Below are 288,358 nucleotides of genomic sequence, written 5' to 3' on the forward strand. Positions count from 1 at the left end.
CAATTCACCTATAAAAAGGCACAGGCTAAGAGATTGGATACGAAAACAGGATCCAACATTCTGCTGTTTGCAAGAAACACATCTCAACCACAAAGACAGACATCTACTCAGAGTAAAGGGTTGGGAAAAGATCGTTCAAGCAAATGGTCCTAAGAAAAAAGCAGGTGTGGCCATATTAATTTCTAACAAAACTGACTTCAAACTAAAATCAATCAGAAGAGATCGAGATGGACACTTTATACTCATAACAGGAACAATTTGCCAGGATGATGTCTCAATCCTGAATATTTATGCCCCTAATATAAAAGCACCCATGTATGTAAAAGAAATATTACTAAAACTCAAGGCAGATATCAAACCACACACACTAGTAGTAGGAGACTTCAATACACCTCTCTCAGCAATGGACAGGTCAATCAGACAGAAACCTAATAGAGAAGTAAGAGAACTACTGGAGGTAATGAAGCAAATGGACTTAACAGACATCTATAGAACATTCCACCCAAATAGGAAAGAAATATACCTTCTTCTCTGCAGCCCATGGAACCTTCTCGAAAATTGACCACATACTCGGAAACAAAGGAAACCTCCACAGATACAAAAAAATATCAGTGTCCACCTGCGTCTTATCAGATCACCACGGATTAAAGTTAGAATTCAACAACAATCCTACCTCCAGAAAGCCGACAAACTCATGGAAACTGAACAGTCAACTACTGAACCACACCTGGGTTAAGGAAGAAATCAAGAAGGAAATTAAAGTCTTCCTGGAATTCAATGAAAATAGAGAAACAACATACTCAAACCTATGGGACACTATGAAAGCAGTGCTAAGAGGAAAGTTCATAGCACTAAGTGCCCACTTAAAGAAAACAGAGAAAGCATACATCGGAGACTTAACAGCACACCTGAAAGCTTTAGAAAAAAAAGAAGCAGACACGCCCAGGAGGAGCAGAAGACTGGAAATAATCAAACTGAGGGCGGAAATCAACAAAATAGAAACGCAGAAAACAGTCCAAAGAATCAATGAAACAAAAAGCTGGTTCTTGGAGAAAATCAACAAGATCGACAAACCCCTATCCAAACTAATTAAACGACAGAGAGAGAACACGCAAATAAATAAGATCAGAAATGAAAAGGGGGACATAACCACAGACACAGAGGAAATTCAGAGACTCATTAGATCTTACTACAAAAGCCTGTATGCCGCAAAACTAGAAAATGGAGAAGAAATGGACATGTTTTTAGATAAGTGCCACATACCAAAGCTAAACCAAAACCAGGTGAACGATCTAAATAGACCTGTTAGTCGCGAAGAACTAGAAACCGTTATCAAAAATCTACCTTCCAAAAAAAGCCCAGGGCCAGATGGTTTCAATGCAGAATTCTACCAGAACTTCCAAGAAGAGCTAATACCTATACTCCTTAATGTATTTCACAATATAGAAACAGAAGAGTCATTGCCAAATTCCTTTTATGAAGCTACAGTTACCCTGATACCAAACCTCACAAAGACCCAACCAAGAAAGAAAATTACAGGCCTATCTCACTCATGAATATCGACGCAAAAATTCTCAATAAAATACTGGCAAACCGAATCCAAGAACACATTAGAAAAATTATCCATTATGATCAAGTAGGCTTCATCCCAGAGATGCAGGGCTGGTTCAACATACGCAAATCTATCAATGTAATCCAGCATATAAATCAACTGAAAGAAAAAAACCATATGATCATTTCATTAGATGCTGAAAAAGCATTTGACAAAATTCAACACCCCTTTATGATAAAAGTCTTGGAGAGATTAGGGATACAAGGGTCATACCTAAATATAATAAAAGCTATTTACAGCAAGCCGTCAGCTAACATTAAATTAAATGGAGAAAAACTCAAAGCCATCCCACTAAAATCAGGAACACGACAAGGATGTCCACTCTCTCCATACCTCTTCAATATAGTGCTTGAAGTTTTAGCAATAGCAATAAGACAACATAAAGGGATCAAGGGGATTCGTATCGGAAAAGAAGTTAAGCTCTCGTTATTTGCAGATGATATGATAGTATACATAAGCGACCCCAAAAACTCTACCAAAGAACTCCTACAGCTGATAAACACCTTTAGTAATGTGACAGGATACAAGATCAACTCCAAAAAATCAGTGGCCTTCCTATACACTAAGGATAAGGAAACAGAGAGGGAAATTAGAGAAGCATCACCTTTCACGATAGCCACAAATAGCATAAAATATCTTGGGGTAACTCTGACCAAGGATGTGAAAGATCTATTTGACAAGAACTTTAAGTCTTTGAAGAAAGAAATTGAAGAGGACACCAGAAAATGGAAAGATCTTCCTTGCTCCTGGATTGGGAGGATCAACATAGTAAAAATGGCAATTCTACCAAAAGCAATCTATAGATTCAATGCAATCCCCATCAAAATCCCATCAAAATTCTTCACAGATCTGGAGAAGACAATAATCAACTTTATATGGAAAAACAAAAAACCCAGGATAGCCAAAACAATCTTATACAACAAAGGAGCGTCTGGAGGCATTACCATCCCTGACTTCAAACTCTACTACAGAGCTACAGTATTGAAAACAGCTTGGTATTGGCATAAAAACAGAGAAGTCGACCAATGGAATCGAATAGAAGACCCTGACATTAACCCACAAACCTATGAACACCTGATTTTCGATAAAGGAGCTAAAAGTATACAATGGAAAAAAGAGAGCATCTTCAACAAATTGTGCTGGCAAAACTGGATGTCAACCTGTAGAAGAATGAAAATAGATCCATATCTATCACCATGCACAAAACTCAAGTCAAAATGGATTAAAGACCTCAATATCAGTCTGAACACACTGAACCTGATAGAAGAGAAAGTGGGAAGTACTCTACAACACATGGGCACAGGAGACCACTTCTTACATACAACCCCAGCAGCACAGACATTAAGGACCTCATTGAATAAATGGGACCTCCTGAGACTGAGAAGCTTCTGTAAAGCAAAGGACACTGTCGCTAAGACACAAAGGCAACTCACTAACTGGGAGAAGATCTTCATCAACCCCGCAACTGACAAAGGTCTGATCTCCAAAATATATAAAGAACTCAAAAAACTAGACTGTAAAAGGCTAACCAACCCAATTATAAAATGGGTCATTGAACTGAACAGAGAATTCTCAACAGAAGAACTTCAAATGGCCAAAAGACACTTAAGGTCATGCTCCACTTCCTTAGCGATCAGGGAAATGCAAATCAAGACAACTTTAAGATACCATCTTACACCTGTCAGAATGGCGAAAATCAAAAACACCAATGATAGCCTTTGTTGGAGAGGTTGTGGAGAAAGGGGTACACTCATCCATTGCTGGTGGGAATGCAAACTTGTGCAACCACTTTGGAAAGCAGTGTGGCGGTTTCTCAGGAAATTCGGGATCAACTTACCCCTGGACCCCGCAATACCACTCTTGGGAATATACCCAAGAGAGGCCTTATCATACAACAAAAGTATATGCTCTACTATGTTCATAGCAGCATTGTTTGTCATAGCCAGAACCTGGAAACAACCTAGATGCCCTTCAATGGAAGAATGGATGACGAAAGTATGGAATATATACATATTAGAGTATTACTCAGCAGTAAGAAACAAGGACTTCTTGAATTTTGCATACAAATGGTTGGAAATAGAAAACACTATCCTGAGTGAGGTAAGCCAGACACAAAAAGAGGAACATGGGATGTACTCACTCATATTTGGTTTCTAGCCATAAACCAAGGACATTGAGCCTATAATTAGTGATCCTAGAGAAGCTAAATAAGGAGAACCCAAAGAAAAACATATAGGCATCCTCCTGAATATTAACCTTCAGCAAGCGATGAAAGGAGACAGAGACAGAGACCCACATTGGAGCACAGGACTGAATTCTCAAGGTCCAAATCAGGAGCAGAAGGAGAGAGAGCACGAGCAAGGAACTCAGGACCATGAGGGGTGCACCCACACACTGAGACAATGGGGATGTTCTACTGGGAACTCACCAAGACCAGCTGGCCTGGGTCTGGAAAAGCCTGGGACAAAACCGGACTCTCTGAACATAACGGACAATGAGGACTACTGAGAACTCAAGAACAATGGCAATGGGTTTCTGATCCTACTGCACGTACTGGCTTTGTGGGAGCCTAGGCAGTTTGGATGCTCAACTTACTAGACCTGGATGGAGGTGGGGGGTTCCCTGGACTTCCCACAGGACAGGGAACCTTGATTGCTTTTCGGGCTGAGGGGGGGGGACTTAATTAGGGAAGGGGGAGGGAAATGGGAGGCGGTGGCTGGGAAGAGACAGAAATCTTTAATAAATAAATAAATTTAAAATAAAAAAAAAAGAAGGTGGAAAAAAAAAAGAAATGGAATAAAGGGAGTAGAACCAGCCCACGAGAGAGAAGTGTGCTGTAATCAACAAAACCGAAAGGAGATGGAGATCAGAAGAGCACTTTGACATCAAACATGTAGAGTTTGCGCAGCTGGTTTTTGCTTTGGTCCAGTATTTCCTCGCTATGCTCCCTTCCCCATGTTTTATTTATTTATTTTATTTATTTTTTAAAAATATTTATTTATTTATTATGTATACAATATTCTGTCTGTGTGTATCCCTGCAGGCCAGAAGAGGGCACCAGATCTCATTACAGATGGTTGTGAGCCACCATGTGGTTGCTGGGAATTGAACTCAGGACCTTTGGAAGAGCAGGCAATGCTCTTAACCTCTGAGCCATCTCTCCAGCCCCTTCCCCATGTTTTAGAATAGTAATGTGCATCCTGTGTCATTACGTGTTGGAAGTATGTGATCTGTTTTTGGGTTTGATTTTACAGGGGATTACAGTTAAGAGATTGCATGAATCTCAAAAGAAATTTTGAACTTTAGACTTTTAAATAAGTCTGTGACTATTATAGACTATGGGGACTTTTGAAGTTGGACTGAATGTATTTTTTTTTTTTTTTTACATTATAATGTGGCTACAAACCTTTGGGAGCCAGGGACTGGAATATGATGTCTTGAAAGAAAATGGCCCCCAAAGGAAGTGGCACTATTGGGAGTTGGGGTTTTGTTGGAGTGGGTGTGGCCTTGTTGGAGGAAGTGTGTCATTGTGGTGGCAGGCTTTGAGGTCTCTCTTGCTCGACTTTCCTCAGTGTGACACTCAGTTTATTTCTGTTGCCTTCTGATGAAGATGTAGCCAGCACAGGTCCGCCTGCATGCTGTTGCTCTCCACCATGATGATAATGGACGCAACCTCTGAATTGTAAGCAAGCCACCTCAATTAAATGCCTTCCTTTATATGCAATGATGCTGTGGTCATAGTGTCTCTTTATAGCAACAGAAACCCTAACTAAGACAGCCAGTAACTGTAGTTAAAATATATTTACAATAACGATAGCAAAGGCTAAAGCCACAAACTTCTAGAAGGAAATACACGAGTGTAAGACTTTTATGAAAAACAAGCGATTTATTTATTTATTTATTTATTTATTTATTTATTTATTTATTATCTGTTTTACAGACAGGGTCCCATGCTGCCCAGGCTATCTTTGAATTGTCTTTATTGATGAGGATGACGGACTTCTGATCTTCCTTCCCTTACCCGTCGAGTGCTGAGATTACAGATGTCACCGTGTCTGGTTTGTGTGGCCCTGGGGATCAGATCTAGGTCTCTGGACACGCTAGGCAAGCTTCGACCAGCTGCACTCCACCCCAGCCCAAGAGCAATTATTAAAAGGCATAAAGCCAGTTCTAGCTAGTGGGAGACAAAATATCCCGGAGAGAAAGACTTAGTATAGGAGGCAGCAGAATAAACAATCCCTAGTCAAGTTTACTAAATTTCGATAAAAGTTCTTAAGATAATTATGGCAGAACTGGGAAAGACATATCCAAAAAGCCAAGGGACAGAATAAAAACAACTGCGGGGATGAGAGAGCTGCCCTGCCAGATCCCAAACCCTGATGCCGATCCGTAGCGGAGTGGAGTGCCTGGTGGATGGCCGGAGACTTTGGGGACGGGGAGAGTCTCTTTTTCTCCAATTTAAAAATGAAGTAGTGAGCCGGGCGGTGGTGGCGCACGCCTTTAATCCCAGCACTCGGGAGGCAGGCGGATCTCTGTGAGTTCGAGACCAGCCTGGTCTACAAGCGCTAGTTCCAGGACAGGCTCCAAAACCACAGAGAAACCCTGTCTCGAAAACCAAAAAAAAAAAAAAAAAAAAAAAATGAAGTAGTGATTGTAACAGGTCGTTTGCAGATTCATTTGATTTTTGTATATGTGTGTGTCTGCAAGTATGTATGTGTATTCAGAAGCCCTCCTAGACCAGACGAGTGCACTGGACCTTTTGGAGCTGAAGTCACAGGTGGTAGGAGACTGCCCTCCATGGGTGCTGGGAATTGAATTTAGGTCGCAGCAAGCCCTCTTAACCGCTGAGCCCTTTCTTCAGCCTCCTTAACAGGCACTTTAATAAACTGTCTTGGGCAATAAAATATGTAAAAATATATGATATCTACTTTACCGCCTGCCCGCCGGCACGCACGCACCTGGATTATAAAGGAGGGCCCCCGAAGAGCTGTGTCTCTCTACACTCATCCCAGGCCAGCTGGGTCCCGATGTGACGCCATCATGGCTGCCTTTCATCACAGGGAAAATTCCCTGAAATGGGCCAGTGGCAGATGTTCAGAAACAACTGGATGTCCTGGACAGAAAACAGTTTCAGCTAAGCGAGACGATGGAGCACTAGAGCTAGGCACACGTGATCCTCTGATTCCGGGCTTGTGAGCATCAGACAACTCCGTCTGCTTTTCTGTTAAGAAAAGAGGAGTATAGTCTCCAGCTCTGAAGGGATCAGATGCTACGTGCATTCTGGGACAGCGTGTCTGGACTGCTTGTCCCAGAGGATGAAGTTTGCGGAGAGTTAAGCGTTCAGTTTAGTGCAAGGTCGCTGTGACTACTCCAGCTTCTCCGGGTGCTGGGAGAGTCCCGGGAGCTCCAAGCAGGTGCTGTGCTTTTTAAGAACCCCTCTTTCCAGGGAGCAAAATCTCCGCCAGGGCTGAGTGGTCACAGAGCGTCCAGCTTTAGATTGGTGACAGTGTGGCTCAACAGGCCTCTCAGGCTCCTTTTTGGCTCACAGAATTGCCCGAGGAACTGGCATTTATCTGTGAACTGGGTGGGATTCCATTTTACAGTTTGAATGACATGTTTCAAGTCTATTCTTTCATGCTTGAGTTTTCTGAAGTCGGAAGCCCTGCCTGTGTTGGACTTGTGCTCTCCTTGCAGGGTCAAATGGAAGATCTGGGATCAGAATTTCATACTAATGTCAGTGAATTCAGTGTCTCTTTCCACCCCAGCCCCCATTGCTATGGATGGAATCCAGGTCAAGCATCAGCAATTTTTTAAAAAGTGTTTTCAGTGTTTAGCCAATTACATGAAAATAAACTATATTTGAATGAGGCATAAATGAGAAGAAAATAGCAATAATTAGTAAGAGGATATTTGGTTTGATTTTTGGTGTTTTGAGACAGGGTCTTGCTGTGTAGTCCAGGTTGGGCTCGAACTCATAGTGCTCCTTCTGCCTCAGTTTTTAAAGTGCTAGAATTATAAGAATGTAATTCTTTTTTTTTAATATTTATTTATTATGTATACAATATTCTGTGTTTATGCCTGCAGGCCAGAAGGGGGCACCAGACCCCATTACAGATGGTTGTGAGCCACCATGTGGTTGCTGGGAATTGAACTCAGGAACTTTGGAAGAGCAGGCAATGCTCTTAACCTCTGAGCCATCTCTCCAGCCCCAAGAATGTAATTCTTATATCTAGCAATTAAAAATACTAAAAACTATATCTAGCAATTAAAAATAATAAAAACTATATCTAGCAATTATAAATAATAATAAAACGAACTAGAGATTTTTCCTTTTGTTTTATTTTTTAAAAACACATTTTAATTGTGTATGTGTGTGTGTGCCTGAGTGTGTATATATTTGTACCATATTAGTGCAGGAACCTGCAGAGGTCAGAAGCATCAGGCCCCTGGAACTGGGGCTACAGAAGGTTGTAAGCCCTGTGGGTGCTGGGAAGTGCCCTAGGTCCTCTTCAAGAGCAGTGAGCATTCTAGATTGTTGAGTCATCACTCCAACCCCTGCTGTTTTATTATTATTATTGGTTTTTTGAGACAGGGTTTCTTTGTAGTTTTGGAGCCTGTCCTGGAACTAGCTCTTATAGACCAGGCTGGTCTTGAACTCACAGAGATCCACCCACCTCTGCCTCCCAAGTGCTGGGATTAAAGGCATGCACCACAACCGCCCAGCAATTTTTAAAATTTTAATATTTTTATTATTTCTCTTCATGTGTATACAATGTGGGTATGTGGGCACGTGTATTATAGCATGCATGTGGCAGCCAGAGGACATGTTTTGGGAATCAGGTCTCTCCTTCTACACTGGGTTCCAGGGATTGAACTCAGGCCATCAGCCTTGCATGATAAGCTTTTACTCGACATGTTTTCTCATCCACCCTGCTTTTTAAAATTTTAATTAGTTTATTTATTTATTTTGTGACCCATTGAATTGAATTAGTTCTGCTTCCCTTCATCCTGGTAAATAGGTGATTTTCTGGAGTGTGGGAAACTTGCCAGTGGCTACACTGTGGAGGAAAATGACTCCCCTCCCTAAGGAGTCAGCTGCATATTTCTTGGCATATAATTTTTTTTTAAGATTTCAGATAAGATGATCATTAGTGGAGGAAGTGAAATAAAGAAAAAAAGAGCTACAATGCCTTTATTTTCCTATACTCTTATTTATTATGTCCTATCTCAGGTATGCCATTTCCCTGTGCGTGTATGTGCACACGCGCATATGTGTGTGAATCCGGTACGTACGTGCCATGGCACACGTGGACGTTGGAGGGCAACCTCAGGTATAATGTTCACCTTCCGCTGTGCCCCACTATATCAGCCTCTTTTGCTCTCCACTGCGTAGCTGGCGTGTGAGCTGCCCCTCCCTGTCCTCTCGCCATAGGGCACACTGGTATTGTTGACACATGCTCTGTGCCCCATTTACCCTGAGTTCTTGGGATCAGAACTCAGGTCCTCAGGCTCACATGGCAAGCACTTTACCCAGGAAGCCACCTTTCCATGTTCCCTTTGCATTTCCTCTCCTTGGTATTGCCTAGAGCTGGAGCCTGTCTCTCCTTACTAGGGTGCCTTCTCTCATAAGGTCTTAATGTGTTTTCTTTGCTTATAAAAACATACTGTGTGGGGAAAAAAATGCCGGCAGTGGTGGCGCACGCCTTTAATCCCAGCACTCCGTAGGCAGAGGCAGGCGGATCTCTGTGAATCTGATCTACAAGAGCTAGTTCCAGGCAGGCTCCAAAGCTACAGAGAAACCTTGTCTCGAACCCCTACCCACTCCCCCAGAAAAGAAAAAGAAAACATACTCTGTGTGGGTATGTGTGTGTGTGTGTGTGTGTGTGTGCACACATAGTTCAGAGGTCAGTATCAAATCTCTTTCTCACTATGTAGCCCTGGTTGACTTGGAATTCACTGTGGATCAGGTTATCTTTGAACTCAAGAGATATGCTGGAATGCTTGAATGCTGGAATTAAAGGTGTGCACTGCCACTCCTGGCCATTCACTTCGTTTTTTGAGAAAGGATTTGAACCTGGAGCTTGTTGGCTACCGGGTCACAGGGATCCTTCTATCTCCAGAGCTGGGGTGACAGGCATGTCCTACTATCTTGGCTTTTTACCTGAGTGCTGGGGACCTGAACTTGGGTCCGTTTACCCATTGAGCCTTCTCCCCAGTCCTGATGCTTCCCAGCTGTTGTCCCATTTCCAGAGCACAGCTCTCACCCCATCGTCCTGGTTCAAAAATGCGAACTCAGCTTTGCTGGGTGTGTAATCTGTGTTGGCATAACTTCCTGCCCCTCTGGGCGCAGCTGGGGGAGGGGGTTCGCTTCCTCACAGCTGGGAGCCCTCAGGCAGGGCAGACAGGGTCAGGTTGAGCCTTTGTACTCCCAGGCTCACTGGGCTGTGGTCCTATTTCTCCTAGGATTCCTCACAAAGCTCTGAAACCTACTTCTTCAGTCCAGCTGGAGAAGGTCTTGTCCGACTAGACAGCATATTTGGGATTCACAAAGGGACGTCCTGCTGTAAATCTGGATGCCATCAGGCATGGGGGAATTGAACACCAACTCTCCCCAGCCCCAGTGTTTCTTGAGGAGCTAATTCTCACCGGTTATGCTGAGCCAGGATTTGTCAGGATTTGGGCTGAAATTGCCCATTTTCCATTCCTCCCTTCCCGGAGACCTGGGGCTGGCACCGGTGAGAGCCGGTCCTCCTGGGAGCCAGAGGAGAAGCCAATTCTCAGGAACGCAAAAAAGAAAGAAAAAGAGAAGAAAAGAAAAAGGAAGTCCAACTTGGAGCCATTTTTCTAGTAAGCGCAGGAAAATGGAATATTTCAAAGGACACCGTTGGGTGTGTTGGCCCATGTTTGCATGTCTACCATCCCGGCCTTGGAAGCACCTGCCTGTGACGGTGAACACACATGGCATGGATCTTGGGTGCTTTCCCTTCATCCTCACCAAAGCCTGGAACTCTGTCCCTGAGCACCCAACAAGGACCTCGGCAACACTTCGTGGGTCAGTCGTTGAGTTGGCCCCCCCGTACCTCCTGCAGACTCCGAACTGTCCTTTCCCGCCCAACCCAAAGCTGGGGTGCTGGTCATCATTCTTCCCATCTTTAGGGCACCTTAGGCTTCCAGCGTGCTTCTGCAAAGGCTGCCAAAACTAAGCTTCCGTTTTTCATTAGATTTTTGTCAAGGAGTTACAGCTTTAAAAGGAAATTATAAAACTGAAAGTTTGTGTGTCTATATATGTATATATATACATACTTGTGTATATATATATGATGGGGGAGTGTCATATATCAATCTGTTGATTTCATTGGTTAAGCAATAAAGAACTGCTTGGCTGGCCCTCATAGGTTAAAACATAGGTAGGCAGAGTAAACAGAACAGAATTCTGGGAGAAAGAAGCTGAGTCAAGGAGTCGCCATGATTCTCCCACTCCAGGCAGACGCAGGTTAAGATCATTCCTGGTAAGCCAGCTCTTGGGCTACAGCAGATTATTAGAAATGGGCTAGTCCAGGTGCGAGAGCTAGCCTAGAAGAGGCTAGATAGAAATGGGCCAAGCGGTGTTTAAAAGAATACAGTTTCCGTGTAATTATTTCGGGTAAAGCTAGCCGTGCGGGCGGCCGGGTGCCGGGGATGCAGCCTGCCGCTCCTATTTCAACATATATAGTCTAATATATGTATTTATAGATAGATATAAAATACATATATTTTAGACTTCATACCACACACACATATATGACTAAAAGGGAATGAACAAGCAGAAAATGTGGTAGGACCACATCTCTCAAACCATCATCTTCCTCCCCAAATTCTTCTTCCTTGGGGAAACCAGTTTTAGAGATTTACTCATTATCTTTTTTTTAAAGCATACGACACAATCCCTTTTATTTACTGTTTTTTTATTATGGCTGTAGCTGGACTTCTATCATTAGCCCGAATAGATGGACTGTCGTCTTGTTCCAGACTTTAGAGGAGCCGCCTTCCATTTTCCGCTGCCACTCAGTGACGTGTTAGTGTCTTAGCTATTCTCCCGTTGCTGTGTTAAAGTGCCCTAACAAAAGCAGTTTAAGGAAGGGGAGCACATTGTGGGTCGCAGTTGGAGGGTACCCACCGCGGTGGTGATTTAAGGTGGCGGGGTATGGCAGAGCCGATGGCTGGAGAGGACAGCTGCTTTCTCCGAGTCCAGGGAACTGCGCTGCCCTCCTTTATAAGAACGGGCCTTCCCGCCTCAGTTACCCTAAGGAAGACAACAACTCAGAGGTGTGCCCAGAGGGTGGCCTCCTTGGTGGCTGACACCAGATCCTGACCGCATGCCTCATCACAGTTACTAGGGGCTTGTTGTGCAGGGCCTTCAGCATGTCCAGGAATCCTAGGAACCTCTGTCAACCTTGTGAAGACATGTGGTGCGTCTATTGAAGTGATTGAGACTTCTGTCTGTAAGTCTGCCTGTGCTCTCTTCCATTTATTAATTTGCAGGTGTTGAACTATCCTTGCATCCCTGGAATGAGATCATGGTGTATGCTCTTCATAAACTATTCTTAAATTTGGTTTGCAAGTCTTTGTTGCAGAGTTCAGCATCTGTGTTCAGAGTCATGGTTTATTTTATATTTTTTTAGACAGGGTCTCAAAATGTAGCCTTGGTTGACCTGGAACTTGTCGAGGACTGGCCTCAACAAAAATACCTCTTGTCAGGGTAGAGGCATCGGAATTTTAGAAGTATAAGTAAAGAATATAAAGACACATGGAAACTAATAAGACAGAAACCATAGAATAATATCAGGAGGGTATTCCAGTGATAACTGAAACCCTGAAATCCCCCGCGTTTATTTTTCCACAGCTTTTATACCCAACGTAAATGGGGTGGGGAGGGGGGAAGAAGGTAACAAAATACTTTATTAACGTGATATAAAAGATAACTCACAGCCATTCACTTTATCACTCTGGGACATCAAACCATTAGCATTGTGTAGTCTATGTAGCGAAGCTGCTCTAGGTCGTGCGTATTGAAGGCCGCCCTTTCCCAGGTGACCTCATATTACAAAAGAAGGGGCAGAAGTATGTTTGTATATCCTGACCACCTTGTCAGGATTGAATGGAGCTCTCTTCACATCAAAAGAACCAAGCAAACAAGATCTCCTGAGTAAATTAGGAGCCCAGGGACCTTGGGAGAGGGAAGGGGAGAGGCAAGGAGGAGAGCAGAGAAAAATGTAGAGCTCAATAAAAATCAATTAAAAAAAGAAAACAACAAACAAACAAAAAAAGAACCAAGCAATCACATCCCAAGTTGGGACGTGCAACTATGCTTGTCAACCATTTTGAGCGACCTCCAAGCTCTCCGACCATCAGACAAGGTGGAAATCAGGCTCACATTTTAGACCTCCAGAGGAACTCACTTTGTAGCCCAGGCTGGCATTGAACTCACAGAGTTCTGCCTGCCTGTGCTGAGATTAAAGGTGTACAACACCACGGTTTATTAATTTTTGTATCCTTTTTCTGGCTTCGGTATCAAGACAATGTCCACTTCACAGAATTATTAGCTATGCTCCTTCCCTTCACTTTGTGGAAGCATGGGTGCTATTAGCTCTTTTCAAAGACTTGATAGAATCCAGTGACTTCTTTGGGATTCTTGTTTGAGGTAGGTGATTACGGCTCCAGTCTCGTTGCTTTTTCTGGGTCTGTTTCAGTGGCTTATATCCTCTTGACTTAGCTTTGTTAACGTTCAGGTTAACTCAATCCATTTTCCTTTAGACATTCTGGGATTTTCTATAATTAACTTTTAGAACCATTGTCCAATAGTCCTCTGCATTTCACGGGCATCTGTTGTAATAGCCTCTTTCTCAGCTCGCCGTCATTAACTTGGGTCTTCTCTCTCTGTTTAGTTTGATCTCTTTGTTCATTGACTCTTATTCTTTTGGTGGCCTTTGAATTATTTCCTGCCCTGATTTTAGCTATTTCTTTCCACTAACAGCTTCGCGGTTGTTATTGCTTTCGTAAGACTTTGGGATGCATCGCTATTTCTTTGAGAGCTCTGATCTTTTAATGCAAACATTTTAGAGCTATAATGTTTTCTTTGACCCACCTTCCAGAGGTTGTGACAAGTTGTTCCTTCTATCACGGTTTTATCAACGACTCACTGGCCATTCAAGAGGTCAATGTCTAATCTCTACACTGGTGAAGCTTCCGTGGGTTCTCTTGCAGTTTACTTTCAAGTTTTATGCCACTATGATCTGATACAAGGATGCATTTTGATTTTTTTTTGCATTTCTTAAGACTTGCTTTATGTTCTGAAACATGATCTGTTTACAGAAAGTTCTACGAAGAATGTGTGTTCTGCGGCTATCGGGTGGCGGAATATTCCACAGTGGTCTGCTCAGCCTGTGTCATGTATGGTACAGTTTACCTCTGATTTCCTTTTTTGAAGATTCATTTTCATCATTTTAAATTACGTGTATCTGTGCGTGTATCTCTGTGTGGTGATGTCCAACCAAGCGCAGTTGCTCTCAGAGGCTAGCAGAGGCTGTACACTCAGGTTTAGACAAGTACAAGCCTCCTGGCGCAGATAGCAAATTGAACTCGGGTTCTCTGCAAGGGCAGTATGTGCTCTTGGGCAGCAGGGCATCTCTTCAGCCCCAAATCTGAGCTTTCTTTGTTGATTTTCAGATTAGATGAGGGGTGCCGAAGGCTCCACTGTTATGGTACCTGGAATTATATCACACACACAAACATAACTTTTGTTCACTGCTGTTTGGTTTATGAAATGGGGAGCCCCAGGATTCAGTACATACATGCCTACAATTGTCTGTCTATCCATCTATCTGTCTGTCTATCTATCTATCTATCTATCTATCTATCTATCATCTATTTATCTCAATAAAGAGAACAATCTATCATATCTATAAATCTATATATACATGTATATAAGTGCATAGCAGCCCCCCACCTTTTTAACCTCTTCTGTTGTTTTGACTTGGTAGCGTTCCAGAGAAGTTCTGAGGTGGAGAGAGTCCTTTGATGACTGGAAGGTGAGTGATGTAAGGCAGGGGGTATCCCAAAGCGGCCTTTGTGCTCTTCGCTGTTCCAGCCCTGAGTCTGCTCAGATGGTGAAAGACATAGAAATCATAATGACCTTGTGTCCAGTTGTCCAGGCCACCACACACATATCTGGTGCCATAGCCACACTGGCACCCTCACTTCAGCGGGGGAAGTCTGGGAGGAGTCTGGCTGGCTTCCAGGCACCTTTTGTGTGTGTCACGCCTTTCCTGAGGATGCTCTGACACCTTGCCCAGTAGGCAATAAATTTTTATGGCTTGAAGCTGGAGAAAAGTGGAAGCTCAGGTCACATAAATACTAAGTGGGGGAAGCAGGCACCATTTTATTAAACTTTTCTTTTGCGGGGGTGGGGACGTAGTTCAGTTGGGGAAGTGTTTGCTTAGCGTGCACAAAGCCTTCAGTTCGAACCCCAGCATAGGAACTGGGTGTGGCGATTCAGGCTTGAAATCCTAGCCCTGGGGAGGCGGAAGCCAAAGAATAAGAAGTTCAAGGTCATTCTGGGCTGCACAGAGACTCAAGGACAGTGGGAAGTACAAAACAATTGAAGCAACTAAAACACAAAGCAAGATTCTTTTGCCTTTAAATATTTTAAAGATTAAAAAATTGTGTATTATTGTAGGATATTTTACTCTTTTGGCTTTTGGACTCTTTTGGGGGCCCCCTATCCAGCTCCCAAATAAATCACACACAGAGGCTTAAGTTATGAATGCCTGGCCACCTTGTCAATCCTTTTTTTCCTTTTTTTTAATCCTTTTTTTTTTTGATTTTTCGAGACAGGGTTTCTCCGCAGCTTGTCTTAATTTAAATCATCCTGACTACCTTTTGCCTCTGGGCTTTTACCTTTCTCTGTTTCTGTTGGTCTTACTTTTCTTCTTACTCCATGACTGCTGGGTGACTGGCTGGGTGACTGACCGGCTGGGTGACTGACCGGCTGGGTGACTGGCTGGGTGACTGGCTGGCTGGGTGACTGACTGGCTGGGTGACTGACCGGCTGGGTGACTGGCCCCTGATGTCCTCCTCTTCTTGTTTTCTTGTTTCTCCTTCTCTCTCCTCCCAGATTTCTCCTGTTTATTCTCTGCCTGCCAGCCCCAGCCTGTCCTTGCTCCTGCCTCGCTATTGGCCGTTCAGCTCTTTATTAGGATCGTCAGGTGTTTCAGACAGGCACAGTAACACAGCTCCACAGAGTTAAACAAATGCAGCATAAACAAAAGTCACACACTTGAAAATAATATTCCCCGACAATGTATATATGTGAGTTTCTATGTGTGAGTTTAAGTGGGAATGCAGTATCCGCAGAGGCCAGAAGAGGGCATCCGATCTCCTCTGGAGCGGGAGTTACAGTGGTTGTGAGCTCCCAGATGTGGATGCTGGGATAGGAACCCTGTTCCTCTAAAAGGGCAGTACACGGTGTTCTTCATCACTGAGCCCTTTCTCCAGTCCCTGTTATGAAATATTTCAAACAAACATTCAATGACTGTAGTAACTGATGCCTCTTTACTTACCAATAGCTCTGTAAGACTCCAACATGAAGCCACTACTGTCTGATTTTCTTAAAGGAGAACGAAATGTTACCATGTATAGTGGAGACTCTGTCTTAGTTAGGGTTTCTATTGCTGTGATGAAACAGTGTAGCCAAGAAAGCTGGGGAGGAAAAGGTTTATTTGGCTTACACTTACACTTCCACAGCACTGTTTGCCGCCAAAGGAAGTCAGGACAGGAACTCAAGCAGGGCAGGAACCAGGAGGCAGGAACTGATGCAGAGGCCATGGAGGGTCTGCTTACCTGCTTGCTTCCCCTGGCTTGCTCAGTCTGATTTCTTATAAAACCCAGGACCACTTGCCCAAGGCTGGCACCACCCATGATGGGCTGGCCCCTCCCCCATCATTCACCTATTAACAAATGGCTAAAACCTGATCTTACAGAGATTTTTTTGGGGGGTGGCCTCTTTGAGTCAGGGTTTCTCTGTATAACAGCCCTAGCTGTTCAGGCTGGCCTCAAACTCATAGAGATTCTCCTGCCTCTGCCTCCTAAGTGCTGGGGTTAAAGGTGTGCGCCACTACTGCCTGGCTGGAGACATTTTCTTTTTTTCTTTTCTTTTTCTTTTTCTCTTTGCTTTTGAAGCCTGTCCTGGAGCTCACTCTGTAGACCAGGTTGGCCTTGAACTCACAGAGATCCACCTGCCTCTGCCTCCCCAGTGCTGGGATTAAAGGTGTGCACCACCACTGCCCGGCTGGAGGCATTTTCTTGATTGACATTCTCTCCTCTGAGACGACTTTGGCTTAAGTCAAGTTGACATAAACCATCTGGTACAGGCTCCAAATCCCTTCCTGAAGTCTCCTCTTGAGGAGTTGCCACTCTGTAATACTGGCGTTTATTTTTTCCATGTATGTGTCAATATTTATTTATGTGTATGTATGTGTACATTTTTTTTTGGTTTTTCGAGACAGGGTTTCTCTGTGGCTTTGGAGCCTGTCCTGGAACTAGCTCTGTAGACCAGGCTGGTCTCGAACTCACAGAGATCCGCCTGCCTCTGCCTCCTGAGTGCTGGGATTAAAGGCGTGCGCCACCATCGCCCGGCTTGTGTACATGTTTGTGTGTGTATGTTTGCCCATATACATAGAGGCCCAGGGCCAGTGTCAGGTGTCTACCTTGATTGTCCAAACCCGGTGGTTCTCAACCTTCCTGGTGCCACAACCCTTTAATACAGTTCCTCATGTTGTGACCCCCAACCATGAAATTATTCTTGCTGCTACTTCATAACTGTAGTTTTGCTACTGTTATGAATAATAATATATGTGTATATGTATATATGTGTGTATACACACACACACACACACACACACACACACGCATATTTGGAGATAGAGATTTGCCAAAGGGGTTGTGACTCACAGGTTGAGAACCATTCTCTAGAAGGTCTCCCAATGAACTTGAGCTTACTGATTCAGGTGGGTTGGCTGGCCAGTGAGTTCCAGGGACCTGTTTATATCCACCCCTGCAGTGCTGGGATGCCAGTCTTTCTTATATCCACCCCTGCAGTGCTGGGATGTCAGACCTGCTTATATCCACCCCTGCTGTTTACATCAGTGCAGGGTATCTGAACGCAGGGTCTCATTCCTGGGTGGTAACCACTTTACTGACAGCCATCTTTCCAGCTCTAAGGGTTTGCATTTCTATAAAATATATGACTACACATGAAACACAGCACATGGGTTATTTTTCATGTTTTCAAATATTGAATAAATAACATCAAACTTTGTATTTATTCCTGGTCTACCCTGGGGATGTAGGTGGCGTCTTCCGCTTGCGCTGAGCCATCAGCCTTTGTCAGCTCTGACATGAGGCGGTCACAGCCGCTGGAAAGCGCCCTGTCTCACGGTTCTCTCTCTCAGCATGAGTCAACGCTCCAACTTTTTAGCTCTGAATGTGGATGTTTAGGTCAATTTCCTCACTTCCGTGGATAATATTACAGGCCTAATTATTGGACGCTGTCTTGGTCAAGAATTATTCCTGCCAAACCATTCTGTGTAATGGATAAACTGTGAGCAATATTTTCCACAATGCAGAGGTGGGGTGGCTGGAGGGGGAACCCGCAGCTCCACTGTAAGTTAGTCCATAGGATTCCACAGCTTGAACGCTCCCAAGGCTCTCTCTACCGTCTTTCTCCTTAACAAAAGCACTCCCATTCGGTACAAAGAACTTCCCTGGTATTGAACCCGACAGGAAGTGGAATGTTTGGGTTTTGTGGAAGGCTGTTTCTCATTTTTTGCCGGATATTTTTCCATGAATCAAGAACGATGAACTAAAACTACAGCCATCTTTATCAGCAAAGATCTCTTTGGCTTCTAGTATAGAATTGAGGTTCAGTCTCTCTCCATACCCCTTCTCTCTCTCTCTCTCTCTCTCTCTCTCTCTCTCTCTCTCTCTCTCTCTCGTGTCTTGTTTTTTGAGACACAGTCTCATTAAATCAGCCTTGGCTGCCCTGGAACGCACTCTGTAAACCAGGCTGGCCTTAGACTCAGAGGTCCACCTGCCTCTGCTTCTCAAATGCTAGAATTAAAGGTGTGTGCCACCCCACGCAGCTAAATTGTTATTTTTGTCCCCCGAGGTCAACAAACGTTTAGTTGGATCAACTAAGAAGCGGAGAAGTCTCAGCAGCAAAAAAGATAACATCAGTTATCACGAGGGAATTATGAATAATTATACACCAACTACCGGATAACCTCAAGGACAAGGGTGACTTTCTGACTTGCAACTTATCAAAATGAAATGTGAGGGGGAAATCTTCACAGGCCAGTGATTGTGGGAAAAGAGATTAAACTCGGCAATCACAATACATCTTTTATGAATGAAAGCCCAAGTTGCTGATGACTCAGCCGGCCGGTTCCGGTTCTACTGAACACTCAGAGGACTGTAGCAGCTGTGTGAATCTGCCATGAGCAGCTCATGCTCAACTCTGGTGTGTTTGATTCTTTCCCTGAGTGCTTCTCCCTCGGTTAGCACCCTTGTTGAATCACTGTTAAAATAATCTTCTCAGTAAACTCCGACGGGGTTCTCCACTGACTCGGAAACCCAGGAACCTGGCTTCACCTGCACTCAGGTCTCGGCCACGTGGAGCCGATGGATTTCTTTGGGATTCGTCTGGATGACTCTGAGCCTTTGAGGACCCTCTGAGGACAACATCATCTACATCTGTAAATTGTCAAAATAGTCAAATGTCCTTTCGAACACGACGTCCAGTGTTTTCTGCAGAATTGTGGAATGTCTGGAATCTTCGCAATGATTGAAATTTCTCTGTCTATACTTTGAGCACAGTCGTTGATGGTCACTTGCTCCATGTGTACTCATGAGACCGGGGACAGGTTTTACATTTTATGTATTTAAATTAGAACAGACACATGTGGCTAGTGAGGTTGTATTGGTTGGTGTGGGTCTGCAGGTATTACACTAGTTCCTGCTGCCAGAATGTCCAGTCTTATATCAGAGGAGTTCCCACGAGACTGTATGGGACAAAGTAGATGCTGCAAACCCTGAACAGCCTGGGTCCCTGCTTGCTCTGGACGCTGTAACTCAAGGAAGCCTGGGTCCCTGCTGGCTCTGGACGCTGTAACTCAAGGACTGTTCTTCCAGAGTCGACTTTTGTTGCTTGCAGCCAGCAAAGCTTTGTGATTTTGTAGGTGTTGAGCACCAGCCATTGTTGGCCCAAGTTCTCTGTACCCCATTGTTGCTTAGGGCCCCCACCTCTGCTCACTCGGTCCACACCTCAAACCCTCAGCTCTTTCCCTTCTGATTCTTCAGCTCAGCTGCCCTGGACGAGCTATAGATGTGGCTGCTCCAGTCTTCCCCATCCTGTTAGCATCCGCATCCTCCTGTGTCTACAGCCACAGCTTCATCCGTACCCATTACTACAGTCCTAAGATCGTGTGTGGATCCTTCAGACAGGTGTGTTCTCCCGCATAACTACACAACACTGGTAAAACCCATTACATTAATAATGAATCCATAGACCTCATTGAAGCTTTGCTGAATATTCCAGTATGCTCCTTGCACTGTCATAGAGTCCTTTTCTCTTTCCCACCATAGCACTTATGACCTTTAATGAGCGTTTGAAATCGTAGGCTACTGTTCTTAGTAAGTCATATTTGCGATGACAGTGTTCACGAGTGTAGTTATACTGGATAGTTTTATATTGACTTGACACAAGCTAAAGTCATCCGAGGGGAGGGAACCTCCCTTAAGGAAATGCCTCCAAAGAACTGGGCTGCAGTCAAACCTGTAGGGCATTTTCCAAGTTAGTGATTGATGGGGGAGAGCCCAACTCAATGTGGGTGGTGCCATCCTTGGGTAAGTGGTCCTGGGTTCTATAAGAAAGCAGGCTGGACAAGCCATGGGAGCAAGCTAGTAAGTAGCACCCTACATGGCCTGTGCCTCAGCTTCTGCCTTCAGGTCTGCCCTGCTTAGTTCCTGTCCTGACTTTCTTTGATGGTGAACACTGCTGTGGAAATGTGAGCCAAATAAGCCCTTTCCTCCTCAGCTTGCTTTGATTACAGTCTTCCATCACAGCAATGGTGACCCTAAGGAGGACAACCCACCAGGTGGGAGTTGATACAGTCACGATAATGAGAGGAATCCTTACAGGTTCCGTCGAAGCGCGGGCTGTCCTGATGTTTACTTTCATTTTCCAGTCGTCTAGCTTCTGCAATATTTCTAGATGTTTTCCTTTCTTCCTGTGCTTCCCTCCCACCCCTACCCAGAGCTCACAGTTTCCGAGTGAAGCCAGGTTTTCTAGGCTGTGGAACAGCAGTATTCTCAAAAGCTTCAGTCAAAGTGTAAATTGGTACAAAAGCTGGAAAAAAAACTCGACATTGATTGATGTTGAAAAGTGTGTGTCTTATGACCAAGCAATTCTACTTATTGGAATATTCCCAATCACTGTGTTGTGTAATGTGGTAGTGGCTGGCCACATGTGGTTCTCTGAGTCTGTGAAATGTGTCAAGCTAGCACTGAAACACTGTAAATATAAAATGCCCCGTGGGCTGTGAGGATTTAATAGAAAATAATTAAACTATCTCTTTTAAGTTTGTTTTAAAATATTGAATATATACTGAAATGATAAGGGTTTGGGCATATTCACTCAAACAAATTTATCATATTTTCAGTTTATAAAATATGGCTGGAATGTAATCAAGTCAGACTGTTGACATAAACAAGCAAGGAACGGTAGCTGTGCAACGTAGGTACAGAGGCCTTGACGATGGAGGGGAATTCCAGAGCGGGAGTCTTTCAGGACGTTCTGAAGTTGAGGCGAGGGGGAGGTCTTTGTGGCACTCTATCAGCTAGCCTGTGGTTTTCCTCTGTCTTCCTGGATGGGAATGTAACTAAGGAAGTCTCTGTGCTGGGGAGGGAGTTGTCTCAGAAGGGACTCAGCTAGGAGCCTTAGCCCTGGTAGTCCCAGCAGCCTGAGAACAAGGCGCTGACCTTGCAGAGGGTTCCTGAGCAGAGAACCCACTCTGCCACAGCTGCCATTGGTGCCACCCCTTCGAATCTGAGCATTTTATTTCTAGGTTCTAATTTGTCTCAATTCTTGGGAACTGATTGTAACACTACACCAGTTCCATTCCATGTTCTACTCACTACGTGCTTCGGGAACGAGACTGAAAATTTAAAAACATAACACAGAGACAGAGACAGACAGACAGACAGAGCCTTGGGAACATCCTTGAGACAAGAATGCCAAGAACGCCCACTTTATTGTGGTCAGGGGCAGCTTATATAGGACTCTGGCCATGTCCCAGCTCTCGGGATCTTTCAGCTGCAGACTCATCAGAACCCACTCCCCTGCCATCACGGTCTCGTGCTCAAAGCAGCTGCAGGCTGCTCAGAGCAGAGGAAAACAAGTTGTTTACAAGAAATTCAGGGTCTGGTGGTCCACGGTCCCCAACAACTGATGTGAGAAAGAGTCAGCGGAATGCACGCAGTTGTTGCTGTAGCTAATGCCGAAGCTGACATGAATCTTGGCCATCCTTATCTACTCTAGATGAACAGCCTGATGGAGAGAGGTCGGATCCTTATCCCTGTAGGATCCGAGCTCCGTTCCTCAAGTCAGGGTGGCTTTGATCGTCCATTTGCTATGCGCCTGGAGCCGGGAGGCACCCCGTGTTGAGTGTTCCGCTTTCTCCTGGCACTCGGTAGCAGTACCCCACAGATGCCCCAGTGCTTTACTCCAGGACTTACCGCAGCCTCTCCAGTGCCTCAGACTTTTTTGTCCTTGAATTAGGCTCTACTTTTGCCTTCCCTGGTTCTGAGACTTTCATTGTGTCATGCTGCAGTGTCCTCAGGCCAACTTGTGGCAGTTTGAATGTAATTGGCCCCCATAAGCTCATAGGAAGTGGCACTATTAGGAGGTGTGGCTTTGTTGGAGTGGGTATGTCCTTGTTGGAGGAAGTGTGTGGTGGGTAGGCTTTGAGGTTTCCTATGCTCAAGAAACTGCCCAGTGTCTCAGTCCATTTCCTGTTGCCTTCATATCAACACGTAGCAGTTCCTTCCCTAGCACCATGTCTTCCTGCATACTACCTTGGTCCCTGCCATGATGATAATGGACTTAACCTCTGAACTGTAAGTCAGCTACCCCAATTAAATGTTTTTCTTTAAAAGAATTGCCATGGTCATGGTGTCTCTTCACAGCAATAGAAACCCTAACTAAGACAGATAGATTTCTCAGTCATCATAGATAGTCACACGAATGAAGTCCTTACATTTTTGTCTGGAGGGAAGAAGACAATCCAGGGTTTGGCATTAGGAAGGATTGTTTGCAGCAAACAGTTTGAAATTTATCCCTGTCCTACCTCTATATAGATGCAGATTTGCATGCATATGGGTTCTGTCCCTTTGGAGATTCTTATATACAGGGGTGAGGGCTGGGGGAGGGGAAGAAGGAGAAACAGGTAAAGCAGGGGAGCTCCTACCTATCACTGTGTGACTCCTGGTGGGTGCGTGTGCAGAGCAGTGCACTCGCGTGTTCCACAGACCTCTAGAAAGCAGGGCAAAAGCTAGCTGTGGACATGGGTGGACAATAAGGCATCAACACCAAGTCAAGGCCAGTAAATGTACTGGGCTCACGGAAGCTGTTGACAGCAGGGACGGTTGGGGTGATCGATGTCAGGTTCTCTCTTAGCTTAATTTTCTGTCTATCAGAAAATACTCAAAACTAAGTCGATTAATTCAAAGGGAAACAAATAGCAAGTGAGCAATCGATGTCTGTAAGTAGTCATGTGACTGAACAGCAGCAGAAGAGAGGGGTCCTTTCTGGCAGTTGAGGATAACCAGACCGTGAGCACACAAACATGCTTGTCAACAAGAGTTTGACTCATGACTGACACAGACACGCAGCTTGCTCCACACAGTTGTGACATAACAGGGATCCGGTCCCATGACAGGATGCTCGGTAAACAAATGAGGCAAAATGAAGCCGATGAGTCCCTGGTGAAGGCCAGGGCTGGCATTCTCTGCTGTCATCCACCCCTAGTCCTGGCATCTGTTTTTAGTTTTCTACCCAAGCCAAAAGTCGAAAGGGACTTGACCCCAGTTGACACAGAATGTAGGTACACGTTGAGGAGTGACCCAGAGAGGACAGGGTTAAAGAGTTGCCAGAGGGACCCATTCAGTACCGCCCAGGGGGAGTCCACACTTCGGAATACTTTGTTATTTGCTTGAAGGGAATGTGGAAGTGGGAACTGAGATCTTATTTATTGGCTCCGTGTTCTCTCTCTCTCTCCCTCTCTCTCTCTCTCTCTCTCTCTCTCTCTCTAATGTGTGTGTGTGTGTGTGTGTGTGTGTGTGTGTGTGTACAGTTGTGTACCTGTGTGTAGAAGCCAGAGGTCAACATAGGTGTCTTCCTTGTCCACTCTCCATCTTATTTTTAAAATTACATGATTAACTTTATAGGCACATGTATGTGCTTGCTAGAGCCTGTGTGTGAAGGCTGGAAGACAACTTCCGGGAGTCATTTCTTTTCCTTCACCCTGTGGGTCCTAGGAATCAAACTCAGACTGTTTGGTTTGGTAGCAAGTACCGTCAGCCACTGAGCAAGCTCACTGGCTCATCCATGTTATTCTTTGAGACACGGTCTCCTACTGAACCTGATATCCACCAAGTCAGCTAGATAGGCTGGCCTGTGAGCCTTCCAACCCTGTTCCTGCGGTACCTGGATTACAGGCACACACCGTGTCTATATCTTATGTGGCTGCTGGGAATCCAAACACAGGTCCATACTTGCAAGACAAGTACTTTCAGGACCGCAAGGGGTGCACCCACATACTGAGACAATGGGGATGTTCTATCGGGAACCCACTAAGGCCAGCTGGCCTGGGTCTGAAAACGCATGGGATAAAACCGGACTTGCTGAACATAGCGGACAATGAGGAATACTGAGAACTCAAGAACAATGGCAATGGGTTTTTGATCCTACTGCACATACTGGCTTTGGGGGAGCCTAGGCAGTTTGGATGCTCACCTTACTAGACCTGGATGGAGGTGGGTGGTCCTTGGACTTCCCACAGGTCAGGGAACCCTGATTGCTCTTCAAGCTGATGAGGGAGGGAGATCTGATAGGGGGAGGGGGAGGGAAATGGGAGGCGGCAGAGGGGAGGAGGCAGAAATCTTTAATAAAAAAAAAAGACAAGTACTTTCTGGTTGTTTTTGTTTTTCTCCTCCTGAGACAGAGTCTCCCTATACTGCCTTGGCTAGCCTGGAACTCACTTTACAGACCAGGCAGGCTGGCCTGTAACTGGCAGAGATCCCCCTGCCTCTGCTGAGCCTCAAGGCATATGTCACTATACCCGGCAGCCCTTGGTTCCTGAGAGGAACTCCTATCCCAGGCAAAGCTTCCATCACCATTGCTAGTTTTCTTGAACTCTTGGAAATGAGATTCCTCTTTTATGTTTGATTTCTCACCTGGCTTGACTGAGCAGTAACCCTGGGCCAGGCACTGTGTGTGGAACTGCTTGTGACTGGACTGCACAGATGTTCTGCATCTGTGGGACAGATAGTGGCCGCAGGACCCAGCCTCCTCGGAATTCCCACTTCAGCCACAAACATGGCATCTCCTCTCCACCCTTTTCTTGCTCCTTCCTGGGAGGGAAGGCCTGCCTGGCTGGCAAGGTGACGAGACTCAGCATCCACAGGGTGGCTTCATCCACAGGGTGGCTTATTGCTGATTAGAAGGAATCTTCTTTTGCAGCAGCTTGAATACATCTGGAATTTTCAATGCGGCAGAGATGGGGGTTCTACCTTACCTCGATCCCCGTGTGATCATAACACTGAGCTGGAGGAGACAGGAGACATGGCTGAGGATTGCCCCTCATACCAGCTCTTGTCTGGAGGGAAGAGGACACGCCAGGATTTGGCGTTAGGAGGATTGAATGTAGCAAACACACATGCCAGTTTGAGGTGAGAAAGGAAACCTCTCTTGCTGGAGAGAGAACTGCACCTGAAGCTCTCCCTGCAAAGTGATTTGTCCGTTGGATGCTTGGGGTCTGCAGTCTTTGCAATCAGCAGGAACCTGGAGAATGGAGCCCAGTGGAGCTCAGTGGAGCTCAGGCAGAAGCCAGTCTCCAAGATAACGGATCACGGAGTGGGTTAGCTCTGTCTTATAGACAGACCAAGCAGGATTTGCCTGAAATCCTTATCTACATGAAAATGTGGCTGGAAACATAAGACCATCATTAATTCCAGTCCATCCTTTTTTCAAAAAAAGGGTTTTATTTCTAATACATCTTTGTGTGTTTGACATGTGCCTGCAGGTGTGATGTGTACATGTGCATGTGTGTGCCCAAGGAGTCCAGAAGTGGGCATCAGATCTCCTGGCAGTTGTGAACTGCCTGACGTGGCTGCTGAGAACCAAACTCTGGCCTTCTACAAGAGCAGGAAGCCGTCATTCTAGTCTGTAAATAACAAGAAGAATAACGCTAAGCAAAAGTTCATAATCTGTGCACCCTGCAGAGTTGGGGTGGCATCCACAGATGCGGTGTCAGTATGCTGTGGTTCTCTCAGGGCGAACAGTTTTAGGCGTGACTGAAGCATGGATAACTGACAGATCCCTCATTTCATGACCTTCTGTAATAGAAGAAAGCATGTTTTCTGCACTTGGGTGGGGCACACACGACTATCAAGTCCCTTGCTTTTCAAATCGTTTGTAAAAATGCAAATGGTTACACGCGGAAAACCACCATTTACGAGCTCCTCCCATTTTAGTGTTTCCGGTAAGCTCCGCACTGGTGGTGTGTTGGCAGTCTGGGGACGTGTTGTTGAAAGTCCTGACTGCAGTTAATTAGGCAGCTTCCAGAGGAACTCTATTTGGTGTTCTCTACTGACTAGCAAAGCTGTGTGGACTGCTGCCACCGCTTTACCAAATGCCATGAAGTGGCACTTTAAAAATGATGAAAATGTTGCAATTTTGACTTCCAAATATTAAAATAACATGTCCTACCAAACAGAGAAGACAGCACCTCTAATTCTGTGGCCATGTGAATGTTGAGGGGACAAGAGAGGAGTCGGGTCACATGGGGTGGAAGCACAAGACTTCTTAGATGTGGTTAGCTTTGGCATGAGCTATGGTGGCTCCAATGATCACAGTGCAATCGTCAAAAATAAAAACCACGTGTTTGGTGTATGCCAACCCTGCCTGGATATCACATGTGGTGGTTTGAGGGAGAAATGGGCTCATGGATTTGAACACTTGTCCCTAGTTGGGGGAGTTTTGGAACCTTTGGGAAGTAGAGTCTTGCTGAAGGAAGTACACCCCTGGGGGCAGGCTTTGAGGTTTTGTAGCTTGACCCCACTTCCGGTTCTCTTTGTTTGCTTCCTGTGTGCAGAGGAAGTGTGGTCTCTCTGCTTCCTCACTTCCAGGCTAGCCTCCCGCGCCTACCCCATGCTCTCCCTACCATGACAGACTGCATGGCCTCTGAAACTACAAACCAAAATCAACCCTTTCTCTCCCACATTGCTTTTATTGTCTGTGTATTCTATCACAGCAACAGAAAGTTTAGTATATATTTTATATTATCTATATTATATTATATTATATTATTCTCATTGTTTTATACCTGAGTACAAATACTTCAAACGACAGTGTGCTGTCTATTTTTTTTTGTCAACTTGATAGAAACTAAAGGCAATCTCAACTGAGAGCACGTGTCTACAGATTTGTTAGACAAATCTATTGTGTATTTTCTTGATGAATGATTGATGTGGGAGGCCCAGGATATAGGGTGCAGTGCCACCTCTGGGCGGGTATAGGAAAGCACTCTGATCAAGTCAACATCAACAAGCCAGTAAGCAGCATTCCTCATGGCTTCTTCTTCAGTTTCTGCTTCTAGGTTCCTGCCCTGACTTCCTTTGATGCTGGATTCTGATGAGGAAGTGTACTGTGAAATAAACCCTTTCCTCCCCAAGATGCTTTTGGCCATGGTGTTTCATCACAGCAAATGAAACCTTAACTGAGGCAGGTTGAGATGAGATCTAGTACCCATGGGACTCCAGTTCTTGCTCATGGTGGGCAGCTGGTTCATAATCTCATTCCCGTCTTGATGGTGCATTGTGACACTACTCGGAGAACTAGAAGTGATTTCAGGAGCAAGTTGACCGTCCATGAAAGTGGAATATAACAATTTTAAATTATACCATACCATATAAATTTCCATTTAAAAATGATTTATTTTTATTGCCTTTATTTATGTTTATAAAGTGTGTATATATCTGTGTGTATATGAGCATGTGAGTGCAGTGCTCTCAAAGACCAGAAGGGGCGTTGAATCTCACTAAAACTGGAGTCATAGGTGCTTGTGGATGCCCTGACATGGGTGCTGGGAACTGAACTCAGATCCTCTGGAAGAGCAGCAGGTGCTCTTAACTGCTGACCATATCTCCCGCCCCAATTTTCAGTATAAGACAACTGGAATCGATGTTGGTGTAAGAAGTAAGATAGGATTCCAGCTTTTCTTTTTTTTTCCTTCAAATTGCTAGTTAATTATCCCAGATTTTGTATTAAGGATGCAATTAAAAAATGCATCCATTACCCAAAACTTTAAAGTGAATATTAATGAAAACTTGGAAAAAATGGTGGTCTGATTGTGTTGACAAATGTTCTTATTCTGATTAAGATGAATTTAGGCCTGATGAAGTCCTATAAGAAACAAGCCAGGAAGCTAGGAAAAGACAATCTCCCTATATGCAAACAGCTGCCTTGGGAGGGCCAGGGCACAGCACAACTGAAGCCATGGCAGAGGCAGGACAAAAACAGTGACATAGTCTGTGACGGACAGGGCGTCAACACAGCGTTGCCTGGTCAACTGCTCTGCGAGAAGAATCCATTTCCTTTCTGCCCCGGCAACCAAATCAGTCTCCACTGGTTATATTAGTTACTTCCCTACGAGGCCCAGTACTCACTGGTTATATTAGTTACTTCCCTACGAGGCCAAGTACTCACTGGTTATATTAGTTACTTCCCTACGAGGCCAAGTCCTCACTGGTTATATTAGTTACTTCCCTACGAGGCCAAGTCCTCACTGGTTATATTAGTTACTTCCCCATGAGGTCAAGTACTCACTGGTTATATTAGTTACTTCCCTACGAGGCCAAGTCCTCACTGGTTATATTAGTTACTTCCCCATGAGGTCAAGTACTCACTGGTTATATTAGTTACTTCCCTACAAGGTCAAGTTCTCACTGGTTATATTAGTTACTTCCCTACGAGGCCCAGTACTCACTGGTTATATTAGTTACTTCCCTACGAGGCCAAGTCCTCACTGGTTATATTAGTTACTTCCCCATGAGGTCAAGTACTCACTGGTTATATTAGTTACTTCCCTACAAGGTCAAGTTCTCACTGGTTACATTAGTTACTTCCCTATGAGGTCAAGTCCTCACTGGTTATATTAGTTACTTCCCTACGAGGCCCAGTACTCACTGGTTATATTAGTTACTTCCCTACGAGGCCAAGTCCTCACTGGTTATATTAGTTACTTCCCCATGAGGTCAAGTCCTCACTGGTTATATTAGTTACTTCCCCATGAGGCCCAGTACTCACTGGTTATATTAGTTACTTCCCTACGAGGCCAAGTCCTCACTGGTTATATTAGTTACTTCCCTACGAGGCCAAGTCCTCACTGGTTATATTAGTTACTTCCCTACGAGGCCAAGTCCTCACTGGTTATATTAGTTACTTCCCCATGAGGTCAAGTACTTACTGGTTATATTAGTTACTTCCCTACAAGGTCAAGTTCTCACTGGTTATATTAGTTACTTCCCTATGAGGTCCAGTCCTCACTGGTTATATTAGTTACTTCCCTATGAGGTCCAGTCCTCACTGGTTATATTAGTTAATTCCCTATCAGGTCCAGTACCTGGCAGGAGCAACTTGAGGTGAGTGGGTACAGTCACATCTATCACAGCAAGGAAGGCGTGGCCGAGTGAATCCATGGTAGTAGGAGCATGGTGGCTACTGCTTCTCCACGGCAAATCCGTTTGGGTGACTCTTCTCTGCCATCCAGGCCCCACTTCCTGAAGGTCTGGGAGTCCCAGGTGTCCAAACCCAGAAGCCTGTGGAGGGGTATCTCAACTCATAGCACCCACACAGTGGTTGTGTGTGTTCATTCAAGACAGGAGCTGACTGCACAGCCCTAGCTAGTCAGCCACTAGCAGCGAGCATCCTGTCTCTGCCTCAGGATATTTTTCGTCTGCATTTCTCTGTCTTCACTTTTTATCTCTCACTTACCAAGAATTCCCTTTTTTTAAAGCTTTATTTATTTAGTATGTACACAGTATTCTATCTGCATGTGTGCCTGCAGGCTAGAAGAGGGCACCAGATCTCATTACAGATGGTTGTGAGGCACCATGTGGTTGCTGGGAATTGAACTCAGGACCTCTGGAAGAATAGCCAGTGCTCTTAACCTCTGAGCCATCTCTCCAGCCCCCAAGAATTCACTTTTAAATTAGAAAATTATTACTAGAAATGAGGACCATTTTAAATCTTAAAGCTAAAGAAAGCAGTTAAGATTTTAAGCGGCTAGAAAATTTAGAAGAAGAATGTCTTTCAGTGTACATAATGACAGCTACTCTGTTTAATTATTCTACATTTATTTTATGCCTGTGTGTGCGTGTATGCGGGTGCTTGTGTGCTTCAGAGTGCCTGTGTGTGCATGTATGTGGGTGCTTGTGTGCTTCAGAGTGCCTGTGTGTGCGTGTATGCGGGTGCTTGTGTGCTTCAGTGTGCCTGTGTGTGCATGTATGCGGGTGCTTGTGTGCTTCAGAGTGCCTGTGTGTGCATGTATGTGGGTGCTTGTGTGCTTCAGTGTGCCTGTGGAGGTCAGAGGACAGCAATTCTTAGGAGTGGTTCTCTCCTTCTAGCATGTGTGTTCCGGGAATCGAACTCAGGTTGTCAGGCTTGGCAGCAAGCTCCTTTGCCAGCTGAGCCCTCTCACTAGCCTGCCAGCTATTTCCTTATGACACCTTGGTAAGTACTTGAAAAAACGTGTACTTTATTTTAATGACAAGCACACAAATAAAAAGGAAAAGAGCTGGTTTTAGGTATTTATTATTATTCTTTTAAAAAAGCAACTTCCAGGGTATACCATTGTACAGGTTCAGCCTAGTCTCCTACAGCACGGTACAGCGATGATCTTTCATAACAATGACTCGGAGGTGCTGAACATCCATAACTAAATTATCATAGAAAAAGAGAAGAGTCTAATGTTACGTGCATCCAGAAATCATATTCTAATGCGTTGAAATCAGTTCTCCAAGCATGATAGTGTAGCCAGACTCAGACAGCTAAGACGACAGCTGACCAGCATGCTCCCTTCCCTTCCCCCTGGTGAGTACGAACAGGCTTGCTAGGGTTTGCAAACGAATTCCACCCTTTTACACAGCGTGAATTCCTTCTGCTCCTGAACTGTTGGTCAGCATCTTACACTCATCCTTTGATGGACTTCCCACCACCACGTTGTGTGCAGGCAGCAAGTGGAGATCATGTCTCTGCTCCTCCTTAGGGTCCTAGTGAGACCCCCCTCCCTGGCTGAGAGCCAAGACTTCCCATTGGTTTGCGGGTAGCTTTGTCCCTGGTGCCTGGGAGGACCCTGTTTGTGAGCGAGCTGTCAACAGAGGGACTGACCGCAGTTCTCAGCAAGGCTGTCCTAGATGTTGTGTAAACGAGGGTGTCGTCAGTTCAGTAACTATTGGTACATTAAAGCGGTATAGTCGTGGGAAATCAACAAGCACAGCTTGGAGAGTAACCTGCCGTGAAACATCACTGGCTTTAATAATTTACTACAACTGTTCTTTTTATTCACACCTATAGGACGTGCTTCCATCTGTCACGTGGAATATGAATATATACAACAAAATTTGGCTTTTATATAAAAAAAAACTCCATAAGGACAATAACAAGGGGTCAAACAAATAACACACACGGTTTCCTAATTAGAACCACCATCTCCTGTTGCTTACAGGGAACTACATAGAACCGATGGACTTTGTAAACCAGGTAGACTTTCCTGCCCAGAGTAGCCTACTATGAAAGGTAGTAACCTTGTCCAGTTTCTAGAAACTTCTAACCATAATTCTGAATGACCAGGGAAGACATACTGAGTCAATTCTAAGGTCAAACCTTGCAAATTCTTCTCAGAATCACCATGTACCAACATTCCTTATTCCTCAGACACTTTACTATGGCCTCTTGGGAAACTGTACAGGGCACAGGGTGGCCTGCTGCCTTCCCTGGAGCCCACTTTTGTTGAACAGCAACGCCAGCATCTTGGTTCAAACTTTCTTATGGCCACACAAATGTGCAGTCGTGGTGTGGGGGGGGGGCGTTTTGTACTGCCAGCAGTCAAAACAGTAGCCAAGGGGGAGGGGGCTCATTGTCCACATGCTGTGAGCCTGGGGAGCCCATTCTCCTGGGAATGGGTGTCTGGGGCCCAGCAATGCCACCACCCTTGTTTAATGAGGGACTTGCACTAAAGAAGCTTTGTTCAGTAAGAGTAAGGGAGGTTGCGTCCCTAAGTCCTGAAAAGCAGGGCATGGCGAGGTCTGGGGTACAAAAGTGTCACCGCGGATGGGCCCTCATGGGTCATGGACTTAGGCACCCCTAGGTCGATTCTCCCCAGACAATACCTTTCATGCTGGTAGCTCACCCATTCTCCTCTGCTTCTTTAAGGTGGGGATTGCAAATAGTGTTTATCTCTGTCAATTCTAAGTGATGATTGACAGACCATTAGAGCTGCGGTTTGAAGTATTGTGGCAAAATATCATTGGGCTAAACTGAGAAGTAGTCCTGAGGCTAATTAGAAATGTCGCCTGGGGAACAGGAATTGGCACCTACAGAATGTGCCGCATCTGACGCCTCTGCTCTAAACAAGCAGAAGGAAGGAGGCTAACTTGTTCTTAAGGGGTCTTTGTGGACCGCAGCCTAAAGCACAGACACAGTCCCTAAACCTATTTATTTTCTATTTATTTTCAATTTTTTGTTCCAGCGAAGAGTTTATAGTTTTGGGTGCCTGAGACGGGAATTTCAGGACCCATGGAAAACTGAGGGTAGGAGCATGATTTTGGAGGGGCTGCACATTGCCTTTGACAATGACCTCTGTTTTCATGGGTGGGTGACAATGCCCAGAATTTACGTGAGGTTAGTGGGCTCACTGGTCAGGCGGCAGATGTGGAGGAATGGGATGGCAGTTCAGGCAGGGCTTTTCTGTGTTACATACAGAATGTGCTTCAACAACCGCTAATATTTGTGAGTAGATTGAAGGGCCAAGGAGAAACACACCTGCTTCTACACACAATGGCTTGTTTCCGAGTGAATCAATGGGGAATAGTTTTCTTATCAGGTCAGGACTACTGTCTCTCGAAATCTCCGGTGTACTGAAGATGGAGGACCTTGTGACCTCATGTGATCACCTCTGACCTATGCCAAAGCCAAACCTCTATGTGTAAGGCAAATCGTTAGCAGGTTGCCTCTGACAATGACAGAGCTTGGTGGTTTAGGGACTGTGCCTGGCTGAAGCCACCTCTAGATGTACCAGCTGGATGCTCCCATAAAGGATTGCTGATCGGTGTTAAGGACCGACTCCATTAGTGTCTCAGCATGGCAACACAACTTTCCCACCGCCAAGACTGCTTCCCTCCTCACCAGGAAACTGGGGGGTTTGGGAAGGAGAATAGAGCATGTGTTCTTATACAAGACATCCTGCAGATCCCCGGTGAATACCAGTCTGATGCACCCTGGGGACACCACACCTTTTCAGAGTTGCTGGCCAGTGCCCAGGGGTAAAGATGGCCTGGTTCCCAGTCCAAGGGTCAGGAGTCAAGTCATGGAGAAAGGTGGCATCCAGAATCACAACCAGGTTATTTCTTATCCAATGCTGCATTCCGTTCTCAGAAATTATTTTCTTCCTGGCCTCCATGGTACATGATCTGGTTGAGAGCATCTTGGCAGTGTAGCCATCTCTGGAACCTTCTTCTAGAGGTGAGGGGTCACAGGCTCGAAATGTGACTGCAATTGTCTCATTGTCTGTCTTCAGGCAGTTTTGTTTCCCATTTTGTTCTGCCCATCACGACTTGCTTTGAAATCGTGCCAGGTCAGTCACCACTCACCACCTTGGGCTGGGAAGATCTTTCTAACAGTAGCGGAACCTCCTCCTGGAGTTTCTCAGGCAGCCCAGAGCACAGACTTTGGGTTCTAGACAGAAGGTCTTGGAGGAGGTCGGGAGGGGGGTGGTGCCCTGTTAGGGGGCGGGGCCTGAGGAGGAGGGGGGAGAGTGGAAGGTGGGCAGGGGATGGGAGGAGTGGGGGCACTGGGGGCTGGGGGAGGGCAGTGGGGAGCAGGGGGTGGGGGTGTGTAGATAGGAGCAGGAGGTGGGGAGCTGGGGTGGTAGGCGTTGTTGAGGGGGTACTTGGCGGCCTGAGTGTTCTTCACTCTGGTAAAGTTGATGCAGCGCCCCTGGAAGAGAATCAGAGGAGGAACATGAATGGATGCTCAGCACGGTGGACACCGCCATGTTGCCTCTGACCTGGCGACCTGGTGCTCAGCACCGTGGACCACCACCATGCTGCCTCTGACCTTGCGACCTGGTGCTAAGCACCGTGGACCACCACCATGATGCCACTGACCTGGCCACCTGACAATACACTAGCCACTGGTCTCTTTGAATCCTTTCCCTTCCTGGTCCAGCTGGGTCTCAGATTGCTCCAGTCCCTTTCCCTTACAGTCTCTGACCTTCTTGGGTGGGGAGAGAGGAAAGATGGCTGGCACTAGCTGGACCATAGCGTTATGGAGGGTGTCACATTTACTTTTAGCCTTGCCAGTAGGGTGTGACCAGCATTCCCTTCCCTGGAAAGAAGTTGAGGTTGAGAAACAAGAACCTTTCCCTGGCCCTTCACACCAGAATGCTTTTTTTTTTGAGGGGGGTGTGTCCGGTCACAGGACTCTTTTTAGACCTGTCCTTGTAAGAAATTCAGCAAAGACATTTCATTGATGAGTGTGTCTGTCTCCCAAACTTGGCTTCTTTCTTCATGTGTGGCTTCCTAGGGACTTAATAGGACAATGCTGAGAGACCCCTGTCCTTCCCCCAGACTCTGGAGATCACAGAGCCTGGAGCAGGCCTGAAGCAGCTCATCTTCGGCTGTGACCACCTCCTTCTTTCACCAGGCACCTGGCCCCCCACTTGCCCCATGGTAGGATCTCTTATGCATGTTACCATCTGTGTGAACTCCCTGATAAACTCCTCCCACACTGCCAACCAGGCCAGGGAGATGGCCACCCTGTGTGTTCCTGGCCTCCCTTGGCTTCCCAGGCTCATGGGTCATCTGTGGCCCCCAGCTCCCCACATTAGACCCTAGGAAAGGGCCAGAAGGGGAATTCAGGGTGCAGGCTGTAGAATTTAAGGAACAAGTGTGTGTGTGTGTGTGTGTGTGTGTGTGTGTGTGTGTGAGAGAGAGAGAGAGAGAGAGAGCATCCTGAGATCAGGAAGATGCAAGCTTGTGGAGGATGGGAGATAAGACCCTTTCCTCTCCTGTGTGCCCCATCCTTCACGGCAGACGTCCATCTTCCCGGGAAACTCTGGCCCCCACTCTTTATTTGCTTTCTTGGGTATTTTTCTAGTTACTGTCCTTAGCCACATCGTAGCCTGCAGACTGCAGCTGTTTTATCTGTAACTGCTTAGCCTCTCACGACAAGAGGAGACACTCTGCTTTTCTACAAGAAACCTCCCAGGATACTTTGAGTGGAAGGTCTGGAGAGTCACAGTCAGAATGGAGTTGTATGAAGTCACATGGGAAAAGCAGAGGCTTTGGGAGCATTAGCAATAGCCTGGAAATTCCTTTCCAAGACATCATGCTAGCCAGAGTGTCCGGCTCAGAAAGGGCTGGACCTGACCAGACTCTATCTGTTTAGGAATTATGACGTCCCAACAGGTGCCGGCGCCGAAGTCCTTGGTGTGGGTCTATCACAAGGTGAAGCCAGGTCCAAGCTTTCTTGGGGCTCCACTAACTCCAGCAACCACCTGGCGTCTTCTCACTTCCCCTCCCAGAGAGCCCAGCTCTGGCCAGCTTGAAGGGTGAACTCGACAACTGTAGTCTCCACTGGCCAGGCCACTCTCTCTCAGAGTTGAGTGAAGCTGAGCCCTGTTACAGTTTTCTAACGACATTGTATAGGGCTCTTTCCCTCAAGTGCTATGACTGTCTGCCATAAAGTCCCACAGTGACAACCCAGAGTAGGGCTCTCCGGAGCCACCTTCTCTGCCTTCCTTCCTAGACACCTAATGTGTACTGATAGCTTCAGGAACCACGGTCCCTTTAAAGATGGAGATTCTGGGAAGCTGGAGTTTAGGAGAGGACCCCCTCTGCCTTTGGACTGTATAGTTGTCTCTGGGTCAATTAGTCCAGAAGGCCACGTGCTCACTGTGCGGATGAGCACACGGCTTTCCCCAGAGGTTCTGTCTGCAGGTTTGGGAGCTCCTGGCCCTCCACCAATGTCTGCTCAGAGCCCATGCTGGGAGACCAAATCCGTGATGTAGACTGGGGCTCTGGAGAACACCGGCTGCCTACAGGCACAGTGGGCGTGCTTCAGCCACCCTCAGGGAAGGGTCTAGAACAGTGTGGTGTAACACACTTGGGAAATAGCTGAATTTGGTGCTGCCCTCTGCTGCTGGGGAAACAGATGTCATAGGCAGACATGGCCTCGCCTGTGGAAGATATGCAGCTGGATGTAGGTCTGACTCCAGGTTCAGGACTGAGCTGCACACCACTCAAGGCTTCTATGGTAGAATTAGTAAACAGGGAGTAAGTGAAACGCAGTCAGGCAGGGATGGAAGAAGCCTCAGTGGCCCCTCCTGCCTCCCTGTTGCTACATAACTGCTGTCACTCCCGCTCGCAGGACCTCCCACAGTGCTTTGCACACGCAGCTGACAGATACATTTGTACTTATCTTACTGAGAAAAGGTGCAGACTCAGCACCAGTGTACCCTGGAGCACTTTACAGTAAGACCGGCTCTTCAAAGAGAGGCCTGGCCCCCCGAGAGTTCTAAAAACCTGGGCCAGAGGCGCCGGCACAAACATGAGCTACTCCGAGCATAATTGGCCTAAAGATCAGTTCGCAGGGCATTTTGTTTCCCCTCTCACTCTTAGTTTTCGCTTGTGAGGGGATAATAGAAACACCAGATGTCGTTAGTGTTGTACACGCCAGCAGATCTCCAGTGTTTGCTTAAAAGGTTGCTATGGCGACCAGAGCTTTCTCTCATGATACTGGCCCCTTGCAACTCTGTTTAATTCTCTGCAGCACTGTTTCTGGGTGGTTTGAGTCATATCCAAAGCTGGCTTTGACCTTAGTTTACCTTGCCTTCTTTATTAATGAAATAAGGATGCCATTTTTTTTCACACACCAGTAGCACGCGCTCTAATAGAATTTTTAGTTACTGGTGTTTAGCCTGCATACATGCCTGTATACCGTGTGTGTACCTGGAGATCGGAAGTTGTTAGGTCCCCTAGAACTGGAGTCACAGAGGGTTGTGAGCTACCACATGAGTCCTAGGAATTGAACTTGGTTGTTCCTCTGCAAGAGCAAGCAGTGCTCTTAACCACTGAGCCCCCTCTCCAGCCCCTTTGGTAGAATTTTAAGAAGACCTGGGGATAGAACTGAATGGTAGAGCATTTGCCTAGCACCCATGAGATCTTAGCCTCAATCCTCAGTACCATAAACACAAAAAAGCCAAGAGGAAAATGTAACAATCTCTTGTAATACAATGGGAGGGTTATCAGAATACCCCCCCCTACACAGTCTATGAAGCATCCATGAGCACTTCAACATCCTATGAGTGAGGCATCATTGTCTCCACATGGAGAAATGAAAGGGAGGGCTCAGGCCTATTTAAATAATTTGTTCAAAACCACACAGGCAGCAACAGGTGGGGTGGGAATAAAGCCTAGTTCTGCATGGCCGAGGAAGGCATTCTTTTTACTATTATCCTGGCTACGAATAATAAGTGCAAAAAGATTCCCGAAGGACCAATGGCTAGCTTTACACAGTGTAGCACTTGGCCGCAGTCCGTGAACTCGCCACACAGATGTGAGAGGTTGTTCCAGAATGTAAGTCTGTCTGCTCAGTTCACTCTCTTAACGCAAAGTTCTTCACAGCCTTCAATGCCATGGGGTCCTGTGACTCTGGCCTCACTCTACCTACAGGACGTCCAGCCTGTCTTGTCCTCAGGTCTGTGGACACCTTTCAGTGGCATGGACAGTACTCGCTGCTGGTTTCACATGTCTCCCCTTGAAGCCAGGGCTCCTAATAAAACCTCAAGGTCCAAGTCGTCACTTGATAAACAATCCTTACATAGCTGTGGGTCTCTGAGCAGGAGATTTTTAAAGCTCATCTAGTCCTCACAAGCTTGCTTTTTTTAGAAGTCCAGGCTATGACGACTGGGCTATCTAGATATCCCTAAGTTATCTGCCATGGGTTCTCTCCGTTCTTGGGGAGACATAATGAGGATTCTATGTGCTCCCTTCGGTCTCTCCACACTTCCCTCAACGGATTTCTTGTAGCTCAGGCTAGTCTTGATCTTGCTATATTGCCAAGAATAGCTCTGTTTCTATTCTGAATTGTAGGCCATACAAGCATGTACAGCCACACTTTTTTATGTCATGCTGGGGATGGAACCGAGGCTTAATTATGTTTTTAAAGGTAATTGTCCTCCTAACAAATCCCTTTGCCTAATTATGGTGTGGTTGGGACGCAGGGTCCTGCTGACCACATTCAAGGTTTCCCTTGAACTGTAGAGGGTATGGAGACAGGGAACTGAGAGTATGGGACTGTGGTCTGTCGGGGTCTTTGCTTTGTCCCTAACACACTCTTCCTGTGAGACCTGGGGAACGTCACCCTCTCGGAGGCCCTCTCTTCCTTGGTCTTCTGTGCTGGCTAGATGTGGCCAAGGGCCCTTAGTCCTGAGCTCGATGATTTCATCAGGTCTGGGTGGCTGCAGAATCCTCCGCCTGCAGTTTAATTAGATTCTTTTGGGCAGCCAGTTTGCACATCTTTTCATGTTGCTTAGCTTGGCTAGCTCCAATCCTGCCTTTGTACTGCATATCTTCCAGCTGTTTTTTAGAGTTTTGAAATATTAGGAAATTGGAGATTTCAGCATAGGAGGCTTCACCTTCCACGCTTAGGCAGCTCTTCTGAGGATTCAAGCTGGCCCCTGAGTTCTGAGTTTGAGCTGTGGGATGCTGGGGAGCTGGGAGAAGAGCTTTGGGGTGAGTGTGTTTGAGAAATGTGCCAGGGGTGAGCTCATGTATGCTGAGTGTTAGGAAACATCTGGCTCTCAGGCACGCTCAGCAGAGATGGAGCTGGCCTTCGGAGATGCTTAAAAATACGCCACGGCTCCCACAAACTAAACCAAATAGTTTCCTATGAGCAGAGGTCATTCAAGGAAATTGGATTTCACAGAGAGGATACTAAAGCAATCTTGGAAAAAGTGCAACGTGCAAGCCAAGTTTCTTCTACAAATACCTGTTCTCTGATCTAGTTCTCACAGAGGACTGCATGTTTCCTCAAGTGACAAAAGGATTAGCCTTCCAACGTTTGTTTGGAGATGCTGTTTGGGATGGGGGTTGGGGGAAATCAGTCTGTAAAGAAAGTCTGGTTCTCAGAGTAGAATGAAAGCCCATGGGCTCACTGATGTCCGTAGATGAAACTGTTGAAGTTGGCGCTCTAGGGATATCTTAGGAGAGATGACATCAAAGCTACATCTCCCCACGGACACCTCTCCACGCTCTGAGTCACTGCATCCCTTCCCAAGTGGTTGTATCGTCTATCAATCTCAGGGGGCTTCAGACAGTTCTGAGCAAGCACCAAGATCTTGCCCTCATGAGGGTAGATAGTCCAGAAGTGGAAACAGGGCCAACGACTCACAAACAAATGGATCCTAGCAGGCACGCCTGCGCTCTACGATGTTGCCATCATTGGCTGGGCCAGAGGTAGGCACCTGATCTGGGTTGGATCAGGAAGATTCTCTCTCCTGGGAGTCAGAACATCCAAGGAGTAAAATGCGGGTGGGTAGAACCAACCCTGAGATGGGAAGGAATGGAGATGAGAGCTGGGATGGGCGGGGTACCATCTTCTGAACCAACCCTGAGATGGGAAGGAGTGGAGATGAGAGCTGGGATGGGTGGGGTACCATCTTCTGAACCAACCCTGAGATGAGAAGGAGTGGAGATGAGAGCTGGGATGGGTGGGGTACCATCTTCTGAACCAACCCTGAGATGGGAAGGAGTGGAGATGAGAGCTGGGATGGGCGGGGTACCATCTTCTGAACCAACCCTGAGATGAGAAGGAGTGGAGATGAGAGCTGGGATGGGTGGGGTACCATCTTCTGAACCAACCCTGAGATGAGAAGGAGTGGAGATGAGAGCTGGGATGGGTGGGGTACCATCTTCTGAACCAACCCTGAGATGGGAAGGAGTGGAGATGAGAGCTGGGATGGGTGGGGTACCATCTTCTGAACCAACCCTGAGATGGGAAGGAGTGGAGATGAGAGCTGGGATGGGCGGGGTACCATCTTCTGAACCAACCCTGAGATGAGAAGGAGTGGAGGTGAGAGCTGGGATGGGCGGGGTACCATCTTCTGAACCAACCCTGAGATGGGAAGGAGTGGAGATGAGAGCTGGGATGGGCGGGGTACCATCTTCTGAACCAACCCTGAGATGGGAAGGAGTGGAGATGAGAGCTGGGATGGGCGGGGTACCATCTTCTGAACCAACCCTGAGATGGGAAGGAATGGAGATGAGAGTTGGGATGGGCGGGGTACCATCTTCTGAACCAACCCTGAGATGGGAAGGAATGGAGGTGAGAGCTGGGATGGGCGGGGTACCATCTTCTGAACCAACCCTGAGATGAGAAGGAGTGGAGATGAGAGCTGGGATGGGCGGGGTACCATCTTCTGAACCAACCCTGAGATGGGAAGGAATGGAGGTGAGAGCTGGGATGGGCGGGGTACCATCTTCTGAACCAACCCTGAGATGGGAAGGAGTGGAGGTGAGAGCTGGGATGGGCGGGGTACCATCTCTGTGTGACAGAGAGAAGCAGAGAGGACATTTAAAACCCTCTGACTCTTGCTGTTCTCACTATTGCACACCTAAAACTGGGGTCAGGTAGTAGACAGCCCTCCCAGCCTTTCCGTGATATGCGGATTTCCTTGCAAATCTCCATCTATAAGTATGCATACACATGTATGCACACATTTGTAGAAGCATATAAAATGTGCGTATAATAAGTGTACACACATATTCAGTTTTCTTCCTGTCTAAGCCCTTCAGTGTCTCCCACCTACAGGATATCCAACTCTTAGCATGAGTTGGGTGGGGCTGGCTCCTCTGAATCTCTCTGGCCGACTTTCTTTTCCGTCTTTGAACCCTACACTTTAATGTTGATCCATCATTTTAAAAGAAGACACCATGCTCTGGCCTTTCTCGTGACAACATTCACAGTTCCATGACAGAGGTAAACAGTACAGGTATTGCGTGAGCCCTGAGCCCGAGAAAGTGGGCTGTCAGGATGCAGCGGACATCCAGCTCCGCGCTCCCCCTCCCTGCAGCTCGGCTGGTCTGTAACACATTTCCTTTCCTAGCCCGCTTTTTATGTGCTGTCCGGGAAAAGGATCCAAGGTCAACTCTCTTGGTTATTTGATTCATTCTGCTGACACACGAGCTGGCACGTTCCCTGTAATCAGCCCTTTTGATGCCAAAACTAAGGGCAAGATGAAAGCCAGAGGGAGATATTTGGCAACACGAGCAAGCTAGAAAAATGAAGGAACGGGCAGAATAAGATGGCATATCTTTAGCAAGACACATGTGATTTGTCAGTAATTACTACTGAGGTATGATTTATTTCATACAAATCCCCTTTCATTTGATCACAGAGTTCTGTGTTCTATATCTATGAAAACTTGGGAAATACATGAAGGAAAGAAGAAAAAGAGGACGTGAGAAGGAACATAGGTAACAGGATTCAGAATCATCTCCGTACTTTTCCACCTTAGAAAGCACAAACACCCGTGGACGGCATGTGTTTAGGATAGTCGAATTAGGCTGGGTAAAAAAGTAAATAACACTCCCTTCTTGTATTCTGTCTCTTGCACCCAGGACCTTGGGCATGCTTGGCAGGGTCTCCGCTACTGAACCAGGTGCCCAGCCCTGCACTTCCTTGCTATTACTTGTTCCATAACTGGGCACTTTCATAGATGTCTACCACTCACCTTAACTATATCTGCCCCCGACTCCCCTTCCCGACCTCTCCCTGATCTTTCCCCAGGGTCTCTCCTTTCTGGCTTCAGGTGCCCCCCTCCTCCACTGAGTGCAATTAGTGCTGCCCACATGCGCGTGGCTGTGGGGTGTCCACTGATGCAAGGGGAACAGGCCAGAGGTCCCCTCTGAGAAGGACTGAGTCTCGTTTTCTCTAAAGCCAACAGCTCCTCAGCTGTGGGTGTGGTCCCGGAGTCACCCCACCCCTCCTGCTTGACGCTGGGATTTCTTACTCAGCTTGCACAGGTCCTGTGTTTCTCTGATGTTTCAACCTCTCTCACACAGCAGCAACAGTGCAGCCATTAAACTCCTTATTGTGAGGCAGTAGGAACCCAACGATCTCTGCTGCAAAGAGGCCGTGGTAAATGATAGATGTGTTTTCATTTACCCGCCAGTCAGGAAAGGCACAGTGAGTTAGCTAAAGCACATTCGAATGGCTTTTGATACTACTGCCAATCTTTCATCTGGAAAAATGGATAATAAATGAAGCTTTCAACTACAGTTTTATGAGGGGATGGCTTTCAATGTAATGATCAGAGGAAACACAATCTCTTCTTCGGAGGTTGTTCCATACGTGCGAGGTTATGTTTTACATCCACACCCTAGTGACTAGCCTCTTCACGAGCTCTGCTCACTTCTCTACTGGACTCTTCCCTTAAATTTTTTTTTTGGGTTTTTTGAGACAGGGTTTCTTCGTAGCTTTTTGGTTCCTGTCCTGGAACTAGCTCTTGTAGACCAGGCTGGCCTCGAACTCACAGAGATCCGCCTGCCTCTGCCTCCCAAGTGCTGGGATTAAAGGCGTGCGCCACCACCGCCCGGCCCCTTAAATTTTTTTAACTGACTCCCTGAGTCCAGTTCATGCTGCCCACGTGTGCGGTCATCTACCAGAGCCTGGTCAGCCCAGTGGGGTTGAAGAGAACAACTCCCTCCCCAAGGCGCCATCGACAGCAGCACTGCCAAGCCGGGGGTGTAGGCTATGTGGCCCTCTCCACCTGCACTAGAACACTGCCTGGCCTGGTCGTACGCAGGCAACCACAGCGGCTGTGAGTTTATGGAAAGTATCTTTTAAGTTCTAGTTTTCTGAGTCTAAGAATGTAAAAAATAAAGGTTTTTTATATAAAGCAAGATAATCATATTTATAGGTATTTTAGTCACATTAAATATTTTTCTATTCAATTGATGTTTTAAAAAGAAATATTTAAGCCTTGTGTATACTGGCACATGTCTTTAATCCCAATACATAGGAGGCAGAGGCAGGAGGATCTCTGTGAGTTTGAGGCCAGCCTAGTCTACAGAGCGAGTTCCAGGACAACCAGAACTATACAATGAGATCCTATCTTGAAACAAACACACAAGTAATATTTAAAAATTTAATCAAGTATTTTTGAGGACTCAATTTAATATTTTATTTTGGCCTACTAATACAATAAATTTTAAAATTTTTCTAATGAAAATTATCTAAATATTTTGAAGTAAACTAAAAATTCTAGAATCGTATCACTAACCTTTGATTTTTTTGTGTATATGTGTGTGTGTTATTTTATACATAGTAAACCTAAGAGCCTCCGTATCTGTGTTGAGATCCTTTTTGTTACTCTTAATATAACGTGGTCGTACACTGATTAATTTTGACGTAAAGATCAGTCAATGATGCTCACATTTCCAAAGACCTTCCGCAGAGCCCCTTTCCAGGTCTGCTGATTCTGCTTTGCTTTCCACTAACTTGTTTTTGCACTAACTGGCTCTGTGTGTCTGTTTTCTGCGGTCCCTGAGTTTTAAGCCATCTGTGTCCACTTTTTTCTCAGTCAGCAGTCTAGGGCTTCGGGGCCCTGATATTTGGTAAGCGCAAAGGTTTCCCTGGGATGCTCTGTTGTCACGACTTCCTAGATACCTGCGATCTGCAAAGGTTTCCCTGGGGTGCTCTGTTGTCACGACTTCCTAGATGCCTGCAATCTGCAGCTTTGGTTTTCTTCAGGGCCCAAAGGCAATTTGTGAGTGTTCTGAAGCTTGTAAGTGCTTTCTACAAAGCAGAATTTAATACATCATTACTAAATTTCAGCATGAGCATGTGCATGAATGTGTGTGTGTGTGTTATGATGGGAAAATATGATTTATAAAAATTATATTTTTCAGATTTTCTTGTGTGGCTTATGCTATAGTCAATTTTAATAGATTTAAAAAAATGATATGGAGTCTCTACTTGAGGGGTGCTGGCAAATGGGTCTCCCCTATGAGAGCCTCTCCCCTTCAGCTTGATCTTTGTGGCCCAAGGGTGGTGAGGGCACAGTAATTTTCTCCCCTAATATTTTACACAATTATACTTGCTCAGACTTGACTTTGTTGTTTCAATCACTGGGCTTCCCAAGGGCAGCAGGGAGGGACCCCTCTCAGAGCCAACTGGGCAGAGAATTTCTTTTGCTCTCTGTGGTGCCCGCTTGTCTGAAAGGACACTGCCCTGAGTTTTCCCCTCCTATATCCTGCCACCCCATCAGGGCCAGATGTCACCTGCACCGCTGTCCCTCAGATCCTAATGGCCTTATCAGACCCGAATGACATATGTGATGCAAGAGGCGTGCTAGTCTTGAATGTGATTTCAAGGGCCTGGAAGTTTCTTTTCCTGGTTTCAGCACCCTGGGCTGTAGTTCTGGGATGTTCCACTCCAGAGAGCTTCAAGAGCCACTGAGACACAGACAGGTGAAGGAAAACACCCTGAGAGACAGGTAGCCCTGGAAACTTCAGCCTCCCAGCTTCATAAAAAATCTCAGGTGGTAGCTATGTAAGCTTGGACCTGCTCAAACCAGAGAACTGGAGGAAAAAAATTGTAAGCTTTAGTTAGATTAGCACATTTTAGAATAATTCGTCATGGAACAGTACTGAAGGGAAGCCGCCCATCTTTGCCTGGCAGGTGCAGGCACAGCTGCGGGAAGCTGGGGTCAGAGCTATCGTGGGCTTCTCCTCTCCTTTGGAGCCTGAACTCAATACTTCTCAAGGCACCACGGCCTGACTGGGTAGGGGACTTAACAGCCCTGACTCCCAGGAGGACAGTAAGAGTGTCAATGAAAGATGTAACCTTGGTGGTAACCAGAAGAGGTAACTCCAATGGTAACCAGAAAATACAATCCAAACCACACCAGGAAATACAACTCCACTGGCAACCGGGAGACACAACCCCAGTGGTAACCAAGATATACAACGCTGGCAGTAAACAGAGCATGCAGACTTGACACAACAGAAGACGCAGCATTGACAATGACCAGAGGTGTGACCCTGACAGCAACAGAAGATGCAGCATTGATAGGATCCAGAAGACGCAAGCCCAATGATTAACAGAGGATAGAATCCTGACCATAACTGGAAGCTCCAACCCTGCTAATAATCATGCAAAACTCCTCCTGTTCCCTTGATGCCACCTTGCAGTGCACATTTAGACACTGAGGCTGCTGCAGCACAGAGAGCACTGTCCCCAGAGGGGGCTGGGTTGACATCTGCCCGTGGAAGTTCATGCCTCTACCCTGGGCCTGCACCACTCAACCGCTTCCTCCCATGTCTCCTGCAGCAGCTCAGGGGCAGGCTCCCTGAGTCCTGGAGTCCTGCGAAGCTCATGTGCTTGAAGTGTCAATTCGACTGAAGTGCACCTTTTGAAAAAATTATTTTACATCCCGACTGCAGCCTCCCATCCCTCCTCCCTTCCTCCTTCTCCTTCCCCTCCAACCCCCAATCCGCCCCTTCTCCATATCCACCCAGAAAGGGCCAGGCCTCCTATGGGCATCAGCAAAGCAAGGCATATCAAGTTGCCATAAGGCCGAGCTCTGCCCTCCACCCCCGTATTCAGGCTGGGCTAGGCAATCCAGTTAGAGGAATAGGTTCCCAACCAACCAAAGCAGCAGGGACAGCCCCTGCTCCCGTTGTCAGCAGTCTCACACAGAGCTCAAACGGTACAACTGTCACACGTATGCAGAGAGCCTAGGTCAATCCCATGCAGGCTCCCTGGTAGTTGGTTCAGATTCTGGGAGTTCCCATGAGCCAGGCCATGCCCCTTTCTGCGTATTTATTTACTTGAGAACTGGCCCAGAACTCAACTTGTAGGCTAGGCTGGCTGACGAGTGAGGCTCTACACCCCTAGCCCTGAAACTTCAAGTGTGCACCAGCATGTCTGATTAAAAAACTTCTTTATTTTATGTACCTAGGTGTTTTACCTCCATGCATTTCTGTGCACCACTTGTGGGAGTGGCTGCAGAAGAGGACACTGGGTCCCCTGGACTGGAGTCACAGGCAATCGTCAGCCATGCATGTGGGTTTGGGGATTCGAATCCAGGTCGACTGGAAGAGCAGCCGGTGCTCTTAACTAATGAACCATCTCTCCAGCCCCTCAGACTTTCTCTGGGAACTGAACTCAAGTTTTCATGCTTGCAAGGCAAAAGCTCTACTGACTGAGATATCTCTCCAGACCTGTTTATAGATCTTAGTTCTGAAAAAGTGTGTGTGTGTGCCATCAGATTGAGGAGATCAAGGGATTGTGATCAAGAGTATAAATCAAGACCCACTAAACAGGGATTAGATCTAAAAATTCAGACCTTTTGGGTAGGAAGATAGGGGCTCAGGCAGATTCGTGGGCAGTATTTTGGAGGAGAGTTGGGTTGGCAACATTTGCTGAAGAAAGGAACTTGTAATGAGTGGTGACCCAGCGTGTTGCACCCTAAACACTGCTTAATTTTGTTCTTGTAAAACCTAGCACTGGCACTGAACCAGCATCTCTTCATTGGAGACACGAAGTTCAACGTGCACTCCACGGGTCCTGCCAAGTCGCGCAGGGATTACTTTGCCAAAGAGCCTGGTTTTAATTGTCATTTGGATGGGTCTCAGCAACGCCATTGCTTTAATGCACTTTTCTACATTTTAAGGAAACACGTGGCACAGTGTACCGCGTGGAGGCTGAGTCAGGATGAGTGGACTTTGCTCCATCCTCCTTCTCTAGTTTTCTGTCCTTCGCTGTCAAGTGTCTTGGCTATGCCTCTGTCTTCCTCTATGGTCCAGTCGAGGGCCTCTAACTACTCAGACCCGTCATTACTGCAGTATTTCTATTCATTATTTTATTTATGTTGTGGTATTTGCCTAAAAATGCTGGTGGCAAAGATACACTAAGATTGCTTAGCCAAGAGCATTGTTTAGCTTGGATAGCAAAATGTAAAATTATAAAATTGTGATTCATTGGGTACATAGCTCGGATCTGTTCCCACTCTTATGTGCTCTCATGTCTGAAGGGAGGTCGTTCCTCCTCCTTCTCTCTCCTTTCTCTTCCTCCTCCTCCTCTTCTTCCTCTTCCTCCTACTCTTCCTCCTCCACTTCCTATCCCTCCTCCTTCTCTTCCTTCTCCTTCTCCTCCTCCCTTTCCCCACCTTCTCACAGGGTGAGCATTGCTTTCTTTAGGATAGCTTCTGTCCTGTAGGCATTTACAATGCTGCCCCCAAAGCAGAGATAATACTGAATTAAAAGAAAAGGAACCCCTTTGCATTTGTGATTGCTCCACTGCTGCCAGTAAATGGCTTAGGTATAGACTCCACGTTTGTTCCCCTCAGATTTGCACAATGAAGGACAAAATCCCCAATAGGATGGCATTTGGAGTCAGGTAGGGTTTCATGAGGTCACGAAGTTGGGACCCTCAGGGTGGATCAGTGCCCTGAGCAGCACTCCACCTGTGACACGGGGGAAAGACCATGTGAGCTCACAGCCTGCAGGAAGCCCTCACCAAAACCCAAGCATGTCAGCATCCTGGGTTTGGACTGCCAGCCTCCAGAAATGGGAAGAAATAAATGGATTTTGTTTAAGCCACCCAGTTTACATTTTGTTATGGTGGACCGAGAAGATCGACAGGCACCATCAGTGGGTGTGTCCTGGCTAGGATCTCAGCACTTCACCCATGGTCCATCGTCCAGCCCATACAGGGACCAGTTATGAGACAGAAAGTTACAGTCTCACTGAACCCCTACTCACTAAGTCCTGACACCATGGGAGACTGCTGCCGAGCACGCATGGCGCCCCTCTGGGTGCTGGTAAACAGTGCTAGCCTTACTCCGCAGACCTGAATAATGTGACAGGGTCTCGGTGCAAATGAGCGACATGCAGGGGACAAATCCAGTCTGTCTGATTCTTCCTTCTCTTTTAGATTGGAGTGAAGGGACAGCACAGCCACTTAGTCATCTACCCGAGATTTTCTTTGGGTCCCAGTGCGCCTTAGCCTCCCCCTCCTTTCTCCATGCCCCCGCTCTTCCTTAAGAACTTTAGTGCTCCAGATGCTTTCCCTGGGCCAGCGCCCTGGGCACCTTCCACCCAAACCCGCCTGTCCCTCAAGCCTCTCCCCCACAATCCTCTGTGCTTCCATTGTGACAAGTCTCTGAACTGGTCCACGAGACTGATGGCGGTGGTTTCTTCACAGGTTAATCTTTTCTGCCGACACAAAAGATTACAAGGACAGAGCTAGACAACTGCTTACTGTTTCCTTTCCCTTCTTTAGCAGTAGAGACTGAGTCACACTGGGCATGTGGCCCTGTTTCCCAGCTTGCCTCGTACAGGGTGGTTAGGGAGAGTAAGTGACACCAAGAGACCTGACCTAGTGGGTGGGGAATGGGTGTGGCCTCCTTTCCAACAGTGTGGATGAAGGTGGACGGTGGACATGACATAGACAACTCTGGGCTGTGTCTTCTTCCACTCCTGGGATAAGGACCACCCTTAGGGCCTGGTGGAGTGGCAAGGCAGAAGGCCTCTGGGCCCCTGGCCACATGGGGATACCATCTTGTTTGGATTCGTTATTTTGAGCTTTGCCTGGATCAGCTAATTTTCTATCAATAATTATATAATTCAAGAAAGACACTCCTAAAAAAAGTGTTCTGTTGCAAGGGAGAGGCCACAGCACTGGGCATCTAGGGGCAATGGCAGTCTCTCACAGTGACATCCTGAGGTTAGGCAGAGCTTTGGGGGTGCTTCCTCATTCTGGCTAGGAAGCTGGCTGTCCAGCGGGAGCGCTTGCTCTGTTCTCAGGTGAGCCTTGCTATGACCCTGCCTGCCTCCTCAGCTGAAACCAAAGACACAAGTCTCCGGCGTGCTGGAGGCTCACATGTGACATCTGCAATCGCATGGTCAGAGAAATGGAAAATTTATAGCTCCAGGAATCTGGGATTCATTTAGGAGCATTAATTTAAATTATCCAACCTCGAAATCATTTTCAGGCCTTCACTAGGTTCCAATAGCTTTCTCATTATGCAAGCATGTAAAGCTGGCCCTGGAGTGAACCTGTGCCCTGGTACCGATCAGCCTCATGTCTGTGGTTGAGGACACAGTTCACCAGTTCAAAATCTGTGATGCCCCAAGCTGAGCTCTGTTCTCTGTGACCCAGGGAGAAATCACTTACTGCCCTCCTTGGATTACACGAAGACTCTTTAAAAGGGAGCCCTGCCCTAAAGCCTTTAGAGAGGCAGGCCGTAAAGGACAACAACACTGCTTGAAACCTGGAAAGAAACAGTCTTGATAATTACTAAATAAAAACAAGTTAGGTGGTGGTGGGGGAGTGGGTGGGTCGTGGAACCTAAGCCCAGGGCTGCAGGCGTGCTAGGCAGGGGCTCTGTTGCCAGGCTAGGTGCTCAGCCCTGATGAATCTTATTTGTTCGTTAGTACTAGACTCAGGAAGGGACTCTGCTGGTGTCTTCTGTGCCACAGAAGTGAGGATTGCCTGCACTAGGACACAGGCCCCCTGCAGGCCTGCCTGGCTTTACATGGCTTCATAATGAGAAGGATATTGGAGCCTAGTGGAGGCCTGAAAGCAGTTTTGAGGTTGGATACTTTAAGTGAATGTGCCCAGAGGAGGGCCATTGCCTGTTCCTCCTGGTTGTTCAAGGCCTTATGGGGAGGGCAGACGGCATCCCAGGTGCCTATCTGGGCTGTGGTACTGCCTTTGCTTACTCTCCAGTTGCCCACATTTTCCGGTCACTGTTTTGGTTCCCAGAGGAGCTCTTCCAATGAGCCAAGGATACCTTTGGGACAAGAGTGACCTGTGTGGCCCCCCTGCTTCTATGTCTAACTCCATGGCCTTCTTCACATGACTGACTGGCCTTTCACTGGGCTCATAAAGGACAGAGATGGAGCTGGGCTTCACAGTGCCTGCTCAGAGACCAGACCTGGAGTGACTTCAGCCAGTGACCCCAAATAACCCCGAGACTCCTGGGAGAGGAAAGGTGATCTCATGCTTAGTAAGACCAAGGTTTCTCAGCCTCTGGAGACCCCACTGGGAGTGGGGGTGGTTTGGCCCACTGTCCCTCTGAGGCTGTGGTCACTGCCCCCTCCCATCTAACTGCGGGAGAGATTGCTGAGGCTGACAGATGTGGCCGGGAAGGAGGCGGAGGAAAGAGCACAGCTGTGGGGTGGCCCTGAATTGCTCACTGGTTCTCTGGAAGCTTCTGCCATAGCCACTTCCACCTGGTGCCTTGGTGTTTTCCAGCCGTTATTTTTTAAGCTTGGCACCTCATCATGATATCTGGTCTTAAACCTCAGGAAAAGCGCCAGGTACCTCGATGTTCAGTTAGCAGATTGTCTGAGGGAGTTGAGGGACAATGCTGTGGAGCTGCAGAGGGACCTCAGGTTTGCACCCGTTCTCATCTTGGTTCCTACTTCCATCCTATCTCTGCACATCTCCCTGTTGAGGAGGTACGCACCCTCCCCTGTCACATGTCCCACCCAGGCAATGGAGCCAAGCCAAATTAAGACTTCCTCCCTAAGGCATGTTTCTCAGTTAGTTTGTTGTGACAATGAAAACAGACCCAGCCTCAGGTCTCTTGTGCTGAGACACTCTCTTCCCATCCCTACACACACCATGAATGAGCTCAGACCTCGTCCAGGTTTGATAATTACAAATTGAGGAGTCCTTTAGAACATCTAATGGAAATGCCTCTTAAGATGCCAGACCTTAGCAAGGCACAGTCCCCAGATACAGGCATCGGCCGGTGAGGGGGCTATCAGAGTAATAATTATACTTTTGAGGCCATGCCATGGCCTCAAGCACCATCAAATCTAGTTATGAGGCCTGTGGACAGGGACGTGGGGATGGGACAGACAAAGAGACCAAGGTATAAGGAGCGCTGAAGACTGGCTGGGTGGTTAGCACAGGGGTTGAGCCATCTTGCTGGCCCGGAAAGGTGATGTTTCTAAAGGTGCCCGAGGCCTAGGCATATGCTCTGAGAGGGCCAGAGAGCAGTGTATGGGGTCTGAACTAGTGTTGCACGAGTCTAAGTACTGCCCCATAGCTGTCCAGGACCCCATGGTCCCTGCTTGTGCAGAGCACTTGAGCTAGTGGTGGGGCCAGGGGCTCTTAGATGCAGAACGAGCCAGGTTAGCAGTTTCCGGGTACAGCTTTCAGGGAGCAGACTCATAAACCGTGCTGCTTCTTCAGTAGTCAGACACCCCACTCCTGACGGGGCAGTATCAGTATGCGCACAGGCAGAGGTCAGGCTCGCGACTTCCTCGGTCACTCTAGCTTTTTGAGACAGGGCTTTGCACTGAACCTGGAGTTTGCCGACTCAGCGACGTTGGCTGGCCAGATAGCCTCAGGCATCAGCCCGTTCCCACCTCTGAGGCGCTGGGCTTACAAGTGTGCACTGCTGTGCTTGGTAAACAAACAAAAGACAAGAATAACAAACACCCACATCCTGGAAATCAAACCCAAGGCTCTATTCCTGTATGGCAGGTACTTGACTCCACCCTTTCCCCAGCCCAGGCGTGATATCTTTTTATGGGAATAAAGGCACAATTTCCAGAGTCTGCAGGCATTGATGTACCTTCTGAGGAGATCCTGATTCATTTTGGGATAGTTTATTGTATTTATTTCTGGCTTGTTAAAGCAGAGATAACCCAGGATCAGTACTGACGCAGGTCAACTGTGAAAGACTGCCGACACGGTGGCCTGGTTTTATCCCCAGCAAGAGACCCTGGCCATATTGTCACAGCAGACAGTAGCCATAGTGACTGTGGACATGACAAGGTGGAGGCAATGCCCCTCACTCTTCACATACTAGAGTTTAAAGCTCACAGGGGCATAGACAGGATTTTGCTCACTCAGTATGAACAGCTCTGAATCTGAGCACACCCGCAGGCCCCCAGGCCAAACAAATCACCTGCGACCTTCAGCTCCTTCCTCTTGAGAGAAGTTGGTGTTTAGATGTTTTTACTCATCATTTCAGTTTGGTCACTTCTATTCTAAGAATATAGCATGTAATGGAAGCAAACAGTCTTCACTTAAAGATCTTAACTATTAAAGCTATTTTCTTTGCCATGTGCTCTTCAAGATGTTTTTCACGAGGCCCTTGTCTAAACCGCTTGAACCGTGATCTCCTCTCTGGATCAGCCAAACAGGAGACATCTTGCGTTGTGATTGGTGTCTTCCCTGTGGGTTTTGCTGGCACATGTCTGTGTGAGTGAAGCGGCAAAGGCAGAGCTTCTGTCTCTCAAGGATGGTAAATTAGCAGGTGGCAAACTTCCCATGTGAAAGAGGAGAGATGCCGGGATGTGTGGAGGGGCGCAGATGTCGGGGTGTGTGGAGAGCACAGATGTCGGGTGTATGGAGGGGCACAGATGTCGGGTGTATGGAGGGGCACAGAGGTAGGGGTGTGTGGAGGGGCGCAGATGTAGGGGTGTGTGGAGGGGAACAGATGTCGGGTGTGTGGAGGGGCACAGATGTCGGGTGTGTGGAGGGGAGCAGATGTAGGGGTGTGTGGAGGGGCACAGATGTCGGGTGTATGGAGGGGCACAGATGTAGGGGTGTGTGGAGGGGAGCAGATGTAGGGGTTTGTGGAGGGGCACAGATGTCTTGGTGTGTGGAGGGGCACAGATGTCGAGGTGTGTGGAGGGGCACAGATGTAGGGGTGTGTGGAGGGGAACAGATGTCGGGTGTGTGGAGGGGAGCAGATGTCTGGGTGTGTGGAGGGGCGCAGATGTCAGGGTGTGTGGAGGGGAGCAGATGTAGGGGTGTGTGGAGGGGAGCAGATGTAGGGGTGTGTGGAGGGGCGCAGATGTCAGGGTGTGTGGAGGGGAGCAGATGTAGGGGTGTGTGGAGATGCGCAGATGTAGGGGTGTGTGGAGGGGAGCAGATGTCTGGGTGTGTGGAGGGGCGCAGATGTCGGGGTGTGTGGAGGGGAGCAGATGTAGGGGTGTGTGGAGGGGAGCAGATGTAGGGGTGTGTGGAGGGGAGCAGATGTAGGGGTGTGTGGAGGGGAGCAGATGTAGGGGTGTGTGGAGGGGTACAGATGTCGGATGTGTGGAGGGGAGCAGATGTAGGGGTGTGTGTAGGGGTACAGATGTTGGGTATATGGAGGGGAGCAGATGTAGGGGTGTGTGGAGGGGCACAGATGTAGGGGTGTGTGGAGGGATACAGATGTCGGATGTGTGGAGTGTAGCAGATGTAGGGGTGTGTGTAGGGGTACAGATGACTGGGTGTGTGGAGGAGAGCAGATGTAGGGGTGTTTGGAGGGGAGCAGATGTAGAGGTGTGTGGAGGGGCACAGATGACTGGGTGTGTGGAGGGGAGCAGATGTAGGGGTGTGTGGAGGAGCACAGATGTAGGGGTGTATGGAGGGGCACAGATGTTGGGTGTATGGAGGGGCACAGATGTTGGGTGTATGGAGGGACACAGATGTCTGGGTGTGTGGAGGGACACAGATGTCTGGGTGTGTGGAGGGGCACAGATGTCGGGTGTATGGAGAGGCACAGATGTAGGGGTGTGTGGAGGGGCACAGATGTCGGGTGTATGGAGGGGCACAGATGTCGGGTGTGTAGGGGCACCGATGTCGGGTGTGTGGAGTGGCACAGATGTCGGGTGTGTGGAGGGGCACAGATGTCGGGTGTGTGGAGGGATGCAGATGTGCAGTACAGGATGGACTAATTGGTGTACAGGGATCCTCAGGGCTCAACTGTCTCATTCTTTAGTCTCACAGTTAGCTGGGACAGTCTCCCAACAATCCCTGTTCAGGAGACAGAAGACCAATGGGGTCTGTCCCTACCACACACCAGGACGGCGACTGTGTTGCAGACGTTCATTCTAAGCTGTACACTTAGGCCAAGATGTAGACTGGACATTTTGAAACACCATTTTAAAGAGGTAAAGAATTAAGCATCCATATGCTTGTTCTAAGAGCTTTTTAAAGACATCTGGGCCTTTGAGATGTCTCAGTGGGTGCAGGTCCTTGCTACCAATCCTGATGACTTGAGCTCCACCCCTGGGTCTCTGGAGTGGAAGGAGAGAGCCAACTTCTGCAAGCTGTCCTCGGACCTCCACAGGCTGCTGTGTATTGCATGTGTGCTAGTGGACACACTCTCTCTCTCTCTCTCTCTCTCTCTCTCTCTCTCTCTCTCTCTCTCTCTCTCTCATACACGGATGTTGCAAAAGCACAGTGACCCCAGTGTGTAATTAGCATAAGCTACAAGGAGGCCCTTCGTGTTCTGTTTACAATCTGTCACTTTGTTAGTGCCAGAGATGTCAAAGCAATAATGTTAATTGCCCTCCCTACTCACAGGAAGATTGGTCTGCCTACACCCTGCTAATTTCTCCCTGCTCCAGGTGCCGGTGGCAGTGTCTGGTGGATGAGAAGAGACTTCCGGGAGATGCTGCTGCTTATTTTCCCCGAGGAAACTTGAGGTCCAGCATAGCCTTGTCTTGAGCCCTCCTGTATCTATGAGCTGAGCCACTAGAAGATGGTTTAGCCACAAGCATGAAGTTTCTCTAAGGCTAGAACACTACTGGGGGTCCCTATATGAATATCTGTTAAATTTGGATGCTTACTCAATAGGTAAAACGTTAGCACACACATGAACCAAGGGACCTCACCTTAGTTGGTTGCACACATTTACGAACCACGTCTCTATCTCTAGGTTTAATAAAATGCAAACCGATACTGTCTATAGTTTGAGACAACTTGCCGATAAAAATTTCCTTCTAGTGTCTGGCTTTTGTTTTCATCAACAAGCCTATTTAGAGGAACACACAAGGTTGGTCTGGTGAGATGGCTCAGTGGGTCAGGGCACTTGCTGCAGCACAGTGGCCTGAGTTTGATCCCCATGGTAGGAGGAGAGAACCAACCCCTCCAAGTTGTCCTCTGGCCTCCACTTTCTCTCTTGGGTATGTGTAAACACTGCCCCCCAATAAATAACACACACTAAGATGCTTTTTGAGGGTCTCAAGATATCAACCCTACAAAGACCCGTGGTGAGTTTGCACTGAGCTGTCTCAGCAGCTCTGGCCTCAGCGGGACTACAGGGCTGGCTTTGACTTTCCATGCTGATGACCCTTAGCTAGAGGTGCCTTCCACATGGGGCGAGGATGGAGCAAGAGGCCCCATCAACCCAACAGTAGTTAGGAAGAAAAGTCAGCTGTGGCATGTAAGTAAAGAGAACCAGCTGAAGAAGTACCCCCGAGCTGACACAGGAACCCAAGGCCTGTCACGACCTGCACTAAGAGCAGATGTGCTGTGACTATCCACCTACAGCAAGGCCTTCTCAGGACACCCAGAGGACTATGAAGCCTCGCAGAACAGTGCCTTGAGCACAGAACTCCTCTGGACTGCCTGCTAATGGCAGGTGCAAAGCTCCTTGGTCCAGGTGAGCAGGAGAATCTGACCCTTAGAATTAGGAAGGTTGTCAAACAGGCAGCTGTCACTGGGTTTATGGTGAAGGACCAATGACTGCACGAGAGTGGTTGGAGCAGAGCTTCCCGTTGAAGAAGATCTACTCCTAGCCAGCTGGTTAAGGGAAGAGATGCTTCAGTTTCTTTCATGTGTGTGTGTTTGTGAATGAGTGTGTGCACACACTTGGCGTATGTATGCTTATGCTTGTATGTATATGTGTTATTTTTTTTAAATGTATCTCTGTGTGTCTGGGCTTTGTATGTGTACTATGTGTGTGCAGTGGCATCAGAGTTCAGAAGAGAGCCTTGGTCCTGGAACTGGAGTTACAGCCTGTGTGGGCCACCATGTAGGTGCCGGGAACAGAACTTGGGTCCTCTGCAAGAACAGCAAGAGCTCTCTGGGGGCTGGAGAGATGGCTCAGGGGTTAAGAGCATTGTCTGCTATTCCAAAGGTCCTGAGTTCAATTCTCAGCAACCACATGGTGGCTCACAACCATCTGTAATGAGGTCGGGTGCCCTCTTCTGGCCTGAAGGGATATATTGTATACTAAATAAATAAATATTTTTTTAAAAAAAGAGCTCTCAACTGCTGAGGCATCTTGGAGACTGTATCTTAATTGCTGGACTGTCTTCCCAGCCTTTTGCCATTTCCTTTCTGGTAGGTACTGGGAAACTAGCTAGGCGACACATGTACAAAGAAGTCCTTCTAGCCATGACAGGGGACTCGTGTCCCATCATTCTCCATGCAGGTTCTGAATGAACACAGAACCCGTGACAAAATCATCAGGACTGGATAAGAAGCAGTTCTTTCCATTAAAGGCTGGTGGGGGAAGGTACCTGCCATGGCCTGTGAGGGCTACGCTGTTGGGTCTTACAGTGCTCTGAGTGTATGCAATCTGAGTGTGTCTGTATTTAAGTATAAAATTTCTGCACCTCAGCATGAGCAGACTGGGGTCAACACAGACTGGCTAGTCAGGCGAGGCATCTGGCTTGTTTTAACTGGACCAGAGCCTTGCCGCCTTTGGCTGGCTCCTGCCTCGAGTGCCCCCATCCCAATTAGGAGTTGAGGGTAGGTGGGGTGGGATAGCTAACAGGCTGTGGTTTCTGTAAGTCTTTACTCACACTGTGAGTTACAGAGGCCAGATGCCTTGGGTGGGTTTCATCTCTGGAGCTGGCTTCCTGGCTGTTGGGGTTCCGTTCTCAGTGTGCCTCCAGACCCCTGCTGGGGTCAGTCAGTGTTAGAGCAGGGAGTGGCGCCTCTGCTGGGCCAGACCAGCTCATCCAGCCAGGAGTAGGTACTTTAGGAAGAAGTAACCTGGTCACACCCACCCAGGGCACTGCCTGGCATTCAGTCAGGAGAGCTGAGTTCTCCAGCGCTCTCTGACAGCCGGAACCCATGGCATGCTGCAATGGCTGCTGGCGGATGACAGTGGCGTCCCCATGCTGACAAATCTTTGACGTGAGACTATGAAATGGATTCCCAGCTTCCATCCATACATATTAGAACTGAGAAATAAAAGAACTCCCAGGCATTCCCTTGAGAACTTTAAAAAAAAATGGGCCTAGAAATCAGCCCAGAATACTTAGGCCACTGTGGTTGAAACCCCCCAGGGTGACAGTTCTGTGCTTTTCACACAAGGACTCTCTTTCCCTTGGTGGCCTCATGCCTGTTCCTCTTTCTCTGAGACAAGAGGCCTCAGTGAATACCAGACTTCCTGGGTGAGTTCCTGAAGGGCTAGGGACAGCCTGGAACCTCTGCCCAGGAGACACCCCGTTGTGTACCAGAAAAGGTGTGTTCTTTGCTTTTATTTTTTAATTTTTCCAGTATTTATTATGTATACAATATTCTCTCTGTGAGTATGTCTACAGCCCAGAAGAGGGCACCAGACCTCATCACAGATGGTTGTGAGCCATCATGTGGTTGCTAAGAATTGAACTCAGGACCTTTGGAAGAGCAGGCAATGCTCTTAACCACTGAGCCATCTCTCCAGCCCAAGGTGTGTTCTTCTAGAAATCAGCAGGGGCTGCTCTCGGGGACTCCATCTGACCTGGGGCTGCAAAGTCACAGTTCTGGAGGCTGAAGGAGACCACAGATAACCTCTCAGGATTTCTTTGCTATGAGAACAGAAGCTGAGGAAGAGAGTCTTTTCTGCAGGCTTCCCAGGACCTAGAAAAGTAACCCAATTGTGTCCCCACAAATGTCCCCCTTCCATGTGTGCTCTGCCTTTTCCCGGCTCTGGCTCATAGGAATGGATGGATGAGGTCACCTCTTTACAGTAACAGCCATGCAGATGTGTGCCAGCCACCACGTGAGCGCAACTCCTCAAAGCTCCATGAGCTCATCTCTCAGGTCAGGGAGATCGTTGTGGAACGGCACACACTGAGGGGGTCGGCTTGATCGTGACATCTGTTCTTACGCTCTCAGCTGAGCCACCCTGAGCTCTAACTAGGTGTTGCTAATACAGAAATAACCACACAGAACTGAACTCCCTAGGGGGGAACATCCCATCCCTCTGATAAAACCTAGAGGGTATAGAAATGAAGACGCCATATCTGCGACCTGGACATGGCCTGCAGCAAGGGCAGGAGGTCCTGAAACCTTAAGCAATTTTGGTGGGAACTGCTGACTGGAGCCCTTGGCAAGAGCCTAGACACATTATTAAACAGATGGCCCCTAAGCCCCAAAGACAGGAAGCAGTGGTCACCCTGCGAGCAAAGGTTTGCAGAGAACAAACTGTGCCAAGCCTCATTTTTTTTTTTCCTGCAGCCCTTACTGGATTCCCAGTCCTGCTGACAGCTGTAGTTTATCTGTAGCTCAGCAAATGAGTCCACACTGTGGCAAAGCACATTTGCAGCGAGGATGATGATGGGGGCTTCAGAATTGGCTCCGAGGAGGTTAAGCAACAGCGCTGCCTGAGTGTTGGCTAACATAAGGGTGGCTGATGACAATGGACATTTGTTCTGTGAGCTGGGTAAACAGTTGGTTGCGCCATTAGATCTATGGGGAAGTGCTTAGCCGCCCTGTGAAAGGCTTCTTTCTTTGGTTCAGCAAATGCTTATAGAATAGATGACCTTCAGGAAGCGGAGGGCACAGTCTGTTCCGATCAAGGGGGAAGCTGCCTCTACCGCTCATTTTCTCTGAGCCCTTGGTCGTGGTGATGGCTGAGGGCGCTTGAGACCTTCTACTTATGGTGTCTGGACACAGTATTTCATGAGTACCCAGGGACCCTGTGAGAAAACTGTGTGGCTATATTTGTTGGCATGTACGTTTATATGTGTGGATATGTATATGTTAATGTTTGTATGTTTGTATATACGTATGAGCCTAAGTGTATAAGTATGTATTTGCTTCAATAATATGTACATTTTTGTGTGTTCATTATCCCTTTAGAATAGGATCAACATCATTTATCTGTTTTTCTTACTTGCTGCCAGGTAAAGATTCATCTAAGTAAGCATCTTTGTCTTTGACTCAGATCTGTTTGAAAACCACATAATCTGATAATATTTATGATTCCTTCCAGCTCTAAAACCCAACTGATTCTTAACAGTCGTGTGGGTGGATGAAGTGCTGACAGGAGGATCTTAAGACATATTGGCCTTACCTTGCATTTCCCTTTGCCTTCTTGCCAACATCTCAGGGTGCCTACTCCCTGCCCACTGTCTCCTTGCTTGGACCTTGCAGGTCCTTGATGCCAGCCTTCTTGTCCCTCTCTTGTGTACAGGGCAGTGACTATATTGATGTCTCCCTTGTACTAGGTGGAGAGATCTACATTGGCAAGAAAAACTCACCTAGAAGAGAGGATCTGTGATTGGCACTTTGAAACAGTGTGGCCAATGAAGGGACGGAGGAAGGACAGGAGAGATACTGAGCTGTCATGGATCCTGCCTAGACTTGGACTGGAGGCATGGCTTGGCTGGTAGAGTGCTTGCTCAGCATGCACAAACCCTGGGGTTCAGTCTCCAGACCCTCACAAGATAGATGTAGCGGCTCTGGAGGCAGAGGATCAGAGGCTACTCTGGACTATGTGAGATCTCTCTCTCTCTCATACACACACACACACACACACACACACACACACACACACACACGGCCCTTGCCTAGGCTCATTCTTTTATTTACAACCATATGTAACACTGCTTACTGTGGCCAGCACTCGACCAGAGTCCAGAGGTGTAGCAAATGTTGGATAAAAACCAACAGGTGGGAGATTCAGGTCAGCAGTAGAGCGCTTGCCTAGCAAGGCCCTGGGTTTGTGTCTCTGTTCTAGGGGTGGCCTAGGGTTAATTTCAGTTCCTATGTCTGATGTCTGTAGGTTGAGGACACAGGGACGCCTCCAGTTACTGCTGGTGGCTGATTTAGTGATTATGCGGTGACCACCTACTGTATGCTGGCATGTGGAATAAACAGGTTGAAGCTGAACCCCCATGAAGCTTATATTTAAATGTGAATAACTAAGGTCTGAGACGGGTGTCATGGATGTTAGAATGGACATTTTTGACTGGACTCCAAGGCGGAGAGGTATTAATGAGAAGCTGAACGAAGCAACTGGCAGTTGACCCCCTAGAGCATGGCCTCCCAGGCTAGTTGAAGGCTGGAAAGGCAGGCAGGGAGGGTCTGCAGGGACAGCAAGGTCAGGCTTTGTATCTCCAATGCTTCTTCCTTCAGGGGTACAGAGGAGAGCTCCACAGGCTTCACCCCAACTAGAGGGACTCTTCCTAGTCAGGAACTGGGAACATTTGGGTAATTCCCCTGAAGGGGAGGACACAGGAGATGAGGTAGCCAGTGGGGGGGAGGGCAGGGTCAAGGCAGCCACCTGCCTGTTATACCAGTGGGTGCTTATAGGCCCATGCAGGCCATGTGGGAGGGGACCCAGTGGGTGGCACCATGGGTCTGTCCAAGAGGCTATTAAGTAGGACAGGAGCTTCAGTAGCAGGTGGTAACTTCTGGATCCCAGAGGCTATGGAAGTGGTCACAAACAACACTAGGGGGAGCCTGCCCATGCCCAAGGAACTCAATACAGGCAGAAGGGTCTCTGAGTTCTACAGAGCACAGGAAAAAAGGCAGTGTTAAGTGAGCACAGCTCAGCTAGCCTGTCTGGAAGCAGGAGGAGTGGGGCTCACAGGTTAGACAGTGGCAGGGCCGAGGAGCACACAGACAGGAGAGGAGAGCCAGCCTGCCTTCCTTCACATGGGCGTCTAGCCCAGCTAGCAGAAGTGAAGATTTAACTCTGGGTCAAGGCTGAGATTTTATTTTTCTACCAACCAAAGAGACTGTTTTTAACAGTGCTCCGCCAAGTAGGTGGTGTCTCGCCTGAGCTGATCCTGCCTAAAACAGTGAGAAAAATCTGTCTCAGTGAATTAAGTGTATAAGGTATGAACAAAACTAAGGTCATATTTTTGTCTGTCTCACAGATTAACAGTTTGTGTGCACATATGCATATGGCTATAAGTGTACATGTGTGCATATGTCTGCAAGTGTACATATGTCTGCAAGTGTACATTGTGTGCATATGCCTGTAAGTGTACAAGTATGCATATGTCTGTAAGTGTGCATGTGTCTGTAAGTGTACATTGTGTGCATATGTCTGTAAGTGTACATGTGTGCATATGTCTGTAAGTGTGCATGTGTCTGTAAGTGTGCATGTGTGCATATGTCTGTAAGTGTACATGTGTGCATATGTCTGTAAGTGTGCATGTGTCTGTAAGTGTGCATGTCTGTAAGTGTGCATGTGTGCATATGTCTGTAAGTGTACATGTGTGCATATGTCTGTAAGTGTGCATGTGTGCATATGTCTGTAAGTGTGCATGTGTCTGTAAGTGTGCATGTGTGCATATGTCTGTAAGTGTGCATGTGTCTGTAAGTGTACATGTGTGCATATGTCTGTAAGTGTGCATGTATACATATGTCTGTAAGTGTGCATGTGTGTGCATATGGCTATAAGTGTACATTGTGTGCATATGACTGTAAGTGTACATTGTGTGCATAGGACTATAAGTGTGCATGTGTGCATAGGACTATAAGTGTACATGTGTGCATACGACTGTAAGTGTAAATGTGTGTGCATATAAGTGTAAATGTGTGTGCATATGACTATAAGTGTACATGTGTGTGCATATGACCATAAGTGTATGTGTGATCAAGGAGAGCTGCAATTGAGTTGTCCTTTCTTCACGCCCTATCCCAGCACTCACGGGCGCTGTTCCCTGTTGGCACCTGAGCTGTAGCCACTGGGTTGTTGTTTGTAAAAGTCCTGGGGAATGTGGATTAGAAACCAGCCCCTGACACCCAGGCCATAGCTCTTTCCACGAACCAAACTTGGAAGGCTGACTTAGGTGTTGCTCTGACACCCTGGAATGGAATTTATGCATATGCATGAAAGGAATACATCTGGGCACTTAATGGACTGCTGGAGACAGGAGTCGGGGACCCACCCAGCTTGGACTTCCATAGGACCAGCTCTGCCAGGGTGGAGCCCTGGCACACTGGCCTGTGCAGAAGGTAACCACGTCAGCAGAAGCTGAGACTCCCTTGGGGGCGTCTGTCTGTTTAGTCTCGCTGACAACATGCTTTTTGTTTGCATTTGAAAAACTGAATGAACGAAATAAAATTCTGGCCCCTTTAAGGAGCCAGGTTTGCTAAAAGGAATGGCCATTTGAGTACGCCTTAGAAGCACGAAGCTGGTGTGGGACACTTTTTGCGTCTCCTTTTCCGGCGGCCGGCCATCTGGCTGAGAAGGAGGCTGTGGATTGCCCAGCCAACCCTGAGAAGCAAAGCTCCAGTCAGCCACGTAGGCGCACTCTGGCCCAAATTGCTTTGGGCCTTGGCTCTGAGAAAGGCAGACCCAGGCTTTTGCCTTTTGCAGCAGCAGCAGCTCATGGTTGGTCTCTTTGTATTCCTCAGGTAATTACTTTTCATATTTAGTACCAGTGTAAACTGTAGGTTAGACTGCCTATAAAACCCACATGAATCAATACTTGGGCTATCCTCGTAATAGTATACATATGCATATCTTTATTTAAAAGTTCTGGTTATGGTGAGGGTCATGGCATTAGCACACCCACCCCTTAGAGCTGGTGCCCTGCAAATGTGCCCTGCTCGTCAGTAGAGCACGAAGCCAACTCCACTCCGAGCAGTGGAGCTGGCTGGTTCTATGAGGAGAACCTCATGGGCCCTTTCTGTCACACAGCAGTGAAGCCTGCTTTCCCTGGGCTCTGCCTCCCAGCTAGGCTAGACAGAAGTCTAAGATCCTGGGGATTCTCTTTCCTCTTGTGGCACTCAGTTCTTCTCCTCTCACTCCTTCCTACCGCTCCCAGCTCCTTCCTTCTTACCGCCTTCCCACTCCTCTGCCTCAACAAGAACTTCCTGGATGCCACCATATTCCAGGTGTCAGAGACAGAAAGAGCGGAAGCCTCACCCAACCCTAAGCAAGTGTGACCTGAAGCAACATGAAGAAGGTTCTGAGGCACAAAGATCTCTAACAACTGGACCCAACCAGCAAAGCTTTTGAGAGATGAGGGGACTCCAGCCACACAGGTCTGTGGGCTGAAGCAGGGCCACAGGGCGCAGTCTCCCCAGAGCCAAGCTGATGGGCTAACCATGGAACTCCGCAATTGTCAGAGCACCTTCCAGTCTCAAGGGACTCTCTGTGATAACAGAAATTACCTACTTAGGAAGCGCTGAGTGGTGGGTTTTCCTCTTTGCCCACCAGCTTATTAAAGCATTTTGGAAGGGAGGGAGGGAGGAAGGGAGAGAGAGAATATTACTCTATCAAGTGCAGCATCCACAAATTTATTTGATACCTGTGACCAACTGTAAAACAGGTGTTCAGGAAAACAGCTTGTGTGGGCAGACGGTGGGAGCCAGAGATAGACTCGGATGGAGTAAATGGAGTTCACTGACCTGAGGCGCAGAGGCTCCCTGGGGTCCAAGAGGGGAGGGTGTGGAGTGGACACAGATGTCCTTCACACCTGCAGCACGGCTCATCCCTTTCCCTCTTCCAGGAAGAAGCGGGCTGTGCTGGCCCCATGCAGAAGGGTGAGCCCTCATTCCTCCACACTGAGCGCATCCACAGCCCTTGGGTATTACCGAAGCTCAGTGCACACGCCAAGGAATTGTTTGAGCTGGCCCGAGGAGGGGCGGCAATGCACACGGAGCACACACAGCCTGCCACGTCTGCTGACCCTCCCTGCTGCCTTTGTTTAGCCAAAGCCTGCGCACAGGCCTCCAAGGGCAAGCTTGGGCCGCACCTCCTCTCATAACTCCTACAGCTAGACCTTGCGCTGACCTTAGTTCTTCCTCCACCCATGGGCTATCTCTCTCCTCATCTTTTTAAAAGGATGATTTATTTTATGTGTAAGGGTGTTCACCTACACGTACACACGTGCACCATGTGCCAGAGGAGGGCACCAGATCCCCTGGTTAGAGATGGCTGTGAGCTGCTAGGTGGGTGCTGGGAACTGATCCAGGGTCCTAGGTAAGAGCATCAAGTGCTTTTAACCGTTGAGCCATCTTTCCAGCCACTCTCTCCTCTCTTACTGTCAGGGCTAAGCAACCACTTTCTGATACAACACCTGGTTCTTAAGTACAGTTATCCTCCATGTCCCCTGCTTAAGCGTTCGGCCTCAGGGTGCGCTGTGTGCTCTGGTCACCAGCCAGTGTGATAACCAATATTTGGTTTTCAAACGGGATCTGGGTAAGTGGGCAACTGGACATACAAACAGCCCAGCTTCCTGCCAGCAAAAACGAGGACAGAAGACTAGAACCCCTTTGTTTTGATCTCTACAGAGATGAGTTTGGGTACCAGCGTCTCAGGGTTTATCACAGATATCTTCCTCAGGTCAGTTAAGAAGTCAACAGCTCCAGGACAACGAGTTAACAAAGAAAAACCAAAGGGCACACACCTTCATTCTGGCTCCTCCTACTTTTCAGGTGTTTCTACGGTGGGAGGACTAGACAACCCAGGACTGAATGTCTAGGGAAAGACACTGCAGGAAAGAAAGGGGGGCCAGGAGGCATTCAGGTGTCTAGAGAGGTGAGCCATCCATCAGTTGGTCTCGCCACATACTTCCAGGATCTGTCCATTTCTGCCCATTTTTGCCGGGTGCATGCTGGCTCACAACCACCGCCCGTACCCAGCATGTGTGCTGGTCTCTTCTCTTAACTCCCAGTTTCCACTCGAATTTCCATGTAATTGGGTTTTCTCTTTGTCAGCATCCAGAGAAGTCTAGAGTTAAGTGACATTTCTGCTAGCCCTTTGCTCTAGCCGCTTTCATGTGCCATAGGGGAAAAGCCGCACAACCATCCTGGCTCAGGAACCCTGCCCGCCCGGTCCCTGGCTTCGCCTCCCTGCCCCTGCCTACTCACGCCACTGCCCTTGCATTCGCCAGCAAGCCAAGCTCTCTCTTTCTAGCCTTGCAAGCTTTGCCTAGCTGTCCTGATCGTGACACAGTGTGTTTCTTTCTGTCGCCCAGAGCTCGCCTTCAACGTCCCCTCTTTAGTGAGGGTTCCTCTGCCCCCTTGGGCTAGATACCCATTCTCCTCCCGCCCATCACACTGTCCCGACTCTTAGTGTTGCACATAGCTGGGTGCTGTGCACCTAGGGTTGGACTTCAGGGAAGGACCGCATTGCTCACCGATGCTGGGCACTATCATAAATACACATTGAAGGAGTCAACTCTGGTCCTTCATGTTTTTGTTTTTGTTCTTTAGGGACAAGGCTTCCCTGTGTAGCACTGACTGTTCTGGAACTCACTCTGTAGACCAGACTGGCCTTGAACGCAGAAATCCACCTGCCTCTGCTTGTGGAGTGCTGGGATTAAAGGAGTGCAACACCACCTCCTGGCTAATTCTTCCTTCGGTCAGCTGTATGCAAATGTTTTAAAACCTTCTGCAGAGTGAGTTCCCGCTGCATAAAATGGGGATGAGAATACCTACATCACAGAGCAAGAGGAGGTGAACCATAGTCGATGGTTCTACAAACACAGCTCTCGCTGCTACTCAAGGCACATGGATTTCCTTTTGGCAAAGAGGAGATACTTGCTTTCTAGGAAAAATTTTGAAGACAAAATAGAGCACAGGCCATAGAGATGTACAAGGTATAAAGCAGAGTTTTCACAGGTTACATGCGCTTTCTTCTCCGTGTGGCGGTGGGGGAAGGGCTTCTGGCTGGGACCAAGGATGAGTAGAAACTGACCCAGAAAAGCAAAGTCACACAGGACTCAGCAGAAATCTGGGAAGGGAGGTGGAAATTCTGGGATTCTCATTGTGCCTTCAGAAGACAACCAGTGGCGAGGTTAAAATCCTGTCATGTCACCTAGGCTGTCTGGACCCGTGTCATCCAATGGAGACATGACAGGGGCCGTGGCTTCGGCTTCCACTCTGCTAGTAGTCAGCATTCATAAAACATACAGAGAACAGACAAAATTCATTTAGATAATGTTGTACCAAACCTAATACACCCGTCCAATGTGTCTACCGCTGACGGTCCAGGGCACATGTCCCCACTGACCCGACAGCCATGCTCAGGTGCTCATAAGCGGTAAGACAGATTGACTGTTCTTTTGAGGTGGTCAGTCATCTCTTGAAATTTTTATCTTTAAAAAATTTGATTATGTGTATATGTGTGCTGTTTGTAAGTGTTTGTGTGTACACATGTGTAGGTGACTGCTGAAGGCATCATAATACCCCTTGGAGCAGGAGTTACAGGTGTCTGTAAGCAGCATACCATGGATTCTGGGAATGAACTCTGGTCCTCTGCAAGAGCCTCAAGTGCTCTTAACTGTGGAGCTTTAGCCTCACAAGTAATTTTTAAAATATGAATCTATCTACTTACTGTGATGATATTTTGTTTGTGATCTAACAAATAAAGCTTGCCTGAAGATCAGAGTGTGGAGCTAAGGCACTACTTAGCCATAGAGATCAGGCAGTGGTGGCACACACTTTAATCCCAGCACTCAGGAGGCGGAGGCAGAAGGATCTACACAAAATTTGATCCAGTCTAAAAGAGAAACAGGTAGGAGGTGATGGCTCACACATTTAATCCCTATACTTGGGAGTCACACACCTTTAATCTCAGCACTAGGGAGGAGGAGAAAGGACGGGATATGGCTGGGCAGAGAGATTAATATAAGGCAGGAGGAGACAGGAGCTCATTGCATTCAGTCTGAGGATCCGTGGAGACAGGGTTTTGCCCACTTTGATCTGAGGACTTGGTAGAGGTAAAAAGTCCATTTAGTGGCTGACTCCTTTACTTCTCTGATCTTTCAGCATTTACTTCAATATCTGACTCTGGGTTTTTATTATTAAGACCAATTAGAATTAGAGCTACAATTTACCTACCTATGTGCCCATCTTCTGGGCGTGGTGACTGGGGAGATTATTTACTTAAAACCAAACGCTGTTTTCTTCCTGTAGCCTCAGTAGTTCTGGAGAGATTCATTGGAAGTTGTTTCTCCATGGAGAAACAATTTTCTTGCCAATGGTTTACAAAGCTCAAGGATTTTAATAGTCGAACTGTTCCCAGTGAGACAAAAATCAAAGTTGGAAATGGATGAGAACAGAACATGCTGTCAAAGGATGGGCTGCAGAGAGCAAGAGAGCTGTTATAGAATGAAGGCTGAAAACGCTGGCCCGCCTTTGACTCATAAATCTACTAGCAGCCTACTCTTGGACACAGACTGGGTGAGCTTTACGGGGACAGAGCTCTCAGCCTGGTGGTGGTAACACTGATGGCCAAGGCATATTTGTCATCACTGGTGTCTAGGAAATCTGAGTCTATGGGCCATGTTTCTGGTGAACCCCCCCAGGCGGTCCGGCTCTTCCGAAAACCTCCGTGCAGCTTACCAGTGCCATTGTATTGGGATGCTAGTGTGCCGTCCACCACAGTTGAGGCCCTTTTTTTTTGTCAGGAGGTCGTTTGAGCCCTTGGCAAACTCATTTTGTAGCACAGCCCCACCCCCAGCAGAGGGCCTGGCACAGATCAGGGGAGGCAGCCTACACCACAGTGAAGACTGGGGGTTCGGGAGCTTCTGTGGTTTTGTGTGCTGGTTTTAGGGGTGTCTGAAAGCATTGAAGGTGGCCCTGGTTCTGAAGTTGCCTTGGCCTGGTTGAGGACACACAACATGGTGGGTATTGAGCTGCTAGACCCTAAGCCTTGGGGTCACTTTTTCCTCCCATACCTGAGAAACCCAACCTAGGCTGGCCAGAACTTCTTCCTGGATGGGAGGAGAAGAGAGTCACTGTCCTGCAGAGGAACAGGCCCCTTGTGGACTGTGGACTTGTTGTCAGACCCGTGTTCTTGGGGACACAGCTGATGCTGTTTTTCCCGACTGGCATTTAGAATTTCCTGGTGGGATTAAGTATATGGCAAAGTCCACACAAGACTCATAAGGCCATGCGCAGAATGGAGCCCAGAGTCAGGGACTCAAAACAATGGCTGGTGCAGCTGCTAGAGCCACATCACCCAGGGGGCAGCTCAGCCCGATGCTGGGTGAACTCAGAAACAGAGGAGATGATGAAGTCTAGAGGTGAGCATCCCAGGGCTAACTCTCATCGCTGTGGGCTCTAAATGTGGCTTTGTTTGTAGAAGTATGGGCCAAAAAGGGAAAACACTAGGTAGTAGAAATTCATTCTTAGGATACAAAGTCAGAACAAACTTAAGTAAGTCATATTAGGAGCTGACACCAACAAAAATGTCAGTAGTGGTTATAATGACCATTCTGTGTTTTAATGACCTCATACCTAGAGCTCGTGACCTCAGGGGACCGCGTGAGAGTCTCTCCTTGGCTTGCTACAAAAATGCAGACTCTTATAAAAGGGGGGTGTCACAAAAGACTTCCCCAGAACAAGAAACAGTGTGAGCTATTTCCTCAGAGTAGCTGGGGAAAATGAAAAGGAAATATGATTGTGATCTCTTCCTTCACAGGTCAGTCAGCTCTTACAGGGAAGGGCAGATTGAGAAACAGCGGCATTATGGCCTATGCTGGAGGTCCAGGAGGCAGAAAGCGCTGTCGCTGTCCCTGAGCAGAGGGCAGGATGGGATCCTAGAGGTGTGAATTCCAAGAGTGCCCGGAGGATCTCCAGGGATTAAGGGCGGAGAGCAGAGCCCGGAGTGGAGTGTGCCTCTCCCTTCTCCTCAGTGCCCACCTCCAGCTCCACTCCAACCTGGGCCCCACACAGGCTATTCTCTCTAGACAGAAGGCCTTCGCCATTCTTCACTGCAAGTTCATCCTTTATGACAAACTCTTCCCTCGGACCCTGGCTTTGGTTAGCTCTCCCTTATTCCACGGTCTCAGGGAACCCCAAACTCCCTTTACACTGTTTACCATTTGGAATTGTGATTCTGTGAACTTTCCCGACTATTTTACTGTGCGCTGCCCGAGGCAGGGGCTGCCCTGGCTCCCGCTGGCTCAGCTGCTTGGCTTGGAGCCTGCCAGAGAGGAAGGAGTTGTTTGTTGATAAATGGATATGCTCTGTCCTGGACAGGGCTGCTGGTAAGAGTGAAGAGGGCAAGAATAAGAAAATAGAGATGCAGATTCCAAAAATAAGAAGGTAGAAATAAAGAAATAAAAATTGTGAGTCAGGAGAATGAGAGCAGACTGTCAGCAGCTGTCTCGGCAGCTTAAGGATTAACTGTTAACAGTGAGTTACTTTGCTTTACAAATAGCTCTGTCTGCAAGGCTGAAGTGGCCTCCTGCAAACTGAGGGTTGCTCCACAAACTGAAAGTTAGCCCTAAGATAACACCCCGGCCATCCATGATCAGCAATGGACATGGGCTGAGTTAACTTTTAAGCGGTGGGATATACACGACTTTTCGGTTGTGCATCTTCCCATACCCTTCCCTGCTATGCAAAACTGGCAGTGTCAGGGGAGGTGCAGAGCCTTTGGTAAACACTGTCAGGGAACGCCAGGGCAAAACAATGGACTAAATACAAACACTAGTTTACCTGAAAAACTCTGTTAATGGAAATTGTAAAAAAGACAATTTGTATCTGAGTTTTACCTCGAGATTGTAGAAATTCATTTGTTCATGCGTGATGCTTGTTGCTTCTTGCTATAAAACAGGGGAGTTCGGAAACTCCCTTGCCACAGCCTTACAAGTCCATCTCCAGCTGTGCTCTCAGCTAGCTGATAAGCTTTTTGTGCCCCAATGAGATTTAATTTTTTTAATTTTTATTTTCTTTTCCTGGAATAAAGTTTACTTCTGGTCTAGTAGACTTCGGTGGTCTGTCCCCATCTTTGTGCCACCCCCATGGACCCACAAGAGAAGAGGATGGGAGGGGTGGGAACCAGGGAGAGAAAAAGATGATGTGTAGCCTGGAAGGATAGCAAACGAGAACAGGTCCAAGCCTGGGCCATCAGCAGGAAGGGTGCATTAGACAGGGTATAAAACAGAAGGTACCAGAAGGAAGGGGGACAGGAAGGACTTCCCTCTGTCTTCCAAAACTGGTCCAGTTTTTTTTCTTTTCAACATATGAACACAAGCCCATTCCTTCCTGTAGAGGCCGGATTATACAAGCCATATTCCTACATGGTAAGACAGTTAAAATTCTGAGTGGCCTGGCAAGGCACAGTTTGCACCCTCCACACAGAAGGTGGTCGCTTAGCCTTTGATAATGAGACAACCTGATGCCATCCTAAACAAGTGGTCAGGATATGCTGATGTCCTTCTGTTCCTTCTAATGTAATTTAGGAGGTCGCCTAGGGAAGAGATATTTTTCAGTCTGTGTGACAGAGCAGGCATAGATAGGAAGACATGACAAAATGGGCATAGACAGGAAGACCCTGACTTAAGACATTCTCCCCGCTACCTAGGAAACAGAATGCTAATGAACTTCCCCCTCAGTTGATGTTTTGGTATAAAAGCTGTTTGGAGGATAAATGTGAGTGATTTTTCAGGATGTGAACTCGGGATTTCATGAAGAATCCCTGACACTATCTCCCGATATAGTCATGTGAGTTGTGATTTCATTCGCACACCTCCACCCTGGTAAAAGAAATGATTTTAAGGGGAAGATTCCAGAAGGACTGGGCAGTGCAGGACGGCTGGATTCTACTTGTGCCGTTTTGACTAATGTCCTCTGTGATTTGCACAGTTGCAGGGGCCTTAAGCCCCATCTTATCCGCAAGAGGCCTTACTCACAGAGTAAGGCAGTGTTGGGGGACCATGTGAGATGCTGTACTTGGGTGACGGGGGGTCTCCCAGCACCTGTCTAGCTCTCAACTCCGAAATGAAGGGACTGGGGTACACGGTTTGACAGCCAGCCCCTCCTTGAGACTGACGGTCAGATTGAGGTGACATATGGTCATGGAAACACAACACAAAATGGGCTGTGCGGGCCATTCATAGCAGCCTGGTTTGCTCCATAGAGAGTTCTGGAAATCCAATTCCCAAGTCAGGGGTTGCCACCTATGATCCAACCTTTAGCCAGAGCAGAGCTTTCTGCCAGTGATTCCTGACTGAGACCCATCACAGAGGCCAGCATGTTCTAGACAGGACTTTTCAGTGACATCAGCTGAAGGATACCAGAGAGCTAAGTTGCTAGACACAAGTATTTTTGGATGAAGCATCAAGCTTTCAGAATTACTATGCACTTGGGTGAAATTTTGGCCCTAAGGTCAAGCCCCATTTCCCTCAAGAACTATTGGAAGAAAACAAACAAACGAACAGCAACAGAAACACATGAGACAGAGAATTCGAAGGGTGTTTTCTGACTCAGTCTCTATCATTTGCTTCCTCCCTGTTTACTGTTTGCAGCCTGAAGCTAGAAGTCCACATTCTGTTGTTGCAGCTGCTGGGGAGATGAGGCGACGTGAGCTAGAAGTCCAGGGAGGAGCTGGGAGGAGGATGAAGAGGAAGAGAGTATGAGCACACTTGTGGGAGAGGAGTGTTTTAATAAGGGGGCTGGAAGAGAAGGAAAACGGGGGTAGCGACAGAGAGCCGCAGCATGCAGCAGCCTTCACGGTCAGAGATGCTCGCTACCGTGGAAGGAAGTCGGCACAGAAAAATCCAAAGATGCAATACTTTCTAGTCAACTTTGGGCTTGACTTCTCTGAAGAAAGTTAACCTTGCACGTTTTGTGTGCAGTCTGGTTTTTGCTGTGGGGAGAGAATGTTTTGATCTTGTTCTTTCTGAACTCAGGAAAGTAAGCCAAGAATTCCAAGTACTTGTCTCCCCCTCCAGAGACAGAGGGAAAGATTTCTAAGGGTGAAAACCCAAGCCATTCTCCTGAGAATTCGGCTTCCAGAGGACAACCCATGCCAAAGTAAATCACACCCTCTAGGAACAGTTCCCATAATTTGCATTTTTTCCTTTTTTCTTAAATGACCCACTTCTCACAAAGGTTTGTAAGAGTCAGGAGCCAGCTGTCAACAAACTGGATTTTTGTTTTAGGTTCTCAGACACTGCCGAAGGTCTCAGGATGCCCGTTTAGTTGCAGCCGACATACATGTGTTGTCTTCTGTGCAAGAAAAACTTGACTTTCACTTAGATAACAAGATTCTTTTTGCTGTTGTTGTTTTTTAGGACAGAGTATTACTATGTAGCCCTGACTACACACTAATAGTCCTGGAACTCTCTACGTAGACCAAGCTTGCCTTGAACTCAGAGATCTATCTGCCTCTGTCCCCTGAGTGCTGGGATTAAAGGTTTGTGCACCATGACACCTAATTCAGACAGTACGATTCTTCTCACAATTGTTGACTGGAAAGTAGGGAAATAATTTATCCTTCTCTGTCTCTGTGCGTAATCCACAGCAGTGCGCCCTTCCATGCATAATGAGTCCTCCCTAACATCATCCCTCTCTGCCACTGTGTGTAAACCACAGCAGTGTGCCCTTCCATCCAGAATGAGTCCTCCCTAACGTCATCCCTCTCTGCCACTGTGCGTAAACCAGTGCAAAAAACAACAGTGTGCCCTTCCTTAAGCAAAATTACGAACATAACTTGCTTACATTAGTAGGACTTGCCACTGCCCCTGGCGGGGGTCCTGTGACCATTACCCCTCATGCCTCACTACCCTCCACTCTGCCTGGCATCTTCGTGAAGTCTGACTTGAAGCTCTTTGCCCAGGAGCTTCTCTCAGACCCCTTCTGAGCTCAGACCTGATATGCAGAAGCCAGTTTTGACTCCAGAGCAGACAAGATGCTTTTCCGGGAGTTTCAGCCACATCTCAGAGTCGCTCCAACCAGGTTGTGCTGGGGGACCTGCCTGTTTGTTCCCACTCCCACGCAGTGAGTGTCACGGAATACCCAGCACTACTGGGTGTTCTGCGGAATGAGGGGAGGAACGCAGAGGACCGAGTGTGTGGTTAGATCTAGAAGCCCTGAGGTCATTCTTCTGATCCTCTTTCCAGCTGTGCCTGCCGAGAGCTGAGCCCTGGTCCCCAGCTTTATGTGAATGGATGTTACATGTGCCGGCCCCACATCACCATGAATGGTTCTGTGTTTCTGTAACCATTTTCAGTTAGAGCAGTGACCATACACCAAACTCGAATGCCAGAATGAAGTGCTACTCCACTGGGCATCACTAGCGCACATCCTGGAAATGGATCCTTTGTGGGGGTACCACAGATGTTTGATTGATGGGAAGGAGACATGGAAAGATGAAAAAGAGGAAATGCAGGCCTCATGAAGGAGAAGAAACAAGATGATGAGGCAAGCATGCTTGCCATGTCAATGCATGGTACTGGAGGCTCACCTGTTCAGAAAGTCCCTGGGATGGACAACTTACTCAGCTCTTTCTTTTCTCTGTGACAGCGCAGACACAAAGCCCACATAAGTAACCTTGGTCCCTCGTTGCAAACAGCTGTGCAGAAGACAGCCCTGGGGCTGGAGCTCAGATTGCTCAACCTCCAGGGCTGGCTGTGCTGACATTCACGAGCGGCAGACATTGTTTACATACATTTACGTGTGCATTTCCTCAGATCTATTCTGGACGCAAGGAGTTCCCAGTCTACAAAACAAGCTCCGAGCGTGTTGTGTGCAGGGAGTAATGGAATGTACCAGTCCCTGATGCCAGATCTGAGAGCAACCAAGGAGCTAAAAACAAAACAAAGGTCTAGCTCCATGGGTCATCCAGCAGCACGTGAGGGACTGGGGTTCATGCCGGGGCAGACAGAAGGGGGTGAGGCTTAGGTTGTGGAGAGCAGCACTGACTTCCATCCACAGAGACTCAAGGTGGGGGTCATCCTCCTTACCCCCAAACAACCACAACATCAGCAGCCAGAATCTAGACTTGGCCTCCCTTCCTGGGAGGAAAAAGACTGTGACTTGTCCACTTGCTGCACACCTATGACACTCTCTGTGTTTCAGAATGTGGAGACTTGCCTTTAAATTGTTCCCGATAGGAGAGGATGACATTTTGTGGAACCATTTTACTCGTTCTCAGCCCTGGATCCTGTTAGTACAGTCCAGAGAGCCCAGACCGTAGCCAGAGCGATTGAAAAGAATCACCAGAGCGGGAGCCATGTGCCTTGAAGCCGGCCTGGAAATCACTACATGTCATCCACCCTTTCTTACCTAATAATGTGTTTGGGATTAGTGATCTAGGCACAGGATCTGGCTAGGGAGACTTCTTGGCAGCGGATCAGGGCTTATTATTTCTTATTAAGCTAGGTAAGATATTCTGCACCAAGGCCATGGGTCACGTGGAAATTCAGGAAGAGATGACTCAGCAGTCGGGTATGTATGGAAATCTTGTTAAAATCCAGGCTTTCAGGGTTGGGGTTGGGGGGCTCTGATGGCACTGAGTTCAGTTATCTCCCTGGCTCTAAGTGTGAACCCCAGTCCTGCAGTTAGTGTTATCTGGAGTCACCTTAGAAATGCTAATTCCCAGTCTTGCCCATTAGTGACTGAGTGGGAAGCTCTGAGATGGGGCCCAGGAACCTGTTAAAGTTTCAAAGTGATTCTGAAGCCTGCCCACCCCTGAGAACCACTGATCTGCTCCAGGAGTCCCCGGCGGATGTACCTGTTTTATTCCTGTGTGCTAACCTTAGTTACTGAAGAAAGTGTCTTTGGAAAAGTCAGCCTTAAAACTCACTAGAAAAGTGGATCAATAGAGCTGAAGAGATTGCTCAGTGGTTAAGAACATTTGTGCTTGCTGAGGACCTGGGTTCAGTTCCTATCATCCATGTCAAGCTGCTCGCAACTTTCTGTAACTCCAGCTCCAGGGGATCTGATGCTCCTCTATGGGCACCCCCCCTACACACATACAGATATTCTCCACGCATACATTAATTAAAAAAGTAAATCTTAAAGGTGGATGAAAAGATAACCGGAGAAAGAAGAAAAAGGAGCATCTGCAAAATTGTCCCACCAAATGAGCTTGTATCAGACAGCTGACTTTCCTGAGTCCATTGAATCTGCTGAAGACGCTGACAGGAAGGCAAATTTATGTAAACTTTTAGGGGCCGTGACTGGAATGCCTACGACAGCCTCAGCAATAGAGAAGCAGGACCATTGGAGAGACAGCAAGGTCCTAGCAGGTTCAGGGAACAGTGAGCTCCATGCAGCTGGCATCAGGAGTTGACCAAGGAATGAGGGCGAACAGCAGATGAAACAGAAAGGGAGACTTTTTTGGTCAATCCAAACATTGGAGTTTTCTTCTTTTTTCCTTTTCTTCTCTCTCTCTCTCTCTCTCTCTCTCTCTCTCTCTCTCGTTCTTTTCTATTTCTTGCATGTCAGACGTCAAGAAGGACACACTGAAGGCTTTGTTTTAGAAACTTTAGAAGGGCACTCAGTGACTGTTTACTGGATGCAGGGATTGGCGCAAGCAAGGGAACCCCCCCCATTCCCCTTGCTTAGTAAACTTTTAAAAATGTTAGGATGCTGGGTATAACAAATGGTCACTGGCTTGCTATTAAGTGGTCCTGTCACTTTCCCTTCTACACTGACCTAGGGATTCCCTGGTGGGATTCAAGGAGCCATGGGCTGTGAGCCTTCCCAGGCAGAAAGAGGGCATAGGTGGGGAAGCAGCCATGCCTGTCCTGTGCTCAGCTCTGAGGTAATAGGCTCAAGTTTCCATAGCCCTTGCAGTGTTGGGCTGGCCCTAAATCTGTCTGTCCTTCCAGGTATGTTGACTGGAGAAGGGGACAGGAGAAGGGGAGGAGCTGCCAGGCTCCTGGAATACAGCACTCGGAAGCAGCTCAGAGTGTGGCTGAGACTTCTGTTTTTGTTTTGCTTTAGAGGAAAATTCAGAACCTGTGACTCTTGTTCACAGGCACATGGCTGGTGGGAGTGACTTTGAGTTGATGGAAAATGTGGTCAGGCCCATAAATCTCGTACAGTCATCACCACAGGTCTGTAGGGAGCGAGCGTCCTAGGGTTATGCAAAACAAAGTAGGGGAGTAGGGTGGCACACCACAGAGGTCTTTTCTGCCCAAGAACTCTCTTAGGCATAATGTGGGGGTTCTTAGCTTCAGACACACCTGTGGGGGTTCTTAGCCTCAGGCATACCTGTGGGGGTGGTTCTTAGCCTCAGGCATACCTGTGGGGGTTCTTAGCCTCAGGCACACCTGTGGGGGTTCTTAGCCTCAGGCACACCTGTGGGGGTTCTTAGCCTCAGACACACCTGTGGGGGTGGTTCTTAGCCTCAGGCATACCTGTGGGGGTTCTTAGCCTCAGGCACACCTGTGGGGGTGGTTCTTAGCCTCAGGCACACCTGTGGGGGTTCTTAGCCTCAGGCACACCTGTGGGGGTTCTTAGCCTCAGGCACACCTGTGGGGGTTCTTAGCCTCAGGTATACCTGTGGGGGTTCTTAGCCTCAGCACACCTGTGGGGGTTCTTAGCCTCAGGCACACCTGTGGGGGTGGTTCTTAGCCTCTCAGCACACCTGTGGGGGTGGTTCTTAGCCTCAGCACACCTGTGGGGGTGGTTCTTAGCCTCTCAGCACACCTGTGGGGGTGGTTCTTAGCCTCAGGCACACCTGTGGGGGTGGTTCTTAGCCTCAGGCACACCTGTGGGGGTTCTTAGCCTCACACACACCTGTGGGGGTGTTCTTAGCCTCAGGCACACCTGTGGGGGTTCTTAGCCTCAGGCACACCTGTGGGGTGGTTCTTAGCCTCTCAGCACACCTGTTGGGGTGGTTCTTAGCCTCAGACACACCTGTGGGGGTGATTCTTAGCCTCAGGCACACCTGTGGGGGTGGTTCTTAGCCTCAGCACACCTGTGGGGTGGTTCTTAGCCTTAGCACACCTGTGGGGGTGTTCTTAGCCTCAGGCACACCTGTGGGGGTGGTTCTTCGCCTCTCAGCACACCTGTGGAGGTGGTTCTTAGCCTTAGCACACCTGTGGGGGTGTTCTTAGCCTCAGGCACACCTGTGGGGGTGGTTCTTCGCCTCTCAGCACACCTGTGGGGGTTCTTAGCCTCAGGCACACCTGTGGGGGTTTTTAGCCTCAGGCACCGTGAGGGACTATGTTGAGTAGGTTAACTGAGGTGGGAAAACCCACACTATGGGTGGACAGCCCAGGTCCTGGGGTCCTCCACAAGGAGAGGTGACCTGAGCACCAGCGTTCATCCCTGTCCACTTCTGGACTGTGGGTGCAATGTGACCAGCTGCGTGACTACTGCCCTTTTCTCCTAAATTGCTATTCATGTACTTATTCCAGTGTGTGTCTGCGTGTATTTATGCATACCACACACCTCTCCTGGGGTGCTGGCTCTGTGTCTCTCCAGTGGCCCGTGTCGATGAGGGCCACAGACGTCCCACTGGAGGCTGCCTGCTGCATGAGCCTACCTGGAACTGTCACCCACTGCACTCCAGACTGCAATTCTCAAGTTCTAGGAAGCTAAATATGATATATTGCTATCAAACTCCTTTTCAGAAAAGCAAACCCAACACAAGGTCTGGCAACAACCAGGATTTAAGAAGTTGGCATCTGATTTGTCGGCGCAGGAGACAATAGCTGTAGTTGTGCATGAGCAGTTATTCTGGCACTACTAAAACAGAGGGAAAGGGAAAGGTGTGTGTGTGTATGTGTGTGTGTGTGTGTGTGTGTGTGGTGTGTGACCGCTAGCGCAGCCTACCGTGTCTCCCGGCTGTGGTCTCATCACGGACACTCGGTCATATCCCTTCCTTAGCAGAACCCACAAGGCATCGAGTTTTCCCTGAAACAAAACAAATACAAGAAGATTACATATAAAACCAGCCTGGTGGACAGCTACTGTAGATATGAAGAAGATGACATATAAAACCAGCCTGGTGGACAGCTGCTGTAGATATGAAGAAGGTTACATAGAAAACCAGCCTGGTGGACAGCTGCTGTAGATATGAAGAAGGTTACATAGAAAACCAGCCTGGTGGACAGCCGCTGTAGATATGAAGGTTACATAGAAAACCAGCCTGGTGGACAGCCGCTGTAGATATGAAGAACTCCCCAGGTTCTCCCGCATGTTAGAAACAGAGCTTGGGTGACATGGTGAATGCAGGCTAGGGGCACTCCACTCTCAATGCGAGGGACACACTCTAAGAGCTGCAAGTAAGGTTGGGAAGATGATGCGGAGGATACACTGCTTGCCATGCAAGCCTGAGGACCAAGGTGCAGATGCCTCCCACGGGTAAGTCATCCCTGTGCAGTGGAGGGCAGGCTGGCGAGTTTGGCTAACTGATCTGCGAGTTCTAGGTTCGGCAAGAGAATCTGCCCTGATAAACAAGGTGGACAATGATTGAGAAAGACACTCAGTGCCAACTTCTGCCCACACGCACACACACAGACACACACGCATACACAGAGACACACACACACATACACACAGAGACACAAAGACACACAGACACAGATACACACACATACACAGACACACACCCACAGACACATACATAGAGAATACATACATAGAATACATACATAGAGGCACACACAGAGACAGACACAGATACACACAGACACACACACATACACAGACACACATAGACACACACAGACACACACACACAGACACACACAGAGACACACACACACAGACACACCACACTGAGGCTCATTCAGCTTCTTTGACTTAGCTGTCATTACCCTCTCAAGTGGTGGCCAAATAAAAGAAAACGATGACAGCTATAGGACAATTTCTTGCCCTCCCCACAAGGAAACAACAACAACAAAGGCCCCTATATGGAAGTCTAGGGCCAGGCCCTCAAGCTTGGCTTATGATAAAAGTGCTCTCAAAAAGGGCTCCCTAGAACCCCAGCCATGTCACTTTACAGGACAAAAGGGGCTTTGTTGATGCAACTAAATGCTGGAGATGAGAAACCAGCCTGGACCACCCGGGTGACCCAAGGAGACCCAAGGATTAGAGATGTGTCTCAGGGGGACTCACTTAGAGGACTCAAACCCAGGGGACTGGCCTTGGGGAGGGAAGGAGCTCAAACAATTAAGAGGTGCAGGCAGACCCCAGGATCTGGACAAGGAAACAGATTCTCTTCTGGTGCCTCCAAAAGGAGAACGGCCTGGCCCCCCGACTTAGATTTTTAGCCCAGTGAGGTCTGTGGGCTTCTCATCTTCAGAACTGTAAGATAAGAAATCTGTGCTGTTTAACCTCTTGTATTCTATAATTTATGATAACAGTGACCGGAAACCAGGGCAGCACTTTCTACCCATTGCCATATTCTGTGGTCACCAGCTTGCTGTGTATCTCTGCCCACTGGAACAGCAGCTTTACCAAAGCAATGGTGTGTTTGGTTCTGCCCACTGCTGTGTGCCTAACCCTCAATGTATGGCACTGGGTGCTGGATGACCGTGAGTGCTAGGTGCTGGGTGCTGAATGACTGTGGGTGCTAGGTGCTGGGTGCTGAATGACCATGAGTACTAGGTTCTGGGTGCTGAATTACTGTGGGTGCTAGATGCTGGGTGCTGAATGACTGTGGGTGCTAGGTGCTGGGTGCTGAATTATTGTGGGTGCTAGATGCTGGGTGCTGAATGACTGTGGGTGCTAGGTGCTGGGTACTGAATGACCGTGGGTGCTAGGTGCTGGGTACTTAATGACTGTGGGTGCTAGATGCTGGGTGCTGAATGACCGTGGGTGCTAGGTGCTGGGTGCTGAATGACCGTGGGTGCTAGGTGCTGGGTGAATGACCGTGGGTGCTAGGTGCTGGGTGCTGAATGACCGTGGGTGCTAGGTGCTGGGTGCTGAATGACCGTGGGTGCTAGGTGCTGGGTGCTGAATGACCGTGGGTGCTAGGTGCTTCTACATCGTATCCTCTCATTTAATGTTCTCAGCAGTTTTCAGAGCAGTGTGGAGAAAATGGAGAGTCAGAGTGATTAAATGTCTTCCCCACAAACAGACACCCTGTCACCGGGTGTTGGCTGACTCCAAAGCTCACACACCACCACCGTGGTTCCTGCCCGCGAAGGGCTAGCTGAGGAGCTTTACCCCACAGCACGGGTAGCAGGGTTGCAACCCTTTAGGTTCTCATGGGATTGATTTTGTCCTAGAAATTCTGAGTGATATAATAGAAAATATTAAGATGAAGAACAAGTGATGAGAAACGATAGGGTTATTTTGCGAAAGCTGTGCTTTGTTTGTGAGCATGTATATCTTAGACCTCTATGTGAAGTGGGCGTCATACAGGAGCCTTGGGAATATTCGATTGCATGGGTTGTGTAGTGTCCTGGATGGTGACAGGAAGGCAGGGGACACCCGCAGAGCTCAGCTTCAACAGAAACACTTTACGCCAAGAGCACTGATCATCCCAGAGAACTCCAGGTTTTGACGTCACTTTCTGGTGGGTTAGACACACACCTGAAAAACTCAGCTCTTGAACACTGGCTAGCTGTTGCTTAAGCTTTTGAGGGTTCAATGTGGTCTTGCCGAGTGTTGAGTTTCTCATCTCTTATTGCAAAGAGGCTATAAAGTCTTTGAAAATATTCTGAAGTGGGCTTGGTGTCGCTGCTGGACAGAACTGGTGTGGCATTCGCAAGAGTTTTCTGCTGGAGAGTCAGCTAAATGTTTCCTAGAAGGTTTTAGGGACAAGTCCTTACCACTAAAGATATTAGGCAGGTGATAGCTTTCGTCTTCTAGTATTTGGCTCATAAATCATCCCACCCAAATCCCCTTATTTACCAGCCACTCAAACCCTGAACAAATGAGGAACAATGGTGTGAGGCTTAAAGAAGAAGATCTGGCTATTAAGACAGGAATGAATTAGCTCAGCAGAGACAGAAACCTGCGCGCACAGCCGAACTCTGCAGGCCCAGGAGACAGTGACTTAGGCTCTCGGTGGAGCAGGCAGCCACACAGAGCCTAACACAGAGTACTCGAGAACCCTGGGAAGTGAAGCTGGGCCTTCTCTTCTCCCACAGAGCTGTCCCAACTTCCCAGGGCTTGCTCTGCTTAAAGTGGGGGCAGGGGTGAATAATACTGTTTTCTCTATAAATTAAAAGTTAAACATCGAAGTTATCTCCTCCTCTCTGGAAAAGTATTCACAATATGCCATCTGTAATCAAAGTAAAGTCACTGAAATGACATTGGGGATGTTCAACAAAGATGGAAGAGTAAGGAAGAGTTACCCAATACGTGGACATCTCTAGATGGAAGAGCAGGGCAGAGTTACCCAATACTGGACATCTCTAGATGGAAGAGCAGGGCAGAGTTACCCAATACGTGGACATCTCTAGATGGAATAGCAGGGCAGAGTTACCCAATACTGGACATCTCTAGATGGAAGAGCAGGGCAGAGTTACCCAATACTGGACATCTCTAGATGGAAGAGCAGGGCAGAGTTACCCTATACATGGACATCTCTAGATGGAATAGCAGGGCAGAGTTACCCAATACGTGGACATCTCTAGATGGAAGAGTGAGGCAGAGTTACCCAATACATGGACATCTCTAGATGGAAGAGTGAGGCAGAGTTACCCAATACGTGGACATCTCTAGATGGAAGAGCAGGGCAGAGTTACCCAATACTGGACATCTCTAGATGGAATAGCAGGGCAGAGTTACCCAATACATGGACATCTACAAGCACATGCCCAGCTTCCCTTTGTGTTCTTCCAGCACCCCCTTCTCAAGCTGGAGTGACATGCCTCCTCATCACCGCCCACCACCATGTATTCTGGCTCCAGTCACGCCCTCAGAGCGGCTTGCACTGAGACCATCAAACCCCTCCGTATTCTGGAGGTCCACTGCGCTGTCCTCCCAGGAGTCTTCCTTTCCCTTGGCCTTGCCTCCATTAGGGTTGGCCTGTGTCCTTCTCCCTCTCTGCTCCTTCCCCTCTGTTTGTGCCTGACTTGGGTGCAGTGTTCCTATGGGCCCGATCTGTGCTATGCCTCGCCTGACTCTCCCACCCAGCCTCCTGCTTCATGCGTTCTGTCTTCATCTTGGGCCTCTCTTGAGGTTCAGGTCTAGGTACAGCGTGACCTATTTAGGTCCAGATCAAGGCATGGAACGACCTACCAAACCTTAATTATGATGAAGTATGGATGTCTAACAGGAGCCAAAAGCAGGCACAGTAAATCAAATGAGCTCTCTTCTCCCCGCATGGACTCTTCTGCACACCCTGTCTTTGTTCGTGCAGGTGGACGCTATACAGCAGAGGGCTGGCCTCTCTCCACGTGGCTTCATGTCCACCATCAGTCATATTTGGGGAGTCCTCTCTGCCCCCCCCCCGCTTACCTGTTGCTTCTTTCCATCCCACTATTTCCACATTCCCTGATGTGGCCAGGGCCCTTGTCACATGCCCATTAGTCAGTGAAACATTTCCTGCCTCAGGCTCCTGTCCTCTTTCTCTGTATGCACTGATGTAAGCTTTCCCTACCAGTCCCAATGGATGCATAATGGTTAATAAGCTAAACCTCAGACCCTGTGTAAAGGTGGAAGGAGAGAACCGGCTGACTGCAAAGATGTCCTGAACTCCACATGTAAGCTATGGCACGTGACCTCCACATGCAAGCTGTGGCATGTGACCTCCACATGTAAGCCGTGACACATGCCTTCTTCCCATCATGCACTCTCTCACACACAATAATAAATTTAAAAATTAAGGTTAAAAAAAGGCTTTAAAAGCAGACAGCTTTCTGACAAAGGTTCTCAGAGCCCAGATTTCCTGAACATGGCCGAGAGCTGTCATTTTAAAGCAACAGTGTCAGGCTTGTGCATGGCTCCCTTCTGAAGGTAGCAGTGCCCCAGAGGACCCCTTCCAAGGCCTGAGGGGCGTGGGAGTGGGCATCTGTCTCGAGGACATTTTTGTGTCCTTCAGGCTCAGCATATACACTTTAGACTCTGGTCTTCATCCCCCAGGCGAAATGCCCGCTGCTTCTGTGAAACTGCGACAGAGCCTCCACCACAAACCCGGGAGCCCCAGCCAGGGTGTGTTGGCTGACACCTAAAAATAGCTTCTCCCATATGAAGTGGACTCCACTTGACTGGTAAATGGGAAATTCACCAGGCCCACGCTCCCACAGCCACACCTCACTGTGCCTCAGACGGTAACTAATGCATGGAGACTGGCGAGGGGCCATGCCGCTTGGGCCGAATAGCGGGGAGACCTAGGGGCCGCCACTCTCAGCACCCTGGGGCGTGGCTGAGCTTCTGCGCTCATTTCGCCGCTCTTTGGGGCTATCTATCTTAGCTAGTGGCTTCGGCTCTGCGATGGAAACTCAACGATAGCTCAATTTATAGCTCTGCTCTGAGTAGAAAGCTGGAATTCCAGGCTTGGGAATACATGACAGTTTGATCCACTGCCCTGTCACAGCCTGCCACTTCTGGGGAGCAGCCTGGCTGTCTTTCAAGGCAGGCTCTGGCTTGGCCCCTTTGCTGTCGTTCCTCTCACTTCCTGGAATGTGGAGAAGCTACTGGAAAAAGAGATGGATAGTTTCTCTGACGTCTGCAGCCAGTCCTAGTTTTAAGCCAGTTGGTGGCCATGTATCTGGGCATGACTTAACTCGTCTGAAATGGCCAATTCTGTTTAATGAGAAGCACGGGGTGCTGTAAATCGAGGAAGCAAAAACCAAGCAAAGGAAAATGCAGCTAAATACCAGGGGAAATTCCCCATCATGATCCTGGAACTAGGATGGGGGAAGTGTGGTTGGTGTGGTCAGTGTCTTAATATAGCATGGGGTACGATGGGGGGACAGGAGGAGGAGCCTATTGTAACCCTTTCCCCCCTCACCTCCTGCTGGGCTGCTTAGCCCACCTGCTTCTCCAATCTCAGGAACAAAGGAAGAAGGGGGGTCCATTGCAACCCATTTCACCATGTAGATGGTACCAGCCCCTTTTGCTGGAGAGCTAGACATGGTCGCAGGATCTGCTGAGAGTTCTGTGCTGGAGCAGGGTTCTTTCTGTTCACAGCGGGGATGGAAGGCAGGCGCAGTGTGTACTGGTCCTTCTCCTGGAGCTGCCTGTCCTCACCTACTGTCTGTGTTTCTTGGCATGCTGCCGCTGCGCCAGCTAGATTCTCTTGTTGCACGGGGTTGGGGGGGGGGCTGGAAGGGCATGAGTGGGATGATGGTGAGTGGGGGCGTTTGTTTCTTCAGACCCTCCCTGCTTCCCTGTCTCCCTGTGGTAACTGCATCCCTGTAGGGCACAGGTCTACAGACATCTTCTAGAAGGAACCAGAGAAGAAAGACTTCAGGAAGAGTAAAAGTGAGGAGGATAAGAACTTACATAACCAGTGAAAAACATCAAAACCACAGTCTCTGCGAGCTCGGAAACTCATGCGTGCCAGACACAACAGGGCTGACACACACATGAACTCACGGCCTGGGGACAGCACACAGGTCCTGCACAGGTTCAAACCGGACAAAAGTTCCAGCATGGAGGAGGGGAAGTGGGCATGAAGTCCCATCCCTAACCAAGAAGCTGTTTGCAGCAGATAGCTGCTAGGAAAGGGAACGTCAGAAATTCTCCAAAGGAGTCAGAAATTCTCCAATGGAGTGTCCCTGGGCCTATCACTCCAGGGCAGGCCCCATGTCCAGTAGTTGCCCAACACAAAATATCCTGCATATTTTTGGTGTGTCCTTTTGTTTTGTTTGTCTTATTGTTTGCTTTGGATTGAGAGAGAGACAGAGAGAGAGAAAGAATGAAGTTGGGTAGAGGGAAGGTAAAGAATATGATCAAAATAAGCAAATGCCTTTTGCTTGTGGGCCACGAGGAGACAGGTGGTGGGAAAGATTAAGATTGCCGATCTCTGTGCCTTCTCCACAGCTCCCAGTAGTTGATCTCTCCCTCTCACTGGGCCCCGGCAGGACTAGGGGTGTAATAATTCCTCTTGTAGCTAGTCCCAGGTGGCCTCACTGTGGGGCCCTCTGAGCCTAGGTTGCCTTCTGTGAGCCCTATTGTTTGCAATGCATCGTCTGTGTCGATATGGAATTAGGACAACACCATGAGAGGTATCACACGGGACTTAGTACCTCATGAGGTCCTGTTGATGCCCCCAGGCATCTTAACTAGCAAAGGCTCAGCGGAAACACGCACATTAAACACACGAGGTCTGGACCGTTAGTAGGAAACCTGCTCTTCCTCCAAGCTTCTCAGGTTCTTTCTGCAGTCTGCCTCCCTCCACAAATCCGACATTATATGTCCTTTCCTGGACAGAGTGTGCTGAAGGAGCTGGGTGGTCTAATGTGATGGGCTTGGGAGTGCTCTCTTGGCCCCACCCCGTGCTTTGGTGGAACCTGGTGGAATCCCTGCTCTGTCAGGCTCCACACTGTTTACCGGGACATCAAAACCTAATTGGTGCCCACAGGGGGTGAGATGCAGGGAGAAGGCTCAGAAACCAGGGATAATCTCCTCAATTGCCACCCGCCCATCTCTGACCTAGCGAGGGCCTGTGTGAGTGCTGGCATTAGCTGTTCCGCCAGGCAGGAGGAGCCTGCAAGCTTGCTCATGACCTCAACCTGAGTCTTGCCCAGGCAAGAGTCTCACAGGCTTCCTCCTGTGAGACACATCTCTCCTGAGAGGTGTCTTCAAGGCTTGGATTCCAAGTGACGCCCCATCAATGTGGTGGGTGTTAAAAGGGCCCCGATGTGAAAGGTCACCCGGGTTTCTTTGCTGAGACTCTTAATACGTCACAGAGAAATGGTCAGGTGCCCAGTTCATATCCTCTGAGCTCCAGCCCTGCCTCAGGCAATGCTGTCAGTGATCTCTGGTGACACCCTGTCTACTTGGCTTATTAAAACCCAGATTCTGGGCCCTATACTGGAGTTTCTGATGCAGCCATTCTTAGGTGAGACCCTTCAATATGTGTTTCTAACAAGTTCATGGGTGAAGCCAATGCTGATGGTTTGGGGACCACACTGTGAGAATGGGTGGTTTATTACGATGATCAAGGAAGCTCGGGAGCCAGGACCCTAGCATGATGTAGCATGCCTGTGATCCCTTCTGCCACAAGTGCCAGGGGATTCTATGTAACTAAGGGAGACACTTTCTCAAAGAGGAAGGGCCGGGGAGGGAGCACCAGTCAGAAGTCCTTGGAGCAACAGAAAGGTACTATTGGGTGGGACGCTCAGGTATGGGATCTTAAGGCTTGGCGGCTGGGATAGTTTTGAGCTGGCACCTGGAATAGGCAAGGCTTGAGGGCACCTTGCAGGTCTTTTGTGAGATTGGGCCTCCAAGCCTGGATCCTCATTCTGACTTCCTCTCCCCACCCTTGGCTCATACAGGGCTGAGAAGGCCCACCATCAGTATCTGTGCCCGGCTCAGCAGGGACTTGACAGGACTCACTGGGCAGACTCAGATGTCAGGAGGGTGCTGGCAACACGTTCAGATTTCTAAACCTATTTTTCCACATCCTGATTCATTTAGCAAAACTCACCCTGAAACTACCAGTTAAGAAAGGAACAACATGCCCTTCCAACCTCGAAGATTCCAGAAATAAAAATTCAGCTAGAACCACGGATGCGGTGTTAGTCACAAGGTGAATGGATTCCTGAAAACGGCAGGACAGAAAATCCCCCTTCCTCTTCTCGGAGGATCCTCTCGGCTCCTTCCTGTCTGCACACATCTGCACGCCACTGCACGTTCCTTACTGGCGAAGAATTAGCAGCAGCAGCTGGTTCCCCAGCCAGCTGGGCTTCACCCACAGCTCAGCGTTCAACCCTTTGCCTTGGGGAGGCTTATCCTAAAAAAAGAATCTCACGGCTTTAAACAAGCCCAAATGGAAACTGCACGAAAGTTCCCGTGAGCCTGAGCTCATTCCCCAGAGAAACGGCAGCTTCCAGTCCAGACACGTTCTACCTAGAAGCACGCACATGTGCGTGTGGAGGCCAGAGATTGACCTGGGTGTCTTTCGCAGTCTCTCTCTGAGCCCAGAGCGCACCAATTTGCCTAGAGTCCCTATCCAGGGAGCTTCAGCGAGCTCTGGGGATCTTTCGTTTATGAGCAATCATTCACAGGCTCAACTATCTTCCCCAAACCTGGCATTTCTCTTGATGGATATAAGGGCTGTTCCTAAGCTAAAAGTACTCAGAGAAGGCTAAAAAGCTTGTCTGTGCAGCTCCTGGAAGAGGGGCAAGGCTGTAGGCAAGTGTGTGGGCGGGGAAGGAGACTAACCAGCTGGAATCTTGGTTTGTAGACCTTGGAGAATAGACTTTGAGGGAGTTGGGATGGATTTTGTCTAGAGTTATAAGCTTCTTGGGTTCCAGTGGCTGTCACAGTGCAGGTGCAGAGGGGCAAGGACACAGAGAAAAGTCCTGACCCCTCACATGAGCCATGTGCACCCACGGTGACAAAAGCCCCCTAGAAGCATTCTTTACCTCCCAGGGCTCTAACTTCGCAAGAAACCAGAATCAGGGCCCAGAGCGGATGGTGGAGTGCCGGGGGGCGGGGGAGAGAATGGAGAAGAAAGAAGACTGGCTCATAGCTGGGAAGACTGAAAGGACTCTGGGCAGAGACATACCTTGATGGGCGAGTACCACTTCCGGGGGGAGGAAGGCCTGCGCATGTTGTTGTTGAGATTTCGGGGCTCCGGGAACTCATACTCTTGCTCTGGCATCTTGACTCTCGCGTTCTTTGCCTTTTCCAGCTTAGCCCCTTCCTCCGTGGAGCCCTTCTCTCCCCAGCGAACCTAATGGTGGTGAAAGCCCATAAAACAAAGTTACAGGATTGCACGGTTTGCCCCTTGAGAACCAGAGTGGCAGGGGTGACGTGCATGCCCCGTGTCCTCTGTTCCTTTAGGATTGTGAGCCAGAGATGTGGGAAAAGGGAAAGTGGGAGCAGGAAGGTTGACAAAAATGGGGAGTTACGGGCTGGAAGAATTAGAGGGAGAACTGCCTGGATGAGTTTGAGAAGTGGGATTTAGTCCAATGAAAACAGAAACCACTGGGGGGTTTGGAAGACATGTGACCTCTGCTGACTCATGATGGGCAAGATGCTGGCACGAGGTTAAAGGCTGTACCGTTCCACCTCTCCATCTTCATAGCTCTTAAGTCACCTCTTCCCAAACCCCAAGCATGGGCCCCCAGCATTTTCTGTGGGTTTCTATCGCTAGGTGGTTGGCCACAGACAGTTGGGCGAGGGCTCTTACCTCCATCCTTTTGATGCCTCCCACACCGCGTCCACCATAGTAAGAGGCATCTACCGTGGGCCACTTCTTTTTAGGCAGACCATCATCATCTTCTTCCTGCCAAGAGATTGTGAGACATAAAGACAAAGTCCCCTAAGGTTCTGTGTGTCTACTATGGTGAGGTAGACAGGAACAAGCTGGTATAGTCAATCTACACGGTTTCAGAGCACAGTTAAGTCCCCATGCTCACGGACTCTGGAGGTCATTCAGTCTTTCTCAGTACAGTGTCCTGATCTGTGAAAATGGGTGTTAGACAGCCTGTGGACAGACAGTTCCGGTTGCCGGCCCTTTCCTTTACAGCAGGGTGCGGTTTGAATGAGCCTCTGCTCTTCATGGCTTGGGAGGGTAATCTCTAAGGCAACAGTGTTACGAGATGCTCTGAATGACACAGAAGGAGATCTCATTAGATGCAGGCCCCTTGCCTCTGGACTTCCTGCAGCTGTGAGAAATCAGTTTCTTTACTTGATAAACCATTCAGCCTTGGGTATTGTATTATAACAAGAGAAGATGGTTTTATGAGTGATGTCATTTGTCAATTACAGAAGTGCAAACGTTGCTCACCACCTATTCCAGCTGTTTCGTGATACACAAGAGACTGTCAGATCCAAAGCAGCGGACAGGAAGTTCTGACTTAATGCCCTGTCCAGTGGATGCCTTGCCCCTTAGTATAAGAACTTGAGTCACATCTGTGTTTGATTTTTTTTTTCTGAGACAGCTGAATGCTTATGTATAGAATGAACAAAAATCCATCTCTATCCTTTCCTTGGCTTCCTGGCACACTCAAGGCACCCTTTCTCCACTTCTCCACTCTCGTGTGTGGGACCTTAGAAAAGGAGGGCAGATCATCCAGAGACAGGCCCACCCCACCGCATGTAGATTCACAACAGGAAATACTTAGACATTCCGTCAGCTCCACCAAGCCTCACTTTAGTCCCTGACCTGAGCTTCCTCTCCAAACCAAACAAAAGCCATGAAAGTCAACCCTGAGCCCAAGGTTTGAGCAAAGAGAGAGCCAGCGTTTCCCTGCAGTAAGCGGAGTGTTGTGTATGCACCAGGGCCTGCGGAGTTGCTCAATCCTGGGGAGCAGGCAGAACCTTTGATGTGTCTGTTCACTTGACCAAAAGTTGACGGAGCAAGTTCTTGGGGCTCAGGGCTTCTGGGAGGTGTCTTTCCCCAGTCACCTTCAGGGATGTATTCAAAGTTTTGTTTTGGTAAATAAACTTTGGTGGCCTCCATAGTTCCCGGAGGTCAGGATTGGCTGAGCCAAACTGTTTCACAGCGTCAAGTAGCAGGAATCAGAGCCTTATGGGAAATCAGGAGGGGGTGGTCAGAAAGGAATGGTGAGGGTACCCACAGGAGATGGCAGGGAGAATGGATGGCAGGGTGGGAGAGGAGAGCCAGCTACACCCACAGCCATGGTCGCACAGTGCCGCCCTCCAGGCCCTTACATAGGCTGGGAGGGGGAATGGGAATCCAGCAAATCCAGGGGACAAAAGGACACAGAAGCAGTGAAAGCCGTCAGCAGTGTGAGACAGTGCCCAGCCAGGACTGCAGTTGGTTTCCCACCAGGGAAGTCACGTTTAAATCTTAAAGGATGTTTTGCCCCAGACATCACTAGACTAACTTTTGGGCAACACCGTGGTAGCGCATCCCTCAGACACAGAGAGCAATTCTGACATGTTTGTCTTCAGAAAGACCAAGCTGAGCTTTCTCAGGAAACCCGAGAACCTGCACTCTTTAACTCCCCCGCTGTGCCAGGCTGCGGTATGATCCCACATGGCACTGTGCAGGGGTTTGTGTGCCTTCCCCATGCCTCCTACCCTTTCTTCTAGACATTTCCTAAGTTCCCTAACCTGTGTGGCCTTCCAGTTCCCAGAGAATTCAAAGCTCCTTTTGCTCACCTCTATTGACTGAACAAATATTTAATTTTTAAAGTTAGTTATTAAGGAAACGGGGGGTGGGAGGAGTGAGGTTTCAGATTTTGGGGTTCCCTACCTCCTGCACATATGCAGTGCACTGCTACTGGCCCAGGATGAAGGACACCAGCCTCCAAAGCACTGGGCTCTTCCTGCTTTTCTGACATCCACACCCAGTGGGGACCAAGGGGAGCTTTGTTCCCCAGCTCACTGTGAGGGCCCCTGGGAAGCCATGAGAAGCAAAGTCCAGCCCAATCTTTCCACCTAACTTCAAGTATCATAGCACCCTAACACATCTTGAACCCATGTGATAAACCCTGGGTGACCCCAAATAAGAGCCACTTGTATGTCCTTTCCTTCATTCTCGCTAATGACTGGAGTGGAGGTCCCATGCCACACAGTGTTAGCGGCCTGGGGCTGCTTGCCTTCTGTGTTTGTCCAGGGCACTCTCCCTGCGTTTACCCATCTCCGTCTAAACAGTCAATAGTGATATGAAGTCAAACCTTCCCTCTGAAGGTTTGACTTCATATGAATATGATCTGGGTAGGCACTAGTTATCGGAACCTTCATCGCTGAATAACATTGTGTCTCAAGGGAGCCATGTTGTCATGAAGTAAATAGCATGGCTCTATCACAAATATAGTAAAGGCATCCGAAGAGGTGACTATACCCAGAGGAGCCTCCAGACAGAGGGCACTGCTAACACAATCTCACAGAAACTGCCAACTCTTTGGGACAAAGTCAAGGAAGATCAAGTCTCACTCTGGTGTCAGTGGGAAAAGACCTCATCCCCCGGGTCCCCTTTGAGGTGTTACCCTGAGCATCCTCCTTTCTGCTGAGATCTGCAGCTCAGGTGACTGTTCTTTATGCTGGCTTAGGGATTTCACTTCCAGGGACAGGGAATCCCAGAAAGACATACCTTTCACACTGAGCACTTTGTACTTCCCATCAAAGAGGATTTTACACAAAAGAGGATCACGACACAGAGTCACGAAGCTGCCTTCATCCCGAGTTTAGTTATTTATACAGTGGTGCTCCTCTGGGCTGGATGGTTTTATGTGATTGACACAAGCTAGAGTCATCAAAGCGAGGAGACTCAACTAAGAAAATGTCCCCATAAGACTGATCTGTAGGCAAGTCTGTAGGGCATTTTCTTAATGAGTGCTTCATCAACAGTGATTGATGGGGGAGCCCAGTCCACTGGACGCCACCCCTGGGATGGTGGTCCTGGGTCCTAAGCAGTCTGAGCAAGCCATGGGGAACAAGCCAGTAAGTAGCACTCTGCATCAGCTCCTGCCTCCAGGTTCCTGTCCTCACTGCGTTTGATGATGTACCGTTATTTAGAACTGTCAGTGAAATAAACCCTTTCCTCCCCAAGCTGCTTTTGGTCATGGTGTTTCATCACAGTAGGAACCCTGACTAGGATAGCCTCCCTTGGGATGTGATGGTTATAGATCGGATGAAGGTCAGTTAATATTCAGCTTGTCCATATACACATTAGGCAAGGGGTTGCCTGCATGGGGCTCTCTCTCTCTCTCCCTCTCCTCTCTCCTCTCTCCCCTACCCAGGCTGACCTCAAGCTGGAGGTCCTCCTGCTTCAGCCTCCTCAATACTGGGGTCCCCAGCATGCACTGCCACCCTGACCTTTGAGTATCTAACGGTCTTAATCTTTAATGCAGAGGGAGGAGTTAATGCAAGACCCAGAGACCACCAAGAAGGAGAAGGGAGGCATCCACTTGAGGACATCAGAGGAGGATCTTCAGGGCACCCTGAGGCCAGTGCACACACTCTGTGCTGAGGCCTCACTGGAATCTTCACATGGGCTGGGCTGGAGAAGTCGTCTAGATTCCAATTAAGATTTTCAGTGTATTGAATAAAATACTTAACATGGTCAAAGTTATGTTATTTCTTTCTGTGGGATTTCCCTCTTTCCTTTCTTCCTGCCAGAGCACATTAGGAGGGGACCAGGGCCTCCCGAGCCCCAGGGCAATACACATGCTGAAGTAATCTCCTTGACCGTAGGAAGTGGCCTTGAGCCTCCCACAAGCCTTCAGGTTCCAAGCGTCCACGGTCATCATTGTGTTTCAGGAACTACTGTTGCCTTTTTCTGTCAAGTATGGTCTCCATAAAAATGCCAACGAAGCTGAAAAAGCTGTCTCTTGCTTTCCCTCGCTTTTGTCTATTCTTTCTTGTTTGGGCTCCAGCCTTGCATGTTGCATGTCTGTGCACCCATGATGTCCGTGAAACCTTGTACTAGATGTTACATGTAGAGGACATCAGGCCATACTACCCCAGTACCAAAATCTCCAGCATTTCACCTTCCAAAGGCCAATTCAGAGCACTCCCCAGGAAGAGCCACTACAAATGCCACTGAGGGGGACACTTTCCACCAAGAACGAACATAGCGACCGTCAGGATGCCTCACTTGCTTTGTTCTGGGATTCCAAGAGACAGATGCACACAACACAGGCAAAGTCAGACAGAAACGTGGACTAGCTGCAGTTCCTGCTCTTGGAGGGTTAAGAATGGACTCAACACGGAGAGAAGGTTCCCTTCTCCTTTCTCTCTGCACAGCAATGCAATTTCCTCCCTTGATTTCTGGGCAGAGAGCTAACATTCCTGCAAGATGTGCTTAATTGATTGCAGCTATTATGTCTTCGGCGTTCATGCAGCTTTCAGCACACGAGAGACACATGGAATTTCAAACCCAATCATCGTTCTTTCTGTGTAGGGAGACTGAGCTGAGACAAGGACAGCTGAGCTGGGACGGGGTGGAGGGTAGGGGACTGAGCTGGGACAGGGCCAGCTGAGAGGTGGTATCTGAGATGCATACAAAAAAATAAGAAAACAAACAAAAAAACCAAAAAACCTTACAGGAATCTCGCTAAGAATTTGAAACCCCATCTTGGTTCTTCTTGGCCCCAGTAAGTTTTCAGACCTAGGACTTCTACTCTGGGATCCCAAGGATCCCAGCAGTCCCAGGCTGGGAAAGCCATTTGCTGTGAACTCCCGCCCACCAGCAGCTGTTAACACCTCTGCTGGTTTATTAGAGCCGCCCTAGCAGCACAGTGGCTTCCTGGCCGGGTGAGTGGAAGAGTCTGAGCGGTTGTCTGTAGACCGTGAGGATTTGAGAGTGAGTGAGGCCAGGATATTAGTACATCCTGCTCCAGCATAGACTCATGACCACCTGGCAGATTTTATATAATACTGTTTTAAATTAAAGAAAAATGGGAAACTTGGCACCAGTCTTAGGAGCAGGAATTCTATGCAGAGTGTGGCAAACTTGCCCTATCCTATACATGTGAAGTGTATATCCGCAGGGGGACAGGAATCCTAATACGTTTCCGAAAGAAACCTAGACCTTTAAAACCCCCAAATATTCACTGTGCTGGTAAAAACATTCATACATAGTGAGACAGGTCTGTGATCCCACCACTGGGGAGGCTGAGGTAGGAGCAACATGAGTTCAAGCCCAACCTGTGACACAGGACCCTGTCTCAGACAAAGGGCGGGGGCGGCTAGGGCTGTAGCTCAGGTGGAGAGCTTGTGGAGCACGTGTGATAACTGGAGTCAAGCACAGAAAAAAAGTCAACAACCAAAACACATCCCCTCAGCAGGAAATCTTCCAAAGTCCTTGCAGACAGAAACGCCGGACAAGTGTATGCACTTTAAAGTTTGTCTTTGCGGAGAGAAACCAGTGGGCCCCTGGCTGCCTGTGTTGCTCAGGTCTTGTATACCCTGGCGAGCCAAGGCCCGGAGGTTCCCTTTCACAGGCAGTGGGGCCCAGTCCTGCTCAGCAGGGAGCTATATAACCGGCCAATTTACCCCATTCTGCCACCTGCCCACCCCAAGCACCCTACTTTGGCCACTTACCTCACTCTCCTCAACAGGGGGTGGTGGGACCTCCTTGATGATCTGTAAATGGAAAGGAGAATGGGTGAGTGGGGTTCTGTAGCCTCCTGCTCCCTAAGATGTCTGCCTTAACCACCAAGGAGCAGTCCAAGCACGGGCCTTAAGTCTGTGCCATGGCCTGATTGGACAGAGTAGCCCAGTGAGAGCAGGCATTGTCATGAGGGTCCATCTTCAGTGTGAAGGCCTGTGTGAAGAAGCACGCTCCACAGCTGTTTGTCTCACCACGCAGGCCTGAGGCCGCCCCTCCCTCCGCCCAACCATCTACACATTAACACAGGACGGTGATACACATGAGCTAATGGGTGCTCGGGCACCAGCGAGGTTCAGACCAGGCTTCTGTGGCTGGAGGTCCTCGACCACCGGCCTCAGTGGGTCCATGTGGAGACATGTGTCAGGCTGAGCAGCCCCTGAGAGAAGGCAGTGAGGAGGAGGGCCCAGGGATCTCTCCCAGGTACAGTCGATGCAGAGGCAAACATATGCCAGTAACTGTCTATAAGACTATTCCTCAACTGCCCTGTCTGCTGTGTGAAGTGAGACAGACAGACAGTTCCAGTAAGTCGATGCGAGTCTCTTCCCCAACATGGTGATGGGCCAGACAACTCCAGTCATAAAAGGGCAGTCTGGCAATTAACTGGAGTTGAAGGCCTTTCCATAGAACTTTGGCTATGAACCATTGATCTCGTACATTCCTTGGGGACCTGCTACCCTCACTCAAGCTTATAGTTAGGATTTTGGGACCCCACATGGAACATTTTCTTTAGGTGACTTCTGGCAAATACAAATCTTGTTCTGTAACCTTTGCTGTCTCAGCACCAGGGCTGCCTAGGAGTTCCCCTAGGAGCACTTAGCATCCCTCACATCTACTAAGTGTATGTCTTCTCTAATTTAAATATACGAAGTGTTCACTAGGGCGCTCGTCCTCACCTCTGTCTCTACCCTACTACAATCTGTAATGTTATCCGCATTGATTACACAGGCTACCAGCAGCCAGGGGACCAAGGCTGCTCCAAGCATTTGAGGATAGTATTCGTTCATTGAAGAGGCAGAGCTGAAGGCCTCCTGGGGTTTAAAACTACTGCTTCATCTGCTTCCACTTCCTGTTGCTGTGGGAAGCTGTGCTTTCGCTCACCCACTCAACTCTCTTCGGAGTCTCCCTCGGGGAACCTCTGGGGAAGACTCTTACTGCTTGCTGCTGACTTCCCATCATTTCAGAGACAGTGAATTATTTTAAAACAGGAAGTGGCTGGAAGCTGGAGGAAGGGATGAGGAGGTGTGAGTAATAACCTGAATGGGAGAAGTTGGGGGGATGGCAGGATGTTTGCAAAAAAAAAATGGCAGATGCTGTGGCTAAGACAAAGTCCCCAGTTCTGAAGAGGCTCAAGGCTGCTCCTTCACTGCATGGGAGCCTAGCACAGTTGTCGAATGTAAATCCCAGACCTGCCTTGTCACGATGAGGATTTGAGAAACCTCTGGGTCTCCTGGAGCCTCACAACTAAGGAGAGCAAAAACATAATCCTTGCAGGAGTTGAGCCATCCCGCACAACTGCGTGTGCAGTACCAGTCCTGCGAAGACAGATCAGAGCGCCCTCCCCGTCTGCTTCTTTTTCTACTGCATCTTGAAGAACCCCCTGCATAAGCCAGGCCTGTGGCTGGCTCCCCAGCACATGTGAGATAGGAGCCTGGTGTCTGGACAGTGGCCGTGGGATTCAGGGATGTCTGTGGCCTCACACAAGTTAGCGCATGACAGGGCTGAGCAGATATGGCTGTTGGTGAGTGCTCGCAGTTTAAGCATGAAAACAGATGAGTTCAGTCTCAGCCAGCCTTGTACACGTCAGATGTGGCTGTAATCCCAGTACTAGGGAGGCAGAGGTGGGACAGTCCTTGGAGCTTGCTGGTCGGCCAACCCAGACTAAACCACAAACTCCAGGGTTGCCTCAAAAATAAAGTGGGAAGCCATTGAGGGGGACACTCAACATCTAACTCTGGTTCTCACATGCACACAGGCACACATGCATACATACTCACATGCACATGAATACATGCACACACACACCACACTTAACACATGACAATGGTTGGACACACAACATCGGGAGCCCACCACTCAGAATGACTCTGATTTAGTTTACTCCACACTTACTGAATATCCATCCCAGAGCCTACAGAGGGCTGGATCGAATGGAGCCCCAAAGACAGTACCATCATCCATGACTTATAATGTTGGTTACAAGGAACTGGTTTGTGATCCAGATTCCACATGAATACACAGTAAATGTGGCTCCTCAGTTTCTGCAAATCAATCCACCGTGTTCAGAGAAATAGAAAGGGGTACTCTAACCTGGCCTTGTCTGCCGAGGGGCTGGCGGAGGCAGGGAAGAGGTCCTCCAATTGCTTTGTCCTGGGACACGATGGCTAGAGAGCATTATAGCTATGGCGAGAGTGGCACATGGGCCACCGTGGGCACTGCCCTGACCACGGGAAATGCCCATCTTTTTTATTCTCCACAGTGGGAGTCTCTGTTCTCTGAGAAACTGCTATTCAGAGCTTCATGGAAACACAACCCTTACTACACGATGAAACTTTATTCAACTTCAGGGAAAACTGAAGTAATAAAACTGGAGAAAAGTAGATGGGATCTTAAAGGAATTATGTTGGACAAGATGATCCAAGACTCAGAAGGATAAGTAGGACATGTTCTGTCTCAGGTGGCTTGAGATTTCCATATTTTTATAGATGTATTAACATAAATATGTAAGGGAGGGTGAGTGTGGGTATTGGCTATGAAACTGAAAAGGGGTCCGTTAGAGGAGACAGAGGTGTTGAGGAAGTGGGGCAAGAGGGATCATGTGATATAAAAGCAGAAAGGAGGTTACTGAGGATGGAGGGCAAGGGAAAGGTTGGAGATGGGGAAGAAGCAGGGAGGAGAGTCCGTGGAAACCAATTCTGTACTGCTGGAAATCAACCCAGGCCGTAGCACGTGCAGGGAAGCACCCTACCAGTGACTTACACTCAAGCCAAGTTCAGGTTCCTGTGAGCAACCCAGGTGGTTGCTGGAGAAACAGTGAGGCAGGTCGGATGAGACACTTGTCATGATAAGCTTGGACTAGCTTAAAGCTACAGTTTAACTATTGTGGCTTCCAGCCAGCTTCAGCTTCAGGGGCTCTGGCGAGCGCTCTCCATACCTGTAACGTGCGGGATGCACTGGTGGCCTGACTTGGTGTGTGCTTGTCCTCTGAAGTGCTCGTGTGCGGTCTCAGCTCCCACAGCTCGGCTTGGTCTCGCTGACCCTGCTGCTGTGTCCTGTGCTTTGGAACTCACATGTGTGCTCTGGCCACACTTCCTGACCCGAGTGTCCCCACCCACAGGACATTTAAAGAGGAAGAAATCAGGCCTCCATGCACATGAAGGGCAGAGGTCACAGGACTGGCTATCATCCACTCCTACGCTTCCCATATGTTTTTCAAGATTTCTTTTATTTTTATATTTTATATGGATGAAAGTTTTGCCTGTGTGTATGGAAAGTGCATCACAGAAGTGCCTTGTATCCTTGGAGGCCAGAAGACGATACCTGGTTCTCTGGAGCTGGGCTTCCCGAAGGTTGTGGGCCTTTGGTGGGTTCTAGGAACTGAACCCCTATCCTCAGCAAGAACAGCCAGTGCTCATAACTGCTGACCCATCTCCCCAGACTCACGGCTTTATATCCCCCTTGCCTGTCTCTTCTCTCCATGACAGGAGTTGGCTGTCGGCGAAATCGCTCAAGCTCCTGGGAGCCAGAAGTTGATCTCATGGTACAAGACATGGTACTAACAGAACTAATTTTCTGCCCCTTTCTCTAGAGTCTGTGTTTACATCCTTCTTTGTTTGGTCATGAGTTGTCCTCCTAGTGCTCTGCCCGCCTCCTTTGGTCGCTCACTGCTGAGGAATACTCCACCAATGCACGGCCTCTCTGCCGTCTCCACAGGCCCAAGGCAACAGCTGAGGCTAGTGAGTCTGTTAAAATTATGAACCCACCTTCTAATTTTAATAAGCTCAGCAGTTGCCAACCTTTCCAGTATCAAAATCGTGTAGGGGACTTTTTGCTAAGAAAACTCCAGGTGCAATGCTTCCTCAGCAGACTGGGGCCAGACACTTGTATTTCTAGCAGGTTCCTAAATAATACTGACCCCGAGGGTCTGCGGACCACATTCTGAGGACCAGAAATGAACTGATTTCTAGCCAGTCTGTGTATCAATCCGCTCTGGGCAGAGGTGTGTTTTGTGTTAGGCCAGATGTTCCCACAGCTGTGCTGTGGAATTCTTTGACTGATCAGAAACCCAGCTCTGAGTCCTGCGTGGCAGGGATTTGTAATTTTAGTGTCTGGAAGAGAAGCGAAGGGGATCTCGGGTTTGAGGCCAGCATGTGTTACCCAGTGCCGTCCCCTCTCTAAACACTGCTATTGTTTCCTTTCTGTTGCTGTAATACAAGACTCTAACTAAAAGTCACTTATAGGGAAGGGCTGATTTGCCTTATGCTCTCAGGTCCTAGTCCATCCCCGAGGGAAGTCAGGGCAGGAACTCGAGCGGGAACTTGGAGCAGAAACCATGGAGGAGTTTTGCTTGCTGGCTGCGCTCCCCGATGTTTAATGAGCATCCTTATACAATCCGGGATCACCTGCCCAAGGAATGGTGACATCACAGAGGGCTGGGTCCTCCCACATCAGTTAACACTCAAGACATACCCTATGGCCAATCTGATCTGGGCAAATCCTCAATCCAAGCTTCCTCTCAGAGGACCCTAGGATGTGTCTTCCAGGGACTCAAGCACAGATCTTATCGCACGGCCCACACGATCGGCAGTGAACTCGGGGCTGCATTTGCAAGTCTTTTTGCCACAGTGAACTCTGATCTTCCAGGAGATACAAGCACACATGGGCAGCTTTTGTCTCTGACCTGAAGCTAGGAGCATGTTGCTCAATCACGATTTCTGGAAAGTATGAGCGTGTGCTCCTCTATCGGAGAAGGTGCAGGAAGCATTTCCTCTTTCAACATCCTTGCTCTCAAGTAAACACTTGGCACTTAATGCTGCAAGACTTGCTCTGGCTTCTCAATCCTCTGGTGTAATATTTTGGGGGTGAGGTGGTACTTAAGATATTCAAAGTCTCTCCTTACACCAGAGCGGCCTGGGACACTAATGTGTGGTGGAAAATCTCACAGCATCAAGGGTGGACAGAGGACTGACTGGCGTTTTTCCAGATGCCACTGAGACCCATTCTGTTTCTATTCCCCAGCTTCCGAGTCCATTCACTGCCCTGAGGGTGGATGTTTCGCTTCTCAGCTCTGGGTCTCAAACTGACTTTCTGGACAATGCTATAGTGATCTGACAAACTGGACACTGCAGATACAATCTGTTGTCACAACACAGCTCCATCCCATGTGTTTGTTCACGTGTGATAGACACAGCTCCATCCCATGTGTGTTTGTTTTCATGCGACAGGCACAGCTCCATCCCGTGTGTTTGTTCACGTGTGAAAGGCACGTTCCATTCAGTGTGTGTTTGTTTACATGTGACAGGCACAGCTCCATCCCATGTGTGTTTGTTTACGTGCTACAGGCACAATAGTTCTTTTTAATTGTAAAACTGAGAAATTGTACTAGCTTGAAAGAGATGACTTTCAGAGGAGGCCAAGAGAAATTAACAAGTATTTTAGCTTTGTGTGTGTGGTAGTGGTGATAGACTCGTGGAATGTTCACCATCAGATGTAGAGAAATATGTGACAAATCTTTTTAGTGTCCCTGAGGGGAAAGGTAAGCTGACTGGTAGTGAGTTGGGCGGGAAACACAAAATTTACACACGAATTCACACCTCATCTGCTTTCTTGCTTCCATTTATGAGTGTGCAATCAAGCAGGGACAGTGGTCCTGAGCGTGTGCTCTTTTCTCTATGGAGAACTGTATACAACACTGTGAGACAGGGTGTGTCCTGGCTACAACAACACCGTGGGGTAGGGGTGTGTTCTGGTTACAGCAACACTATGGGGTAGGTGTTTGTCCTGGCTATAACCACAAGGTGAGGCAGGGATGTGTCCTGGTTATATGAACCAAGGACTGAATGAAGAAGAAACCTTCACTGTGTGGCAAAGATGCTTAGACAGAGGTGAAAGGAATGGAATTCTGGGAGAGCCAGGGGCAAAGAAGCCCAACGTGGCTTCATGGGAGAGGAGAGTGGGTTCTAGAGAGAAGACAATGGGGCTCTTGATCTCTCTTTTGCTATACATGGGCCGCGGGCATATGAAGGAACAATGGTGGAGCGGGGTGGCTCTTGGGCCTTGTGAGAAGCGCATATATATGTAAATATATATGTATATACATATGTGTACTTTTCTGAGCCAGGTTTTCTCTGTGTAACAGCTCTAGCTGTCCTAGAACTCACTGAGATCCACCTGCCTTTGCCTCCTGAGTTCAGGCATTCGCCACCATGATTCGCCACCATGATTTTTTTGAATGTAGAGAGTAATCAAGCAGGTTTTCCATCTCAGACAGTGCTGAGAGAATACCAAGACAGTGAGCCCCAGCCATCATGTCCTTCCTCCTGGCTAGTCTCTGACCTAAGGGGCATTACTATGTCACCTTAATGCTCACAACCACACTGTGTGTGCTCACTCTTTTTATACCAGATCAAAAGTATATATTTTCTGTAGTATTTTTTTAAAATCATAATTTGTGGTGCCTAGGGCCAACAAGATGGCTCAGTGGATAAAGGTACTTGTGGACAAGCCTGATGACCTGAATTTCATCTCCAGGACATACATAGTAGTAAGAAAACTGACTTTTGCAAGTTGTTCACTAACTTACACACACACTTAAAAGTATAATAAAAGCTAAAGCCTTAAAGATACTGAAAAGAATGAAAATTTTATTGAGTTTAGTGTAGTTTCCATAAGATTGTATTTAATTTTTAAGATTTATATGTATGTATGCATACCTGTTTGTATGTACATGACATGTGTGCAGTACCTGAGGAGACCAGAAGAGGGTGTCGGATTCCTTTGAATTGGCACTAGAAATGTAGGACTCTAATACTAGAGAGAGGGGTGCTTGCCTTTTACACTCTAGCCTTTTGTTCTCATCCCTAAGCCTTAAGATAAGCATTTGCATCAAAATCAGGAAGCCATAGGCAGGTGGGAACTCCATATGAAAGACCAAGACAGACAGATCAACCACCCTTCCCACAAATCAACTGGCTGAGTTTAACACAAACCTCAGGTCTGACTGTGAAGTGATTGCTGCTGACTCAGCAAACCTCAATCTACAGCTTTCACAGCCCACAGGCTGAGCAAAGGCTTGGCAAGGTGTTCGGAAGGAAGTACAACACCTCTTCAAAGATAAGAGATCTTTTTAGAGATAAGACCTTCTGAGTTTCTTTCTCCATTTGGAACTCCATCCTGAACCGGTTTTGTGCCTCTTACTTGCCTGAGGCTGGGGTTGTTTAAGAGGCCACATTTATCGATATCTAAAGTGACAGTCACAGTCAGAATGCTAAGAGGAGTGGATAAGGCCCAAGGGACTGACTTGGTGATTTAGCGGAGCGTCTGGACACAGTGTGATGCCAGGGTCACTGCGGAACTCTGGGAAGTGGCACAGTAACATAAACCCATGAGCTCAGAAGCCCTGGCTTGGAGGAGGAGAACCTCTGACCTCTGCCTGGGCTATGGGCCAACTGTTTCCAGTTGCCAGCAGGGTCAGTGGAGTCTGAGCTAGGCCACAGAGGTCAGTGTGTTGATGATGCTGTGGTATTTTTGAGCTAGGAGACCCTGAGGCAGACTCCAGGGAGGGAGGGCAGAGGCCACGTCACAGTCCCGGATTCTGCATTTTGAGTTGTTTTAGCCTCCTCTGGGATTGTATGTCTTCATCATTTCTGGTGGAATACCAGTGTCCTTGGTGTGAGCATGCAAAGGCATTGGGGATTGTGGACAAAAAGGGCCAAAGAAGATCCAGGGTCAGTTTATTTGGGGATTCACTACACACACCATTCTAATAAAGCCCCGAGGGAGCCTGCCATGAAGACGGTCTTCAGCCTAGTTCAATGGCATCTTTCAAACTATTGCCTGAACTCTTTCTGATTTGAGGTGTGCCGTTTTGATCTGGAGGGCCATTACTGCCCAGTGAATGCAGTTTGGGAGAGCTGTCCCTCATCACCTAATCCTTAGGTAGTTTCGATAATGCACCTTGATCTGAGAGCCCCAAACCAGGGAATCTCCAGAGGGACTCAGAGGAAGCAGACTGTAAGGAGACCAATGGGAAACAGCACAGTTACCAGTTCCTGGTTATTTAATGGGGATCTGAGGTTAAAGAACTTCCCCATCCTTTCAACTGACAACAGAAGTCGAGACTTTGGCAGTGTGTCTCCAGTGACAGCTGGCCTCTTTCCCCTGTACCTGTAGGCACAGGAGAAGGGTGGGTGGACGGATTTCAAGATAAGCCATGAGGTGAGCTCAGGTGGAGGAGGGAAGCTGGCAGGAGAAGGTGGAGATGCAGAGGGGAAGGCAGGGTTGCAGAGGAGAACAGGGATGCAGAGGTGGAGGGCAGGGATACAGAGGGGAGGACGGGGATGTGGAGGAGAGGAGGGATGCAGAGGGGAGGGCAGGGATGCAGAGGGGGAGAGCAGAGATGCAGAGGGGAGGACAGGGATGCAGAGGAGAGGAGGGATGGAGAGGGGAGGGCAGGGATGCATAGTGAAAACTCATTTCCTAAGTAGTGGAGTGAGAAGATCCAGATGGGTGGTGTAGGGTGGAGAGCGATCAGGGAACACATACACCTGTCCGAGCCCACAATGCTGGATGAGCCGCTGTCTGCTTGCACTGGGTTTAAATCACACAAACTACTGGCAAGCTCCTTGGTGATGATGGGAGTGGATGTCTGAACCTACAATTCAGTCTATGACAGGGATGGAGGGCGATATCCGAAGACTTTATTCTAGTTTCAGTTTAAGGCATATCGAGTTCTAGTTGGTCACCAGAGATGTCCAACAGGCTAATGTGTTAAAGAGTCCCTGAGATTCAAGAAAATGAATCAAATGTGACCTTTACAAAACTACTAGAAAACTGCTCACAAGGTCCCCTGGAAACCAGAGAACAGACGTTCTGAGAGAGGGGCCTGCAAACGTGATGCCCAGGGGTTCCCTATAATGGAGCATGGCCTGGTTGTTTATACCCACACCAGGGATAGGTGACCACATGAAGTAGTCAGTCATTGAATTTAGTGACACTGTCTGGGGATAAGATGAGGAGAGGAGGGTTGGAGAGAACCTGGAGAAAAAGACACAGGATACAGGCGAAAGTGAGCAGAGATATTGGAAGCGTGAGCAGACACGGGGAACACGGTGCCTACTCAGCAAGGGACACATGTGAGAGCTGGGGCAGTAAATTCACCGGCACTGACCAACCAGGATGGAGGACATGTATGCATTATCTGTGTTTTCAGAAAGAGAATTTAAGGGCCTGATGCTGGTCCCACTTTGCGTCCCTGCCTTGGGTAAGCAGAGAGTGGAAGGTTAGGACTAATCTGTCTAGGGTGGAGACCTTTCAGGTTATTGGACACTGTGAATCTGATCCACGGTTCCAGCGGTTTCCTTACCATGGATACAGTTATGGGGTCCAAGTGACATTTCCCACACTTGGAGGAAGGGCAGGAAGAATGACTGAGGAAGGTTCGGGGACCATGGCTGACAAAGACACTGCCTGTTAGTTAGAGGACTGTGGGGTGCAGTCTCTCAGGGTGGAGGAACTTTCCAGAAACCTCTGAATGGGTCTCTGTAGGGAGGCCCTCTTTCTTGCATACCACACTCCCATTCCAGAAACACATGACTTCATCCTGGCCCCAGCCAGGATCCCCGAAATGAGTGGTCAACACAGAGTTTGGAGGGCACTTGAAACACTGGGGTGCAGGTCAAGGGTCAGCAATAAGGGGCGGGGCAGTCAACAGCATCACAAACAGAATGCGGTTGTCTGTCTGTCTCCAGGATCTTTCCTCACCCAGGAACCCTCAGCCTTACAAAGGAGACCACATGAAGACAACGCTGGCTGCCTTCCCAGGCAATGGGGACTTAAGCCAGATAAATTTGCTTAAAATTATTTTGAAAATTGCAAAACAATCCTGCCTTGGATGACACTGCTTCCTGTCATGAAAAGTTTATTTTGGGAAACATTTCCCACCGATATAAACCCAGCATGGTACGAAGTATCAATAGATCCCAACTCCAGCAATGTGCTTTTGGATAGTGAACACACCCAGCACCGGCTGCATGCTTTTCCAATACCAAACACATATGCTTTAATCTTTGCCTTCTACATGTCTGTACCCAACGGCTTTGCCATTGGTGGTCTTGCCCCCGCCCATCCTGAAGACTCACGCTCCTCCTAAGTCCAAGTGACCAAGCCTGGTTTTGTCAAAAAAAAAAAAAAAAGCAAGCAAGCTTTATCTCCTACTGTTGCAGTTTCTGGTCTCCCTGACCCCCGCTGATGGACCTGGGGTCTTCAGGTGATCCTTGCCTGTTATGGCCTGAAGTTGGCCCACTTACCACTGTGCAGCAGAGAGGCCAGAACCACCAGAGCAGCGCCAGGGCCAGCAGCAGGAAGAGGATCAGCAGGGCAATTGCCAGGATGGAGCCGTCTGACTGTGGGCGAAGAGAGGGTAGTCAGTGACAGGTGGGGCGCTTGGGGTCTCCCCTTCCACCCCTTCCCCACATAATGATGGTAAATTTGAGGTCTAGGTAAGTTCACAGTGCAACGCACACCTGAGTGAGACTATTCCCATCATTCAGGGTCAAGGCTCCATAAATCCTCTCTTTGGCTGATTTTCAAGAGAAATAGATTTGTTGTTTCAGGGAGCCTCTGATCTTTATTTGGGGATTGTTCTGAATGATCCATCTTACAGGTGCAGAGGTGACTTAAGACTGCGCCTTGTCTCTGGGTACAGTCAGATTTCAGTCCCCAAGGCCTGGGGTTCTGCCCCCGCCTGGGCTGATCCAGAACACCCCTACTTAGGATTCAGTCCCACACCCTACCCAGGAGTGTGTACAACAGCCTCCTCGGGTGTGGGTGGGAAGTCTAGAACCACTGACGAGAGGCCACATCTGAAAGGGGACAGGGCCACTTCTGTCAGCTGGCAGGGGAGAGTAGTGTGGCTGAGAGACTGGCAGTCAGCTCATGTGGCTATGTGTGGTGGGAGCGCCAGGCAGCCGAGGTCAGATCATCCTGCAGAAGAGCATGGTTGCAGGGCCTTAGGACTAGCGAATGTAAGTTCCACTTGTCATCGGCTGTCACGTTCTGAGACTGCTGATTCAGGAAGCACCCAGGATTATGAGTCTAGGTCCTTCTCTGCCAGCTACATAGGCCACAGCTTTCTGGGGGCATGGGGCACCACTGTGCACATCAAAAGCTGCCTCAGTGAAACTGGTAGCCCCATCTTTGGCCTAAGAAAACCATCGGGTATATTTCTTAAGTTATAATAATACAAGTAAAAAGGGTGGCTGTGCAAATTCTTAATGTGCAGTTATCAAGCTATCAGCTGCTATGCTGGAACATGCTATCAAATAACATTTAAACAAGGGAGACAATTCCTGGCATAAAGAGATCTCTGTGCACATGAGTCAAGAGCAAGGGACAAGAAGATTGTCTCCACCATTTATTAACAATTTCACCAGTAGCTTTTTGTTTGTTTTGAGGCAGGGTCTCCTGTGGCTCAGGCTGACCTTGAACTCCTGATCCTTTCGTCTCCATCTCCCGAACGCCAAGATTATAGGTGTCTGCCCCACACTGGGCATTTTCACTGACAGCTTATTGGTATGTACTAAAATGTTAAAGTATCTTCACTGGTAGGGCAATTCAGTTCTTTCTGAAATCTGTATTTTCTCTTTCCTTTAAAAATTGTTCATAAAGAGAAATATCCCAAGAGGCTTTTTTAGAATATTTATGTGGAGGTCTCTGGGACACGAGCATGAACACAGGGAAGATTATTCCGTCAGTGATCTGTGGGATCTGAAGAAGGGCTCAGGAGGATGGAGGCTTGCCACCCGGCCGAATCACCACCACGGTCTTTAGGGAGGCCATTTACAGTGCTCCCAGGCTCTGAAGGCTGTCCCCCTCCCCCAGCTACCCAGGAGGGCGGCTGGGTGGCCTGTCTAGGACCCCACAAGCTAATGGCAGAGCCAGGATATGAGTCACTCCCACTCTGAGAGCTCGGTAGGACTCTGGAAGAGGTTTAAAGGCAACTCTCATTCCCTGGAACTCTCTGGAATGTCTTTGACCAAAAAGCCAGGGAACGAAACACCCTTGGCTCCAACCAAGAAGCCAAGGTTTGGGAATGTGGGATTGCCCTCAAGGGAGCCAGGCCTCAGGCTCAGGTGCAGGGCTGGGCAGCCAGAGTGTGGGGTGGGGGAAAAGCAAGGGTCCAACAGCAGATAAAGCCACGGCAGGAAGGCCCATTGGACCCACGCACAGAAGTCTGGAATGAAGCGTATCGTTAGCGGTGTTGACGAGAAGTCACTTGTTAGTTAAGGGCAAGTTTTGTGTATTTGTCTCTGTATTCTAGGTGACAGTGAGAAAGCCACTGCCTCTGTAGCAACTGACGACAGCCGGGGCACAGGATGGGAGTGGAGAGGAGAGGGCCAGGCCTTCCCATACAAGTGATCACTCCAAACTCCGAGCTGGAACTTTCCTCTGTTTCCCCATAGCAACCAACACAGTGAGCATTTCAGATCGTAAACCTGTCTGCACTTGGAATAATAAGTGGTTTGGTCACCAAGAGGCTTATAAAACTTCAGCCTCCACAAAGACTGCAGACTTCAGCTATTCACATTGTACACGTCACCCCCTCCCTGATTGTTTCTGCCTCAGATAAACTCAAGCAGGGGGCTGAGATGCTGCACAGCTCACTTCTACACTCCCATGGAAGACGGGGGCAGTTTCAGTGAGCAGCAAGGGCAGAAGACTGCCCCGTGGCGGGTGAAGAAGCTGCTAAGACATCCAGAGTGGACACTGGCATCTGGTTCTGCAACAGCCCCTAAGGAGTCGTATTCCACCTAACTGTAGTGGAGGAGGAAGAGGGGGTTTAGCAAGGCGCCCTCTCCGCATGCCAAGGCCCAGGGTGGGGTGTTTAAACATTTTCTTGTGCCTTGGAGAAAGCTGTTGCCTAGGTTCCAAGTGTTTCTTGAAGTCATCGGTGCCATGTTCATAAATGTCACTACCAAATAAGAAAGAATGCCCTTTGTTTTCTAGAAACAGACCTGGAGCTAACAGCTCACCAGGAACATACACAGCGAGTGTGTATTGTGTCTCTGCTCTGTGCTTAGTGGGCAGAGCTAAGGGGCACAGATCAAAGTAACTAGACAGCCCCAATGTGCTCAGTCTGTGGAGCGATCTAAACCACAGTGCAGGAGGACATGGCTACTCAATGCCTGCATACCCACCATGGTCTGTGGAGCCATCTAAACCACAGTGCAGGAAGACATGGCTACTCAGTACCTGCATACCCGCCATGGTCTGTGGAGCAATCTAAACCATAGTGCAGGGGGACATGGCTACTCAATGCCTGCATACCTGGTGCTGAACTAAAAACACTCTTTCTCTTTGCACATTCTGACAAGATGATGACGATAATGGTGATAAGAATAATTACAAACATAACTAATATTTATTAGGCACTTATTTGCAGGAAATATCTTTATTCTTTCTGTGTGCTAGGCTAGCACATTTCATTCTTATCAATAATCTGATGAACTCTAAACTTTATTTTTTTATATCCCCCCATAGTTAAATATACCAAGGCAAGGAGATCCAGAGAACCTTTGAAGGCTTACAGAAAGGCCCGGATGCTTGTTTGTTTCGTTTTGTTTTTACACAGAGTTGGAGTCTCACAGTCTCTCTGTAACTCAGACAGACCTAAACTTCCTCTTCGTGCTTCAGTCTCATGAGCACTAGAGAAACTAGAATTCAAGTATAGGCAACCTGGTTCCCAGGTGTAAGAAGCTGGCTCTTGGCATTAGCAAGCTACCCTGATCTGGGGAACAGTGCCTGAGAACCAGCACTTCACACAGGAGTTGACTCGTGGGTGGGTAGCCACCCTGCAGGGGCAAGGAGAGATGGACACTCCTGCTCAGAGGCAAGCACCGAGTTTGCTCATGAAGGTGTGAGTGGGGCTCCATGGAGTGGGAACTCAGCATGTGTGGAGTCAGGTGCAAGACAACTGGACTGGCTGTAAGAGGCCACTTGGGGCAAATGCAGGACTGTGGTATCTATCCTCACCCAAGGGGAACTCTGGGTAGCTTTACCTTGGGGGGGGGTTCTGTGACCTTGTAGTCAAGTTTGTTTCCTTGGAAACCAACATTGTTTATACTATAGAGTCACAGAGCATGAGCAAAGTGTAGAGATCAGAGACCAAAGGGCAGGCTATGATTCCCAGTGTGTGACTTTGGACAAGGTCACTCCCAAGGTGCTTGCCTTTTAATGAAAGTGTTCAGTGCTCATCTTACTGACTATGGCTGGCCAGCACCTTGTGCTTCCTAGATTCTTGGTATGGGGCTCTGCTGTGGAATAATCTTAATTAGACAAAAAGGGGGAAATGCTGTGGAATAATCCTCTTGTACACTATAAAGATTTGCCACTTGAATTTGTTTACTAAAATGCCGATCAGCCAGTAGCCAGGCAGGAAATATAGGTGGGGCAACCAAACTAAGGTTTATGGAAACGAAAAGGGTGGAGTTAGGAGTTGGCAGCAGACACAGAAGGAGCAGGAAATGAATGTGCCATGCTAATAAAGATACCGCCATGTGGCAGAGTGTAAAAAAGGAATATGGGTTAACTTAAAATGTAAGAGCTGGTCAGTAATAAACCTGAGCTATTGGTCAAGCATTTATAACTTGTAAGCTTCTGTGTGGTAATTTGGGAAGTGGTTGCTGGATATTTTGGAATAGGCACTCAGGACAAGAAACTTGCATTTATAGGGCTCACTTCTTGAGGCTTGGAACTAGCCCAGTTGCTCTAACCTAGTCATTCCTTCTTCATCTTCATCAAGTTCCTAGAGGAAGATCTTTACATCTCCATTCTTCCCCACATGCCAAGGTACAGGCTCTGTCTGTGGCCAAGAGTTATCTGGAATGTTCTAGAATATACACCAGATTATGTCCAGCCACTATAGAAGGTACTCTGTCTTGTGCTCTGTACCTTGCTCTAGGGCAGACTGCCCTGCCTCCTTGAAGTCTGACCTCTGACGTGTTCCCAGCTCACTCTTGGCCCATTCTGTTTTATATGACACCTGCTCTGGAAGACTTCTTCCTGGGTGAGAATTCAGAAGACTCAAGGGCTACCACTGCACACAACCTGATTCTGGATCGGTGTGTGCTGGGCCTCTGCCCTGCCTGTCCATCAGGCCTATGTGGACACAGCCTGGGGTCTAGCGGGGCCATTTGGGCCAGTAACTGCCCTCAGGTAACTCTGTCTCTAAGGCCTTGTCTTGACTGGCTGTGTTAAGTCAGGCTACGCCCTACTGTGAATTATTACATATTGCATATAACTGTACTTGTTAAAGAACGCCCCAGAAGACTCCATTTTACACGTATCTGCTGACTCCATTTGAGGGAGGAGAAGAAATGCACCTTCTGTGTGTACCAGAAACTGCACCATCAGTCAGGCACGACATCTTCCTGGGCGGGGATGGAACCACCCTAGAAATTCACTGTGTCTGAATTGCGACTGTGTGGGCACACAGATGTATTAATGCATTAAAATCATATCATGTAAACCAGGCTCATGAAGTTACTAGGTACATCAGACCAAGGAAAGGGTGTATCTCTTTCCTATCTGGACCCCATAAAGTAATGAACACATAATACTGGGATGGTACGGCTCTGCACCAACCTGTCATCTAACACCTGTTGAGTGCATCATGGACCATGAAGCAAAGACCTCCCTGGAGCTTCAGCTTGTCTGGGTACCCTACTGTTGATACTGTCTATGCAACTGCCCATCCACCTGCTCACCCATCTGGTCCTGGACCTCAACCCACCATTTCCAGCTCTGGACGCTTCTCGTTCAGTCTTTCCTCACAGCTGCAACCTTGTGGCTTTCACGCCCTGATGCCAGCAGCAGCCTCGTCCCGGCTGGCACTGACCCAGTTCTCTAACGAACCCTCCCTCTCCTGGCACCTCCTGAACTCTGTCGTTATTGTGTAAACCACATATATGCATGTCAATATATGGATTGTGTGCTGTGTGATAAGAGTTAATATTAGTCATTAAAATTGGCATACAAGAACCTGTATTTATCTCACCCAGACCATCAGGGTCGTAGGATAATAGAACAAATTGCTGTCATTGAAACAGCCAAACCGTGTGAATTGTTGTTATTCAATGCTGACCCCGTGGGAAGACACAGAGCTGTTTGCCTGTTTCTGGCACAGCGTGCCTAGGACACCAGGTGGAAGCGAAGCAGGTGGTCAAGGCCACAGCCCGTGGGGGTATACCGTCTAGCTGGGGAGTGCTGGGCTTTTTCAGTGAGCAACTTCAAGTCTGTCCCCACCCTACAATCCCCCAGAGCCGCTACAGAACGGAACATGTAGACTGGTGGCATGAAATCCGAAGGTGAGGGGTGCTCAACCCTGCTCCCTTCTCACAGGAGCACAGCGGTTGGGGTGGCATTCTCTGAATGTCAGCTTCATCTGGCTTCCCTAGGCTCACAAAATGAGGGCAGTGCTCTCTTTAAGACAAGGAGGGCATTGCACTCAAAGATAAAGATTTGCAAACACACAAAGTGAAACCTTGTCTTGGTGGGTGGAGTCTAGGGATTTCGGATTTCTTACCCACAGCATGGCATGGGGAGGGGTGTGGGATCATGTCTGGACTTGTTTGCTGTAGGAGACAGAGGCCTCTAGATGACACAAAACTTAGCACCACTGCCCTTTTCTGTTTTGTTTTGGGGGTTTCCATAGTGAAGGGAGGAGGAATTAACAGGAGCCTGGGTTTGTTGGATGTAAAGAAATGTGAAACCAGAGTCTTCAAGCCAGGCTGTGCTGGGAATCTGCCTAATGCCCATGGTCTGGGGCGCAGCTGAGAAAGCCTCTTCCTGCAGGGCCCAGAGACAGTGCCGGCTAAGACCATTCCTTCCCCACTCCCGACATCCCCCCCCCCCCCATCCAGGTCTGTCGCTTCCTCCCTCTTCACTCAGCAAATAAGGCAAGAGCTCAGGGCAGGCCTGGACCTGCCCTGCCTTGTCTCTTGGGTCTGTGCTGCTCCTGGGTGGATTGTCCTGGCTGCCCTACTCCAGCAGGCTTTCTAAGGCCCGGGCTTCCACAATCTGAGGAGGGGCTCTCTAGAGTAAGAGAAGAAAAGTCGTCCTAGGACTTTAGAAAGCAAGGGGCCCCAAATTCTAACTAAACATTTTTGGGTAACTCAACCCCCACTAAGTGATTTTTTGGCCAGCGCCCTGTCCAGTGTGGGTTGATACACCTGTTCAACACAGTTCCAGCCCATTTTTGGCCACATTCAGCCAGGCTTTACCCCACAGCCCTAAAGACAGTATTGAGCTCCTCCTATGTCAATTTTCTCACAATTGAGGCAGGAAGAAGGCACCCTTTATTGTCCCGACTGTGGCCCCAGTCTCATTCACCCTAGCATCAGCTTTGAGAAGCACGTGCCGCAGGAGAGATGGGACAAGAGCCCGAGTTCATGGGTGGTGGTTTGCTGCAGGTTCTCTGCTAAGTTGGACAGTGTCGATGCTCCGAATTATTGAAGCCACTTGTGTTTTCAGAGGGCTGGGCTGTCTGAACACATAGCATTTAAAAACTGAGTATCTGCTGGTGCCCCCTGATTGAAGGATATCCACAGAACGCCTGGGACAGGCCGATGACATGGGGCTCCAATGTTCCCCTCTTCTCTTTCTTCCCATAGTCCCCTTTTCTTTGCTACTAAGCTGGTTGTGTCTGAAACACACTGATAGCAGGAAAGAGATCCTACAGCCAAGGGCAGCTCTGGCCACCCACCTGTGACGTCACAGCAATCTGCTTGTTCTAAATGGTGCTGTTGCTAGTGAGAGGAGCATGCTCAGTCAGGGACTATCAGCTGTCAGCTTGTCCCTGCTTTAGTGGGGACACAGAGTCAACCCAGGGCCTCAGGGCAAAGGGGCACGGAGGCCTGCACCCCGCTCTCTCTCCCTCTCCCTCAGGCCAAGGCCACGCTCTGACAGTCACATTCCAGGGCTCTGAGGAATGCAGAGCCTTTCTAGCTGGCCGCACAGAGCCCTGCTTCCTGCCCAGACAGAGCCAGCAGAGCATGGGCAAGTTTTATTTTGAAAGATGAAATTTAAGTCATTTTATTGCTGCAGAGACGTTCTGCATGGGCAAGGCTGGAGCTTGTGTCTTCTCGCGGTATTTCTGGCTCAGCTGCCAAACCTGTCCCATCACCTCGCTGAAACTCTAGCCCTCTGCACCTGTGCTGGGCAGCCCCACCCCACCCCTTCTTCCACCTCTGACCATTCCTTCCCAGCTTCTTAATAGGCTTCGGCTGGCATGGAAAATCCGGAATGCCCTGTGGAGCCATCCTTCCGCACCATTAGAAAACTCCTTAATTTCCTTAACTATTAGCTCAGCCAGTCCTACGTCTTCATTTGGTGGCCTCAGGTTCTCATGAAGTCTGGTTATCTTGCTGTGTGGCTCCTGGACCCATCCTTGGTCTGTTGCTTTCTTTCTAGCCCTCTCCAGAAAGGTCTCATTTTACTTCCTGACTCAAACTCCTCTCCATACAGACACACACGTCTCTATCTTGAGCCTGGACTGGCCCCTGTTTTCCTTCCCACTGACATCTTAAGCACAGTGGTCCAGGCTGAGCTTGCATTTCTCCCTCTCACCTGCTTGCTCTCCACTTCTGTCAACCCCTGCTGGAGCCCTGAAGTGACGTGAATTTCCTTTTCCTACCCTTCTCTCTCCCCCGCTGCCATACCCTTTGTCAGTGTGCCTGCCCCCTGACCCACACCCTAATTCAACCTGCCTCGGCCCTGTCCACTGCCACTGAGGTTTAGAATCTCCAAGTCTAACCCCAGGTTTTCAGGGTCCCACTCTCTACACAGCACCATGACACCTAACCTGCTCTTCTTTAGCTGTCTGTCATGCTTACAAATGTTCTTAACGTTGGAGAAGATGGTGAGATGACACACCCCTTTCTTCAGAAAAGGACAGCCACGTGTACAAACAAGCTCCCAAGTTCTTTGTTACAGCTTCAGGGAACCCGTCAACTCCTTAGACCCACCCTGCACATTCTGCGGGCATGGTTCAGGCTGCTCCTCCCCAGCCCTTTCTCCTTTCTCCACAGTCTCCCAGCTCCATTCTGACTCAGTGCTCAGTGGCACCTGGGACAGTGTCCGCTTCACGTTTCTCCCAGTTTCTTCCCAGAATACCCTTTCTAACCTTCACTGCTTGGGCAAGTGATTTTCAGTGCTAGCTGAGGCACGTGTCGGTCACACCCAACATGGATGAGCACCTACTATGTGCTGTCTCAAAGCACGTCACAAACACAAAGATGGATATAGTTTTTGCAATCACAAACCATGTAGCTGGGCAGGAAAGACAGAGCAATGGGTTTCCATGGCAAACTCTAGGTGCCTGTGCTTTCCTTAGCTCTATCTGAGCATTTCCCATGTCTTACAGGGGCTCTCTTCATGCTCCCCCACCCTGCTGCTGCTGGCGTTATGCATCCACAGCACACATCTGATTTCGTCACTTTTCTACCTTTAAGCAAAGTGCAGTGTTTTAAATGGAAGGATTCGTCAAAAGGAATGACTCAAGGTGGCCACCTCACTATTGGCTAGCTAGGAAGAAATGAGAACATGGCAGGTTAACGTCTGTCACAGCGTCTCCGGAAGCTGCACCCCTGCCTCAGACTTTTGCAGGGACAGCTGTACCAGCCTCACCGCAGGGCTTGGCTGTGGACTCTGACAGGTGACGTCATCCTACCATCCTCTCAAATAAATTTGGGGGCTAGGGCAGGCCATCCAGCCCCTCTGTCTTCTCTGCAAACATATAGCTGAGACAACCATTCCTTCCCAGGCCTGACTGATCACCTGAGACAAGTCTGCAAGAGCCCATGGGTGTCCTTCAGTCTGCTTGGCTTGATTTCCTCTTCTCTCCTCTCTTCCATGCTCTGCACCCGGGCTTGGCTCAGGGGCATGAGCCTGATTCCTGTGAACAACCTCATGCTAACTTGACTGGCCCTACAGTGTGTGTGTCTGTGTGTCTGTGTGTTGTGGGGGAGTCCCTGGTTGCATATTTGAGAAACCCAAATCCCTAGCTTGCCACCCTAGCGTCCATGAAAATACAACCCAAGGGGATTTTCTGATGGTAAACCAAAGACCCGCCGAGGCTGACCAAAGACTAGTGAGGGCAACATAACTAAACACAGATTCATTCCTGCCACCGGAGAGGCAATGGTGGCGATGAGACTGTTAGCACCGGAGACGGTACAGTCGTCACCGGGAAAACCCTGGGTGTAAGCCCCTCAGCCTAGTACAGAAAACCCCTGGGTGTGAGCCCTCTCAGCCTAGTACAGAAAACCCCTGGGTGTGAGCCCCCTCAGCCTAGTACAGAAAACCCCTGGGTGTGAGCCCCCTCAGCCTAGTACAGAAAACCCCTGGGTGTGAGCCCCCTCAGCCTAGTACAGAAAACCCCTGGGTGTGAGCCTCCTCAGCCTAGTACAGAAAACCCCTCGGTGTGAGCCCCTCAGCCTAGTACAGAAAACCCCTCGGTGTGAGTCCCCTCAGCCTTTGTGGAATTCCTTAAAAAACAGGTCAGGAAGCAGGAGGCTGTTCCTGTGGGGAACGTAAAAGAACTTCCACATCTGAATGGCCTGCAAGCTATGGGCTTTGGAAGCCGAGACCTCTAGGATACAGCTACTAGAGTCTCTGAAACCCACGAGCAGATCTCTCCTCGTGTGATTTCCACCAGGCGATTCCCACCACCTGCTTCCCCAATGGATGGAATTTGTAAGAATCAAATGACAATGACATCTCTGTTGTCCTTACTGAGGACATTCAAATACTACGTCTTTAAATTTCAGCAGTTTCTAAGTAAGCACAGGAACTAGTCAGAACTGTGACAATATTCTGGAGGAAGTCTGGCGTTCTAAGTACTCAGAAACCATGCAGATATGTAAACTATAGTTTGGTCTATCTATCTATCTATCTATCTATCTATCTCTCCCCCGTCTGTCTGTCTGCCTATCTATCTATCTATCTATCTATCTCTCCCCTGTCTGTCTGTCTATCTATCTATCTATCTATCTCTCCCCTGTCTGTCTGTCTGTCTATCTATCTATCTATCTATCTATCTATCTATCATCTGTCTGTCTATCTATCATCTATCTATCTATCTATCTATCATCTATCTATCATCTATCTATCTATCTATCTATCTATCTATCTATCTATCTATCAATCTATCTATCTCTCCCCTGTCTGTCTATCTATCTATCTATCTACCTACCTACCTACCTACCTACCTATCATCTATCTATCTCTCCCCGGTCTGCCTGCCTATCTATCTATCTATCTATCTATCTATCTATCTATCTATCTATCTATCGTCTGTCTATCATCTATCTATCTGTCTATCTATCTATTATCTATCTACCTATCTATCTATCTATCTATCTATCATCTATCTATCTATCTATCTCTCCCCCGTCTGCCTGCCTATCTATCTATCTATCTATCTATCTATCTATCTATCTATCTATCTATCTATTCCTGTCCTGAAACAAATCCTAGCCCTGCTAGGAAGACAGGGCCGAGGCCAAATGCCATCTCAGAGAGAAACGCAGGTTGCAGGCAGTTTGGCTAGGGGATGTGATAACACAGAGCAGGGCTCACAGAGTGAGGATATGACATTAGCTAGGACAGGGCACCATCTGTAACACGTTCAGACAGCCCTTGCCTGGCCTTGAAGGCACAGTGACACTGGGTGGGTGGGAAGAGAGGAGGGCATTCCAGAGGGAAGACTGAACCATTATCAAAGGTCCAGGTGGGATAGTGGGCAAGTGTGGAATGCAGGAGCTCAGCTACATGGTATCTGGGGTGACAATATTCTGGAGGAAGTCTGGCTTTCTAAGTACTCAGAAACCATGCAGATATGTAAACTATAGTTTGGTCTATCTATCTATCTATCTATCTATCTATCTATCTATCTATCTATCTACCTATCTCTCCCAATCTGTCTGCCTGCCTATCTATCTATCAACCGGACTCACTCTAAAAACTTGGCGGCCACCATGTCTTCCTCTTAAAGATACACTGGCGTATATTTAGGTTGGGCTTGGACTGTCTATGATGGTCTTAAGAACTTCAAGTGTTGCGGGTGCCTTTTCTAAGTCTGAGAATTTGGGAGATACGAGTAAGATGGGGGCTGCTTTCAAGCTTCCTGGACTGGACAGCGAAGCCACTTTCCTGGTGTTGGGCTGTGTTTAAAAGATCCTAGGAAATATCCTGGTTGTCACTGACTCAAGTGCTTTTTAATCTTGGAAGAAAAGGGAAAAAAGTGCTCTGGGCACTGAGTAAATGAACATCTGCTTCAGCAGCCACGGGGAAGGCAAAGGAATGCTGGCTGGGGTCCTGCTGCTGCGGCACTGGGGGAGGGAGCAACAAACTCGACTTCTGGGGTTCCTTGGTGGCCTAGTGCATGTGGCGAGACAGTTAGTTGTTCCTTGAAAGGTGTTTGTTTATCCCCGAGAGACCTGGCGATAGCTATAGAATAGCTGGCTATTCTATAGAGGAGAAAGGGAATATTTGCTTGCTCTGGAGGAATAAAATGATATGATTTGTACCAGTCCCAGATAAGATCTGCTTTACAATTAAAAAAATTACACTAGTGTGTGTGGTGTGTATGTGTAGTATGTGTGTGGTGTGTGTAATGTGGCATGTGGTGTGTGTGTGGTGTGTGGTGTGTATAGTCTGGTATGTGCAGTGTGTGTATGTGTGTGATGTATATAATGTGGCATGTGGTGTGTGTGGTGTGTATAGTCTGGTATGTGTATGTGTAGTATGTGTGTGGTGTGTGTAATGTGGCATGTGTGTGGTGTGTGTTTGTGTATGTGTGGTGTGCATGTGCTCACATGCACAAACGTGTCTATGTGTGTGGAGGTGGAAGGCAACTTTGAGGTGCAGGTTCTTTCCTTCTCCTGGGATGGCTCTGGGGATAGAAATCTGGCCATCAGACTCGGTGGCAAGCACCTTTACCCACTGAGCCATCTCACTAGCTTTTGAATTAGAGAGAAAGTGACCTGAGAGCCCAGGACAAGGTGCAGCATGCTACACTAACTGTAAACTGCATAGTCTGAGTTGGGCGAGCACCTCCCATTCTGTCATGGCCTAGCCTAGTGACTTTGTGTCTTTAGTGACTTTGTGACTTTGAGTCAGCTCAGTGTTGGAGGAAGGGGATCTCAGGCTCCCTCCACTTCTGATTCCATTTCCCACACTGTTAATCTCTCCCTTCCCCCTTTCCTTCTCTTTCTTTTGATGTTTCTTCCCACAGATCCTGCTTTTGAACCTGTATAAATGGCGCATCCCGTGGAATTAGCTCTCTTTCATAGCTGATCAGTGATCACCCCAAGTCTCAGCCCCCCTGGCTTAGCCCGGGCCACCCAGGAGTGGGTGTGAATGGACACACTGGTCTTTCTCCAAGGCCCATGTACTTGAGGCACACACTTCTCCCCCAGGTTCTGACTCAGAGGCTGGGTTTAATAAACGCACAACTCACACGCGCTTGATTATCTGATATCTTGACACCTAAAAGCTTAATATGTCAAAGTAGGAAAGGGAGGGACCAAGAAACAAGAGCTAGGAAAAGTGCAGCTAAAACAGCAAAAAAGCTGAGGCTCAGCTGGAGAGCCCAGGCCTAGCATGCAGGGGGCCCTGACTTCTGACTCTCCGGCCCCAAGGCAAGCAAATTCTAACAAGACAGTGGCCAGAAACTGCTTTAGGGTTCCACCGCTTCACAACTCCAGGGGCTCAGAGAAATTGGACAATTTTAGCTGGGGGTGAAAAGAGATGAAATATAAACTACAATATTTCATAACATTCCCTGTGAGAAAGGAAACCGAGAAGGGCAGGGGTGCTCCCAGCATGCACTGCCCTCTCCGTCCGCTGTGTTAGTGACCTCACCCCAGCCCAGTCGGTGACAGCGCTAGGTTTGGCCAGTCTTCCCAGGGAACCTCTCCAGCAAGAACACAGCCCTGAGGATCCATGCCTGTTTCCCGTCATATCTGCTATATTCAACTAAAAGCTACCTACCTTGCTCTCCACACCATTCTTGTCTTATTATTTTTGTGTGGCTTGTTTGAAAGACTTATTTTGTTATTTACTTATGTGCACACACATGTCTGCATGTGTGTGTACACATGTGCTTTGGGTGCCCATGGAGGACAGAAAAGGACATCAGATTTCCCGGAGCTGGAGTTCTAAGCAGTTATGGGCTGACTGACATGGGGGACAGGAACTGAACTCCGGTTTTCTGAAAGAGCACCAACTCTTCTCGACAGCTGAGGTGTCTTCCAAGCTCCTGCCCTTTAAATATATTATTTTTTAGGTTTTTTACTATTTTGTCCTTTGATCTCTCAAGTTCAATGCAGATATGACCTATCACTATTTTTGTTTTTTGTTTCTTATACAAACATTTGGGAATATGAATTTCCCTCTGAGATCCACTTTGGCTACACTGGAGGTTTTGGTATGTGGTGCCTCTGCAATCAATCAGTTCCAAGCGATCCTTAACTCACATTGGCTCATAGATTACTCAGCTGTGAGGTTTGAAGCATGCAAGATTTTAATAATCGGTTGGTAGTGTCATTAGCTATTGATATTTAATTTTTTCATTCCAGAACATGGCTGTGTTCTGTATGAAGTAAGTCCTCAGGTGGGTGGTGGAGAGGAAGTGACTGAGCAGGTGTTCTTAAGTATATTCTATTTTTTTTTGAACTTTTACTTTTACAATACAGATAAATGGAAAATATCCAGCCAGATTCCAGTACCCCACTCTGGGATACCTCCTGTTTTATGGTCCACTAAAGAAAACATTTGCCCATTAATTCTTGGTGCTTTATTGATTATCAGAATCATCTTAATTTCAAAGTTGTTAAAATGTGGGGGAAGCAGTGTGTGCGTGACTTCTAACCAAAGAGACACCTTGCTAACTATTTTACCTCTCTTCTTATACAGCCATAAAATTCTAATCCCTATTTAGCTTTGCTCTGGATCCATAATCTGCCCAGCAGCAATTTTTTACTGCATTATTCAAATCATTTATACTTTATCAGCTTTTTGATGTCTTCTATCAATTGCTGAGATGCACATAGCTCTCCTCTGAACAGAAGAAGGCGGCTCTACAAACTTCTCTTTGTCACCGTCTCAGATTGGCTCTCTATGTGGTGGGGGTGTGTCACTCCATGTAGACCAGAATCATGGGAGCTTCCAGGAGAACCGCTACTACCCACATCACACTGTGGTCCTCATGGCAGCAATACGTCACCATTGTCTTCTCTCCTTTTTCTTCTTGCTATACAGTTCAATCTCCCTTCATTGACAGCCACACTCATTTGGTTTTTCTTTTTGTTTAATATAACTTTTCTCATATGTTTTATGGAATATGTTCTTATTGTAAACAGCAGGTAGCTGGGTGGTTTGGCCATACGAGCCATCATTCTGTGTTTCCTTCTGGCTGACCCACCACGTCCATTTTGTTTATAGACTACTGAATTTAACTTGTACTTTTACCATTTACTATATGGGTATCTCAGAGTTTTCCAAAGCATAGTTACAGAAAAACATTTTTTTCCTCTTATCAACTCTCAAAACAAGGAAATTTCAAACGCAGGGCACATATTCCTTAACGTACTTAGAGATAAAATATTTAAGAGTCAATCATTTAAATATCCAAGAAAAATAAACCAGCGTGAGTCCTCCCAAACATATTAAATATATTTTTATGTATCTGAGGGCTATCAAAACAGAGGTTCTGGCAGATTCCTTCTGTTTCATTTGTAAGCAGTATCTGAGATCTGAGCTTTGCACTTGTATTCCTGCAGCCCTCTTCCCTCTCCTGATGATGGGGCACCAGACCACAGGTATATTATTAAAGTGACTTAAAAAAACAGGACATCACTTATCCAAACAAAGCTTTGAGCTTTGGGTGGCTCTCTGGGGACTTCTGAGTCAACAGAAGCGCTGCCTTGCAGGTGGCAGACCCTGCAAACAAGAACGCGTGCTTGGAGCACTGTGGCTGAAACATGACCTCACTGGTCCTAGGTGCAGCCTGGCTGACCTGCATCTCACAGGGGATCCCCTCCAACAGCAACACAAAGTTCTCTCAAATTGATTTCCTAAATGTAAAAGCCAGGTTCATCAGTTACACTCTGGAAGGCCGTGTTTTTCCTTCTCAGTTCACGTACGCTTAGATCCACAATTGCCGACGCTCAGTTGTTGAAGGAATCTGTTGGTTTTGCCAGCCCAGTCAACATCTGATGCCAAATGACCTTTCCAGAACTCTGCCAAGCTGACAGTTACTTGTGCTTGGACAGAACCATGGCAGAGAACTCAGCTGTGCCCGAGACCGACAGCTGCACACCTGCTTTAGAACGGCCTTTTCTCTCTGTGCCAAATGTGTCCCCAGACCAGTGAGCTCGGGCTCCATATTCTGCACAGCACAATAGATTCTGTAATGTTTCTCTCACATCCAGCTTCTCTGGGCTCGCTCTACAGAACCCTCCTGTTACTGAACACTAAACTCTATTTGAGTTTACTTTTGCCAGGTTCCAGGGGCCCATCACCCCCTTAGTTTTAGGAAGCACACTTTGTTACTGTGTCAGAATGTCTTCAGAAAGTGCATCACTAGGCCAGTCGTGCAGAGATCACAGCCCAAGGGCAAGAGCACATTATCCCAAGTCTAGCATGGCACGGCCAGGATCAGGATGGCAGCAGATTCATCTGGCCCAAGGCTGCACTCATTTTTATTGTCCTCCTCAAGCAAGTCTTTCCCGTTTTCCCAGCCCACACATGTTGGAGGACACACCACTTATAATTAGAGCGCTCTAAAGCGTGTAACTGGTCATCCCTTTTCAAGGCTGAGGCTGCAGCGCTAGGATCCAACCATTTGTGCCCCAGGGCTGCAGACCCGACACCCTTGGCGCTAAACTCCTTCAACTAAATAATGGAAAGTAAATGAGGACTTATTCTTTCTTTGACTGACCGAGTGCATAAAACCGTGGTCTCCACATTAACACCCCTGGTTGCAGTTTGCTCATCTGCAGCGTGCAAAGGTAGGGGCAAGCTTCTGCAGCAATGCCTTGGACTTGCTTTCTATGGCTTCCCTTTGCCTAACCTCCACATTTCGTCACAGTCTCTCTCAAGGCCCCTTTCTCCCCATCCCCCAGGGCAGACTCTTCCAGGGGATGTGAAGGTCAGGGAGAGGGGTGGGCATGGGAGAGAGCTGGGTGCAAGGTAGGAAGCTGCTGGTCTGTAAAAGCCTGTGGGGGAGGTTGGAGCTTGGGTCTCCCTTCTTCTGTGGTATCAATTTGGGGGAATCTCTTCTCTTATTGGGGTGAAAGACACTTACAGGCAAGCTGCATACGTGTTCTGATCCCAGCGTTTTGTAAGGAGCCGTTGGCTTTGCTTTGCAGGAAGGACACTGAGTGACTGGCTGGAAAGTAACCCCAGATGCGGCATGTCTGTGCTAAGTCATTATTTGTATAAGATACATAGACGCAGAAGCATCTCGTCTTTAGAACTAATGAGGGGATTTTGCAGGCCCTATGTCCTGCTGCACCCCACACTGTACAGTGTTTACCTCTGGGCTGTCTTCCCACCAGAGCATTTGTGTCATGGCTTCTGGAGGTCAGCGGCTGGCTGTTGTTCCCAGACTCTCTGACCCTCTGTTCACAGTACTGGTTTTACACACAATGGCCCTACTATGATATCTCTGGTTTCATTTGCCACCGTGGCCTTGTCCCTGGACTCGGTTCCTTCACTAGGAGGATGGCCCATCACAGACTTTGATGGATGCTTTGGAGGATGGACTGTTTACTTGACCTTGGAAAACAGAAGGGAAAATATCTGCTCCCATTTGTGCTCCTAAGAGTGCACAGTCATTTTTTATTATGTTGGAAGATGAACTTGCTACTCGGCTCAGGCTACTGGCCTCACTCCCTACCCGGCTGGTGAAACTGAAGGAGCTTTGGCAACGGTGGCTATGCCAGGCATCTGTTTACCTAGAGAGCTGACCATAAAACCAAGCTGAATCTGTGTGTTTCCAAGTTCTTTTAAAGCTATTGGTAACAGAGCTAAATCAACATAGAAAATGGGCCTGTGTGGTTGTATTGGAGCTGAACTCTTCAGACAGTGCTGGGTGGTGGACCCTGTCCTGTCTGTAGTCACACCTGCAGCCACGGTGGCCTCTGTCCTGTCTGTAGTCACACCTGCAGCCACAGTGGCCTCTGTCCTTTCTGTAGTCACACCTGCAGCCACGGTGGCCTCTGTCCTGTCTGTAATCATACCTGCAGCCACGGTGGCCTCTGTTCTGTCTGTAGTCACACCTGCAGCCACAGTGGCCTCTGTTCTGTCTGTAGTCACACCTGCAGCCACAGTGGCCTCTGTTCTGTCTGTAGTCATACCTGCAGCCACGGTGGCCTCTGTTCTGTCTGTAGTCACACCTGCAGCCACAGTGACCTCTGTCCTGTCTGTAGTCACACCTGCAGCCACAGTGGCCTCTGTCCTGTCTGTAATCATACCTGCAGCCACGGTGACCTCTGTCCTGTCTGTAGTCACGCGTGCAGCCTTGCTTGGTGGCTTCTGTCTGGCATACCCCTTTTTGAGCAGCCTCAGCAAGGCAGATTGTCAACGTGGGCAAATACCCATATCTATCTCAGACAGAGGACTCTAAAAGGGACATACAGAATGGATTCTGAATGGAAGGCCATGGGACTCTTTCGTGAATGGACTAGGCTTGAGTCAAGAGAAGAACCCCTGTTTCTTCAATGGACTTTAGTGGCTTTTCTCTTTTTTTAAACTTTGGATGACAAAGTAAGAATTAGGTGGTTATGAAGGTAAGAGTCTTTTCTGTTTAAGATTTAGTTGGCTGGCTTGTTAAAAATGTAGACTCCTGGGCTAATTCTGATTCTCAGAGTTTTCCAACCATTGTACTATGGACACTCTGAGCCAGACAATTCTTTATAGTGGAGGAGGCATTGAAGATTGTTTTCTCAGTCTCTGTTCTATACACACACACAGACACACACACACACACACATACATGCATACATACACACATATATTAACAGAAAAATACCACCTATTGTGATGAAGAATAGTCTGGATTTGGGATATAATGATTAAAATGGAGGTGATGGTGCCAGCAAAATTTCTCTGCTGATTATGGTACTTGGCACCAAGCGTGGCTGCCTAAGTGATCTCAGGACTGACATGATGGAAGGAGAGAACTATCTCTCAAAAGTCATCATCCTCTGGCCTACATATTAATAAGTACCTGTAATAAAGTTAATGAAGAAAAACTCTTGGAGAATAAGCTGGAAGCGGAAGCATATCCACAGAAAGGGAACGGCACACTAAAGGTGAAGTGTGGCATAGAGACTGTGGTGCCACCACAGGTAGGGACACAGATGTCATCTGCATGGCAGGGATTTCAGAGTTAACGGAAGAACGTCTGCCCTAGTAAACACTGCTTCTCATGCCTTCAGAGGCTTGACTGCTGCCTAAGGCTACTGCTTACTTTATTCCTGCACCGGGGAAACATTTTTATACCAAAGCAGCAGAGGAAGACTGCAGCCCAGCCCTGTCTGACTTATCAGTAAACCAGATTTATGGGTTTCCTGCCCCTAGTTATCCTGTAAACAACATTTTCAATCCCTGATCCTAAAACCCAGGCTTATTATACTTTAAGAGGGAGTGTGCCTCTTTATCAGGGGGAGAAAAAGCTGCCATGGGGCATGCACAGAAGATCCTGTAAGGGTGTAGGGAGATGAGCCAATGAACTAACAAAGCCATCCTTCTTCAACAGACCATTGAGGCTTCCAGCTCGTAGAACACGTTACCATTATCCCAATTATAGCCATGCAATGTGGGGTCTAAGAACAGCTAGATGACCTGACACAATCACTCTCCGGTGTGGTTGTGCTGGGTTTTTTGTTTGTTTTGTTTTAAACATGTTCTCATATAGCTCGGAACGGCCTGCGAACTCACTACGTAGCTGAGGATGACCTTGAACTTCCGACTCTCCTGACTCAGTCTCACCTGAGCTGGGATGACAGTATGCATTACCGAGTGTGCCGTCTCGGAGCAGGGACTTCTGACTCAAGAGTTTGAATGAAGCCCCCCATTATTCTGTAGCCAGAACACATCATTGCCATACCCGCAAGACTCAGGGATTTTTGATGTCTCAAGCTGGAGATCGCTGAATTCTTATCTTCGTTTAAAAAAAAAAAAAGAATTTATCTGACCAGTGACAACACATGGGTTTTCTTGAATTATTAAACATAGTTTACAGCTAGGCTCTTTTTCATATAAACGAGGGAGAAAATGGAAGAGTACTCTTCATTTCCATAGTGGTTAATTTGACTTAGTGCCTTATATTTATGTTTCCTACCTTTCTTTGAAGATTGTGATCTTTACAACCATGGTAAGAAAGGCAAAGAACCCCCCACAGAGAGCCAGCAGTGAGTCTGGCCTTGGGTTGCTTACTAAGGTGATAGGACCAAGAAGGGTGGGTATGTGTCCTGGGAAAGGAGCCATTGTAGAGTTGAGAAATGGCCTCAACCAAGAGGCAACAGGCATAGAAACAGAAGCAGAGAGGAAGAAACACAAGTCACAGGTCTGCCAGGGCCCCCTAGCCCTTGCAAAGGCTGCCTTCCCCAGTATGGAGCCTCTGTCTATTCATTCCCATGTCACTATCAATCTTAAGATCACCACTGTGGCATTACCGTCTCCGCAGACATTTCCTGAGTCCTTTTGCCCCACTTCCTTCATCCTTTAATAAATCCTACAGCATTTACACCTGACTCACGCACTCCTGTTCTCTCTGTGTGTGCACACATGTGTGGATAGGTACAGAGTCCAGAGGACACCCTCTGGTAACACTTCTCAGAAGCTGTCCACTTCATTCTGTTTGAAAGTGCTTCTCATTGGCCAGGAACTTGCAAAACTAAGCCAGGCTGGCTGCAGAGTTATCCTGAGTGTCTGCCTGTCTCCACCTCCCCAAGCTGGGATTATAAATGTGCATTGTCACGCCCAGATTTTTGTTTGTAGGTGGGTTGTAGGGATCAAACTCAAGCATTGAATGACTGAGCTGTCTTTCACCCCGAACCCCAAGCCACCCCCATTCTTTATTACAACACAAGCCTGGTGGGCTCCTTCCTCCAACAGCAACTTTGCAGATTATTCACGGGATACCAGATACCCAGAAACTGCTTAAGAAATGCTGGTCGAACAACATTCTGAATTCTGTCCTCTTTGGGTAAAACATGATGATAGACTTATAAAATGTTTATTTAAAAGAAGATAATTTTCAAGGAAAGTTCCTTAAGGTCCTAAAACTTGTTTTGTACTGTACTAAATCAGTGATTTTTTTTTTCTCTCTTAGTTTGGGGGAGGAAAGGAGTCTAGCTAGACAACCCAACTGAGGTATCTCGGAAATATTGGGGAAAAGGGACCAAATGCTGACACTTTCTATAGCCAGGCAACTCTGCCAAGTTTACCCTGAGTGTAGAATCTTTTAGTGCTAAGTAGAAAAAAATCTCTATCCTGTAAAACTGCATGGAATTTCTGCTTCTAGCCAGGGCACCAGTTATTCACAGTGGCTCTTGAAATGCTCTGAGCACATTGCCCAAATGGGCACCAAATAAAGTGAAAAATCTTAGCTTCATATTTTAAAATGAGTTTTGCTTCCAGGTGACGGACTGGGCAGGCTGTGATGGGCATGGGCAGGGCTAATCCTTTGTCCAGTCCCCAGGGATCATTCTGATCTGAAAATCAAGTCATCCAGACAAACACTAGCCTGAGACTTCTCACTCCTGGACGCACACCTTCCGCCTTCCACTGAACCTCTGCTTCTCCTCGGGCTGTTTTAGTGTTGAATCTGAGCTTCTGCTGGGGCCTGGTGGGACTGGAGCTCCATCTTTGAACTGGAAGGTTTTTGCCATCTTGCTCGTCTCCTTTCCATCAGGTGTGACTGAGTGACAAGTGTGTACACCATGGACATGTCTTTTCTCCAAAGAGTCCCGAGTCCCTCTGTTACCATGTGACCCAGGACAGGGTGTGTGTGTGTGGGGGGGGGGGTGACTCAATTCTCTAGAGAGAATCCGTTAGTTCAAACTGTATGGGTGGCTTGGGATGACTCTGAACTCAGGATTTTTCTGCGTAAGTCTCCAGAGAGCTGGTGTTACTGGCATGCACCACCACACCCAGCTAGCTTCTATGATAAAACGCTGAGTGTTGACTAACTCCAGGTCTTCTGCTCATTACAGAGACCGTTTATATAACACCAGGAGTAGTGTCAGCAGGTATACGCTTGCCATCTTCTTTTTCTTGGTTATGAAACAGACGCATAGGACGGATAAATAACCTAGTCAAGACTACCCAATGAATAACCAGCAAAACTGGGTGTCCCAATTTCCCCTTACCCCCAGATCTCCTCCTCACTTTCCTCCTGCCCTCCAGCGGTCACGCCATCATTTTGAATACAAGGAATGGCTCTTGGGGACATCCTGGTCTTTCTTTTCTCAAGTTTCATATTTGACACCTCAGCTTCCCTCCCATGCCACTGAATCAAAACAGAACTCCCTCAACAGACACACAGCTCCCACCTTTCCCCGGTCTGCTCACTGGCTAGCTCCACAGAGGGAACTTTCACATGCAAGTCAGATTGCAGCTCCCCTCTTCCAAAGGCCAAGTTCTCGCAAGGCCTCGCATCCTCTGTCCCCAGTCACCTCACTGACTGGGACCCTTGCTGAGACGTACTGCTAGCTCCTTACTTTGTTTCAGACGCCAGAGGTCTCGGGCCTCAGGGTCTTAACATTAGGGCTCTTAGTTTGGAAGCTTCTACCCTCTTCAGCCCTCCTGTGGCTTCACAGTTAACTTCCTCGCTATCCAGGGCTCTACCCAAATGCCACCTTCTCAGTGTGTCCCCTTCAGGGTTTACACTGGAACCCACTCACCGAGGCACTGCCAAACTCTCTTATTTCGTTTTTCTCTATCACGTATATTATATTTTAACATAGCATGGAATCATTTCTTCTCTTTAGTGCTCATTGTGTATTCCCCACCCTCTGTCTACTGATGAACCCTAAGTTCCTAGGAGGCTTCATCTTACAATCAATTACCGTTTATTAGGTAGATGAAAGAATGGACTTGCATCTCAAATATTAGGGTGGTGATAATTTTCTCATGGACTAACAGAACAATCTCAAGTGAAAAGGAAACAAAGCAGAATATATTGGAAAGTGATTTTAATCAAGAGTCCATTGAACTGGAAACTTGGTGACGTAATCGGAGAAAGGCAGTTTAAGGTAAGATGGGGGTTAGAGTGAGTTGAGAAGATACAGTGGACATTTCCTGGGAATTATTTAAACTTTGCAACACATTGGTAAGGCCACCCTTTCTTCTTCAGAGACTCAAATTTAAATTAGTAGTCTTGTGTTTTCATACCACAAGCTAAGTCAGTCCTAAGACTGTTCACTTTCCAACTTCCCTGTCCTTGAGGTCTGAGAGGCATAATTATTTGTCTGTAGTGTGGTCAGACATAATAAATAATTATTATCTCCGCAGGGTGGTGGAGAATACTTCTAAGCAGGAATTAGCAAGGACAGTCATGCCCATCATGAAACTCGGCCCCCTGTGCATTTCGAAGGTAAATCATATTTGCCTTGTCTGGCTTTAGGGCTCAACTGCTATCTCTCATCTACCTGCAACACTATTAAGGACACAACACCAATTTCCAAAAAGTTCTAGCAACACATTTTCCAATGGCTGATCAGGGAGGAGCTTTGCAGACATACTCATTGACTTCCTTCATTGCTAGAAAGATCTAATGGAAGGCATTTACTTAGTAAAAGAAAGAAAACTCCAAGTAATGGTAGCACAAACATTCCCATTAGGGGATAAGGGAGCTGAGCCCGAACCGCCGAGGTAGGCTGAACTTGGAGACAGTGACTCTGCTAAGAAGGGGCTTCACAGGCCCAGGTGTTCCCTGTCAGGCCCCCACTTGCCTGCATTACCTCCTCAGAAGGCCTTGGGATCGCCAACACCAGGGTTCATGCTCTAGGGTATGTGAGGCGAAGGTGTCTCACGCACTCCCTCTCTTTTAAACATATAGTTTCGATTTATTGGACATTACATTTAAAGAAAGAAACCAGCTCCTCAGGTGACTTTAGAGGTGGTTAGAAGTAAGAACTGCCTGGCGGGATCCATGTTGTAGGAGCCAACAGAGAATACTTTGTGTCCCTAAGGCGAGGCCCCTTCCTTCTCGCTCCCCGGCTTCATCTGTTTTCTTTTTCCCCTAGACTATTTCCACAATCACAGGAACAAGTTCCCATTGTTCCTGTCCTAAACAACAGCTCCTCTATAAAGTCTATGCCTTTCTTTAGCTGGTGCCCATTTCTTGCTTCTTAAAACAGAACAAAATAAAACACACAGACTCTTTAAGATATATTTTATATGTTGTCCAATTCCTTTCTGTCTCCCCAGTCGTAAGGGTACCTGACTCAGGGGCCACCCTCACTACAGCCTGTGTAGTATAGAATCTCCTACACAGGCTGGGGCAACCAGGGATCCTCCTCAGTACCAGGGACAGAGAACCGGAGAGCCTGACACAGGCACCACAGTAAACCACACCCGACCCAGATGCATCAGGGCTTGGCGGACAGAACAAAGAATCAGAAAGCATTTCATGTTTGATGCTGGCGAAGGCTGGGGCTTGGGGAGAGCAGTTGAAAACGATAGTGACGATGGAATGGAAGGTTGTGACTTACACAGTGTGTTGTGGTGATGATGACGGAACTGGAGATGAAGGACAGGCCATCGTTCATGCTCACCTGCAGTGCAGCTTTCCTGCAATGACAAGAGGACCGGATGCGCTTAGCATGGGGTGCTGCTAGCAGCAGCTCGAGAGCCAGACAGCATGCTTACTTCCCTGTGGGGTCCGAGGACAGTCTCTCAGGGCCACACACCTGTGACATCCAAGAGATGCTGGGATGTGTTCAGCTGGCATGTCAAGGTAGGATGTTAACTTTGCATTGCAGTGAACTTCAGTGGGCAAGGAAAGCCTACCTCATTTGTCCTGTTTGCTATACTTGGTAATAAGATAAAGCTTCCTTCCTTCCTTCCTTCCTCCCTCCCTCCCTCCCTCCCTCCCTCCCTTCCTTCTTTCCTTTTTCCTTCTTTCCTTTTTTGAGAGAAGGTGTCTGTGTGAAGCCCTGGCTGCCCTGCGACACAGCCCTGGAGACCAGGCTAACCTTGAAGTTAGGATCCACTTGCTTCTGCCTCCTAAATGTGGGATTAAAGTTCTGCTCTCTCATCCCATTAGATAAAGCACCTTAAGATCCATCCAAGTCAGCAGGGATAATTGGGCAAACTGTAGGCTGCATGCCCAGCTCTCGTTAGTGAGGACTCAGAGGTCTGATGGGGAAGTTTTGTGGGTCCCTGTAAGACTCGTGGAAAGACAGCTTATGGACAGATTGGTTTGTCTTCTCCAGACTCTGTCCATAAAGTCTCACGGAGATAAGACCTCATACCACACTATATGATTTCGGGGTGGGTAGCAGGCCCAGTGTCACAGGCTGACTGCGGACACTTAGTCGGAGTTGGGACAAATGGTGAAAGGGGACTTTAATGCTTTCCTTGGACGCCATCTCCAGACTGCTGGGCATGGTCTGGAGAGGCTCTTTTTGCTCTGTAATCGTCTGGGCGCTGGGCCCCAGAGTCCTACCCTAGCTCAGGGTGCTGACCCTCTTTATGGACATCTCGCCAGCACTTATCTTAACGGCACCGTGAGGTGTTCCCTTATGTGAGGCCAGGGAACGGAGGGGAGCACCTGAAGCTCTGTGGAGGATCCAGAGTGGTGCCGAAGGTCATGAACCACGGCACTTACTTTGCCTTTCTGAGTTTCTTTGTCTTGAAGGAACAGATAACAGCCACTTTCTAGGGCACAGATGATGACAGGGTGAGGTAATACATGTGAGAACTTTCTAGAAATGCGGTTGGGATTGAGTCAGCAGACCCAGGCTTGAGCCCAGACTCTTCCACTGGCTCCTGTGTGACCCTGGACAAGTTATTTAAATCTTTCTCTCTGGCCTGAATGAGAGTTTGTTGTGAACTACAGAGGATGAAAGAGATGCTCAGTCACCCTCCTGGTGGCTGGTTTTCCATAGCTTGGCACCATCACCGTTGACAGAATCTAGAGAAAGTCCCTGATGACAATGAAAAAGCTACCACTGCCCCCCGGGTTCCTCTGCCTCCTCTTCCCCGGCTGTGGGACTCTGTGGACGATGAAAACTTACATGCCAACTTCTTTTAAGATGGGTGCTGGGCACAGCAAGTACGTGTCTTCCACAGCAAACGGCTTCTCATCTGCGAAAAAGAAGTCGCGAGGTTACGTTTCCCAATTCAGTGTCTTTGGAGGTCATTAACCAAGTCTAGAGGGACCAGATGAAAGCAGAGAAGTGTGTGAAATGAAAACTTCTCCTGCACTGAGTTATGCTTGTAATATGAAATGTCCCCTGAGCGCTTGCTGTTGAAACCAAGTGCCATGCTGGTGGGGGCGGGGCCCAGCTGGGGGAAGCAGTCACTGAGGGGCTGTGTCTAAGGCTAGATATTGCCCTAACCCTACTGGTAGCTCTCTCCTCTTTCTGGTAGTGGACTCTGTCTCTTTCTATGTTTTTGTCTCTCTGCCTCTCTCTCTCTATATCTCTCTGTCTCTGTCTCTCTCTATACACACACACACAAACCACACACACACACATACACACAATTTGTCTCTTTCTCTCTGCTCTAGCCCCTTCCCTGGCTGCCATGAGACAAGGTACTTTCTTCCTTCGCCCGCTTCCGACTTGATGGACTGAAACTTATAAGAAGTTTGCTTTCCTTGTTTCCCTTGGGTATTTGCCAGAGCAGCGGAAAGCTGAAATATATACTAGACCCTCCCCACAGAGTAGCACCCCAACATGTGTGGTAGCATCCACTAAAGAAGAACTAATCAAGACCTCCTCCCTAGCGCTGGTCTCCTGGTCCCACGTCCACTGAGATAGCCCTTTTACAGCACAGTTTGAGTTTCCTGTTCTCTTCGGGAGAGCTGAGGGGTTCTAAGGGGAGTCACATCTACGCCCACTTTGAGGCCATCTTCATGGAGAAGATGAGCTGGCAAACACAAGCAGAACACCCAAGTATCGCTGGGTTTTAGAAGGCAGGAAGCTTCTTTTCCATGATCCCGTGGTCAGGTTTCAGGAAAATCCAAATAGGAGTTGCGTTTTATTAGGGAACTGGAAGGGGAGGGGCCTGGCATGAGCCCCTAGGGCAGAAGGTCAGTGTGCATTGTAGTGATTTTAGGAGAAGTTATTCAACGTGCTCGTCTTTAGCACATATAGCCTTTGCAGAGACAGCTAGCTGATAAAGTTCTGTGTGCAAGGAGAGATCCCAAGTTCAGATCCTGAGATCCATACAAAGCCAGGTAGGGTGGTGGACGCTTGAAATCCCAGCACTGGGGAGGCAGAGACAGGCAGATCACTGGAGTTCACTGACCAGCCCCGCTAACTGAACCACTGATTCCTTCTTGGATGGCATGTGGTCAGATGGGTGCAGGGTCTGGATGCCTGGCCAACAAGCTGCTTGCCACCTTGTCAGCCCTCTGCTAGTGACAGCCCTGGGAGCTAAGGCAGGGATGGAGCTTAGGTTTGCTCCCTCACCTTGAGTGTGTGTGTTGACTTCCTCTCCGCTTCTCCATCTCATTAGTGAGGTGGATTTTCTCAGTGACCCTGGGTCTTCCTGATTCAGTAAGAACGTCTGGCCAGCAAACCCTGGTTATCCTCCTGGCTCTATCTCCCCAGAGTTGGCATTGATGACAGGCTTACGTTGCTGTGCCCGGCTATTGATTTCTATTTCATACGTGGGTGCTAAGAGATTCAAACTTAGGTCCTTCAAACAGATTCAAACAGAGCACCTTACCCACAGAGCCACTTCCCCACCCCAGGATCATTTTTCAGATGCAAAAAAGGAGGTTCAGAAAGACAGGGCCATCTTGGATAGCAATAGACACAAAGCCTGGTTCAGACCCAAACTCTGCAGTATCCTGTCCTCACAGAGAGACTTCCAGCTCCAGGGAAGTCTGTATGAGGGAATAAGCCAAACTGTCCTGCGTGGCTGACTGGAACCTCTACTTATTTCCTCGTGGCTGTGGCTTATCCACAGCTTTTGCACCCAGTACCTGGGGTGCAGTTCCACCCACAGAGCCACAGGCAGCCACAGGGTGGCCCCAGAGGCCTTATGACTTTAGGCTGCAGGCTGTGGTTAGAGCTGGAAGGCTTCAGAGGAGGCCACAGCAGTGAAGTAGTCAGGGCCCCCGCAAGGGCTACATACACTGGTCCTGTGAGTTCCTGTCTCATCTCCCTGTCCTAGGTCACAAGGGCCGGGAGGCAGACTGTGGCCTCGGCAGTAGGACCTTTCTAATTCTCCTCCTCTTTTCATCTTCCTTTCCTGTTTGGGAGACCAAATATTTCTGGGGCAAAGCAGACGGGAGGATGGAGGGCTGTGGCTGACTGGGGTACAGCTCTGATGTCCCTGAGGTTGAACCCAGGCTGGGAGGCTGTGGGCTAGCTCTGTGGAGCTGGCATTTTCTGCCCTGAGAGGGACTGTTTGGTTTGGAGACTGTTTTCACTTTACCACAAAAATGAGTGGCTTTTTCCCCCTCTCTCTTTAAACAAAGAAGGGCCATTTGGTTTCCATAACTCAAGTCATCTGACTCCTTCCTGGAATGGCCACTTGGGAAGCAGGGCATAGACTTCCTGCTCTGCCACAGAGGGGCCCGTGCCTGGTTTGGGGGCCATGCCAGTCCCAATGCAGCCTCTGCCAATGCCAGTGTGTTGTGTTGTGCTGTTTATGGGGCTGTAATCCATTCTGAGGACAATGCGGGCCCCGCTTCTCTGCTCACTGGGTGGCCATTTCACTTCACTGCTCTCTGGCACCAAGTAGAAACGGTAATGGAGACCAGGAGCTGTGGCACTCTGCATGGCTGTTTGCACCCAGGGAGAAAATTAGACAGGGGTGGGAGCTGGAGACCAGAAGGGTTTTTTTTTTTTTTTTATGAATTCGAAAAACGGATATTTCAGAATTGTAAGCACACCTATGACATATTAGCCTAAATCCTTTGCCATAGGAGTCTGATAATCAGACAGAAATTTGACTTAAGACAGAATTGAAGAATCAGTGATTGCCATTACATTGAACTGCTGAGTGCAAGCTGGGAGGCGGGCATCCTGGAAGCTGGGTACAGGTGAGGGGAGGCCAGAGGAGATGCTGTCTGACAGATTCAGGCTCAGAGCCCAGGTTTTCCTCTGGCTAGTGTGTAACTGGGGTCAGGTTCGTCTACAGGTGGCGACTGGGACATCATTGTGCTGTTGTGTGCAAATAAATAAGAAAGCCTAGTACGTGAGGCTCAGTAAGGACTCGAGAGGCTTCCCTCCACTTTATTACACAGCACCCAAGCCTTACAATCCACTGCAAATGTGAAGACTACAGCTTTCAAAATGCCCAACGTCCGGCCATACTAATGTCGCTTAGACATTAGGAGTTTTGGAGGTGTGTGTGTGTGTGTGTGTGTGTGTGTAACTAAATTAATATCCATCCTTTGTATATACATACAAACGCATTTATAATGATTTTGCTCAACACTGAACAGCCACAGTCTTATCAGATGCATCCATACCCATCCAGAAGGGAGATAGATAACTGTACTACAGTTTGGGGCTCACAAATGCTAATTACCTCAAATGCTAGTTAAATGGGTTAGCACTGCACTGCTAGAGGGGTCTCATCTGGAATTTGAATCTGTTTTGCTGAAATGATGGGGCCTTGAATAGGCTAAATTGGCCTCCAGCAGTGAGCACACCTCAGGACAGAGAACTAGTAATCCCATCACCATAGCGAGGCCTGCTTTAAGGGCAGTGAGCTAAAAATCCGGTACCACACGCTAAAAATCCGGTACCACACTGAAACGAGCCCAGTCCCAGGGTTCTAACCTCACAACAAAATAACATGGTTAGGTTGGGGGAGAAGTTCCGGGCATCTTTCTCTCCCATTTGGTGACTGACTGTCTATGGATTTGGGATAGAACCAAGATTGAAATCCATTAGCCAATGCAAACACCAATCTGTGGATTGTTTTTAAGGCTGATGAAATAATTCAGATACTTTACAAGTCTTGCCAACCTTTTCTTGCTATGAATATGTAGTCTGACAAAAATAAACAGAAAAATAGTCCCTAGTCTTATCTAAGCCTTCAAGAATTGTTGTAAACCCCTGAGAGGAGTTTACATTCCTGCTGCGCTATTTGCATGAGGTAGGAGGACTAAGCCAGGCTCCTCTGCTGTTGCTCTCAGAGCCCCCTCGGTCTAGGGTGCATTTCATGGCTTCTCTGAACCAAGAGTAAGGTCAGTACCAAATTATCAGCTATTTTGTCAACACGGGCCCAAATTAAGGGGAAAGAGGAGTTAGAGTTGGCCGAACAGCTCCCCTGCTCGCTGTCTTCAAACGCTAACAGCTCTGAGGGAAACCAGAGCCAGGGCTCCCTAAGTTGGTGGAATCCAAAGCCTCTGGGTTGAGCTTCATGCAGACACAGGCTGAAAGGAGGTGGCCAAGTGTCCCGCTACCTCAGTTGTCATTTATGAACTCAATGGGTCCTCAAAGGGACCCACGACTGAGAAGAGAGAGGCACACTCCTGGGCAATGTTGAGTGTGGGGCTCTATGCAGGAAGGTTTTCACAGATGGGGATAACAGCTCAGGATTCTAACAGTAGACGTCTGCCTACTTTATGGAACAAAGCAGAGGCTGTGAAATTGGAGCATGACTTCTGCTAAGACAGGCTGAGCAGCGATGGTGAAGGCAAGGGAAAGAGGAAGAGGAGTCAGAACTGAATGTGGACGGCGTGTGGACTGCGTGTGGGCCAAGGTGTCTCACTGCAATGCCCTCCTGTGCTCAGCAGGAACCAGAGGCCACCTTCCAAGGAGAGAACTGGGAGGTTAACCTGGTGCTTACACATGACCCAGAGCCATCTAACACTCCTGGCCTGGAGCTGGAGGGTTTCATGGAGCCCTTACTACCCAGCTGCTGTAAGGTCACAGGTTCGAGGTTAGTGTCCTGGGTCAATGCACTTTTAAGTCAGTAGTTCTGGCCCAGGGGCCCCCAGGCTTTGCTCCCTATCTCCTCTCCCCATCCTGGTCTGTGGGACAGGCTGGAGCAGGACAGAGTCATAGGCAGATGAAGAGTTGAGCTGCAGAGGCCCAGCACAGCTCTGCCACGCATAGGGCTATACCCCAGGCAGCGCCTTCTACCCTGTTCACAGCTTAGAGTGCTCATCTAAAAGATGGCTACAATACCCAGCTCTTGTTTTATAAATCGAAATGGGAATCGTTATTAAGGTTTAGCCTTTGATGAACACTCAACACATTGTCTGTAGTAACAAGGTGGCCTGCTGCCAGGTCTGCCGTCAGGGAAACACAGGATGAGGGAGCTTCTAAACTGAGGACTCCTGCAACTTGCCCAGCTACGGTGTGTGTGTGTGTGTGTACATATATGAAACCCACCTATCCAAATATGATCTTTGGAACATGTATATATGCTGCAGTAGTTTCTCAAACGAGGAGAATTTGGCAACATCTGAAACAATATGGGGAATGGCATGGGCATCTCCACCAGAGTTATCAGCTCCAAACCTCGGTACTGCTGGGGGAAATGCCTGATTTAATGTCTGATGTGGTTCAAGATCATCCCTCAGTCCATGGCAACAAGGCTACAGGCATCGCTTCAGAGTTCAGAGCCCCTGGTTTACTGGTACAATGTCCAGAAAGTTCAGAACTGTCTAAGATGATGAGGAGAGGAGTGAGAGGGAGCATGTTTGGCAGAATAGGAAGAGTGTTTCCCAGCCAGTTTCTCACGTAGGCTCAGTGGGACCCAGGCTGTCCTCATGGCAGGTGGCACGGCATCGGCATAGAAACGTGGTGCTTTCGGGCATTGTGCTAATGTCAGGGTCATGACCTGATGGGGGTGGGAGAGCTGTAGAGTCCAGCGCCTGATGTACAAATATTTGCACAGGGTTCAAGGCTGAGCACAGTTACAGCAGGCAATGAGGGTTGCCTTGGTCACTGCATTTGAGGGGAGGGATGACCTTGTGCACAAGCTTTGAGTTCCGTAGCTGTTGACACACCAGTGTTTAACTGCTTGCCAGAACCTCTCTCCTGAATTAGCAGGATAAAATTTTATTTTAATCTATTACAAAAGTAACATGTGCAGTATAAAAATTTGAAGTTGATAAAACTCTTGAAATATTTGATAGTCATAATTCTCAGTGCTAAACTTTTTGGGTGCACATGAGACAAGCTCTCCCCATACATCTCAAACTGCCTTTAAAGTCACTGTGCAGCCTAGGATGCCTTCCCATGGCAGTCCCTTGAGTGCGTGAATTATTAAGGGAGTGAACCACCACGCCCAGCTGATAAACATCACGGAGGCCTTTGGGTATAATATTTCATTCTCTGTGTAGTGTTTTTATAGAATTGGGATCATACTACACATAATTTTGTGGGATTTGGCACTCACCTTGCTCTGAAGTTATTAGTGCAACTTTGGGTATTGCAAGAACACTAGATGAAGGTGATGAGGCCCAGGGTTCTCACAAAGCATTTTCTCCTCTCTATAAATCCACACCAAAAAAATTCTTCACTGTTGACTTTGTAAAACATACAAATTATCTTCTAAGCAAAGAATCAGCCTTTTAAAATGTTGTAATCCCGAGGTCAGAATCATTGGTGCCTCCAAACAGCTGCAGTTTGCTAAGAATAAATATACTTTTAAAAACCTTGTTTTCCCCCATAAAGGACAGTTGAGGATTCATGCACAAGGCATGTGCCTTGTGACATACAAACTCTTCTGGCTGTGCACAATTAGATTTGGAAAATGTTTCCCTTTGGAGTTGAGATTAAGAGGCAAGCCCACCCCAAAAGCCTGAAGCATGACCACAGGTCACTGCAAGAACTTGAAGGATGAAATCTTCACAGAAACCCAGGGCAGAGGAGGGAAGGAGGGGGCTGGTGCACACCTGAGCTGTGTAGCCTGTGCATGGCATGTGCATAACATGTGCTGACGTGGTGTGCAAGTTGTTGCCCAAACTGAAAGGCACAGGGAGTGAGCTACTTGCCCTCAGCAGATCCAACCCAACCTCTCCAAAGGAATGCTGAATAAATATTTAAACAACACAGAGAACAGCCTGCCTGGGGCTCCTGGGCTCTAGCTGTTTCTCTGCTCAGGATCTTCTCTTGAATCATGCTATGGAAATGACAAAGGAGCAGGGTTGCACCATGTCCCCATCCATCACTATACACATATTGGCAGTGACTATGAATGTTCAGCCACCTGATGCAGAATTGCAGGGGGATGCCAAATTCTCACATAGAAGGGGAAGGAGGAAGGCGGGTTTCAGGGGAACACATACACAAATTTTGCCTCAACACTGCCTACAAAGGAGAGCTTTTTTTGTGTAGGGTTTACCATTTTCTGTTGGGGCCACTGAGCACTTGGTAGCCCCACATCAAGTCTGACCGCATACAGGCCCCAGCACATAACTGTCAACTTGCCCCTGTGAAAGTCTCTCTGGTGGCAGACCTCACAAATGCACATTATGGTAGACTCAAACTTATCTGCTGTTTTGTCTCAGTTTGAGTGACGTGAACGTGCGGTGATGTACTCTGTCCAGGAGCCACTTCAGAACTAGGACAAAAGTCAAGCTCTCTTGAAAGGAGGGGCAATGGAGATGCGACGAACAGTAAGGAGAGGCTCCAGAGGCTCAGTCCAAAGGGACCACTTAGGGAAGCAGTGGGACTTCACCATGGTTACACTGCCAACCGCTGAAAGTGATGCTCTGCACCCTGGGACCTGTCTTCCCTGGACTGAGGCTCACGTCTCTGCTCTCCAATGTGTAACATCAGACAAGTGTTTAATCCCCAGGCATCTGGGCACTTGAGGTGGAATTTGGGATCTTGGGGAATCCAGTTTTTTTTTTTTTTAGCAAAGCAGAGATCGCCCAACTTTAAGTTGTTAGCCTGGCTATCCAGCAGCCTCTGGGACTTCATTAACCTGAGTTTGTTTCCTCATTAGTAAAGATGAGGACACAGATAACTCTTCCCTCACAGCCTGGCTGTGGTGCAATGAGGTGGCACGGGGGAGAGATGACGCAGAAGGACATACGGACAGCGCAGAGACCAGCTGGATGCTCAGCAGTCAGCAGCTGCTGCCTTTTAGATGAAGCTTGTTGGGGAAGAATCAAGACCCCATAGGCTCCGTATATCTCTGAGTGACCCAGTGACGTTCTCATGGGACATCAGCTCCTAACTCATCCAAACTGCATGCAGTGCCTTTGACCAGCACATGTAATACTCTAAGTCACAGTGAAGGCTTTTGTTGGGAGGTGTACGATTTCTTTTTCCTCTGCCTTTCCTCCTATCTGCTATCACAGATACACCGGCGATTGCCTCTGGGTGCCCACAACAGACCTGGCTCCCAGATATCTTCTAAGATGAAGTATAGTTTCTGGATAATAAGACAATGTTTAAAAAGCAAACACCCTGGACCATCTACATTCAAATAAGATTCTTTTTCTTTGGGGATGCTGAGCCTCTTTAGGGGAACTTTCAAAATCATCTGAGAAAGTATCTTCAAAGGGGCCAGAGCCCTGTTCTTTGGGAGTGTACAGAAAGTTAGCCATGGCTAGGCCTGTTAAGTAAGAAATCAAGCTGGGAGTAACATTTTATATAAACAATAAAGCATGGCTGTGAAACCATACAGCGAGCCTTGTGAACTGCACTAGTCTGTAAAATGTGTCCTTGCTTCTAGCTGCTGTCACACAGCACAAGGACATCCAGCACGAGCTGTGTTACTGCATAGTAAACTGTCCATTTATTATTTACCATGCATAAAATGGGTTGTTCCTTGGCTCATACCCCTGGGTCTCCATTTTGGCTTTCTAATCTCTATGCAAGCGGGTTTCCAATTGGAAGCAGACCTTCTCTTGGTAGAGCACCCTGCATACTGAAGTAGGCAAATGTGCAGCCAGGGTAAACTGATAAAATTTGTGGCATTTCCAAGGTATATTCTTGGCCAGAAGGCACTTCAGCCTGACAATTGGAAAGCCAACCAGATGCTAAGTATAGTATGTGTGCTATGCCTAAATAATTATTTAAAAAATTAAGTTTAAAAATAACCTTAGTGAGCTCTTTTCTAACTGTAGGGGGAATACGGGTGTGTAGCAATCTTAGACAGGGAGAAGAAAATATGAATTTACTGTTGTCTTATTCAGGGGTGGCTGCTGCTAACATCAAAAGGTGTGTCCTTCAAGTTTGCGCGGGAACGTGTGTGAAGAAAAACAGACCCTAGCACAGCTCCTTCGTACCGCCTGTAACTGTTCTATCACAGGATGTAACATCCCACAGCGTCAGTCACCGTCCTACAGTACTAGCTGATTATAAACGGTGACTTGTAATTGACACGTAGCTCATCTACCACGAAACATTCATGCCGTTATATAAATGCCCCTACCCCCCTTCTTGCTTCCTTTGCCGTCATGAGCAGTAGCATGATAAGCAGTCATGCCGCCCGTGTCTCTGTAGATCAGAGGTTCTCAGCCTTCCCCATGCTGCGGCCCTTTAATACAGTGCCTCGTGTTGTGGTGACCCCCACACCAACATTGGATTTTTGCTACTTCATTTTCATTGCTCCTTTTAGCTGTAATTTTGATACTGTTGTGAATCATAATGGTAAATATCTGTGTTTGCCAATGGTCTTAGGCGACCCCTATGAAAGGGTCGTTTGACCCCAAAGGGGTCACAACACACAGGCTGAGACCTGCAACAGACATTCCCTTTCATTTCCTTTGAATGATGTGGAGATTAAAATGTAGATCAAGTATGTATAGAAGGCTACTCTCTCATAAGGATTTGCAAGCACACTGAGGTGGGTCTCTCTTTCTGAGACTTTCCTTTGAGAAATAAATCCACCTTCCTGCTTGCAGGCATGTTTTACTTTCTTCCTAGCACCCCTCTTTCTTCTAACCCTCATGCTTATGCCTGTATGAAGATGTCTTTATATCTTAAACCCCAACTCTGCTTCATTAAAAAATTGTGTGAAAGCAGTCGGCTCGTTTCAAGAATTGCCTTCTGGGGTTTCTGATGGTGTCTCACTGACCATCGCGTGAAAGCGCCTTTGCCTGCCTCTTTACTAGTTCTGGGCACCGGGTCTTTGCCACCCTTCCTTACTGCTACTCGATATGGCGGCACATGCCTGTCATCCCCGTACTTGGGAGGCTGAAGGATTAGGAATTCAAGGCAATCCTCATCTACATGATATACCAGGGCCAACTTGAGCTTCATGGGAACTTGTGCCAAGAATAAAACCAAAGGAAAATCCAAGACAGCCTCCCTTGCCTGGCCGTGCTCACACTGAGCCCTTTCCGTGGGGTTGTGGGCCACCATTTTTCTTAGAAGTTTCTTTTCACCTGTTTTTGTTTTTTACTTTTGTAAACCACTTTACTATTTGTGTGCACATGCATGGAGGCCAGAGGAGGTCTCTGGGCAGTGATTCTCTCTTTCCACGGTGGGACCCGGGACTGGACTCGGCTCGTCAGGCTTGCAATTTTCCCTGCTGAGCCATCACATCAGCCCCATTTCCCTCCTTTTTTTTTAAATTTTTATTTTTATATGCCTGACTTCAGCAGATATCTTTATACTAAACGTTTGACCCCGTATTATATATATTATAAATAATTTTCTTTTATTTCCTTTTCCTTTTGATTTTTGTTGGGGTTGGTAATAGGAGCATTTCAAAACATGTGCTTACGCTATCAAATTTTTCCTTCAAGCCCAGTCGCTTTTTGCTCAACATCTTTATACCCTGGGTAATTATGCAAACGTTTACTTTTCTAGAAATTTTATATTTTCATGTTCACATTAAAATTTTCAGGTCATCTGGAATTTGTTTAACTGTAAAGTGTAAGATAAAAATCAAACTTCATCGTTTCTCTAAGCAGCTAGCCAGCTGTCCCAGCATCATGACCGGAATGGTCATTTAATTTAACGCTAAGTTCATGCCGGAGTCTGGCTCTGTTTAGCGCTCTGTTCCTTTGCCGTTTGCCAGTTATACTGGTCACACAGTCTTTGAACGACTATGCCTTTTTGGTTCGTCCTAAAGTCAGCTCAGGCAGTTTCTGCATTTTACTTGGCTAATCTTGTAGTTTATTCTTCCATATAAAGCTTAAAATTATTTTAACTTAAAAAGCACCATGGGGATTTTCTCTGGGATTGTACTAAAAGTAAATATTAAATTTGAAATAAGTGATATCTTTACAATGCTCATTTATTTCTCTGTTTAGTAAGAGTGACATGGTTCCTAGTAATAATGAAATAGCTCGCGCGGTCAGGACTGGGCGGCTGTCTGTAGGCAAGCCTGTGATGTGCCCCACCTGCCACACTACGCCTCTAACAGCCTAGAACACAGATGCTATCGTCACAAGCGTCACACAGAGAAAAACCAAGACACAAAGTGTCGGATAACCTGTTCGCCAGGGCTCTTCCCTGGTGTTTGTCTCCAGAGACGGCCCTACGCCTGGAGTCTAGACCACACATTTATTCCCATGTTTAAAATAGTCCTCACAAAGGCTTTTCTTATATGTCATTCATATGTCATTCTGTATGTCTGGACAAATTGTTCTCAATCGATTTTGTTTGTTACATTTTCCCTGGATATTTTTATTTTAAAAAAGATTTTATTCACTTATATTTATATGTATACGTGGGTGGGGGAGCTGATGCCTTGGCGCTGGAGTTATAAACGGTTGTGAGCCACCTGATGTGGGTGCTGGGAGCTGCACTAAGGTCCTCTGGAAGAGCAGACAGCGTTCTTAACTGCTGTGCCACCTCTTCAGCTCCCTGGAATGTTTTCTAATGGTCGCCATTGAACTCTGAACAGAGGTAGTAAAAGTTGAGGTGCTTATAGCTGGGGGCAGTGGTGGGGTGAGCACAAGCAAAGAACAGTGATGAGTAGGTACGAAAATATCACAATAAAACCCATTATTTGTATGGTAGCTAAAAATTAATAGGAAATTAGAAAAAAAAATTACTGAGGGGCTAATTCTGTAACATTCAGTTTAATTACCCGCTATTGTCTAGCAATGTTGTCTCGCAATAAACTCTTGGTTTTTAGGAATGCAAGATCATTCCAAAGTATTTGAAAGTATTAATGTTGCCCTTAGTTCCTGGTGTCTTTAAGGGTGCCATGCATTGTCTAATGTGCCAGAGACTGGCCATGTGCGGTTTTGAGCACTTAAACAAAAATAAGTGAAATCAAATCAAATTTCCCAATCATACATTTCAAGTATCAACAGCCGCCTTCCGCATGTGGGAACCACAGCAGCTAGCTCCCTAGAACGGTCCCACCATTTACAAGATGGTGTTGCTAGAACCATCAGATCAACATCACAGAGGAGGTGGGATGACTCTCTATTTCCTTCCAACTTTAAAGTGACCACCTCTTCATAGTGACATAGTCTTGGAATAACATCGAGTTTCAGATCTGTACATGGAGATGCGTGTCACTGTGTCGTCATGGAGATGCGTGTCACAGTGTTGTCATGGAGATGCATGTCACTGTCATGGAGATGTGTGTCACTGTGTCATGGAGATGCGTGTCACAGTGTCATGGAGATGCGTGTCACTGTCATGGAGATGCGTGTCACTGTGTCATCATGGAGATGTGTGTCACAGTGTCATGGAGATGCGTGTCACAGTGTCATGGAGATGCGTGTCACAGTGTCATGGAGATGCGTGTCACTGTCATGGAGATGCGTGTCACTGTGTCATGGAGATGCGTGTCACAGTGTCGTCATGGAGATGCGTGTCACTGTCATGGAGATGCGTGTCACTGTGTCATGGAGATGCATGTCACTGTCATGGAGATGATGCGTGTCACTGTGTCATGGAGATGCGTGTCATAGTGTCATGGAGATGCGTGTCACTGTCATGGAGATGCGTGTCACTGTCATGGAGATGTGTGTCACTGTGTCATGGAGATGCGTGTCACAGTGTCATGGAGATGCGTGTCACTGTCATGGAGATGCGTGTCACTGTGTCATCATGGAGATGCGTGTCACAGTGTCATGGAGATGCGTGTCACAGTGTCATGGAGATGCGTGTCACAGTGTCATGGAGATGCGTGTCACTGTCATGGAGATGCGTGTCACTGTCATGGAGATGCGTGTCACTGTGTCATGGAGATGCGTGTCACTGTCATGGAGATGCGTGTCACTGTCATGGAGATGTGTGTCACTGTGTCATGGAGATGTGTGTCACTGTGTCATGGAGATGCGTGTCACTGTCATGGAGATGCGTGTCACTGTGTCATGGAGATGCGTGTCACTGTCATGGAGATGCGTGTCACTGTGTCATGGAGATGCGTGTCACAGTATCGCCATGGAGATGCGTGTCACTGTCATGGAGATGCGTGTCACAGTGTCATGGAGATGCGTGTCACTGTCATGGAGATGCGTGTCACTGTGTCATGGAGATGCATGTCACTGTGTCATGGAGATGCGTGTCACAGTGTCATGGAGATGCGTGTCACAGTGTCATGGAGATGCGTGTCACTGTCATGGAGATGCGTGTCACAGTGTCATGGAGATGCGTGTCACAGTGTCATGGAGATGCGTGTCACAGTGTCATGGAGATGCGTGTCACAGTGTCATGGAGATGCGTGTCACTGTCATGGAGATGCGTGTCACAGTGTCATGGAGATGCGTGTCACAGTTTCATGGAGATGCGTGTCACTGTGTCAAAGAAGTCCTATCTGATATTTTGTTTCTAAGTGATTTTAAATATTTGAACTGAGAGTAAATTCAGCACCTTCCGCATCCAGGGTGGCTATGTGCCAGGCAAAGTCTCTCTGGGATCAATTTACTGTCTCTGTCTTCTGTAGTCCCCAGTGTGCTGGAGCAGGATGAGTTTGGAGTCCAAGGTGCCCCCCTAGTCCAGTGGCCTGTATTTGTCTGTGAGTGAGTGGGCACAGGCAGTGCAGGCAAAGGGGTGAGAAACTGATCAGCTGGCAAGTGCCGGCTTCAGCGCGCCTCTGACCCATGTGTTGTGCCCCTGACACACACACACAGACACAGACACAGACACACAGACACACACACACGGTTTGCCCCACAGAGGCCAGTTCAAATCCTCAGAGCTCTTGACTTTCCTGGGGTCTGAACTCGGGAGGGAAAGTGGGAACTTACAGTGGCGTAGGAAGCAGCTTCCACACTATGGCTGCTTAGGGACATGGAAAAATGGTTTCAAGAAGCACACACATTTTCGACATACAAAAGCATTCCAAATTTTAATAAAACTAACTGAATGTTTTCAATGTTTGATATTATCCCAAGCCAGAAATTCCAGATGTCTGTTAGGAAGCTACCGCTTGTGTTTAAGCTATCAAGAGGGTTTGAAGTGTCAAGGAGAGAAAAAAAAGGTGTGCCCTTTAACTTTCCTAATCAAAATAGAGTTAGATCTTCTCTCTTCTGGGGGTCTAAGGAGAAAACCCAGAGCGACCAGTGAGCTGCCTGTGGGTGGGGGTCTGCCTTCCTTCCCTCCCAAACCTCTGCGCTGCAGAGCAGAGAGGATACAGCAAGGAGCACACAGCGTGATGGAAAATGCAGCCCAGTGTGGCTGCTGTTTATCACTGCAGACAGGGAGCCAGTAATTGTCCTCATGATGGACACCAGATGCAAGTAATCGCCAGGCTCCCGCCATCTGCCTTTCTGGAAGCAGACCTCCCATCTCTCCTGGACGGCCACTGAGTCACTCGTCTTTAAATTCAGATCTTGCCTGCTGCAAAGGTCTCCCAGAGGCCCGGCTGCTGTGACAGCCTGTTTTCCTTCATGAGATGCTTTTAGTTTTATTGTCATTGTCCTGCTTCATGCAAAGTCTGCACCACAATGAGAGTTTCTTGGCTACTCTAGTCAAGAACCTTCCAGATTAAAAACAAAAAAAAAGTCCCGGAATCTACGCATGCAAGCCAGTAGTCTGGATTTTGCTTTATTCAAGATTGATCAATTTAGACCATCTTGTTTTATTCTTTCTTTAGAATCTCCAGTGCTTGGCTGAGAAGCCTCGAGTTCCAACAGGCCCTAACTAAGCAGGGCTTGCAGGGCCAGCGGGGGTGGGGTGAGGGACTTGATAAACCATAAGAAGGGAACAGGCACTCCCTGCCTCCTTAGGTCTGACTCTATGTTGTGTGTGTGTGTGTGTGGGGGCACTGAGCGCTCTTGTCAAGCCTTGTCCTGATCCCCAAGCTGGGTACCCTCGGGCTGTTCCTACCCAGTGTGGTCAGACTCTGGTCAGAACCAAGGGCACAACAGGACCGATTGTTCTCACTGGAGGCCTCGGGAGCACTGAGCAATTCTCTGAAGGCCCCTGTAAGTGGCTGTGCTGGCAATGTCCCCCGTCCCAACCTCAAGTTACCAGGACTTACTGAGTGTGACCGAGTCATTGATCTTGAAGCTGCAGAGGACCCTGTCCACATTGCGGGCGTGCCGGAAGCCATTTCCTCTTACGACCACTTGAAAAGACTCTGAAACGAGGAACAACAGCACACATTACTGGACCATCACCTGTGGACTTGCTTTCTGTCCACTCCAGAGCCCCTGGCTGCTGTTTCTGTAGGCTTCAGAAGCCCAGGGATCAGGTCAGGTAGGAGAACAAGGACAGCGTGAAGGCTCCTTTCCGCTCACTGACCCCTTCTCTCCCGTGTTCTCAATGAAGACGCGGCTCCCTGCTCAGAAGTGCCACTCCCTGCTTCTGCTCCTGCCTGCACTGCCGTCCTCCCCATTTCTATTTGAATCTTATCCATTTTTCAAGTCTAGACAGTGCTAAAACAGCCAGAGGGGACCCAGAGAAGGGTCCCCCACTCCTCCCAACATCCCTCCTCAAGTCTGATTTACATTTTGGAATCTCCTGAAAGGATTTCTTCAGAGCCAAGATACCTCATGAGTGTTGGGAACTGCGGCCCATGGCACGTAGAGCCTGTTGGTGAGCCACTGTTGGGCACGCAGCTATGTAGTGCCCTTTGATCTCTTTCTCCCCAAACAGAAAAGCATTCCTTTAATTAGCAGTGGTATGACTTTTGCAGCTTTCCCTTCTCCTGGATGCATGGCTGTCCTGTGCAGCGCAGTGCAGGGTCCAGGAGTCGTCATACTCAGGTGTCCAGTGTGACTGCTTGGACTGACACTGGGCCTTCAGGACAGGGCCATTTCTCCATGACTAGAAGAGACCTCATGGGCTCGCATATCAACTGCACACTCATGTATGTCCAGTTATTAGATGTATGATTGCCATTGTTATAGGTTTAAAAACTATAAGATTGTCCTACCAAGGAAAATAATCCAATTATTAAAGTGCTTAAGAATACTGGTTTATGTCTGATGATATCAAGTATCCGTTCTGTTTATTCATTTACTTATTTATTCCTGTGAGCCTGTGCACCTGCATGTGGCAGCCAGAGGACAACCTTCGCTGTTGTTCCTCAGGAGCTGTCTACCTTGGTTTTGAAAGCAGAGTCTCCTCTGACTTTAGACTTGCCAAGTAGGCTAGGCTAAAGGGCCAGTGAACCCCTCCTGCCTTTGCCTTCCTGATGTTAAAATTATAAGTGTATGCCATCACACTGGTTTTAAAAGTTTTTTTTTTAAAGTTTTTTTTCTTTAACTTGTAATTGAACTCCAGCCCAGAAGAAAAGCTGTGAAAGTGGACCTAAAGTAACTTGCTACCCGAATAGAGGCTTTGCTGGCAGAAAAATGGAATTAAAAAGCCAGCATATGGGACTCTTTCAATGTTAAATAAATGTCATGAGTTTATGTCACTTTCATTCCCATGGAATTCAAAGATCTTGTTTGCCAAAGCAATAAGTGATAGTTAATGGTCCCTCACTGTGCCAGCCCAGTGGTGAGCCTTGTATGGATCTGATGTCATTTCCATCCCCTGCAGGCCAGGGAGTGTAGCTGACAGTGATCTCAGAGAGGTTACGTAATTGTTCAAGATCGCACCAATTTAAAAACCCTCAGACCTGGTCTGGAATCCAGGGCAGCCAGGCACCAGGGGCCACTAGCTTAGCTGTCGCCCACTATCCTCTGAAACAGAAAACGGACGCTCACTGTGTTGTGAGCCTTGAGTAAGGAAGGAGTTGCGGTGTGATTTCTTCAATGCCCATCACTGGACTAACTTTGGACAGGTGTGCTCATCTGTCGGTTGTGTTAGGCTGACCACACACGAAACAGGAAACCAGCTGTGAGGAAGCCAGAGGCACGGTGGGTTGAGAGCACACACAAGGAGGGCTTTCAGAAGAACTGGGGCCAGAAGAGAAAGGGAGTAAGACTGCGATCTTTTGATGATTTACCCAGAGCTAGCAAAACTGTGCTCACATCCTCAGGGTCAGAACCTTGGTTGGGGACTTTATTAATCAGCGTGGTTTTTCAGGGCTACAGTCACGAGCAGTGAGGATTTATACATGCGTGTTGATACTTACAAGCTATTGCTAAGTTTAGAAAGGTGGATTAAAACTTTAGATGCTTCCCATCCTGGCCCATCTCTGATCATTGGCTAGTTCAGTGGATGGAAAGTCTCTTACTGCATCTTATTTCCTCAATGAAGCTTGGGGAAACCTATCTTGGGACTCTAGTTTGAATGCCAGACATACAGACATCTGGTCGACACTTCTGCCGATTCCGCATGTTTTATGCCTTGCCTTTGGCCTCCCTCTCATTTCCTCAGAAATCAGCAAAGGGAGCAGAGATGCTGGACACAGGCTGCACGCCAAGCTCCCTTCTCTAACACCATGTTCGGCACTGCCAGCTCAGCTGTCGAACCGTCTATAAAAGCAGCTCCCCACATGTCTGGTTGGCCCAGCCTCAGGGAGTAGAGGAAGGAAGACATCAGGGGCCCACGATAGGAACCAAACCATGCAACCATTTAGGCCTGGGGAGAAGATGCAGGAGTGAGACGCAGGCTCCTACCCTGCCTGGCACAATTTCCCCGTTAGCACAAACATTTGGTTTCCAGAACAGCTCAAAGATCTGACCCAGCAGCCTCATTGGAATGCCAGATTCTTGTACAAAGAAGTTATGTAATCCAGCTCTGTGCAATGGATCTGTAGCAATGAGGAACCAGGATACACCCCATCCAGATCATCTCACTCTAATGTCCCTTATCCCCAGAGCCCTACAACTGACCCTTCATAGTCTATACAGTTTGGTGTGTACAGAAAATGTGAACACAGAATTCTCTGTAGGATACCAGCTCCTTCAGGAAGTTTCTGGATAGACTGTGATCTTTCAGAGAAAATTGTTTATGTCTTTGATTTAATCTTTGGTGATATTTCTCCTTTAAGGTATGTATCCTCAAGACAAAGGCAAGGCAGAAAACATGTAATTTAAGGTTCTTGATGAGAGATGTTAGCATTTTTATGTCTTCTAGATGCTGTCCTGCTAACCTGGGGTGGGTTTACCACCATGTAAGCTCATTGGATGACTGAAAGAACAAAATGGGGGAAGGCAAGATGCTCACATGTTCAGGTCCCAGCCAGGTCTAATCTGGGTACTTTTTGAGGTCAACAAATGAAAATATGTTCAACATCATTAGTTATTATGGAAATGCAAATAAAAACTGCAATACTATTTCATACCTGATACGACGGCTATACTGAAAGTAACAGGAATAGGTGAAGAAAGGAAAATCCATGTGCATTGTTAGTGGGACTGTAAAATGGTAAATCTCTTTGGCAATGGTCTGGCTGCTCATCAAAATTTTGAATATGATTACACTATGAACCAAACTTTCTGCTCCTAGATATGTTGTGGGACAATGGTCTTGTACCCTGCAAAGATTTGTCAGTTGTATTGCTTTAATAAAATGCTGATTGGCCAGTAGCCAGGCAGGAAATATAGGTGGGTTGACCAGGCAGGAAGTATAGGTGGTGATGAGAACAGGCGAATTCTGGGAAGAGGAAATGCTCAGTCTACAATCTTCACCCATACAGACATAGGAGAAACAAGATGAGAATGCCTCACTGATAAAAGGTACCATGCCACATGGCCATTACAGACAAGAATTATGGGTTAATGTAGGATGTAAGAGTTAATAAGAAGCCTGAGCTACTAGGCCAACCAGTTTATAATTAATGCGGGCCTCTGTGTATTTCTTTGGGACTGAAAGGCTACGGCACTTGGTGGGACAGAAATCTCAGGCAACATAGATAGATATCCAAGAGAAATGAATGCTGTGTGTCCACACAAAAACTTGCACAGGAACTCACAATAGCACTGTTCATAAGAGCCTGTAACAGAAATAGCTGATACCCATTAACTGATAAATAAGGATATTACCTAACCATAAAGAGACCAGGTTTTGATGCATGCTGTAACATGGGAACCTTAGAAACACTGTGCTAAATGAAAGAAGTCAGGTGCAAAAGGTTGCATGTTGCAGGATTCCATTTTTGGGAATTGCCCAAGTTAGCAAAGTCAGGAAGCAGCCTAGTGGCGGCTGTGGTGGGGGATGGGATGATGGCTCACTAGGTACAGCTTCTTTCTTTCTGGATGATGAACGCATTATGGAATTAGGTGGCTGCTGTGGCCACACAACACTGATATGTTAACAACATCAAACCAGCTGTATGCTTTAGAAGGGCAAATTTCATAGTTTGTGACTTAAAAAGAGCAAAAAAAGAAAGGTGTTTGACAAACCTACTTTACACGCTCCTTTTCTTCAGTTTTCTTTCTTTTGGCTTTTTTTTTTAATTAAAACACATAGTTTTGGGATGGCTTCCCATCACTCACTGGATTAGAAAGAGAGATATTTGCATATTTCCCCCTTGCTCTGCTCTTTCAATACTGCTGTGTCCCACGACAGTCAGGGCCACTTCATCCTGGAAGTCGGTTTGGGTTTTCTTTCCTGGTAAATGCTTATTGCACCACCTAACATTCTTTGGAACATTGGGATTTTACAACAAGGTCTGTGAGTCATAACTGGGGTACATTAGCATGCACGGAGAGGGTAGGATTTGACATGAGAGACACATAAGGCAGACAGGATGGTGACCTCTTTACCATCATCACTGTTCCCCTCCACTGCCTCTGCCATCTCTCCCTGTTCCTCCCTCTGTCTGAGCAGCCGCTGCTCTGCTTTCTAATAAAGCATCAATCAGGTCCAGCATTCTAGGAGTTCATCAAATGGGGTCACACAAACAAGCGTTCGGCTTGGGTCTCCCATCAGCGCAATTAAGGCTCACCTATACTTACTCTGAGGTTTACCCAGGGCTTGTTTTAGGGATGAGTATTATTCCAACATATAGAAAAATTAATATTTTTGTCCATCCACTTGCTCATGAATATGTGAGTGGTTTGCAGCTTTGGGTCTATTAAAAATAGAGCTAGTATGGGCAACTACCTATTGGTTTTGGTCTGGTCATAGGTTTCATTTTTCCTTTTATTTTGGGCAGATGTCTAGGGATGGCAAGGCTGGGCCATTCAGTCAGTGACTGTTTAGCTTTTTAAGAAACTGGTCTTCACTGTGGGCTTCCCACTTGGCATTTTCATCGCCAGTACATGAGAGTTCTTCTCCAATCAGAAATATCTTAAACTAAGGGGAGTGTGTGTGTTCAGAAGACCATGAAACATTCCACTCAGAAGAGGGTCTAGCAGCAGGCATGAGTGCGTTGCAGAACACTGAGCAGGTCAAGGAATGAGACCCTTCTGACTTTGCTTGAATGAGGCTCCTTCAGGCATCTAAATCTCAACATCAGACGTGAAGGCAGAAATGGTTTGTTCTTGTATGCACCTTCCCCGCCTCATCAGAATCAGTGGGAAACAGGGGGATACTCCGACGGTCTCTGAAATGTCATGTGAAGGACTGGTATAGCTTCCTTTCCAGAAGTGCTGGTAAGGACTTTAAATGCAGACCAGACTGGATCCCAATCAGTTCTTGCCTGGAGTCCATGCTTATAGAGTATTTGGTGAACTCTGAGCCTGAGACCCATTGAGCTCGGCATGGTGTGTGTTTCCTAAATAGGGGTTCAGGTAGGTAGAGCAGCCTATAGATGGGCCAACTTTCCTAACCACACAGAGCTGGACACGCACGAATGGTTAATAAGAACCTTCAAAGGCATCTGTGTTGGAAGTTATTTAAACGAAGGTGGTGTCAAAGCTGCCACACAGCAGGTGACTACTGTGTGCTTTGGAACAGGGATTGAATCAAGACAAAGGAGTGAGCAGAATGGCCACGAGTCAGGGGTGACAATAGGGGCTATTGAGTGGGAAGAAATACATGCATATTAGTTCATTTATTCCCAACAACAGCTATCCTGGGCAAATACAGCGCCACTGTCACTAGGTTTGATTTCCCAAGATAGTACAAAAACTGGACTCCTTAAGTACATTGGTGTTTGAGCATAGTAACTGTATCTTTAAAAACCACAGTGTGGATAAAAAAGAATGCATGGGACGATCACTCAAAGCCTGCAGACTGGCAGTCCGAGCCTGGATGTGTTCTGCAAAGGTTCTGCTCCTCAGGCACTTGGGTTATTGACATATCCTTTAGTGACATGTGCTTTTATTCTCCTGTATCAATGAAACCAGGTTTTCCCTAAACCTGTTTGTATGTGAAGCTGGCTATTTGAGCCCAAATTCTACCCTTAGTAATTACCCTGCAAAAACCTTATTCCTCTCTATATCCTGCTACCTCACACAGTACCTGCCACTGGACAACCCACTCAGGGAATCTGACAGATCTCGGGGGCCCTAGTACTTCTGCGCCGTATACATTAAGTTTATGTATACAATTTTTTAAATTGTCTCAAACACCCTAACAGTATGTGAGGGAGACTAAGTAATTTATTGAGTTTAGAATTATTGAGGGGGCTTTTTTCTATTGCCTAAATGGCTATTGCTTTTTTTAAATTGTGTTTCATTCTAGTTAAACAGTTAAAAAGTGGATGGCCCTCTTACGGTTGTATGGAAGGAGCTAAAAAGGATCAAACAGAAAAAAGCCAAAGGTAATTGTTAAATGAAGACACTCATCAGATTTTACTAATGGCCAATTTAGTGCCAGGAACTCTGCTAGGCAGTGGGACAGGCAGAGAAATATGGTGCTTAGGGGAAGGAGCTAACGATTCTTGAGAACGAGAAGCTGCCCATCCCCTGCAGGCTTTCTGATGGATCACAGGGCTGCTCCACAGCCAAGGTTGCAAACCAAAGCCTGGGTTTTCATCACACATGAGATAATTGCACCATCAAGGGACTTCCTTGTCTTCTAATTACTTTAAAGTTCCGGATTATAAAAAACACATTGTATTCACACACAATACACGAAGTTCAAGTCTTCCGAACAGTCCACTCCTTTACAAAACGCTTCCAAAGCTCAGGGTGACTGACCTTGAAGTTTTCCAGTCCAGTTTAGGCTCTGCACTGCACGGCCCTTTACAACACCCCGACATGTGTTTATGTGATCGTATCTTTTGGCAAATTTCCCTTTCCTGTGTTTTTGATTTATTCATTTTATGTGTGTATGTGTGTGTGTGTTTTGCCTGCATGGATGAGTGTGCACCAAGTGTGTGCTTGGAGTTTCATCAGAAAAGGGCATCAGGTCCCTGGAGTGAGAGTTAGAGATGGCTGTGACACCCTGTGGGGGCTGGGAACCAGGGTCTTCTGCAGGAGCAGCAAGTGTTCTTAATCCCTGAACTGTCCCTCCAGGCCACCACTTCTTCCTTACACGGTGCACTCTGGAGCTCAGGCTGCCCTTGAACTGGCCATCCTCCTGCCTCAGCCTCCCAAGTGATGGGACTGTACATGTAAATCAGCCCAGGCTTTCTTTGAAGACATTCTCCTGGAGTGTGCCCTGGGTTGAAGACATTCCCCTGCCATTTGTGCTGCCAAAAAAATGAATTATTTGAATATAGAAAGGAAATCTTTTCAAATTGCTTTTCCTTGGTAAATTAACACCTAGCTCAGTATAGCCACTATGTATTTTGCTAACAACGTTACATACACGTGTATGTATACCTATATGTATGTATTCACGTGTTCACATAAGCATTAATATTTGTATGGAGTTTATACATATGTGCACACTTACATAAGCATTGATTCTTGCTAACATGTATGCATTTATTGTGATGTTGACACAGATTTAGTGTCTGCCTCCTTGGCCATTTTCAATTCCTCTAAAATCCAATTAAGAATTGAGAAGGAACTCCTTAAGCAAGCGCCTTGATTATACCAGTAAAATATGCATAAGCGAGCTTTTCTCATCCGGGTTGGGTGATGTATTTTCTGTCGATAATCAATGACTGGCATTTGGTGTTCAGAGAGGCTAGAACTCGAGCATCAACAGGGACTCTCAATAGTGAAAGACAAAAGGTTCAGGGGGACAGGGACCCACAGAGTCCATCCTCGTACCCCCAGCACCCAGCAATGTGCCTGGCCCGCAACAGGTTAAAAAGCCCATTACATGGCTGAAACAGAGCTGACGCCTGTGCATCGGGAGAACACACCCTTAAAGTGGGAGGAGCCCATACTGCAAAGCTGGCCAAAGCCCCAGTCTTCATCACTTGGAGATGATACTGGGATTCAAAGGAGAGGCTGCTCTCTGGAGAGTTCCTCCACTGATGATACCTTGTAGCAGACCTTACAGTGATGCCTGGAATTCTCTACCACCATTTTGTGAGTCCTGGTAGATGGAACAATTAGGCCAAATAAATATGCCGAGTACACAGAATACTTAAGAACAAGATTCCAAGGGAGGCCCAGGGCTCACTGTGACCCCTGGTGTGATCTGTAGGGCAGTCACAGGCGGGGTGGCGCTGGGATCAGCCTTGCATCAAGATGAGAATCCAGCGTTTCTACACTCTCCTTGTACTCATGTCCCGTGAAAGAAGGGGGTTTTGACGGCTGATTTTAGACTTCCCGGGAACTGACAAGGTTCTCCCTTCTTTTCTTTTCCTCACAGCAGATTTAATTAGCAATTTCTGATTTTTGTAGTCACACCTACCTGTCTCTTGTCCCACTTCTACGCCCTTACACATGAAGCAAATAGAGATTTGAACTCGAAATAGCAACCAAATGGAAGCGGTGAGCACTTAGTTTTCATTTACCTCCTGCGCATATGGTAGACGGTTCAGCGGCCAGAATTTCGATGCAAGATTTCTTTAAAATCTAGGTGGAGAGGAAGTAAAAACAGTCAATGGGCCTGTTCTACTAAGAGAGAATTAAGACAGTACCACGAGACAGAGAAATTCATGGACATCAGAATGCGGGAGAAACCCTGGGTGATGCACCACTGTCAAAACCACACGTTAATGAGCCAGGCTGCGCGGGGAGCCGCTGAGTGTCCAATCAGCTCTAAGAACCATTCATCCACTCGATCCTTCTGTATTTATTTTAGGCTTTTATTGAACCTGTTATACATGAGTCCTGTTGAACCAAGAGATTCAGTATGGCATTACAAACGCCGTCTCTAAAATTGCTTCCCTGGGGACGATGTGAACATGTCAACAGTTGGTAGGCCCCACCGAGATGAATTCTCAAAGGAGGCATCACTGATTTTGTGAAGATGGCAGCAGTTGGGCTTGGAGGATGGTGCCCACAACCCCGTGGGGCTTTCCCTGTGACATGACACACAATGGCCAGCCCTAAGAGCAAAGCTAAAGGGGCAGATGGAATAAACCAGAAGGGTCATGGGGACCGTTGCAGGGATACTATGCTAAGGGTACCTAGAAAAGGCAGCTGCAGTGGGACTTTAACAGAGCTGTTGGGTCAGCTGGGGGTACAGCTGGGGAACATGCAGGGCACAGAAAGAGTGACCAGCAGAGAGGAGGAGCGAGCCCGGATGTGGCTGGAGAGAGATGGGATGCCCCCTCATTGCAGGCATGGCGGTCACACTCCTGTCAGAGCTTCCTGTCTGGAAAGTTGACCTGGTGCGCTTCGCAGCTTACAGTTTGCTTTCTCTTCCGGTGGACTCTCTGCCCTTGTTCAGATGGGACTCGTCCTCTAGCTGAGTCACGAGGGACTGAACAAGAGCCTGGGGACCAGGAAGGCTCTGACGGGGCCAGGGAAGCTTCTCTTCACCATCTAAGCATTCTACCCCTTGTTGGGTACTGACTGACATTTCAACCAAGAAGTAGGGGGCATTGAACTAATCTGCTAACCAAAAATGGTTGGGGCTTACTTACTATGAAATTTGAGATGTCTCGGAGAGCTAAAATGTACCATTTCTGAACGTGTGAAAGGGTATTTGTGAAATCAACTAATGGCACAATCCGGAGAATTCAGTTTGTAGAAGGCAGAAGTGTCTTTTAGAACCGGGAAATGTCCATTTGTCTGCATGGATGTTTACTTAGGGAAACCTCTTGTTCCAGCTTACGTTTTCACAACCCCACCATACATGATCAAATGGAAAGGGCAGTAAACTGCAGTTCAGAGAATGGGCTCAAGGGTAAGGAAAGGGAGATGGCACTAGCAGAGAGCTCAGGGAAAATGTGCGGGGGCAGGGAGGGGGGCTTATCTTCCGTGAGCAGTGGGGTTGGCACCAAGCCCTCCTTGCTACTGCAAGTGCAGAAGAGGTACTCAAGAACATCTCGACCCAGGGAAGGAAAACACATGAGTTTCTCAAGAAAGACAATATTTACCCATTCCAGGGAGAAATCTGGGCATCCTCAGAGCAGCAGTGTAAAAGGAAATGAGCAAACAAGCTTAAGAAATTTTTTTTTTTTAAGAAAAATTTTTTATCTAGAGCGCAGATGATGAAACAGTAAAGGTTACTCAGCTGTCAGTAGTTACGGCATGACTTTTAGGAGACGCTACAGCTGGAAGCTATAAAAGGTAGCATTTCTTTCTTTGCCAATTTTATTTTGAATCATTCCGCGTATGTGTGTGTGTGCGTTCATGTGTGTACATGTTAGTTGTGAAGCCCCGGGACAACACTGGGTACTGCTCCTCAGGCTCTGCCCACATTCTTTTTGAGAGTCTCTCATTTAGGCTGGTTAGTCAGCCAGCCCCAAGGATCTGCTTGTCTCTGCCTCCCCAGGCTAGAACTCAGGTCTTCAGGCTTGCAAAGCAAGCACTTTACTGAGTGAGCCATCTCCCGGCTCCTCAGTTTTTGAATGCACATTTCCTAGGCCCTTCTTGCAGTACAGCTTCATGAGGTTTTAGTAATTTGCCTGCCCATGACCCTATCTGCTTTTAGCTTCCTCTTGACTCTGCACTTGGGTGGTGGTCCCCTCAGCTTTAGCTTAGTCAGAGACCCTCCCTACCCCACACAGGTGTGGCCTCGTGCCTCACTCCTGCTAACCCCCGTCCCGGCTGCAGGGACATGCAATGTTCTGATGTCATGTCTGGCTGTGCATCTGTCACTGTTGGAGTGACAAGTCCCTTTGTACTTGGCTCTGGATGCTTTGTTTCAATGCTGAGCTCTTAATTCCCCCTTGTCATGAGTCTACCTTGACACCAGGGACAGCCCCAACAATAGATACATCTGGGGAACAGGCTCGTAGCTTCTCCATGCTTCCCTCTCCTAGGTCCACCTACCTTAGGCCTTTGGTAGTATCCTAGGACAAGATACTGCCTTCCTCAAGTGGCCCACAACCTTAATGTGATGACTACCCTCCCCCACTGTATACTGCTTTCCTGGGTCACTTTCCAAGTCTTCAAGGAGAGAGCTCCAAACAGACCACATTTAAAGAAATGGAGCAAATTCAGAGGGAGTGCCTCAGTAAGCAGCGGCAGCAGAACAACGCAGAGCTGTGTGTTGATGTTTTGCAAGAATTCCTCAGATTTCCCCGAGAAAGTTGAATCAATCATTTAATCATTCATAACTGAAGATTTCAAAACAGTATAAGAAGAAAGCCAAACTATTGGGTCTGTCTTTTTTTCCATTTCCCAAAACAAGTACATGGCGTGTCTGCTCATGTAAGCTCCTGAGTTTCCATCGACATATCTGAACCAACCCTAACGTGTAACCAGGATCTGGTAAAACAAAATTTCCATGAATCTTTGACTGCAGACATACTAACAGGGTCTGTCACAATAAACACATGCTGTATTATTTTCTTGAAGTGTCTGCAATTAGCTGATAACTCTAAGGAGTGTATAAAAGGCCAAAATATGTCAGCCAAGTGCTGTGATTTAATCAAGTAAAAACACAGCTTCCCCAAGTTTAATCTAAAACATCTGGAAGGGATCGTAACTGCCAGTAGAATCAAATTCACCAGGGCAGATAGGCAGGCTTTGTCCGGGACTATAGCTCCTGCTAGCTTGAAATCTCTGGTGTCAAAAGATAGAAAAGTCTTAATGGTACGCATGGGTCTTGGGGGTGGGGTCACCCCTTGATTATCAGCAGCCCAGACTATATTGTCATCAGTCTGCCTGAACTGCAGCCAGCAGCAGACCAGTTCAGAGACTCTCTGAAGGTGAGGAGCTCGAGGACCCCTCTCCTGCACAGGCATAGTAGCCAAGGAGGATACATGGATATAGTGTTAGGTCCAAATCCCCTAAAATGGCAGTGATCTGGACACAGAGGGATTGCTGAATGACAGATTAAAAACTCACAAGCAGCAGCCCTCAGAAACTAGTCAAATGGTTTCTGCCAAGAAGATCCACTTCTGTCATTCCTTCTTACCTGGACAAGTGGGGTATCTGGGTCCCTATTAACATGCGGTCATTAGTTATGCACACCAAAGGCCCCGGGCTAGCTTCCCGACTCTTCTTCCCACCTTCTCCATTATGCCAGTTCCTAGGCTGTTCCAGTTTACAGGCTTCCCAAACAGTTTCCTTTAGAACCCGCGAAGCTTTTCTCTGCTCCGATTTTCTCTCTGCTCCTGAGAGATAGCTCCGGCACTCACCAGTCAGCTCCTCTCTCTGTTCCCAGGAGACAGCCATGGTGGCTACAGGCTCCTCTAGATGCCTCTGGCTGCTCGCTTTCTACCACAGGAGAGACAGCCATGCAGCTACCATACTTACAGCAAATCTTCCTTTCCACCCACGGAGCCGTCCAGTTCAGGATAACTTCCCATTGGCTGGCTAAATCTGCCCAGTTCTCTAACACAAAAACTTAGCAATTTTCTTTAATGTCATCTTCCCTGCTACTCTCCAGAAAGAGTCAAATCCCTGCCAGTGAGTCCAGGTGAGCCGAGCATGAAGAGATCTGTGGCCTCCTTCATGGCCATATCACATTTTATAAGTATGCGTGTTCCTAACGGGCCGCTGCCTTCAGACCACACACACTACTGGGTTAGGATTGGCTCTGTTCTTACCCACTCCTGTATTCACAAAGACTAACCTGGCACATAGTAGGGACTAAATATTAGATTAAAAAAGCGAATTCAAGGAATACTTTCTGTATTCCCTTAATACAGCAACCTTCTCATGGCTTCTCTTTCTATTATCTATGTAATTCCTGGGCCTTTTGAACACGAAACTATTGTCTTTATCACCGCTTACTGGTACCTCCCAGTCTGGGGCTGCCTTCCCAGGAGGACTGCTTTGACGCTTTCTTCTCTTTAGTGGATAACTTTCCAACCATAATGTTGTAGGTGGTTCATTCTAGGGCGGCTTTCTTTAAAAGTCATTGTCATCTTTGCTCAGGAAACCCCACAGAGGTCTCTGTTTAGAGGGTTGGACTCGGGCTACCCCAGAAGGGCCATACGATGTCACAGCTGATAGCAGAAGGCATGGGTGAGCCTTGGACCCTGTTCTTTAAGACAGAGCCCGACAGCCTAGGCCATGCAACTGATTCATTCATATTTTCTAGGTCATCTTGTGAGCCCAGATGATTTAATCTGTAACTTGTGAGTTAAATATGAAGAAAGTCAGATACCATTCCTAATCAAATTCCACTGCACACTTTAAATCAACGGCCATACATCTATTAACAGCAGACATGGGCCAAGGTTCTCGTTGGTCCTTAAAATAAACACTGAACATTTTACATATATCTTTGTGAGGCACAGTGATTTTATGTGCTCTGGTATAATATACCAAATGAAGAAAGCATAAGCTAGACATGTGAAAAGTTCGGAGACATATCCCCAGCCTGCATAAGTGCGGCATTCTTTGTAACTTGCTCAATGGGAATCTTGTCTGAAAGCAGGCAGGGAAACTGAGGACATTGCTTGCTTTCCTACCGAACCATGTTCCCACCATGTTTTCAGGAGGAAAGCTCGGGTACCCCTGACCGCTTGGTCCTAGTCTGCTCAGCAAGAGAACTGCTCATCTCCCTCACCCTGCCCACTGGAGCGCCCCACTAGTACAGCAAGGTTGCTTTTCAGAAGCCATTTTTTCTATGAAATCACGGCTGCTGTTTTCTAGAGAGAGGGAACTGTAGAGGCCAGGCCGGGAGCTGCGACTTGCTGAGACTGCTCCTGGAGCCTCTGCAGCTGTGGGAATCGGTGTGACTTGGGGCCTTTTAACAGCAGAGTGAGACAATAGCAGGAGAAATGCCTGGCCCTGAAGTCGGCAGAGCTTTAATGGAATTAGTGACTGCTGAGGCAAGTGATTTAAAAAGAAAAAAAAAAAAGCCTTCCTGCTCTACTCCAGCAATTACAGTTTGATTCTATTTTTATTTCATATTCCAGCCTGCCAGGAAGAACAGAGCCGAGAATGCCGTCTCTTGTCTCTTACAGCTGCAATATTGGAAGCGTGGATAGGGTAGGGCTGGGGGATTCTGCTCAGCTACAAAATGCCTATCTGCTGTTCAGTGTGGGTCTTCCCTGGGTCACAAATGCCATGCAGTCCTCTGGGCAACTTTGTAAGGCCTGGTGCCAGAAACAGGATAGACGGGCAGCTTCTGGGATACAACTTAGCTTCTGTGGAGGGAGCAGCTGCCTTATGGTAGGGAAGAGATCCAAGAGAGGCTCCCAGAATGGCTGCCACTGGGGGGTTCTGGGAGGGGAGAGCTCATGCCGCAGGAGATGCCAGGGTAGTCTCCAGGAAGAGACTCCACAGCGCCCTGGGGTCCAGACAAGTCTTGAGACAGGAGCTGGAGGGGCCCCAGAAGGGAAGCGGTTCTGAAGATGAGAAATGAGCTGGCTTAAGGCAAGGGCTACCGCTGTGGAGAGACTTGCTCAGATGAGGTTTTAGCTCCCTGAAGCCGGACACGGGGACTGCAGGGCTGCCCTGTGGACTCTGAGAGAAACCCTCAGTTCCTGGTGGGGGCTTGGAAGACAAACGCTGCCTTTGGTCAGAGTTTCTAGGCTCCAGGCCAGATTTGGGGAATACCTCTCTTCTGCCTTCCTAGGAACTGAAGGGAGAAAGCAGCACAGGATCTGGTTGCCAAGAATAAAAATAAATTTCAATATCCTTATGGGCAGATGTGTCCCCGGTTTGCTGATCCTACAGCTTTCCTGAGAGGGGGTTCTGCCAGCGCTTGCTCTGCCCTTGCTGATTGTTGAGCAAACACACACAGGCTGTACGTGCTGACTCATGCCCCCGTTAATAGGAAGCCAGGCATACCCTGAAACATTGACTGGAGGGCAAACCTCTGAGGCGCAGATGGCGAGGGCCAGTGGCTGGGCTCCCCTCCTCAGGACCAGACACTGCCCTCAACTGTATTAAGTGGGGACAGCTGGGGACAAAAAAAAATCATGGTAATTGGGCCAAGTGTCAAGAATCAAAGCTGCAAACCCATTCCAGTGCTCTCTGAATCCAGCTCGCCTCGCACGCAGTTTCTGGTGTTATTGCCCACAGCCCTTTGAAAAGGCAAACGAAGGCCCAGGAGCATGGTTGAATTATTGTGTCATGGTCTCCCTGGAGAGTTGGTGATAAACTCAGGTGGTGGTCAGCGGAATTCCCCAGTGAACCACAATGAGAGGAGACAAAGGAATGGGCTCTTTCTTTAAAATTTACTACCATATTCTGAAATAGCAAGTGGGAACCCTGCGAGGGTCCCGTGAGGACGCCTCTGGCCTAGGTGTGAGGTTTTCTTTCCCCCTGAACGGCAGCCTTCAGAACATGGGAATTTCATTACCCTGGGACCTTTAAAAACACTGAGTAGACTAGTTTACATCTTCCGCGATACCATCCACATGTTCCTGACCTCGGAAGCTATGCAGAGCTGTGGCCGGCTAAAGCTCAGATGGAAGAAATAACAGCTTAGGAGGAACGTCTGCTTGAAGGACCACAGAGTCTGATGGTCAAAGTGTCCTGTTCTCATGAGCAACTGAACACCAGTTGAGCTTCTGGAGGTGCCTCTAACCCAGTGTAGAAGGCAAAGGACTCCAAACCCAACCAGTGTGCTCCCAGATTGGGACCCGTGGATTCTGTTACCTCCATGTAATCACGTGAGTCATGCTGAGTCACTTCCTGTATTTGGTTTTCAGAGTCTCCCTCTCTAAAACGGAGCTGTTTCTGGCTAACGCTGAACGGAGTGGGGGATCACTCTCTCGAGCAGACACTGGCAGCATATCCTGCGTTGCCACTCATTTGCTGAGATGTTTGGTCCTGGTTGATTTACCAAACCTTTCCAGTACACAACCTCCAATCTATTGCATGGCTCCAGTAAGGGCTGAATGATGGGATCCACCCAGTGACGGAGCTTGGTGGCTTTTATTTTTACGTTCTTAAAGTCACAAAGAGAGGAAGAACTGTGGGGTCCCCTTGCCCACGAGCTCTGTACCCATGGGAATATTAACTGGGCATCAGGTTCTTCATCTGCAAATGGCAACAAACTACGTGCCGTATGGCAATGGTAGGGTTTTAAAATGGAGTAATATTAAATGGGGAGAAGAGGCATTTGTTAAAGTACATTTACTCCAGCTGTTGACTTCCTTCTGTCCTCTTTCTCCCATAGATGGACAGGCAAGTGTTTCCTTTAAGTACTAGGAGCCTCGGAGAGTGCCAAAATGACCAAACCAGGCATCAGAGAGAGGCAGCAGAGGACAGGGTAGACCTTCCCCTGGCAAAGAGATCCTGGGCACCCAGTGTCCATTCTACTTCCCCAGGTGGAGAAGGTGGGGCTTCTGGAGACGCCGCTGGGTTCAGGTTCCCCGGCACACCATTCTGAGCATCAGGTATGACAGTTCATCCAACCTGCCTGTGGGTCCCCGCCTGGCCTGTAACTCAGAATAATAGGTGGATCTCCAGAGGGCAGTTACAGGGGGCCCTGGGAAGTTCAACAGCCAGTGACATCTCTCCTTCCTCGCCCAGGCACACACCCTCTCAAGACTGCTTCTGAGCACTTAGTCATCTCCCAGGGGATTGTGGGTAGGATGCCACCATGCCTTTCTTTCCTGAGCCTTGGGGAATGGTTGCTCTGTTTGCAGCCTCTGCACATGGCTATCTTAGAGCAATCACCACGGCCTTCAAGGCTACCTGATGCTTCATCTTGTCTGCCAACCTTACACATCACCCGCTCATTCTACCAGGTGCCTTCTCAGGACCATGTGCCCGCTCGGTAGTTCCAAGCCTGCACGTCAATGTCAGCTACATTTCGCCTTCCAGGTTATCTTCTTAAAGGAGCCTGGACCACTGCCTCCCCCTTCACTATTCTCCCAAGGCATATGCTATTTCTTCATACCGTTTGCTACAATTTAACTTCATATATTAGTTTTTTTTCTGGGTCTTTTCCATAGATTTTCTGTCCTCTGTTGTTGGGACAAGGTCACTTTCTGCTTCGCTTGGAACTGTATAGTCAGTATCTACAATAGGAGATTTTTTTCAATTAGCATTTTCGTTTCTTTCTTTCTTTCTTTCTTTCTTTCTTTCTTTTTATTTATTTATTTTGGTGGGGGACATGCTGGGAACAGAACCCAGGGCTTCACAAATGCCAGGCAAGCAGCTGTGAGTTCCCCACCTCTCCGGCCTCTCAGTGAGCATTTGATTGATGACTCAGTATTAGCCCTTGCACTTTTATTTGGGGCTCAAAAATGCAGAAATCTGTGTGATCTGTTTGAGTCATCAGAAGCTGCTCTGCTATCTCATTTTAGATCATTGAGTCTGGTCCTATTTTATCTCAAGAAGATAGCCAGTCACAGGCTAATGATGGGAACGAGCGGGAGTGGGTGCCTTGGGCTGATACTGGAAAGAGAACAGAACCCACCTCTTAAAAGCAGCCAGCCAGCCCATGCCATAATTACTTCTGTCTGACTTGAGAAGGATGAGCCCTGCCATGCTCGTCTCTTTCTCTGTCCAAGCAAACCAGTTAACAGCAGCCATAAACATGGGTTTCCAGTCCTGGGAGGATCAAAACTGATGTAATTCCCAGATAAATGCTCACAAGAAAGCCGCCATTCAGTTAAAGTTTGAAGCCTGAAGTCTGCAATGGGGACACTGTCCTGACAGAACTTGTACCACACCCTTGGATCTATTTCAGTTTGAGGCTGGGGGTGGTTTTACAAACACCCTGGCTCACACTGAGCTCGGGTGAGTTATTGCTAATGCTGAAACATACAAGGCCAATACTGATTCACACAGATAGAAGTGCCAATAATTTGTGTAAGAATTGACTCTTGAAGAGCCCTGGGCATGTGGTTCCTGAGAGCTTGAACAGGAAAAGGAATCCCACCCTGTCCAGAAGCTGTCCTGGGGAGGGTCTCTGATTGGGCCACTGTCTCTGGTGTGCCTATGTAAATGGACAGAGAAGAGCTCAACGACCCCAGCACAAAGACCTGATATGGCAATGAGGATGCTAGTTACCCTGGCTTGACCAGAGCATGTTGTATAAATGTATTGTGACACCACACTGTCTACCATTGTGTCTGTACTGAGACATCACATGTCTACAGTTGTGTGTTCTGAGACCACATATCTATAGTTGTGTGTCTGTATTGAGAATCACACATCTACAGCCACCCCACACAGAGTGTATCTCATCTCCTATGATCTCAGAAAGCTAAGCAGGGTTGGGCTTGGTTAGAACTCAGAAAATAGATGGGGCCATCTTATATTAGACCCCAGAAATTTACAATTATTACATCTAATTTAGAATAAAATAAAAACTAGTGTTTCAGTGACACCACCCACTGCCTGCAGGTGCAGTTAAAACCCTTCGAAGCTTATGCAGATTTGATCCAGGCCAATGTGCTGGCTATGTTCCCTCCCCTCCGAAATCACCAGCAATCAGAGCTGTCCTTGTCACCCCTGGATAGGCTCCACTCTCCCCCGAAGGAAGGTGAACTCAAGCTCCTTCTCCGCTGTGCCTCCCACCTCCTTAAAGGTCTTTCAGTAGCAATTCAGGTCAGCCCACCTTGTGAAGTGACCCTTCCCTGCACAGCTACAGGTCAAGGTCAGCCCGAACCCACTGTTAGTGCTCCACAGAACTAGGCTGCTGCTCCATGTGGGGTTTTAGTCTTATGTTCCCGAGTACGCCACAGTGACCCAGAAGTTTCTGCGCATGTGTGCAGAGCTGATAAACAGTGAGGAGGAACTGGTTTGGATTCCACCATGGGGGTTCTCTGGGGACAGAGCTCGGGTAGTCAGGTTTGGTGGCTAGAGTCTTTACCTACCGAGCCATCCACTGACCCATCCAAACATGCAGGAAGTCCCTTCCTTGTGGACTAATCACTGGGCCTGACATCCTCCATTTTCCCGATTCTTTCTACTTTTTCAGTAGAGTAAGTCTGTACATATTTAAGACAAGCATTCCCAGCCTGAAGTGAGACTCTTTTTCATAATCCTCGAAACTTCTGCTTACAGACATCAGTGTTCTAAAAGTATTCCTGGGCACGGGCTTCGGGATCTACCTTGGCTGACTACCATGGAGTGGTGTGGGAATGATCTCAGAGCTGACTGGAACTGTGCGTGAAACTCTTACCTGATTTTTACTTTGTCATTATTTAATTTGTAATTTATGGGTTAAATGCTTTTTTACAAAAAAAAGGTGTCATATCACTGCGAGCAGCTATGTTTAGTCATGGCTGGGTAGGCTGCAGGTCAGTCTAGCTCCGACTCGGAGAACAGAGGCTGCCTGTGGTTTGGCTTGCAACCAGGGCAGGGTCCTCCTCAACTTGTAGGATGGAGTTGGCACAAGAGAAAGAAAAGAAACGTGATTGAAAGGCTGAAGGCAGATCTAGTCATACATAGTAGATGAAAAGACCTATAAAGGAATGTTCTCTCAAGCAGAAAAACAACAGAGCGTGCATGACAGGGGAGGGCGGGTTTCAGGGAGAGAGAGAGATCATCCTTCACAGCCAGTCAACCCTCCAGAAGAAGCGTGTACTCACTGAGTGGATTATGCCTTGAAGGGCCTGGAAGCCGTCATTCACAGGAAACACATGGTCCTTACTGTCTGCAATCCGAGCCAACTGAGAACAGGCAGACAAACAAGTGCAGAGACGTTAGGCATGGATGTGGAAGGATCGGGAAAGCTACCATGGACTGCAGGGGCTTGGGGCACCCATGAGCAGAACCCAGAGGAACCTGGAGCTTCACCAGGCTCAGGGCCTCACTGAGGGGCCCTCAGCAATAATGCGCTAACCAGGGACCCCCTGGAGCAGGCTGAGGATTGCACCAGCTTTTGTTTGAATTTTGTTTGAGATTTGTTTGAATCTCTTCCTTCTTGGGAGCAGAGGAAGACTGCCCAGTTGGATGAACACATGACTTAGGGTGATATATTTTCGATTTGAGGACAATGTCTTGTTTTTCACCCAAATAGCTGCTGGTAATTTTATTCAAATCAGACAACTTCAGAACCATGTTTAGGCATTCTCGTAGAACCAGGCTGATGAAAGGGGTTTCACCTTTCACCCCAAATGCCATGGGGGTCAGACCCATTGCTTCCTTCTGCTGTGTGAATCAGGATAAGGAGCAGCTGACCAGGGACCCTCAACATTCAGAGTCTTGGGACTGCCACAGAGAACATGCCAACTTTAAAATTCTTTTTCATTGTTTTTTACTGATTGCAAGAGCAACATTTTTATTACTTTAAAAACTTGGGAAAATTTAAAAATTAAACTGGAAGGAAAACAAGGTCTATTCATAATGGATCTTCCCTCTATATTTGCAGCTTGGCATGTAGACTTGTCATAGTCTTAATGCAGACACATGTGTACTTTTTCTAAGAGGATCTCAGTGCTTTGCAATCCTGTTTATTTACTCCGTAAGTTACTGAGAACCCTGTAACAAAAACAACCCTGAGCCACATGGAAGAGCTCTCACTGAGGATGTTAGCATTTAGGTTTCTACTTCTGGGCACGCTCAAACTATTCCTACATTCCTGTATAGAGAATGCATTACATTTTAATAAGCAAAAAAAAAAAATCTGTCACTTGAAAAAGAAAATTGTATTTGTCAAATTAAGAAATTTAGAAGGTTTTCTAAGCTAATTGAGACCTGTGTTGAGACCTTGCTGACTTAATGTCACCTAGAAAATTAAACAAAGGAGATGTGCCCTGGGTGGTCTTATGCTGAGACCCCAGAAACTTCAAAAGATGATGTCAAACTCTTCACACAGCCAAAACGTTCTTCTTGCCTAGCTTCCCAGAGAAACATCCTATTTACGGGTATATATTCCACAGATGCCCCCACTACGCTGAATGAACTTGCTGTCCATCACTCCTGAGCTCAGCACATTTCCAAACAGGGGGAGAGCCAGGCTCATACCTGAGTTTCATTGAAATCCTTCACACCAACACAGTAAACAATTGCACCAAGGTCCCGGGATCTGTTAGCCTGTGTGAGGAGACAAAGGGGATTAAAGGGAGATGTAGGGGCAAGTGTCGCTCTCTTGAGTTCAAGACGGCTACCATCAATGATGGGATTCCCGAGCACCGACTCTGCGGCAGGTGACGCAGTGAAGGAGCAATCTAGACCCCAGGGAGCTCACACTCTAGTGACCACAAAGGCTCATGAGGATCAGAGAACAGTGGTTAGCGTCGGGGGCAGCCGTCAGTGACAGCTCTGGAAGGATGTGGGACACACAGCACATCCAGGAAATGGTCCGCCTTTGCTATTCCTGAAGTAGGTTTGTTGGCATACTTTCTTCCTTGGGGCATGACAGCCCAGTCTTACAAAGGAATGTGGCCTTTGGCACGAGGCTCCTTATGCGGATGCTTGGCTTCACTCTGTAAAGTGTCTGGGAAATTAACTGTGGCCATCGTGCAGAGCTCACTGGTCCTGGGATGTCTCTATAGTCAGCATCTTTTATGAACTAGAAGACTTTATCTCACTGCCACAGAGCAAAGCGCCTTGATGGTAGGTCCGTATCTGAATAGGTAGCCAGGACCCTTGCCACACTGAGAAGTCAGCCTACTGAAAAATATCCAGGTTTTGGCTTAGTGTTATAGTTAATATATTAAAGGTATTTTGATTTGCTTTGATATTTGTTTTCCATATTTCCTGGGTTTCAGGCTAGAACACAGAAACTCCTCAACACATGGAGCAGATGCTCAATAAATATGAACAATAAGCATACAGTACCCAATACACGCATACTGATTTGACTGTAACTTCTCCCCTTATGAGATGCCAACCCACCTGCTTCTCACACTGACTTCTAGAGGGGACAGTGCATGACTTTCCTTCTCTATGTTGGGAACATTTCCTGCTGTACTCAGAATGAAATGAACCCCCTGAGACACAGGCTAGCCCTCGCCTCTCTCTATCAATCCAGGACTCCTCTCCTCTCTCTGGGCTTTCTGGGGAGTTCTGCAGAAGGGAGGATTCATGCACTGTATCTTCCCTGGGAACGCTTTCTTGTGCTGGCATCAGGATGCTGAGCACTTTCCAAGTCTGTATGCGCCATACCTAAAATTGCTTCCAGCTAACGTCTGCCTCGAGCCTCTCACACTCATCTTTTGCTTTATTCCAGTTCTTTCCTTATTAGGGGTTTTATTTTATGTGGCGGTTATATAGTGTCTAAATAAGCCATTTTGCATTCCGTCACATAGTTAAGTTTAGAACACAGAAATGTACTACTCCCCAGATGCTCGGGGCATCTGTCATGTTAGCTTGTGTTTCCCATGCCAGGCATGTGCTCCTGGGAGAAGGAAGAAAGGAAAGCATTTCATGGAAGAGCCCAGCAACTGTGCCTCACTCTCTTGTGTGTCTCTAGAGCGTAGCCAAGTCCAGACTCAGCATGAACAAACACACTACTTCACACTTGGGGATGGAGTTCAGTTTAAGCTAAACAGAGGTCAGAAGACCCAGGGACTGCAATGCTGCCATTGATGTCTCCCCCCCCCCCCGCCCCCTTTGTATCTTTTCCCTTCTGTGTGCATTTCCTCCTGGGCCTGAGTGAATCTGTGGGCTCATCCACCGGGACATAGGTCACCAACCAGTGACCACACCTCTGAAGAAAAATAACTTTTTCTCCAAACAGCCATCAACACCAATATCTCCTCAGCTAGGGAGTGAGGCCTTGAGAGTTCATCCTCTTGGGGAATAATTTTTGAAAGCTTAAGGAAAAAGAAAAGAGGGCCATAAAGATGGCTCACCAGTGTGCAAGGCTCTTCCAAAGGACCCCAAACTGATTCTCAGCACCCACATCAGACAACTCACAACCAACTCCAGCTCCACAGGGATTCAACACCTCTGGCACCCACACTCACACGGTTGTTCACAACCATTCATAACTCCAATGCTGGGATCTGGCACCCTCTTCAGACTTCCACAGGCACAAGACACACACACACAGTGCAATACATACATGCAGGCAAAATCCTCATACACAGAAAATGAAATTTTTAAGCCTTTTAATGATACAGTGAAGACAAATCTTAGAAAAGGGAGGGAAGGAGAAAAACAGGAGATGGCAAAGAGTGTCCCACCCCTCTGCTCAGCTTCGCTTCCTGAATCGGTTTTGTTGTTGTTGCTGTTGTTTGTTTTGTTTGTTTTTAGAGACAAGGTTTCTCTGTGTAACCCTGACTGTCCTGGAACTTGTTCTACAATCAGGCTGGCCTCGAACTCACAGAGCTCCGCCTGCTTCTGCCTCCCAGGCATGTACCGCCACCACCGCCTGGACTGAGAATCTGACTGTCACCCTGGTGACCTGGTTCTTATGTACCTCAAGAAGCTCTTTCTCCATTTCAGTAGAAAATCTGAGGGGAAAGAAAGAAAACTGGTACTAACACTTTCTGTTTAAAACTCTTGTGTGACCCTTTGTAAGCTGCTAAAGTAATACATTACCTTCAGTAAAGGCACAATAGACTTTTTTTGAAAGGAGAAAAGTGTTTATCAAGTGTGAGACGTGAAAATTCACATAAAAATGAAGTGTTATGATTATTTTTACACTCGAGACAGTCCCATTCCGGTTTTACCAAGAACGACTGTTGTTTTGTCTGAATACAGAGGAAGACCTGGTCTCTCCACACATGCCAGGCACACACTACACACTCTAGCTCTGAGCTGCATGCCTGCTTCCGTTTCCACACTGAGACACAGCGGCTGCTACTCACCTCCCGCTCTGAGTAGAAGAAGAGATCTTCATGCAGCTCCCCGTCCGTCAGTGCGATGATGACACTTGCTGTCCTGTATCCTGCTCAGAAACAGCAGAGACCTTGTTTATCCTGGACCCCAGGACACCCCACAGAGACCTTTCGCTTATCCTGTACCCCCAGGACACCCTATAGAGACCTCTTGCTTACCCTGTACCCCCAGGACACCCCACAGAGATCCCTCGCTTACCCTGTACCCCCAGGGCACCCCGCAGAGACCCCCTCACTTATCCTGTACCCCAGGACACCCCCACAGAGACCCCACACTTATCCTGTACCTCAGAACACCCCCACAGAGACCTCTCGCTTATTCTGTATCCCCAAAATACCCCCACAGAGACCCTCTTACTTGTCCTGTACCCCCAGGACACACCCACACATCCCTGAGATTTTATCTCTTTTTAAGTTCAGTCACTGAAAATGAACACGATGAAAATCGTCAGTCTTGTATTGGGGTGTGGGGCAACTCTAACATGAGCTTTTTATGGTCAGACTTCTGGATTTCTCGGTCTCATCTCAACATATAGGCTGACCAGGTGACATGGCTCTGAAACACTCAGTCACTGCCAACAGCTCCTGTGGCCAAAGGTCACCAGGCCTGGGGCAAATTCCACACTTGGACTGTAGTGGCCCTTCTTGAATGCCATAGCCGACCACATACACCACACTTGCCAAAACATAATATTTATCAGAATTTGCAAGCTGACCAGAAGTATTACAGCTGTTGGCAAAATTCTACTGGAATTCTTCCAATGTTATTTAGACTTCCAGGAACAGCACTTACAATCGATTTTCTGGGCAAGTTTGGGGCTACCTTATGTGCAGCAGTTCAATTACAGTCAAACAGGAAGTGGCTATCAGGAGGAAAGTCCCCACAGTTACACGGAATCTCATCGAAGAGATTGGTGTGACATTCTGGAGTGCTCTCCACGAGGGAGACCAACAGCAGCCAGAGTGACGATGATGTCCTTTTCTGAGGACTTAGTAAGAATACTTTAGACATTTATATTTAAGCTAAGGGAAGTTTCAGTCAAACTTCATCTAAATACCAGATTCAACCACAGGAGCTCAGAGAGAAACAAGGTAATTAAATCTGACACAAAAATTCAAGACCTTACTAGCCCATCCAAGTAGTTATTAATTTAATAAATTCATCATGCAAAACTATTCATGTGAATTGCAGACTGTAGCCGTAATGGGATCTTAATCGTTTTTAAATAATGTTTCCTGGCACAGTCTGGCAGAGTTTGATTTGATAAACGCCACCTTTCTAGGCACTTGTTCTTATTTCTTCTTTGATAAAATGAATGTACAGGATTTATGGACCATGTCACACATGTACTTCGTGTAAAAATTCCCTTTCCGAAGCAAACGCTGAGCTATGAGACCCTTCATCATGTGACTTTATGTCACAATCTTACCTTGACTGTTTTCATAGTAAATCTGCTCGCTGGCCTGAAAAACACACGGAGAAGCCATTAGAACTTTAGCCTTACAACGCTGCTTGCCAGCCCGGCTGCATGCATGGAGGCCAGCCCGGGTAGCATGCATGGAGGCCAGCCCGGCTGCATGCATGGAGGCCAGCCCGGCTGCATGCATGGAGGCCAGCCCGGCTGCATGCATGGAGGCCAGCCCGGGTAGCATGCATGGAGGCATGATGTCGCTTGTCTGCAGCCAGGGCTGTCTTGATTCTTACTGTGACTCGCCCGGGGTTTCACTCAAAGTGACAGTGCTGACATTCAGGTAAAGTGATTCTCACCCTTGAGTCAGCTAACTGTTGACATGGGTGGAGATCTCAGAGTCTTGGAAAGATTTCCTTAAAGCCAAAGGTACTGAAATTCCATCTCTGCCATTGTGGTTGCCAGCCACGAAAGACACTTTGGGAATTGAGGGACTTGCGTGTGGCACAGTTCCTGAGTGACATCTAAGTACTGGCTAACAAACCATTTGTGGGTGTCAGTTAAGGAGGAAAAAATCCATTCCCTTAGTGCATTTGAGGGCAGTTGTCAGTGAGCTTATGGGGGGAAACTGGGCTTTCTTATCTCTGGGCGTTATTAGTCCCCTTAACACACACACGCTTTATCTCATCAGCCATCTCTGTGCTGGGCCCAGTGTGACGCTTTATACTGAAGAGTTGAAAATTGTCCCGAAATTACCCTTTCAAATCCTTCATGCATGTAAGTGTCTCCTCCTGGCAGAACTTTCTGCAGTTCTTCTAGGCCTTGTCGGATCTGTTCCCTGAAACCCAAAAGTATCTTGTTAGTCTCATGAGAGTATTTCTCCTTGCTGCTGACAGCACAGGCACCGGTTTGCTTTCCATGCACATGCTGGGTTGCTCCAATAGCTCCCACAGCACAGGCACCGGTTTGCTTTCCGCGCACATGCTGGGTTGCTCCAATAGCTCCCACAGCACAGGCACCGGTTTGCTTTCCGCGCACATGCTGGGTTGCTCCAATAGCTCCCCGAACCCTCCAGTCGGCATTACCCTTCCGGAGTCAGTCGCGGCTAGGGAAGGATGAGTTAGACTTCATCAACGGGAGGACCCTTTCACAAGGATCTCCCCTGGCTTTTAAGATGTCCCTCTTTGGAAACACAGACAAAGCTCTCTATCAACACTGGAAATCAACCTTAAAATGTTCCTGCTCCTAACGGGACACAGTCACACAGGTGGAGGCACAGATGGCTTCTGTGAGCCAGGGAGGGATGAGCACTGAGAAAGAAGGGGAAACCAGAAGAGGCCACCTTAAGATGCAGCTGGGAGGAATCCGAGCAAACGCTGCCAAAGGAAACCGCGCAGTCAGCTTTGAGAGCAAAAAGGAACATGGAATCTATACTTCCCAATCAGGCAGGAGCGATTGGTGGCTGACACCTGCGTGCTGTTCCTTTGTTTGGGCAAGGTGACTGACGGTGGGGGAAGGAAGAGGAAGTGAGACAGAGGATGGGAGAGAGCTGGAGTGGCATCCAGAGCCTCAGAGTCTCGCAGACTGCTCACGCGGGACGGTAAGAAACCCATTCACGTTCCTAGCTCTGCAGTGGAACCGCGCTATGCCAAAGCCTCTGAGCCCTAACCCCATTCCTGTACCTGTGAGAGGGTAAATCAGGAAGAAAGAGCCTTCAGGTCAGAAGAGACTAACATTCTGGGGGAACATGAGAAGCTAACCCCACTCACAGATGCCGATCTTGCCTCCTGATAACCTCTCCGTGTGGGTGCTGCTGTCCCTGCAGCACAGAGATAAAGAGGGCAAGAGGGGAGCAGAGACTGGGAGCCGAAGCTGCTGCCTCTGCGCATCCCGGCTCAGAGTTCCACAGACAGGCTCTGCTGAGGACGGGCGGTATGATGTTCCCACACACTCAAGCCTGTGGTGGCTCTTCAATTCCACAGCTACGACCCTGAATCACAAAAAGCCCCAGAAGCCTGTTCAAGGCCTCATGACTAGCCAGTGCCAGGGGTGAGATAGGAGCCTGGAGTCCTATGATTAGGGGCACTGGGAAGCTTTTTCTTGAATGGGTGAGCCAATGAATGGAACACAGCTGTTTATCCCAACAATTGTTCGGGTAGAAATTCTAATGATAAACACCAATTCTGAATAAAAATGGATATGACAGGAGGCTTGCTGGGGAAAGGGGGAGGGGAACATTGTAATGGCACACAGGAAGAGCCCGGCACAAGTCCCCGCTGTTGCTGCTTTCAGGTAGACGACTCAACACCATGTCACTCAAACTTTAGGGAAAGTGCGGACATCTGGCTGCCCCATCAGAACCCAGCCGCACAAGGCAGCCTCAGGAAGTGGAAACCTATCTGGACCTCTGCCTGAATCATCAGCAAAATATCTGGAAATGGATCCACACCCAACCCAGACAGCGCCGGGGCTGCAGCACCATCTGACCTTGCTTGCAAAGGCCTCTGGAATAACACCTGCCCCTCCACTTCCACTCACTCTGTGTGAGGTTGCCAGAGGCTTCTTAAAATGGAGATTAAATCACACCATTCTTGCCTCTGCTCAAGACCCTCCCGAATCAAGTCCCTGTACCCGAGGAGCCTCCCTTGTCTTTGTGGTGCACACCTGTAGGTGTGGCCACTGCCTCCCTGTCCAGTCTCTTCTTTCCCTTGCCTGCTTCCACTACCCCAGCCTCAGCTGCACTGGTCTTCTTGGGTTCCTGGCTTTGAGAGACCCTCTGCATCAGTAACTCCTGTAGCCTGACCTTTTCCTAAACCGGGTCTGTTTGGGTCCCTGCTATTCTTCTAGGTCTTGTGGCTGGAATTTGACAGACATTCAACAGCTTCCTGTGAAGTGGGTGGAGGAGCAGGTACCACCGTCAGTCATCTTGGAAAGAGTGGGACCTTACTTGGCCATGTGGAAGAAGGCCAGGCTGAAGTGGGGCCTGGTCACTGGCCCTAGCCATTTTTTGTGCTGTGATTTTTTTTCCATCATATCCAATATCTCAATGGTCCATCAAAAGGCATGATTTCAACTGTGTTGTTTGGTTTTTTGATGAGAAATAGAAAAATAATGCATGTTTTAGTAAAATAGATAAAGACAAGAATGGTGTTTCCCAACAAGGCCACCAGAGGTGCAGGGATGGGACAGGTACTGAAAGACCTGGATAAATCCAGACCTCCCCAGCAGGAAGAAAATAGCCAAAAATCCAAGCAGGAAGAGAAGAATCAAAAACCTAGGATTAGCTGGTTCAGTGACTGTGTTTCAGGAACTAGCTGAAGATAAAGTTAGATTGTAATCTTGAGAAACAGGGAGTTTTCCCCTTGTGATTTTAGGAACTAGCTGATTATGACCTTGAGTGATCTTGAGAGGCAGGGAGTTGTCCCCTTGTGACTTTCTGTGACACCCTCCCTGCCCCTTTCGGATTATTGGGCTGTGGTTTCTTCCTATAAAAACCCCTTCTCCAGGTCACCTGGCCCCAGTGCAGTGGTTCCCGTCTCATCTCATCAATTAAAGCCTCGTGTGATTGCAGCAAGGACCGTCTCTCAGGAGTTACTGGGGGGGGGGGGGGGCGGTCATGTTATCCCGAGACTTGAGTGAGAGTCTCCCCACACCGGGGGTCTTTCAGTACCAGTTGTCACCTGGCAGAGCTTTGTCCTATGGATTAGGACAAACTCATTTGTTCATGAGTTCCCAGCAGCAGAGTCTGTTCCTGAGCTTTGAGAGATAGCAGTCCCAGGATCCTTCAAAATAGCTGAGAGGAGGGGCAGCCATGGGGATGAAGACTATTCTCTGAAAATTAGATTGGGTGTTAAAAGTAAATATACAATCCTAAAATACACAAGCAGGAAATATTCTGGGAGTCTAAAGCAGTACTGAGCAAAAAAACAAACAAACAAAAAAACAAAAACAAAAAAACAAAGCTGGAAGACTACAATACTTGACCTCAAACTACACTACAGAGCCACAGTGACAAATACATATAGACCAGTAGAATACACTAGAAAATTCAGAAATAAACCCTCATTGCTACAGTCACCTATTTCTTGACTGTATTAAAACAAACAAACAAACAAACAGCAACAAAACCCCCATACATTGGAGGACTATAGAAATGGCTCACTGGTTAAGAGTTCGGAGTTTAGTTTCTCAGCTCTAACACCAGGCAGCTCACAATATAACTATATAATATAACAGCTCATAGGAATCTAATGTCCCCATCTAGCCTCTGAGGATGCCTGAATTCATGTGTACATAGCCCCTCTCACTTATATATAATTAAAAAGAAAATAAATCTTAAATATGCATTGGAGACCGAAGACGGCCTCTTCACAAATGGTGTCGGAATGGGTTAGAAGGATGCCACATGATCCCTACCCCTTTCCCGGTACATAAATCAACCCCAAATGGGGCACTGACTTAATTGTAGTACCTGAAACTCTGAAATTACCAGAGGAAGAGGCGAAAACTTCAGCATAAGCCTAACAGAGACAGTGTGAAATGGGCTTCTGCATCTCAGGAAATAATAGCAAGAATTGGCTAATGAGGTTGTATTAAACTAAAAATCTCCCCAGCAAAGGAAACCATGGACCAAAGAGAAAGCCTATGAGTGGGAGAAGAGATGAACATGCAGAATCTGTAAAGAACAGTAACAGCAAAACACCCAAAGAACAAATAATTCAGTCTACCAACAGGCAAATGACTTTACAAACGGAGAAACACAGAAGGCCAAGACATACTCGAAACAACGTCCAACACCCTCAGCCACTGGGGAAAATGACATTACACTGAGATTCCATCTCACCACAGACAGAATGGTTATCTCCAAGAAAATGAGGAATGCAGGGAGGATGTGGGAAAGAGGAGCCGGTCTTCAGTGGTGTGGGACTTTAACTGCTGAAGCCACCATGGAAATCAGTACAGAGTTCTCTCAAAGCTGCAAAGGCCTGCCAGTGACAAAGCTGCTCCATTCCTAGGCAACACCTGAAGGAGTCCAGTCAGCCTGCGACAGGGGTAGGTGCACGGCCATGCTACGGCTGCACCATTCATGATGTCCAGGACAGGGAACCAGTCCAGATGTCCACCAAGAGATGCATGTACATAAAAGATGCGGTGCATATATGCAAACATAAAGAATGGATATCATGACCCAGAAAATGGACTAAAGTAGAGATTATAATGGTAGGTGAAACAAGCTAGTTTCAGAAAGATAAACAGTGCATGTGTTCAATCCTATGTGGAAGTTGGAGGAAAAAAAAAATGAACCCAGTACAATGCGGGGGGTTAGGGCTGTGGAAGGGGGGAAGGGATAGGGAGACCAGAAAGCACAATAGAAGGGACATATGCCTAAGCTGGGCTGCGTGTAAGCTAGAAAATCTCCGAAGAAACTCGTCACTTTAAACTTAATAAATGCTAGCGGGACAGTAAAGGTGACCTTGTACTTTGGTCATGGATTAGTAAAGCTTGGAATATTCTTGGTAGCACTAAAGCTGGAATATTACGTTAACACCGAGCTTTAAAAAAGAAAGTTTAAAAAATAGCATGTTGGGGGCATGGAAAATGTTCCTTGGCTTTACTGTATTCTTCTTCTGCCAAATAAAGTATGGGAACAGGGGACTTTTTCTTCTAGGCCCATTTCTTTTCTTTTACAAAGATTTTCTTAAGCTATTGCTCTCAGCATCTCTCTCTCTCTCTCTGTATTTCTCTCTCTCTTTCTCTGTCTGTCTGTCTCTTCCTCCCTTTGTCTCTAGAAATGTCTCTCATACACTGGCTTTTTTTAACTGGTCACCTGCTTTGTTGCCTCTTCCTCCACTCCCTGACCTTCCTCTAAGCCCCCACAGTGTCTAGAAATCTGCAGAGACCGGCCTGGGAATGGTGGATCTGTCCTGACACTGGGACAGCTGTTGCTCAGGGGGTTGAGTCCTTATGTCGTCTTAGAGATCTAAGGAGTGGGATGACGACCTCTCTGGAAAATTCAATTACCATGCAACATTAACTTCCTGGGAAACGAGAGGCTGGGTGTCCTACATAAGAGGCTGCTATTAAAACGTCCTGTTTGCCTTGGTGGTTTCTCTGTCGGCCAGTGTTCCCACTTAGAAGCTGGGGGTTTGCAAAGCCACACATCTCGTGTTTCTTTTGCAACACAACACTTAAGGACTGGCGCGGCGCAGGCAGCTGTTGGATGAGCGGGTCCAGCTTCCGTGCACTGTTTACTCATCTATTGCTATTTTAGCGTCTAGCGAATCCATGCGTATAGCAGAAGGGTGGGCTGCCCGGTGGTCTTGGGAAGAATCCCCTGTGGACTTGCGGATGACTTTCTGGGGTCGTAGTCTTGCTGTGGTGTTTTGATGTATGCTGACGTAAGCCCTGAAGGAACAGCGCACCAGGACGCACTTCCTATATCTCCACTGGGAAATCCTCCTCGGAGTTACGCTCTGCCCATCATAAATTTTGTTAAAATAACCTCCCCCACACATAAATAACTCAACATGAGGTCTGTACTGCCAATGTAGCAGCTCCCTGTGAAGGCGCGCCTGGGGTACTGGGCGCTTCTCAGCTGCTTCATAGCTGTTAGCTCTGGGGCCTCACTTACAGAGTAAACACATGTGACCGTTCATCACTCAGCAACGCTCTCAGCATTCCCAGGTGGGCTGCGGCTGCAGTGTGACAAGGAGACCCCCGTCAAGACCTTCTGCTGTTATCCTGGCACCACCCAGTTCTAAAGTGAACACTAATAACTGCTTACAACGCCCGAGATCGTGGGTTTTTCAGGCACCCACTGAGGGTTGGTGAAGCGCTTGCTCGAGAAGAGCTTGTCCAATCTGTTACCGAATTTATTTCTAGAAAGGACAATATCCCCTTGCTTTCTCTTATCTCTATAGCAAGATCTTTTTTCATACTGATCATATTTGTAAGTTATGTGTTCTCTCGCAAAAAACAATCTTATCAAACGTTTATCAGTTGCTTCTTTTAAAATTCTCAGCGTTTTTACTTCTTTTCCTCTATTTACTTTGAGCTTGGCAAACACTTGCTTCTTAGCTTCATAAAACAGAAAAGCTGGTTACTGCTGTTAAACCCTTCACCCTTCTCGTCTGAGAGACACCTTTGCTGTTTTTTAGCTCTTCCTGCACGCTGACCCGAGTCGTGTCCACAACTGCCAATTCCTGAGTCTTCATTGTGGTTCAGCTGGCAACACTGTCTAACTTCCCCTCTGCTTTCTTCTTCATCGGTAGCTTGACCTTGACAAAATGGTCTTTGGACTTTATCCAGTAAACAGTTTTTGTTTGGAAGTCCACTTTGTGTAATATTAATATAGCCATTCCAAGTTTTATGCTTAATGTTTACACAATGCATATCTTCTACTCTTTCCATTAGCCGATTGCTATTATTTATTCCATGCATTGCTTGGAATACGGAATTGTATGTAGAAGACTGCCCTAACAATGTCCTCAACCTCTGGGTACCCCTGCTCTCTTGTCCCTTCCCACACTGCTTTGCACTTGTCTCTGTGACTTACTTTCGCCTGGAAGACATCAGCAAATAAAATACCCAGGGCTCCATTCTCTGGGTTTGCCATCTTCAAATGCTGCAGCCTCGGAGGACAGCATGTGATCTCCCAACCTTCTGAGAATGTTCCAGATCCTGGTTGGTTTTTTTTTATCTTTTATTTTTATACCTAGAATTATTTGGAAAGAGACGCCTCAATGCCTCAATTGAGAAAAATGCTCCCACACTGTAGGCAAGTCTGTAAGGGCATTTTCTTGATTCATGTCAGAATGCCCAGCCCACTGGAGGCAGTGCCAGCCCTGGGCAGGTGGTCCTGAGGAGCATAAGAAAGCAGGCTGAGCTAGCCATAAGACGCTTTCTTCTGTGGCCTCTGCTTCAGTTCCTGCCTCCTTCTTCCCTCCTTGGGCTCCTTCTCCTGTGATTTTCCCATGGTGATACAGTATGATCTGAGAATGCACAGAGGAGATTAACCCTTTCCTCCCCACGGTGCTTTTGTGTCATGGTGTTTCATCACAGCAAGGGAAACCCTAAGACACAGATGTGCCACCCTTGGCAACTGAGGCCGGTCCTCAGTCCACCCTCTAGAGAAAGGCAGCTGGATGAACGGTCCAGGAAACTCAGCACGGTTAATGATAGGTTGGCGCTTGCAGCTTTCTCTAGTGTGGCATCCTTGGTATTTGGTCAAAATATGTCGGTCAATTTCTGTTTAATGTAAATATCGGCACAGTTGGGATGAAGTCTGTGTTGCCTTGCTATTTATCTGCAAAGGCCAGTTCTTTTGTTTCTCTTCTACATTCTTTTGTTTGATCAAGTACCTCCTGATATTTCAGCAAACACCGTTCGCCTTTAAAAACAGAGCTATCTATTGTGGGTGTCTCTCCATCATCAGTCTTTTCCCCCCAGCTGATCATTGGACTTCAATACGCATTCTTATTTTATTAATCTTATGCCTTTCCCTGTATAATGAAATACTTCACATTAATATCATTCACTCTCATTTTTGCTACTATTGTAATCTATTTCACTTATTTATGAAGCTTTAAAATATAACAGACGTTGTACTTGTGTTGAGATATGCTACGATGCCCAGGAGATGCTCCAAGTCCTCTGGGCACTTCCATTTCCTGTGTGTGCAAGCCCAGCCCATCCGCTGGTGTTTACAGTTTTAGTCCAGTCTTATTCAGGCTCTCTGACTTCATCCCTTACCTATAGTGAGCTGTGGTGGCACTGGTCCCAGGAGATCTCTTGCTGAAGTTGCCATAGAGACTTGGTGCTTTCTGGCATTCATCCTGACTGCTTGGAGCACCTTTTCAGATCTAGCTGGCCACCCTCGAATTCACCGTCCTCCCAAGTCAGTGCACTGTGAGCAGGACTAGAACTCTCAAAGTCTGAGGTGTGATAAGAAAACTAGCAACATTTCTTTTTCGGTCTTCACGATTCTCTGATAAACTTGTTCTTGTCTTTGATCTTTTCTTTGGAATATTCAGATGGCCAGCACTGCTATTTCTGTCCATTAGAGCCACAGTAAATAGAATGAGAACTATTTTAACAAAGGCAAGATGGTCCCACTCCAGCCATCTCATGATGAAGACAGCTACTAGCAAGATGGCCAATGGATGGGCAATGTATACAGCACGGTCACACTAAGTAAACAGTGACTCAGAGGAAGATAGAGGACTGCTGTTGGACATCCTCCCATACTGAGAAATGAACACAATTTAAGACCTACGCATTGTTTCTAGAATTTTCCCCTGCACAGTGAAGGCTATAGTTCTCCACCACAAACCTCTCTGTCTACATTCTGTAGCCAAACTGAGCTTGAGGGGGAGGGTAGAAGTATGCTAGATCTATCTGGATAACACAACACACAAGGCGCATGTGGGCAGGAAGGATCTGCAAAGACAGAATTAGAAGAAAGAATCAAGAAGCCGGAGGGAGTGGGGTACTGAGAACTAAGATCACAGTGGGAGTTAAGCTCAAGCACCACACTGCCTTTGAAGATTAACCAGTAATGCTGAAAATCCTCCCTCACTGAGCAGCCCACTCATTCTCACCCCCCCCCCCATCACAGAGCACAAGAAGTCCCTGCTTCTGCCCAGCCCAGTCCTCGCAAGGAGATGAGCATGCCCAGTTGATTAAGTGCTTGCTACAAGTAAGGCCCTGAGTTTGATCCCAGAACACAGGTGAAAAGCTAGGCATAGCAGCATGTGGTTGAAATCCAAACATTAAGGTAGCAGGAACACATGGATCCTTGGGGCTCATGGGTTAGACACCAAGGAAAGATCCTCCAAGCTTGACCTCTGGCCTGGATCCACATAAACATATGTTTCCGTAATTTCCCACCCCCACAACATACAACACACACAAACACATTTATTCATTATTATATATGTAGTTCAATATGAACGTATATTGTTTCTGAGGATATAAAAGTATACACATTCATGGAGATGATAAACTCCAAGTTCAAGGCAGCAATTCTTTTTGCGGAAGGAGACAAAGACTGTGCCCCCAGGAAGTGTTCCCTGTGTCAATCTATTTCTCAAGCCTAGTGGTATGAAAGGGGTGTTTGTGATCCTTTTCTCTATACATTTTCATGCCCCAAATGGTCAACCATTTAAACACTTGCTGGAATGAGCAGCAGAAGAGGGGGTTGTGTTTGGGACCTGTCAGGGGCAGCCATAAATGCAAGGTTTAGCAGGTCCCCCCACTGCAGCAAGAGTGACTGCCCAGATGATAGTGTCACCATCTGGCGTGACCAGGATGATTCAGCTTCCGTCCCTGGATGTGAGAATGCAGCCACAGTTGGGGCCAGTGGCCCAGTGGATAATGCATCTGACAATGGAAGATTTGGATGCAGCCTTTCTTGGTCCTCTAACTATGGTGACACTGCCTTCCTGCCTTCAGCCAGACATCAGAAATGTCCACTTTTGCCCCTTTCATATTTATAGCATGAAGGACAAGAGGCATTTCCTGAGTACCTGTAATGAGTTAGAATCTCTGATGGGCATTTTCCACATGTTAATTCATAGCAGCTTCATCGCTGCATCCTGCGGTGGTCACAGGAGAACAGACACCGGCAAGTCCACATTAGAGCCTAGAGTCGAGGCTTGGGCACAGCCGTTCTCTTTGTTTGCAGTTCCCCAACTGGGTGCATCCCAGAGCACTGCAGCCAAGACATGGGGGACATACCCCCCCTCACTGAAGTATGGTTTTCCAAATTTTGAAAAACCATCCACAATAACTTTTATATAAATGAAAACATTGGCATATTACATTTTTAGGTGGAAAACTTGGAAGAAATGTCTTGCTGTTGGCAATGTCTTGCTATATCAATGTCAACTTGGGGTTGGAGAGGGCAATTTTACTTTCTCCTATTCACAAAAGATTCCAGAGGGAGATCAGGAAACACTGGCCCACAGCACTCTCAAAGGTGCATCTGAGGAGCTGTCTCATGGCTCCAGGGAGACTCTCTTCACTCAGCATTACTGTGACTCAGGCTGGGAGGCTGTAGACAAACGTGCTGTGAACACGAGGCCTGTGCATTCTTCTCGGGAAGAACTCTCACTAAAATCACTAGGCAGGGAGAAAACGGCGTTTATCTAGCCTTACGCTGAAGAAGTATTTTCTACCTGTATTCCTGTATACAAGGATAGACCTGCCAATGCTCAATGCTTCAGAAAAGGATGCACCAGAGAGATCCAGGACTCACTAGGAATTTGCTGTTGGACACACTGTGATGGTGTGAGGTTTGCCAGGGAGGATTTAAGACAACCCTGAGCTGTTGATCAAAGCTCCTGGCAACAACCATAATAGTAACCACTGTCCACAGAGCACTGATGATAGTAACCACTGTCCACGGAGCACTCATGATAGTAACCACTCCACGGAGCACTCATGATAGTAACCACTCCACTGAGCACTCATGATAGTAACCACTCCACGGAGCACTCATGATAGTAACCACTGTCCACGGAGCACTGATGATAGTAACCACTGTCCACAGAGCACCCTGGATAGTAACCACTGTCCACAGAGCACCCTGGATAGTAACCACTGTTCACTGAGCACTCGTGGTAGTAACCACTGTTCACTGAACACTTACAGCACGTTTACACTATGAATCTTCCCAGCATTTTACAGAGAGAGAAAAGGTGCCATATTCAAGTTCTTCCAAACACTAAATATCCAAGACTCCTCTCCCCTCTTATTTTAAAATTTAAAAAGGGATTTAATTAGAGTCCAGTCTCTCAGGAATAGCAACATGGAATCACTCTGCTCCAGAACCAAGAGATGTTTCCAGAGCATGGCCAAGCTGGGTGCTGGAGCAAGCTGGAGTAGCTGAGAGGGGCACAGGAGGGGTTGGGGTTTCTGTCCATACTGCACGCTGGATGTTCTTGGCTTCCTTCTGCTTGCTGAAGCAACAGCAAGGCCTTCAGCCTACCCTTCTCACCGCTCTGCTAACTCGGCGATGCAGCTCTTCCGGCTGAGGGCGGCTGAACTCTCAGGGACAAGAGGAAATGACCACACAGGCTTCAGGGAACTCTTTCTCTGAAGCAGTCAGGGGGTTGGGGTGCCGAACTGTGTAACCCTCTTTTCTTAAATTTAAAACTGTGTATAATAGTAAAATAGTGGGAAATTCTCAAGTAGAGTCATCAAACACAAGGAAACAAGGCCATGCTTCCTGGGCTCCAGTCCAGGTTCCCACAGTTACACAGCACAGTGGCCTTGATCCTCTTCTGTCTGGGTACCCCCACCTATAATATGATATAATAACAAATGCAGTTCTAAAGAGAGCCCCACGGGTAGACATTACTTTCCCTGGTAATAGCTGAAGAAAATCTATTTACTCGTACATGGTAAACCCTTATTAGAGATATATGTGTAGGCACCCCCACATATTAATATTATACACATATGTGGTTCCATGTAAGCATCTCCCAGATGACAGACCAGAAGGCAGCACACAGTAGACACAGGTAGACAGAGAAGGTTATATGCAGTAGGGAAAGAATAACTGAGATAAAATCTTAAATTTGTGAATAAAATCTGGCGCCGAGTACAGGAACGGAACAGCACAAACAATCCAGTCCATCTGGGAATCCTTTTTGTTACTGGTAAAACGAGGCCAATGGGTTGAATAAGATATGATAATCCTCTGACCCATGGCTGTTTTGTTGGCTTTGTGTTTGAATCTGGGAAAGTTTGGAAGAAAGGCGAGATTCACAGTCCAAACCAGTCTTTTAGGAATACACGTCTAACCCTCAGTGCCCTTTCCAGAGCATCACAGACACAGCTAAATACCAGGATCCAGCAAATGGTCTTTATGGCCTGAAGGAAAGCAAGCAGGCGTGTCAAGCCCAGATCTTAGAATCCCTGCAGGAAACAGAGATGCTGAGATGGAGGAAGACACATCCTCTCATTCCAGGCCACAGGAGGATGGCCTGAGCTTCCACAGGGGAGGGATCCTAAACCTGCCACCCAGTGAGGGGCCTGGAGAGGGGTCTTAACCCAACTACCCAGTGGTGGGCCATGGGAGAGATTGAAACAGTCACCCCCTGGTGGGTCATGGGTCTAGAGAGTGTTCCTAACTCAGTCACCCCGTGGTGGGTCATGGGTCTGAAGAGGGTACCAGGCATGTTGACATGCACCTGAAATCCCAGGTCTGTGACGGCAGAGACACACAGTTGCTTGGGGCTCTTTGTCTAGTCAGACTAGCGGAATCAGCTGGCTCCAGATTCAGTGACAGGACCTGTCTCAAACCCATACACATAAAAATAAAGAGAATCTCAACAAATTTAAATAAAAAGTGTTGGAGTGAAATGGAGAAATACACCAATGTCCCTCCCTGGCCTTTACATCTGTGTGCACACACTGACATAACGAAAAAGACAGATTAAACATATGTTTAGACCGTAAAAGAGAACTAATAAGCAGATCAAAGGAGTAATGATAAATAAGAGAAGAAAAACGTGTTGAGTGGAGGAAGTTTAAGTGTCAGATAGAATGGCTTAGATACCATACACATAAGTAAGATGACTCTGACCCAGATATATCATGCTAATAATTTTTTAAAATATTTGAGATAAAGGAAAAAACTCCCAAAAGGTTCTGGGAAAGAAAATCATGGAGCTAGGGGTTGTGGGGTATATAGCACATTGATCACTTGGCAGTCCATCAGCAAAACTAAGAAAGCAGAAACTAACACCCCAAGTTAAATTATTATAGTTGTCTTCTTTGAAAAAAGTTGCTTCTAAGACCTGAGGGAAGGATAAACAAAATCACATGGAACACCTTCCTGAATTATTACCCAGCAAGAGTAAGGTTGTTATACCTGCAGATGAGTCCAAAGTTAGCACTGAGAACAAACACATCAGCGGAATGAGGTTCAACTTCAACAGATCTGAATTCAGATCTATTTATATCAACGCCAGCTTTAATTATTAAGGAAAGATAAGATACCAAAAATAATTCCTTTCATCTCAAGATGGCAAAAAAGGGGCAAAACAGAGGAAATGAGAATCCATAATGGTAATATAAAATAATGAATCATAAAATTGAAAAACATACAAAACAAAAGTGTTGATAAATTTAAGAAATAAACCATTAGGTAACTGAGAAAGTTTGAGCTAATAAAATATTTCATCAAAATTGAGTGTTTGTATGTGTGTGTGTGTATACAACTGAACAGAGTGAGCCAGGGATGAGGCTCGGTGACACAGTGATACAGTGCTAGAGCAATTAGCATATCCAAGCCCTAAGTTCTACCCACAATATCCAAGAGAAGGAGAGAGGAAGAGTGGGGGACAGGGACAGAGAGAGAAAGAAGTGGGTGGCAGAGAGAGACAGAAAGATAGAAGAAAAAGTTTTGTAAAAACCAGAAATTTCCCCTCAAAACATTATTTTTTAAGTTACTTCTGGAGTCACAGGCTGAACTGATTGTTGGTGCTAAAGTCTCATGGATGCTCCTATAACAAGTATAAGCTGCTTATGAAGCCCGTGGATTCCAAACACCAAGCCCACCATGTCTGTGAGTGCTAATAAGACTAGGTGATGTAACAGGAGATGTTCTGCTCACAGTGGGAACAGAGTTAACCAACACTGAATGCAACTTAGGATAAAAACCCCAGATCTTCCTGGAGGACATCCCCAGAAGTGCTAGGCACCCTGAATAACAGCGAGTGCTGTGGAGTAAGAATGCCGTGCCCATTGGTGCCAGGACTAGGCCTCCCAGAGGACTCGGATAAAAACCCCAGACCTTCCTGGAGGACATACCCAGAAGTGCTAAGCACCCTGAATAACACGAATGCTGTGGAGTAAGAATGCCGTGCCCATTGGTGCCAGGACTAGGCCTCCCAGAGGACTCGGATAAAAACCCCACGGATATTTGGAACACTAAAGAAAACCCTAAAAGCACATGGTTGGAAAAATCCACTAAAGACCAAGGAGATTTTTGCTCAATATTAGAAATGAGGAAAGACTGGTCCTCCAGATGTTGAAACTAATTAAAACAACGTGGTTGGGTGTAGAACTGCAGGAAAACAAAGTGGAACCATAACGGAGCAGAAAGCAGGGCCCAAGTCCACGCAGGCCACTTCTACGTGGCTGGCATAGAGGCTGCCCCACAGCAGTGCTGGGAAGCCGGTTCCCAGCACAGGAAATGGCAAATGTTGGCCCCATGCCTTACATGGCAATAACTTGAGGCAAAACTTAAATTAAAAAAATGCAAATCGCCATAAGCAAAAGTAGTAATAACAGTGATTATGAATAAGAATGCTAACGTTTTTAATAATGTACAATAAGAATAATATATTCTTTTCACATGAAAAGAATACAGCAGAACCAAATACAACCAGAAATGTGAAAATCAGCCAGCATTTTAAAATCTTTTTAATGGTTTCTACTCCCATGGTATGTAAAAACAAAGAAAAACTATATGATCACATTAACAGACGATACAAGGGCCCTTGGTGGCACCCACCAGCTCTCTGGGTTTCCACTAAAGTGATAGACTCCTCAGACACGATCTCATAGCCAGACAAAGACAAGTTTGAAGTGTTTCAGGTAATGTCACGATTAAGATCAGAGTTTTCAGGGCTTCACCTGTAGTTGCTCACGTGACACTGCTGTACTACAATACTTCAATCGGCACTGGAAATGCTACTATGCTAATGAGTGGCCCATAGATCTTGGCTTGTTTAAAATGAGGAAGCTGAGCAACCGTGGAAGGGGACATGATCTGACAGGGCTCTGACTCAACCAAGTTCAGAATCCAGAGATCAGAAATGAGTTCTGCCATTAGCCTGTTAATAGACCCCAGTGAACTTCTGGAATCTCAGTGTCCTCATTTGTGGAAAGGAAGGAAAGCCCAAGCCTTCTGCAGTCTTCCAGAGCCTTCCAGAGCCTTCCAGAGCCTGACACAGCCTGACACGGCCTTCCACAGCCTTCCACAGCCTTCCACAGCCTGCCACGGCCTCCCACAGCCTTCCACGGCCTTCCACAGCCTTCCACGGCCTTCCACAGCCTTCCACAGCCTGTCACGGCCTTCCACAGCCTGTCATGGCCTGCTACAACTTGTCAGAGAACAGCAGCCACAGGAAGGGTTAGAAAATGAAGAAAGCGGAGAGGAGTCAAAACCCCCCAAAGATGGCCCACACAAGTGAATTTCGGATTTTCACTTTCTCTTTTCTCTTGTGGTCTTAACCTGACAATAAGTTCCATGTGGTAGCTGAAGCGTCTTGGAAAGGCTGAGAAAAAAAAAAATCCCCATTTCTGGGAATCCTGGGGAGAGGAGCCTCTTACTCTGGCTTTGCCTCAGAAGATGGCTGCCTCTTGGCAGCCTATCTGACCAAAATGCCAACAGACACCCCTTCTTTGGCTCATTCTGGGGTGCTTCTGGTGACTCCGAAGTCTGTGGCCGAAGCTGGAGGTCTCAAGGTCCCTCTGGTGCAGCACCGGGGTAGGTTCCAAACAGCCTGGGTTCACTAACAGAGAGGACACTGAAACCTCTGTCCACACTAAAGATAGAAGAGTGGCCTAAGCCCAGGTTCCAGCGAGGACACTGAAACCTCTGTCCGCACTAAAGATAGAAGAGTGGCCTAAGCCCAGGTTCCAGCAAACTGAAGCAACGAAAGGAAAACGGAAAACGCCAAGGTGTAAGCAATATAAAAATAAAGCCACATTCTAAAAACTTACTCAACAAATAAACACACCTAAAAACATGATCGGCTCTCATGGGGAGCGGCGATAGTGAGGCCAGTCCCAAGAAACTGGAACCGTGGCAGACCCGAACACAGCTACATTGACCACCCTGTGAGCTCACTGTGGACACTTGGAATGGAGATGAAACAATACTTGACGGAGGCACGGAAGTTTCAAGAGTTTAGAAATGAAAAAGTAAACGTCTGTAATGAAGGATTCGGCACAGGAGCTGAATGGCTGAAGGAAGATGACAAGGGACGAAGGAGCACTGGCCCGGGAGCAGAAACCATCCACCAAGAACAGACTTTAAACCAGATCTAAACCAACTTTAGGCCCGTGTGGAGTAACCCAGAGATGTCTTCACCTGCACCGTGGGACTCCCAGAAAGAGCAGAAAGTGAACGCTAAAGAACAAACCTGCAAACAGCTTGTGCAGCGGGGTGGTAAACTTGCCACATCTAGAAACGACTTTAAAGACTCAATACGCTCTGCCCAGCACCCCCCCCCCCCCCGCCCATCATCATCAAACTGCTGAGAGCTAAAAATGAGAAAATTTAACAGCGGTTAGAAGGAATTGGTGCCATAACTGCACACAAAATAAGGACTTAATGACACACCGTGAGAAACCAAAGAGGACTACGTCATTGTTCTCATTGTGGTTCATTTACTATGCCTCAGCACGCAGCCGTTTTCACTTTATTTCTTCAATCTCCCCATAGATGTCTGAATGCATTTTGGATCCCATGAACATACCAGAATACATTGCTAATATATCTCCAATATTATGTTTTTTGATTAGCATATGTTTTCATCTTGTTAAAATGAGAATCTTTCCTGACCAATGAATGCCCCGTTGTTTTGTGTGGGAGTGTCTGTGAGTTCCAGTGAAGGCGTGGGCGTGCATGTGCACAGGATGTCTGTGAGTGTCTGTGTAGGCGTGGGCGTGCATGTGCACAGGATGTGTGTGAGTGTCTGTGTAGGCGTGGGCGTGCATGTGCACAGGATGTGTGGGAGTGTGTGCTGACCCTCAGGTGCCTTCCTGAGGACGGATCTCACCTAGCTTTGCTGAGCAGGCTGGCTAGCTGGGTGCAATCTGCCTGTTCCTAGCCCCCATCCCGCCATGGGATAGGAGACACACTCAGTCTGCCTTGGTAACGTGGACTTGGAGTTCCAAACTCAGGTCCTCACGTTGGCAAACCAAGCATTTTACATCTCTCCAGCCTGGTGCCCTTTTCTCTTCATGAGTTTCTTTTAAAACTCCATAAACATCCTCAAATACACACAGGGTATATCAGTGCATCCTTGACTGTCTCAGAGGGATGCTGAGAAGAGCAAATGCTCTCAGAAGAGACCAAGATTCCCTGCAGTAATATTTCATTTGTATTTTATTAAATAAAGCTTGTCTAAAGATCAGAGGGTAAAACAGCCCCACTGGTCAGCCTTACAGACCAGGCAGGGGTAACACATGCCTCTATTCCCAGTGCTGCACGCCTTCAATCCCAGCCCTAGAGAGGAATATAAGATGGGAGGAGACAGCTTCAGGCACAATCTCATTCAGAGATTCCTGGAGGCAGGATCACCATTTCAGACTGAGGTAGAGGTAAGAGCTGGTTGCTTTGCTTTTCTGACCTTCAGGTTGAACCCCAATTTTTCTCTCTGAGTTTTTATTAATCATGCTTCAATTCCAGAATCCAGCAAACTACTGTAAGACAAGTTAGAACTGGATCAAAAAAGTCGATCCTTGTAGTCTCTCTCCCTAGGGCACGTGAGTGTGACCTCTAGTCTCCTCTGTACGTGGTAAGGTTGGGTGTGTGTCGGGCCCACGCTTGACTAGGTCATTGCAGTCACCCCCGGAGGCTCACAGCCTTCCGCAAAGTGGGGGTGCTAAAGAAACTAGTGATAATGAAGGTAAGGCACAAACAACAGAGACTCCAAGGAGACTCAGAGGAACGCTGTCAGCGTGGCATCCTGATCGCGTTTGTCTGTCTGCTACCTGCCCTGGCCAGCTGCCCAACAGCTGTGGTGGTGACTTAGAGCATCTATAGAGCTGCATGGCCTTTATCTCTTGGTCACACTGACATACTCATTGGCATGAAGTGATGTCAGGATGCCACAGCTCCAGCAGGATGGGAAGGACAGGGGAAATCTGGTTCTGCACTGGGACTGATGATAAAGACACCCCCACATGGGTGCTTACACCCACAGTCCTGGATCAGCTCCAGAGTTTCTTCTTATCCATGTAGGAGTCCAGTCAGTGACCAGAGGAAAAAACTGGCTGACTCTGTGAGCCATTTCCAGCTCACTGTCCTAGCGTGTGCTCTCAGGTCAGCTGGTCTAGGATGGAAGACAAGGGTGTGGCAGCATCAGCAAGACTTCTTGTTTAGTTGCCCATCTCTGAGCAGAAGCCAGGCCTGCTGAAGGATGGCATCCAAAGACCGAGTAGGACCCCGGGTCTCTCACAAGGCTAGGTCCTTCCTTGGAGCTTCTCAAAGTGCTTGGCCAACCCCAAAGGAGGCTTCTTTCTTTAAAGAGAATGTGCAAGCAGCGGGGCCTGGGCCTAGACTGGGTTCTGTTTGGTGTCCATGGGAAGGAGGCATGGTCTACCGTCCTCTGTGAAGAGGGAATGACATACACTTTTAAAATGGGGTTTCTGGGCAGCATGTTGAGAAGAAAGATTTGGAAGTGAAGTTATAGGCGGAATCCCAGGCAAGGAGAGCCGTGGGCACTGGCTTAGACTTACTGGTCCGAGCCAGAAAATTGGTTAATTCTATTCTTGTCTCTATAAAAGGATGTTATCAGCTGACATCTTCCAGGCCTTCTTACGCTTGCTATGGTTTGACTGGAGGGTTGTGAACTTCACATATGACCCTCTGTGAAGACGCTAGGAGGTAAGGCCTGGGGCAAACAGCTGCATCACTGGAGGATGGCCCTGGAGGAGATTAACATAACTTGCAGAACGCAGACTCTTCCCAAGTTAAGTGTATAGAGAGTGGGGCTAGCCACTGACTCTCTGGGTTTCATCTTGCCATGTGGTCTCAGCTGCTGTGATGTCATGAGCCACATCTGATGTGCAGATGCTGGCATACACTGACTCTCCAGAAATGTGAGCTAAATAAACCTGTTCTCTTTATAAAGTACCAAGTCTGTGGCGTTTGTTCAGAGCAACAAAAAGATGGACTAAGCCTTGCCCTGCTTCCATTTCTTTTTCCAGTACACCTATATTTAAGGCATCCAGGAATCCCATGTTCCTACAGTGCTTCCCTCAGGTGGACCATGCCACATTTTTCAGAAAAAGTATTTAGTGACGTGAATGTGAGGAGACTTTCTGTAGCCCTTCCCATGCATCATGATAACTAGGAATAATTGGCATGTCTTAGTCACCAATGGTCTTCATGTGTGATGTGGAACATGGTTAAATCCCTGAGAATGTTTGTCAAAACTGACATTTTCCCTTACTTGATTAAAATTTCCTTCTATTTATTTGTGCTACAACTTTCCTCTTTGACAATCACACAGGGACACGTTTCAGGCTCTTATCTCTCAAGTGGAGTATTTACTGCATTTCCAAAACTCTAGCTTACCAAATAAATCTAATCCAAACGGGTGAAAACACAATCCCTAAAGAACCGAATTGGCCAACATTTTTGTTCCAACTCAGCAGATGAAGTTAACATTCAAATACAAGGCTCATCTCAACATGGTCCAGTCATTTAAAACATCTCACCAGTGTCAGGAAATGTCATCGGAAGCCACCGCAGAGTGAGCCAGCAGAAGGCCCAGATGCAAATGTCAAGGCTTGAGTTAAGAGATAGATGTTAGATAGACAGGTGCCTGAGACGCCAGGACAGACTTTGAAATGACGTGTGCAGAGTCCCCTTACCTGTCCTCAGTTAGCTTCATTAAGGTTGTCCCTCGAGTGGAGAAGACAATGAAGGACATCCTTAGCTGTGGGCTAGAAAGGAGAGAAACTCTGTTAGGTCAGAGAGAACACCTGAGGCAGGTCAGTCCCTTCCCAGCTTCTTTCCTGTTTTTGGCTTTGTGTCATGGCTCCCAGGACTGAGACATCACCTAGATGGGAGTCCCAGTGGATGTGGCAAGAGTTTTGCCAATGGCCACCTTGAAGCTCTGAACCAAAGGTGCCTGCTGTGTCTCCCTTCTGACAGGACACTGTTGCAGAGTGGATATATCACAGTAAGAAAGAGGAACTCCATCCCAACCCAGGCCTTCCCTAAAGGGAACTTGTCTACAAAGTGTCTGTGAAATGGGGAGTCCTATCACCCAAGTCTGAAAGCTTCTCCAGAAGAAGGGAGTATCTCAGAAGGATCGCTATTCACTTAGCTCCTCCTCAGCTGCCTCTGAGGGAAGAGGGGCGGCTGGGCCACAGAGAGTCTCTTCTGCTTGGTGGCTACATGATTTATTCAGCACTCAAAAACTTTCAGTGTAAAATTCACTCTCTGGGTAATAGGGTGGTCTCTTGTGAGGACTGGCAAGAAGCACTGGCAGCCTGCACAAGCCTTGGCACCTCACTGCCATCCTGCAGGGTGCTTGTCAAGAGGCCAACTGGTCAACCAGCGTAGCACCAAGCTGTTTCTTCACAAGGCACTGACCTCACGGAGCTGAGATGATAATGATCCTTGAACACACAGACCTCTCTTCATTGCTTAGCTTCAGGCCTGAGGCTCAGTTGCCTGCCCATCATGGCTGTCCTCTAGCATCACCCCTGACTCTGCTGCATTCTCCATGCTACACCCCAAGTTATTTATCATAAAACATAAATCAGATCTTGTCTTTTAACTGCTACAAAAGCTTTGGCTACTCTTAGAATGAACCTTCCATTATTTCTATGTGCCTGACGTGTCTTTGATTGGGGTTTTTGCTGTGACTGCTTTAGCAGAGGGGAGAAGCAATGGAGATTAGACAGGCAGGAGGGAGTCAGCAAGAAAGTAGAAGTTAGAAGAGGAACAAAGGCATCCAGGAGTCTAGAGTCAATGGCATGGAATGGACAAAGTGGAAGAATGGCCCTAAAGGTGGGCAGTTGGTCCTCATGGATGCAGGAAGGACAGGCATGCAACTCTTTGGGACAGGACTGGGTGCTAAGGGAACATCTGTCTGCTTCCCTCTAGGCTCTCAGTGGCCAGGAAATGGGGCTACTTCCTGAGCGTGATGGGAATGAAGCATAGGTCTGGAGCTCAAGGAAAGGGTGTAGAGTAAGAATTATTTTTAGGAAGGTGAGGGGGTCAGAACAAAGGGGAATTAAAGGATTTCAACTCAGAAAGACCCTCTTCAGTCAGCAGTGATGTAATATGCTAGTATCTACCCGCTACCTCTACCCCACAGTGTGCTATTTAAGGAATAAATAAAATCATCATTCAGGTTTTGAGAAACCCACACAGTGATTTCATAATAGCTGCATCAGTTTACACTCCAACAACAGTAGATAAGGCTTCTCCCTTCCACACATGCTCGCTGGAATTTGTTTTCTTGGTAACAGCCACTCTGACTAGGACGAGACAGAGTCTCAAAGTAGTTTTGATTTGTATTCCTCAGATAGTTTTTTTTTTTTGAGAACTCTCTGTACAATTTCATAGCCCATTTTTCTTAGTTTTTCTTTTCTTGATGATTAATTTTTTTTAAATATTTATTTATTTATTTATTATGTATACAATATTCTGTCTGTGTCTGCCTGCAGGCCAGAAGAGGGCACCAGATCTCATTTCAGATGGTTGTGAGCCACCATGTGGTTGCTGGGAATTGAACTCAGGACCTTTGGAAGAGCAGGCAATGCTCTTAACCGCTGAGCCATATCTCCAGCCCCTTGATGATTAATTTTTGAGTTGTTTGTATGCTTTGGATGTTGCTTCTCCTATAGGTCTGTAGCTGGCAAAGGCTTTATTTGATTCTATCGATTACTTCCTCACTTGATTGACAGCTTCCTTCACTATTCAAAAGCATTAAATTTCACAAGGCCCCATTTGTTAATCATTTGCCTTATCTTTCCGAGTAGCCAGAGTCTTGTGCAGAAAGTCTTTACCTATGCATATGTCTTATATCAGTTTTGGAGTTTCAAGTCTTCAATTGAGGTCCTTGATCCTCTGGAATCGATTTTTGTTCAGGGTGAGAGATATGGATCTAGTTTCATTCTTCTACATGCAGATATTCAGTTTCCCCAGCACCATTTGAACACAATAAACCCCATCCCTATTCAAGAGTGTACCTAGCACTGTTAACAGTCCTTGGACTGTTGCAGAAACAAAACTCGGTGACAGTCTTGATCCCTGCACACAAGGGATCTGCTATGGTCTGAATATGGAGCATCTCCTTGAAATCTTATGTTTTGAAGCTGATGTAAGCAGTGTTCCGAGGTGGGGCTTCAGACTGGATCAAGAGACACCACCTTCATGGATGGCTCAAACCACTGATAGAGTCAACATTTGAACAGTCTGCTGAGAGGTAGGGAAACTGGAATATGGGACCTGGGTGGAGGAAGTGGGTTACTTGGGGTGTTTTCTTGGTATTCTACCAGGTCTCCAGTCACTGCCTGATACTGCCTCTGTTTCATACCCACCAGGATGCAAGAAGCATCGCTACACTGCACGTTAGGTCAGGAAGCTCTACTTCAGCACAGTCTGAGAACAGTGGAGGTAGCAGGGCACAAAACCTCTGCCACCATGAGCCAATATGAACTTCCCTCCTTCTAGGCTGATCTCCAAGGCATTTGTCACAGAGACAGGAAGTATGACCAACACTAAGTCCACAGCCAAGGAATTCAGAGGGGGGAGGCCATAGGAAAGCACCTTGAGGTCTAAGAGTAAGCCTTGGCAATGTCTCTGGTTCCTTCTTTCTTCATCTGTACAGCAGGAGACTGGGGTAAGTATTGATTCAATAGCCCCACTGTGTCTTTGATTCTAATATAGTGAAGAGCATGGAACCACTGATGGCCCTGGCAGACAGCGCTGGAGGCCACTTCCATGCAGATGCTGGGTGATGGGATGTGCATACACTTAATCTTTGTCTGTTCCTTTTATGGAGCCTCTGTTCATCCAAGGTTAAGCCCATTGCTGGGGTTGCACAGGGAGCTTGGATTCAACACTCATCTCACCCAACTGGATCCTCTTCCCCTGGGCCCCTCAACTCAGAGGGAGAAATGAGGACAGCAAGTGGAAACAGAGCAGACGCTGTCAAGGACTTGGATGTAGATGTGGTTTGTGTCACTTGAAAGGGTCACTGGGTGAGAGTGCAGGAGAGGATGTTTGGCTCCATAACAAAAAGGCTTTAAACTGAAATGATCCAAAAGGCTGAAGTTTCTCACCAAAGCTTTTCAACCCAAGGCTCCCCAACGGCTCTCAATCTAGACTGTCAAATCCAAGTTCCATAATTTGTCTAAATGTTTTTTTAGCATCACACATACACCGTCTCTCACCTTGACTGTGCCTCCTCTCCATGTTCTCCTCTCAACACCTACTTTCTAAGTCACCTGGGTTTAGGTTTATGTGATTCCTGCTGCAGATTCAAGGCTACCCTTCCTTTCCTCTTAGGGAGGTAAGAGCATGTTGCTTGATAACTAAGTGTGGGAGGAGGATGTGTGCCATTACCCTGGACTCAGAATACCCTGTGCTATAGAAATGGACTGGAGAGTTTTGTGCTCACTCACATTGGTCTCCATGGAGACCATCTACCACCATGGGACCCGCATCAGCTCTCACAATGCTCACACCAGCTGCATCAAGGATCTTGACAACATGGTGCAGGTGCATCCAGAAAGCTGTGTGACTCCACAGACGGTGATGCCACCTCCTTTAGTGGGTGCACCTCCAAAGTCCATAGTGACCATGCTCAAACCTGCCTGGGAAGATGAGGTCAAGTCCACAGAGATAGGAAGCAGGGGTCATGTGACCAGCCATGACTTGCTCAGGGCTGTGTTGTGTTCACATTAAAACCAGAAGGAATGTAAGCAGATTGGCACTAGTTGGTCACCTAGCACCTTACCCACATGTCCGCTCAGTGTGCACTCCCACGGTGTCCAGGAGTTTTCGGAACAGTGAATGGGCTGGATTCACCACCAGCCATGAGAGAAGGGACTGTGGAGTGACACTCACCTGATGAATCTGTGAGCCAGCTGCTCCACAAAGTAGTAGATTTCATTCCAGTGGTGCAGCACGCTTCCTGACCTGCGGGACAAAGCGGCATGCGTTAGCACCTTGTGCAGGGTTCCTCTTCAGTCTACCGCTCTATGCAGAACCAACCCATGAACTGGGCTCATTCCTTACCTGGAACTGGAAAAAATTTGGAAATTATCTGTAAGGCCGTTTTAAAATTTTTAAGAATTCCTCCAATTCCATCTCCCATTGCCAACCCGGCCTCCACTCCAAACTCTTACACTGAAGCAAGCAGACAATCAAAAGCCCCGGGGCTCGAACAGATCACAGGCTGGCTCCACATCTTGATGGCACTGTTATTTATATGCTCCTCTAAACGACTTTATTCCAATTCCAGCGAATAAAATCAGCAAACTGACTGTGGTGGTTTGAATGAAAATGGCCTCCATGGGCACTTAGGGGCTGGCGTTATTAGGAGGAAGTGTGCCACTGGGGGTATGCAGGTTTTGAGGCTTCAGATGCTCAAGCCGGGCCCAATGACACACTCTCTTCATGCTACCTTTGGGTCCAAATGTAGACATCTCAGGTACTTCTCCAGCTTCGTGTCTGCCTGTGTGCTGCCGTGTTTCCTGACATTACAATAATGGACTGAACCTCTGAGCTGTAGGCCAGCCCCAATTAGATGTTTTCCTTATTAAGTTTGCCATGGTCATAGTTTCTCTTCACAGCAATAGGAACACTAACTAAGATACTGACATAAAAAATTACATATCAATTCTTAATTTGATTATAAATACAGGTATCTATAGAATTTTTAAATAAATCATTTGATAGCTGAATCTAGCAGGTTTCCTAAATAATAACTGACCAATTGGTGGACTTTATTTTAAGAAGGCACTGAGAGTTAAACATGGAGGAAAATCTTTTGACTCTAATGTGGTTATTTAGAAAAATAAATAAAAGAAGAAAATGGCTCAACCTCTCACTATCTCAGAAGGGAATGCGCCACCAAAGGGAGGGAAATCAGTTCTCTGAAAATATGTAGTTGTGAGATTTTTAGACTTGGAAAGTGTAGTAATATGGGGCGGCAGGGCTGCGTCCCCCACACCCGGCCGCCCACATGGCTAGCTTATGCTCCGAAATAACAACACACAAACTGTATTCTTTTAATCACTGCTTGGCCCTTCTGCCCTAGCCCTTACTGGCTAATTCTGATATCCCGATCAACCCATCTCTAATAATCAGTGAGCACCGGTCTTACCGGGAAGATTCTAGCCTAGTCCATCCTGGGTCGGAGCTTCATGCCGGAGCGGGGCATGGTGTCTCTCTCAGGTGTCTGCTCCCTAGAGGAGAGTTTTCGAGTCTGACCTCACTTCCTCTTCCTCCCAGCGTTTTGTTCTCTTTACTCCACCCACAGGGCCAAGCAGTTTCTTTATTGGCCAATGACCTTCCTCCATCAGGAAAGGCTTTGAATCTTCTGGATCTGACATTGTGATATTTATGATCTTCTGCTCACCCCCTTGACTCCGCCTGTTTTACCACAGTGCTCCTGCTCAGGCTCTCAGAGCAGGGACGATCTTAGCTTTGTCTATTAAGATCTGTTATGCCGTTCGCACAGATCAGCCCAGCCGAGCCCCAGCCTGTCCTGCTGGGAGCTGAGGCAGTGCCGTGCTTTCTGCTCCGACACTTGGTATTGCGAACATTTTCTGCTGGGGTCTGATTACGTTTACTCATTTATTTCTGTGTGTTATGTGGGTACATGTGTGTGCATGTTTGAGTGTGTGTGTGTGTGCACGTGTGTTTAATATGTGTGTGATACATGCACCTGAGGCCAACAGAGGGCATCAGATCTGCTGGAGCTGAGCTGGAGGTTCTGAAGCCCTTTCCTTCCCTATCTTTTTCTTTTCTTGGTTGTGCTGGGTGTTATTCTAGGCCTTTTATTTTTTAAATTTAGTGTCTTAATTATTTGAAAATTTCATCCACATATATAATGCTCATTTTTTGTTCATTTCCACACCAACTTCCCTCTTCTATCCCCCCCCCCCACTGAACCCAACCTTCTAAACCAAACCCTTTCTCCACCACTTCTCCCACTGCCTAACAGGAATGACCATAGACCATGAGCCCCAGGACATCTTTCAAGTGCCACCTAACATCAGACCTCTGTGAGAACCCGGCCACACTGAGAGCGGAGACTCAGGCTCGGGAGAGAGGAGCCCTTCAACACACTGTGAAACAATGGGGTTTTATACTTAACAACCCTAACTGAACCCAAACCCCCACTCAGGAGGCTGGCCACTCCCAGCGAAGCTGACCTCTGGTAGTTCAGACGTGGCCCCTCTCACTCTGAGCTCAGAAGCAGATTCCTGATCCCAACAGGAGAAGCCAGGGTTGGCTGGGAAAATGGCAGCATGTATTCAAGCTCAGCTTTTCTCCACTCATCTGTGCGTCGTTAACCTTATATGGCATGGCATGTCCCATTTGTCTGTTTAAGAGTTAGTACCTGAACTCCAGCCGTGTAGGACTAACCTAGCCATTGCTATCCACGCTGCAAGGTAGAAACCAAAACTTCTCTCTAAACCCAAATATAAACAGTACAAGAAGATGTTTTTCCCTCGGACTTGGTGGGTTTTGTGGTAATGGAACTAGTGAAGGGTCTCTTCTCGGGATTTTTGCATCTCTAGTCTGTAAGTACAAATTCCATCAAACTTTGGAATTAAAATAGCCTCCCAGGAATTCTAACTGGGGACAGCATTACAGAATCCTCTGTTTGAAGATTCACTCGATTCACTTGGGATCCAATCAGAGCCAAGATCAGTGTCATCTCCCAGTATCAACTGCGGTGGCTTTCGCAAAAGGGCTCACTACTCCCCAGGGAAGGAAACCATCCTTGTCCACTCTACATCTCTATCAGCCATCACTGCACAGGGCACTTGCAAGGCTCCTTACTTTTGTTTGCCTAGTTTGTCTCCAGCATTTGAAATAGGATAAGAAGTCAAGAACTATTTGACATCACACTTAGTGAGGGATTCTGTATAGAACAACCTGGCATTGCCCTCCGGTGACAGGCCAGGCACTTCCAAGGTTTAATAAGCAAAGAGCAGGGGCAAAGACAGAGATCCCAGATTTTACCCATTTGTTTTCTGAACAAAGCTGCATTCTTTCCTATTTCTGAGAGTTTCTAACACCCCTGCTGTTAAATGCCTTAGAAAACACATTTGCTATACAAGCAACCAGAGCATAAATAAAAAGGTAACCAAGCAAGCAAGCCTGTGGCTGAATCCACCACCACCAACCTCTTACCAGGGAGAGCGAAGTAGCTAAGAGAGAGATTACAAAATGGTCAGGCCCCAGTCATCCTTAGCCCCACCTGGCTTAAGTCATTGATGTCAGTGACCCTCTTGGGTCTCCAGACAATCCTGGGTGGGGATGGATGTGTTCAGTAGACTTCAGGAATATTGGGTGGACCCAGAATTAGCGCCAAAGCCCTCTTGCCACTGTGTGCCCTCTCCCAACTTCGCCCCACCCTCTTCGTTCTCCTTTGCTCCTCTTCCTAAGAAGTTGGAGCCCATTCTGCCCAGCTGGCCTTATCAGCTGTTCCCTTGTGGCCACAGCCAAGTCTTCCTCCTGGACCTTGTTGACTCTTGCTGCCACTTCTACTTCTTCACACACCAGGTCAGATCCAAACCACACCACTGAGCCCTCTTCTTTGCCCTTGGTCTGGGGACACACATCCTGCTCCATCTGGTGCTGTGAGGCCTCTACCAGCCAGGATGTTTGACTCTCCTACTGCCATGTGACTTCCCCTTAGTCAACCCAACTGATGGCTTTGAAAACAATGACGCTTACACTGCAGAATGCAGTTGGGGAGTTGGGAAATCAGTGATTGGGGCATGGCCAGGCTTTTTTTTTTTTCCTCAAAGAAATGAAACAAAACAAGATTGAAAAACCAGAATGTGCTGTTGAAAATAACCGAAAGCAGTGCTGTAGGGAATTTCTGGTCGACTACAAGTACCATACAGGCGCCGTGTTAGGATATCAGGATTTTTCTGTGGCTCATGATTCAGAAGATATCTTAACCAGAGAGGTACTCCCTTCTCCACTCTGCCTTTCCAACACACACACACACACACACACACACACACCCCACAAGCACACTTATACCACACATGTACTCACACATTTATGTACACAAAAGCACACTCACATACACAACACACACACATGCATGCATACAGGCACTACACACAGACACCACACACACACACCACATACTTATACAGATCTCACACACACACCACTCACATAGACCACACACATGCCACACAAACAGTTGCACACACAAATACATGCACAAACAATACACACTAACATGTAACATGCACATACACCACACTCACATGTACCCACACATGAATACACACACACATACATACAACCAAAAAAAAGCTTACACACATTTTTTGACATGAACTACTGAAACTTTGGCACAAATTCAACAAACAAGTGGCATGGTTGCTAGGACAGAAAGCGTTAAGCTGTCTTAAAGGTGCTTCAGTGGGCAAACTGCATGGCTTTGGATCCATTTCTCACTCTCTGCAGGTTCAGAGATGATTCCAAGAAAGCTGAGTGATCCCCAGAAGGCTAAAAAGGGACAGACCAATGTCACTCAAAGATTGCTACTATGTCTAGTTGTCACTGGTGGGGAAGTGACAAACACTGAGGGTCCACAGGACAGGGTTTTAAAATACAGCATAACCAAAACAACCAGTTCCCTGTCATAAACACAAGGGTGGAAGACAAGTAAAAGGTAGACCACCACGAGGCTCACCTCCAGCCACAGTCGGACACAGGCAGTGTCCACCATACTTCTCCCCCACAGCAGACATGGGCACTGCCTACCCCGCAGTGACCTGCTTCCAGGCATGAGGACTATGGCCAGAGACCCTACTGTCTTTACCTATGAGCACATTTTCATTTCCTTAAATGGCATTGCCCACATCATCTGTCACATCTGCATCTTCTCTCTGCTATGGCAGCAGTGTGCAGTAGAAGGATGCCTTGCTTTGTACATGGCCTGGTGTGGGAGGGCCTTCTGTCTATGTGTTGTTTTGATTGGTTAATGAATAAAGAACTGTTTTGGCCTGTTGATAGGGCAGAACTTAGGTAGGTGGGGAAAACTAAATGGCATGCTGGGAGAAAGGAGGCAGAGTCAGAGAGATGTCATGGAGCCGCCACTGGAGATAGACATGCTGAAACTTTGCTAGGAGGCCATGACCTTGTGGTGATATACAGATTAATAGAAATGAGTTAAATTAATATAAGAGTTAGCCAATAAGAAGTTAGAGCTAATGGGCCAAGCAGTGATTTAATTAATACCGTTTCTGTGTGATTATTTTGGGTCTAAGCTAGCCAGGAGGCCGGGAAGAACAAGCGACCTCCCCCAACAATGGCCTCGTTTCCATTCCTTTCATTGCAGCAGTAGGTCGAGCACTGGTTCAGTGTCTTTTACACATAGTGGAGGAGATGCTGTGAACTGCTGCAGTCTTTCTAGCAATTGCACAGGAAGGGGTCCTCTCTGTATCACTTAAAAAATGTGCATCTGAGAAAGGCAGTTTGATGGATACTCCCCTGGCTTCTTTAGAACTTCAGAAAAAAAGAAGGGCAGATGCTTAAATGGAGGAGTCATATCGGCTCTAAAGGGGGCAAGTTCCCCACCCCTTAGCAGGCACCAACCTCATGGTGAACTGTGTTAGGCAGACAATGGGACAAGGGAGGACCAAAGATTTCATCATAGTTTTAATGTATTTAGTAATAAACTACAGAGCTTTAGAAATACTTACTGCTCCTTCGACTTTCTTTATTAGCAGTTAGGACTAGTGCAGGATGAAAACTCAGAGTCCTTGTTGGAAAGTTCTTAAGAATTTCAATGTGGTAATAACAGATAGAGCATGAGGCCAAACGCCAGGCCTTCTTACCTAGTGCACGGGTCCCAACACAGGCAAACACCCAGAAAGCCACCACAGTAATGATAGTCTTTGCACAATCCTACTGGATTCAGTTCTTAGTTCAGGGGTCAGTTAGCTGTTTCTGTGAAGAGCCAGACAGTAACTATTTTAGGCCCCTTGAGGGCGTGGTATATGGTCTCCATGTCAACAACTTGTTTTTTTAAGCATAAAAGTAATCATTGAGCCCTAACAAATAAAAGTGATTCCGTTACAACAAATTTTTTTTTAGAGAAACAGGGAGTAGGCCAAAATTTGACAACCTCTGGATTAGACTTTCTTCCATTCTGGATCTTTCTTATCTTTTTTATTTATTATTATGTCTTCCTCATGACTTGTTGATATAAAAACATAAATATCTTCCTTATGGCAGAAGTTATGAGGTACTTCACTGCTTACTTCCGGTTCCTTGACACTGAGATTATGGAAGTAAAACCTTGTGTGCTGGGAGACATGAGACATTATCTGTGACTTAATAAATATTTCATGGGCATTTGAAAGGGAAGTCTAGTCTCTGTGGGGTGTAGGGTTTAGGATGGATTTATTAAATCAACCTCATGAGTTATTATTCACATGCTCTCTTCAGAATGTGTAAGTGTTCAGAGTCATCTTCCAGAGTCAGACACGAAGATGCCACGGTTTCCCTCTCCGCACAAGCAGAAGCCATCTTGGCACATTTTGGAAAAGTCAAAACACTGTGAAGCCCGTGATTTTTCCAGGGTTCAGGATCCATTATTTGACCACACTGTTAGTTTGTTGATATTTTAAGTTTAGGATTCAAGGTTTTTATTTAAAATTGGTAGGCAGTTTTGTCCATGATCACACTATCTTCAGCAGATTCTGGCTTCCTAAACACACTGAGAAGAGACTCATCTTCGTCTGTGTCTGTGAGAGTCCAGCACAGAAATCTCAGTCCTTGAGGACCTGGCAAATGTGTCCAAAGCCAAAGGACCCCACTCTCCCGGTCTTCCTCAAGGAAGTGCATGAATAAAAGGTAGAACATCTCACCTGAAAGGGTCTTGGGGGAACAAAAAACCTGTAACATGGGTAATCTCATCAAAACGTTGGGTGTTCTAGCTACCTCTGACCCAAGCAAGTGGGACTGGGAACAGGATGGGAGCAAAAAATCAACAACATTTCCTACCTTATGTAAATGTAGTAAGAGGAATTGTTGGCTATTTTAGATAGAAAGTACATATTTTCTTTGAAGTCTAACCGAGTCTTGCACTTTGCTCCCTAATCTCATTGGAACATGGTTAAGGCCATTACATACTTCTGCTTCTCCGCATTGTGTCTTTTTTACATCTTATTTTCAATATATTTTTCATTTTGATACTAATCTCTTCATGTAGTCTTTTCAGTAGGGAACAATGCATGACACATACTTTGAAGCCTACAGAAGGTGGGCTGAGCAGTTTAAAAGCCTCACTCGCTCAGAGCTGTAATTACTGGTGTTGCAGAGCAGTTGGTGTTGTAAACTAAAGAACACTAAATGACAACCCAAGTCTTACTTTTGGGGGCGTGGGGGAACCTATTGTCTTCTCTTTTTCTGCTTACTCATATGCTTTGAGAATTTGTCTAGGATCAGGTAATCTAGGGACCACTTAAAAGTTCATTTGGCCCAGTGCTTGGTGAACCATAGAAGAAGTCAATCTCCTCTGTCTCTGTCTCTCTCTATCTCTCTCAGGGAAAGTGTCTTCTACCAAATTTATTTACTTATTTGCTGTATTATTTATAAATATGTTCTCTTCCTAGAAATTAATTTCAGATACGCATGTGCACACTCACACACACACGTGCACACAAGCATACACACACTCACAATGCACTTCACGCACTGTTAGTATTCTAAAGTCCTCTCTCACAATTTAAGTCTGGGAATACTTTCTGCTTACATTCTTGCAAAAGTTTCACAAAGGGTCTTTCCACAGGCTGACCCTACTTTGGGCACTTTTCAGTGAGGTGGTCATTATTTCCAAGTATTTTAATATTTAGATATGGTGTAGGCTCCCCCCACCCAAAGACTTCACATTTTCTTTCTCATGATAGACTGCTCTTGTTTGTTGACACAGTTCCAACTCAACATTGACATTATCAGGGAGCTTCTTGTTTCCTTAAAGGGCTTCAATGCTCACGGCTGGCTTGATTCATTTATCTATTTTTATTTAGTTCGATAGGTGGGTCTAGCTGTATAGCCCAGACCACTCTTGAATTCTCATCCCTCCTGGCACAGCCTTCTGAGAGCTACGACCACAGGTGCACACCCACATACAGCATCATGTCTTCGATGCAACAATAACACAGTTTAAATGTTTCTGTGCATCTTGATTCACTTTTATGATTTTCACTGAAACAAAACAAAAACAACGCCCTTTCTAGAACAATCTGTATCTATCTGAAAATACTTTCATGTTTTCTTCACTAGCAAATGACACCAAAAATAATTTTACTCATTAAAAAAGATGCTTTTTGGAAATCATGATTCTTGGCATTGAATGTTCAAGAGCCCTTGTGGGCAGCCTGTGTTTTCTTTCTTCTTTAGTCTTGAAAAGTAATTTCTAACCAGAAAATGCCTATGTATCAGTATCTTCTAATAAATGATTAATTTTGATTCTTTGTCGAGGGCCCTATCCAGTTGGTGTTTCAGGCTTTCCTTCAGTCAGACACACTGTCTTCCACTACGTTTTTAAATGATTTTCCCCCGAATGTCCTTCAGCAGTGAGCATTCTGGCACTCTGGATGTCTCCCCATCTTCTGTTATTGTCTCCCCCTCGAGGCTTTCATCTATCTATTTCCTCTTCAAATCCCGCCCCCTCAAGCCCGCCTTTCCAGCTGCACTTTCCGCGTGGCCAGCTCTGCTCCTCATTACTTCTTGGGTGCCTTTAACTATTTCCTTATTGTTTTATACTTCATCAATTGTCCTAGGTCCCTTGTTTCCCACTTCATAGTTTATCTTCTGTTTCACAAATTCTTGTTTCATTTACTTCACTAAAGCCGTGTGTGCTAACCGCTGTCTTTAACACCTTTGCCTCAACAATTCTATTTAACTGCTTATTTTAAGGTATTAAGATCTTTAGGCTCCATCTTCATCCATGAATGTGAAGTGTAACTGAACTTCAAAATACAACAAATGACTGGACATGAGCTCTACCATTTGTGTCCTATAGTTTTAAGCTTCTCTGAGGACTTAATCTGAGGAATGCAGTTGGCCTTGCTAGGCTGAAGTGAACAGTCATCATCAAGCTAGGAAGAGTTGGGGATGGACTTGACCCCTGACCATGGCCATTCACACAAGGACACATCATCCTTGCAAGGGTTGTTGGTTGGCTCTGGACATTTACCCCACTCCCACTTTCCCCTTGTTTTCTTGGTCTCTACCGGAGGTTCTCTCATGCTGTACCTGGTCTCATTCTGGATGCCATTGCAGCCACATAACCAAAGACAGTTCCCACTTCCCTGGAACCCACACCAGATAGTCACTGTCCCAAAGATGTCCAGGCCATTTCCTCCTGGCATAAGGGTCCCTCAGTTCTCCTACATAGCTGCTCTGTGCAGTGATGGCACACAGTGGCACCTGGGCTCTCTGTGCAGTGACGGTACACAGTAACACCTGGGCTCTCTGTGCAGTGTCAGCACACAGTGACACCTGGGCTCTCTGTGCAGTGACAGCACACAGTGGCATCTGGGCTCTCTGTGCAGTGAGGGTACACAGTGGCACCTGAGCTCTCTGTACAGTGGTGACACACAGTGGCACCTGGGCTCTCTGTGCAGTGACAGGGCACAGAGTGGCACCTGGGCTCTCTGTGCAGTGATGACACACAGTGACACCTGGGCTCTCTGTACAGTGATGACACACAGTGACACCTGGGCTCTCTGTACAGTGAGGGTACACAGTGACACCTGGGCTCTCTGTGCAGTGAGGGTACACAGTGACACCTGGGCTCTCTGTGCAGTGACGGACACAGTGGCACCTGAGCTCTCTGTGCAGTGAGGGTACACAGTGACACCTGGGCTCTCTGTGCAGTGACAGACACAGTGGCACCTGAGCTCTCTGTACAGTGATGACACACAGTGGCACCTGGGCTCTCTGTGCAGTGACAGGGCACACAGTGGCACCTGGGCTCTCTGTGCAGTGACAGCACACAGTGGCATCTGGGCTCTCTGTGCAGTGACAGCACACAGTGGCATCTGGGCTCTCTGTGCAGTGACGGACACAGTGGCATCTGGGCTCTCTGTGCAGTGACGGACACAGTGGCATCTGGGCTCTCTGTACAGTGATGACACACAGTGGCACCTGGGCTCTCTGTGCAGTGATGGCACACAGTGACACCTGGGCTCTCTGTGCAGTGACGGCACACAGTGACAGCTGGGCTCTCTATGCAGTGACGGCACACAGTGACAGCTGGGCTCTCTATGCAGTGACGGCACACAGTGACACATGGGCTCTCTGTGCAGTGACAGCACACAGTGGCACCTGGGCTCTCTGTGCAGTGACAGCACACAGTGGCATCTGGGCTCTCTGTGCAGTGACAGGGCACACAGTGGCACCTGGGCTCTCTGTGCAGTGAGGGTACACAGTGGCACCTGGGCTCTCTGTGCAGTGAGGGTACACAGTGGCATCTGGGCTCTCTGTGCAGTGACGGCATCAGTGGCACCTGGGCTCTCTGTGCAGTGATGGCACACAGTGACACCTGGGATCTCTGTGCAGTGACGGCACACAGTGGCACCTGGGCTCTCTGTGCAGTGACAGCACATGGTGGCACCTGGGCTCTCTGTGCAGTGACGGACACAGTGGCACCTGGGCTCTCTGTGCAGTGACGGACACAGTGGCACCTGGGCTCTCTGTGCAGTGACGGACACAGTGGCACCTGGGCTCTCTGTGCAGTGATGGCACACAGTGACACCTGGGCTCTCTGTGCAGTGACAGCACACAGTGACACCTGGGGTCTCTGTGCAGTGACAGCACACAGTGGCACCTGGGCTCTCTGTGCAGTGACAGCACACAGTGGCATCTGGGCTCTCTGTGCAGTGACAGGGCACACAGTGGCACCTGGGCTCTCTGTGCAGTGATGGACACAGTGGCACCTGGGCTCTCTGTGCAGTGAGGGTACACAGTGACACCTGGGCTCTCTGTGCAGTGACGGTACACAGTGACACCTGGGCTCTCTGTGCAGTGAGGGTACACAGTGACACCTGGGCTCTCTGTGCAGTGAGGGTACACAGTGGCACCTGGGCTCTCTGTGCAGTGACGGCATCAGTGGCATCTGAGCGCTCTGTGCAGTGAGGGTACACAGTGGCATCTGGGCTCTCTGTGCAGTGACGGCATCAGTGGCACCTGGGCTCTCTGTGCAGTGACGGCACACAGTGACACCTGGGTTCTCTGTGCAGTGATGGCACACAGTGACACCTGGGATCTCTGTGCAGTGACGGCACACAGTGGCACCTGGGCTCTCTGTGCAGTGACAGCACACAGTGGCACCTGGGCTCTCTGTGCAGTGACGGACACAGTGGCACCTGGGCTCTCTGTGCAGTGACGGACACAGTGGCACCTGGGCTCTCTGTGCAGTGACGGACACAGTGACACCTGGGCTCTCTGTGCAGTGACAGCACACAGTGGCACCTGGGCTCTCTGTGCAGTGAGGGTACACAGTGGCACCTGGGCTCTCTGTGCAGTGACGGCATCAGTGGCATCTGAGCGCTCTGTGCAGTGAGGGTACACAGTGGCATCTGAGCTCTCTGTGCAGTGACGGCATCAGTGGTATCTGGGTGCTCTGTGCGGTGACGGCACACAGTGGTGTCTGAGCGCTCTGTGCAGTGAGGGTACACAGTGGTGTCTGGGCTCCAAGGAATAGTTTGTCCCACTCAGGTCCCACTTATTTTTAATTTGAGTTGAAGATTTAATTGAAAGTTCTCTGAGAGCAAAATAGAACTTTAAATCATAACTATAGTCCATAGATTGACTAGGAACCTTGCAAAACAATAAATATAGTCAAAGTAGGACTGGGAACATTGTTTTATCAATCCTTTTATACTGCACCATTGTAGCATGTTGCAGGTTTTGTATGGCTCTGTTTATCCAAATAGCTAAAGCATAACACAGTTAGCAAAGACCGAGAGGCTGGAGATGTATTTACGTCAGTTATTGTTAACCCAAGAATAAATTAGGAATTTATAAACCATATTTACCAAATATATTCTATTTATTAAACATGCATTGTTACTATTTATAATGTTTATATTTTAGGACAAAGCTTATCATATAAACATCCATTCTACCAGGTCCATTCTTTACTATTCCTTACTTCAAATTTATTTCCAGCTTTGATACTGTTCCAAAAACTCCTTGAAAGTGTTTCTCTATTTCTTTTTTTAAGCTTGGCCACAGGGTTGAGAGTAGACCCTGGCTGACCTCTTCCAAAGCCAGCCCATCTGCTTTGTTGTTTCTCATATTAATCCTACCAGCTTTGCCTGTCACCATGCCCGGATGTGATGCAGGCTCCCCTAGTAACCCCCAAGGCCTCTGTTGAGAGAATGGGCATCTCTAGGTGAAGGCAAGAGCGGGGTGAGGCTGTCTATGTCTAGCATCCTGTCCTGAAGTCACAAACTTTCTCCTCTTTCTCACTCCTCGGGTCATTACATTTTAGCTTTCGCACGTATGATGTCCCCAGCAACACTTCTAAGAATGATTGATGCCTTCATTTTAAAAAAAAGATTACGTTTATTTATTTGTGGAGGACATGCATGCCACGGTACATGAGTGAAGGTCCGTGGACAACTCGATGCAGTCGGTTCTGTCCTTCTGCAGTGAGTCCCAAGGACTGAACTCAGACTCAGGTTGTCAGGGCCCACAGTGAGCACCACTGAGCCCTCTCCCGGCCCTGATGCCTTCCTCTCTGCTAAAACATCTTCTCTGTCTTCATCTTCTTGCGCCTCTTTACAGAATTCATTCATTCACAGGGGTAAATAACGAAGACTCCTCGTGCTCTGAGTACTCACAAAGAGCAGGCCCCTGTGCTGAGCGCTTGGCCTTGGCTGTCATTTAACAATGGCAGTTGGCACTTTGGGTGTGGCCAGCTCTGCTCCCTCTGCCCTACTCCATGATCCATACATTTCCCCACTTACAGGTGAGTTCACAGAGAAGCCAAGCAACTTCTTCGAGGATGCACAGCTATTAAGTGGTAGACTTGGGATTTGATCCAGTTAGTCTAGCCTTACAATCCATCATTTTGCTTCAAACCTCAAGTCTTCAGCATTTAACCCTGTGCAAATGACCGCTATGCAATACTGCCTCCCCATGGCGGGGCTAGGAAATGTACAATTGCAGTTGATGGTGAAGATCGAGACACACTGATATGGGAACTGGGGATTGGGGCTCCAGGAAAGGCTTTAAACTGTGGCATTTAAATGGTGGACTGTTGCCCACAATAACAGAACAAAGGGTGGAAGACCAGTCACAGGGTTGTCTTCAGTCTGCTCCCTCTCTGACGACAGCTAATAATCCCAATCACCATATAATTGAAAATCCAGTTTTGAGAGACAAAGGAAGCTTTAATTTCACTGGGACAACAGAAATACACCAGGCCTCTCCTGGGCAAGCCTGGACGTTTGGTCACCTAGGTAACAAGGATTCCTCCCATCGCAGATGTCCCCGTTGGTGGGTGGCTGTTGAATGCTATAGCTCTAACTGGGATGCCCCCCTCTTATCTCGCCCCCCTCTTATCAGCTTCGGAAACCTGGACTTGCCTTTTCCGGGCGGGTGACAGCAAACTGGTCGGGATGCTGCTTTTAAATTTTTGCCATTGCCAGAGGTCCTTTGTCCACTAATGCGCTCTACGTCAATGAACAGAGGTCTACAGAAATGCTATGGTCTGGATAAGATGCTTCATGATGAGCATAGAGCGTTTTTCCTCTCCTTCTCAGCACTGGGCCACCCCACTGCTGCCACAGGGTAGGAGTTGTTTGGGGTTGGGAGATTCTGAACAAGAGAAGGGTTTTGAGTAAAGATGCAATGCAGCGGGGGTGATTGTTCCTAATTACCTGGGGACCACAAGAAGCCCCAGTTCATGTGTCTTGAAGAGAAGTGGGCATCACTTAAGTGGAGTTGGGGTGGGATGGCTTCACTGCAGCTAAATGTGTGGCTTAGTTACAGGACTCAGAGTTCCAGAAGACAAGATGGATGAGGTATAAAAAGAGATCAATTTGAGGAGAAGTTCACTGAACTGGTTAAAAAAAAATGGTAGAACCATGAGCTAAAGAGATGGCCGGGAGAATGGGGCAGACCCAGGGCGATGTGGGTATGTGTACCCAAGGCGTTTCAGTGTGAGGGAGGACTACTCCCAGATCTTCAGCTCAAGCGCCCAGCTTACAGCGGCATCATCCTTTGAGACCAGTACCACGGGAGGAGATGGCTTTAGTGGTAAATGTCCAGATAATCCTCCTTCCCCCTGCTGGCTCCCCTCCTTCCCCGGTGCTACAGTCCTGTGCAGCCTCTTTCACCATCACCCTGCTCTGCTCTGCTGAGCGTAGCTTCTTCTTCTGCCTAGACAACTCCTACTGGCAAGTCCTCTGGGCTGGACCTTGGCCATCTCCCTCCTCAAACCCCACCTCTTCTTGACATTTTAAAGTCCTTATATCGGCCGGCTGGTGGTGGCGCACGCCTTTAATCCCAGCACTCGGGAGGCAGAGGCAGGCGGATCTCTGTGAGCTCGAGACCAGCCTGGTCTACAAGAGCTAGTTCCAGGACAGGCTCCAAAACCACAGAGAAACCCTGTCTCGAAAAACCACACACACACACACAAAATGAAGTCCTTATATCATTATCTTTATATAAGTTATTAGCCGTGCCTACATTTTCAACTGTTGCCCTTGGGCTAACAATATTCAAGGCTTTATTTCCAGTCCCAAGGCTCCAATGAAGCCGCCTACTCAGTGTCTCCACCCCAGCGCCCTCCATGCTCAGACTCGCCCCATCCACGACAAGGTTCTCTAGCATTCTGAAACCTGCTTCTTCCCCAAGGCAGCTTCCCCTCCCCCACACACTCAGCCTACTGCTCAAGTCTTGCACTCACAACAAAAAGCTTACAGCTTCACTTATTCTCTTGTCTCCATCCCCACCGCAAGCAGAGGTGATCGATATATAGTCAATAGACAGGTGATTGATATATAGCCAATAGACATAAGGTGATCCATGTATAGCCAATAGACATGAGATGATCAATACATAGCCAATAGACATAAGGTGATCGATACATAGCCAATAGACATAAGGTGATCCATGTATAGCCAATAGACATGAGGTGATCGATACATAGTCAATAGACATAAGGTGATCCATGTATAGCCAATAGACATGAGGTGATCGATACATAGCCAATAGACATAAGGTGATCCATGTATAGCCAATAGACATGAGGTGATCGATACATAGCCAATAGACATAAGGTGATCCATGTATAGCCAGTAGACATGAGCGCACTGCCACTGCTCTCGGAAACTCCTCAACTTAAAAAAAAGAAATTACTAATCTACAAACTTATTGCTGGAAGGATAAAATTCAGATTCTTCCTAAGGTCTTCCCTGTCACACTTACATGGCAGTTAATGTCACTCGGCTTTTCTGTACATTGCTTCTTTACCATTTGGCAAAATCTCACTCAATTTCCAGGTTCCTGCTCCAAAGTTACCTCCTCTCCAAAGCCTGCAAAACTCCCTCTCCTATCAACCCAAACTACGTCACTAGCATTTCTTTTGCTTTGTCTCTTCCACTGCACCTTGAGCTCCCTGAGAAAAGGACATGCTCTTTATAATTCCTAAGGCTTAGCAGTTTCATAAAAACTGAACTGAGCCAGGCATGATGGCACACGCCTGAAACCCAGTACTTGAGTGACAGAAGTAGGCACGCCAAGAAGAGTTGAAGGCCAGTTTGGGTTACATGAATTCCTGTCATAACACACACACACACACACACACACACACACACACACACACACACACACACGGGGGTGGGGAGAAGAGGAGAAGAAATAAACAGATTTGATATGTACCTTACCCTGGTCAGATAGTCTCCATTGCACCGAAGATGGGGAGCATCATTTGTTAGAGGACCACAACGTTTCTCTAGGGGTAGTTATCACTACCAGCATCATGGACCACTGATGTCTTCAATGCCGCTATATCCACTATGACCATCAGACTTATTGCTATCATCACTGTTATCATCACCCATCACTGTCAGCACTATAAGCATCATCACCTCTTTCACCATCACCACTATGGTCATCCCTGTCACCATCAGTACCATGACAGTTACCCCTGTTATCATCATCACCATCTCTATAGCCATCCCTCTGTCATGAACTACCATCGTTATCATCCTTGTCATTGTCATGACCATCATCATCTCTGCCACCATCACCATCGTCCCTGTCACCATTATCTTCATCTCTATCACCATCATCCCTGTCACTACCATCTTTGACACAATCAGTTACCATCACTATCATCCCTGCCATTATCATCACCTCCATCATCCCCATCATCTTCATGTCTGTCACCATCATCCTTATATCACCATCAGTATCAGCACCACCATCTTTAATGCTACCACCACTCATTGTCTGGATTACATGTATGTCACATATGTCTGAATTTCACTCATGCATGCATTTGCCAAACGCAGGTTAAAGATTTTAATCTTTAGAACATTACCCTGAGCATAAGTTTTAATGCCCATTTTATTAACAAGAAGGAGTCAATCGTCGGAGAGGTTAACAGATTTAAAATCATTTCCCCAAGTTCACAGTGCTCAGTTAAAGTTTGAGCTAAGGTTTATAACTGGAGCCATCTAAGCCCAAAGTTGGCATCCATAGCCCTGTGACTGAGCCTTCGTTTATCCTTGTGCAGCACTGAAGCACAGTTCATTCTGGAGTCTTGATGGAAATAGAGCCAAGGTTGGTCCTAGTGAGTGAGCATCATGGCTTGTGTGTGTGTGTGTGTGTGTGTTTGTGTACAAAATAGGATTTGTCAACACTGGTGGACAAGTAATGGCCTACCTGCTACACCGTTCTCCCTCCTCCATCTGCTACACTGTTCTCCATCCTCCACCTGCTACACCGTTCTCCATCCTCCACCTGCTACACCGTTCTCCCTCCTCCACCTGCTACACTGTTCTCCATCCTCCACCTGCTACACCTGTTATCCCTCCTCCACCTGCTACACTGTTCTCCATCCTCCACCTGCTACACTGTTCTCCCTCCTCCACCTGCTACACTGTTCTCCATCCTCCACCTGCTACATTGTTCTCCCTCCTCCACCTGCTACACCGTTCTCCATCCTCCACCTGCTACATTGTTCTCCCTTCTCCACCTGCTACACTGTTCTCCATCCTCCATCTGCTACACCGTTCTCCATCCTCCACCTGCTACACTGTTCTCCCTCCTCCACCTGCTACACCTGTTATACCTCCTCCACCTGCTACACCGTTCTCCATCCTCCACCTGCTACATTGTTCTCCCTTCTCCACCTGCTACACCGCTCTCCATCCTCCACATCATGTTGGCATCCTCACCATCACCCAAACAAAGACTTTCCCTGGAGTTCCATTTGCAGGAGCATGCTGCCTCAGCTACCGTTTGTTCTTCAGGGAGGAGGAAGGCTAGCTGTTCTTGTCTTTCTCCTTGGCCTTAAAGCTTCTGTGAGAATGAGTGACCTACACCACAGCCATCTGGAAATCATCTGAGGAGAGTTTGTAAAGTCCAAGTTCCTGTCCCAGTGAAACCGGGACCCAGTACACTCACTTCCAAGGTCAACACTTCTCACTGGTTCTCTATATTTCCTGCCCCATTACCATTTCTGCTGGGATGGATCCTTGGGTACTAGTAATAAACAAACCTTTTTTAGTGTATTTGTGTGTGTGGTGTTTTTTTTAACAATGTGTTTTGTTGGGATTGTGCTTCTGCTTGGAAGTCTGCGCCCCGGATGTAGTTCCTGCAGAAACCAGAAGAGGACATCAGAACCCCTGGGATTGGAGTTGCAGATGACCAGGAGCCAATGCGTGGGTGCTGGGAGTGAACCAGAGACCCTGGAAGAGCAGCAGTGCTCTTAACCACTGGGCCATCTCTCCAGCCCGGAAGCAACAAGCTCAGCACGTGTTGCTCTACTCTCTGTCCTTTATCAGGGATTCTCAACAAAGTGGGACCAACCCTAGGTGGCTCTTAAAAATAAATGTAGAGCCGCGCAGTGGTGGCACACATTTTTAATCCCAGCACTTGGGAGGCAGAGGCTGGTGGATCTCTGTGAGTTCGAGGCCAGCTTGGTCTACAAGAGCTAGTTCCAGGACAGGGTCTAAAGCTACAGAGAAACCCTGTCCTGAGAAACCAAAAATAAATAAACAAACAAAGAAACAAATAAATGTATTGGCGTCTATTCATCGTTGGTTATCACAATGATCAGGAAGAATCATGATATTTAGATGACAAGAATTAGGAATGCTAACTTACCCTTCACTCCTGCATAATGAAAACCTGTCTCATTGGGTGTGATAGCCTCCTCTCCATCTAGAAACACTGGTGTGGGTCAAAACCCCAAAGTCACACTCCGAATCCACCTCTGTGTGAAAACTCTTAACTCGCTGCCTCCCTGCACCAGAGATGGATTTGCTGCCCAGCCGTCAAATTCCCTCAGATCCCACCAACTACACAAAGAGAAATTCTCGTCTTTCAAATATATTCGTGTCACACTTTGGTGACTTCCCCCTTTCCACCCTATCAAGCTGATTCCTACCCATGGCATGAAAGGGTTCCTCTTAAGTATGGCGGGAATGGGGAAGGGAAGAAAGGAGACATGGTGCCACCTCCCGGGTAGATCTGAAATGCTAGCCTCGTCGTCATTCCTGATTGGTTAGCATGCCCTAGCCTCTCAGCTCCAAACTGACCCCTTCCAGACGTGTTGGCTCCTTATCCGGCTTAGCTGCTATTCTTGCTTATGCAGGCCAGTGGAGTGTATAATTATGTTTGCAGTAGAGGCCGCAAGTGCCCACACATATCTGGTATTTCTGTCCTCCGGCATATATTTCTTCAGTCCCTTTCCGCAAGGTGAGGGCCCATGACCAGTATGGGCCAGTGGGCTGTGAGTGGCAGGATTTGAGTTGCTTCCTCTGTAGCTGTGATGGAGAAGGGACCTTCCCAGGACAGCCATGAGTGCAGCCTGTCATGAGGCTTGAAGGCTGCTTATCCCCACATCATAACGTAGCTCAGGCTGACGCCCTGACTTATTCAATGTTCTTTTGACTGCTCAGTCTTGCATCTTTCAAGTAAACTGTGGCTTTGAGGTTGGTTTTACTGATTAAAGTGGCCTCAGCCAGTCTCTATACACTTCGGCTTCCCCCCACCAGTGAAGCGGTGATGGTGACAGTACAGGTGTCATGGGACTGCAAAGGCTAACCAGGCTTGTCCAGACACCATTTGTACCACAGTGCCTGGCAGGGAGCCAGGGCCGTGACAGTCACTTGTTATTTTTCCTGCTGATCTAAACTTGACTTTGATTGCCCTGCCCCAAATCCTCACTGGAGTCTTCAGCTTTGGCTTCCCAGAGGCCCTCTCACGTCTTCTGCCTTAAAAAACCACCAGTCCAGACTGCTTCCGGCTTCGGCCGTCTTTGCAACTCCCGGGAAAGGACACGGCTTGCTGTAGGCACTGTCTATCCCGGTTTTCATTGCAGGGCCAAGTGCTTCAATCACTTTGATCACCATTGAGAACATGTCTATGCCAGGCACATGAAAAGAATAAGCCAAGTATAATGGAGGAAATCAAATGTCTTTCTCAGTGAGAGCTTGGCGTGTCTGAAAATCACATCAAAATGTGTCCACATATCCTCTTTGTCGTGTGTTAGGGAATAATAAAATTAGTACAAGGGACTGAATCTGGCCTCTCGTTCTGCCACCTGATTTATATTAGCATGAAGTGAGTCTAATTTGCATTTATGTGTCAGTCTGTCTGTCCAAGGGCTGCCAGAGTCTGTCCCTAGACACTGGGAGATAATTACAGGTTATAGCTATAGAAGAGATGGCTTCTCCCAGCCCCTCCTGGACTCTATTCTCAGTGTGACACCCAGTTTTCCCAGGTCTCCAGAGGTAAGAAAAGTAGAGGTAATTTACTTGGCAGTCGCAGAGGTAGGTAAATCACCCAGACAGAAACACAAAACAAACGCTTTCGTCTTACCTGGGTCTTGTCTACACCAAGTCTTCCTAGGCCCTCTTCAAACCTGGAACCAAACTGCTGGAATGTTGGAATAAAATTAAATCCTGGCCCCGGAGAAATGCTTGTCCTGGTGTCTTTTAAGGTTACTATTGCAGCTTGTTCGAGGTAGCCTAATGCCTGCTGCTCCCCTCGCTCGGTGCCAGCTTTGCAGCCTCGTTACTCTAAACGACTTTCCAAGACATTCAGAAAACAAGCCCCATCTGTGTGCCTGGACATATCTGCAAGCTTGAATTTCCCCGTCCCATCAAACTCAATCGGAACAAACCACTAACTTATGGGACCTTTAAGCGCAGAATACTTGGAGGCACTGGTCACACCCGGGAGTGTGAATCCCTAGCCCTAGGTCTCTGGGAGGTGGGAGGGGTGGATGCAGGAGCATGCCAATTTCCCACCGGCTGTAGCTGGTGGACACTGGTCCAGTAGCTGTTCTATAATGAAGCAGTCTTAACTGCTTGGGAGCCATGATTTACTGAATCATGGTGTAGGGATTTTTAATTTCTGGAACCTTCTGGGTCTCACTGGCTGTATTGCCATGTGCTTCTCATTACAGCCCAACAGGGTAGAGCTCAGCAGAGAAGGCCAGGCTGGCGGGCCAGAGCAGACAAGGTGCTGCTCTGCTGCTCTGTCGGGATCTAGTCCTGGTTGTAGACAATTCTAACCCAGGGGGGTGAACTAAAGTTTCTACCACCTACAAAATAGGGTTCACCCCGTCTACCAACCAGGGGCTGGCTGCCTCGGGCCTTGTGTAAGCGTGTGAGAGACTGGGAACTCACCTAAATCTGGACTTTGAACTTTTCCTTTGTAGATTAATCATTGGGAACCCAGGTCTTTTCGAGAAAAACAATACTCTACCTAGTGAGGTTCCAGTCTAAGTTGACAAATGTCTGTCTGTATCCATGGCTTGTGTGCCCATGTCTCTGGGGTGTCACGCTCCCTCACAGCCTGCAGATCAGCACACCTCACAACAGCCAGTGGAAGTCTGAGAAAGTGACAAGCTGGGCTTCCTTTGTTTGGGAAAAGGAGATAGAGACAATTGGTTGAGCAAAAAGTAAGTCTCACCCTGCAGTCCCACCCCTCCTCATCCCTGCTTTCTTCTGAGTTCTATTTTTGAAGTCTTTACGGCACAAGTATCATGGCCAGCACTGCCCCGAGACTGGAGATGGAAAAATCCGCCTTCTCCTTCTACACAAAGAAGATTAATACGTGGCGTGTAAATGCACATTGCTGTGACAAAGGACCCTGCCAGGAAGGAAAAGTCCATCCATGTCCATGATGGGTCCTGAAGACCCCTAGGAGACTTTAGAGAGGTTCTGTTGTTCTTCTCTGGGCAGGAGCCTTCCAAATCAGATTTTCAAGTCCCTGATTGAATTCCCAGCAAATTACTCTTCCCAACTACAACCAGAAAAGCATGTTTATATAAACATGAAATTCCATCAGTGTAAAACCCTGTGCAACCCGGTTGCCAGAGCCCCTAATAACGCCCTATTGTGTTACTGTGGTGTTCTGGGTTATCATTAGACAGTCTTTGCTCCTGGTTGAGAAAACATGACGTTCCATTAACTCTACAATCTGGGCTCCCTCCAGGCCAGAGATGCATCCTGCTCAAAGCTGAAGAGAGCCGAGCTTTAATGCCACAGGAAAGCAAACTGACTATCGGAGGGGAGGAATAGCAGGGGTGGGGAGAGCAGCCGCAGACTGGGTCCCTGTGACCCACGGCCCAGCCATCAAGGGGCTCAGAAGCCCAAGGACAAACCAAGTCAGCATTCTTTCCCTTCCCACTCTGCTGTGGTCTGCTGATGCACAGCGGTATCTGGGGAGCTCCTTCCTCTCCAGGATGGAGGGCTCTGCAGGGACTACCCTGCCGCCTGTTTGCCGCGCCTGCCTGCTGGCCCATCCACCAGTTTGCCTGATTGTGGGTGTAGCTAGAGGCACACACACAGTTTAGAAGTTCTAGCAAGCTTTTCATTTAGCACACACACAAAAAAATACCCCAGAAAGACAATGATGGGAAGTCAGAGGCTAGAATTAAGTAGTGAGGGGTTGGAAATTCAGTTCAGTGGCCAGAGCCCCCTCCACACTTTTTCTTAAGAATTCAAAATTGCTGGGTGATGGTGGCGCACAGCTTTAATCCCAGTACTCAGGAGGCAGAGGCAGATGGATCTCTGTGAGTTCGAGGCCAACCTGGTCTACAGAGCTAGTTCCAGGACAGCCAGGGCTACACAAAGACACCCTATCTTAAAAAACAAAACCAAAAACAAACAAAGCATTTAAAATCACATTTTCCTGAATATAAAATTGGTATGTTTATTATAGAGAAATTGGAAATTTCAGAAGTTAAAGCTCTTATCTTCTAGAGAGGAATTCTAATCCTAACAGTAAGTCCAGACATGCACATGCAGGTGGTAGCTTGGCTTTGCTCTGTTCTGAGATGGGATCTAGTTACTTAGCCTGTTTGGCCGTGGTCTCCCAAGTCCTGGCATCATGCCTGGCCTCGCTTCTTACAAAGGTGGAATGTACACAATGTTTGGAAACATAATAGTATAAGTATTATGTATTTCTCCTAAAATATCTTGCAAACATGCACAATCCGCAAAGGCTATACAGTATATATACTCTGCATATTTCATGTCTTACTTACATCCCATTGTCAGACATTTAGGTAATTCTAGGCTTTTTACTATAAACCACACTACCATAGACACACAGTAAGGGCTCCTCTTTGACTACATTTCTTTCTTTCTTTCTCTCTTTCTTCTAAGATAAGGACGTGCTGGATGGAAAAGAAGACCCTTAGCTGTGTTAAAAGCATGCGATACTTCCTGCCAAAGCATTGTCTCACCCACACCACTCACATGGCAGCCACATGTGACAATTTAATTTAAACAAAATTAAAAGTTCACAAACTCATTTGCATGGGGACCACATACGACGAGTAGCTACTGTTCTGGACAGCAGGAGCACAGAGCACTTCTGTCCTTCTAGAAAGTTCTACATGCAGTTCAAGTCTACGAAGACCATCGATTTACACCGGCCCTAGCAAGACAAGACACAGGTGGCCGACACTGGACTCTGCAATGCTCTAAAAACCTCTGCCAACCCAATAAGCACAGTATCTTGCTTGATCTTTTTCATTTCGTTAATTGCAAGTGAAACAGAGTGGTTTTGCTTGTGCATTAACTTTCACATAAATTTTCCTTGGGAAATTATGACGTAAGGCTAATTTCATTTCTAACTAGCTTTTCCGTACTAAGATCAGGCTTCGGAGAGTAAATGAGGCTGCAGAACCTTCCCCAGCTTCCTATATTCCACTTACGCTATTTTGTCGCCCACTGAAGAGCACAGTGCTTACATAGTCAAATCTCCCTCTGTTCTTTCCCATGGCTCTGTGTCCTGTCATTCTCTATAAGACGCAACCCCGAGCTGACACAAGTCTTCTTCACCACTTGACAAAGAACATTTCTAAACACTAAAGAACTCACTGCCCACTTATTTGAAATTCCACTAAGCATTCACGGGGACTTATATAGTTTTCTATTTTGTCCACATACGTTTTGAACTTTTCTAAACTGTTTTCATTAATTTGCCTTCTAATACATTCCAATATTTTCTGAGAAATTATGTCTTCATTATTCTTTTCCAAAAATGTTTTATACCTTTTGACTTGGTTTCCCCCCAATAAAATAATCCTAAAACGATTCTACTGGATTTCTTCCACCACCACAATAAATTCGTTTATAAACTGGACCAAATGTTCAGCTCAAATTATAGAATTAGGACACCTGGTTGTGTTCACAGCACCCCACAGTCCTCTGGGAAAAGGGGGATTTGTTGTTGCTGTTGTTCATGGTTCAAATTTCCTTATGGGTTCCTTGGAACCCCGTGGTTTTTGTTTCTTTTGAGTCTCAGGTAGCCTGGGTTGGCCTCAAACTCACTATGTAGCCCAGAAGCACAGGATCATCTTGAACTCCTGGTCCCCTTGCCTCCACCTTCCTACGGCAAGGATTGCCAGCCTGAGCCACTACCACCACCACCATGAGTTTATTGGTTTCTGTGGTACTGAGGAACAAACCCAGGGTTAGGCATTCTAGGCAAGCATGCTATGAGAGGAGCCTCAGCCCTCGAGTTCTCTTCAAAGAGCACAATGCCCAGCACCTTTGGTTTCAGACAGAGTCCCAGTGTTCCCCGCACCCAGGACCTCCAGCTCCCACCTGCTAAAACGCACAAAAGATTTTCCATTTCTTAGCCTGAGCCTGAAATTTTAAGTATCCACCTTCTCGTAAATCTGTAAGATCTGTAAGAAAGAGATCTCACTTTTTATCCAAAGAATCTGGAGTTCAAAACAGCCTCTACGGAAAAACCAAGCTCCAGCAGCAACTGCGAAGCGCATTTGGTGTCCAGCGGCCAGCTTATTTTTCAGGACTCCTGTTCCAACTTCCAAATACTTTCCAGTCTGTGAAATTCATCTCCCCACCACTGCAAGCGCCTCTCCTGGCACCGGCACAAATCTAAGGAGCCCAAATCTTGAGGGACCTTTTATTGTTGCTTTTCAGCAGAGCGCAGAAGGAGTGACTGCGGCTTGGCAACCCTGCGGGGATCTGGAAAGTGTTGAACTGGTCTTAACTCAGTTCTTCCCCAAGCAAAGTCCATTTTAGTCAAGAGGCCAATCATGCTGGCCTCCCTGGCAGCCCATCAGTCAAAAAAGCCAACAGCCCAGATTTACCTACATCTCAGCTCTGGAGGCAAAGGGCATTGAGGACATCTGCCAGTATCTGAAAGCAGTTTTGGTTGATACCACTTAGGCGGAAGGGCGGCAATGTGACCGGCAGCTATCTACAGGGCAGGGGGCAGGATGGTACTCAGCCCCCTACAAGACCGTCCCTACAAAGGGCAAACTGGAATCCCAGAGGTAAAGAATCCCCGACTTGGACTCACAATAAGTGCCCAGGGTCGTCAGGCATCAAGCCAGGAGAACAAAGACTGCATTTTGGGGCCGGACATTTGCAAAAGGAGATGGCTGGCTTTGAAGAGTACTCTTGCCTCTTTGGAAGTATCCGCAAGTTCTACTTTTGGTTGCAATCGTTATCACTAAGATGGGAAGCAATCAGTCAACTGCATCCTCCCGGGACTCACAAGCTTGGGGCCAGAGACAGTAAGCAAAACAGGCAAAGCAGCCGGGACCGCGCACAGCTGGGGACCAAGTCCAGCAGGGGCGTCCTTGGGGACCACCCGCCGGAGAGCAGCATCCTCCAGACACTTACTTGTCCAGGATGAAGTAGAGGTCGAATCCCCCATAGCAAGCTGGTCCCCCGTCCTCGCGACGTCCCCCGTGTCCGGCGCACACGAGCACGAGCGCAGCCACGCAGAGTCCCCGCAGGCCCGCGCCTAGGCTCCCCGCGCGGTCCATGCTGCAGCCGGAGCGCTGGCCTCTCTTGTGTCCACAGGACCTCAGGGGCTCGCCATTCGCAGCCGGGGCTCCCGTCCGGTCCCCTGACTCCCTTGAAACGCCCGGAAGCAATTGTCCAGAAAAGTTCAAGGGTTTTGCTCTGGTTTCCGCCGGTTCTGCGCCGGGGTTTCGGATTTCAGGGACCCCAGGGCGCTCTGCAGAATGGAGCTGCTGGGCTCGGACCGTCAGGCCGCTCCCAAGCTAAGCTTCAAGCTTTGCAGTCGAAGCAGTTCCGTCCTGACGGCTCTTTGTCCTAGATTTTAAGTATGATGGGGTGGGTTTTCAAATTGTTCTTGGTTGGGGCAGTGCGGTGTCTTGCTCCCTCCCCTCTCCCCTCCTTTCTTAGTTTTTTTTTTTTTTTTTTGGAGGGTGTGGGGGAAGAAAGTAAGAAAGTCCAAAGAGTGCCACCTTGTGGCCAAGATCGGCGAATGTGTTGGGGTCCGATAGACCTTGGCTGGGGCAGGAGTGGGTGGGTAGTTTGGATGGCAGAGGATAAATCTCAGAGTTTTCAGGTAAGCTGTAAGCCTTAAATTAACCCTTTCTTTTTGTCTTGCTGGTTGCCTTCCCCACAGCCACCTCTCCACTCTCTCTAGCCTGCTTTCTTTTATTCTTCTTCTCCATCTGCGGATACACGCACTGTAAACATTGAATAGAGACTCATTTCCTTCAAGCAGGGTGGCTCCAACCTCAGGCCAGGACTTTTCAAACACGACCCTTTGTGCAAATGAAGCAGGGAAGGACAAGGCCTTTGTGATCTGGTCCATCGAGCGACCTTACATAGTGTTATTTCAGATCATAAAGAGCTCTGGTTGAACTCTGCACACACAATGCCACCAAATGAGAGGCTTGCCTTGAGGCTGCCGCGGGTGGACTTGAAACCGCCAGCTGGGGCCTCTAGATTGTCTGGGCCTCCATGGTTCAGGAAGTACATGATAACAGACAGGTCTTCCTTTCTACCTGTGAACTTCGTTATCCCTCCCCGTCTTTGATGATGCGCTAAGGAAATAGCTGTCAAGGCTGTCAACAGTTCTAGCCATTAGGTGCTGTTCTCAAGCCTTGTGCTTGTCTTTCTAGACTGCAGGGTCTTTCTTAGTTGGAGTCCCAGTTCCCACAGGACACAAGGTCTAGCTTCCGCACCACTCTGGAAGTCGCCACTCTTGTCCCGGCTTCAGGGCTCTTCCAAATAATCACAGTTTTTGTCCTCCACTCAAGGGCCTCTGAGACCTCTACTCCCCACCATGACCATCCAGGTACTTTTCCTCCAAAGCATATTCCAGTATCTCAGAATGCTTTATTAATTGTTGATTGCATTTTCAGAGAAGCACACTCTTAGCGGATCACAGTAGCTCCTCTCTGAAGTGATCTCCAGAGCAGCCCAGCCTCTGTTCGCACACCTCCCACACAGAGGAATGTCTAAGGAACTTATTTGATAGTGCAGATGTGTTGGTGTCTGCTTTTCAAGGCATAAATGTAAGATTTGTGGCTTCCCCATTCTTGGGTCACTTACTCTGCGGAGACTCAGTGACCATGATGGTTATTCCTGGTTGTCAACTTGACTATATCTGGACTGAATTACAATCCAGACATGAAGGGCATGCCTGTGATCCAGATCTTGAGGCGGGAAGACAAAAAACCTTTAATCCAGATTGTCAGGCTGCAAGACGTCCAAATCTGGCCTGCACTTTCTGCTAGAAGCCTGTGGACAATGGAAGAAGGAAGAGTTCGCTCTTACCCTCGCCCTGTCCACACACCCATTCCTTAACTAGCGTTGGAACCTACTTCTTCGGGACTCCGGCATATACAGAAGACCAGCTGGGACCCCCAGCCTCGTGGGGTTGAGCAGCTACTGGATTCTTGGACTTTACATTCGCAGCTAGCCATTGTTGGATTACTTGGACTGCAGCCCGTAAGTCATTCCAATAAGTTCCATATCTATATATGGGCAGAGAGTGCGTGAGAGTCATTCATTCATTCCTCAAGGTCTCCGTGACTCTAAAGAACCCTGACTAATACAGTGGTCTATTATGAGAAACCCCAGCCCCCAGCATCTCCACCCCATGTGGCTGATGTTGCCATCCACGCTGATAGCCAACATCAGTCACCAGCCTGGTGGCCTGGGAGCCGATTCTCCAGGGCCTGCCAAGCCTTTGGGTGACTGAGGCCTCTGAGACCCAAGCTAGCACCTAACCTGCCCCCCCTCACCCCGACTCCTGACCCATGGAAGCAGAAGGCAGTGTTTGCCTGTGTTCTCTGCTGCTAACTTTGGGGACAGTTTGCTAGGCAATAACAGGAAACTAGCAAAGCCTGCTGTTACTTTAACCCTGGGAGAACTTCTCTAGGACGAAAGTGATTGGCAGCTTCCCAGGCTTGCTTGTCTGCGAGGCTGTGTGCAGGTAACACCTGCTGGCACCCACATTTGGGGAATTACTGTTGGCAAGAAAATAAATAATTAAGGGAAGCAAAAATACTCTTAACTGGTCTAAGTGTGCGTTTTCGGTATTTTCGCCTCAAAAGAGGAAAACCCATCCTGGTCCCACCAAGTTCTGTGATAAAGAAATAGGGAGGGGAAATCTGCAGAGACCAGCTGTGCCACTGAAGACTAGAAAACCAGGGGGCTCTGGTTCAGGAAGAGAAGGAACTTGAGGGCAATGTAATAAAGAATGTGTTTGTGAGATTGGCAGGGAAAAAAAACTTGAATGTCCCTGCAGGGCACGGAGGGAAAGGAGGAACCATGAAGGTTTTAGGAACATCTTCTCTCATCTGCCTGCCCTCTAAATCCAATGAGCTTTTTAAGCCTGGGGTGGCAGAGGAAGGCCTTGAGAATATTACGGGAGAATGGCTTAGGAAGTCATCCCAAGAGGGCACACTGGGTCACTGATAGAGCCTCTCTAAAGTCAAAGACACCATCACAGAGAACAGACTCCAGAGCAGGAGGAGGGCCCATGTTTCCAGAGGAGCAGGGATAGAAGAGTGTGCTCCCCAGTCCCAGGATAAATCTGGCCCTCAAGAAGGCAGTGATGTGGCTGGAGTCATCCGGGCATTAGAGTGTACCAGTTGCCCTTGCCTTTCTTCCAGGATTTGCAAAGATGACCATCTCCATCTTGAAACCGCCTCAGCCACTGCAGCTCCTTTCTTTCCCTTCCTCCTCCTCCTTCCCCAGTTATGCAGGTAGAGTCAGTGTATGAAGGAATCTAGACAGTACCGTATGCTGTGGAAATCAGGAGAATAAGCCCTGGGGACCCCATTTCCTGACAAGTGTCAGTTTCACTAAAGAGTGTTCCAGGGGAGAACAGTGGAGGGATGGAGCCTGTGCTCTGTCCTTAAAGGGAGCACCTTCCTTCCCAAGAGGCAAGAGAAAGAGGTAGTTTGTAGCTATTCAGATTTTTATCTTCAATAGGAAAAGTACCAAGATATTTAAGGATTCCATAAATATCAAACTCTTTGTCTTTCCAGAGATAAGAGAATTTGCCACCAGACTGACATGCCACGGCTTCAGTGTGGCACAGCAATCGCCAAACCAGAAGGGGCTGAGTTTCCTCCACAGAGACAGTAGCTATTAAATATGGCATACCTACCTGTCAGCTTCCTCAGACTCACTCTCTAGTTGACACCTCCTTCCCATGGTCTAGGTCCTTCAGTAAAGCCTGAGACACCTGCTAGGTGCTGTATCACACTATCACACTGCCATAGATGGATGCCACTGGGCACCCAAGTGCTCCTTGGGCTATTGGCAAAGGCTCCAAAAAAGGCTCCAGAGAGTGCAGTCCCAATAAAACTTAAGCTGTTTCCCTAATAAACAGTGGATGACAATATGGACAAATCTGATATAGTCCAGTACATTTCATGTCAGTTTGCGTAAACCCACTATTTGTAGGGGCTTGGATGTCTCGCTGGTCGCCAGGACCACACACCATGTGTAAAAAGGTCAGGAGACTCTTTACCAGAAGCAGTTTCTCTTGAACAACAGAATTTCTGAAGAACCTGAGCCACATTGGCTTTGGTGATTTGATAAACAAAAGTGCCAGCCATCAAAGCGAAGCCCAGGCACGGAAGCAGCCTACAGGAAGAGGTCCTAGGGGGATCCAGAGGCCAGGCAACATGCAACTTCAGCCCACAAATGGCCAGAGCTGTTCAACTCAGGAACATTAATACTCCAGCCAAAGCCAAGCTGAGTCTAGCTTCAAGCAGGTTCAGTAGAAAATAGCTCTTGATTCATTCCAAAGCCCCAGTCCAAAGCCCTGCTAACAACCCTTGCCATGAAGGGACGAAATCCACTCAAGATGGAATGTGACCCAACACGGACTGACCCAGATCCCTCCAAAAACTAAGCTCATTTTGTAGCTGGACCAGTGATCAGCCCAAGACAGATCTTATTGAATCTGATCCATGAGCTGGCTCTGCTAGGGCCACACACCATCTATATTAGACACTTCTCTCACCATTGGGACAAAATGTCAGAAGCGGGGGTGGGGTGGGGGGCTTTAAATAGAAAGGAATACAGTCTCCAACAGTGTCAAAAATTTGAAGCAGCTGGTCACATTGCATCTATAGTCTGGAAGCAGGGGCCCCAGCTTGTGGGGTGGTCTCACCCAGTCAGGGTGGGACCTCCTACTTCAAATGACCTAATATAAAACTCCTTCACACATAGGCTGGAAGGTTTAGCTACCAGGTACTTCTCTCACACTGATGGTCATTATAAACCCAGCCTTTTGAAGAACTCATTCTCCGGTCCTTGCTGAAAAAAAAAAAAAAAAAAAAAAAAGAATAGTTCATATCCTGTAGAGCAGAGTCTAGGCCAACTAAATTCAAAATTCAAATGTTGACATGGGCCGCCCAGTACAGCACAGGGTCCTGACAGGCCTGGAACTTACAAACGATGGAGAGCTATCTTAGATAAGCTGAAGCCAACACAAAGCTAATCCCAAACCAGGCCAGTTCAGTGCCAATTCTGCTCAAGTCTGGCATATTTAAGGGTCTTACTCACAGATTCCAGACCAAGTCACACTGATGAGAGAGCAGGGAAAAATCTTTCCAGGCCTGTCAAGCTCATAATCGTTCTGATCCTTCTGATGGCTGCTGTTGTGAGGTCCCTATCAGAGAACACTACCTGGACATAGGGTCAAGCCAATAGAAAGTCTTTATTAGTCAGTTTGTGACTACACTGGGCACTCAGGACCCCACTGGAGCTCAGAGCCCTTCTCAAGGTGAGCTTTTAAGCACAGAAGCCACAACCTGGGTCGACACACCTCATTTAGCAAGAACAGTTAGCCCAAAGTAGAGCTATAGAAGCCAAAGAACAAGGGAAGTACCTTAGAGAATTTCGCAGGACTATAAACTTTGATAAATTAGATCTTTGTCCTTGCTTTGGAAGGTGTTGCTGACTATGTGCTGGGTTTCAAGGCCTGAATGGTTCTTCCATTATGGTATCAGTTCTGGAGGGCCTTTACACTACCTTGTAAATTGCATGCAAGTGGTCCTCAGAGTATGTGGGCATGTGGTCCACGTATGGATGGATGCTGAAAAGGATTGCTTGTGGAATAATCTCATAGAGTCCTTCAAGATACAAATATCTGTAAGAATACCAGAAACGCATTTAGGGGTTTGGGGAATAGAAATAGCGGTGGCCTATTTTGTTTCCTTCTTTGTCTGATACCTTCTTTCTTCCGTGATGAAAGCTATCAAACCATGCAGAACTAATGCTCATTCTCCAGGACTAGTCAGGGCGACCAGTAAGTGAGTAACAAAGCCTCCAGCCAAGCTGTTCAGGCGAAGCAATTCTGCTGGTGGCTGTGCAAGCTCCTTGGCCTACCCTTAGCTCAATCCCCCACTGCGTAATAGGGAATAATACCACCTGCCTCACAGCCTTGTGAAGAACTGAATAGATCTGGGTTTTACTGCCGATGGGAGACCGAAAACTCACCCTTGAGCTTCTCCTGGAACCACTTGCAGATCATGTGATTTCTCTAACAATGAATCAAAGCTCACTTTGTATGTAGGCGATTCATATTATCAACCTGTGAAAATGCAAAGATGAAGACTTTAGCTCATCTAGGAACAACTGGGAATTGGTGGTTTCCTAGGAGGCATGTAAGAAACAAATGGAAAACAGACGTAGGCTATCAATAATAACCCATTGGCTAACGTCCTGCTTCCACCAGCCAAGAATGTTCAATAGATCAGCTCCAGTGAGATGTCTGAGTGCGATCAACAACCAGTGATGGTCCTTTCTGTTACTTAAAACTTTTTTATTATTACTGCATGTAGTGCGTGTGCGTGTGTGATATGTAGTGTGTTTGTGTGTGGTGTATGCAGTATATGTGTGGTGTGTGTGTTGTGTAGTGTGTATGGTGTGTGTAAGGTTGTGATGTGTATATAGTATACATGTGTGGTGTGTGCACGTGTGTGTATGTATGGTGTGTTGTGGTATGCATGTATATGGATGGTGTGTGTGTATGGTGTGTGTATATACAAGGGGTGGAGGACACGCATGCTCTAACATGTACATTGAAGATCAGAGGAAACTTTGTAGAGTCTATTCTCTCCTTCCACCTCTTTGAGAATTCTAGGATCCAATCCAGGTCTTCAGGCTTGTTTGACAAGTGCCTTTATCCTCTAAGCCATCTCACTGGCTCTTATTCTGGATTTTGAGATGTATAGATCCATTTCAAAAACCCAGATTGGGGGTGAATCTCGAAGGAGTTAGGGGGCAGGGTGGAGGGTGAATATGATCAAAATATATTGTATGTGTACAAGAAATCACAAATACTCAATAAAACATCATACTAGTAATAAGTATGCTTACTCTTCACTCTTATTAACATGTTCAGTGATTCAAATACTTTGCAGATATCTAATGTGAGGCTCATCTGCATGGTCAGCTTGACTAGATATGACGTCCTCGGGAGGTACATTTGGGGGTGACTACGAGGGCTTCTAGACAGTTCACTGAGGAGAGAGGATGCACCCTAAATGTGGGCTGGCCACCGAGATTGAGTAACAAGGGGAGAAGAGAGTTGGAACATCTGATGAGCACCAGCGTCCATCTCTCCGCCTCCTGACTGGATGCCACTGACCAGCTGCCTCGCATTTGTGCCTCCATGCTTTCTCCACGACGATGACACAATGACGTGCAGCCCCCAACTGGGAGCCACAGAGAGCCTTTACTTTTCTCAGGTTGCTCTCTCACTGTCTTTTTGTTATGAGAACTAAGAAAAAGTAAATAATCCTCTTATCACGTGTAAGACCCTGTGCTTTGAATGAGCAGATACATAACAGCTTGGACTTCACAGGATTATCTGGCAGGCAGAGATGTATACCCAGTATTTGCACAGAATTTTCATCCTCTCTTTGAGAGGAAACTCGACATGTCTCTTCCACCCCAGTATAACAATTCCAAGAGAATAGGAGCATCCCGACGATACATACACCCACGAGGATGACTTGTTCCAGAGGTGGATGAACTATGAGAAGGCAAATATCTCTTTCTATTCTAATGTGCCTCCTTTCACTAAGAGACCTAGGAGTGAGCATGAAGCAGCCCATGACATTAAGATCTAGCTCTGGGATATACAAACTGCCTCCGGATTGTGTGAGAGATTCAGGATGTTCATGCTCACTCCCAACCCATCAGAACTCACCAGAGCACAGGGGTGTGCAAACAGAGCTGTAGCTTCTGCAATGTGCGTTATCTGATGTGTTTGCTCTGAGCACTGCACTCTTTATGAACTGCTTGAGAGCAGTAAGAACTGGAGCAGATTTTCAGAGCTAAGAAAATGTGTGTGCAACCAAGATGGGTCTCTAAGATGCTGGTTCATCCTGGATCCTCGTATTTGAATGCATCTGCCTTTTCCTGTGGCCAAAGTAAAATCCGAGATAACCTATGTCACCTATTACACATGAGGGTCAGCAGGTTTCCTGAGTAGGGACCAGTTCTGAGGCCAGAGCATGCTCGTCACAATGCAGAACTCAAGGCACGGAAGGTGCTGTGATTCCAGCCTCTGTTTTCTTCTCCGCTTTATTGCTCATCATGGGTGATTGTTGTACAATCTTAATGGTGTTATGAACTTAGACACGTAAACTTGTGCCTCAAACCCAAAGAAAACAGTGGAGCCAATGAATAAACATATAAAGAAAGCCAAGGGGACTTATTATCTTTGGGTTGAAATAGAAGGCACATTCAATGGAATTATTACAAATCTGAAAGCCAACAAGAAAGAAAGACCCATAGTCAGAAATCTGCCCCTTAGCAGTCAGATCTGCCCATAAGCAGAAGGAAAACCTTGGGTGGTAGATAAGGAGGAGTTATGATTTAATGTCGGAACAGCAACTTACAAGCAGAAACATCATGGGAATTCATTACATACTTCCTAAGTAATGGGGTCAGCTGGAAACACAAGTCTTGATCGTGCCCTCAATCCAGGAACTGTGGGAAAGAGGAGGGAAAGAATAACACGAAGCCCAGCGAAGCAGTGGCGCTTCAGGCATCCGCAGTAGATGCATTTGGAATGCTTTCCCCACATGTTGATAGTTCCCATAAATCAGGGTTTCCTAATGGAGAACTGTTACCGTTAAATCTTCTAGTCTTCATTGCTCCTGAATCCGGTTACATGAACTGCAGTATAGCCATGCCTCTCCAGTTGGATTGACTTGTCTCTGCTCTGAGGTGTGCCCTCATATATCTTCTTTATGAAGTTTCCAACATATTCTCCATCCCTTTTAATTAATCCCACAGCTTTATATTTAATTACAAAATTATAGTCCAGAAAATAGCTCTGTGCATTTTGCTCTCAGGAGCAATGCATGGCTGGAAGAGTTTTGGAATTCGTGACTTATGGAGGCTGGAGCTATGTGTGTGCTTAAATGCTACCCTAGGTAATGAAGAGGGGGAATAAATGGGGGACTGGGGAAGGAGCCCAGGAGAACAGCAATGTCTGTAAAGACCCTGGCATAGAAAGAGAAGAGAGATCCAGGAGAAAACAGTCATGTGTGTCAGTTGTAGCACAGGGGCAACACCATAAGGTCTTTATTAGACTCAGCAACTAGAAGTTCTTGGGAGATTTTTTTTTTTAATAATTTTTTTATTAAGAAAAGAAGAAAAAAAACATAAACAAAAAACAAGTTTCCACCTCCTCCCAGCCTCCCATTTCCCTCCCACTCCTCCCACCCTTCTCCCCCTCCTCCCACCCTTCTACCCCTCCCCCCACTCCTCTCCCCCTCCCTCTCCAGTCCACAGAGCAGTCCAGGTTCCCTGCCCTGTGGTAAGTCCTAGGTCCTCCCCCCTCCGTCCATATCTAGGAAGGTGAACATCCAAACTGGCTAGGCTTCCACAAAGCCAGCACATTAAGTAGGATCAAAACCCCGTGCCATTGTCCTTGGCGTCTCATCAGCCCTCATTGTTCGCCATGTTCAGAGAGTGCGGTTTTATCCCATGCTTTTTCGGTCACAGTCCAGCTGGCCTTGGTGAGCTCCCAGTAGATCAGCTCCACTGTCTCAGTGGGTGGGTGCACGCCTCGTGGTCCCGACTTCTTTGCTCATGTTCTCCCTCCTTCTGCTCCTCATTGGGACCTTGGGAGCTCAGTCCAGTGCTCCAGGGTGGGTCTCTGTCTCTGTCTCCATCCATCACCAGATGAAGGTTCTATGATGATATGCAAGATATTCGTCAGTATTGTTCTCGGATAGGGTCATTTCAGGTTCCCAATCCTCAGCTACCCAAGGAACTAACTGGGAACCTCATGTTGGGCACTTGGGAGCCCCTCTAGGGTCAAATCTCTTCCTCACCCTAAAGTGGTTCCCTTAACTAAGAATTGAGGTTCCGTGCTCCCCTATCCACCTTTCCTTTATCCCAATTCTCCTGATTCCCCAAGTCCCCCCTCCTTCCCTTCTACCTTTTCTCTCCCCATCTCCCCTTACCCCCATCCCACCCCACCCCCAAGATCCTAATTTTCTCCCCGGCAATTGGGTCTACTTCCCTTAGCCAAGAGGATAACTATATGTTTTTCCTTGGGTTCACCTTCTTACTTAGCTTCTTTAGGTTCACCTATTGTAGACTCCGTGGCCCTAATTTATGGCTAGAAACCAATTATGAGCGAGTACATCCCATGTTCATCTTTTTGGGTCTGGGACACCTCACTCAGGATAGTGTTTTCTATTTCCATCCATTTGCCTGCAAAGTTCGAGAAGTCATTGTTTTTTACCGCAGCGTAGTACTCTAGCGTGTATATATTCCATACTTTCTTCATCCATTCTTCCATTGAAGGGCATCTAGGTTGTTTCCAGGTTCTGGCTATTACAAATAATACTGCTATGAACATAGTTGAACAAATGCTTTTGTCATATGATAGAGCATCTCTTGGGTATATTCCCAGGAGTGGTATTGCTGGGTCCAGGGGTAAGTTGATCCTGAATTTCCTGAGAAACCGAAACACTGACTTCCACAGTGGTTGCACAAGATGGCATTCCCACCAGCAATGGATGAGGGTACCCGTTCCTCCACAGCCTCTCCAGCAAAGGTTATCCTTGGTGTTTTTGACTTTAGCCATTCTGACAGGTGTAAGATGATATCTCAAAGTTGTTTTGATTTGCATTTCCCTGATTGCTAAGGAAGTTGAGCACGACTTTAAGTGTCTTTTGGCCATTTGAACTTCCTCTGCTGAGAATTCTCTGTTCAGTTCAGTGCCCCATTTTTTAATTGGGTTAATTAGCATTTTAAAGTCTAGTTTCTTGAGTTCTTTATATATTTTGGAGATCAGACCTTTGTCTGTTGTGGGGTTGGTGAAGATCTTCTCCCAATCAGTAGGTTGCCTTTGTGTCTTATTGACTATGTCCTTTGCTTTACAGAAGCTTCTCAGTTTAAGTAGGTCCCATTTATTCAATGTTGCCCTTAATGTCTGTGCTTCTGGGGTTATACATAGGAAGCGATCTCCTGTGCCCAGCTCCTGTAGGGTACTTCCCACTTTCTCTTCTATCAGGTTCAGTGTGTTCGGGCTGATATTGAGGTCTTTAATCCATTTGGACTTGAGTTTTGTGCACGGTGATAGATAAGGGTCTATTTTCATTCTTCTACAAGATGACATCCAGTTGTGCCAGCACCATTTGTTGAAGATGCTTTCTTTCTTCCATTTTATACTTTTAGCTCCTTTATCGAAAATCAGGTGTTCATAGGTTTGTGGGATAAAATCCGGGTCTTCTATACGATTCCATTGGTCGACTTCTCTGTTTTTATGCCAGTACCACACTGTTTTCATTACTGTAGCTCTGTAATAGAGTTTGAAGTCAGGGATGGTAATGCCTCCAGAAGATCCTCTTGGGAGATTTTTATGAATAAAATGTAGCAAGGTTTGGGAGAAAAACCCACAGCACAGCAGCTATAAACCAACATGCAGCATCGGGTAAAGTCGGTGTGATGGTTGGTTTTAAGCATCACCTTGCCACAACGCCAAATAACCTGCGCAGGGATCCTCAGCTGAAGGATGTCTGTATCAGGTAGGGCTTGGGCAATTGTCTTGATTGTTAATTGATGCAGGAAGGTCCAGCCCACTGCAGGCAGAGGGCTATTCTTTGGGCAGGTGGTCCTGAGTTGCATAGAAATCCAGCTAATCAATGAGCCTGAGCAATCCAGCAAGCAGCTCTCCTTCATGGTTTCTGCTTGAGTTCCTGCCACAAATTCTCTCGATGTTAACCAGTGACCTAGCGGTGTAAGTCAAACAACCCTGCTCCTCTCGGGTTGTTTCGGAGAGTCTTATTGCTTTCCCTGCACCCACTTTGATTTTAGCGAGAATCTGAGAACAAAGTTACATGAGTTCTTCTCGCCATCTGTTCCAGTGATCAACTCTGACCCTACCATTTAGTGGCTCTCACCTGAGAAGGGCACAGAGAATCACTTCCCTCACTTATACTGTAGCTTGACCATGTGGCTTCAGTCTGCCTGCTCCCGGCTAGCTGATCCCAGCCGGGTAGAAGATGCTTACTCATGAATGTTGCTGAGATTCCAGGATGGCTTTAGTAGCCGACGGTGTGGTTGATCCTGCTCCGGAGCAGTTAGTTCATTTACAGAGGAAGCGGTTTGTGGCTCAGCTTTGCCTAATGCACCAGTTCATACTCTCTGCATGGGGTGCGACAGGAGACGGCTATGCCAGCAGTGCCCACGCTCTGTTACTGCTCAGATGAAGCTTGTGGAGAGGGAGCAGGAAGGGATGTGTTTCTCTGTGGGAAGACCCCTTCTCTGGATTTCTTCTCTAGGGGATTCTCAGCAAACTGCTGGTGAGATGTCTGTGCTGAATTTCGCTGTTTCTTGAGCAGTTTCCACGGAATGAATTGATGGAGGAGGGAGGAGCCATTTGCTTTCCGGGGCATGAAAGGCAGTATTGTCGATTTGACCTCCCTATGCGGTTAGCTAAAGGATTCAGATGCCCTGGGCAGGCATAGATCCTGTGCGTGCGTGTGAGTGTGTGTGTGCTAAGAATCTGGCGTTTGATGCTCCTCACAATAAACAGAAAGGGCATAGCCTTCATCTAAGGCTTAGTTTGTGATATTGATGCAGATCACAGCTCTGTCTTCCAAAATCCATACATGCTGTGTCAATGAACGGTACTGGATAAATTTGTGTGAGAAGAAGCCTGTGCTCATACTAACTAGGCTAACTACTAAAGCGGGACTACACACGGCTCTGTCCCACCCTTCAGCCTTGTATATTGTTTCCTATTTTAGTGGTTTGTGATGTTAGTGAATATCTCTATTTTTACTTTAGATATAGTATATTTTCCCTCTTTAAAATTACTATTTATTTTTTATCTATTTACTTATTTGTAGGAGAAGGGCCCACTTGTTCGTCCCGGCTGCCCGGCAAGCTTAGCTCCAAAATAACCAAGCAGAAACTGTATTAATTAAATCACTATTTGGCCCATTTGCTCTAGCCTCTTATTGGCTAGCTCTCACATCTTTTTTTTTTTTTTTTGGTTTTTCGAGACAGGGTTGCTCTGTGGTTTTGGAGCCTGTCCTGGAACTAGCTCTGAAGACCAGGCTGGTCTCGAACTCACAGAGATCCGCCTGCCTCTGCCTCCCAAGTGCTGGGATTAAAGGCGTGCGCCACCACCGCCCGGCTAGCTCTCACATCTTGATTTAACCCATTTCTATTAATTTGTGTATCTCCTTGTGGCAGTGGTTTACCGGCAAAGCATGTCCATCTCTGGCACTGGATCCATGGCGATTCTCTCTCTTTCCTTCTCCCAGCATTCAGTTCTGTCTTCCCTGCCTACCTAAGTTCTCCCCTATCAACAGGCCAAGGCAGTTTCTTTATTCATTAACCAAGAATCTGTCCTATTGTGAACCTGTAATTCTTTACTGTCCAGGAACACTTCTTACAATGCTAAGAGCTTCTTAAAACTTAAGACGCATCATTGCTATCATTGCTAGGGATTATATGGTGTGCCTGCTTGCCCTGCCCAGCATGGTGGAGCTGCTTGCTCCTCTGAGCCATGTGCACCACCTCACTTCTAGGCACACAGCCGGTCCATGCCATCATCAAGCAAGCCATAGCAGTCAGTTCACAAACCCCACTCAAATGCCCCATCTCCTGAAGAGCTAGAGGTCGCACTGGCCGCAAAACCCAGAAAGCCTGCATTTCAAAACGGCACAGCTTTTTTTTTTGTTGCTGCTGTCGGATCTCCTGGAACATGAGTTATGGATGTTGTTGTAAACTGCCAAGTAAGTGATGGGAATTGAATTGGACCTAGATACTTAGGAAGAGCAGCAAGTTCTCTTAACTGCTGAGCCATCTCTTAAGCCCCACTTTTCTCTCGTTTTTAATGTGAAGGCCTAGCTCAATGTTCAGCCTTCTCTCTTGAACAAAATGAGGATTTAAGGCTTCAGATTTCCTCTTAACATGGCTATGGAACCACTCCCATGATTTTCTGTGTAGGGCTTCCATTATTTCATGTTATAATGTGTGCTCTACTTGTAACCATTAACTTTTCTTCAGCTCTTGTCTTATTCAGAAACATACCACATAATTTCTGAGCAAATGAAACGTATTTTGTTTCTTTTGGGGAGGTATTTGTTGTCTCAACTAAATCAAAACTAGAAGAATGTGTCATGTATAATGCTAATGATTTGAATAAGTCTACTTTGATTTATGTCTGAGCACACAGTATTTATGTGACTTCTATATGTACTTATAGAAAGTATTATTTTGTGGTATCCTATATGTGCTCATTAAAATAAGGTAATTTATCTACATGTTGATGTCCTTAATTCTTCATACTAAGCAATTAAAAGATAAGTATATAAAATATTCAACTAGGAGAGTAAAATTGTTTTTCTTTGCAGTTCTTATAACTTTTCTTTGTATATTTTGATAAATGTATATAATCTAGAATTTTTATCTTTCCAGTAGTTTTTTTATTTCTAGAATAGATATTAGATAATTCTTCTGTAGAACACTGACTTCACCACTTCCCAAGGTCAGGATCACGACACTGGGCACATTTCCTGGGACTTAGTTTCTTTCTTTGTTGCCTTCACCAAGGCAACATTTACAGCTGTGGTCTTTTAAAAAGAAATCAGATCTATTTTATTTATTTTATGTGTGTGCATTTTTGCCTGCATGTGTATGTCTGCATACTGCATGCATGCCTGGTGAACACAGAACAGTGCACTGGATCCCCTGAAACCTGAGTTACAGTTGATTGTGAGCTGCCATGTGGGTGTTGAAACTTGAGCCTGGGTTATACGGAAGAGCAGCAAGTGCTTCTGACCACTGAGCCATCTTTGCAACCCGCTACCACTGTGATCTCTGATGGATCTTTGACAGGTTGTTTTGCTTTATGGACTTCAGAATATTTCAGAAGTAACAGTAATTTGCAAAAAGTGGTGAAATTACCACATAATGAAGATAGTTACTCTAACTTCTTCCCCGTGAGCACTGGCCAATATAGATCATTTCTAAGTGGTAAGAATCAGTATCTTGCTTAGTTTTGTTAGGTTTACCTATGAATAGCTCATGCAAAGATAAAGGAGTGGAGTAAGATGCCACCATCAAGCAAGCTGTAGCAGTCAGCTCACAAACCCCACTCAAATGCTTCATCTCCCTAAGAGCCAGAGGTCACGCTGGCCGCATAACCCAGAAAGCCTGCATTTCAAAATGGCATGGCTTTTTTTTTCTACTGCTGCTGAGTTAGGAAAACCTCCCTTAAAGGAGCTGCGGCACACCACCAGGAAACAGTGAAAAGCTGTGCTAAACACTTTATTTTTTTTTCTAGAATTCCTTTTCAAGCTTTCTCAGGTTTTATGTGGATTTAGCTAGCACACCTTGGAGCACCAATTGTTGCAAGGAGGGTCGCTTGTTCATCCTGGCTGCCCTGCTAGCTTAGCCCTGAAATAACCACACACAAACTGTATTAATTAAGTCACCGCTTGGCCCATTAGCTCTAGCTTCTTATTGGCTAAGTCTTACATCTTAATTTAACCCATTTCTACTAATGTGTGTATCACTTTTTTGCCCGCATAGTGCCATGGATCCGCTGCCAGAGATAGACATTATCAGAGTAAAAATTCTCTGATGACTTCCAGGAACTGAACAAAAATATATGGAAGCAACTTTTAAAATGAAGCGCAGGTTCTCCAATGTTTGGAGACTATTTTCTCCCAGATCTTTCTTCTTTGGTGGAGACCCTTGTGCTTGGGTACCATGTGATCTTACTCTTGGTTCGTCAAGGAATGGAGGTTGTAGACTACTGAACCAAATATGGTCAAGTGAACCTGGAGGTGGGATTCAACCTTAGGTGATGTTCCTGACCTGGGAAGACATATGGACATGAAGAATGAGACTGACTTTCTGACCCAGCTATGCTGTCCTATGAAAAAACCAAGGGTCATCTTCAGATTAAGGAAGGGGGCAGAGTTTACAAAGGTGGAACACGCCCTTTCTGGGAAGAGAGGCAAACTGAGGTTCATAGTATTGGCAGGAGTGTGCTTCTAGTCTCCCATTCCCAGCATCCCCTTGGGTTATTATAGATACTCCTGGGTCCTTATAGGGGACTCCCCTTTCTGATTATAGCCACTTTGAGTATATTTTTATCCTTGCTGGTCCGAAATGCTATTTCATATACCAGCAAGAGAGCAGTGGCAAAGTCTGAGCCCGTCCTCAGGCTGTGTGTCTGGAACCTCTGAAGGGGTTCTTTCTAGGGGAGAGGTCTTGAATACAGACTGACAGGCAGGTCTAACATAGGCCATGTGGCACTCCCATAGGAAACATGAGTTTGTTAGTACAAACTGTATAAACTGTATGTACCAGGTGGTTTATTGAGCCGTAAAGAAGTAAATCAACCCTCAGAGAACATTCTCATAGTTGTGTGTAGCAATGGTCAGAGCCCACATTTTATTTCTCTGATGAGCAAATCCATAGTGACTTCTAATACATTTCCTCTGATGTTCCACAGAAGGACATCCGCAGAATATAGAGTATGTTGGCAGTATAGCACTTCTTTGAGTAGAAAGGCTGGTTTGGTCCTGGCAAAAACAGAAGACTGGATCAATGGCTATCCTGAAACTCTTTGGGGACTGTGGGGAGTTTCACACAATTTCTAAGATACACACTCACTTCAAAATCTCTCTTTCTTTTTCCTCTCTACTCCCTCTGTTACTTTGTCTGTGTCTCTCTCTGTGTTTCTTTCTCTCTTTCTCTCTATCTCCCTGTTTCTCTTTTCCTCTCTCTCTCTCTCTCTCTCTCTCTCTCTGTCTCCTGTTTTTCTCTTTTCCTCTCTGTCTCTCTGTCTTTCTCTCTCTCTTTCAAAGATGTGGAAAGTTGCACTTAGATTAGGTTCTTAACTTGTGGATAGTATTCTTTGAATGTCAGGAAATAAGTATCGGAGCTATAGGAAGTCAATAAATTTTATTAGCAGTCTCCTTTCATTTAGCCATCATGCATTTATGTTTTCTTCTAAACACATTTGGAGTTTATTCTACATCCCACCCGCCCAAGAAAGACAGTATTCTATAACCCTTAAACACAGAACTAGAGCCAAATGTGTTGATTAACTCTGACAAAAGCTTTGTGACCTTTTTCTGTGCCGTAGTTTTCATAAAGTAAGACTCAGTAGAACCTGTGGATTTTAAGATTACTTCGGGGAGCTTATGAACTAAGACTTCTGAAGTCTGCTCTGATGGTCAACCCCTCATGATTGGTGCCATCTATGGTCACATTTTAGAGAGCCTGACGACTCCACCAGCACTGACTTGGGGTGAACAGCATCTGGGGGTACTCACCTGGAATCTCCTCAGCTACATAGGTTGGGATGCCCTGGCACATGCCAGCAATCTTTGTCCCAAATGGACTCAGGTCTGCCACTCTGGTAGGATTGATAGAGTACATCAGTTCCTTGGGGGACGGTCCTTCAGGTCCTTTACCCTGAAGTTGAGAGTGAAGAGGAAAGGAAGAAAATGAAGGAGTGCTGAGTCTGGGGATTTACTCATCGTAGGGGCACAAGGGCAGCAGGGGCATTTCCTGGCTGACATTTTTTTTTTTTTTTTTAGAAAACCAAGGTGAAGAGACAATTCTAGCTTTGAACATCTTGGTGTTTCTAAGTGTCCTGATGGACTTAGTTTGAAATCTCAGTTGCTCAGGAAAACAGAAGTCTGAAGCACAACTGCTCTTTGAGATTCTAGGGTAGGTCACGGTGATATCTTCTGAGGATGGGGCTTATTTACATTCTCTACCATACCAGCCATACGGACCAATTTATCACTTTGAAGACCAGCTCAGACATCAGACTGAAAACCGTGGATTCCCTCTTTATATCTACTGCAGCTCCAGCTGACGAGGATACAGAACACTTGGTTAAATCTGATTCTCAAGCAAGCAACGAACCCTGTTAGTGTTGAGACTATCTCAAATATTGTATAGGACAAACTTAGACTTTCAAAATGATTTCCTTTTATCTGGAAATCCAGCTCACCTTGGAAGTCTCTCTATTTGCTAGTTCTGATAACCCTAGCTATCACAGGAGTGTGTCCTTGAAGTACTGAGGGCTTGCACTGAGCTGTGCAGATCTTTGGACCTCTGACACTCAAGGTGGGCAGTGTTTGGCTCAGCCCTACAGAGACAGGTGTGAGCCATGGCATCTGACACAGCGGAAGCTGCCCCCACTCTGGCAGTCACCTAGCATTCTTTACACTGTGCCATTTACCATCACAAACATGCTGCCATGTTGTGCAGAGAAGGAATGGGTGCGACTTCATTATTTACCGGAGACCATGAGACCCCTCACTCCGAAAGCAAAGGCTCGTCTTTACCTTTTGCTCCTTGGCCAGCGTGCCGAGGTCTTGAAGGGAGGGCATGACATTCTTGTTCATTTTGTGCACAATGCATGATTTCTTGGCAAAGAGTCTGGTTGCTGCAAAACTCTGTGAGAGAAGAGAGGAGACAGTGAGGCGCTGGTTCCCCAGGAGCTTTCTCACAAGTCACAGCTGAGAGAAGCGGAGCTCCAAGATCACAAAGGAGCTGGGATGAGTCCCTGGATCCGGCTGTCCTGCAGGTGTGCCTGTGGTTAACATGTGGAGACATCCCGCAAGCTCTTAGAGGGCGGAGATAGGGCTCTAACCTACTACCTTGGCTTCAGTTCTAGCATGGTAGGGGGCAGTGTGTGTGTGTTTGTGTGTGTAGCTCAAGTACACTTTTTAAGGCTGTTCCATCTTAGTCTACTTCCATATTTGATGTTTTTAGAAGGCAGGGAAGATAGAGTTTGTTTTCCAAAGGTACAAATTTAAAGACTAAAGTAGTAATTTCAGGGTGGAGTCAAGTGGCGCTTAGCTTTCCCTTCTCTTTCAACTGATAGTGCCGTTCCTATTTCACGTGGTCTCTTTGAGTTAAAGATGAAATAGTGGGTCCTTCATATCATAGAGGCTCCCTGCAGGGGAGACCAACAGATCCTTCCTTGTATTTGTCTTTGAACATAGTTTCCTTGCCCTCGCTGGTTTGAATGCTAACCTATTGGGTAACGTTGATCACCAACAGTTATGTGTAAGACGTAAAATCAGCTGAGCAACATGGGTGTTGTTACTGGTAGCTATAAGGCTCATGGGCAGCCAGAATTTACACTGAGGGTTTAATGGCCGGTGAGCACACCGTATCTTTGCCCTGTGTGTCCAGTACCTACATTTTCATAGTCCCAGAGGGAATTCCAGGAGTCCCAGCCATTATTGTTGTCCACGTTGGCCACGTTGTGCTGGTTGTTGATGCTCACGGACTGCTGACCACTTCCGTCCACGTTGTCGTCGTCGCTGATGTTGATATTCTAAAATGTATAAAAACGGGAGCTGATTTAAGATCACCTTTCTTTGCTAATGCATCTTGGTAACAGCCCTTAGAAAAGGAGACTTACGTAAGGAAGACCAGGAGCTACGAGGAGCCCGAGCAGGCCGATGAAGAGCATCTGAAAGTACAGACAACAGGGTCACGCTGTTTATAGCATCCACTACCCCCTCAAAGCTCACCAGAAAGGTTTACTAATTTTACCAACGTGCCAAACCATCCATGTTTTCTTCTTCCATCTTGAATTTTTAACTACAGAAAAATTTGATAATAATAAAGAATTGTTGATTTATTATAATTATATTAATATATATTTAAAAATTTTGAATTAGACTCTGAAAACTGATGAATAAAACATAAAATGCATGAACAATGTAATGAAAACTCTGGAAATCACTTCGGGAAACTGTTTTTTTATTCTTTGATCTGGGAAGCTTTCTTCCTAACAGGAGACCTCTTATCATTTTCTTAGTAGCTTAAGTGGTTCCATTATTTTTATTTTCAGCTTAAGAAAGAGTCAACATTTGTCTCTCAAAAAACCAGGTAGGTGTGGAAGACTTTTCTGAGCACAATGTTGTCTCCTGTTCACAAGACAGCTACTGAGGAGTAAAGGGCCCTAGACCAGTGGTTCTCTTCCTGTGGGTTGCGACCCCTTTGGGGGTCAAACAACCCTTCCATAGGGGCCACCTAAGACATTCAAAAAACACAGATATGTACAATATGATTCAAAAAAGTAGTAAAATTACAGTTATGAAGTAGCAACGAAATCATTTTATGGCTAGGAATCACCACAACATGAGGAACTGTGTTAAAGGGCTGAGTATTAGGAAGGTGGAGAACCACTGCCCTAGACAAAGGCACGCCCCTGCTCAGGGCAGAGCTAGAAGAGATATCCCGACCCTGGCCTGTGCTTGGCACTCCCCCTGTTTTTATCCAACCTGTTCTGGGGAGGACATTTCTAGGCCATAGTTACATTTATGATCCCATCCTAAGGCAGAGCCCACCCAGTGTGCCGCAATAGAAAATGTCCATTGATGTCAGTCCCTCTGCATCCTAGGACTTCAAAGGAAAATCTGAGCTTGCTTCACCCCAGACAGAAATGCCTGGACAGGGCCTGAGGATGCTTATTTCTTAGAGGGCCAGACTGGTTTTGAGGACAGTGACATTCCAGTTTGACCAGAACATTCCCAGGACTCTTGGCAAAAGCAGAATCAAGGAGAAGAAAGATCAGACACTTTCTGGAGCCCAGAGACTGCTTGTGCTAGGTAGAACCCTGGAGCAGGTGCTGTGGAAGGCAAATCTATTGCAATTAGCTTGTGCCGGACCCTCCTTGGGCAACTATTCTTCTTGTAAATGCCATGATTCCATGAAAGGGAAAGAATTATTTCCATTATGGCAACAGCGCCATAAGACCAACCCTTCTCTCCTCCCTATTAATGGTTTCCAGTTGTATAAGATCTGACTTACTGTGAACTTCATGTCAGCGGTGAGGTGGAGTGGAGAACAGGGAGGCACGCTTGCAGACATGCAGCCTTCTGGTATTTGTACCTGGGCAGCTTTGCTCAAGCTAGGTGTGCTCAGGTGGAGCCCACCGTCTATCTCTGACTCCTTCCTGTATCTTCACGGCAGTCGAGTCCCCGGAAGCCGTTAGCTGTGTGGTCAGCATGGGGCTTGGACTGGATGCAGTCTGACTCATCACCGCTGTAGGTACCTCAGTAAACTCAGCATGATATGTGATAAGGTCTGGCTCAATCGAAGCCATGGGTGTGGGTATTGTATGCATTGCTACTGCTCAGATTCAAGAAAAGAGTAATCCCTAAAAGCAAACACCTCCCCAGATGAGATCTGTGTGCTTACCTGCCCTCCTAGATGCTGACTCCCGTGGGAACGCCTGAACAGCTTCTCTTCCTTCCCCTGACCTGACCTGTTGTGAGCTTTCCCAGATCTTTCCATCTGTACCCCCCCCCCCTTCCTAAGACTCCTGAGCGTGCTCAAGTTGCATCAAAAGCTTATTATCAAAGCCAGGGTGTGAAAGATGATGTTCTTGGCTGTGAAATGGATCTCCAAGTAAGACTGGTCCTTGTGCCCTGCCCAGGCATTTCCACCCACGTCATGAGTGGCTTGCACCAAACCCTCTCACATCGTTCATCTCTGGGGTTCTCAGTGGTAACACCAGACACCGGGTTAGAGCTCTGGGGCTGTGGCAGAACTTTTCCCCATCTGCATATCCAGCAACCAACCCTTGCCATTACATCTCAACAATGCCTCTCCACTCTGGTCTTGGCCATGGCACTCCTTAATGGACTTTTATCAGAATTGTAGGACCAGCGGCCTCATCCCAAGTCTCTGATATTTCAATGTATGCCCTTCATTTTCCCAGGGTTCTTTTCCCAGAGCATGGAAAGTACAGAGACATTACTCTCCAAACCTTAGAAACTTTGACCAGTGGTCCTTCCCAAAAAGTTCAAGTTTGTTGAATGGCACCCATGGGACTTCCTAAAGGGGTTTCCAGCTTCCCCAGCTGCCTCTGTCCTGGGTGCCTGGCACACACCAAGGGTCCCAGGCTGTCAACTATTCAAGGCATCGGGGGACCCGTCCAAATCCCAGCACTCAGCCTTTCTCCCTCTGCCTCTCTTCCTGGAGTGTTACTTGGCAAACGCTTTTGTCATTCCAAGCTCCACATTGCTGCCTCTATCATGTCTTCCTCGTTTTCTGAATGGGAACTTCTTTCATTGTCTCTGAGTGCTCTCAAAGAGCTGTCTTCTTATTTGCCTCTAGACAATGACATTTTTGAACACTATATTAAAATAAGGGAAGTTTTCTCTGAGGGGAGAGAGCAGAGACTGTCACCTGGGAAAATGAGAAAATGCTCAAAGTGGTTTTGAAGGTGGATTAATACTTATTTTTTCCCCTGTTCTCTTCTACAACTGAAGCTAGTGGTTAAAGTTTGGCAAGGGGGAAATGTGTGTTTCATTAGTTCTGACCCACAGATTTCTACTCTGAAAACCTTCTTGTGTCCAGAACCTTCCTCTCCAGAGCCTTCCTCTCCTACATGGGCCAGGGATACATGGTTCTGAAGCTTGGCTCACTGTCGATGTCTTCCAGAGTGCTGAAAGGGCTGGATGAGAACAGCTGGGGAAAAAGTGGCCTGCTGTTTTCATTCATCCTCGGAAGATTTCAGGTTCATTCTTTAACTGTACAAGGCCAAGAGCCTGGGGCTGGGTGTGGGGAGCAGTGGAGATGTCATCCTCTGCTTCAGAGACTGCCACAGCTCTGTAGGTGTCAGAGTGGTAGCGTTGACCCTTCTTTTAGATTTGGCCTCCGATGGTGATTCGGGGGTCCCGTCCAAATCCCAGCACAGTGTTGTGTGTCACGCCTCCGGATATTGATTTGGGGGTCCCTGTCCAGTTCCCAGCACAGTTTTGTGTGTCACACCTTACTAAGGACTCAAGGTGACGTGTGGATTAGTGAAATTCTGGTGTGGTAGATGCTCATGTTAGATGACTGACAGACAGACAGACAGACAGACCAAGATGTTCAGGGTGTCTCTTTTGGATAAGAACCATTTATAGTCACATGGCAAATGAGCGAAAAGGCCTCTAGGCATCCATTTTGCACAACACCATGATGCCCTAAATATAAATGGGAATAGACCCTCGTTGCTGCATGTCTTATTCATTATTTTCCAGACACACTTTAGCTTCTGTAAGGATTCATTTCTTGGGGGAAATGCTGCCCCTAGGTTATACCTTGGGTGTGAGAATCTGTTTGGGAGCTCCTGGTTGGACCTGAGAGCCAGGAGGCTCAGGTCTGCTCCTTCCTCCCCGCCTTAGGTTTTCACCTTCCTATGGGTAGAAGAGAAGAGAAGAATTCCTCTCTAATACAGTATGGTTAATCAACTAGCTTCTTCCTGTGGCCTCTGTGTGATGTGAGTGTGTGGCTACCCAGAGAGATCTAAAATTGGGAACTGCTTCCCAGATGGGCTGGCACCAGCAACTTAGCAACTCTTACAAGTTCATCTCAATGAGCAAAATGGATTTATCAGGAGTTACTTATGAAGCAATGAATGGCAATGCACAGCCACAATTTCCAGAAAGCACCTCTCCAACCATGTTCCTATTTTACGTCTGCTTCTGATTCAGTGTAAGCCTGGGCTTGGAGTGCTACCCTGTGTTGGGATACCAAAGGTGACAGCAGGCTCAGGCAACAGAAGCCATGGACAAGTCTCCTATCATTGACCTTATTGGGGACTCTTTTGGTCTCAGAAAACACTGTCCCTCTGTGGCAAAGGTAGGTAATCTTGTTGTAGTCCAGCATGTGGGACACATAACTGGTAGCTTACTGCATGATGGCGGCCCATTGGCTAGAATTTGGAGGACTGGTCTCACCATTTATTTTTCTTTTCATGTGTGCATGTGTGTGTGCTCTATCCCTTCCATTCTGGTCTCCTTTAAGACCTAGATTCCCCAGCAGGACCAAGGCTCTTGTTCCTTCTCTGCCTGAGAGCTATGCTGTCTGTGGCTTGGATCTCCTCAAGGAAGGAAGCATAACAATGGGTTTTTTTGTCACCTCCCAGGACTTAGACTAACAAACATGATACTCCTTAGAGGCCTTTAAGTTCTTTGAGTAGATGAGAGTGTACATCATCCTCATCCATTTCCAGTTTGGGGTGTAACCTGGGAATTGCTGCCATATGTCGGCCATGGTGACACAATGGGGGAGTCTTGGATGACAGTGTGACCCCAGGACCCTGGGGTTAGTGTGGAGCAAATCAGGTCACGGGTAGAGTCTGCCCTCCTACAGAGGTTAATGCTGGGTTTCCCCCAAGCAAGGCCTTTCTATCACTTATCGGCCAGTGCACACACCCATGGCTTCATTTCAGCCCACACCCTGCCACGTGAGGCTGAGTGAAAACTCTCTTTGTCTGGAACAATCCAGATGCATGCACACTCGCACATGGAGAGAGAGTTAGAGTTTTGCACAGAGTTGGGCTTATTGAATGTAGTTTTCCTCCTTTGGTGCAATGTTTGCCAACAGGGCAGTCCCATTCTTAAATACTCAGGGCTCCCCCTGCTGTGTGAACCAGCGAATGTTAGTAGTATCCTTGAAGTCTGCAACTGTCCTGTTCTTATTTTCTGGTACTTAAGGACCAAATGCCAATCCTGTTATGTATTAGTTGGGTGAGGAATGGCCTCTCAGGTAGACATTCTGTCTCTGTCTTCTTATTGTTTTTCTGTGAACTTGGCTATCAGTCTGATGGATCCCGTGGCTGCCCCAAGTTAGCTGTTATGTGAAATCTGAACACGTTTCTAGCCTGCGAAGAAGTCACACTGTGCCTTTGTTTGCCTGCTTGTCGCTAAGACTGTAGCACAGGTTCCGGGGCCAACAGCCTTTGTGGCATGGTCTGCTCTCATCGCTCTTCTGTTTTTACTTCTAACCTAGAAGAAGACTCCCAGAAAACAGCAACAGGGAAGGATAAAGTAACATTTGAATAATTGTTGCTAGAAAGTTTTTGATTCCAGAAGATCCAAGCTTATTACATAGCTGTTTTTGCACAGGAGGGAAATTCTTTCCAAATTACAGCAGTGTTGGGGCGGTCTTTCCTGAGGCATCTCGAGCTGTTTCTCTTGGGACTGTCACCTTCCAAATACACACAGCTCTCCCTGCATCTCCGCTGCTGCTTGTCTAAGTCCATCCAGCTGCATTTGCCAAACCGTCTGAGCCCCCAAAACTTCGATGCATGCCTCAAATTCGTTGTCACTTGGAGTGTTTCAATGCTGCACACGAGAATTGGGACAAAATTGCTGAAGAAAGGTCTTCTTAGTAATTTCATCATCATCTAAAGATAAAGAGAATGTTGGTCAATAACCTTGTTTTTCAGCATTGTGAAAACCGGTCAAAGCTGGCCATGCACTTAATGACTCTGAAAAGAAGTTTCTAGAAAACATGAGATGGCCATGTGAAGAACAGACACCGCGGTGACAAGGGTGTTGTTTGTAACTGCCTCTTATCCATTTAGAAGCAATATCACGGTTCCCCAATCATTCATACTGAAACACTTTAAAGTCAATGTGTAAAAGAACTCATGAATAAAGTGTGTTCATCCAGTCCTAGCCATCAGGCCTAGATGAGCCTCTCGTTGAAGGATGAGCAAGCATCTTTTAGATCTAGAGAAACAGAGAGAGAGAAAGAGAGAGAGCGAGCAGAGCCACAGCCAGAGCCAGGCGCCCCCAGCAGTCTCCCTGGCGGAATCAGGGAAGAGCAAGAAGAGCGGGAAGTAAAGGAGGGCAGCACGACAAGAACAGCAGGCAGGCTTGGCTCTGTCAGCCAAGACAGTGGCCCTTCGTGACCAGCGAGGCTTGGCTCTGTCAGCCAAGACAGTGGCCCTTCGTGACCAGCGAGGCTTGGCTCTGTCAGCCAAGACAGTGGCCCTTCGTGACCAGTGAGGCCTTGGTCTGTAAGCCAAGACAGTGGCCCTTCGTGACCAGCGAAACTTGGCTCTGTCAGCCAAGGACAGTGGCCCTTCGTGACCAGCAAAACTTGGCTCTGTCAGCCAATATAGTGTCCCTTCATAACCAGCGAGGCTTGGCTCTGTAAGCCAAGACAGTGGCCCTTCGTGACCAGCGAGGCTTGGCTCTGTCAGCCAAGACAGTGGCCCTTCGTGACCAGCGAAACTTGGCTCTGTCAGCCAAGACAGTGGCCCTTCGTGACCAGCGAAACTTGGCTCTGTCAGCCAAGGACAGTGGCCCTTCGTGACCAGCAAAACTTGGCTCTGTCAGCCAATATAGTGTCCCTTCATAACCAGCGAGGCTTGGCTCTGTAAGCCAAGACAGTGGCCCTTCGTGACCAGCGAGGCTTGGCTCTGTCAGCCAAGACAGTGGCCCTTCGTGACCAGCGAAACTTGGCTCTGTCAGCCAAGACAGTGGCCCTTCGTGACCAGCGAAACTTGGCTCTGTCAGCCAAGACAGTGGCCCTTTGTGACCAGCGAGGCTTGGGTCTGTCAGCCAAGACAGTGGCCCTTCGTGACCAGCGAGGCTTGGCTCTGTCAGCCAAGACAGTGGCCCTTCGTGACCAGTGAAACTTGGCTCTGTCAGCCAAGACAGTGGCCCTTCGTGACCAGCGAGGCTTGGGTCTGTAAGCCAATACAGTGGCCCTTCGTGACCAGCGAGGCTTGGGTCTGTAAGCCAATACAGTGGCCCTTCGTGACCAGCGAAACTTGGCTCTGTCAGCCAAGACAGTAGCCCTTCGTGACCAGCAAGGCTTGGCTCTGTCAGCCAAGACAGTGGCCCTTTGTGACCAGCGATGCTTGGCTCTGTCAGCCAAGGACAGTGGCCCTTCGTGACCAGTGAGGCTTGGGTCTGTAAGCCAAGACAGTGGCCCTTCGTGACCAGCGAGGCTTGGCTCTGTCAGCCAAGACAGTGGCCCTTCGTGACCAGCGAGGCTTGGCTCTGTCAGCCAAGACAGTGGCCTTCATGACCAGCAAGGCTTGGCTCTGTCAGCCAAGACAGTGGCCCTTCGTGACCAGCGAGGCTTGGCTCTGTCAGCCAAGGACAGTGGCCCTTCGTGACCAGCGAAACTTGGCTCTGTCAGCCAATACAGTGGCCCTTCGTGACCAGCGAAACTTGGCTCTGCCAGCCAAGGACAGTGGCCCTTCGTGACCAGCGAGGCTTGGCTCTGTCAACCAATACAGTGGCCCTTCGTGACCAGCGAAACTTGGCTCTGTCAGCCAAGGACAGTGGCCCTTCGTGACCAGTGAGGCCTTGGTCTGTAAGCCAAGACAGTGGCCCTTCGTGACCAGCGAAACTTGGCTCTGTCAGCCAAGGACAGTGGCCCTTCGTGACCAGTGAAACTTTGCTCTGTAAGCCAAGACAGTGGCCCTTCGTGACCAGTGAAACTCGGCTCTGTAAGTCAGTTTTCTGCAGGCCAACTGGTCGGCATTGCTTCCCTTCTCTCCGTCTCTACCAGACCGTGTGTATCTGGACATGTCTTCTTCACTTCTGGAGTAATCCATGCTATCCTCGGGGCCTCAGGGAATCCTGACATTTACAGTCATTCACCAATGTTCTACCCACAATCCCACTCCCAGTCTCCAGTCCCTGGAAGGGCTTAGTGAAGCAGGTCTATACTCTGGGGTGTTTTCCCTTCACAGTTTCTGCTGGATTGGAGTGAAAAGCAATTGTCTTCATCTAGTTCAAGACAACAATCCCATTGACACCCTCCCCCCTACAGTGGGCTACTAGGTTGATAGCTTCAGGCCTGTGTTGGGAGTCACTGCACGGTGATTTACTGTGCTCTAGTGGGGTGAAGCCTAAGTGCTGTAGGAGATTTCCAGTTGTAAAGCAGCCCGTGCTCGTATCACAAGGCACGGAGATGTGCCTGAAAGCCCGTGCTGCCTTGGTGTCGTAGGCGCAGGGTGGTCCTCCAGGGCCCAGGTTCTAGTGTAGGAAGTGACAATGCATGCCTTCAACTCCAACACCAGAGAGGCAGAAGCAGGAGAGTCTCTGGGGCTTGCTAGCCAGCCAGCGTAGCCAATCAGTGAGCTCCAGGCTCAGCAAGAAGCCCTGCCTCACAAAAACAAAGTGGAGAATAATTGAGGAGGATACTTGACATTGACCTCTGACATCCAGGCACAGATAGATGAGTGTGTGTGCACACACACAAGAAAAAAGGGAGATAGAAGAAAAAGCCAGCCTCCCCAAACAAGGCATCCTGTACTCCCATCAAGCACTGGGCTCCACAGGTGGGCCCTCTTGAGAGGTGATGTAAGTACACAGCATGGATACTGGAAGAGGTCCGGGGAGCCCTTTAACTTAAACGAGGCACATGGCTGGTGATAGTGGAACGAGCCCCTCCCAAACCCCTAGAGCCCATGCTTTCCCTTCATGCTTTGGGGCTCCCTCACTCACATGAGCTGTAAGACAAATGCTCAGAGGATTGTGGCCTCCCTGCACTGGTGTGCTTAGAGACTCTACCCGGGAGGCAAACCCATGGTTGAGGCCTGTGGGACAGCTCCATGGAGTCCAGCAGAGTCAGTGGTGTGAGCTTGGCTCAGTGGCCCCAAGGAGAACTCATAACATCACATTTGTGACATTCTCAGACTCAGCTTCACAACCTTTAGTTATTTCACTCAATCACGAGAAAGAGAGAGAGAGAGAAAAAAAATGGAGTCAGAGCTATTCAACTTATCCAGAACCTACAGTTCCCTACACAGTGAGCCAGAGGCATTACAGGATTTAGATTTTGCCAGCATCCAGCCCTTTCCTTCACGCCAGCACCACCTCCTGTCACTCCCTCCTTCCCCTCTTCCACACCCATGTTCTGACAGGCTACAGATCCTCCCACTAAATTAATATTTTATTTAGTTCATGGTCATGGGTGTTACCTCTAATAGAAGCAATCTTTCTTATTAATCTTTTCATAAGTGACTCGCCCTTAAATGTCATAAGGGGCTGTCAGGACCGAATAAAGGGAGGTCTATGAGGAAGAATGTCTACCTTAGTGAGGAACACGCATGTGGATGCTGTCTGGAGCATCCCTGGGCTGAGGGGCCTGCTGTTGACTTGTCGCCTACACCTGCTCCTGCATGATTAGAGGTCGGTGAAGGATTACTTCCTCACACATGCAGACATGAAATGGGCCCATAGCTTTAGGCTCTATACCCATATCTACAATAGGCCAGGCTTGAGCTGCCACCTTGCTAGCTTCCCCATTCAGCTAGTCTCCATGACAACTCCTTCAGGGGATGTATTCTTTTAACACTGCCGGACCAGTATCTCCGTGTTTGACTTGATTTTCTCCATCCAGAGACTTTCCTTTCCCTTCTTTCAAACTGCCACCTCTTCCTGCTGGTGTGTGATCAAAGTGCTCCAACTCTTAGGAAACAAAATGAACAGAGAAAGCATCCCTTATCTTTACCTTCCTCATCAATGGATAACCTCCCCACCCGCAACACACATGCGCGCACGCACACACACACACACACACTCGACAACTTTCAAAAGAATCATGCTTTTTGATGTCCCCTCCTCATAGCTCTGCCCACTGCAGTTTGGCATCAGGGTAAGTGGAGAAGCTGCAGCTGCAGTGGGGGAAACTCAACCTCAGAATCCCTGATAAGGTGGTGTCGTCTCTGTCCCCCTCCTCACTCTTCTTACACTGAGACTCCTCCCTCAGCTGTTGCTTCTTCTCTCCCATCAACCTCCTGCTTCTCTTCTTCTGTTGATCTCTTCAGTGTTGCTGTTGGTTTCTGTCTTTTGTCTTGTTGCCTTCTCTCTGTGGGAGCCACTCTGTTCTGAACGTTTAAGTTGTCCCAACACTCTCAAGCCAGCCCAACACATTGAAGAAAGAGATGCCACCACCACGCTTCAGGCTTCACACCAAAACACTCTCATTAGCTCTCAAACATGCTGAATTTTCTGCAGTTTCTATTCATTTTAATGGACTTGAAACTATGAATCAACCACAAAAGATTCTTCAGCCAACCCCAAACTGTAAGTCTTCACACCCCACTCTAGCATGGCTGAGCGCTATTGCCAGAGCCTTCAATTCCACCTTTTAAATATCACTTGTAAAGAGCAACACAACACTTATTCTCTGACCAAAAAATGAAATCATAGAAAGTTGTAGAAACCATGATAAAATCTGATATGTGATATTCTAGTAGAGAGTGATGTTTACAGTAACTTCTGAGTTTATTTCTTTATAATTTCTCTTAAGGATTCTTTAATCTATGTGTTATGTAGGAGTATAGTGTGAGGTTCCCCAAGTACTTGTTAGGGTTTCTATGCTGTGAAGAGATACCATGGCCATAGCAACTCTTATAAGTGAAAGCATCTAATTAGGTAGCTTACAGTTTCAGAGGTTTAGTCCATTATCATCGTGGTGGGACAATGCAGCATGCACCGACATGGTGCTGGAGAAGGAGCTGAGGTAACAGGAAGTGAACTGTGTCACTGGGTCTAGGTTGAGCAAAGGAGACCTCAAAGCCCACCCCCACAGCAACACACTTCCCACAATAAGGACACACCTACTCCAACAAAGCCACGCCTCCCAATAGTACCACTTTCTATGGGGGACATTTTCTTTCAAACCACCACACTCCATTCCCTGGTCCCCATAGGCTTATAGCCATATCATAATGCAAAAACGCATTCAGTTTAACTTCAAAAGTCCCCATAGTCTATAACAGTCTCAAACTTATTTAAAAGTCTCAAGTTCAAAGTCTCTTCTGAGATTCATGTAATCTCTTAACTGTAATGTCCTGTAAAATCAAAATCAAAAAGAAGATCACATACTTCCAACATATAATGGCACAGGGTATACATTACCATTCTAAAACATAGGAAAGGGAGCATATAAGGAAGTACTGGACCAAAGCAAGACCAAAAACTAGCGAGGCAAACTCCAAACTCTGCATCTCCATATCTGATGTCAAAACACTCTTCAGATCTCCAGCTCCTTTCAGCTATGTTGGCTGCAACACACTTCTCTCTCATGGGCTGGTTCCACTCCCTGCTATCAAATCCCCAAGGAACCTTCCTTAAGTATGGACCTCATGTCTGTGCAGCTTTTTGTTTTTGTAAATGATTTTCCTTTTATTCCTGGTGAGAAGTCAATGCCTCCTCTTTATTCTCTTGGACTGTTCAGCTGCAGGGTCTCATCCTTACTGGCAGATTAGACAAGTCACTGGCCACGCTTCACCCTCTCCCTTCCGTTCTCAGCCACACGGGCTTCTGCTCCTGTCCTTATTATGCCTCCCTTGCCTTTCTGCTCAAGGGTAGTTTGGAATAACTGTGATATTAACTTTAAAATCACTTTTCTTTTCTTTTATTTCTTTTTTTTTTACTTTACATTCCTGGTATTTGTTAACCCAACAAGTTACATGGTTGTTGCCCAACTTTATGTGTACTGAGAAAAATGGTATCCCTATCCCCAGAAGTAAAGAGAGCTAGGTATCAGAGAACAGGAATCCTGTCTAGCACTGTTTTCCAAGAGTGTGGAAGTTGGGAGAAGACACCAGGACTCACAATTGTGAGCCTCATAGGAAACCGTCAAAAGCTCCCAGAGAAAGCAGCTTCTGCCTGTGCCCGAGCCTGGCCTTGCATCCACGCACTCACTCAGGAGCAGGCACTGGATCCCCTGGAACTGGAGTTTTAGGCAGCTGTGAGCCATCATGTAAGTGCTACGAATCAAACTTGGGTCCTCTGGAAAAGCAGACAGTGCTCTTAACCACTGAGCCATCTTTCTGGCCCCTGTTTTCAATTTTCTTAAGGCAAGTATCCTAACATAAGCATTGACATCCATTTAATTAAAAATGTCTTTAATTTCCATATGGGTTCCTCTTTAACCTATGGCTTATTTAAAATTGATTTCTAAACTTAATATACTTGCAAATTTTTCCAGACATCTTACTTTTATTTTACATTAATAGTTCTGCCTGAGTCCTGAATTCTCTGATGATTTCTATGGTTACTTTGTCTATAGTAATAGCAATGATTTTAGGGAGGCCTCATTCTGAGCTTACTGCTCCTGGTGCATTTTGCTGATCATCCTGTCAATGTCTGAAGGCGATGTGAGGAGTTCTCAGCTCATTCTCTCCAGCTGAGGGTCATGAGAGAGACTTTAGGGTCATCATAGGAAACGAGTTATTTTCATAGAAAACAATGAACACTATAATCATAATTTTTCTTGTTTATAGTTGATACACTAGGCCAGTGCAGTTTAGGTTCTGTATTCTTGTGCAATCCTAATCCCATACATTCACATTTACTGTTTTTAATAGTGTCTTACATTTTCTGGTGGCAGACAATTCTCAGAGATCCTTGGTTTGGGGCATGAGACCACTTCTCCAGTGGTCACCACTGACATAGTGTGGGGAAAAGGAGAAAGAAGTGACAGCGGGGTGGAGAGGAGAGGACAGGCAATGGCAAGCGGAGCGTGGAAGGAGGAGAACAGTGGGAGGAGGTTAGCAGTGTGTGGCCTGCTGGGAGGGGGAATGGGAGTGGAGGGACGAGTGGCCGCTCAGCTAGGTACATAAGCTTCTTTCTGCTCCCACAGGCTCCTTTCCTTTCCTTCATTTAGATGATTCCCTTCCGTGTTACCCAGTTCTCTGTCACTGCGACAAAATGCCTGAGATGATAACCTCAAAGGACGAAAGATTCATTTTAGCGCTGTTTCATGGCTTTCAGGTGATGGCTCCTTGGCTCCTTGCTTTGAGATTGTTGTGACCTTGTGAATCGTGATGAGACCACATGGCAGAGGAGCTCTCTTCATTTTTTGGAAGCTGGAAAATGGAGAGATGGATGGATGGAGAGAGAGAGCACACATAAAGAGAGAACACGGAGAGAGAGCACATACATGCACACACATACAGAGACAACAGAGAGAGAGGGAGCACACACATGCACACACAGAGAGACAACAGAGAGAGAGAGAGCACACACATGCACACACAGAGAGACAACAGAGAGAGAGGGAGCGCACACACGCACACACACAGAGAGAGACAACAGAGAGAGTGTGTGTGTGCGCGTGCACACATACGCACACACACAGAGGGAGGGAGAGAGAACACCAGGGTCTCAACAGCCTGTCTTCAAGGACACACCCCTACTGATTTAACTTCCTACACTAGGCCCCACCTCATAACTGTTTCACTTCCTGCCTTGGCCTCCATAGCATGACATGCTGGGGACCCAGCCCCTAACACCTGGCTTTTGAGGTACAGTCAAGATCTGTAGCAACTTCTCACATCTCACTTTCCAGGTTCCTTTGGAGGAAGACTATAGAGTGAATTAAACGCCAAGCTCCGAGTTCTTGACTTGATTATATACTTGATGGAGTTTTTAAAAGTCTGAACAAAGAGAAAAATGTAGGCAAGGCAATGTTTCCAGAGCCTAGACCCGCAGTGATGCTGACGCTGGGGTGATGGGCAACCCACTCGCTCCCGTCTGGACAGGGCCACGTGGCTGCTCTTCCCCAAGAGCCATGAGCATGGGTGCTTACAGCCAGCTTGAAGAAGTTAAGAGCGGGTGTGTTTTCTTCATACCATTGCTCCACATCTGAATATAAGAAATTGAAAAAAAGTACCTTAATAACTGGGTTAAAGAGAAAAAAATCACAACAGGAATTAAGAAACTTTTAAAAAGGTAAAATAGTTACATGAAGAAAATAAAATGTACTTAGTGGTAAATCTATTATTTCCCAATGCTTCCATTTAAAATAACAAGAGAGACTCAATGTACAGAGTAATGTTCAGCTCAAGATGTCAGACAAAGAATACAGTAATTCTGTAAGAATCAAGACAGAGAAAACAGAAAGAAACTTCACAGAATGGCAGGAACATTTAGAAGTAGTAGCATCTGGGGGATTTTGTCTACTGGGTTTCAGAATTCATCTGTGGACCTGGGAGCCATCACTGTTGAATACTAAATAAACCAATGAAATATGGAGGTAGCAAGCAGGATGCTATTTCCATGGAAACCGCCTGGCTTTAGAAGTTAGTGGCAAAGAGCTACACTATTTACTAACAGATGTTGGAACTACTGGATGGCTAAGTGGAAAAAACCACTGTATTGAAGGCTCACTCTACACTCAGAAGTAATAGTAAAATTGAATGTGAAAAGCAGGACTTTTAGAACACGTAGGAAAATGCATTAAGGACATTGGTAACATTTTTTTAAGCAAGACTAAAAGCAGAAGTTATAAAGAACAAGGCCTGCGGGAGTTGAAACAGCCCCGTAAGTGAATGCTTTGGAAGTCCCCACACCCGCAGTGCCTCACGCTCCTGCTGGCTGCAGCGGATCCCAGGCATGGCTGAGCTCATCACAGGCCCCTCGTGTATGTGGCACTGGCAGGCATATGCAGGGGTTCATCCTTAGCGATGTTTGTCCATGCAGCTAGCTTCACATTCCCCTAGTGAAGTTTTCAGTGGAGCTGTGGCCAAGCCTCACAATTTCCAAGGCTGTCTTTGAGCTGGGAGCAATCTAGGCACAGAAGCCTGCTCCTGGCCCACTTCAGCAAGCCGAGAACTTGTGCTGCCTCCCACAGTCTGGAAGGACTTGTGTCTAAGACGGTGAACTTTGGCGCCAGATCACATTCAAGCCTCAGCTTTCGCCTTTGGAAGTTGTGTGGTCCCAAGCAATTAGTTACTTTAACTTCCCTGCATCTTGGTGCTTCTGCTGGGAAATGGGAGCAGGACCGTAAGGACTGCTGAATTAGTATGCTCCAAGTGTTTAGAAAGCACCAGGACATGTTCCATAAGTACTTGCAGTGTTATCATTAGGCCTACTACGGACTTGGAGCTCCTGGGGATGGGTAAACGAGGTAGCGGGTACCCACAGGTTTGGAGGCGATCCTGTTGAGAACCCTGGCCTTCTTGGGGCCACTGGAGTCAGGGATGGAAAAGCCTTGGCAGATGTTCTGTAGAACTGTAGTCGTTCCTGCCACAGTGATCTCAGAAAAAAGACACACCCATTGCCTCATTCCTGCTGAGCAGCCAAGGCAGCGGAGCTCTGGAGAGCCAGGGACCTCTCAATGTCCACTTCTAAAAACTCTCTTCTTTAAAACATTGCTTGTTCCTTTTAGCTTCTTGCTCAGTATTTCACAATTTACAGTCGAGTTAAAAACAAAATCCCCGTTGCCTGATAAGTTCATGACCCCGTCCTCACAATCTAACTAGCAACTTATAACTGGAAAATTTACTCAAACTAAGCTTTGCTTTCCTTTCCCAATCTTTGCAAAATCTGAGAGTTTCTTAAGGTAAGAAGAGATGTGTCCCCATTGTTCATGGTGCCCTGGACAGGGTCCACCTAAAACATTGGGTCAGTGCCAGTAGACTCCCAAATTTTGTTCCTCATGTATCTCTGCAGACTGCTGCTGACTGGAAAGGAAGGAAAGACAGCCACCAGGCTGTTCATATTCCAAAACAAGCTCCCAAACACTATCCTCACCTCTGTTTGCATGTCTGATGCTGAGGCAGACAAATTCAACAAGCAGGGCAGTGGTGAAGGGACCCTGAGTGGGGCCCTAAGTCTTAAGGGCTTTACATTCGGGAGAAGGAGCCAGTATGCCCCTTCCAAGTCTATGTGGGAAGAGCAAGTGTCTGTAGTATTGTTACAGGGTGGGAGCCCAACTGGGACAGATAAGCTAGGCGTGTTTGCAGAGTGACCAATGGGGAGTTTTCAGTACTGATTAACAAACTTCACTGATACCTGGGATGTGGTTAGGTCTCCATCCTGATTAGGGAGTTTGTCAAGGTGTGACCCAGATAATGGGCTCGATCTTTTCTGACATGACCACTCAGGAGAAAGGTTTTCACCTCTTCATGCCAATATAAAGACTGGACACTGCAGAGGCGCCTGCACTCACTCCAGCTTCTTCTCTCTGGGCAAAATGAAAATCCCCGTGAGTATGCATTCATGTTCTCTGAGCTTCTGCTTCTGCTGCTTGTATCCAATGTGCTGTGAACTTCAAGGGTCTTAGACAAACACTGTGCCCTTCTATACCTCTGGGGTTGAATTTATGATGTTAGGGGACCAGGAATAATGTTGAATATTTGTATGTCCACTGCCTATATTTCTTGGGTTTACTCAAAATGTACAAAGAAAAAATGGAAATATGTGGAGATTTTATTTGGAGGCTGTTTAATAGCAATCTCTTCTCATGGCGTTGTGAGGGGTGCAGGCATCTGAGAGTAGTTACATTTGTCATCCGGAAGAGAAGTGCTTTAAAAACAATGTCTGCAATAAGAGTGAGAGCGGCCACCCCCAAACTGTGCTGAGCCCCAGTTTTTCTCGTGGACAATCACCTCTGCTTGTTGTGCCCACAGTGCACAGCACGCATTGCTGCCCTTGTTGTGAAGTTGAGGAGACTGAGACAGGGGGACTGAATTTTCCAGATCTGTAAACATGGAGTTCAGGATGGGGTTTCTCTGTCTTGGGCCCCGTGCGCAGTAGTAACTAGGTGAACTTAAAGAAACCAGAGTGATCTGGTGTCTAAACTCTTTATTAAGGTAAAATGAGCCCTTCAGTGACTTCCCCCAACCCTGACTGATACCGGACTCCATGGCTCCACCTGTGTGCTGGGATTCAGGGTGGAAGCCCTGTCCCAGCTTCTGCCTCTGTTTGCTGCACTCACCTGCTAACAGAGAAAGATGAACACTGTGAAGCCCGAAAGGAACAAAGACTGTCAGATGGACAGTGTCCCCTCTCAGAAGGAGATCTAAGCCTTAAGTGCACACTTAGGGTCAAGCTGTGCCAACCTTGGAGGGTAGGAGGGATCTGGGGGCCAAGGACACATCCTGTGCTCTTGCTAGGCATCCACCGAGATGGTCAGTGGATTCACTTATCCCAACTTCTAGTCCAGACCCACTGAATAGAACATGCAGGAGTGTCTGAGGCTCCAGAGTTGTCTGAGGTATCCAGCCCAAGGTGGGGAGGAGCCCCATGAAAGCAGACTGCAGGGCGTCTGCACATAGGTTATTGCTAGAGCCTCCTCCCAGGCACCAGGAGAGAGATCTGAGGAGAGGGTTGCGAAGGTTAACTAGAATCTTTCTTCCATAGCTGTCCTTAAAAACCCATTGTGACCACGTCACTCATGGGTTTGTTTTAAATGGTTCATTACCACAGTCTCAAGAAATTGACAATTTTCCCCTTAGAGGACAGAATTTATTCACTAATCCCAAAGTGGGTGTGACTCGCGCCAGCTTTTCCCCTGATAAGAGAGTCCTTCTCTGCTCACCTGTCCACCATGTGTCTAACAAATAACATGAACTCAACGAGGGCCTGCCGAGTGGGTAAATGTACGTTTTCTACTTTTTAAAGTCGAAAAGCAGACTGCTGGCCACCTCTAAGGAATGACTGTTGTTCCTGGGTACCCTCTGTCTCTTACTGAGCCCCCTCATTGAGTGACAACCCCACAGAGAATTGATGTGTTTTTCAGGTGGCATTTCTGGTGGTGCTATCCGTCTTTGCAATTCAGTCTCAGGCAGAAGAGGTGAGTTGGCTTCTTAGAGCTGTGGGAGAAGATGAGAGGCCAGGCCGTGCAAGGGCTGGGTAGTCCACGTCTTCACTGAGACGGAATCCCAGGAATGGGAAAGATGGGGGGTTATTTCTTTCTGCTTCCAATGCCTCCACAATGTAACCCAACATACTAAAATGTTCTGAGTCCCGTTTCCCTTGTGATGACATAACTTCAGAGTTCACTTCGACCTCTCATACATAATATAACAAACCAGTGGGCAAAGCTTCGCATTCAGTCTCAGCCCGAACATGGCATGGGCTTCTAGTGAATTGTCCAGTGCAGGGTTTATCCTGGTGGACTGCCCAGTGCAGGTTTATCCTGGTGGACTGCCCAGTGCAGGTTTATCCTGGTGGACTGCCCAGTGCAGGTTTATCCCAGTGGACTGTACAGTGAAGGGTTTATCCCGGTGGACTGCCCAGTGCAGGTTTATCCCGGTGGACTGCCCAGTGCAGGTTTATCCCGGTGGACTGCCCAGTGCAGGTTTATCCCGGTGGACTGCCCAGTGCAGGTTTATCCCGGTGGACTGCCCAGTGCAGGTTTATCCCGGTGGACTGCCCAGTGCAGGTTTATCCCGGTGGACTGCCCAGTGCAGGTTTATCCCGGTGGACTGCCCAGTGCAGGTTTATCCCGGTGGACTGCCCAGTGCAGGTTTATCCCGGTGGACTGCCCAGTGCAGGTTTATCCTGGTGGACTGCCCAGTGCAGGTTTATCCTGGTGGACGTACAGTGAAGGGTTTATCCCGGTGGACTGCCCAGTGCAGGTTTATCCTGGTGGACTTACAGTGAAGGTTTATCCCAGCAAAAGGGCTGCTTTCCAATGCACACTATTTACGTAAATCTGATTTTGTCTTGGTTGTCAATTCTAGGTTTTTAACATCATCGTCCCAGGCACCAATGGCAGCAACGTCCAGGAGACAGTGAGCATTGACAATGAGAAGAACACTGCCACCGTCAACATCCATGCAGGGTCCTGCTCTTCCACCACCATTTTTGACTATAAGCATGTAAGCAGCAAGCTGTAGGATTGGCTTTGTAGAGGGACACATTTAATTATACTGTCTGTCTTTACATGTCCTTAAATTTTTCCTCACATCTTCCTTTCCCTTTAAATGATCAAGAAAGAAAATAAAACATCTCTAAGAAAAAAACCCTACATTTCCTCAACAGTGATGGCATTGTCCCTCTTCTGGCACAGACACGGACTGGAAGAACAGCCAAAGCAATGCTTAGAACATAAACAGGAAAATGCCTGTTGGATAAGCAAATGAGAACTTCTGATACAAAACATGCAGAAAATGAGCAGAAACCCAGAACAATGCACACACTTAAATTATCTCTGTAGACCTTACAACATGACACTTGCTATGAGGCCTTCCCCGTGTTGGTTACCAGGGTAACAAGTCTTAGAAACTCCCTCCATCCATTTACTGATTTGGATTACTTTACTATTTTTTTCTTCCAATACTTATTATGGGCTGCCTTACCCAGAGATACCCAGCATGGACACCAACAATGTGTGTCTGAAGTTGGTTTTTTCCCTTTTCTTCTAAAGCTCCCCAGATGCATTCCTCCTGGCACTGCTGGGAGTTTTACATCACTTTCTGAGTGGAGAGTTTTGAAGTCCTCAACAGGAAGTGCAGCTAAAGCTATCTTTAAATGGAATCATGGAAATCCCAAAAGTGACTTTTAAAAACTGAATTGTGGAGACTTTGTTTAAGCCCCTTCCTTCTTCATCAGCCTCGGTGCCTCCATCTATTGTCAAACTTTAGGTACTAAGAACTTTTGAGGTTGAAAAGTCAGAAGCAGAATAATTTTTAAGTATTTGAAACATCACAGAAATTTTCCATTCAAGGTCAAAATGTGATGACCTTTGATTCTTTCTCACATCAAATCCTCAACATCCCTGTGCTCCTCAGCCTCCTCCGGCCACCCTCTCCATGTGGTGGATAGAGTCTGAGGCAGAGAAAGGATGGAGAAGAGGGAAAAGGAGGGAGAACAGGTAAAGTTGTGTGGGGTGAGGGTAGGCGTCAGCATGCCTAGGAGACTTACAGAATGTCAAGCCAGGTCGAGATGTTCTATGTTTGAATTTTCTAGAAGGGAAGCCTCTAGTCATTGTGGCTACTTGTGTACTCAAAATCCATTGTGAAATAAGTGGTAAGTTTCACTGGATTTGAATTTAAGTCGCCAAATGTGGAGCCGTTATGGTATTGAATGATACGGTTCTGAAGGATATTGTTGTAGTAAGGATGGAAGAACAGGCTAAAACACAAAGGAAGAGGCAGACAGCCATTCCTCCTCAGTCTTTAAACCCTTAGCTGCAGACCCAGCTTCCAGAACACAGAGCACATGCCAACTTCGCAGGTGTACAGAGGCAAGTAGGGAAACAAAACTCCCTATCAAAGATGAGTGGGCAGAATTTCAAAATGACATTAACTCATGATGAACTCAATCCTTTCTTCTAAGACTCGATGCCAATCTCATCCAATCAGGATCCCAGAACTTTAAGGGTCAGTAACCGTGCTGTTGCTCCTTCAGGGCTACATAGCATCCCGAGTGCTCTCCCGAAGAGCCTGCTACATCCTCAAGATGGACCACAAAGCCATCCCGGCTCTGGACAAACTCCAGCGGTACATCTACGAGACGCAGGTAGGTTGGGAGTCCTCGAAAAGTCTGCTCCTGAGCCAGCGCAGGCTGCTGCCCACAGAGAGAGGTGAAAGGGACAGTAGACTCCAACCTCTATTTCCATGTATACGATGCTCAGCTTACTAATGTGTTCTCACACGGGGGGAGCTCGGTTTCCATCATAGAGCCCTGAAAACATAAACTGATAAGAACTGGCTTTGCAGAGGGGGCTGGTGAACTTTTCTTCTTGGAGGTGAGATCTAAGATATGTCATTTGCTTGAAAATGATATTGAAGGATACAAAGATACAGACAAACAATACCACAGTGTGAGACTCTCCACCCAGTGCAGCGGGGCTGGATACCTAGTTTTGGCTTTGACTACACTGTCTCACCTGCCTCTCCCCTTTCAGGGGGTTTACCTTCTGTGGGTGTATTGCAGTGGAATACTGTGGGTAAAAAAGAGCGTCTCCTCTAGGCAGAGTAGTCACAGCAAACCATGACTTGAAATCTCTGAATGCCCTTTATCTAACCACTGACCAGAGAAAGCCATTCACAGCTAAACGCAGGTTCAGTGGGCTTCCGGTTCCGTCAACCCTGTTCTCTGTTACGTCACCTAGACAATGAGAGTCATGGACTCCACAGAGTACACCTGGGTCAAGTACAACCCTTTGAAGTCTCTGCTCTTGAAGGCGGATTGGTTCCTGTTTGGGTCGCCCATTGAACATTTGTGCAAGCATGTCCCCCTGTATAAGGGGGAGGTGGTTACAAAGTCGCCCGGTGAGTACCAAGGTGGCTAACCAAGCTCTGGCAGCTGCTGTGTACCACGCCGTTGGGAGGTGGGGGTGGCGCGGCTGTGTGAAATTTGCCTAAGTGAAAATGTGACTTAGTTCAGTTTGCTTTAGGAATTGAAGTTATACTACGTGAACTAACTGTTAGAGATGTCAGGAATACAGAGGTAAAACTTTGCCTCCTGGGGGCTCAGTGCCATGGGAAAGGGAATCATTGAAAATGACAAATGGGGTAGGGAGGGCTCCTCAAGGAAAACCCTGGGTCGTCGCGGTTCACATATAAGTGCTCCAGGGAGATAAGCACTTCCGGAGCACCTTTCAAGTAGGATTCTCTAGAAATGTTAGGAGTAGCGCCAGGATCTGGCCTAAGGGGCTCAGGGGAAAGAAGACAGAGTGAGTGGGCAGGCAGGGGACAGCAGCTGGGTGTCACAGGACACTGTGATCATACCTGAATTTTGCACTGACTGTGGCAAAGTGGCCAGAGCAGTGGACAATGAACTCAACAAAAGACATTTGTCAGAGTAGTGGGAGGTGAAGAAGACAGTGTTAGCATTTGCTGTGTGTTATGCTCAGACTGACAGCGTTCCTAGATGTTAGAGAGGCAGGAGGGCATGCTGCCAGTGCGGAGCCACACGGCGCCCACCGAGATCCAGTAGACTTGTTGGTCTTATGTAAGTTAATTTATTATTTTTATTATCATTAGTAGTAGTAGTAATATAGATATCTATTGCTAAAATCTTGACGCTATGAAATTACAACGCCCTACCCATCAGGACCCCTTGAAAATATTGACTTGCTGTATTGAAGCACATTTTAAATGCCATTTATTTACATTTTCCCATTTTCAGAAGAGGTAGCCACTGGAGCCTGTGCAAAGGTCGGCCTTCTGGGGCTCCTGGGCTTCTCCTTCTGCGCAGGAACTCACGTCTAAGATGGTCCCTCAGTTGATTTCATCTTTCCAAAGAAATACACCTTTGATTTCCACTCAGAAGCCAAACTAGATTCTTCCCAGCATTCCATCTGCTTATGAGATTCAATAATGACATATAAATGATATATTTACAGACATCTGTGTGTTTGTTCCTTTCACGGGCACAGTGGGGAACCAAGCAATGTTGACCTTAATATATAGAAGGCCTTTAAATAAGGTATACAATGTGTGAAAATGTCCAGGTGCTGGGGTTGAGCCATGCCAGTAGGGTATGAGCCTCCATCTCCCTCTGCTTTGTGATATGTACCCTACTCTAGAAGGAACTTGGAAACCTTGTCCCCAAGGTTCCGAGGAACAGGAGTGATGCAGAGAATTAGGCGACCTCACGTGGGAGGAGGGGCTAATGATGGAGACTGCAAGTTCCAGACTGAGGGCTGAGTCTCTGGATCCTTATGCGTTTGCAATGGGTACAGATATCTAAGGGTCCCTGCTCCTGGCTTAGAGTTCTAGAGGGAGGCTCCAGATCACTCTATGGGTTGTCACTGTCACAAGAAAGAGACAGCCCAGTAGCCTCAGTCCCAGTTTTCAGGAGACAAGCACAACCTCAGGTCTGACCATCCAGACTGGGTGCTATTGGTGGTTTGTTCATTTATTGTCAAAACTTCTCAAGGGATAGTCTAAAGAGACTCAGAGATGAAAGGTTCTGGGGGAGCCACCTCCATGCTGTAGGATGCGCTGGACTGCACGTGGTTGGCAGTGCAGAGGGGATGAGGGATTCTGCAGGGGAAGAGGGGCCTGCAGGGAATGAGGGGGCCTGCAGAGGAAGAGGGGGCCTGCAGGGAATGAGGGAGCCTGTAGGGGAAGAGGGAGCCTGCAGGGGATGAGGGAGCCTGCAGGGGAAGAGGGAGCCTACAGGGGATGAGGAGGCCTGCAGGGGATGAGGGGGCCTTCAGGGGAAGAGGGGGCTTGCAGGGGAAGAGGGGGCCTGCAGAGGTAGAGGGGACCTGCAGAGGAAGAGGGGGCCTGAAGGGGATGAGGGGGCCTGCAAGGGATGAAGGGGCCTGCAGCGGATGAGGGGGCCTGCAGAGGATGAGGGGGCCTGCAGTGGATGAGGGAGCCTGAAGGGGATGAGGGAGCCTGCAGGGGATGAGAGAGCCTGCAGGGGAAGAGGGAGCCTACAGGGGATGAGGGGGCCTGCAGGGGATGAGGGAGCCTGCAGGGGATGAGGGAGCCTGCAAGGGAAGAGGGGGTCTGCAGGGGATGAGAGAGCCTGAAGGGGATGAGGGAGCCTGCAGGGGATGAGGGGGCCTGCAGAGTTGAGGGAAGCTGTCTGCTAGCCAGTGACATGGAAACTTTATTATTTTTTCCTAGAAGGTAGAAGTTGCACCTCCCTCCTCCCCAGATTACAGAGTTAGTGCTGAATGGAAAGCCAGAAGGTAGAGGACTGGAAAGGGCTGCTTCCCACAGGCAGAGGCTGGAGCAGGCAAGTCCAGTCTTCACATGGCTAATGTAGGGTTCAGAGCCCAGGGATCTCACCACAGATGGACAGTCCCATGAAGGAGAGAAATTGGAGCTCAGAACAGGATTGTGGGTCCATGTCCAGGGCGGAACCTTCAAGAAAAGGGAACCACACTTTAGAGAGAAGGCCAGAGTCATCCTTACACCAGGCACCTGCGTTATGGACCCTCAGGTCAGCGCAGGCCCACCCCGGCCCCTCTCTCCAGCCTCTGCAGTAACCATCTTTCTTTATTACTCTTCCTTTATTGTGCATTTAATCCCCTAGCCTGACATGTCCTGTTTCTCTCCTGGACCGTCTGTTCTGAAGAACTCTGACTTGTGGATAAGAGAGTGGCAACAGCTATGTTGCTGACTGAATCTGGACTCATAGGCAGATCTTGGAATCTTAGCCCTGCTAGCTAGTCTCTTCGGGTCACTGATCTCCCTCACACTTCAGCCATCAGCTGTGCTATTTCCAGTGTGGTCTATAATAACCGTTAGGCTCCACGTGCCTTGAGAAAGAGTAGGACTAAGGACTCCAAAGCTGCAGGCCTTCCCCTACAGTGGGCATGGCAAAGCTTGAATCGGGGCAGGATGACCATTGGCCAGCGGATCCCTGAGGAGATGACTGGCTGTTTCCCTTCCCCACGAGCCCCAAATACATCCCAGGCCAGGGAAGCAATGGATCAGCTGTCATTACAGCTGGCTGATAGGTACTGAAACTCAGACTGCATCTTTTGATTCACATGGCACCTTCTTTTGGTTTCTGAACATACCTTCTTTTTGTTGCTGGGCAAAGTAGGCGGGGACTTCTCTGCACAGGTCTTGGACAGGCACTCCGTACTGGGCCAAGTTTTTGACTCGGCTGGGTAAAACCGTGTAGGTCAGTCCGCGGGTGGGTGGGTAGTGACCGGAATCCTGGAAGATGGGGGCGTCTCAGGCATGGCATATCAAAGAAGGGACTCACAGGCAAGTTGTGAAGGTGCGTGGGGCGATTCAGGTCCACTGAGAGCCCAGAATTGCTTTCCTTTAGATGCAATATTTTATCAAGCCACAAGAGGACGAAAGTGACTCTGGTAAAAATCTGTATGTGTCCCAGCGGCATTTCCTATCAGCTTTAGATGTTTTCTGAACCAAAACGATAGAGTAGCTTGTTGCCTTTATATTTTGTCAATTTAGATGAATGGGACATTTTCAACTCCTCTTTTATAGATTTATGTATTCTAATTTTATATGTCTGAGTGTTTAATTAAAGTTACAGTCTGGTGTGAGTCACCTTGTGGGGGCTGGAAACCAAACCGGGTTTCTCTGGGGGCTGGAAACCAAACCGGGTTTCTCTGGGGGCTGGAAACCAAACCGGGTTTCTCTGGGGGCTGGAAACCAAACCGGGTTTCTCTGGGGGCTGGAAACCAAACCGGGTTTCTCTGGGGGCTGGAAACCAAACCGGGTTTCTCTGCAAGAGCAGCACGAACTCTTAACCTCTGAGCCATTTCTCCACCCCGACTTCATTTTAAAAAAGCGTTGCTTTAACACACTTTTATTTCTTTCCCAGAGTTTCTACCACAACCCCAGTCCTGAGTACTGTTCAAATGTGCTGATATTTAAGCAAAGTTTGAGCAGAGTCCTTGAGTCGCCAAGGGTTTCTTCCTGGGTTTTAATTTATTCCTATTAACAACAGTTCCTGTCCCATTGGAGAGGGCAGGCAAGAATTTCAGCACTTTTGGGCTTGACTGCAATTAAAGATGTCGGTGATGGCAATGATAACAGTGTGTATGGGCATGTTCATGCATTTGTGTGTGTGTGCATGTGTGTGCATGAGTGTGTGTATGTGTGTTCATGTGTGTGCATGTGCGTGCATGTGTGTGCATGAGTGTGTGCATGAGTGTGTGCATGTGTGTGCATGTGTATGCATGTGCGTGCATGTGTGTGCATGAGTGTGTACATGTGTGTGCATGTGTGTGCATGAGTGTGTACATGTGTGTGCACGTGTGTGCATGAGTGTGTACATGTGTGTGCATGTGCGTGTATGTGTGTGCATGTGTGCATGAGTGTATGTGCATTGTGTGTGCATTGTGTGTATGAGTGTGTGTACGTGTGTGTGCATGTGTGTGCACATGTGTGTGCGTGTGTGTGGTAGGTCAGGAAAGACAGGGAGGAGAGGAGGCAGGGGACATGAAATCACTGCAAAGCTTACATCCAACCACTTGTCTTCTCTAGCACAGTTCGAGCCCATTGGGAATGCATCTAAATGAGGTCACTGATTCCACTGTGGCTTGCCTTGAGAGGGCGGCTGATGTCCTCGAGTTCTTTGCCCATGACGTGATTTCATGGCATGAAGAATAGGTACAGAGGAAGCTCCTGTGAGTGAGCACTGTCCAGGAGACTGGCTGTAAGTTGGAAAACCCCGTAGTTGATGACTATCAGAGAGAACTGGACTCACCTGTGTGCCCAGGGCCTGGGTAATATCATCCAAACTTGGGAAGACTGTCAGGTCCATCTTGGCCAGGACACAGGCCATCTTACTAAACAGCTTAGCTGCCAGGAGGGCCTTAAAGCAACAGCAGAAACATGGCATTCAATCAGTCCCAGTACTAACGCACTCGCTCCTCTCAGGTGTCCAGACCCTGTTAGTCTGACTGCGGTGCTGCTGGAAGCCAGGGCACAAGGCAGCATTGGGAGCAGTGTGGTTGTGAGCCCTGCCGCTCCCTAGGCCCAGTGCAGCCATCTCCTCTGCTCCTGATGGTGAAGGTTTTCTCTCCCAGGGTGTTCTGATGCCAACATCAGGATGTGGGTGCCTGGCTGTGCAGGATGGTACTACAACAATACAGGTGATCTTAAGGACCTGGCTGGCTGTTCAACAGCTCTTGGGATCCTCCATGGCCTCCCTGAGCCTCAGTTTCTCTATCTGTAAGGCAGGAGGACTGGCCTTTCTTTCATGGAGTTGCCATGAAGTTGAGGGGGGATCTGAGATCCCCCTACCTGGGAGAATGTTGTGTAAACTGGAGCGGGCTCTCTGAAAACCCAGGGCAGTCAGAAGGCCTGTATCATGACTGCGACTTGAATTCTAGAGCTAGGTCTGTCTTGGATGCCCCTTTCTGGTGGCCTACGATATTCCTTTCCTGGCTTAGATCAGAGGTGCCATTTGCTACCCCAGGCTCAACTGCAAGAAGCTAAGCCTCTAGCAATAGTTTCGCCTTCCTCGCGCCACCTAGCGGCCTACGGTAGAATACTGTGTGAGGAAATTTTTTCTTGGGTTTTAACAACATCCATGAAAGTCAATCAGTCTGTGGCCTGGGAGCTTTCTAGGAGGATTCAGGGAATCTCCTTGAGGATTTAAAAGTGGGGAGGAGAAAAGAGAGAAGGTATTCAAGGAAGAGAACATGACAAGAAGGTGACAGCTGGCTGAAGAGGGCCTGGGGAGCAGAGGGCAGGGTTAAAGTGTGGGTGTTGGCTTCATTCCATCCTTCCAAGTCCCACTAGGTGGGGGAGGCCGCTGTTGGAGCTGTTCTGCTGATATGGACACTGAGCCATGGCAGGCATAAACATATCTCTATGGTCACAGAACATTTTATTAGAGTTCTGCCAAAGCAGCAGGTTTCTCCTCCTGATCATGTGCCGTTCTAATTGCTCTTACTACCGAAAGAGATGCTAGTTCACAGCACCAATCCCTTAGAAGTCAGCATCACAATACAGAGCTAAGACAAAGCAGCTTTAGTAGCACACCCCAGTCTCAGAGGAGGACAACGAAGATGGAAAAGCAGTCTGGTCTGCTTGGATCACTTGAGAGTTCCTGCAATAAGCGTGTTTGGCATCTTACATTCTTGTAGTCCACGATTCCATTCCATTCGCTCAGAACATTGTTGTCTTGGATACTGACCAGACCTCGGAGGGCATCAACATGGATGGCCTGGGTCCCCACAGAGCCATCCAGAGAATGACTGTCACTGGTGTTCTAGAAAAGACCGATGAACAGTGAAAAAGTCACTGGCTCCAAGTGTCTACCTGTCTATCCTGGTAGGGTTAAAGGGAATCCACGAGAAATAATGGGAATGCCACCCTTGGTAGTTAGCTTTGAAATGCCAGTGCTAGCAGAGGGATAGGCAGACTGGGCCCTCTCCAGCATACTCACCACCAGGGCCAGAGATGGAACTAGGAAGATGGTCACAAGAAAGGAAGATGCAGTCTGAAATGGAACAAAGGTCAATGTTACTTGTCCTTAGCCTCAGGCGAGCTTAGACTTCAGACTCTGCCTTACAGGACGGATCCTTCCAATGAGGGTCTATAACTCTGGCCTTCGCTCATGGGGCCCCGAATGTGTCATGAGACCATAGTATACTGTCCTCAGACAGGGTGCCCACTGCTCAGGAAGAAAAGCTGCGTCAGTCACTTGAGGATACGTCCTGTGTAGCTTCCACCGTCAGCCGCTGGAATAGATTTAGCTAACCTTATAGGCTCTGATTGGCTCACAGGGCAGGGCCAGCCTGGGCCACAATAGCTCAGGCTCCCACTGTTCCTCTTTGCACCATCCTCTCTTCTTCTGCGGCGGGGCGCACCTTCTGCTCCGGCTCTTCACCCAAATCCTAAAGCTCACAGTTGATTCTGGTCCATCCCCTGCCCATCCTCACCCCCTCTGGAATCTAATTCTCTCCAGGTTTCCTTTCCTCCAGATTCTTTTACCTTGTCTAAGAAGAAAAGCTACTCACCACCATTCCCACACTATTGTGGGTGGGCAATTATGTTAGAATGTAATGGGGCCTTAAATATTTCAGTTGCTTATCTCCTCTGTGTGCCGCACCCTGCTGATGGAGGGACTTCTCTCTATCAGACATTAATGAAGGAATTGGGGGACTACAATAAGCTAGCCATAGTCTATCATGGACTTGAGGCTCGCCCAGCTCAAGTGCACCCATCCTATCAAGTGGAACTGATAAGAAGATAAGAAAGTCTTCCTTTCTCTGCACACCCATATAAAGTCTGCATTCAGTTTCAATAATAAAGGCAAGCTACACCTCAAAGGCAAAGGAAACAGCTGTTCTACAACATCACTATTGCCACAGTGCAATGAGCTTTGCCACCAGACCCGGGAGCTGCAGAGGGCAGGACCGCTTTACTAGATGATTGAAACCTGACATGGTCATGCCCGCTGTTAATGGCAGGGCCTGGGAGGCTAAGATGAAGGATTTTGAAAGTTGGAGTCTAGTTGTAAGGAGTGCATGGTAGCCTGGACTACAGAATGAGGCCTTGTCTCAAAAAAATCCAAAGGAACAAAAACACACTATCCCAGCTGATGTCACGTATATCTGTCATTTTCCCACCGGCGATTTGTAACTAAGAAACACCCCTGAAGACAGGACTCTAACCCCCAAAGAGTCTGGGCTTTAAAGAAGTTAGCTATTGATTCTGGCAGAAAACACCGTTCACTCAAATTCTGCAAACAGACAATCACCAGCGGAAGATTACACGCCAAATCATAGCTGGAATTGGAAGAGTTCTCGGAGAAGGGAGAAAGCAGACCTCCTTGGCTGTTTCGACATATTCAGAGTTAAAATGTACTCACGAGGCCTTTCATGTTGTCTCTCGGGCTTTATGCAACGGCATGCATGATACGATTTCTATGACCCATTGACTTCCTGAGTCCAGTTTATATAGTTCTCAATCTCCCAGCTCTCTGACGATAAGGGACCATTAGGGAAAAAGCGGGTTATGTGATTAGAGTTATTGTTTCTCTTTGCTACATCTGAGTGTTTTCCTTTCTCCCAACAGCCCTACAGGTTCCAAGGCAAACACCAGATAAGAACAGGTCTTTGTGGCTGGTGCACTGCTGACCTTAGCCAGTATGCGAGGACTTCTCAGCAGCAGGGCCCACAAAATGCTCCCAGTACAGAACCAAGATGCTCACTGCTTTTACATCTGATTTCTGGAAAGTATTTTTTCCTAACGGTGAGGGAGGTTTAGAAGAAACCTTATAAAACACCAAGAGAAAAACTGAACTACAAGGTGGGATCGGCTGACAAGCAGTCTGGTCCCTTCATCCAAACCCAGACTGCAGCTTGTCCTGCTCTGCGCTGTCTCCACCAAGCTGACCTCTGTCCACCACTTCAGCACCCGCTTTGGCAGATTTAGCTCAGGTGGCCAGTCCCTCTGCATGGCTTTGATGGCTCTTCTCTTCGTCTCAGGGTACTTTTTTCCATGAAAACAAAACACCCAAGCCCTCCGGCCAGCCCCAGAACTACTGAGGCATGAGGAGTGTTGACCTTAGGCAGTAACGCGAGTCAGGTGTTTTCTTGCCTCGTGTTCTCTCGGGCTCTGACAAGTTGTGCCCTAGACATCTAGATGCAATTGAAATCTCCTAAGGTCAGAACGAGTCAGACATTTCTTCTGAGAGGAGAGCTGCACAGTTGACCCTAGGCTTCTGCAGACTCAGAGGAGGGGCAGGCAGCGTAGTCCTGGTTGGGCTCAGGGCTGAGATAACGTTGTAATCCTAGCTCCAGTTCTCAACGTTACAGAACACAGCACAGCCCGCGTAGTCACCACCACTGAGTCGGTAAAATGGATTAAAGACGATTAAAAGGCCATACAATCACAGGGTCATAGGCGCTACAGACCTGACAGATCTGCGTCTCAGTCAAGGTTTCAGCCTCCTGTTGCTGACCGCAGGGGCTAGGAGCAACGGCACCGTTAGCCATTTTGCAAATGAAGACAGATTAACTTTGCCAACCAAGTTCAACTCCGGCCTCTGCACTGGCCAGATCTACGACCGCACAGCTAAAACTTGAGTTCACATCTCTGGGCTTCAAAGGCTCAACCTGTATGCGTTTCTTTCCAACTGTGCGGCCCTTTGGAGTTCATTTCCACCAGGCTGCAGAATGGAGAGGGCAGTGGTACCACCTCTGTGACACCACCCCAGGTCTTCTGCTTTCAGGGTTACTGCATGAACAACTAGATTTGTTGGAGCTTCTTGTCCTAAAAATGGGGGCCAGAAGCCATTCAATGGGCAGCTAGGTACCCCCTCTTCCACTACGCTAAGTCCAGGTACACAGAGCAAAGAAAACCAAATTGGAGGCAGCTGTGTCCTACAGGGAGGACGGGTAGATGACCCCAACTGAAGTTCCATTCTAGAAAAATCTGAGAGGACACCTAGACGGGGCTCCAGACAAAAGGAGACTATAGTCCATAAAGAGACGTGGAAAAAGGGCCTCGGGATCAGAAAACCATGCAAAGGCGGCAACTCCTGACCTTCTCCAGCGTTCATCATGAGAAGGGCTCTAGAAATGGGGGAGGGGCATGTCTGGCAGGTACTCGACTTTCTCCTCAAATGTTCAATGAGACCAGCTTCTGGGATTTCACTTCCTAACTGCTTGGAGTCGATGTTGATTGATGGAACAAGATTGGGATGTCTTCACAAAAAAATACTGGACACGAATGCAATTAATTTAAGAGTGTCTGACTGCTAGTTAAATATTGACATTTCAGCTCTTCCCTAAATGATGATCTAGCTGCATTCAGCCCTTCAAAGGCCAGTAGCCACATGTCAGGAGGAGGAGCCAATCCTTTGAACCACAGACTCTTACTGAGCAAGGATGTTTGCCAAGATAAAGTTTAGGAAGTACCTCTTTGTGAATTTACTTGCGATCTCCTGACTTCCTTAAGCTCTTCTCAGTCCTCAGAATGATCTGGCTGCTGCAAGCCTTTACCTGTTGTGGAATATTTGTTTAACTAGGCAATGATGTGGTACATTTGCTTATGCTGGATTTGTTTGACTATGTAAAGATGTGTTACATTTGTTTATGCCGCATTGGTTCAACAATGTAAAGACACGTGGCTTTGCCTGCCTAAGGCTTACCTGATCAGTCTAATAGAAAGCTGAACAGTCAATACCTAGGCAGTAGAGGGCTAGGTGGAGCTGGTGGGCAGAGAGAGGAGGAATCTAAGGCTGGAGAGAACAAAGAGAATGGGGGATAAAAAGAGGGAGATGCCCTGGGCCTGCCAGGCAGGCAGTTACCAGGCAGCCAAACACAGAGGAAGCAGGAAAGCAGGACACACAGAATGAAGGAAAGGTAAAAAGCCCTGAGGCAAAATGTAGAGGACGACAAAGTTATAAGAGCTAGTGGGACAAACATAAGCTAAGGCCCAACATTCTTGGCTAATAGTAAAGTCTCCGTGTCATAATTTGGGGACTGGTAGGGGGCCCAAAGGAAAGCCTGCCACATTTACCGCTTGTCTCTAGCCTCTCTCAAGTCAATTGCATACACTGAACACATCTGGCCCTCTGTCTTCCCCATGTTCACCCCTGGCTTTCCTGGCTAGCCCTTGTGACTGGAAACACAGATTTCTTCCTTCTCTGCCTTCTTCAAGCCAATTTTGAACAGTATTCTTTCCCCCAGCCTTCCCTCATTCCCAGGCAAATATCTTCTTAGTAAACTTAAGTCCCTGCCTGCAACCCTTGTTGGGTATGTTCCCATTGAGATTTATTTGTTGTATGGTTGTGTAACCAGGCCAGTAACTGGTACACCTATGGCACTGCCAACTCTATAAACTTAGGAATCTTGTTTTCTGGTGTAAACTCAGCACCAAATATTTAGAACCTGCCCCAGAGGAAGTATTTGGAAAACTATATGTTAAATGGTTGAATAAGTGGATTTTATGTAAGATGTTTTGTTTTTAATGTGGCATAAGCTAGAGATATTGAGAAGAGGTATCTCAACTGAGAAAACTCCTCATAAGGCTGGCCTGGGGGTAAACCATGGAGCAATTTATTATTAGAAACTACAGGAGGGCCCAACCCACTGTGGGCAGTGCCGCTTCTGGGCAGGTTGAATGGGCTAAGAAAGGAGGCTGAACAAAAGCTGGACAGCAAGTCAGGAAGCAGAGCTCCTCCAGGCTCCGCCATGGCCTCTGCATGGCCAGGTTCGCGTCCTGTTTAAGTTCCTGCTCTGGCTTCCTTCAGTGATGGACTGCAATGTGGAAGAGGAAGCAAAACAAACCATTCTTTCTCACGTTGCTCTGGGTCACAGTGCTTTATCACAGCAATAGAAACTCTAAGGCACCATCTTTAAGTCCCCCAGAGCTCTTAGCAGTGTCTGGTAAATAGAACCAAGCAAATATTTGTTTAAGTCAAATAATGGGATCAATTATTTAATGACAATGTGAACAAAGAGGGCAATTAAAACTTGAATATAACAGCCCTCTTTATAACCTCCATCTAAAGTTCAGTTAAGGCTATTCTAAGATTTTTGTCTGTAGCCTTGCGGGTAGGAGGTGAAGGGGAAGGTCAAGAAAGCTAGGAATCCACAAAGCTATTTGTCCTTTATCTTGCATCCTGGAGCCTTGGCAGGAGCCAGACTCCTTTGCCAGATTCCTGGTCCTGCTTGGTGTTTGTTCAGTGCACTTTGATCTTCTCCCTGATGCACAAACCACCTGTTGCAAACCAGAAACTTCCTCATCTGTGCTTCATATTTTTCAGATTCAGCCTGGATGCTGACTTCTGCACTGTCCTCTGCAGTGGTACTGGAGGCTGACTTCTACACTGATCTGCAGTGGTACTGGATGCTGACTTCTACACTGTCCTCTGCAGTGGTACTGGGTGCTGACTTCTACACTGTCCTCTGCAGTGGTACTGGGTGCTGACTTCTACACTGATCTGCAGTGGTACTGGGTGCTGACTTCTACACTGTCCTCTGCAGTGGTACTGGGTGCTGACTTCTACACTGATCTGCAGTGGTACTGGGTGCTGACTTCTACACTGTCCTCTGCAGTGGTACTGGGTGCTGACTTCTACACTGTCCTCTGCAGTGGTACTGGGTGCTGACTTCTACACTGATCTGCAGTGGTACTGGGTGCTGACTTCTACACTGTCCTCTGCAGTGGTACTGGGTGCTGACTTCTACACTGATCTGCAGTGGTACTGGGTGCTGACTTCTACACTGTCCTCTGCAATGGTACTGGGTGCTGACTTCTACACTGATCTGCAGTGGTACTGGGTGCTGACTTCTACACTGTCCTCTGCAGTGGTACTGGATGCTGACTTCTACACTGATCTGCAGTGGTACTGGATGCTGACTTCTACACTGATCTGCAGTGATACTGGGTGCTGACTTCTACACTGATCTGCAGTGGTACTGGATGCTGAATTCTACACTGATCTGCAGTGGTAATGGATGCTGAATTCTACACTGTCCTCTGCAGTGGTACTGGATGCTGACTTCTACACTGATCTGCAGTGGTACTGGGTGCTGACTTCTACACTGTCCTCTGCAGTGGTACTGGGTGCTGACTTCTACACTGTCCTCTGCAGTGGTACTGGATGCTGACTTCTACACTGTCCTCTGCAGTGGTACTGGGTGCTGACTTCTACACTGTCCTCTGCAGTGGTACTGGATGCTGACTTCTACACTGATCTGCAGTGGTACTGGGTGCTGACTTCTACACTGATCTGCAGTGGTACTGGGTGCTGACTTCTACACTGTCCTCTGCAGTGGTACTGGGTGCTGACTTCTACACTGATCTGCAGTGGTACTGGATGCTGACTTCTACACTGTCCTCTGCAGTGGTACTGGGTGCTAACTTCTACACTGATCTGCAGTGGTACTGGGTGCTGACTTCTACACTGATCTGCAATGGTACTGGGTGCTGACTTCTATGTTGGCTTCTGCAGTGGTACTGGGTGCTGACTTCTGTGTTGTCTTCTGCAGTGGTACCAGCTGGTCTTTTTACCTTTGCAAACCCACGGTGTCATCACCAGTGAGGATTTCCCGTGCTGTTCCTCATCGAGGGTGGGATGTAAATCTCCATCCTTGCCGTGTCACATGGCCACCATCACCCTGCTTAGCTGCTTCTGTTTGAATCAGTTCTTCCCCCACCGAGGGACACACAGTGTTTCTGGCTTCCACACATGCCATTGTTTTATATTTCTATTTCTATGCCCTCAGAAAGAAAGAGTTTCCGTGAAGCTCCCCCTCCCTCCATCCCGAAGCCTCCAGTAACTACAAGTCTTCTTTCTGTCTCTAAGGGCTTGCTTATTCAGGACATTGCATACTACCGGGACCTGTACTCTGTAACTTTTGGGTCTAGAGTATTTCCTACCTCGTATGTTTTCAGTTCATCCGGGATAACATCCACCAGTACTTCCTTTCAGTCTGCAGTTAATATTCCTCTGTATGCACACATCACAGGTTGCTCATCTGACGATGGGTATTTGATTGCTTCTGCCTTTGCCTTTGCAAATGGAGCTGCCATGAATGTGTGGGTGTGTTAGGGTCCTTGCTTTTAATTAGCTTAGGTTTGTACACAGGAGTGGAATTGTTGGGTCATGTAGTAATTTTCTGTTTTTCTGCTTGAGACACCACCAACCCGTTTCCATGATGTTGAACACCTTTAAGTCACCACCAGTAATACACAGGGCTTCAGCTTCTCCACATCCTCACCAACACTTATTAGGTGTAGATTATAGCCTTTTGAATACACGTGATGAGGTGGTATCTTTGATTTGCATTTTATTAATGAAGGAATATATTTAAAACATTGTCTGTTGAGGTGTTAGCTTGTCATGTATGAACACTGATTCACTGTTGTGTGTCCAGCCATGGATGCACTCATTCACTGAACAAACATTCTTTGAGCATCTTCTCCAGCGTAGGCCCTGGGTACCACACGGGATGTGAGATGAAGCTGTTCACTGAAAGCTTCTTGCCTGCCTGGGGCAATGAGAAGTTTCACTAGGCATGAATTCGAGGCCTGCTCTATCATAAGCAGCACTGCAGGGGGTGAGGCGTGTAGAAGTGGTGGAGGGCACAGCCTCCCACGAGGCAGATGGAGGACTTGGGTGGGATCCAGGAGAGTTCATGAACTGACATTTTCAGAGTCACGATTTTGTGCAGGGTAAGTTCTCAGTTCAACTTGCTGGGGGCTGCCTAGCTGCCTTCACATCGCAGCCCCTGCTCCCCCGAGGCCCGGTCTGCCTTCCACATCTGGGAGGGCAGTCACTTGGTGCTTGGTGTAGGTTTGGAGCTGGGGGAGCTTTTCCCCATCGCCTCTCAGGTCCAAACTTGAGCTGGACCTTGAGCCAGACTTCCCCACTGGCACTGGCACTGGCACCCTCCTTACCTGCACCAAGGTCCCCTGCCTGTCTGTCTATGCTAAGCAGGCTGCTTATTCCTTGATGCAGAATTGGGGATTATAACAGATACTCTAATTGAACTTGTCAATTAGGGCCTGCAGTTTTCCTCCATGGAGATGCCACGTTCCTGGCGTCTCCAGCATCCTGGGGATTACACTGCAGTTTAGCCTTTACCCTCAAGGCTTCGGGAATGACCCACCCAGGGCCCCTGCAGGGATTTGGCAATCTGCTTATCACCTGGTTCCCAAGCTTCCTTTTAAAGTCTGGGTGTAAACTTACATGACTTCATAGCTCCGGCACTCTGCACACCCACAAAACCAGTATGGTGTGTGTGCTGTTAAGTTCTGCCATCAGCTCAAGCAGTTGTCTGGCCCCTGGGTACTGTGGCTGCAGCCCAGGCGGTGACTGAACCCAGAACAGCTTATATGGCCCCATGTGGATAAAACCCCTGGGACTCACTGTTGAAAGGAAGGCTTTCAGTGAGTTTTTAGTTTTATATCAGATCACATCATTTCCTGAAATGCCCTCGGGGTACCTTTTCTACTCCCAGTCACAACTGCTTAGTTTCTTAGCAACAAGAGCCCCTTTGCCCCTTTAAACATGCTTACATTCTTTTTCTGAACAAAATTATACATTTTCCACAACTTTCTGCTGTTTTTTTTTGCCTTACTTCTCACTGGAGTCCTGGTTAAAACAATTGACTGTTGAAGGAGCTGCGGGCCGCGTTCCTCCCGCCTGGCTCCTGGCCGCCAGCTAGCTTATGTCCCAAAATAATTACACGGAAACTGTATTCTTTTGAACACTGCCTCGCCCACTAGTTCCAGCCTCTTATTGGCTAGCTCTTACATATTGATCTAACCAATTTCTAATATTCTGTGTAGCACCACGAGCTGGCTTACCAGGAAAGATCTTAACCTGCATCTGTCTGGAGTGGGAGAATCATGGCGACTGTGACTCGGCTTTTTCTCCCAGCATTCTGTTCTCTTTACTCTGCCTACCTAATTGTCTGTCTTATCAAAGGCCAAGCAGTTTCTTTATTAATTAACCAATGAAATCAACAGACAGAAAGATGACCCTCCTCCATCAACTGACAGTTACCACACCTGAGTTCTATGCTGCCTCAAAATCTCCCCAGCCAGATCAATCAACTTCATCCAAAGCGTCAGGACACAGGAGAAATATAGTCAAAATCTTTGTCATAAAATACCTCTCATGGATTCTGGCCTAGTTCTTTTTTGTTTGTTTGTTTGTTTTTGTTTTGGGTTGGTTTTTTTGTTTTTTTGAGATAGGGTTTCTTGGTTTAACAGTCCTAGCTGTCATGGAACTTGCTCTGTAGACCAGGCTGACCTTGAACTCACAGAGATCCACCTGCCTCTATCTGTGAGTGCTGGGATTAAAAGTTTGCACCACCACAGTCCAACCGGCTTAGTTCTTAAAACAGTCCTTGCTGCCATCTGAAGCCTCATGAGCCTGGCCTTCACTGTTGATATTTCTCGTGGCCTCGGCATCTTCTAAACTCCACCAGGAGCACACATGAAGCTCTGGTTCCAACACTCCAGAGCTTTTATATTCTGCATTTCCACATTTTTTCAAATACAAACCAGTTAGATCTAGAGGACCAAGACCACATGATCAGGTTTAGTTGCTACATAACCCACACTTGGAACCAGTTCCCTGTATTAGCTACCCTTGCATTGCTGTCACCACAGACCTGCAGGAGCAGCTTGAGGGAGGCTAGGTTTATTTGGACTCAAGGTTTCAGAGCTCAATTCAGTATGGAAGAGAAGGTAGGTGGAGCAGCTCGGTCCATGGTGGCGGAACATGGTAGAAACTGTTTGTGTCACGGTAGGCCAGGAAGCAGAGCAGAAGGTAACTAGAACGAGGTGTGGGGATATCCTTCAAAGGCCTGGCTCGGATGGCATATTTCTGTCAGCTAAACCCTACTTCCTAATAGTTTCACAGTTGCCCAATAGCCCTGCCCTCCGGGAAGCAAGTGCCCAGGCATGAGCTTGTGCCACATGGCTTGTGTTGTCTGACTACTCCTGACCTTCTAAGAGCTTGCTAGTATTTCAGTGTATATGGAGTTTCCAAACCACCGGCTGCTAGATAATCACAGATATGATAACATAGATGATGTAACAACTTCAAAGGAGGAAAAGATTTACTTTGGTTCTTTCATGGTCAGATGGCTCCATCGTTTCTGGGCCTGTGTGAGGCAGAAAACTGATGAAAAAATATGGAGGAGAATTACGAAGGAGAAATGTTCACTGCACAGTAACCATGGAGCAGAGATAGATGCCAGATGCCCATTCTAAGGCACACTCTGTGACCGCCTCTTCCACCCAGGGCCTGTACTGGAGACAGAGCCTTTAGTGGGGAAAGCTTCAGAAGAATGCTTCAGTATTCAGACAACCATCCCTGCATCCCCTAGGATGTTTTCAAGCTAGGAGCGGGGACAGGCACAGGCCAGAAGCAGAAGCAGGAGCCTTCACTCTAGTTGTGGTGCTGGTAACAGCAGCCGTCTTTTGATAGTCACAGGCTCCAACCCCAGCAAGACCTCTGGCACCCACAGAATGATGGCTCCCGCCCAGTGTTCACAGGGGCACCAGCACCATCAGCAACCTGTGATCCTCTTCCAGGTAACACCCCACTTTCCACCTGCTTCTCTGCAAGTCATTCCTTCCATTAATCTTTGCCTGAAAATGTTGCCTGTTTCCCAAACACTGGCAGATCTTGCTCCCACTTCACTGAGAGTGTGGAGACCACCTGATGAGAACTTCCACCCCCCCCCCCATGTTCACACATAGCCAGCTCTCAGTGTGTGGACTCCACCCTCTTGCCCATGTCTGAGGATGAGCTGAGGGCCTGCCTGGTTCTCATCCCCATCCCTCCCCTTTCTCTCACACACAGCTCTGTCTCCATGGGGTTGTCTCCATTTTCACTTCTTTTCTGGATTATTCCTGTGAGCAAAACCACACTGTTACACTCCCTACATTTCAAGAAAGAAAATTGGCAGTCATAATAGAAATAGAAAATAAATAAGGCCCTCTCCTGAGGGCATACTGTAGGAGTACTTTCTTGTCAAGACTTCCAGCCCATAAATAATAACATGCAGACTTCTTAGTAATTTTCAAAACTTGTCTTTGGTTTAGGCTTTCTTTCTAACTAGTTCCTGTAACTTAATCTGTTTCTATTAATCCATATTCTGTCACGTGCCTCCATTACCTCTCCTCTGTCCTGTGCGTCTGACTTATTTTGAGTCTCACTGTTGTCTCCCTGCCTCTCTCCTTCCCAGAGTTCCCTCTGTCCCCAGAAGTCTCACCTAACCACTTCCTGCCCAGCTATTCGCCATTCCGCTCTTTATTAAAGCAATCAGAAGGTGTCTCGGCAAAGACAAATCTTCACAGTGTACACAAATATTCTGCAACAGCATGTCCGCCCCTTTCTCTCCTTTCACTGCCGCAGAATCTCTGGGAGTCACCATCCATGCTGCTTCCTCCCTCTCCCTTGAGCCCACCCCAGTCAGGTGTGAACCTAGACCTTCCAATGAGGAAGCTCTTTGTGGACCCTACACATTGAACAACTGCTTTGGAATACTATTTTAAAGTGTGTTATATTTGAATGAATCTCTCTCTCTTACACACACACACACACACACACACACACACACACTTGCTGCCCTCAGTCTGCCCATCTCTGAGCAGATTAACTATCCTTCCTTCTCTCAAATGATTCCACAGGCCATGCTGTGGATGCAGAGCGGGTGAGACTGAAGTGGGTTTTGATAAAGCAAGGGCTTGCCAGAGGGGATCTCTGAGCTATTTTCTCCGTCAAACCAATAGAGGCATTAATCCTCTATCTAGGTAACAGTCCTTGGCACTGTACTCTGCTGCAGTCACCTCTGATAGGCAGGCCTGCTGCTGAGGAATGGCAGAATCATGCAGGAGGGACCAGAGAGTCCAGGTCTGGCTCCTCCCCGTGGGAGGACTAGGAGGAACCATGGGGGCTCTGAGTACATTATGCCTCTTTCTCTATTGCCATGACATCCCAAGAGAATAGCAAGAAATCAACGTTGCTCCTGATCATAGGGTGAGCTTTCCTGATTCTGACAGGTTAGGGCAACAAACAAACAAACAAACAAAAATCAGAACAGTGCTGTGACCTAAGGAAAGAGATAGCTGGGCAGATAGGCATCCTCAGTACATTTTCCCCCTTTAAAAATAAAAACTCTGTGAGTTCAAGACCAGCCTGATCTACATAGTGAATTCCAGGTCAGCTGGGCTATTTAGAAAGACCCTGTCTGTAAACCAAAAAACCCTCTAATCAAAAATAAAGTAAAAATAAAAACTTGAGGCTGGAGGGATGGCTCTGGGATGAAGGGCGTTTGCCACCAGGCTTGAAGATCTGAGTTCAGTCCCCAGAAACAACACGGCGGAGAGAGAGCACTGACCCCATGGGCTGTTGCCTAATCTCCACAAGTGCCATGTGCGTGCATGCACACACACACATGCACACACAGAGATAAATAAAAACACGTCAAGTTTTAAACAGAACGATGACATAGCTAAGTGTCTTGAGGCTACCACAATGCTGTGGTTATTCTTGTGTGATCTTCCTTTATGTTTCCCTGACTTGCTTCATCTGTGAGTAGAACTACGAGTGTGACATTATAAAGAACATCTTCGTGTGAAAACAGAGCTATGGGCACAGCCCTTGTTAAGATGACCTTCCAGAAGTAGATTCAAGTCAGAAGAGAGATAGGGTGGCATGTGTATACCACACACAGATAGCTGGTTTCTAACGTAGTGGTGTTCACTTTCACACAGGGTATATTACTATAAAAACTGTATCTAAGAACCATTTTATTTTTATGCATTTTTGTTTAGAAGGCAGGACATCACATCTCTGTTTCAGTTTTACTTCTTTGTTTATTGTTATGGTTTTGTATAAAATGTTCCCTTAGCGGCTCAAGGGGTCTTCTTCTGTATCTGGTAGAAGCAGCTGGAAACCTTAGGAGGTGGAGGCCCAAATGGAAGAAGTGGCCCCGGAGAGCCTGTCGTTCCTTTGGAGTTGTGTCTGTCCTGGGTCAGATTCTTTTTCACTTCAGCTTCCCTTCCTTCTGCCCCTTCCTCTACCCATTCTCTCTCTCCCCCCTTCCTCTTTCTCTCTCCCGTTTCTCCCTCTCTTCCTCCCCTCTTCTTCACTTCCCCTCTCTCCGTACCAGCTTCCAGGAGACGTGAAGTTAACCCTTTCTCGGGCAGCCATGATGCTTTCTCGCCAAGGCCCTGAAGGAACTGAGTGCTGGAGCCACGCAAGGGAATCACCTCCGCTAACACTGCTTTCCCTCAGGTCACAGTACAGCTGGAGAGAAACTGACAAAATTACTGACGAGATCAAACATTTCTATAGAACAATCTTTTCTCCCTCCCCCTTTCCTCCTTCCTCTCCTTCCTTCCTCCATCCCTCTTGTCATTCCTTCCTTTCTTTTTTATTTATCATGTATACTTAGCAGCTGAGTCCCCTGGACAATGGAGATTCTGCAGTACTACCCTAGTGGAACTGTTTAGGAATTGATTAGAAAGAGCCATGTTGGGTCCATCACAAACACAGACCTGACTCGGGCACTGTCTCCCTGGCTTTGGAAGTTGACTCCGGTATTTGAAAGTCGATAGGATATGGTAGGATCTTATTGTCAAGAGCAGATGACGTTAGAGCTATTCTGTCTGTCTTTGAAAAATGCCACTCATGACAGCAATTGTCTTTAAACAAATTTCTAATTGTACAGAGCATGCCCCCTATTAAAAAATTAAAGCTGGAGTTATAGGCAGTTCTGAGCCCCCCATTGTGGGTGCTGGGATCTGAACTCAGGTCCTCTGCAAAATCAAGAGGATATCTTAGCCACTAAGCCGTCTCTCCAGCCCTGTGAAAGCCTTTTATATTTATGAAATATTTTTCCTTAATACAATATGGCTGCATTTTAGAGTTTAAGTATAATTTATTTAGGGTTTACTTTTGTAAATGTATGGCTTGGGTTTTAATGGGCAGCCTTATTTCAATGCTACTTATTAATATACTTATTTTTCAGCTCATTTAAATGTTGTCTTCATTGGATGATTAATTCCTACTTTTACATTGATTGTACACTTTTCATTGTGTTAATTCCGTATATTTCTACTCTCATGATAATGTGGTATTTTTGAAACCATAGTCTTCAAATACTGTTTTTTTTCTCCTTGATTTTCCTATTTTTAAATTTGTCTCATCTCTTCTTGCTCATTTTTTTTCTACATAAATTTTAGATAATCTTATCAAGTACCTTTGATTGGCAATACATTGAATTTGTTAATTAACTTGGAGGAAGAACATTAACAAATCATATTCAACTTGTAAATTTGATGTCCTATTCTGGTTCTGCTCACCATCCTGTAACAGCAGGATGCCATTCCCCAAATGGCCACCAGGTGGAGTAGAAGCAAATCGCTCCTTAGGTGCATTTGAGAAACCCAGCAAAGGGTGTAAAGAGGAAGAACTGTGCACCTGCAGGCTCCATCTTATGCTTGTTTGTAGCTTACTTACAGCATTTCATTCATACAGTCTTTCCTGGGGTAGAAAAAAAAGGTGATTTTCTTTCATTTTATAGATGAATAAGCGAACCCAGGCAGGCAAGACCCTTTCTGGGGATATGAAGAAGACGCAGAGCCTGTGCCAGCTTTAGTATCCACGAGGAGCACGCTAACTGGAAACTAAAATTCAAAGCAATCAAGAGGGAAACCACTGTTAGTGCCCCGTCTCATCTGCACTCACCCTGTAGGGGGCGCTGGGCTTGTGTCCTTCAGGCTGCACCTCACACCTGTGTGTCGTCCTCATCCCCCTTCTGGGTGCTGGCCTCGAGTCTCAGCTTCCCTTACAAGTCATCCCTTTTTTTTTTTTTTTGGTTTTTCGAGACAGGCCACATGTTTCTGTGACTCAGGAGGGAAATGAGAGCAAAGAAAGTTTGTGTTTTAAGATGGGACCACTGGAGCTAAGTGAGAAACTGGGACATCAAGGACATACCCTAGCACTTATCTTGGTTTCTTCTGCGTTACTAATAAGGATTCTCTGAAGGGCATCGAAGGACCAGAACATTAGGATCTGTTCATCTCTGGGGACAGAAGACATATGTCAGAAACAAGTATTGAAACGAGCTCTGAGCACCTGCGGGCAGCTCTGAACACCTGCGGGCAGCTCCAAGCATCTGCGGGCAGCTCCAATTGTCTTCAGGCAGCTTCCAAGTGTTTGCAGCAGCTCAGGACAACCACTGCCTCTCCCTCACCATCACAGGAAGGTAGCTAAAGAACACGCCTTGATGAATCTTGCTAGGTTGCTGAGGAAATTAGACCTTCGGGCATGCCTCTCAGCCCCTAGTGTTAGAAGCTCCAGGGTTGCCAGGTAAGAACAACCAAGGCCAACTGAGGCAAGTGCTTTCCTTGGGGAAGAAGCACTGTCTCAGGAGGTCCACAGAGGGGAGAGAGACATGCCAGGGTGTAGACCAGACACCTACACACACGTGACTGTGCATACATGCGTGTGTTCAGGATGAGGGACGGGGTTCTTCAGTCATCTCTCACACATACCTTCAGCTGTCTTTTTTTTGCTTAGCCAAAATAGGGGATAGGAAGTAGCACAGAGACAGAGCTCTCGTTTGGTATGCTTGAAGCTCTGGGTTCAATCCCCAGCACTGCCAAATATGCCACAGAGTATGCGTTCTCTATTAGAATGATAGTGGTGGGGAGCCAGGGAGGGGTTTACACCCATCCTCCAGGGAGCAGGACCCAGTGAGTTGTGCCTGACATACCTGTGACACACCTCACAGCTCACAGGGGATCTGAGGACCTGGCCTTATGATTCATGCCTGAGAAGTCATTTCTCACACAACTTGGCACCATTCCAGAGCAAAGTATCCTTGTAATTAAAAAACAATAAAACAACGGTTTATTCTCTCTCTCTCTCTCTCTCTCTCTCTCTCTCTCTCTCTCTGTGTGTGTATGTGTGTGTGTGTGTGTGTGTGTGTCCATGGAGACCAGAGGGTTGTTGATCCCATGGAACTGGAGTTTCAGGTGATTGTGAGTTGCTTAACATAGGTGCTGGGGAGTGAACTCTGGTGTTGGACATACCTCTATCATTCTTTGTACCCCACTTACTGTTCGTCCTAACAAGACTTTCCAGACCACTGTCTCCTCGCCACTGTCTGATGTCCTCAGACACCCTGCTCTGGATCATCATGGCTGCTGTTCTCACTCTAATTCCCCAAACCCCCCCCCCCACATGAGAACTTCCCGTGTCCCATATAATAGGTCTGGGGAAACTGTTACCAAGTATCTCAGGTAGAGACCTGCAAACCCACCAGCCCTAAATGGGAGGTGAGCTCTCATACCACAGCATTGTATTGCAGGAATATTCTCGATAACAACTCTTTCAACTGGCTTGGAGTTGAAGAAACTAAGTCTAAAAATTAAGTTTTCCATCCCAAGAAGATATTCTATGTTCAAGAACGAAACTTCAACAACTGCAATGCTGTGGCCCAGAATGGACTCTGTGTAAACCCCTGTGGACTGTCCCCCATCCTATGAGCTCACATAGGAACATTTGGGGGCACCAGGGCTCCTGTCGGCTCTTGGTTCTAATTTTGGCTGTATAACTCATACCTGGAGGGGCATGAGAAAATGTTGTTTGTTGTGTGTGTGTGTGTGTGTGTGTGTGTGTGGCGCGTACAGTGTATATGTGTGCAGGTGTCTTGGTGTGTACTTGCAGGTGTGCATGCATGCATTGGAGGTCAGCTGTGGATGTCAGGCATCTTCCTCCATCACTTTCCACATTATTTTTAGAGATAAGATGTATCACTGAAACTGGAACTCATCAATTTGACCAGGCTGTCAGACCAGAGAGTTGCAGTGATCCTCAATTCCACCCTGGCCCACCATCTCTAGGATTATAAATCTGACCCTTGGATAAGTGCCAGGGATGGGAACTCAGGTCCTCACGCTTGTTTGAAAGTTTTTTTTTTTTTAATTTTCCCAGAAGCTGTCTCCCCAGCCAAGAGACAATTTCTTAATCCAGGGTGTGACCCGACTGTCATTGGTCCTCTAACAACTTCAGCTCCTCATAACATTACACATATGTTTTAACTGTCCACCATACCATTCTTGATGGCAAGGGCTGGCCGTGTCTGTGTTCCCACTGTACAGGTCTGGTACAGGATTTGGGGTTCACAGTTTGTACCACATCAAGAAACACAATTCCCTCTATAATCTTATGCTGGGAGAGGAAGTAGAGCACCCCGAGATAGAATTTGTCTTCTGGGGAAAGATTTACAAAATCAGGCTGGAGGTGGGCTGCTGGGTCTCTGTTCCCTTCCCAGTGTGCATGCATGAGACATCCTTTTCCTGCTTCCCACTACTCATTTGGCTCCTTTAATTCTGTTTCTTGGGGTCCCCTCTTTCAAACAGTCTGGTACCGGAGAGGGGAGGACAAGTGTCCCTTTATAGCATGTTCAGTATGGACACATGGACTGGTTACTGGTCCAGTGTGGCAAGTTTGGGCTGCCCAAGGGTTCTCTGTGGATGAATAAATGCAGTCCTGAATAGCCCGACCCTCCTAGGACCTTCCTCTTTGGAGTAACCCCGAGAGCGCCACGTCCCAGAGCCGTGTGTATTCATGCAGCCTGGGCACTGGAAGGGCTTCCATCCCAGCCCTCATAAAAGCGCCAGTGATAAGCAGAGGAAGTGACTTGCCTCTGGAATCCGACCTGCTCTGGGAAGACCCTGGTGTGCACTTGTGATGTGCAACCAGTTGTGCAGGGCGGAGGCTGCTGCGGGCTCTAAGGAATGCGCGTACAGCATTCGGTGCTGAAAGGCTGGAAAGAGAAGCAGAACCCAGGAAGTGTCAGGGCAGCTGATCTTGGTGATGAAAGGGTCTGTGTCCCTCCGTAGACTACAAGGGATGGCCGAGGGCAAGAATGTGGAGAGGGCCGGGGGCGGGGCACTTTGCTGGTTCTTGGTTCTCCGAGAAATTATAACACTTTCCTTAACTTTTTGTCTGATTCCCCTTAAACTTTCATAACCCCCCCCCATAAAAGCAAGACAAATGTAAGTAAAGTTTCAATAGGGTGCCATTCCTTTGGAAACACCGAGACCTTTCCGAAGCCAGGCATGGAGCTCACATGCTCCATGTTAGCAGAGATGGGCTGGAAAAGCAAATTCCCAGAAGTAAAGAACTGGGGCTGTCCTATCCTTGGAGAAGAAGGAAAGCTTATACTAAGATGTGGATATACCCTGGCAGGCATGCTGTCCATCCTGCCAAGTGGCTGAAGGTCTGGGGGCATTGCTTAAACTTTCCCACCTGATGATCCTGTCTAGAGAAAGAGGTGATCTTCCTTGAGGTTCAACTTTTTTTTATCATACAATAATCATCCAGCAGGAGGCCACTGTCTGTGCAGAAGTCAGAGACTGTGCAAAAGACAAAGGTGGTAAACAAGCAATGTCATTAGCAGTCACATGTTTAAAAACCTAAGGTTTAGAGCTAGAGAGATGGCTCAGTGGTTAAGATAACTGGTTGTTCTTTCAGAGGGCCTGGGTTCAATTCCCAGCACTTACATGGTGTCTCATAACAGTTCTAGGGGGGCCAACACCCTCTTCTGGCCTCTGGGCACCAGGCATGCACATGGTGCTCAGATACACATGCAAACAAAACACCCGGACACATAAAACACTACAATAAAGTAACATTCACTCCCTAGTGCTAACTGCACTACTTTTCTCCTATTTCTAACAAAACCTAGTTTTAGGACAACCTCAAACACAAGCTAGAGGAAGACAGGTTCACACTGGCTAGCTGACAGGAAGACAGTTAAAGACGCTCCAGTCTCACAGAGCTGGGTTCACCTTTTAGTTCTGCAGAGGTGAGACAATTTTGACTCTTGTTTTGTTCCCGAGACAGGGTTTCTCTGTGTAGCCCTGGCCACCCTAGAACTCACTCTGTAGACTAGGCTGGTCTAGAACTCAGAGATCCTGCCTCTGCCTCTGGAGTGCTGGGATTAAAGGCATGGGCCATCACCTCCTGGTTACAATGCTAATGCTGATTCTTACTGAAACCACTAACAATATGTCATGTTAGTCATTCTGCTTCCCAGAGAGTTTCACTGCTAATTTAGATATTTAATAATAAAAGTCTGGCTAAGTGGCTAGGTGTGGCTTATGGCTTTGATCCTAGCACTTGGGAGGCAAAGGCAGATGGATCTCTGTGAGTTTGAGGCCAGCCTGCTCTACGTAGTGAGTTCCAAGACAGCCAGGGCTAACTATCTCAACTGTCTCCCTAATAAGAGTTTGG

At 47.4% G+C, this 288,358-nt stretch overlaps 4 protein-coding genes across 6 annotated transcripts; 1 reads left to right on the top strand and 3 right to left on the bottom strand.

Annotated features, from left to right (window-relative positions):
- Positions 1 to 30,787: 30,787 nt before the first annotated feature.
- On the bottom strand, positions 30,788 to 222,108 carry Antxr1 (ANTXR cell adhesion molecule 1). The gene is made up of 18 exons (XM_041639405.1): positions 221,532 to 222,108; positions 196,015 to 196,086; positions 191,799 to 191,870; positions 171,930 to 172,011; positions 171,195 to 171,228; positions 169,735 to 169,814; positions 166,943 to 167,011; positions 165,565 to 165,645; positions 154,507 to 154,567; positions 145,843 to 145,941; positions 130,584 to 130,653; positions 129,057 to 129,135; positions 104,577 to 104,672; positions 93,984 to 94,025; positions 88,156 to 88,251; positions 87,529 to 87,696; positions 77,724 to 77,804; positions 30,788 to 34,199 (listed from the first exon to the last, which is right to left on the bottom strand). Exons 1-18 carry the CDS (start codon positions 221,675 to 221,677, stop codon positions 33,939 to 33,941), a joined length of 1,689 nt encoding a protein of 562 aa, XP_041495339.1. The 5' UTR covers positions 221,678 to 222,108; the 3' UTR covers positions 30,788 to 33,938.
- Positions 222,109 to 238,121: 16,013 nt separating this feature from the next.
- On the bottom strand, positions 238,122 to 242,498 carry Gkn1 (gastrokine 1). The gene is made up of 6 exons (XM_041635600.1): positions 242,487 to 242,498; positions 241,090 to 241,140; positions 240,865 to 241,002; positions 240,004 to 240,112; positions 238,976 to 239,125; positions 238,122 to 238,219 (listed from the first exon to the last, which is right to left on the bottom strand). Exons 1-6 carry the CDS (start codon positions 242,496 to 242,498, stop codon positions 238,122 to 238,124), a joined length of 558 nt encoding a protein of 185 aa, XP_041491534.1.
- Positions 242,499 to 254,143: 11,645 nt separating this feature from the next.
- On the top strand, positions 254,144 to 263,382 carry Gkn2 (gastrokine 2). The gene is made up of 6 exons (XM_041635609.1): positions 254,144 to 254,206; positions 258,960 to 259,013; positions 259,906 to 260,043; positions 261,575 to 261,685; positions 262,281 to 262,440; positions 263,303 to 263,382. Exons 1-6 carry the CDS (start codon positions 254,144 to 254,146, stop codon positions 263,380 to 263,382), a joined length of 606 nt encoding a protein of 201 aa, XP_041491543.1.
- Positions 263,338 to 270,519, bottom strand: LOC121440866 (gastrokine-3-like). 3 transcript variants are annotated; one of them, XM_041641891.1, is made up of 7 exons: positions 270,437 to 270,519; positions 269,009 to 269,062; positions 268,697 to 268,831; positions 267,320 to 267,427; positions 265,656 to 265,797; positions 264,919 to 264,993; positions 263,338 to 263,471 (listed from the first exon to the last, which is right to left on the bottom strand). In XM_041641891.1, exons 1-7 carry the CDS (start codon positions 270,446 to 270,448, stop codon positions 263,449 to 263,451), a joined length of 549 nt encoding a protein of 182 aa, XP_041497825.1. In that variant the 5' UTR covers positions 270,449 to 270,519; the 3' UTR covers positions 263,338 to 263,448. The 3 variants fall into 3 exon arrangements, with proteins under 3 accessions (XP_041497825.1, XP_041497817.1, XP_041497835.1); XM_041641883.1 differs by having other exon boundaries at positions 263,347 to 263,474; XM_041641901.1 differs by lacking the exon at positions 263,338 to 263,471 and having other exon boundaries at positions 264,719 to 264,993; positions 270,437 to 270,514.
- Between the last annotated feature and the right edge of the window lie 17,839 nt (positions 270,520 to 288,358).

Source organism: Microtus oregoni, unplaced genomic scaffold (assembly GCF_018167655.1).
Source record: "Microtus oregoni isolate MIOR12 unplaced genomic scaffold, Mior012 000002F_ref0000024, whole genome shotgun sequence".
Classification (NCBI taxonomy): Eukaryota; Metazoa; Chordata; class Mammalia; order Rodentia; family Cricetidae; genus Microtus; species Microtus oregoni.

Excerpts from the sequence above, each read along its gene's own strand:
- Antxr1 (XM_041639405.1), bottom strand. The coding sequence starts at position 221,677 with ATGGACCGCGCGGGGAGCCTAGGCGCGGGCCTGCGGGGACTCTGCGTG. Across the intron at positions 77,805-87,528 it reads AGTGGTACTCGCCCATCAAG|GGAAAACTCGATGCCTTGTG; the intron begins GTATGTCTCTGC and ends GTTTTGTTTCAG. Across the intron at positions 34,200-77,723 it reads GACCACAGCCGGGAGACACG|GGGCGCTGCATCAACTTTAC; the intron begins GTAGGCTGCGCT and ends ATTCTCTTCCAG.
- Gkn1 (XM_041635600.1), bottom strand. Across the intron at positions 239,126-240,003 it reads CACGCTGGCCAAGGAGCAAA|AACTTCAGGGTAAAGGACCT; the intron begins AGGTAAAGACGA and ends CTCTTCACTCTC. Across the intron at positions 238,220-238,975 it reads TGTAGCTGAGGAGATTCCAG|GACCAAACCAGCCTTTCTAC; the intron begins GTGAGTACCCCC and ends TGTTTTTGCCAG.
- Gkn2 (XM_041635609.1), top strand. The coding sequence starts at position 254,144 with ATGCCTGAGATGATAACCTCAAAGGACGAAAGATTCATTTTAGCGCTG. Across the intron at positions 254,207-258,959 it reads CGCTGTTTCATGGCTTTCAG|GTGGCATTTCTGGTGGTGCT; the intron begins GTGATGGCTCCT and ends TGTGTTTTTCAG. Across the intron at positions 259,014-259,905 it reads TTCAGTCTCAGGCAGAAGAG|GTTTTTAACATCATCGTCCC; the intron begins GTGAGTTGGCTT and ends TGTCAATTCTAG.
- LOC121440866 (XM_041641883.1), bottom strand. Across the intron at positions 268,832-269,008 it reads TTCCATCTCTGGCCCTGGTG|AACACCAGTGACAGTCATTC; the intron begins GTGAGTATGCTG and ends GGTCTTTTCTAG. Across the intron at positions 264,994-265,655 it reads TGCCCAGCAACAAAAAGAAG|GTTCCGCCCTGGACATGGAC; the intron begins GTATGTTCAGAA and ends CTTTTCTTGAAG.